Here is a 235,595-nt window from a genome sequence, read left to right on the forward strand (position 1 = left end):
CAGGACCTGCTACTCCAGCCTCACCCTGAACACGGGACCCTGCCACTCTGGGAGGGGTCCCTGGCCTCAGCCCACAGCCTGGTCAGAACAGAGCCTGCCTCTGCTTCTCAGTTCCCAGCACCGCCCTGCACACTCAGAGCTCGCAAGTAAATGGCAAAGGCCTCCTTGGGTGCTCACCCAGAGCCCCATCATGGGGAGGGGCAGCTGCTCACAGGGAACACGGGAAAGTGAGGGGGCAGGCGGAGTGGGGCTGCCCCTCCTGGAACTCAGGGATTCCCCCGAGCCTGGCCTCCAGCCCCAAAGCAGCCATGGCGCTGCCCCCAGCCCCTAATGCTGTGAGAGACAGAGGAAAAATGAAAAGCGTGCACCGTGGAGTCACTCTCAGTGGGTCTGCAGCCCGGGGCCCCCGTGTCCTAGCTCTGGGATCCCGCCAGCCATCTCCCCACTCCCCGCCTTGGAGGCCTGAGTTTCAAGCTGCTGCTCTGCAGACTCATCTGTAAAATGGAACACGTAATAATCCCTGTCCCCAAGCTTGAGGCATCCGCGGCGCACGGTGCGTGCTCAGGAGATGGAAGCAGAGGCTGGTGTCGAGGATGGTGGGCAGAGTCCTTCCGGAAGTTAGGGTGGGACTGGAGCGGGGAGCCAGCCAGGCACCCACGGTGCTCAGTGGTCCCAGCCCAGGAGGGGCCTGAAGCCTGTCCACACAGCACCCCAACCTCCACTTCCGTCCTCCTGGGCCCTGTCCCTGGACCTGCTACCTAGAGGTACAGGGCACCTCCTCATCCTCTGCATTTCCCAGGCCCCCACAGATGCACGCCTTGGGGAACTCGTGTTCACAAGGCACCCTGTCCCTACCCCCTCTCTTGGCCATCACTGGGGAGACTTGGGGGTCATCACTGTGACCCACCTCGTGGGACCTGGGGGTGCAGGGGAAGGAGGCTGTGGGCTCCCAGGCCCGCCCCTCTCTGGGGAGGACACAGCACCTCTGCTATGTCCTGGACTGGTCCCTCTGCAGAGCCTGAGTCAGGGGCTGCCCTGGGGAGGGAAGGGCAGCAGGAAGCTCCCTCCTGAGCACCATCAGGGCCTCCAGGGTCCTGAAGAGGATGCCCCAGTTGGCCAGAATCTTGGGGGAGGCTGGGGGCCAAGCCCGGCTCTGGGCTGAGGGGAGCGGGCCAGCAGACGCTGGAGGGCCGGGCTGGGCAGGGTGGGGCCGGAGCGCCAAGTGCTGGTCAGGCTGGCCTGCCAATCCAGCCACCGCGTCACAAAGGGCAGCTGGTGACTTCTGATCTGACGCCAGGAAGCAGCTTTGAAGCCCAGGCCTGGAAGAGCAAGTTGGGCCTTTGAAAGACAAGGAAGCGCCTTTGAAAGACAAGAGGCCACCTGATAATACTGAGCCAGGGAGGGGGAGGGTCACCTCCAGGAACGCCTGTCACCTGCTGAAAACCTGCTCCAGCCTTGCTTCCCACCCGAGCCCAGGACAGCACCCCCTCCAGGGAGCCCACCGGCCCTTGCTACCTGAAGCCACCCCCTCCCCCTGCCCCTCCAGGCCGGTCCCCAGCAGGTCCTGAATGGAGACTCTGGCTGTGAGCCCACTGCCTGCAGGGGATCCTCAATCTCAGGCCAGGCCCTCAGAGATATATTTCTGGAAACAGGCCCTCCCCACCCCAGAGGGTTGGCTGCTTGAGAAGACAGCTGGAAGGGCAACAAGTGGGCCGCCCCTGGGATCTGGGCTCCCTGGGACGCTGGCCTGGGCCATTTTGGGGGGGTACTAGAGACCCATGGCCCATCCACCAGGCTCCCCCGCTCCTACTCCACACTCCCACTCCTGGTGTCACAGGAGCCACAAACCCCTGAAAACAGGGCCCGGAGGACCCACTGAGTGTGGGCCAGTCCCGGCAGGATCAGCCCGCCCAGATGAACAAGGACAGGGACGGCAGAAAGCCAGGAACCCTCACCCACTGCCCTGTAAGCACGTGGGTGGCGAGGGCCTCGGGGACCACAGTATGCCCACACCAGGCCACAGCCAAGGGCCATCATTGCAAAAGCCGGTGAGGAACGCCAGCAACAGCCCCTCCCAATCGGAAACTGGGAGAAAGGGCAAGGAGCCCCCTCTCAAGCCACCGTGCCCCCGCCCAGCCTCTGACCCAGAGAGGCCCCCCGACTCTTCTGCTCAGCCCAGCCTGACCCCTCACCCCAGCAACTCCTAGCTCCCCAGCTCTGGAGGGCGTCCCAGCCGCCACCCGTTCTTCCCGCCCAGAAGCCGGACCCCAAGGACTCCCGGCCCACCCTCCCCCGCGGAGCCACCACACCTTCCTAAGCGGAAGGAAAGGGAAGGGGAACCGGCCTGGTGCGCGAGCACCGGTGCGCTCATCGCCCGCGGCAGGTGGGCGCGAGGGGGTGGCGGAGAGAAGACGAGGAACGCCCCAGGCCCCGAGCGGAGGCGGGTCCGGGCGGGGCGGGGCGGGGCGGGGCGGGGCGGGCGACCGAGCCTCTGCCCGCTTGGCCCGGCCGCGTTCCTCTCGGGGCCGCCCGCACCCCGCACTCCCTGCGCGGCGCCGAGGGCGAGACCTGTTTAAACCCCTCCGTGCCTGCCCCTGGCCGGGGCCCCGGGGCAAGGGCGCGGGGACACTGTGACGCCGGCTCCGGGGACCCCGGCCCACCCTCGGCCGCCTCTCCAGCCGCGCTCTCCGACCCGCTCTCCCCTCGGCCGCTCCGAGAGCCCGGGAGAGGCGCGGGCAGGGCAGGAAGGAGGGAAAGGACACGGGAAAGTTAGGGAAGCGGAAGCGGGCGGCGGCGCGGCGCTGCCCCCGCCTCGGTGTCTCTCCCCACCCCGCCCGGCCCCCTTGCCTCATGTTCTCCACCGTCCGACCGCCGTGGCGCAGCAGGCAGACGACCACGGCCACCGCGGAGACCGTGAAGCAGAGCACGCAGTACAGGCCGATCTTGGCGTAGAACTTGGCGGAGCGGCTCAGCTGCAGCAGCAGCAGCGCCAGCAGCAGCGCCGCGGTCAGCCACGGCCAGAGCTCCATGGCCGCACCCCGGGCCCCGACGGCGCGGGCCTCCGGCTCCCTGCCCGGGCTCCGGCCGCGTGCTGGCGGCGGCGGCCCCTCCTCCTCGCCCTGACCCGCCCGCGCCCCTTATGGCGAGGGCGGGGGGCGGGGGGGGGAGCGAGGGGGCGGGGCGGCCGGGGTGGCGAGCGGAGCTCGAGTGAGTGAGAGGCTAGGTGCGCCCCGCCCGCGACGTCCACACCCGCCGCTGGGTCACCGGCCCGGCGCCGCCCCCGCCCCGCCCCGCCCCGCCCGCGACACTGCCCGTGCCCTGCCGCCAGGTCTCTGGCCCTGCGCCCCTCCCCAGCCCCCGCATCCCCGCAGCGGGTCGCCTGGGCCGTGGCACCCCGCAGGTCCCCACCGCCGGGCCGCCTTCCCCCCACCCGCGGGCACCGCCCCCGAGCCCTAGACCGCGGCTCCAAAGGCGGCCGAGGACGCGGCTGCCCTTGCCAGCCCGGTTGCCACACAAAGGGCCCTTGAACCGCGCCCGGTGACCGACGGGTAGCCTGCCGCTTCGGGTCCGCTCCAGCAATTGAGGGGAGACCCAGCCTTGTGCGGCCCAGTGGGCGCAAGGACTGAGGGGAGGGGGCTCTGAGTAGGCATGAGGCGTGTTTCTGGGCGGGGCTGGGAGCAACGGCTTTGGGTGCCAGGGCCTGCGTGTTATCTCCAGCGCTCCCGGTACCAGGCCAGGGCCGGTATCAGGCGACTGTTCACCACATCAGCGGATGGGCCTGCGCTGGCCTTGGGGAGGAGCAGGGACCCTGCCCGGTGCTCCAGGTCACCCCCTGTGGGCACAGCCAACAGGCCTCAGAGCAGATCGAGGCTGTAAAACCAAGTTTCCTTTCTGCACAAGTGCCCTCCACCTGTGGCCTGGGTCCCGGGTTTGCCGCAACTTACCAATGGCCGCACGTGTGGAGCCCCAGGGGTCTTAAGAATGCTGTTATTGGGCTCTTCCCTTTTTCAGATGCTGAGGTGATCTGTTACTGAAATACTTCACTGAAGCCTCCCCCCTCCCCAAACTGCTATTTTGGCTGACAAGTACAAAAGTTTCCATCATGGAGTGAATGGGGGTCTCAGGCCCAAAGGGAAGAGTGGTTTCCCTGCTGTGGGTGGAGTACCCTATTCACAGGTGTTCTTAGCTTTTCACAAAAGTGGAGCGTCATTTCCTCTGCATTACACCTGCGGGCGATTTACAGTAAAACCTGTGAGAGCATTCTCTAGTTCAGTCTTGCTCCAAATCCGTCTGGCCATCATTCTGCATCAGATAGAACAGCTTGTCTCTTTTTCCACTCTTGGAACAGGATACTGCTGTCCCCTCTAGAGGAGGCCTGAGAGCCCCCCGGGGAGGGGGTGCTGTGCCAGGGCTGGCTGCAGGATTTGGGGCTCCCTGGACAGACCACAGCGAGACTCCAGAAAAGGCTCGTGGGTCAGGTGGGTGCATGACAGCCAGCAGTGCTTCAAGGAGCTGGGCATTGGGGCAGGAGGCCGGGTTCCAGGAGGGCTTCTCGGAGGGGGTGTAGAAATACATTGAGCTGGAGGCCCCAGAGGGTCCTTACAGAGGAACGGAATCCCACGCTCACGACCACCACGGGCAGACAGAGTTGCTTTACCCAAGGGCTCCTTCTGGTCCTTTAGCTCCCAGCCCACCACCCTTGCCAAGGCAGCCCCACCCACCGCTCACATCCCTTCCCGGGCTTCACTCTTCCGAGCGCTTCCCAGGACTCAGTTACGCGTTCGTGGGTTTTCGTGTTCGTGGCCGTTCTCCCCCACCTCCCAGGGCTGCGCCACTGAGCCGTGCCTGCTCTGGCGTCTGACACCCAAGAGAATAATGCCTGACACACAGTAGGTGCTCCACAAATACCCCCCAGAGCAAACACCTCCCCATTTTACAGAGGTGACGGGGAGAAGCCGGCCCCCGTCCCCGTATCCCACACCCACTGCCCCGGGAAGGCCGCTAGCGCCTGCTGCGCTGCCCTGTCTTCCTGCTCCCAGGGGCAGTGGTTCTGGACGCCTCTGTTTTGTCCTCAGACAGACAGACAGGCTGTTGCTCAATTTTGCCTCCTTTCCCAGTTCCTTCCTCCTCTGGGGAAGTGTTGAAAGAAAACGTCCACTTTTCCCCTGACAGGGAGGGGGAGGAGGAGGGGCCTCAGACTCCGCTGGGTCTGAAACAAATATTCAATATTCTCCTGTAATGCCCCATTTGGAAGGCTAACAATAACTCTTTTTGTTTCTTGAAAGTGAATCACCAGAGAATCTTCTGGGTTGGTGGAGATACCGAGACATGAAATTTTCCTCTAAAATGAGTGATTCATGACGAAGCAAGGCCTGGCGTGGGCTCTCTCCGGGCTCCTCCCACGTGGAGAATGCTACTTTAACAGGCAGGGATGTACCGGCGTCCTGCCTGACCCTCTTGGGTGCCCCGAGTCCCCACAAGCACCCAGGGAAGGTGCTGGGTGAGTTTGTTGCTAAGTCAGTCCCATCCCCTGCTGGACGACAGCTGAGAGCCCTCCTGGGCATTAGCTGGGACCTGCCCAGCCAGACAGCACCTGACATCAGGTGACACAATCGGGGCTGAACCGGCACCGCCTCCTGAGGCCACAGGAGCCCGCAGCCGCCGAGGGGAGGGGCCCTGAGGTCCTTGTGTTTATCTGGGGTTGGGTGGGGTATCTGGAAGGAAGGGCCAAGCCTCTGGAGGCCCAGATAAAGCACCCCTCCTCGCCATGTGGCTTTAGGGGCAGGGGTGGGATGCCCAGCCTTTGAACTCCAGAGAAATGGCTAAGCTCCAATATCCCCGAGCCTCAGTTTCCCTGTGGCCTGTTTCCAGGAGGCCAGCGGGAAGCAAGGCCACTCCTGACTTTGCCTCTGGCATCAGGAGGTGGATTCCTCTCCCTTCAAACCTGCCCAGGTAAAAGGCCAGGACACGAAAGCCAGGGAGGGGACAAAGTCTCAGCAGTCGCTGGAGATCAGGGACCATTTAGATGGAGAGCAGCCAGTTGCATAGCTGGTTGGGGGCGCAGGGGGGAGCCCCACTCCCTCCGGGGAGGCATCTTCAGGAGTCTCATCTGCTGGGGAGAAGCTCCTTGGGAGGAAGGAAGGTGGGGAGAGCAGAGCAGGGCCCTGCAGAGGGAGGCACCTGGGCTGCCCCGGGGCACTCAGGTGAGCTTGCTGGGACCTGTGTTCTGGGACCTCTTGGTGGGTGTGCCACTAGGCACCAGTGCCATCCCACCACCAGTAAATAAAGTAGCCTGTGAATCTTTCATGGACTTGTGCTTAAAAATAGATGAGGTGACGCCTCTGGGCCTGATTCCCAGGTCTCTGCAGGGGGCGGTGCTGGGGCCACAAACTCCCCAGGGAGTGGCGAGAGGACTGTACGGCCGGGCTCCAGGGGTGCTGGCCAGGGCACAGGGAGCCAGTGACACGGAGCCCGGGCTCCGGGGTCAACAGGAAATCGCCATCTGGCTGTAATGTCAGGAGCTCCTGGGTCACAAGACCGGGGGGAGGGGCTGGGAGGGCAGAGCAGCTTTTCCTCCCAGAGAGGGTGTCTGGGCTGGGAGACAGAGGGCCGTAGGAGCGCAGGGAGCGACGGGGGAGTGGGGCAGATGCCGCTGGACAGAGCAGGGGAGACAAAAGCCCCAAGAGGAGCCAGAGCTGAAGGCCCCGGGGTGAGGCCCTTTCCGCAGCAGCCCCTCCCATCGCTGGAGAGCTGGGCCCCCCCGTCCCAGGTGGCGGCCCCCTCGCACAGCCCCTCGTGGCCACGACACACGTGTCTGAGTGCCAGGCTTGGGTGGGAGGGGGAGCAGGGACAAGAGGGGCTGAAGGCAGAAAGCATCCAAGCAGAGGCCAAGCTGAGGCCCTGGAGCCGGCGCCCTAAGGGCCCCACCGGCCTCCCTGCCTCTGACATCAGCCGGTACCGCAGGTCTCCGATGGGTCCTCAGAGATGGCCTCACTCAGCCCCGCACTGGACAGACAGGGGCCCAGAAGGGCGAGAGGGCTCCCCCAGGGTCCCCGGCCAGCAAGATGGAGCAGGAGACAGGGTTTGGTGCCCAGGGTCGGACCCAGGCGTCCCTGTCCAGCCCCCTGGATAACCTCGGACCAGCCCTTCCTCTCTGGGCCTCAGTTTCCTCAGCTGTGTGTGGGGCCCGTGAGCTGAAGGGGGACAGGCTGGGTGGCGTGCCAGGCCTATCCTTGGGCAGCTGCCCTCAGCCGCCTCACCCCTGGCCCAGCTGGCATCAGACTCCGTCAGCTGCCCCGGCGCTCCGCAGGCCAGCCCGTGGTGCTGGACAGGCCTGGAGGCCAGACAGGTCGCCCGCTGCCTTACGCCACCCACTCCTGGCCTCGGCTGCTGCCCAAGGGGCTGCCTCTCGGGCCATGGGGCCTCGGAGGTGCCCTGGTCCCTTCTGTCCTGCCTCACCACCGCAGAGGGAGGAGGCCACAGATACTAGGGAAGCCCCCTGCCCCAGGGCGGGTGGGGGTGTCCTCTCCACCGTGAAGGGGGAGGGAGGGGGAGGGAGGGGGAGGGAGGGGCCAGGGCTCTGCCCCGCTGACCAGGCCTCCTTCACCCTCCCCTGCATGTGCTGAATTGAAATCCCAAATCGGCCTGCTCCCCTCACGCCCGCCACCCTGAGCTGACTGAGGTCAGGTGGGACGTCTGTCTGGTCCATCATGTGGTCGGGAAGGGCCTTTGGTGGCAGCTCTGCAAACCCACCCCGGAGACTCAGACTCTCCAGTTCAGGGAGCGGCTCTTCACTCTTCCTCAGGCGGCCCCTTGACCAGAGGAGGCGGAAGGTGGGAGGCTGGGCGCTCCACTCTGCAGAGACCCGGGCCTGGGTTCCGCCCGCCATCGCTGGCCGGTGGCCTTCCCCTGTGTGGGCCATCGTCCCTCCTGGTCCAGTGGGAATAACGGACCGGGGGAGGCAAGGCCCTCCCCGTGGGTTCCTTCTGCCACGTTTCCTCTCTGTCCCCGAGCTGCGCTGGGTGACCCATGGCTGCCACCCAGGGCCTCCAGGGAGCCCCCAATCCCCCTGCAGCCAGGCCAGGCCTGGGCCGTGGGGTGCTGTGTGCATGGGAAGGAGCCGGTGTCCCTGGGTCCCGCTGGCCCTGGGGCTCCGTGGGCAGAGGTAGGCGGCTTCCTGCCCCACCTCGCCACCGCCCGTTGGCTCAGTCCGGCTGTCCGGCCCCTGAGACCTCTCCACGCAGCTCCCTGCTCCATGGCCGGGGCCTCAACAGTTCACTGGTCAATGAACGAATGAGCGCGAGAGTGAGTGAGTGAAGGACTCCTCCCTTACAAGTCCAGAGAGGAGCACGCCTGCTGCCTGCAGCCTGCCAGCTCCCGGGCGGTCAGGGGACACTCGAGGCCCTGAACTGCTGAGCTGGGCCCACCGCCCACAGAAAGGGACCGAGGGACTCGATCATCGGGGAAAAGCCACTGGCGGGAACGGCTGGCTTGCTTCTGCGCCAGGGATGGCCCTCCGGATAAGCAGACACAAGAAGGCACTGGTCATTGAAATGACCTACACACAGGCCTCAGGTGCTGTTGCCGTTTCTGTCTGTCCTGCCCTCTCCGCCTTTCCCCGTGGAGACCCAGTCCCAGGAAGCGGGGTATCTGAGCTCTGGCTTCTGCCCCTCTGCGGCACTCACACACACCCACTCAAGCGAGCTGTGGAATGCTGGCCACGTGACACTGGGGCAGAGCAGCCCCAGGCGGATGGGAGAGTGAGTCAGAGCCCTTATCTCCGTTCATAAACCCAGTGAAACTCCAGGTGAATTCATGACCTAAATATGACCAAGGAAACTCCTGTGGGAGCACAGGGACCGTGGTGGGAGCAGAAGCCTGGCAGGTGGAGATGAGGGAGAGCCCCTGGGTGAAGAGGCAAACAGAGACACGGCCCAGGACCACCTGGCACAGTTACGCAGGTTGTGCACTGCACAAGTCTAGAGAGTTCCAACAACATGAACTACAGCAGCCGTCCCTTTCAGAGTGAGCAGACCCAGTTCTCTGGCCTTTGACCCTCACCACACCCTTCACCATTCAGAGGCCTAGATAAATGAGTCAAAGTCAATGGGTCCTGCTACCTCTGGGTAAGAGGTCAGAGGCAAGGTTCCAGAGCTCAGTCTAAGCCACCCCGCCCTGCCCTGCCCCGCCCAGCTCTGCCTGGATGTCAGCCAGCACCACTGCCAACATTCACCTGAGTCACCATGCAGGGCAGGTGGCGCCTCCTGGTGACCCATGCGGACATCAGTCACTGAGCTGATGGACTTGGAGCCGGGGCTGCAGCCCCAGCCTGGACTCCTTCCCTGCACTTGCCTGTGCTGTCCCAGGAATGGTCAGCAGACCTAGCAAATAAAATAATAAAATACAGGGCACTCTGACTTCCCTGGTGGCACAGTGGTTAAGAATCTGCCTGCCAATGCAGGGGACACGGGTTCGAGCCCTGGTCCGAGAAGATCCCACATGCCACAGAGCAACTAAGCCCGCACACCATAACTATTTTTTTTTAAATAAATTTATTTATTTATTTATGTATTTATTTATTTTTGGCTGCTTTGGGTCTTCATTGCTGCGCACAGGTTTTCTCTGGTTGTGGTGAGCAGGGGCTACTCTTTGTTGCAGTGTGCAGGCTTCTCATTGCGGTGGCTTCTCTTGTTGCGGAGCACGGGCTCTAGGCACGCGGGCTTCAGTAGTTGCAGCATACAGGCTCAGTAGTTGTGGCTCACGGGCTCTAGAGCGCAGGCTCAGTAGTTGTGGCGCACGGGCTTAGTTGCTCCACGGCATGTGGGATCTTCCCGGACCAGGGCTCAAACCCGTGTCCCCTGCATTGGCAGGCGGATTCTTAACCACTGCGCCACCAGGGAAGTCCCACCATAACTATTGAAGCCCCCGTGCCTAGAGCCCATGCTCAGCAACAAGAGAAGCCACAGCAATGAGAAGCCTGCGCACCGCAATGAAGAGTAGCCCCCGCTCGCCACAGCTACAGAGAAAGCTCGTGTGAGGAACGAAGACCCAATGAAGCCAAAAAATAAATAAATAAAGTAAAATTACTTTAGCAAAATAAATATCAGTAATAAAATATTTTTTAAAAATACAGGGCACTGGGCTTGCCTGTGGCTCAGTGTTCAGGAATCCGCCTGCCAGTGCAGGGGACACGGGTTCGATCCCTGGTCTGGGAAGATCCCACATGCCGCGGAGCAGCTAGGCCCGTGTGCCACAACTATTGAAGGCCGAGTGCCTAGAACCCACGCTCCGCAACAAGAGAAGCCACTGCAATGAGAGGCCCGCGCGCCGCAACTAGAGAAAGCCCGTACACAGCAACAAAGACCCAACGCAGCCAAAAATAAATAATAAATAAATAAATTTAAAAAAAAATACAGGGCACTGGGTAAGATCTGAATGGCAGATAAACAAGGAATACTTTTTTAGAACAAGTATGTCCCATACTAAAAAATGTCATTCGTTGTTTATCTGAAATGGAAATGTCACCAGGTGTCCTGTATTTTATCCGGTGACCCCTTCCCCAGAGTAGCGCCCCATCCTGTACCCCAGCCCCAATTCTCATTCTCGGCTGCACCTGCCAAGCCGGCCCGGCCTCTGCCGACGGCTGAGTAGCACTGCCTTCTAGTGGAAGCAGCCCTGGCCGCAGGGGGAGGAACGGAGGGAGGAGCTCCGGATTCCCGGGCCCGCCCCCTCTTCCCGGGCCCCTCCGCTCCCCAGCGGGGCACAACCCCCTGAAAGTCAACCTGGCCCAGGGCTGGCTGCCCCGGCGCTGCACACAGTGGTTGGCCCTGGACGGCCGGCACTCTCGAGCTCTTGTTGGTGCCCACCCTATGGCCGAGATGGTGTCGGGGGTTGTGCAGGGTTTGGGGGGACTTCTCTCCTCCCACCCGCTGGAGCTCCGTTTGAGCTCCGTTCCCTTCCTCCGAACCCCGCCCACCTGTGCACCCGGCACAGGGTCGGAGCCCGGCGCAGGCCGTCTTTCCCTGTCTCCTCGGTGCGCACAGAGCGGGAGTGGCAGCGCCGGCCCACGCGCCCCTGCAGGCTGGGGGCAGCAGAGCTTGCCACCGCCACCAAGGCTGTGGGCTCCCAGCTCTGGCTCCGTGACTGTCCTCCCCCATCTCTCCCTCCCTCTCCTTCCCTCTCGCTCCCTAACCCTTCTCACCTTCGCCTCCCTGCTTTCCTCCCTAGCTGGGCACTGACAGGCCTCCGTCTCCGGTCCAGCGCCCCTGGTCCTCCCCGCTGGGGCCAGGGTGGGTCCTCGACCCTTGGCCTCCGTGGGCTCCTTCCTCTGTGAAAACATTGAAGATTTATTTTATGCCTGTGTTGTTATAAAAAGAACCCTAGGAGTTCTTCAGTATTTTTTCCTTCTGTTTCCTTTCTGATCTGAAAAGAGGTGAAAGCACTTCTGTGGGCCCCTAAAAGCCCGTGGGCCCAGGGTCCTGAGCTATGGGCCTGGCAGACAATGGCCCTGCTCGGGCTCCGTGTAGGGGTCCTGGGGGGGCGGTCACAGCAGCCATGAGCAGATGTGTGCGGCCCCGGACGTCCTGCAGCCTCTCCGTGCCCTGGGCCGTCCTAGCCGGCAGGTGGCTTTTCCTAGTTACCCTTGGGGGTCCTGACCCATGGGAGACCCCGGGCCTGGTCACCAGCTCTGCTTCCAGGTGGACCCAGCAATGCGGCAGCCACGACCCCTACGCGGACGGGCGCCGTGAGGGGGCAGGGGCTCCCGGGCAGATCCGCTCACCTCTGCCTGGCCCTGGGCCCCCCCACACCTGCCTCAGCCCCCCAAATCCCTCTAAGGCCAGCATCGGGGAGGCCCCGCCTGCTCTGTTGGGGCTGATGGCCCTGCCATCTGAATAGAACCCCCACTGAAGGCAGTGGCCGCTGTGGCGTGCTGGCTGGCTCGCTCCTGGCGCCACGGGCTCCCGGTGCACGGGCTGCGTGGGGTCAGTGGGGCACTGCCGCCCCAGACGGGAGGGATGTGTGCGGGGTCCACCCTGGCCAGGGCCTCCCCAGGGCATACGCGGAGTCCTCCCACCGCACTGTGCTGCCAGACGCAGCCAAGCCCAGCCGGTGCGGGGCCAGATCCTGGGCTCTGTCTGACGCCGAGTGTCCGTGAGAGCCCGGTCCCTGGCCCACGGCAGCCCAGGCAGCGCTGAAGGTGGATCTGTTTTCACACCACCCTCTTAATGCCTGGGCAGAAGCTCAGGCCTGTCCAGGGAAAATGGCCTGGCTGGCGAGACAGAGCGTAAAGAGGCCTGGCAGGCGCTCAGCGCCTGGCCCAGTGACACCACAGCATCACAGGAGCCCGTCTTGAAGGCCACAGGGGTCCTGCAGGGTGCTGCCCACGTGCTGCCCTCTGAGGAGGACCTGCCTTCAGAAGACTGAGCCCCGCAGGGCAGCCTCGAGGGAGAGGCCTTGCCCCCCAGGGCATGGCTTGTGGGTTCTGATCTGCTGTGGTCGTCCCGCAGAGCTGCCTCTAGGTAAACTCTTCCCTTCCTGTGCCCACCGGGCCCTGTCCCACAGAGAAAAAGTTGGGCAAGCTTCCCCTCCGTGTTTCTCTTAGAGGAGCACTGCACAAAGCGAGGCCAAGATGCCCGCACCGGGAGTCCACCCCAGCCCCCTTTGCCCTTTGGAGACCGGATCGAGCTGGCGTCCCACGGCGGGGCTGGCTGACGCCTTCTACAGACCCTCAACGTGCGTGAACAGTCCCTGTATGTTTACACACGCACCTACACACGTGCACAGCTCCCCTTTCTTAGGGCCATGACATTTGTCCTTCTGCGACTGGAGTGGCACTGCGGGGTGTCTTCAAGTGTTGTAGACCTGAAAGAGCCCAGAGTGGAACACGAGCCGTTTTCATGATCTGTGTTGATAACAGTCCGAACTTTACCTCTTGCAGATCCTGACTGTCAGGTGGGTTGAAGCCCAAAAGCAGGTGGGGGTGGAGGAGAAAGGGAAGCAGGACGGGAGAGGGGAAGGAATTGGGAGAGAAAGTGGGGAAATGGCCCCTGCGGCTGACTCATTCCTTCTCACGGAAGGTCTTAGATGATCTTTGTAAAAGATACAGGTAAATGTGCATCCACTGATGAATGTACGTTTCTGTTCATGAATGGAATAATAGTCCATTGTACGTGGTCCATCCATACAATGGGATACTGTTCAGCCATGAGCAGGAACGAAGTTCTGACACATGCTACCACACAGATGAACATCAAAAGGTAATTTTAAGTGAAAGAAGCCAGACACAGAAAGGCATATATGGTACGATTCCACTTATATGAAATATCCAGAATAGAAAAATCTTTAGAGGCAGAATTCAGATTGGTGGGTGCCAGGGGCTGGAGGGAGGGAGGATGGGGAGTGACTGCTTATGAGGTACGGGAATTTCCTTCTGGGGGGATGAAAATGTTCTGGGATTAGATGGAGATGCTGATTGCACAACATTGTGAATGTGCCAAATGCTGCTGAATTCTGCAATTTAAAATGGCTAATTTTATGTTATGTGAATTTCACCTCAGTAAAAAAGATACAGGTGGGCAAGAATAAACAAAAGTCACCTGTACCCTCAACATCTAACCAGTGTTATCACTGTAGCATCTAAGTGTGTGGCTTTCCAGATTTTGGGATTTTTTATTATATGCACCCATCAGTATACCCCTGCATACCTGTGTGTAGTTCCCACAAATGGGGTCACACTCCCCCGACTTTTCTTTGCTCTGCTTTTCTCAGCAGAATTAGAGTCCTCAGCTATATTCTTGGGGATCCACAAATTCCAAGTGAAGTTTTTAAATGTTGTTTTTTCATTTGGATGACACGTAAAAGAATTTGTCTAAACGTCATCATAAAAATAAGCTTCCTTTTGGCATCAGAAAGACTTGTTTCTCCCCCAGATCGTGGACTTTTGAAGGCATTGAAGCAGGCTGTCGCCTCCCTGTGGGTGTGGGGCAGGCCCCCGGGCCCTGGAGAACGTGCATCTCTTGAGAAGCGCCCAGCGTTTGAGGGCCCAGGGCTGTAGCTCTGTTTTAAGGTTTGCACGATACTCTGTTGCCTGAACAGACCTCCATTTACGTAACCAGTCACCTCGACGGGGGCGTTTAGGGTGTTCTGAACTTTTCTCTTAGCAAGGCTGGTTGAGTGACCGGCGAAATCTGTGCCCCTTCCTTAATGATTAACTTAGGACGGGTTCCAGCAGGTGACATTTCTGGGTCAAAGGCTTTTAACCTGCTGCTTTCCACGGTAACACTGCATGGACCCCCCCACCCCGGGGTGGCTGAGGAAGAGACTCCGCCGTCCCCTGTCCCCGGGCCGCTGATGGGGGAGGGGGCAGGCCCTGGGCAGCGCTAGCTAACCGTGAGAACGCAGGGCCGCATTCCGGGGGGATTCAGCCTCCTACCTGCTTCCCTCGCTCCCTTCCGGGCAGCAGACTGTCCTTCCCGGTGATCCCACCCTCAGCACCCCCTCCCATTCTTCTTTCAGCCCCCGGAATGCGTCTGCTCCTTCCTGCCTCAGAGCCTTTTCCAATGCTGTTCCCTCTGCCGGGAGTTCCACCCATGCCACCTCCCCTCCACAGCAGGCCCCTTTGGGTGGGTCCCAGCCCAAACGACCCTCTCACAGAGGCCCTCCTGATCTGCCGGTCACTCAGGCCCCCTTAATGCTGGGCTTCCCCGTGGGACCCCCCTTCCATTCTCCCGGCAGTGTCAGGCTCTCCTCTGACCCTGAGGCCCCCGCAGCCAGGGCCGAGTCTGTCTCTGTCCGGCCCCGATCACTGGTGGATTCCTCATCCCAGCCCAGGGCTGGGCGTGCAGGCACCTGTGAACCTGCACGCGTGCACACACACACACGCGCACACACACACACACACACACATACATAAACACACATACACACACACACTCATACACAGACGCACACACACATACACACACACACATAAACACACACACACATAAACACACACACATAAACACACACACATACACACATACACACATGCGCACACACACACACACATAAACACACACACACATAAACACACACACCCATACACACACACACACTCATACACACACACACACAAACACAGACTCATACACACACACAGCAGGGCCCGGCCCAGGGCTGGGCATGCAGGCACCTGTGAGCCTGCACGCGCACACGCACACACACACACACACGCACACGCACACGCACACTCATACACACGCACATACATAAACACACACACATACATAAACACACACACTCATACACACAAACACACACATAAACACACACTCATACACACACATAAACACACACACTCATACACACACACACACTCTCATACACACACACACACATAAACACACACACACAGACTCATACACACACACAGCAGGGCCCGGCCCAGGGCTGGCTGACAGACGCGTGGCCCTGGGAACGCTCGTCAGGAGGGTACAGGCTCGGGCCACTGAGCCTGCGGCCCTTGCGCTGCCGAGTCCACGGTGCCCTCTGTCTCCCCGAGGCCGGCTGGACCTCGGCCTGGACCAAGACCTTGAAGGACGTGACCTCTGCCTCCCTCCAGAAACAGCAAGGGGGTCAGGGTGGGGATGGAGGAGGTGGGGGGAGGGGGAATAGAGGGAGGGAGCGACAGAGAGGGGAGAGAGGACACAGGAGGGAGGGCGAGGGGACCACACAATCTAAGGGCGTCAGGGGGCCTCACCCAGACAACAGGCCTGTGGCACTAGGCCAAGACAGCAGGGGTGTCGGGGGGGAGGGGAAGGCTGAGCCAGAATCAGCGGATGGGATCCAATCCTGGCCCCATCACCGCAGCGCCTGGCTTCTCGACCCAGCTTGGCCATCTGTAGAGCGTGCAGGAAACGTCCTCCGTCTCAGGGCTCCTGTGAGAACCCTCTGGGAAATATACTGCATTGTCTGGTGTCACGCTAAGAAAGTTCTGTGCTGGGTCTAACCTCAGGGTCTCCTGCTGTGGCTTAATCCCCTTGTAGCCTCCCTGTAGACCTGACTCGTCCTTGGGGATGTGTAGTGCAGGCCCCCAGGAAACCCCAGGGACCCTCACTCCCGGCATAGGGAGGAGTGCTGGTGTGCAACTTCCAGGGACCGCGGCTCTGGCCTGGAGCTCAGATCGCTGGCCACCACGTTGTGAGGCTGCTCAAGCAGCCCCGCTGAGAGGTCAGCATGGCCGGGAACTGACCTCCAGCCAGCACCAACCTGCCAGCATGTGGTCCTCCAGTCCCACTTAAGCCTTCAAAGGACCGAGAGGCCCGGCTGACGTTTTGACATCGATGTCATAGAGATCCTGGGTCAGAATCACATGGCTGAGCTGCTCCGGGGTTCCTGACACACAGCACTGCTCACTGTTCTGAGCTGCTGGGTTTGAGGTGCTTTGTTATACCACAGTGGATCACTGATACGGGATGCTTTTGCAACTGGATGCGTGGAAAAGAATCCAAAAAAAGAATCCATAGGGAGAATATTCTGGAAAGAAGAAGAGAAAGGAGGAGTCCAAAAGGCATTTTGAAAAGAATCCCTGAGCGTCTGGAAAATAAGATCAGTCCAGACTCCGGGGCAGGAGCTGGAAGCCTCACAGGACCAGGCCCACCAGCCCCATCTGTTCAGGGCCCCTGCTGCAAGCCACATTCCAGGCACGGAACTTTCTGGTTCTTGAAAGCACCGCCCGTAACAAATTCCCACGAAGGGTGACTTAAAATGACAGAAATTTAGTCTCCCAGTTCTGGAGCCCAGAAGTCCAAAATCCCGGTGTGGAGGGCCGCACTTCCTCGGAGGCTCCAGGGGAGGGCCCTCCCCTCTCCCAGCTCCTGCTGGCCAGCTGTTCCTCAGCTTGCAAGCACGGCTCCTGCTTCGGCCCCGTCTTCTCCCCTGTGTCTGTCTCTCCTCTGTGAGTCTCCGATAAGGACACTGGTCATTGGATTTGCCCCCCATCCCCAAGGTAATCCAGGGTGGTCTCCTCTTCTCAAGATCTTAACTTCATGACATCTGCAAAGATCCTTTTTCCAAATAAGGCCCCATTCACAGGGTCCAGGGGTGAGGATGTGAACACATCTCTTTTGGGGGCAACTATTCAGCTCACGGCAGGCAGTGCACTAGACACCCAAGGGACCCTCCCACTGCAAAAAAAAAAAAAAAAACTTGGATTCTGGGATCTGAGAAGCGGAAGTCTCCCAAGACCTCTGACCTCTGTGGAGCAGGTGAGCAGTGAGCGGGCAGGAAGACCCCGGCCCCGAGGGCAGATGCCCGCAGCTGTGCCCTGAGCCCTGCACCTCCAGCTCTGCGGGGCCCCCACCTGCATAGGCGCAATCCCTCCCAGCACCCCGGATTTAGAGCTACGGGATTCCCATGGGTTAAAGTCAAGCAAACATGAGTCCAAGATCAGACTGACAAGCACGTGGTGGAGACGCAGCGTGAGTGAGAGAACGGGCCAACACACGTCGGATTGAGACCCCCAGGACCCTCAGACACCTGACTAGACAGAACAGCGAAGTGTAAGTGCAGAGAGAGGCACGAGGGACTCACAGCCCCGCTGCTGCGTCACCTGAATCTGCCAGCATCCATCGTGCAAAGTGCAGGTTCCATGTCTGCCCAGGGTCCACTGCCTCTGGGCCTCTGCAGGTTCTGTCCCTCTGCCTGGACTCCATCCTCCCCTTCCCTCCCCCTGCCCCCATCCTTTGGGTCTTAATGCAGACATCACATTCCCCAGGCCTGGGCTGGGCCTGAAGGCATCCACACCTCCCAAAACACCTGTCTGAAGGGAACTGCGTGACCCCTGACCTCAGTCCTAGGTCATCGGGGCCTGCGGCAGTGGGATGAGCTATGTCTGGAAGGGCAATGTGCCCAGGGCCCAAGTCTCCATTTCTCCATTTTCCCCGTGACGTACTTGTGCCCGAGGCTGAGGGGTACCAGAAAAACCTGGAGTTTAGTTGAACACGTGGCTGCCCAGGGAAAAAAAGACTACATTTCCCTGCATGCTTTGCAGCAAGAAAGGTCATATGACTAATCTCTGGCCAATGGGATGTGAGCAGAAGAGATACGCTTTTCTAGGTCTTGTCTTTAAAGGGAAAGTCATGCTCTTCACGTCCCTTTTGCTCTTCCTCCTTGCTGGAGTGTGGAGGTGATGTTTGGAGCTGGAGCAGCCATTCTGGACTGCCAGACAGAAACCAGGTGTTGAGGAAGTCCCTGAGAAAGTGCAGTCTCCATATCAGCCCTCGGACGCTTACACTCAGAGTGCTGCATGAAAGAGAAATACCCTTTCCTCCTGATTAAGCCATTTCTATTTTGGGGTCCCTTGATAAAACGTGTTATATTTTCACTGACTCTTGGGCCGTTTCCAATGATGTATCTGTTTGGTCTGTGTATTGGGTTGGATAGTGGCCCCCCCACCCCCCGCCACCGGGTTCATGGTCACCCAGAACTTCAATTAGCAATAATTGCGCCTCGGATAAACCTCACTGGCTACCATACTGCCACTGCGCAAAGCTACACCCAGAACTTCAGAATGTGGCCTATTGGGAAATAGGGTCTCTGAAGGTCATGTGAGGACACAAAGACAGAGAAGGCACAACATGGCTCTGAGCAGTGTCGTGTGTTTGGCTTCATTTGCAGCCTGATATGGTGCTTCTTCGTCACAAAAGCCGCCCCACAGTGGGCTGGCAGTCAAGGTGTCAGAGGCCCTTCCCCGCTTCCCAGTGCCCACAGCCGCTGGTGTCACAGAGCATTGGAATGGCCTCTCCAAAGTTCGCTTAGGAGATTTCTGCCTCTACCTCCATCCCCTCCTCCTGGCCCACACACCTTAGCCAGGCAGCTTGGTCACTGAATGTGGCTGTCCCCAGAGAGGAGCACCTCTGTTTGGTCACCTTGGCAATGACCAGCATGAAAGGGTGGGGGTGGGGCTATGCAGATCCTTTGGAGATAATCAGGATTCTACCCCAACCCCCCTGAGCAGATGCTTCTCCCTTCTCCTAAGGGGACCCTTTGGCCAGCCTGGATGGTCCACAAGGGGATCGAGGGGATGCAAACTTAATTCTGGTCCAGCCACCTGGACTCTCTTATGGGACCATCCTGGTCATCAATCCAAGTATAACGATCATTTGGTTGAGGACATTGGGTACCTGCAGGTGGGCCACATGGTCCAAAGTGTGGGGTGTAGTGGGTCTCCATAAGTTTTATAAAAATGTCTATGTCAGGAATTCCCTGGTAGTCCAGTGGTTAGGACTCTGCGCTTTCACTGCCGAGGGCCCGGGTTCAAGCCCTGGTTGGGGAACTAGGATCCCGCAAGCCGTGCGGTGTGGCAAAATAAATAAATAAAAATAAAAATGCCCATGTCCCTTTTGCACCGGACCTGTGTCAGTTGGGGTCCCATCAGGAGACAGAAGGCACATGGCAATCTCAACCGGGAAAGTTTGCTACAAGAATTACTAACTGTAACGGAGGATTGGAGTGAAGAACAGACACAAGAAGTAACCTGTAGGGAATTCCCTGGTGGTCCAGTGGTTAGGACTCCACGCTTTCGCTGCCGAGGGCCCGGGTTGGATCCCTGGTCAGGGAATTAAGATCCCACAAGCTGTGCAGCAGAGCCAAAAAAAGAAGTAACCTGTAGGGCTGAGCTGGAACCCCTGCACCCAGGCTGAGATCTTGTTGGCAGAGCTCAGCTGTGGCTCTCGGGACAGCAAAGAAGTCACTGTGGTGTTGGCAGAATTGCAGGAAATCTGTCCTCCGGAACTTGCTGGAAAACCACTATCTGGGAGCTGGGGAAGCTGCATGCAGGGCAGTGTCTTGTTGGAGGCACTCCGCTACAAAACCATCCCAGGGCTCATCTTTTCAACAAATGTGCTGGAACGATTGGATATCCATGCAAAAAAACCCACAAACAAAAGCCCCAAACCCCAAACCAAAACACTGACTTGACCCATACCTTGCACCATGTACAAAAATTAGCTCAAACTGAATCACTGACCCAAATGTAAAACCTAATACTGTAAAACTTCTAGAAGAAAAACACAGAAGGAAATCTTTGTGCCCCTGGGTTGCGTTAAGCAAAGATAAGATTTCTTAGGGCTTCCCTGGTGGCGCAGTGGTTGAGAATCTGCCTGCCAATGCAGGGGACACGGGTTCGAGCCCTGGTCTGGGAAGATCCCACATGCCACGGAGCAACTGGGCCCGTGAGCCACAACTACTGAGCCTGCGCGTCTGGAGCCTGTGCTCCGCAACAAGAGAGGCCGCAATAGTGAGAGGCCCGCGCACTGCGATGAAGAGTGGCCCTCGCTCGCCGCAACTGGAGAAAGCCCTCGCACAGAAACGAAGACCCAACACAGTCAAAAATAAATAAATAAATTTATAAAAAAGCAAGCAAACAAACAAACAAAAAGATTTCTTAGACTGGACACGTGCAAATGAATAAAAGGAAAAAATGGACAAATTGGACGTCATCAAAATTAAGAACTTGTGCTCTTTGAAAAGCACTGTTAAGAAAAGAAAAGACAACCCGCAGACTGGGAGAAAATCTTTGCGAATCACATATTTGATAATGTACTGGTTTCCAGAAGATATAAAAGAATTCTCAAAACTCAACAACAAGGAAACAATACAAAAAAAAAAAAGATGCGCAAAATTTTTGAATAGACTCTTTGCCAAAGATTATATACAGGTCGCAACTAAGTACATAAAAAATATTCAACATCGGGCTTCCCTGGTGGCACAGTGGTTAAGAATCCGCCTGCCAATGCAGGGGACATGGGTTCGAGCCCTGGTCTGGGAGGATCCCACATGCCGTGGAGCAACTAAGCCCTTGCGCCACAACTACTAAGCCCGCGCTCTAGAGCCCACGAGCCACAACTACTGAGCCCATTCACCTAGAGCCCATGCTCCACAACAAGAGAAGCCACAGCAATGAGAAGCCCGTGCGCCACAACGAAGAGTGGCCCCCACTCACTGCAACTGGAGAAAGCCCGCGCGCAGCAACAGACCCAACGCAGCCAAATAAATAAATAAATTTATATAAAAAATATTCAACATCATTAGTTGTTAAGGAAATGCAAATAACAACCACAAAGAAACACCATTGCACACTCAGTAGAATGGCCAGAATTTTTTTTTTTAAGATTTTTTTTTTTTTTTTGATGTGGACCGTTTTTAAAGTCTTTATTAAACTTGTTACAATATTGCTTCTGTTTTATGCTTTGGTTTTTTGACTGCGAGGCATGTGGGATCTTACCTCCCCGACGAGGGATCAAACCCGCACCCCCTACATTGGAAGGCGAAGTCTTAACCACAGGACCACCAGGGAAGTCCCAAATGGCCAGAATTTAAAAACGGACAATACCAAGTGCTACTGAGGATGTGGAGCAACCAGGACTCCCATACCCTGCGGTGGGATGTCAACGTGCAGCCAGAATGCGTCCTGGCAACTCTGGAGGAAGTTAAACCTACCCTGACCACACCGCTCAGCATCCCTGCTCCGTATCACCCCAGTGAAAATGAATTTCCTTCACACAGAAACTCGAACGCAGGCTTGATGGCAGCTCTGCTCCTGATCCCCCAAAGCCAGAACCAACTCCGAGGGCCTTCAGGTGGTGACTGGCTGATCAAGCTGGTGCCTGGTGCCGGGAGTGCCCCTGGCAAAGAGGGGGTGCTGAATTTCCAGGGCCCTCTGCCTAATGACAGAGGCCATACCTGAAGGCTGTGGCTGCTTTATTCCACTTATGTGACGTGCAGGGTAAGAGTCCGGGCTCCCCAGGGCTGGGCCACGGGAGGGCTTGGAAGGAAGAGGGGCCCCGGGGTCTTTCGGGGCGGGGGGGAAATGTTCTGTAGCCTGAAAGCGCTGGTGCCCACAGGGCTGTCTGTGTAAACACCAGCAGAGATGCACAGTGAAAGGGCGCATTTTCCTGTATTTCTTTACACAGTGGGAGAAAGAGGCAAACGCTGCCGCAGTGTCCACGGCCCCTCCAGGCCGGGTGGTTGGCGCGGGACCCCACTAGGGACCTAGCCGCGACACGCTCCGGTCCCTGGGCTCACCGCCCCTCCCGCGCCCCCGACCCTGCCCCGTGGGACCTCCTCAGGCCGCCTGGCTCCACCACCTGTCTCTTCCCTGCAGGGGCGCGCGCGACAGCCCCGCCCGTGACAGTCCCCTCCCGTGACAGTCCCCTCCCGTGACGGCCGCGCCGCTCAAGGGTGCGGGCTGGGGGCGCGGGTGGGCGGGGCCTCGGCGCCCTCCCCTTTCTCTCCAGGGCGGGGCGCGGGGAGGGGGGGCGGTGGGGTGGAGGCGGGGCCGCGGGCACCTCCCACCAGCACCGCCGCCGCGCCCCCGGCCCTCCCTCCCCCTCCCCCTCCCCTCCTCCCCCCTCCCCGCCGCGCGCCCCCGCACCGCCCCCTCGCGGCCACGCGCCCTCTCCCGCCTTCTGCTCCCCGCCCCCACCCCGCGCGCGTCCCCGCCGCGCCCCCTCCCCGCGCCTCCCCTCCGCGCGCGCCCGCCCGGCCGTCAGAGGCGAGCGCTCCGGCGCGGACGCGGGGCGGGGAGGAGGCGCGGCGGCCGTTGCGGGCCGGCCCGCGGGGCTGAGGCCGAGCCGAGCCGAGCCGGGCCGGTGCACGGCCCGCGCCCACCATGCGGCGGCTGCGGCGCCTGGCGCACCTGGTGCTCTTCTGCCCCTTCTCCAAGGGCCTGCAGGTAGGCGCGCCCCCGCCCCGGCCCCGGCCGACTCTCGCCCCCGCCCCGCCCGCCGTGGGGCCCGGGCCTCGGCGGGGGCGCGCGGCGTCCAGCCTGGGGCCCGGGGCGGGTTCGGGACTCGAGGCCGATGAACGCTGCGGTGCGTGGCCCCCGGGGAGACTGGGGGCAGGGAGGGCCCTGGGGACTGGGGTGAGGGTTGTCCATGCGGTGAGCGGATGCTGCAGGGTGGCACCCCTGCCTCTGGGGCTGAAGGAGGCCCCACCCCGCCGCGGGCTGGACCTGCTCCCGCAGGCCCAGAAGCCACACCAAGTCCGCCCCGCTTCCCTCGACTTAAAAGACCAGGTTTGTTTTTCTGTGATGGAAAACTTGGGACACACAGAACCACCCTAAGAAGGACATACCCTCCCCCCGGGCCATCCCCCAGCCAGCCCGAGATTAGGAGTGTGCCCTGACCCCACAGTGACCTTGGACGTATCACTGCCCCTCTCAGGACCCTGCCGTCTGCAGGGGAGGCCCAGGCTGCCTCAGGTGCCAGCTGTCAGGAACCCTGTCACCTCTGCTTTGGGTGACCTGAGCCAGGCCCACATCAGAGTCTCAGATCATCCAGGCCACACCTACGACCTCAGTGCCCTCCAGGACCCCAGCCCCTGGGCGGAAGGAGACAGCCCTGATCAGAGACCAGGCCACGGTGTTCCCCTCTGGGGAGAAGGGTGGGAGCCAGGTAACCCGGTGCTTGTCTGCGCCAGAAGCCCTCCCTGCCCGCCTGGGGCCTTGGGTTCGGGGTGGTCCCCACCCAGTGCTGGGCAAGGTGGGAGCTGAGGGTCTGTGTCCACCCCCATGCTGGGAGGCAGGGGGTGCAGCAGCCCCCGTCCTGAGGGAAAGGCCTTGACCGAGCTGCCGCAGGGGAAGCCAGAGTCGCGGGTCCCGGACCCTGGGTGTCAGGCCTCTGAGCTCAGCCCAGAAATGGCAGATGGGCATGGACAGGAGAGGGGTTCTGGTGGGTTCCCAGTGGCTTGAGCCCAGGACCCCCCTTAATGTCAGGACACACCCCGAGCCTCAGTCTCCCTGCCTGTGAAGCACACTTCTGGGTTGGTAGTGAGGGTTGGAGGTCGTGGCGCATGTGGGTCCCTGGCCCCGAGTGACACCCCCAAGCGGCTTCACGAGGAGCCGGGCAGGCCCCAGTGGGGGAGCAGCTGCACAGGACCCACTGAGGAGCAAGGCCCTCCCTGTCCTGGGGGCGCACTCGCCCATGGGTGACAGGACCCATGGGGCCAGGGCAGGGACTGCTCCTGGAGGAGGTGCCCGCCTAAGATAAGGGCCCAGGGCTCGGTCACAGCTAGCCAAGTGCGGACGGTGTCCTGGGAGCGGGGCCGCCACGCGAAGGCCCGAGCTGGAGGGCGTCCGGCGGGACAGTGGGCAGTGTCCAGGGTGGGCCCTGCAGTCAGTCTGGGAAGCTTGGGTCTGGCCCAGGGCAGCCCTGGGTCCAGTGCAGGCTACAGCCTGCCCTCCTCCTGGCCATCCCCCCAGGACTCCCAGCGCTGGCCCCCCAGAGGCCCTGCCCACCTCCGCCTCGGGGCTTGGTTCACCAGCGGCTGGAAGTCCTCTGACCTCGTCCTGCCAGACAACAGCCCCAGCTCCCCGGCCCCCCACCCACTGTTCCTCTGCTTTCCTGTTTTTCCCTTTGAACAAAACTGGAGGAAACAGATGCAGTGGCAGGGACTAGTGGGCCTGAGAGCCAACCCTCTCCCTCTGCCCCAGGGCCACCCCAGGCCCCTGGAGCTCTCAGAGGTCCTCCTGCCTGCAGCCCCTCCCCGGCTGGCCAGCCGCATGAGTCGGTGCTAGGGAAGCAGGAGGTGAGGACCCCGCCTCTCCTGGAAGAACCGTAAAAATGAGCACAGATGCCTGGGCTGGGCCTGCAGACCCCTGCCCTGTCCTCAGTGGGGACCCGTTGGCCGCATTTCTGGGCCCCAGCCCCCAGGTGACTAGGACCCAGGACTAACCAGGACTGGAGCCGCTCCCTGGCCCGCGGGTGGCAGGGTGCGTGACCAGGGCTGGCAGTGGTTCTCCTCTGGGGCAGGCTGGCCTGAAGCCCCAGGCCCTCCTGCCCTCCTGCCTTCCTGGTCCCTGGGCCCGGGCCCTGTTCTCTGGGGCTCAGCTGCCTGGTCAGGGTGTCTGAGCTCTTGCACGGGACAGCGCCTGGTAACCCCATCCCATCAGCTGGCCGCCCCTGGACAGCAGCCAGTGAGGCCTGTGAATTACCAGGGTAGGGGTAGGGAAGGAAGTTGATGCCCCTGCAATCCCGGCTTGGGGGCTGGATGGGAGACAGTGCCCCCAGCTCCTGCAGGGCTCTGGGACCCTCCCACCCTGTGATTCTACCCGTCAGCTGGGGAAACCTGGCAGAGGGGCTGAGCCCTCCATAGAAGCAGTTCCCGGCCCACCCCAGACTTCTGGGACAGAGCCTCTGGCAGCAGGGCCAGGGGCTGCATGTCTTAGTTATCTATTCTTTATCGTGGTAAATTATACATCACATGAATTTAGCATCTTAACCATTTTTAAGTGCACGGTTCAGGGGCATTAAGCACATTCACATTGTTGTGCAGCCGTCACCATCCGTCTCTAGAACCCGTCTCATCTTCCCAAACTCAAACTCCGTCCCCTTTAAACACTCACTCCCCATCCTCCCCAGCCCCTGGCCCCCCCAACCCTTCCTGTCTCTGTGGATCTGACTCCTCAAGGCCCTCGCCTGGGTGGAATCAAAGGATCTGTCTCCTTTGGAGACAGATGACTCTGGACATGATGTCCTCCAGGGTCACCCATGCTGTAGCCTGGGTCAGGATTCTCTGCCTTTTCGTGGCTGAATAATATTCCGTCGTGTGGATGGACCACATTTGGTTTATCCACTCATCTGTCAACAGACAAGCGGGCTGTATCCACCCTTTGGCTTCTGTGATCGTGGGTGGGTGAGGCCGTGTCTCTTAAAGGCTCACAGGGTGACCGTGCCTCCAACCCCACGCCGCGTGCTGGCCCGGCTCCAGCCCGAAATCTCCACCCGCCAGGGGGACAGTGCGCGGGGGTGTGGGTGCTTCTCCCGCCTGACCTTGTGCAGAGGTTACATGTCACTATGAAATGCGGACAGGACAGGAGGGAAAATTGTTCAAAATCTCTTTATTCAGCAAAATAAAGAGCGAGCGTCTACCCCATATCTCCCTCATTTTGGAATTTATTTTTACCTGCCCGTGAGATTTAAAGGTCTGGGAGACACCAGGCCCCGGCCCCACCCATAGTGGGTAGGCGGAGGGGGAGGGAGACGTTGGGCTGGGTGGGTGCTGGCCCCCAGATGGGGGGCACCCCTCGGGAAGGCTGGGGTCCGGGACGTGGGGTCAGCACCCCAAATGCGGCGCTTCCTCATGGCCCCCTCCCCCGCAGGGCCGGCTCCCGGGCCTCAGGGTCAAGTACGTCTTCCTGGTCTGGCTGGGCGTCTTCGCGGGCAGCTGGCTGGCCTACGTGCACTACTCGTCCTACGCTGAGCTCTGCCGCGGGCACATCTGCCAGGTGGTCATCGTAAGTGTCACCTCGGGCCAGGCCTGTGGGCTCTGGGCCAGTGCTCCTGCCGTGGCAGCTTAGAGATGTGGCTCAGAGGCGCCGGCTCAGCGGGTTTTAAGACACATCTGACTGTGCCGACTGCAGAGCTGCCCCCGGTGGGCCATGGGGGAGGCCAGAGAGGAATGCGGAGGCCAAGGGGAGGCCGCGCAGATGCGGGTGGCCGGGGACGGACAGATGGACGGAGCCAGCTGTAGAGGTGTCCGGGAGGGAGACACTTTAGCCCAGACGGCGACAGGCAGGCACTGGTGGCCTTGAGGGCCTCTCCTGGGGCCAGGAGTCCAGCAAAGGAGGCTGCGGGGCATGGTCTTCGGGGCCTCAGACGGGAGACAGCGCTAAGTCGCCACCATGGCCTCTACAGCAAGGCCGTGCATGTGCACGTGAGGGCGCGTGAGCCTGCGTCTGCTTGTCCACGCGAGTGCTTGTGTGCCCACGAGCGTGCACACGGGGTGGCTCACTGCTCCTGCTGATGCCCTGTGACTGGCTGGAAGGCGAGGTGATGCCAGCCGAAGGGGCCCTGGCAAACCTCAGACTCTGATCCCCCCGGCCGCCCTGCCTGGCCTCCCCGGGCAGGTTGGAGCCCTTGGCGAGCCGACCAGGGTTCTGAGGCCTCCATGCCACTTGGGGACGGACCTGGGAGGACCTGCCCTGCCCCAGCAGAGCTCCTGGGGTCTCGAAGGGGGAGCCGTGGGAGACGCCCGGCCTTGAACCCGTCTCCATTTGCCTCGCACCAGCCGGCGGCCTGGAGTTTCTCCTCCTCTGCAGGATGAGGGCATTCCTCCTGGGGGTCTGTGTGGCGCCCCGGAAGGGCTCAGCAGGCCTGTTCTGGGCAAGGTCCCAGGGGGGCCACACTTGGGAAAGTCCAGAGGTGGCGGTGGGAGGGGCACGGGGGTCCAGAGCGGGAGAGCCCATGCGTCGGGACTTGTAAGGGGCCCATTGATGGTTGGCTCAGGCCTCCTGGGGGCGGGGCTGCCACCAGGCACCGAGGGCACAGTCCCAGCTCAGAGGAGAAGGCCTCGGGCCTCCCGGCCATTCTCAGGCAAGCTCGTTTATTCCAGAAAGGCTCACTGGGGCCCTCCAGGGGCCGGCCCGAGCTGGGGGGCTGGGGAGACCCAGGGGCAGGCGTGTGTGGGGATGGAGCCCGTCCTCTGGGTGGGGGCGGGGAAAGGCCCTGCTCTGGGGACCCCTCGGGGGTCCGCCTGGTGCTGGCAGTGGGTGGAGGGGCCTTTGCGGGCAGCAAGACCTGGGAGGAGGCATGAGATGGGGTCTAGCCAGTGGCATGCAGTGAGCAGACGCTCAGAGCTGGCGGGTGTTTTCTGAGTACCTCCTGTGTGCCCCCAGCAGCGCCCCAACATGCAGAGGACTGGGGGGCCCTGGGGGAGCAGAGGAGGAACCTGCCCCTCCCAGCCAGAGGAGCTGCAGCTTCCGTTTTCCCAGTACCCTGGATGCTGGGCCCCGCGCTGCTGAGGCCCGTCCCTGGCGCCGTGGGGACACCCTCTCCTTTCCAGAGGAGACCTGCCCGCCTCATGGGGGTATCAGCTGTCTCCGAGATATTCCACAGCTTGTCCAAGGCCACCCAGTGTGTGTGTGGGGAAGGCAGGACCAGGGGCCGCGGAGCCGGTGCCCATGGACCTCTGGGTGCTCGGCCGGGTCCCCACCACCGCCCAGTCTGCACACAGTAAACAGGCTGGGAGGGGAGATGTCTGATGGGCCGCAGGAGCCCTGAGGCTGATGGACACACTGCCCACCTCAGCTTCCGTGGAAGCCCCTCCCTACACTGGTGGGCGGTGTGGCCGACAGGTCCCTTCCTCCGCCCTGGCCCAGCCCTGCCGCCCACACTCCCTGGCAGACCACCCCACAAAGGCCCTGTGGCCCTGGGGCTTTTCAGGGGTCAGAACAGACCCCTGTGGCGGAGGGCCTCCCTCCAAGGTGGCAGAATGAGTGTGTGGTCTCTTGGTTTTCCTCTTGAACGGCTGTCGTGGCCTCCTCCCTCGTTCCCATAGGTGAGTCCAGGGCCTGTGGCGCCTCCCGCCCCTCAGCACACTCTCTGCACCGCCCTTCCCTCTCCTTCCTCCAGGCCCTCGCCACCAAGGGCCTGGGCACCATGGCAAGGGTGATGCACACCCAGGAGTTCACCCCACACTCGCTCCAGACTCCACGGCTCCCCCCACCCCGGCCTCACCTTCCTGCTCAGGTCAGCCCAGACCCCCAGGACTCAGGGGGCTGCAAGGCCTCATCTAGAGCCGAGAAGGGGCCAGCGGGGGCGGCAGCTACTCCAGAGCCTGACCTAATTACTGCAGAAAGCTTCTCCCTGTGCATCTGGCTAAAGAAGGGGCCGTTGGGCGGGCAGGACGAGCCCCCGCCCCCCAGGCCACTTCCTGCGTCTTCCTCTCCTCAGTGTGACCAGTACCGCAAGGGCATCATCTCAGGCTCCATCTGCCAGGACCTGTGCAACCTGCGCCAGGTGGAGTGGAGGACCTGCCTCTCCTCTGTCCCGGGCCAGCAGGTAAGCCCAGCAGGGTCGGGCCAGGGTCAGCCCCAGGGCTCAGATGCCCTCGGTGCAGCCAGAGGGGCACATCTGCACGGAGGGTCCCTGTGGTCCTGTGCAGGTGTACAGCGGGCTCTGGCAGGGCAAGGAGGTGACCATCAAGTGTGGCATTGAGGAGAGCCTGGACTCAAAGGCTGGGGCAGACATGGCCCCCCGGCGGGAGCTGGTGCTCTTTGACAAGCCCACCCGGGGCACCTCGATTAAGGAGTTCCAGGAGATGACCCTCAGCTTTCTCAAGGTCAGTTGGCCCTCCTGGGGGCCAGTCAAGTTCATGCCCAGGGACGTGTGACAGGGCAGGAGGCAGGCCGGGTGGAGGCCACACGGGCCAGCCAGGTGTCTGGCTAGCCCCCCAGCTCCAAGCAGACCCTCCCTCAGGGAGCACCCACAGGCTTGAGGCCCCGCCCCAGGGGCATCTTTGGGGAGAGCAGGAGGAGGAGGAGGAGCAGATGAGAGGTGAGTGGGCCCCAGGCTCCAAGAGCGCTGGGGGAGAGACGACGCAGGTGGGCTTCCAGGAGTGGCGAGGGGGCCTCGCAGGTCCCCGGTTGTCCCCTCCGTCCTGTCGGCTGGAGGCGGGGCTCCCCCTGCCTGGCGGATGCGCGGGGTCCGGAGCACAGCCTGCTGGCCGGCTGCCCGACGCCCTGGCCTCCTCTCTCCTGCTCCCAAACCTCAGGCAAACCTGGGAGACCTGCCCTCCCTGCCCGCGCTGGTCGGACAGGTCCTGCTCATGGCCGACTTCAACAAGGACCACAGGGTGTCCCTGGCCGAGGCCAAGTCAGTGTGGGCCCTGCTGCAGCGGAACGAGTTCCTGCTGCTGCTGTCGCTGCAGGAGAAGGAGCACGCCTCCCGCCTGCTGGGCTACTGCGGGGACCTGTACATCACCGAGGGGGTCCCGCACAGCTCCTGGCCCGGGGCTGCGCTCCCGCCCCTGCTGCGCCCGCTGCTGCCACCCGCCCTGCACGGGGCCCTGCAGCAGTGGCTGGGGCCCGCGTGGCCCTGGCGCGCCAAGATTGCCATCGGCCTGCTGGAGTTCGTGGAGGAGCTCTTCCACGGCGCCTACGGGACCTTCTACATGTGCGAGACCACGCTAGCCAACGTGGGCTACACAGCCAAGTACGACTTCAGGATGGCTGACCTGCAGCAGGTGGCGCCCGAGGCCGCCGTGCGCCGCTTCCTGCGGGGCCGCCACTGCGAGCACAGCGCGGACTGCACCTACGGGCGCGACTGCAGGGCGCCCTGCGACACGCTCCTGCGGCAGTGCAAGGGCGACCTGGTGCAGCCCAACCTGGCCAAGGTGTGCGAGCTGCTGCGGGACTACCTGCTGCCCGGCGCCCCTGCCGGCCTGCGCGCCGAGCTGGGCAAGCAGCTGCGCACGTGCACCACGCTGAGCGGGCTGGCCAGCCAGGTGGAGGCGCACCATTCGCTGGTGCTGAGCCACCTCAAGACCCTGCTCTGGAAGCAGATCTCCAACACCAAGTACGCCTGATGGCCGGCCGGGCCCTCCCGCTCTGCCCAAGAACCACTCCTGCCCTTGGCCCCCTCCCCCTTCCCGCCACCAAAGGACGGGGCTGCTCCAGGGTCCAGAGCCTGCGGGTCCCCAGAGCTCGGGCAGCCGTGGGGCTCCTGCCCCTAACCCCGCCACCCCCAGGGTTTTCTAGGCTCCCAGACAGGACTGTTCAGCTGGAACAGGAGAGGGAAGGACCGAGAGCCTGAGCACCAAGGGCTGGCCGAGGGACCTGCCCAGACCAAGGTTTTGTTACTTTGGAGAACATGTGTGTAAATAAATAGATTTTCCGTGAGCACCCCGAGTCCCCACAGCCCACTCCAGACCCCAGCCTGACGGTCTGCTGGAGGGCGAGGGCAAGGTGGGGGGCAGCTACATCCTGGCAGATGGTTGGTTGGGGTTACGACTGGAGCCAAGGGCAAGGGCGCTGGAAGCTGAGCCCCCAAGCCGGATCCGGTGTGGTTCAGACGGGGACATAAGGGTGGGCCGACAGAGGTTTCTTCTCCAGTTCTTCTCTCGTAAGAGCTTCTACACTAACTTCTCCCTGTACCGCTTGCTGCACAGAACAGTGCGGCCCAGCCTAGGAAGGCTTCTCCACTGATGCCAATGAGCCACTAGGTGTAACACCCACTGTCCAGGAAAAAGTCAAGGGTCCCCTTTTCCCTGTGCCCGCCTCCCCCCAAAACAGAAGCTGTGAGCCCAGGAGCCTGACCCTCTCACGCCCTCAACTCCTGCTGGGGCCTCAGCTGATCAGACAGAGAAACGCAAGTCAAGACAGTTTATTCAAGACCCATTTATTCTCTAGTTCTGCCCACATGGAGACACCCTCCTTGAAAAGGGGTTGAATCCTTCCGTTCACTTTAACACCCTGTGCTGAAAACATGTCTTCCGAGGTTTCAACCCCGAGATCCACAGTCTTAAAGCACTGATTCTTAAACCTCATCTAGATTTCTCCCCTTGGATGGGGGGAGATGACCAAACACAGAGAAGAACAGCTCAGGACTGTGGGCTCTGCTCACCCAGAAGACCTTGCAGCTCCCCTGACCAGCCGGCTGGAGCCAGGATTAGGGCCCTGAGACGAGGGGCGCCTGCTGGGCTGCTGCCACCGCAGATGGGCCACGCTGCTGTTGGGCGCCTTCCTGCCCCACCGCCACCGGCCCCCAACTCCTGTCCTCTTCATTAGGCTGGCTGTCACCTTTAGTTTCCCTGGAGTCTGGGGATTCCAGACGGTCTCTGCTCACACTTCTGGATCACGCCTGCTGCCTCAGAACTGATTCACACTAGGGGGGAAAAGCACACAGAACTGCTTTTCAGCACACCAATGTTCCACACCAAAGTTATTTCATAAGCCCGCAGGTTCTTTTTCATCACAGGAGACTCCCAAGGCCATGACTTCCTCCGGCTGCCCACTGCCCTTGCCAGCAGACTGGACGTGCGTGGCCACCGTGCTGAGTCGGGCACACCCCCTGGCTCCCCTCCCGCGCTCTCCTGGAGAACTGAGGGCGGTGCCCTGGGCGCATCCGCAGGATCTGCAGACAGAGAACCGAGATGACCCACTAGCCGCGCCTCCCCGTGCTGGATGGACTGGACCACAGTCAAGCCTCCTCAGCAGAGCAACTGCTTCTGGAATGCAAGGTCACAGCTGCTTAAGCCTCTTCAGCCTCTCCTGCCAGACATGCCAAGCCCTGCTCCCCTCCTTCTGAACATTCCACCCAGTTTCTAGGGGAATTCAGCCAGGGAGGTTCTACCAAGTAGGATGGGACAGGAAACCCAGCTGCTGCCGGGCTCAAAGGTGGACCTACCGGAGGTACCGCCACCTGCCACCCTCTCTGCTCAGCAAGTCTGCTTGCTTCCGGCAATTACACTGTCACCCCAACCCCACTCCAGTTGACAAGCCACAGCGCACGATACGAGGAAGCGGGCAAAAACTCTGGTAGCTGCTTAGTAGCGGCCAAGAGTAGCCAAATGTTCAAGATTCTCAAAAAAACAAAACACAACAAAAAACAACAAAATAAAGAGCACACTCCCAAAACTTGGATTAAGAGCCAACCAGACACATGCTGTGCAGGCAGCTCCCGCCCGCCCTATGGTCCCTCCCAAGGGCATCAGCATGAGGGCTGGCTCTGAGGCTGGGTCACACTAGCTCTGGAGGGAGCCAGCTGTCGTGTCGTGGGGAGCCCCGGGCCCCTGCTAGCAGCCAGAGCACGCCGTCTTGGAAGTGCTTCTTCAGATGCTGCAGCCACAGCCACCCAGCCAGGCCGCCTGAGCCACAGGCCTGGCAATCTGCCGCCAACACGCCGTCTAACGGGGAGGTGGCCGAGGTCAGGCCACTGTCCTGCCTCACCACCAGTTCTGCCCACGGTGGCTTTCACTGTCAGCTACTTGGACATTCTCACCTCTCCTCAAAGCACACCCACAACTCATACCATGTGCTTGTATTAAAGGGTCCAAAAATTCTGTCAGACCCCCAGCCAGGCACCCCGCTCCCAACTTACCTGTCCTGAAGCCAGTCCTAGAGTGACAAGAGCCACACCTGCAGGTCTATTCCACTGACCAGACGCACAGGACCAAGCTGGGCCCACGGACCTGAGAAATGGAATCCAATCTGTGAATCCCTCCCAAATTATTTTCTATAACAGCGTTTGTCAACCTCGACCCTATCAGCATTTGGGACCCTGTAGCTTTACTGTGGGGCCGTCCTAGGCACCACAGGACATGTAGCCACAGCCCTGGCCCTCACCAACTAGATGCCAGCAGCACCCCATCCCTTTCCTGCCCTGCAAGTTGCCACGTGCCCTGGGAGGGGGACAAACTGCCCTTAGTCGAGAGCCACTAACCTATAGCTTTTGTTCAACCCTCCAACTTAAACATTTCAGGAAACAGCAAAATGCACTCTCCACCTGCAAGGAGACCAAGACACCCCTGGTTTGGATGATCATTTTTTATAGGGTTACGGTCGGCCCGTCGAGGGGCTCCACAAAGGGGCCCGACTTCTGCCTCACCGAAAGGACAAAAGCCAGGAGCGAACCTCTGGCCTTCCTTCCAGAGTGACTCGTCTCAAGGTCCTCAGAGTACGCGCGCTCGTGGACCAGCGGCTCTGGGCCCCCCTCATCCCCACCTAGGGTCCTACTCTGAACAGGGCTTGGAAGCCCCACAGGACCTTGATACCAGCTCAGCGGCCCTCAGCCAGGGATGCAGGTCAAACTTGCCCAAGGATTCCTAAAAACTCCTCGCCAGACAAACCAACAGAACAATCATTTCCAGTAAGGAGACGCTCTCCTGGTCAATCCCATTGTGCCCAAAGCTTGCCATATGCCTGTACACATATCTCATTTAATTCTCACAACGAGCTTTATTTTATAAAGAAAAAGAATATCACGGTCTTCAAGGGCCTGCGCACAGCTCCCACCGCAAGCGCACGTGGAAACAAGGTGCTCCCTCACGCAGCTTTTGGGGATGTCCGGCTACAAACCATTCTTAGTGCCCACTGTTCTGAGCACTGAGCGTAGAAATAGCCGCTTCCTCTCCGCCCCAACGTCACAGGTGCAGCAGGGCAGCCGCACCCGTGGTGCCGGCAAGTCCGGCATCTGCAGGGCAGTGTCCCTCGCGCCCGCCCAGCAGGCCTCCAGGAGGAGCTCAGAAAAGCACTGCCTCTCACCTTGGTCTGGACTGTGTCGGCTGGTCATTCTTGCCTAGCTTCACAGGCCAACAGCCGCTGTCCTTCCTGTACTTAACAAAAGTGGTTGGCCCAGAATCAGAGTGCAAGAAAAGCTGGCTGCCGTTATTACTGTTGCCAGTATTTAAAACTAGTGAAGGCTGGGCTTCCCTGGTGGTGCAGTGGTTAAGAATCCGCCTGCCAATTCAGGGGACACGGGTTCGAGCCCTGGTCCGGGAAGATCCCACGTGCCGCGGAGCAACTAAGCCCATGCGCCACAACTACTGAAGCCCGTGCGCCTAGAGCCCGTGCTCCAGTGAAGAGGAGCCCCCGCTCGCCGCACCTAGAGAAAGGCCATGTGCAGCAACGCAGCCAAAAATAAATAAAATAAATAAACATATATAAAAAAGAACTAGTGAAGGCTGCTACTGACACATGAACCCTTCACCTTTACACTGTCACCTTTCAGACCCGCAATGGGCAGCCCGAGGCAAAAATTAAAAAGGGCTGCCTATGCTGGCACCTGGCAGTAGGCTGGTGTGTGACGAACCCAGGGGATCACAGTGCAGCCAGGAGGGCCCTCCTTAGAAATCTCTGCACGCTCTCCCAGGGAGCTACTAGTGAGGTCCTAGATGGATCAACGGATCAAAGAAGTACACTAAACAAGGCAACACAGGAAACAGTTCTCTAGAATTTAGAAAAACCTCACGTAAGGTAGCACAGCTGGCCTTCGGAATTGTCTCTGTAACGTTTAAACCTGGCAACTTTATTTCTAGAGTTTCTGGCTGCACAACCCATCATAAAATTTCTTTTAAGAGAGAGTAACTACCCATGGATCCACCTAAAATAAGTAAAATTATTTCAGATTCTTAGGTGGTATTATTGAGCTCACGCTGGAAACGAAAATTCTAGTGCCACCCTTTTTTAATCCAATGTGACAAATCTTCAGCAAGTCAGCCTTACTGAAACCCACTCACCTTTCTTGCTCATCACTGCACCAGCGGGTCACTCCTACCTGCTGCCGTCACACACCTGGCAACCTCGTGTTCCGCGGCCAGCCATAGAACTAGGAGGGAATTAAAGTGCTTTTACACGATAGGCTTCAGGCTGCCAGTAAACACATACCCCGCCCCCCACCGTCAGCACACCGTCAAGTGTCAGACTATCAATCATCCAGATGTCCACGGGCCAGAACGCTGGGCAGAGTCAAGCCTCGCTTCTCTCCGCCCCCTAATGACACAAATGCGGCACAGCAGCCGCATCTGCAACGCCTCTAGGGGCAGTGCCTACAGAAGATTAAATAACTCAAGTTTTTATTCCCTGACCACATGGGTGCCCTGGACCCGTGCTTAGGATGTAACAAAAAAGGCATTCCACTAGCACAAAAATTATTCTTCAGCGCAAACCTGTCCCAGCACACGTGTCAACTCACCTGAGACCCCAGCAGGCCCGTAGTTCCCAGCAGGCAAACTCCCTAGAGAAAAAAAGAAACCCACGCTTTATAACAACCTTACAAGCCCACAAAAAGGCCCTTCACCCAGGCTTTGTTTTGCTGCATTCGACCTCCAGGCCTACACGTGTCTACACACCAAACCCAGATACCCTCCGTGTTTTACTCCCTGTGTAATTTGGGGGTGTGTGGAAATTGGAGGTTACAATACAGTGGTGCAGACCGCAGGTGATCAAGGGACCAGGCTATGAATGCAGCCACCCCTTCCACAAGGCGGCCACCGCATTCACACCCACTGTACTACACACACACACTATAATTCGGAAACCGCCTCACTCTTAGAGCCCAGTAGCAGTGACAACCAGTCCGTTTAAAGACAAAACAGATGGCTAGGAGTATAAAGTGACTTCCTCAAGGTCGCAAGCAGGGAAAGCAGTGGCGCTGAAGGGGGGGGGGGGGTGGGCAATTTCTGAATGAAATGTCCCGACTCACCCATTAAACTACTGCTGCCTAGCCGTGTTCTCGAGGCTTCAGCGCCGGGAAAGTGCGGAGAGGATAGCAATCCGCGGCGCCCACAGCCCCAGACCCACGATGCTCCGCGAAGGCGCCGGAACCTTGCCGCAACCACCCGCGCCAACACAAAGGAGCTCTGCGCCCGCCTGTCCCGCGGACCCGGGCGCACACCCGACCATCGCGACCCACGATGGAGACGCGGAGGGCGGGGCTCGGCCGGCGGCGGGCGCTGGGGCGGGCGGGAACCCGGGCTCCGATCCCGATGCCGCGCAGACCCAGCCAGCCGCCCGACCTCCCTCCCCACCCGCCGCCCGGAAAGGATGCGCGACTGCGCGCCGCGCCTTTTATAGCGTGGACGGCGGCCCGCGAGGCCCAACCCGCGCCCGCCCCGAGTTCGCCGCCGCCGCAGCGCCCTCTAGCGGACCCTCCAGGCTGCACCGCGCACGTGGCGCCTCCGGACCTCGGCCGAGCTGCCCGGCCGGGCCTCCTGGGCTCACCTATCGCGTCCACGGGCCCTTCCCGAGCCAGCCCCTCCCAGCTGTAAGAAAGTCCCGCCTTCCCGCCCGCGCGTATGGCCCGGACCCGTGGCCGGCGGGACAGCACCAGTCAGCTTCTGCGAAGCACTTAGAACAGGGCCAGGCACAGAGGCACTTGATAACGTCTCCCGTAGTTACTGCCCCGACCCCACGAGCGTCCCTGAAGCTGGGGCCATCTCTTTGTTCCCTGCAGAAGGGCCTCCCGCTTTCTGGGGAGGCTTGGCTGAGCTGCTGTCTCTGCCGCAGCCCCCCTGGAGCCCCTGCCCCTCGGGCTGGGTCTGAGGCCCTGCTAAAGCCTTCACCTTTCCTACAGCGTAGGGAACTCTGCCTTCGCTCTCTCAGGAGGGCTCTCCTGGGTCCCACCTCTGACACGGGGTAGGGGCTGCCAGGGGGCGCTGGGGAGCGACACTTTGCCCCCTTTGACAGGGAGACCTCTGAGGTGGGGTCAGGAAGGACCCACCATGAATTCATTAGTCCCCTGAGATTTCTCACACGCTAACAAGTTATTGCTGACTTGGGCTACACCCCAGTGTAAGGTGTTGCCAACGAGGCAACAATCCTACAGGATTCTCTGTGGTTAGCAGCACCTGTCCTCGGAGCAGAGTGGGGAACCCCAGACCTGCCCCTCTGGGCAGCCCCTTTGGCCCCTTAGCCAAGAGCATTCCCAGCACCACCCTGTCCCTGGGCAGGGGGGGTGCCCTCCGCTTGAAGCACGGTGCAGACAGAAGGAGCAATGGGGCGTGGTTTTGCGGGCACAGGCTTAGCTGGTTTGGGGAAGGAAGGACCCGTCCCCACCCAACAGCCTGGAGGAAGCTAAGTCCCAGCCAGAGGGACCAGCTGGCAAGCCAGAGACCCAATTCTCCAAGAACAAGAAGTTTCCAAAACCGGAGAGGGATTTCCCCTGCCCCTCTCACAGCATCGCTCGGCCACACCCGGATCAAGTGCTCCACCACCCTGGCCCTGGCGCGGGCCGTCACGCTCCGGTCCCCGAGGCAGGTGGTGATGACGCAGTTGGCCACGCTGTTGAACTGGGCGACGGTGGCACGGACGGTGGGAGCCAGGTGCTCCTTGCCCCTCTCGTCCCGCTGGGACCAGATGGAGCCCAGGCAGTGGTAGGGCACCACCTTCTTGAACAGCTCCTGGGGGCAGGGGGAAGGTCACCCGGCTCTGCCGCACCCCAACACCCACAGTCCTCCCCAGGCCCAGGCAGGGTCACTGGTCAGAGCTGGAGCTCTGGAAGCTGGGGACGTAGGGCGCAACCATCTTTGCTCCCGGCCCAACCTCGGCCTCTGGGGACTGCTCCCTGTGGGTCCAGCACAAACCTTGTCTCATACGCTCACGCCCACCCCCCACACAGCCCCGCCTCTGTCGCCCTCCCGGGGGTCTCAGCCCCAGAGTGTGGACCCCTGCTTTCCCAAACAAGGCTCAGAGTGGTCAAGGAGATCTCAGATGTTGGAAACTGTGACCAACGTTAAAATCATGTTTGCATTAGACCGAGTCTCTCCACTTCCAGGGATCTGTTCTAAACAAATGAAGAAGTATGGACGCAGATGTTCCCTTCAGCACAGTGATGGGGGAGAAAAATAGGAAATGGACCCAACATCCACAGTAGGGGCTCTTCGGAAATTCTGATTCAGGGCCCCAGAAAATGCAAAAGAGGAAGAGGATGGACTGACCAGTGTCCACCAGGGGAAACCGGGTTCTGGAAGAGCACATGCCCCAGAATCCTCCCTGCCCGATTCCCGCAAAGGCACAGGCACACACAGAGGGGGAGGGCGGGAAATGGGGCACCACCTGCTAGAGTGGGAGGACTTTGTTCTTTACTTAATTCTTAAATCCTTTAGAATTCATTATTTTACATTTATTGTCCTTGGAGTAAAAACCTTTAAAAAATAAAAATGAAATAATGTACTTTACTCCATAGATGAGTGCTAGATAACATACAACCCTCCAGGTCCTCCCGTCCTGTCTCACCTCGGCCTGTGGGTGGGCCGCCCCACGTCGGCTCCCAGCCTCCCTGCCTCTGCCACACATGCCTGTGTCATCCTTCCCCTGAGGGTGGATGGGCTTTGGGACTGGGTTCAAACGAATAGAATTGGGCAAAAAGGATGGGCGGTTGTTTCCAAAACTGGTTTATGAAAAGTCTGTGACTTTCTGCCTGGTTCCCTCCCTCCTGTGTTCATTCTCTCTCCCTGTCTCTGGTCCAATGTTCTAGAGAAGCAAGATCAGGTATTAACGAGCTGCCCTAAGAGGCTCCAGTGCAAAGAACCGACACTGGGTCCCGGCCCACAGACAGGAAAGACCCGAGCCCCCGTCCAAACTGAATCCCGCCAATAACCCGAGAATGATCTCAGAGACAGACCCCACCCTGACTGAGCCTCAGCTGAGACCACAGCCCAGCCTCCTGGGGGACCGCGGGGCAGAGGCTCCCAGCTGAGCTGAGCCTGCGTCCTGGTCACAGACACTGAGAGGGGCAGTGTTTGTCCTTGCACGCTCTAAGTTAGGGGATGCTGTCGCATGGCACAGACACCAGGACGTCCTTCCAGCCCCGGGTCTGGCCCTGCCTCCCCCATCCCCCCACCTCCGCTCCTCCCCGCTCTCTCCAGCCACACTGGCTCCTGTCTCACCGGCTCTCCGGCCAAATTCTCTTCTGCCTCCGAGTCTCTGCACCTTTGAGCTCCCCCCCAACTCACTGCTCACAGAGTGTGCAGGGCTGGCTGCTCTTGTCTTTCTGGTCCTGGCATCAGTGTCACCGTGGAGGCCTTTTAGACCCCCAGGGGCTCCCGGCCCTTCCTCCAGGGCCCTGACCCATTTCCCTAGAGCACTTGTTCTTCTCTCTCACGTGGATTTGCTTTCCTGCTCTTGTCCATCTGCCCCTCCAGGCCGTGAGCTCCTGCAGGGCAGGGACCATCTGTCATGTCAGCACCGCCCCCGGGCCTAACACAGCCCCTGCTCAGGGTGAGTGCAGGGGGGACAGTAGCTGAATGATCTATAGGGGGTCTCAGAGCCCCCTCCCGCCTCTGAGCAGCTCCCACTGTGTGTGGGCCTGGAGGCTAACAATAAAAGGTGCATGTTGGATCCCCGGCAGGGGGACGCCCAGAATGACCCCGGGTGTCCCTTCCCTGCTCCAGTTGCTCCATCCAGTAGAGTGTGCACAGCCCGCCCCCTGGTGGTCAGCCCCAGAACTGCAGCCCCAGGCAGGAGACCAGAAAACTAACCATAGAACTTGTTGGGGGTCCTCAAGGCAGTGGTTCCACCGGGGCCGAGGGGGCAAAGGAGCAGGACCTGCCGGCTCCTGGGGGATGAGAGGGACCTCAGAGCCTCTCTTGGTCCCCTCGTTCCCTCCACTGTCGTGGTGTCCAGTTCACTCCGGAGGCCTCCTCATCCCAACCAGGGCAGTGACTCCACCCACTTCCAAATGAGGACCCCCCCCAGGCGCCAACAAGGAGGGTCTTGCCCCTGGTCCCCGATGAGTGGTCCAGTCTCTGCCACCTTCTGCACCCCACGTCCCCAGTCCCCCAAGTCCCCAGGCTGTCCCCTGCTCAGAAGGGCCTCAGGGGGTAGAAAGCACTTTCCAAGGACTCAGAGCACAGTGGGTCAGGGATGGAGAACCAAGGCCAGCAGACTCCTCTGCAAGCTTATGTGACCTTAGGGATCACCCCATCTGTGCACCCACTTTACAGAGAAGTAAGCTGAGGCCTCCTCTCCTGTAGCCCCTCCACAGTAGGGAGGGGGGTCTCATCCAAGTGCCCGGTGCCCAGAGTAGTGGACACAGGGCCCAGACCCTGTCTTCTCCAGGCAGCTCTAGGGGTGGCCCAAGCCGGGAAGCCCCCTGGGCATCCTGGGGACCCACTGCCATCAGCCTGGCATCTCCCCTCCCCGTGCTATGGGACCAGGCATGTTGCTAGAGGGTCATTATCCCTGCCTCGTGGCAGAGCTGCCCCCAACCTCCTTCTCACCCCTCTCACCTTCCCCATATGCACTCCCCTCTGACCCCCAGCAGGGCAGTCCGTGTGTGAGTGTGTGTGTGTGTGTGTGTGTGTGTGTGTGTGTGTGTGTGTGTGCACCTGTGCCCTTGTGGGGAGGCCCAGAGGGATGGGCTCCGCATGGGAAGGGTGGGCAGGGGTCCTCCAGGATCTGAGGGACTCTTATCTCAGAGTAAACCCCATGGGAGGGTTGAGGTTGGCCGGGGATCAAATCTAGGACATGGCTGTTAAAGTGCAGACAGGCAACAAAACTCAATCCTGGCGCCGCAGTGAGACACGTCCTCAGGGTACAGACCAAATCAAGATTGGGGTGCGATGTTTTTGTTGGACTTCTGGAAGAATTAAGGTGCCAGGGAGGTCCTCGAGGTGCACACAAGGGCCTCTAGGATGCTCGAGGCTGAGGGCCCCCAAATTCTAATCATCAAACCTGGAGAAAGAGGCACATTTCCTAAGGGACACTGGGTGTGGCCCTGGGCACCTGGAGTACATTGGAGTTAAATGTACAGAAAACCCTCCAAGTGTCGGAAGCCCTGCGTGGCTGAGATAGGGGTGCGGCTGCCGCAGGGCGACTTCTCCAGGCAGGAGACGGGCTGAGCGCCTTGCACACTTGGCGTGCGTCCCGGCGCCTCCTTCAGACGTGGCCGGAGCAAGTGAACACGTGAAACGGAAGCGTCTCAGAGGACAGAGCCAAGAGGACAACACACCGGAGCCGCAGAGCCAGTGCTTCAGGGACACCCACCCCCAGAGGGGGCCACCCCTCCTCCTTCCTGGACGGGAGCTCCCGGGCCGCCATCCGCTCTTGGTCCACTGGGGATGCTGACCCCCGGGCTGGGGCCACTTCTCGTTTAGCTGGAAGGTGTGTGACCACAGGGGTCCACGTTCCAGCACCCCGGTTACAGGAGACTCGGGGGACCTGAGACGCAAGGTGGGATGAAGACCCCTGACGTGAGCTGTTGTGGCCGAAGTGAGGACCAGGCAGTGACTCAGAGGATGAGGCAAAGTGACGCTGTGCCCGTTCTGAGCCTTCAAAGGGCCCATGTTCCTTCCCGGCCTGTGTGCCTCAGTCACGGCCACGAGACAAGCGCCACAGCTGAAGCACAAGGGGAGCAGAGCGGGCCCAAATCAACCCACCTCCCGCCGACCCAAAACTGCCAGAACAAATGCAGCTGAGCTCCACAGCTGAGCCCAGCCTACATCAGCCAATCCCAAGCTGAGCCCCAGGCAGGGAAGCTAAATGCATTTGTAGGGGGGAATTCCCTGGTGGTCCAGTGGTTAGGACTCGGCACTTTCACTGCCCAGGTGGTTAGGACCAGTGGTTAGGACGTGGCACTTTCACTGCCCAGGTGGTTAGGACCAGTGGTTAGGACTTGGCACTTTCACTGCCCAGGTGAATCCCGGGTTCAATCCCTGGTTGGGGAACTAAGAGTCCACAAGCCATGTGGCGTGGCCAAAAAAATAATAAAAATAAAAATACATTTGTGTGGTTGTTTGTTAAGCAGCAGGAGCTGACTGACTCAATCCTGTTGTTTTCTCCTTAGGTGAGCTCATCCATGTGCAACCTCCGTCACCAAATAAATATCAGTCACTCCAAAATATCTGTCTCCCACCTTGACCTCTGCTCTAGACTCCCACTCCCTCAGGACACCTGCATCTGGGCATCCCCGAGCTGCTCCAAGCTCGGCCCCAGCCCTGCACCCACGCCCTCCCCTCCATCTCCACCACTCTGGGCTTTTTCAGACTGTTTCCTCTTCCAGGGAGGGCCTGCTCCCTCCCAGCCTCACCATAACTTTCTCAACCCGCAACGTCTTTCCTTTCTCAGCTCAAATGTCACTTCCTCCAAGAAGCCCTCCCTGACCCCTCCTCCCGACCTGGAATGAGCCAGGCCCGCCGTGGTGCGCTTGGCACCTCTGGACGTATTCCTGAGGGTCTGTGACTGTGTGCTTGGGTGCCTGAGTCCGCGTCTGCCTCTCCTAAAGAGAGAACCACGGCTGCCCGTGGGCCCACTGCTCTCTCCCCAGCAGCCAGCACGATGCCCGCGACATGCATGTGGTGTGTATACGTGCACGGCTTCCTGAGACAGTGTAGGGTGTCACGGGACGCGGAGGATGGTGGCAGAGACTCACTGCAGAGAAAGCACGTGGCACATTACACGGGACCTGTGGTCTATTTTGCAGCAGAAAAGGCCCAGCCGCATCTTTTTTGCCGCGTAATCCAGAGGACACAGGCTGAAGGGACCTGGCTTCGCACCCCCCGCCTGGTCAGCATGTGCCCCTCACCCCATCCCTCAGTGATCGTAAAGGACCCTGCTGGGCTACAGCCACGGGCCCCGGGTTCCACACCATCAGAGGCCTGGGGTCCCCAAACCCCTCTCAACAACCAGTTGGATGTGAAGGCCTGCAATTTGGAACAACACTCCTGCGGTCTAGGTGGACCACAAGTCGAGCCTCAAAGGGAAGAGCAGGTGGGTGGCAGCTCTCTCTCATGGCAGGATGGTGTGTGCACAGGAAGCTGCGGGAGAGGAAAGAGGCAGTGAGGGGGTGGAGGGCTGGCTCTCCCGGGGGCCTCGGGCACCGCAGAGGGCAAAGCTGTGCAGCCCCGGCCCCCAGCCACACGGCAGAGACCTGGCCAAGGCAGCATTTGTGCTCTGGGTGCTGCGGGCTCGCACACGTGGCCGTGCCTTCACGGTGGCTTCAGATCTTTAACAAGTGCCCTTGTCACTGCTCCACCTCTCCGTCCCCCACGGGAGTCAGCGCCCCAGTGGGACGGGCATGGGGCCGGGAGCGGTGCTGCCCGAGCCCGAGCGCTTGCGGCCGCACTTTACCATCTTTCGGGAGAACTGTCACACTGCGGGTGAGCTCCAAAGCCTCACACACGTCTATGAACTTTCTCATACTCAGGAAGCTGGCCGTGCTCTGTCTGCCTGCGGTGGGGAAGCAGAGTCGTGGCATCAGCCGTGCGAGGTTGCACCTGCCCCCCAGCACGGGAACGCCCCCAGGCTTTGGGACAGACAAGCAAGGTGCGTGCGCTCAGGGGCAGGCGGCTACTGTTGGGTGACAGGAAGCGTCGGCCAGGGCGGGTCCCCAGAGAGCCTTGGGAGGTGGGGTCACCACACAGGGTCACCACGCAGGGCCCTCTAGTTCCTTCTGGCCAGTCTGGCCGCTGCCCCTCTCGCTGCATCCCTGGACGGGCCCACCCCGACGGAAACGCCCCAGGACCCCCTCCCGCCCTCTGTGTACCACATGCCACCCAACCCGGGGCAGAACCTCTTCCTGGTTCACCTCCTGCCCCGCAATCCTGCTGTCAGCCTGGGGGCCTCTGCATCCACATGGACAGCCCGCCCCCTCCCGGCCTCTGGCTTTCTGACCCCCCTCTGCAATGGCCTCCCCACTTGCCCCTGGGGGTACCTCCCAGACCCTCCCGCGTGGTCTCCACGCAAAGGGTCCCGCGCTCTGCCCACCCTCCCTCCCTCCCTCTGCTCGCGTCGTCGGCCAGCCCTACCTCCCCACTTCACCCCTCCTGCCAGGCCGCACCCCACGGGCCGTGACCGACCACTGTGGGCTACGTGTGTGTGTCCCCCAAATTCACGTGTTGAGTCCCCAACGGGGTGGTCATAGGAGGCCTTGGGAGGTGATCGGGGTAGCTGAGGTCGTGAGCGTGGGGCCCTCATGATGGAATTGGTGCCCTTACGAGACGAGGACGAGACCAGAGCACCGCCTCAACCCCTGTGCGAGGACACAGCGAGAAGGCGGCCGTCTGCAAACCACCAGACCCCACAGGCTGGCACCCTGGACTGAGGGGTGAGTGCCCGTCGTGTGGCCGCTGGTCTGGGTGTCCGTCACACGCCCGCCCGGCCCCCACCCTCTGCCCCGCACGCCAGGCCGCTGGACTCACTGAGGAGCAGCAGGGTGTTGGTGGTCTGGCCCGCCCGGCGCAGGCGCAGGTAGACCACGCTGTCGCTGTAGTCAGTGGTCAGCACGTGGAAGCCCGCCACCCCCTTCACTGGACGGGAAGAGAAGCACGGAGTCGCCTGCTCGCGCCTGGACGGTGGGCCCCGACCCCCTGACCCCGTCCGCCTGCACGGCGGGGGCGTCTGGAAGGGCCGCAGAGTACCCTCCACCCAGGCCCCCGGGCACACGCCTGCCACGTCGGCTCTGGGCCACGGTGGCCTGACTGCGTGTCCTGGGCGTTCATCCCCACCGGCCCATGTTCTCGGGGGAGGACAACCGGGGCCAGTGCGGTCGGTAGCCCAACCCTGGGTCCCGGTGGCCAGGAAGCCCTGGCCACCCCTCCCCCTGCTCTCCCGAGGGCCCGGCGGTTACGCACAGGTGTTCCTGAACACAGCCCTCTTCCTGTCTTTCCGCAGGATCAGCGAGTGTGCCTGGCACCCTTGTGACCTGGGGGGAGGTGGGCTGTGAGCTCGGGGCCAGGGAGCCCCTTCTGGGCTCTGCTGCCCTGGGACTTTCCAGCGTGGACCCGGGCCGGTCCCACAGCTCAGAGGAAATACTCCAAACACCCTCTGCCCGCTGAGCCCCTGGTGGACTGCGGGAGCCTCTCCCAAAAGCAGCCGTTTGAGTTTTAGGGGCAGAGAGTGATGGGTATTGGGGTTTCGGGGACAGTCCTTGTGGGATTTCCAGACTGACCCACGGGCCTGGTCCCCGCCCCCACCCCCCGGCTCCCTTTCCCCTCCCTGGGCTCAGGGGTCTGCAAAGGATGTGCTGGGACCCCTGCCCTGGTCCACTCACCGGTTAAAGACGAGGACCACCTTCAGCTGGCCCATTTTGTGAACCTTCACTACAGATGCCCCCAGCTTTCTCTTGTCTCTGGCCGGCAACAACCCCTGGGTGTCAGAGGCGATGGCAAGGATGTACCAGAACCCTGAAAACTGCGGAGAGGGTGCTGGGGGCACGGGGTCTGGGCTGCCACACGGGTTCGGCCCCCACCCCAGGTCCCAGAGAACCCACAGGACAGGTGACCCTAGCCTGAGGCCCAGGGCACGTCCAGCACCCACAGGCTGGCACGGCCCCTGCCTTGGGGCCCTCGCTGCCATCCCAGGCTGAGGATGCGGATGTCCGGCTGCTCTAGGGTCCGAGGCAGCACCAGGCAGGGCCCTGGGCACCGGCTGTCAGAGCTTCCTGCCCACGTGGGCCTCGTGGGGGCCCCTTCCCTCCCAGCTGGCCCCTGCACCCCGTCCCACTGCTCTCCCTGCAGCAAAGCCCCTCCCAGACGCCCCCCAGTCTGCTCAGCCTGTGCCCATGGCCGCCCCCACAGGAACCTTCCACCCGGCCAGCAGCCTCATTATTCCAGGACGTGTCCTGCTCGTGCTGCCTCCCCTCTGCCCACCTGGCACCTCCGGGCCACCTCAGGCCGCGCCTGTCTGGGGGCCTTTGCTACAGCCCCTCCCCGGGGCTCCTGGCTTGTGGCCCACGGCCATCAGCTGAGTTTTGAAGCCCCAGCCTGTCCCCAAAAGAGGCCATCGGCTGCCCCACGGGGCCAACAGAAGCCTGTGCCAGAGCCCCCTGAAAGCCCGTCCAGCGGATTCCAGTGGCTCTGCAAAGATTTCCAGGGACCCCTCTTCCTGCTGCCCCTGCCCTCCCTGGCCCCGGCGCCCGGCCAGTGGGCTGGGGGCACGAGACTCACCTTGACCCAGTTGAGGTTTTGAGACTCCCTGGGGAGCTGCTTCTGCGCCAGGGACCCCCCAGGCAGCTCCAGCACCAGGACCAGCACGGGCAACAGCCAGCCTGGCCCCATCCTGGCCCTCCCCACAGCCGCCCGCCGGACGCCGCGCTTAAATGTCCCAGGCCACCAGCCCTGCGTGGGTGTCCGGCCAGCCTGCAGCCGCGAGCCAGCCTGGTGGGCCAATGGCGGGGAGGGAGCTTGGGGCCCTCCCTCCCCACACGGAGGGCCAGCCCTACCCTCGGCCCTCGGAGCGGCACAGCTGCTGCCCCGGGATGCCCCAAAGACGGAGACCATGATGTTCCCGAGGTCACCTCCTGGGCCTCCGGTCACCACACGTCCCCTGGAGCCATTGCACCTGGCAGGGAGGCTCCTGGGCCTCCTGTCCTAGCCCCCCGGGGAGAGAGGCAAAGGTCGGAACGTGTCATTGAGTCACTTCACAGGGACGAAAGTGAAGGACGTGAAGACGGGGCTCAGATGGTGCCGGCGCTGACGCGGGGGCTGCCTTCTCGATGCCCTTAGCAGGTACTGACGTGCTTGCATATGTGCACGTGCGTGTGTGTGAAGAGCGTGGCAGCCTGTGTGCACCTGACCTCACCTCAAGTGAGAGGCAGTCCCCACCCTGCTCCCAGCCCACCTCCCCTGACGGCTTGTGCTCTGCCAGGACTCCAGGACACAGGAGGACCGACAGGCTCGAGCCCTCTGGGGTCCCTGCTCCCCACAACCCCCATCCGAGAGCTCCAGCCAGGAAAAGCCAATCTTTCACACCCTGGGCATCCCAGCCCAGCGCCCTGCCCACACTTCATCCAGATCACAGGGTCTTCCTCCAAATTGAGCGGACCAGCCTCCTGCCTGCCCGGGGCCGTCGTGAGCCCTGCGGGAGGAGCAGCTGCCTCCAGCCCAGCTCCCACCTCCGGGCCAGAGGGACCCTGGGGAGGGACGGGGCGGCAGGCCTGCACTCACGTCCCCAGGCTGGCTCTGTGCTCTGTGCTCAGCCCTTGACAAGCCCACCCCGCCCATCCTCCTCTCCCTGCAGCCCCCCGGCCCCGAGGAGGCAGCTCCCTGTCGGCTCTTCTGTCTGCTCTCAGCCCAGGGCCCTGCTTGGACACAGGCGAGAGGCATGGCACAGGTTTGTGGAACCGCTTTATTTGAATCTGCATCGAGAGCCCCTGGGAGCAGCCAGCCCAAAGCCCAGCACCCGGGAGGCTGAGCAGGGAGGGTGGCGTCTGGCCAGCCTCCTCCGGTCCCCTGGGGGCTGCAGCATTCACTGGAAACCAAGAGGAACACTGGGGGACCCCGGGCTCGCCCGGAGAGGCAGCAGCTCCCCCAAGCCCCCAGCCCTGCACGGCGGCGGTAGAGCCACTGGGATGGAGGGGCCCCCAGGGCCCCCAGACTCCTCCCACCACACAGGAGCTCAGGGACGCTCCCTCGGGAAGGCCGCTTACCTGGAAGACCTTGTGTGCACAGGTGACTGGGGGAGAAAGCGAGACGGTGGTGAGGACGGGGCGGGGCTCCCTGCCCAGCCGGGCGCCTGGGACAGACTGTGGCCGCAGAGCACCCGGGGCCCTGCCGGCCCCTGCACACAGCCCCCCACCCCCCAGACGGGGGCCGTCCCCCCAGGTCTGACTTTGGGCGGGGACTAGGTGACTCCTTGAAGACCCCCGAGCCCTGCCTGACTCCCTGAGGCCTGGAGGGTCCCCCAGCGCAGCGGAAGCCAGCCAATGGCCCCACGGTCCGTGCCCCTCAGCGCACGGTGGCGTCAGGCACGGCGACACTCACGGTCCTTCTGCAGCTTGGCCTGCTGCTGGGACCGGAAGCCCAGGCTCCTGCTCCACTTGGTGAAGAGGCCCATGGCCTCCTGGCTGGCCAGCTCCGTCCGGCCTGCAGGGGAGGTGCCCCCGAGAGCCGGGCTGGGGGGCGGGGGCGGGCAGGGGGTCCGCAGCAGGAGTGAGACAGACGCCTGGGACCCTGCGCTCTTCTGACCCCAAGGCCCTTTACCACGTGCAGCCCCCACCCCGTCCCTCCCTCCAGGCAGGGTCACGTCTCCCACGGAGGACAAGTGTGGGGAGGGGGCGACAGGGAAGGAAGGCTCGGGGCCCCGGTGGGGATTTCATGCAGGGATGAGTGAGGAGCAGAGCGGCCGCCAGCCCGCTGGGCTCTTTCAAGGCCGGGACCCTGGGAGGACGGAGGCCCAGCCCGGCAGGGAGGCCACCACGCCCGCGGCCGCACTCACTGTACAGCTCCACGGTGCTGAAGGCCTCGTCCTGGAGCTCCAGCTGCGTGAGCACTATGGCGTAGTCCCTGAAGTTGGTGCCCAGCACCCGGTACTCCAGCACACCCAGGGCTGGGAGACAGGTGCCGCCGGGGTGGGGTCAGACCTCATGGGGGGCCCCCCCCCCCAGCAGGCCGAGAGCCGCCCAGCTCTGTCCCCCCCGGTCCCTGACCCCCACCCGGCTCCGGCACACAGAGGCTTGCAGTGGCTGATGGACAGCAGGCGAGTCCCAGCTCCTCCTGGGGCGCCCTCCCACGATCCTGTCCCCACGGGGCAAGAGTGCCAGCCGCCCCACCCGCGCGCACTACAGTGGGAGGCCTGGGGTCCCAGCTGAGCCTGCCTGACACAGTCGAGTCCTCGGTCCTCAGGACTGGCACCAAACCTCTCACAAAATGAGGACCTTTCACTTCCCGGGGGAGAGCGCCACTGAAGCCTGGGGTGGCGTCGCCCCCTCCCCTTCCCTTCCTGCGTGCTGACCCTGCCTGCAGGGGCAGGCGGCCCAGGGCTGCCAGGGGCAGAACCCGGCCCCGAGGACGGTCAGGGAAATGGAGCCGCCCACGCTGCCCCGAAGGACCACCGTGGCCGTCATCCTTACCGGGATTCCCGAACACCCATCCGGAATTTTGTTTCACCAGTTCCACAGCATGCAGGTGGCATCTCTCCAGCCTGGAAAAGAAGGGGGTCTGTCATCACCCAGGGTCTGTGTGCAGGGCAAGAGAAGACAGGTCTGGCCACCCAGACCCGGCCAGGGGCCAGCGTGGCTGCAGAGGGGATTCTGCCTCCCCCTCGGGGGCCCAGGTTACCCAGAAACCCTGCTCTTGACCAAAGCGAACCCGTCAGGGAAACGGGCCGGCTTGGGACCTGCAGAATGCGAATCTGCTCCGTCACCTCCCCAGAGACCCGCTCTGCCAGATCCGCACGGAGAAAACTTAGAAGTTTTGTATTGCTGCTGAGGGCACAAAAGGAGCATGAGACAAACAGGGGGTCTGCAGTTTTGTTTTGTTTTGTTTTTGTTGTTGTTGTTGTTAATTAATTAATTAATTAATTTTTAAAATTTTTGGCTGGGTTGGGTCTATCGTTGCTACATGCGGGCTTTCTCTAGTTGCGTCAAGCGGGGGCTACTCTTCGTTGTGGTGCGCAGGCTTCTCATTGCGCTGGCTTCTCTTGTTGCAGAGCACGGGCTCTAGGCGTGCGGGCTTCAGTAGTTGTGGCACACGGGCTCCGTAGTTGTGGCTCGCGGGCTCTAGAGCGCAGGCTCAGTAGTTGTGGCTTACGGGCTTAGTTGCTCTGAGGCATGTGGGCTCTTCCCGGACCAGGACTCGAACCCGTGTCCCCTGCATTGGCAGGCGGATTCTTAACTACTGTGCCACCAGGGAAGCCCCAGGTCTGCAGTTTTGGATGAGAGACTCAACACCAAAAGGGACCAAATTCCCTAAGCCACCAGTCTGTAGAACGAGCAGACCCACTTCTGTAAGCGCAGCAAGATCAGCTCATGGCCCAGTTCCGTGCAAGACACAGGAATAGCGAGGAAAAGCCTGAAAGGAAGTGTAACCAGCAAAAACAAGCCAGTAAACTGACAAGGCGTATTGTGGGGCCCTGAGAGGGAAAACAGTGGGACTTGGCACAGAAATAGACAAATCAAAGGAACAGAATAGAAAGCCCGAAAATAAAGCAAAACGCAGAGGAGGTTAGCGCGAGACAAAGTAGCATCTCAGTCAGTGGAGGAAGAGGGACCACTGGGTGAGTGGAGCTGTGCAACTGGGCCCTCCAGTGAGGGTCACGGCTCGCGCATCCCCAGGCTCAGCCCCGAGCAGGCCAGAGGTCAGAGGCCCTCTCAGCTCCAGGGAGACAGAAAGGCTTCTGAACACAAAACCCAGAAGCCCTGAAAGAAGCCAGGCGTTTACACCTGCACAAAAACTAAAAGAGCCCTTCCTATCAACAACTCCTCGGTGGTATAAGAAAAATGACAAACTGGGAAATATATTTGCATCTAACTTTATCGCAAACATGGCTAAAACCCCTAATACTTAAGGGTTCTTGCAAGTCAATAATAACCCACCCGAGGGAAAAATATGCAAAAGATATGAACAGACGTTGGGCTGGGAAGGAAACACGGAAGGAACAGGTACCGAGATGTCTCACTCCCTTGTGATCAGAGGAAGAAGCAAAAACTAACGTGGGGCAGTTTGTCGCCTATCAGAGCACAGAGGGAGCAAACGCCGGGTGCTGGCACCAGCTCGGGGGACCCGCCTCATGTGACATGGAGCAACCTCTCCAGAAGGACAGATGCACTTCGGCTCCTAGGGATTTATCCCTCTGAGGCCAGTTCACCAGGGTCCACGCCCCAAAGTGTGTTTCCAGTTGCAAAAGACTGGAGACCACTGTCTGCCCATCAGCAGAGCCCTGGAAGACAGCCCAGTAGAGCATTACCCAGCTATAAAAAATAGTTCCTCAAAAAATGTCACATAGAGTCACCATATGACCCAACAATCCCACACCTGGGTGTGTCCCCAAAAGAGTTGAAAGCAGGATCTCAAAGAGATATTTGCACACCCGTGTTTACAGCCATGTTATTCACAATAGCCAAAAGCTGGAAGCAGCCCAAGTGTCCACTGACAGATGAACGGGAACAAGATGTGGTCCATCCATACAACGGACTATTACTCAGCCTTAAAAAAGAAGGAAATTCTGACACAGGCTGCAAACTGGATGAACCTGGAGTCCGTTATGTTTCATGAAATAAGTCAGATGCAAGACAAATGTAGGACTCCCCCAGGTGAGGCCCTAGAAAAGTCAAATCCACAGGAAGTAGATGGTAGGGCCTGGGGCTGGGGGAGGGGAGGAGGAGTGAGTATTTAGTGGGGACAGAGCTTCAGTTTAGGAAGATGAGAAGGTCCTGGAGGGACTTCCCTGGTGGCCCACTGGTTAAGAATCTACCTCCCAATGCAGGGGACGCGGGTTCGATCCCTGGTCGGGGAACTAAGATCCCACATGCCGCAGGGCAACTTAGCCCACGTGCCCCAACGAAGAGTCCCGCGTGCCGCAACAAAGACCTGACGCAGCCAAAAATAAATAAATTAATTAAAAAAAAAAAAAAAAGAAAGTCCTGGAGATGGATGTGGTGATGGTTGCACAACGATGTGAATGGACTTAATGCCCCTGAACTGTACACTTAAAATGGTAAATTTTATGTTATGTTTATTTTACCACAGTCTTTTAAAACTTAATAAAGACAAAAAAGAATAAAATTTTAAATGTTTCAAAAGAGGGCAGATTGCCTGGTGACGCAGTGGTTAAAAATCTGCCTGCCAATGCAGGGGACATGGGTTCGAGCCCTGGTCCGGGAAGATCCCACATGCCGCGGAGCAACTAAGCCCGTGCGCCACAACTACTGAGCCTGCGCTCTAGAGCCCACGAGCCACAACGACGGAGGCCGCGTGCCACAACTACTGAAGCCCGCGCGCCTAGAGCCCATGCTCTGCAGCAAGAGAAGACACCACAATAAGAAGCCCGTGCACTGCAACGAAGACCCAACGCAGCCAAAAATAAAATAAATGAAATAAATAAATTTATTAAAAAAAAAAAAAAAAGAGGGCAGAGACCCCAGGGACTGACACAGAACAGCATTCGGCCCTCGTGTTTAAATGACGTGCGTGGGCCTGCACGTCCCTGAGGAGCTGCAGCAGATCAAAACCGTGGGCCACCTGTGGGGAGGGGGCCACTGGCTGAGGTGGGGGAGGAAGGACCCCTGCTTTCCACCCCTGGGGATTCTGAGTTTTCTTTTGGCTGTGCCACGCGGCTTACAAAATCTTAGTTCCCCAACCAGGGATCGAACCCATGCCCTCGGCAGTGAAAGCGCCGAGTGCCAACCGCTGGACCGCCAGGGAATTCCCAGGGCACTCTGATTTTTTGAAACACGCAAATGTGTTTCCTGTTCAAAATCTGGCAAATGAAGTTCACGTTAAATGACAAAATGAAACGGCTGCTTGCCTGTCCTGTAAGCCCTGGTCTGAGTGTGAGTCCTGCAGAGTGTCTGGCCGAGGTCCTCAGGCAGAGGCACCTTGACAGGGCTCAGAGCAAGGCCACTCACCAGCCACTACCACAAGCAGATGCCAGAAAGAGTGTCGGAGACCCCCCTCCCCCGCGATCGCCGTGGTCCTCTCCCCGTCCACGGCTGTTGCACAGGGCCCAGGGCTCTCCAGAGGCCAAGTTTCCATATTTGGATTGCTTTCCCACCAGCCTCATCAGGACTCACCGAGCCATGTGGCTTTGGGGCTGCCACCCAGGGCACGTGTGACCCCGTGTCCACCCAACACAGAGGGGCCCCCACCCCAGCACAGACCTCCTCTGTCCTTGCTCGTCCTCGGCCAGGCCGGCCCAGGTGGACGGCAGCCCCGCCATCTCCTGAAGGGCGTGAGGGCGCCTCGGGGAGCAGGGGAGAGGGTTCTCCTCTCAGGCCGCGCGGTGGCTCCAGATACAGGGTGGAAATGCCCGTGGTGCACCACCAGCTGGTGACTGCCTGGCCTTCCCCACGTGAAAGGTGGGGGCGCTAGAACGACACCTCCCCCAGCACGCCATGCCCCCGCCCCCTGCCTGGCTCCCCCCAGGTGTCCCAGGCAGCAAGGTCCCCCAGCAGCACGACCCCTCCTTCCAGCATCCCTTCCCCCAAGGTGTGCGTGGGGTCTGCTCCACTGGCCCAAATCAGCCAAGGCTCAGCCTGACACCACAAGTCCTGTCTGATAAATGACCTCAGTGACCACGTCTTCTGGGGGATTCATTTTCCGAGAGAACCAGGGGCTCGAAGCCACAGATGCACGGACCCACCTTAAGTAGCAGCTCAGAAGGGCCTTAAGCAAAGAAGAGGCCTTTCCCGCTGACCAGAGACCCTGCCAAGCTAACCAAGGGCCTGGAACAGCAGGCGGGGCGGTCAGAAGCTGTGCCCGGCCCCGGTGGAGAAGGCGTGAGTCCCACCCAGGGGCGCCCCAGCCGGGAGTCCAGGGATGCAGACCCCAGACGCCAGGCAGAGGGTGGCACTCAGAGCAGAGCCCAGTGCGGAGGGAGGTGAGGGCGGGGCCCGCCGTCCAGACCCCAGCCCCACACACCTGTGCCGGGAGGACAGCATCTTCAGGGTGTTCTCTGGCGTGAGGGTCACCACGACCCCCTCGATGTTCTTTGTGGCCTTCTCCACCACAAAGTCCTTCTCCCCCGAGGCCACGGCGAGAATGTACCAGGACCCCAGGAGCTGACGGAGGAGGAGCGGGTGAGGGGGCCTGTCCCTCCAGCCCTGGCCCATCCTCTTGATCTGGGGGCCCTGACGCAGGTCAGCCCATCCACCCACAGCCCCCGTGGTCTAGGCTGGCACTGGGGGAGCCCAGAGGCTGTGCGGCCCCAAGGCATGTGCTGGCACAAGAGGGCTGTCACCTGCCGAGGGTCCAGCCTCCCCAGCCACGCGGCCCGGGCCCTGGGCACTAAGACCAAAGCCAGAAGGGCGGCGAGCAGCACACCCCTCATCCTCTCAGAGCTCTGCACACCAGCACACCTGCGCGGGGGCCCAAGGGTGAGCGAGCCCTCCAGCCCCTGGAAGCCTGTTTATATGGCTCTGAATGCACTGCTGTGGGCGGCCGCTAACCGCCGGGGCACCATCCTGGCCTCTCTTCTAGCAAGGTGGCAAAAGTACTGGGTGGTGGCGGGGGCGGGGGAATTAATCCTCCAGACGCGCCAGAGAGTGGGCAGTGGGCCCTGGGGAGCGTGTGCGAAGCCCCTCCTACGTAGACACCTTCGCGCCATCCCCGCTTCTCTCACTTGGAAGGTTCCAGAAGGAGCATTCAGCCCTCAGCGGCACCATCCCCTCCCCCGCCCCTCCCGGGAGCCAACAGTCTCTGGCTCAGTCTGGGCGGGCCAGGGACCCTGCCCTTGAACCCAGGCCAAGGTCATGTCTGAGGAGAGGGGCAAGAACAAGCAGCCCCTCCAGAAGCTGCAGCTTTGCGTATCTTTTGTCTTCATCCTTAAAAGTACTAAAAGTCCCCGCGCAGTTTTTGGAAAGTTCCCACCTCCTCCCTGCCCAGCCACCCTCCTGCTCTGCGGGCGCCGGCTCCTGCCCCATCATGGCAACACCCAGCGGAATGCCCTGTTCCTTCCGCCCGCCGCCCACCCGTCCGGACCTGCCCACTCTCTGGGCAGCCTCACCCTGCTGCCTCCTGCCCCTACTCACCATGACCCTGGCCAGGCCCCCAAGGCCGCATGGGAGCTCTCCCTGGGCCTGGGCTGCCCGCCCTGGGTCATCGGAGACCCTGCCTGGGCGTGAAGGGCAGGGGGCTCGGCAGGATCTGTCTGAGGCCCCGAAACCCAGGCGGAAGTAACTGGGAAGATGCCTTGCCGGGGTGGGGGACCCTGCACGCCACAGCTCCCAGACCCCTCTGCTGGTTGGCTTCCAGGGGTGCTGCGGACACAGGACAGGCAGGGTTTGGAAGGTGAGGGCAGATGAAGCCACCTGTCCTGCCGGGCCTTCCCAGGAGAGGAAAGCCACTCTGACTGCAAAACTCCGATGGACACGGAGCAGCTGCCAGGACGGGACCATAGGGCAGCACCGGGCTCAGGAGGAAGCTTCAGAAAAGCGTCACTTCTGGGAGGGAGGAGTGCTAGAAAGGGCAAGGGTGCCTTTCCTCACTGGGTAGCAGGAGTTAAAAAAACTCCTGTAAACATAAGACCCTTCAAGGACTTCCCTGGTGGCACAGTGGTTAAGAATCCGCCTGCCAATGCAGGGGACACAGGTTCGGGCCCTGGTCCAGGAAGATACCACATGCCATGGAGCAACTAAGCCTGTGCACCACAACTACTGAGCCTGCGCTCTAGAGCCCGCGAGCCATAACTACTGAGCCTGCATGCCACAACTACTGAAGCCCGCACATCTGGAGCCCGTGCTCCGCAACAAGAGAAGCCACCGCAATGAGAAGCCCGCGCACCAGGACGAAGGGTAGCCCCCGCTCGCCGCAACTAGAGAAAGCCCGCGTGCAGCAACGAAGACCCAATGCAGCCATAAATAAATAAATAAATAAATAAAATTTAAATACACAAACAAAGACCCTTCAAGACAAAAGAGAACCAAACTTCACACACACACGCACACACACAACCCGGTACCCAAAATGCCATTCATTAAAGAGAATTTTCTGCACTCACATTAGCAGATGCATATGAATTAGGAATCTTGTTAGTCACCCAAACTGCCAGCCCCATGCAGGAAATGAATAGACTTCAGTAGTCTTTATACTTTGCTCCTAGAAGAAGAAATCAAAATAAGAATGAAAGCACTTCCTCTAATGGAAATCCCACCGAGGGGAAAGGGGGGTGCGTGGAAAGCAGAATAAAACCGTAACATAACGTTCCAAACGGAATTAAATATGCTGAAGCTTTGAAGGGCATTAAAGGAACATCCTGAATGAAGAATTTTTTTAATTAACTAAGAGCAGAAATGAGCAAAAACAGGAAAGAATTAAGTAAGAGCTAATTGTGTTCAGGAAACAATTTGACTATTAGACTTTACTGATAAAGAAAAATTCTTCAGGGTCTCCAGGCAAAATGATCAAATCATTTTCAAGGGTGAGAGACATAAGCTGGCATCAAACTTCCAAGAGCAAACTACCAGGCAAGGCAAACAGAATTACACTCACAGCAGATGTGCACACACCACTTCAACAAAGGCAGGGCTAATGGACCCACTGCAGGTGAGGATAAAGAAGCCCTAAAAAATCTAGGACAGGTCTTGAGGGTTTAATATATAATTGTACTCTTGATAACAGAGAGTAAAACATGCACAAAATTGATTGGTCACAAAGAAAGCATCGATGAGTTCCACAGAGTAGAAATATTACAAACAACGTTCTCTGACCAAAACACAATAAAACTGGGACTTCCCTGGCAGTCCCGGGGTTAAGACTCTGTGCTTCCAATGCAGGGCATGTGGGTTTGATCCCTGGTCGGGGAACTAAGATCCCACATGCCATGCAGCACGGCCAAAAAAACCCCCAAAAACATAACAAAATACAGTAAAACTAGATTTTTTTTAACTTTCTATTTTAACAAATACTATTGGATGAAAGGAAAAATACAAACTGAAATTACAGGATTTATTTAAAATAAATATAATAAAAATACCATGTAATTCAGGGTCAGAGGAAACATCATAACCTTAAACACACCATTAAAAATAAAAGAATGAAACTAAATGCATTAAATTCCCAACTCCAAGAGCTGGACAAAGAACAAGATAAACCGTAGGATGTCACGAGGAAGGAAATAATAATGATAAAAGTGGGAAATAATAAATAGAGTATAGAGAACAGCAGATATAATTAATGAACCAAAGTCCTCATCCTTGGAAAAATGAACAGAATTTTTCTGTGAATTTGCAGAATTATTACCAAAATCATTAGTATTCTTTTTAAAAATAACAGAATTAACTAACATGAATAAGAAAAAATGGAGAGACCATAAATACATGAAGTAAGAAGTGACAAAAGGGTGGGAAGTGACCTTTGGGACAGAAGAAAAAAGTGTTGCATCAACAGAAAGTACTTTGCTGACCTCTAAGCAAATCACTTTGAAGTCCTCAATGAGATGGATAATTTTACAGGAAAATTCAGTTTGCCAAAATTTACCCTATTAGACAAAGAGATAGATCTATAGATAGATAGTAGATAGATGATAGATAGGTAGGTAGATAGATAGATAGATATAGATAGATAAAAGAGAAGCTATGAGGAAGGACTAGATTAATGGATGGCAGAATGGTACCCACGCGGGAATAGACGGGACAGTGGAGCAGAGTAAAAGTTCAGAATGTAAAGGCTGCTTTAGACCTTCATCTTCCAAATCCAACTCTGGCTCTTCTCAGGATCACTTTTTATTAACTTCTTTTTTTTAAACCATAGGTCGTATTTTCCTGTTTCTTTGTATGTGTAGTAACTTCTGTGCTAGACGTTACTGATGATGCATTGTAGAAGCCCTGGTCTCCATTATCACCCTCTGATTTGTGTCCCCCCACCCCCGCCAAGATCCTGTGCTAAAGCCCTCATGGCCCGATGTGGCCAAATTTGGCGTTAGGGCCTTTTAGGGGGTGATAAGTTTAAGTGAGGTCATAAGGGTAGGACCCTGATCCGGTAGGGCTAGCGCCCTCAGAAGAGGGAAGGGCACCAAAGATCTATCTCCGCGTGTCTGCAGAGAAGAGGCCAGCGGGGGACGCAGCAGGAAGGCCACCGTCCACAAGCCAACAAGGGGGTCTCACCAGACACCAGCCCTCTCAGCACCCTGATCTCAGGCTTCCAGCCTCCAGAAACCTGAGAAAGTAAACTCCTGTTGTTTCTGCACCACGCCCAGCAGGGTTCTGTGTTACGGAACCAAGCAGCCCAAGCCCAAGCAGACATCCTAGAACCTTCTATGGGGAAGTCCAGCTGAGGCAGACGACCTTGCTCCCTCGAGCTCTGGCCTGACAGATCTGGGGAAAAGTGCAAGTATTCCCCAAGCACCTCGAATGCGTCAGAATTCGGTCTCCAAACATCTGCCCTGTGGGTCTGTTGGGACTCGGTTCAGGATTTGCTAAGGCGAGTCCCAGGTAGGTCCTCCCTCAGGGCTGGTCCTTACTCCTGCAGGGCTTACTGGTGGCTGGCTGGACACCTGAGGGTCAGCAGGGTCTCTCCTCTCTGGCTGGACCAGCACCCCAGCCCCCCAGCCGTGCTTGGAACCCGGTCACGCTGCTCTGCACGTGGGTAGGGGGCTGACACCCGCCCACATTCTCTACCCTGCCCCAGCTGATGGAAGGGGGGGGGGGAATCACACATCACAGCGCAGGTCCTGGGGTGAGAGAATGCAGGGTGCCCCCAGGCACTGACGAAGGCTGGGCTGACCTGCGGGTGCGAGCCAGTGGGGGGCCAGAGGGCAGCCGTGGCTGAGGGCCTTGGACCCAATGCCCATGGATTTGAGTTCGGGGCAGTAGGGAGCCATGGGCGAAGGTAGACAGGCGCCGGCTGTGGTCACCTTTCATTTGAGAGGAGCTCTGCTCAGGGAGCCCAGCCTGGGGCTGCCTCTGGCTCTCAGGGACCAGAGAAGACCCTAGGAGTGTGGCAGACGGCGCCCCGTCCCCCTACCCCCGCACCGCCCCCAGGGCAGCCTGGCCTGCGGCTGACTGAGCCCCCTGCAGCGGGAGGTCCAGCCAGGGGTGGGACAGACATGGTCACAGTAAACCCAGGCCACCTGGGAGTTGGGTTTGCTGTCCTTTTTAGGGCAGCCACAGAAAACACACCCCAACCACTCCCACCTGTCACCCCTCGGCCCCAGGAAAGACTCGGGGCAGCGGGTTTGGCAGTAGAGTTTATTCAGAGCAGGTGCAGGCGGGCCCCCCAGGGCTGGGCGGCCAGGGGAGGCTGGGTGGGCGAGGCTCCGAGCATCCCGGATGGGGGCGGGGGCTCCTCTAGATCAGCTCCTGTGACACGGAAGGCCAGGGCCTCAGGGCGCTGCCTGGCCTCCGAGGACCCCGGGGGGCAGCAGTTGGAGCCACGGCCAGGAGTGGGTGTCCTAGCTGTGTGGCCTGGGCCTCAGTTTCTCTACCTGCAAAGCGGGGTAATAGTCCCAACCTCTCGGGGCCGTTGAGACAGAGGGGGTCGTGTAGCTGACGTGTTAGCACAGTGGGGGACCCGGGGAGCCCGAGAAGGGGCCCACAGGGCCTGTGCCCAACCCCCCTCCCCCCGGCAGGACCCTGCTGGATGGAAACGGGGAACGAGGGCCAGCCTCCTCCCCTCCCCGGCCCAGCCCTGCCCTACCCTTCCAGCCTCCAGGGTCCCCTCCTGGCAGCCTGATGTCACCACCCCGGAGGCCCAGGAACTAGAGCGAGCCGGGGCTCCCCTCAGGCCAGGACCCGGGTGGGGCTCAGACCGGGGCAAAGGCTTACCTCCCGGTAGAACAGGACAGAGTGAGGGGCTGCAGGACAGGTGCCCGGACCGCACTCTCAGCCCAGCCTCTTTGACCAGAGGAGGAGCTGGCCCAGAACAGACAGCTGACGGCCTCGACCCCCAGGCAGCCCCTCACGGCTCGGCCCGCTGTCTGGACCTCGGCTCTGTCTGCCCCAGACAGCCCCACCGCCCCTCAGACCCCAAACTCCTCTTCCAGGCGTGATGGGAAGGCCTGGTGGACGGAGCCCCAGCCTCAGAGTCAGGGCAGGACCTCACCGCCTAGGGCAGCAAGTTCACGCAGGTCACTGTGGAGAAGAGAAGACGGTGACACGGGGAGATGGGTGCCAGGAGAGAGGCCTCCCCGGGGCCCGGACACTCACGGTCCTTGGAGAGCAGCTGCACGCCCACTGCTGACAGCCCGTGCTCCAGGGCCTTTACGAGGAACCTGTCCGTGGCTTTTTCGTTGTGTTCCACCATCCGGCCTGCGAGGAAGGGTTGCCGCTGGCTGGGGGGGCACAGGAGGAGACTGGAGCCACAGACACTCTCCCTGCCCTGTCCTGTGCCCCTTCCTGCCCTACCCCGTCCCCCTCCCTGTCCTGTCCCTTTCCCTGCCTGTCCCACCCATCCCATCCACCTCCGAGCCCTCTCCTGCCCCCTCTCTGGGCTGGGACAGGGCAGAGGTAAAGATTCCCCCCGTGGGCTCACTATAAAGTTTCAGGACACTGTGGGCCTTCCCTCCTTTGCGGAAGACAACGTTCATGATGGCATACGTCTTGCAGTCCGTGGCCACCACAGTGACCTCTTTGCCTCCTGGGAAATGAACCAAACACAGGCCTGCCAGGCTCTGGGTGGGGACCTCCCACGGGCCACGCCCCTGGGCGCACCCCCGCCTTGTGAAGGACACACACACACGGTGGGCAGGGAACCCCGCTGACCAGGACAGGGAGACGCCCGATCAACATTGTCAGGGATTTCAGAGAGGAGGTCCTGGCAGCTGAGGCCAGAGGCTGGGGGCTGGGGACGGCGGCTGGGGGGCTTCCATGCGGGCTTTGCACTGAGCCTCGCGCCGAGGGCTCCGGGCCGGGTGACCGGGAGCGCCCCACGGAGGTCAGGTCCCCACAGGAAGACCCTCGGTGCCCAGTGTGGCGGAGCAAGGGCCACATGTGGCGGGACACAGCGTCCCCACCCGGTCCAGTCCACAGGGAAGGCACGGCTGGAGGATCCCAGCCTGCTGGGCACCACGCTGACCTCCAGGCTGAGCGGAGTGAGGGCAGGGAGCGAGGACAGGGCCCCCCGCAGGCAGCTCGCCTTACCCGACTCCATAGGAAGCTTGAACTTCCTGGGGGCGTCCCCCTTCACAGCCTGGCTCTTCTCCTTCACACAGCGGCTCACGCTGCAAAGAGCAGACGCCTGCCAGCCCAGCAGCCTCCAGCCCCGCCACGCCATTGCTCTGGGCCAGGGGCAGCCCCGAGACCACCCGGGAGCCCCCAGCCACCCGGCCGGGCAGGAGGAGACTGCCCTCTGGGAACAAACTTCTCCTGCAGCGAAAGTGTGCCCACCTCTGAGGCTCAGACTAGGGGTCCTCGGAGGGGCCAGAGACACCTCCCCAGCCCGTACACGTGCTGGGGAGGTGGCCAGGCCGGGGGCGTGCGAGCCTGCAGGCAGCACGGGCTCGTCCACAGTGCCTGGGCTGGGGCAGCCTCGCGGGGATGCCCCGACACCCGGCAGGGAGGGGTCCCGGGCGGTGGGGCTAGAGGCCGAGCCCCAGCCCGCACTGGCCCTGAGGCTGCAGGTCACCTCATCAACCGTCTTAGAGAATGACGGCCCCGGGACTCCTGCTCTGCTCTGCGGACCCCTCGTCTGGGAAGGGTTGTACCCCCAGTGTCCTTCTACCCAAAACCCACCCTCATCCCAGCAGGGTGACCGCGTGGCACAGGGGAGGGAGGCGCCACTCACTGGTCAGACACGGAGGCCAGGGCCAGGTGTGGCCCCTCCTGCTCCACCATTACGGCCCCCATCTTCTTCGTCCGGGGCGAGCCCTGGGGCTCCAGGTTGGGAGCGAAGGCAATCTCGTACCAGATACCTGAAAACTGGGGGGACGGAGAGCTGGAGGGGGGCTGCCCCGGGGGAGCCGCAGCCCGGATCAAGGGCCACCCCCGACCACAGGGCAGGACAGTGGTCCGGGAAATCCCGGGGCCCCGCACGCTGCGGAGCTGGCAGGGGCTCCAGAGGCAGCAGGCCCTGCAGGGTCTCCCAGGCACGCCGGGGCGGGCCTGTCCCCCACGGCAGGCACCCTGACCCGGCCACCTGGGCAAAGTCGAAGTCCTTCAGGCTCAAGTCCTCCACACCGGCCGCCAGCGCCACGAACAGCCCCAGCAGGGCTGCGAGCACCTCGCCCCTCATGTCTGGGAGGCGGGGGCTGGGGCCAGCTCCCCAAAGCCGCAGGACACGGGCCTCGGCACCAGTCCAGGCTTATACCCTTCCCTGTGGGCCTCGGGGAAGGCACAGGCTGGCTTCATTACGCGGTCTGGCAGCTCGCGGCTGCCCACCAGCCGGCGGGGTCAGGCCCGAGGGGGACCCGCCCACGGGGCGCGGGTGTCGCCCAGGCTCCCTCCTGTGTTCATTCACCTGATCCGCTCGCCTGCAGGCTGGGCCCAGGCCGCCCAGGTGCTCAGACCACGTCCCGTGGCCAGAGGGGCCTCCAGGGCCCCAGGCTCCAGGGTGAGGAGATGGGGACATGAAAGGGCACGAGGTGCCCTGGGAAGCACTTTGGGAATGTGTGCTGAGGGAGTTCGGCGGGCAGGGCCCCTCACAGCAGCAGGACCCAGCAGGAGCCCTCAGCAGCACCCAGGTGGCTGGCTTGGGGCGCAGTACACGGCCCACCTGGGAGCCCCGGGCATGCTCAGGACGCGGGCGCGTGCCCCCCAGGGCCTGCCAGCTGAGCAGGCACGGGCCCGGTCAGCGGGGCAGGACCAAGGACATGGGTGCCCACGCGACGCTGACGCTGTGTAGCCCAGCCCACCCCGGGCTGCGGGCAGCGAGGAGCGGGCCAGGACGTCCTGACGCCTCCAGCCCTGCTGGCCGACTGAGTCCTTTGAAGAAGCCACACGCTCAGCAATTGGCCAATCAGCAGCAACCTGCCGACCAGACAGCGGCCAAAGGCAGCCCCACCTGCTGGTACCCGCTTTTCACCCACAGGATCGTTCCCCCAGGCGGGGACAGCGTCTCCCCATCTTACGGGTGAAGAGCTTCACCGGCAGAGGGCGGAAGGCACTCGTCCGAGTCCACGCAGCAGACACGCGGCGGCTCTTGTAATCCCAGCTGCCCTCTTTGCCCTTGACCCCACCCCACCTCCAAGTGCCACAGCCGTCCTCACAGGCAGACAGGCCGGGTGAGGGCTTCCCAGCACACAGCAGACAGTAGCCAAGCCAGAGGGGTGGGGGAGAGACAGAGGAACAGAGACAGAGAGAGAGATAGACACAGAGAGGCAGAGACAGAGAGACCGAGAGAGAATACGAGGGGGGCAGGGTGGGAGAGCTGCACACGGAATGCAGAAATGACTCCTGGGGTCCCTGCTCCAAGGAGAGCTGAGTGGTTGTGCCCCTGCAGATGGAGCAGGGCCTCACGGTGCTCGACTCAACCCACCTCCTCATGGCAGAAGCTCCAGGGCAGCTGGTTTCACCTCTGTTGACCCCGCCACCTCCACCTGTCACCCCTCGGCCCCAGGAAAGACTCGAGGCAGCGGGTTTGGCAGTAGAGTTTATTCAGAGCAGGTGCAGGCGGGCCCCCCAGGGCTGGGCGGTCAGGGGAGGCTGGGTGGGCGGAGCTCCGAGCATCCCGGATGGGGGCAGGGGCTCCTCTAGATCAGCTCCTGTGACACAGAAGGCCAGGGCCTCAGGGTGCCGCCCGGCCTCCGAGGACCCCAGGGGTCAGCGGTTGGAGCCACGGCCAGGAGTGGGTGTCCTAGCTGTGTGACCTGGGCCTCAGTTTCTCTACCTGCAAAGTGGGGTGATAGTCCCAACCTCTCGGGGCCGTTGAGACAGAGGGGGTCGTGCAGCTGACGTGTTAGCACAGTGGGGGACCCGGGGAGCCCGAGAAGGGGCCCACAGGGCCTGCGCCCACCCCACCGCCCCCAGCAGGACCCTGCTGGATGGAAACGGGGGATGAGGGCCAGCCTCCTCCCCTCCCTGGCCCAGCCCTGCCCTCCCCCCCGCCCCAGCCTCCAGGGTCCCCTTCTGGCAGCCTGGTGTCACCACCCCGGAGGCCTAGGGGCTCCCCTCAGGCCGGGACTCGGGCGGGGCTCAGCGCAGACAGGGGCAAAGGCTCGCCTCCTTCAGGAGCTTGGCACACCTCCCTGTGGGACGGGACAGTGTGAGGGACTGCGGGACAGGTGCCCGGACCCCACCCTGGGGGCCCCTAGCCCAGCACCCACCCCAAGGTCTGGGGCTCACCGTGCCGGGCCACCAGGTACAGCCCCGTGTCTGCGGTCAACTCCCGGAACTTCCAGAAGCCTGGTTCATACTCGCCCTCAAGGCTCCGAGCTGTGGGAGCACAGGGGCCTGGGCTGGGCGGTCCCCAGGAGGACCACAGCGGCCCCGCACCCCCCAGGGGCAGCTTACTGAAATACTTGAGCACGTGGAACTCCTTGTCCCGCCAGTGGAGGGACACCCTCAGGATGGCGAACTGTTCGTAGTCTGTGTCTATCACCTGGATCTCCCTGTGGCCTGTGCAAGCAAGTGGGAGAGACAGGCCTGGGCGGACCGGGCACCCTCGGGGTGGGCGGACCTCAGAGGCCAGGGTCGGCAGGGCCAGACTCCATCCTCTCCCCACCCAGCCGGGACCCTCTCGGGATGCCAGGGTGGGGTAGGGGAGGACTAGAGCGGCCCTGGCAGGATGACCAGTCTCTTGATGGGAGAACGGGCGTCTGGGGCACGAGGAGGAGTGCAGGGAACAGCATGAGGAACAGCATGGCCAAGCATAGCCGGTGCGCAGGGCCAGAGGGCTGTGAGTGCCGCAACAAGGAAACGGCTCTTACCAGGAAAAACAAATCTCCCCGAAACATTTACTTCTGAGCTCACTATTTGTTCAGTCTCACAACTTCCTGAGCTGAGAGGCAGGAAAGTGCTCATTAGGAAAATGCCAGCCTGCATTCCTTCTGCTGGGCACACTTCCAGGGCGGGGGGTGTTGGGGGGGGTGGGTGCGTGTCTTCAGGAAGGGCTCTGGCAGTGTGTCCGTCCCCAGGAGAGCCTGGAGCAGGACAAGGAGGGCAGAGGCACAGGATGGGACCGTGCCAGCCTCTCACCCAAGGATTCTGTGACCTCCAGAGAGCCACCTACCCCTAAGTGCATTTTCCTTTCTTGTAAACAGATGGGGCTTCATTAAGACCCCGTGCTTTTATTTGGGAGAAGATGCAGCTCTAGGAGCCTGGGGGTCTGGTCTCAGGGGAGGGTCAAGATAGACACAGGGAGGCCTGGTCCACCCAAGTGACAATGAAGTCCGCATCCACAGCTGCAGCCGGTGCAGCCGGGCTATGCCCAGGCCCCTTACCTATTATACGCAGCCTTCACGGTCAGCTCCTCCCCACTCAAGGTCAGGAACAAGGCCTCCAGCCTCTTTGGGGTCTGCAGTGCCAGGTATTGGCTGGAGGCCACCCCAACTTCCCGCCAGAACCCTGCAATCTAGAGAAAGGGGCCGGAGCCAAGCCCGTCTCGGGCAGACGGACAGAGACCCCACCCCTGGGCCCCAGGAGGCAGACCCCTCTCCCCGGACCTCCCAGGCAGGGATCTGGCAGGCTCTGAAGCAGCAAGTTGTCGGCCTTCTGAGGGGTCCCTTGGGGGGCGACAGGGCGAGCCCCTCCCCACACAGGCCTGTCTGCAGTTGCCACAGGGCTGGATCTCAACCTCCAAGGGGAACCAGCCTCGCTGCCGCCTGTCCTCGGGGACGGGACGCCAGGGGCACTGGTGGTTAGAGCCTGAGAGAGGGGGGCTGGAGAGGGCCAGCCGAATGTGGCAGCCTCCGGGAAGCGCTGGCCAGCAGCGCTGCCCCCGCGGAAGAGGCCCGGCTCTGCCCGACCAGGCTGGGGGACCGAGCGCCTGCCGCAGAAACGGCCACCCGGAGCCCAGGCCTTCCATCTGAAACTTTTGAAAACTGATCATTTTTGCAAGAGAAACGAATCCATGTCCGACATTTGTCACTTCTGAGCCTGCTGATGTGCTCCTGGCCCAGCAGCCGACACAGAGCCGGCGAAGAAGGAACTTGGGCAAAGAAGCATCGGGTTGGAAACCAAAGCCCGCGGCCGAGGTCTCCGCACCAGGAAAGCCTCCTCTGGCTCCTACACTGTGCGGGGTCAGAGGGTACAGGGGGGACCCCACACCCTGGAGACCCCAGAGGACCAGCCGGCCGGGCTGAGGACACAGGCCTGCCCACAGGAGGCCCTGAGGGAGGGCGCCGCCCCTGCCCAGCCCTGGGCACTTGCCTCACACCCACTCGCTAGGAGAGGAGAGACCAGGCGGGGCTGAGCTCAGACACCCCACCACCTGCCCTCACAGGGCTGGCCTGGGTGAGTCCTGGGGCCCCGACGCAGCTGCCCAGCATCAGCTGGGGCGCAGGAGGGGCCTGGAGTAGCTGCACACGCGGGCCCAGAAAGAAAGCCACCTTCTGCAGGTCCAGGTCCTGCGCGGTCATTTCCACCTGCAGCAGGATAATGCCCAGGACGGCGCTCAGCAGCCCGGCCTCCATCGAGGGTCTGTGCTCCCCGCTCCTGTGGCCCCCGCACCCGGGTTTATATCGGGAGGGAGAGCTGGCAGGTGGCGCAATCACCCAAGAGTGTCCTCGGCGACCTTGGCCTCCAAATGCTCAGGGGGCGTGCATCCGGCCCCGTGACACCCACAGCCCCGGGGAGGGGCTGGGGGTGTGGCCTGTACTAGAGCAGCCGGCGCCACCCCCTCCCTGGCCTGGGGCTGATGGTGGACACTGCGGCGGGGCCCACCTGGGGGCTAAGAGCAGGACAAGGCCCCCCCCCCCCACCTGCACGGGGGTGACCCAGGACCGCATCTCCCACCCCGGGGGCGCTGACGGGATGGATACACCAAGCCCAGACCCCCAGGGGCTCAGAGTTCCACACGCACACCCGGGCCCTCCTCCCAGGAAACCTGGTGGTTTTCAGGCTCTTTCTGATGGCTCTTGGGACAAGTGGGCGTGCGCTCCACGGGCCTGGACCGCAGAGCCGAGTGGGGGGTCCTCCCCCGGGTGGGGGAAACGATGGCGGGGGGTGCGAAGCTTGCGTGGGAAAGGTCGTTCCCTGCAGAGGGAGCAGCGCCTGAAAGGCACAGAGGCCCAGTGGGAGGGGAGGGCCCACGGGAGGCGGCAGTGGGGCGCGGTGGGGTCGCACCAGCCCCGCGAGCCTCTGCAGGCGCCAGGGGGCCAGCAGCGGCTCCGCCTCCTTCTTGTGCCGGGGGCCTCCCCCACCCGGACAGGACCCACCCCACCCCATGCGTCCACACCGCACAGCGCAGTGGGGCCCGCAGCCCAGAAGGCCGGCCCCGGGGACACCCTGTCCGGCTTGCGCTCCACGGCCCATGAGCCGCCAGCGTCCACCTCCTCCCCTCCAGGCCCCAGGCCCCCGACCACCCCCAAAGCGTTTCTCCTGGGCTCAGGACCAGATGACAAGCACGTCAAGGTGAAGATGGAGTCAGGCTTCCTGGGCACCAGCCCCAGCCCTCCAGCCGTGTAACCTGGGCGAGCTGCTCTGCCTCAGTTTCCCCACCCGTCATGACAGTGAAGCAGAGCAGCAGGGGTCAGGTGCCCAAGAGGGGTTCCAGGGTGCCCAAAGCAACCGCTACCCAGATCAGCAACCCTGGTCCCTGGCCGGTGGGGGGCAGCCTTCCCACCTTCGAGGCCAAAAAAGCCCACCCGGGAACGGCTCCAGGCTTGGTCAGCTCAAAGGGGAGGCCTGCTCACCAGTGGCAGCTTGACTGGCCAGCTTGACCCCGGACGCAGCACTATCTCCAACAAAGCCTGTGGGGTTGGGTCACAGGTATGGGGGTCAAGCTAGGACAGGGCAGCTCAGAGACCAGGGGGGCCATCCAACAAGCAGGAGCAGCAGGGGCCCCCGAGGAGGCTGAGCGCCGGCTGACCCAGGCCCCGGGCTGAGCCCAGAACCGGGCTGAGGAGCCAGGGCCCCCCCGGGGGCTCGGCCAGGCAGGAGAGGGAGGGCAGGAAGCGTGGGGGTCACCCACTGTCTCGGGGTGGCCAGGGCCAGGATGAGGACAGATGCACTCAGGGCTAATGGCTTCCAGCTCCGGCCCCGCGAGGGCTGCAAGACGCCGGCGAGCAATGAAGCGGGACGTCCAGCGCCCTCCTGCCCCACCGCAGGCCTGGCCCTTTGAAGTGTGTGCACCGGACAGAACTGAACGCTCTGAGCTCCACTGGGCACGACGTCGGGGCGGGAGCGGCAACGTCCTCCGGGTGGGGGGCTCCCCTGGTCCCACACCTCGTGGGGGGTCAGCACAGAGCCCAGGCCCTGGAACCTGGCCACCGGCCCTGGATCCCAGCCTGGCCTCTTGCTGGGCAAGTGGCCGTCCTCTCTGTGCCTCAGTTTCCTCATCTGGGCCCAGGGGTCCATCAAGGAGCGCTCAGGCGGGGCCGGAGGGCGGGGCTTGGACTGCACTGGCCATGACCGTGACCCATTCCCAAGCCTCACAGAGGTTCACATGACTTGCCCAAGGCCACGGTCACACCAATACCAAGAGGGAAACCCCAACAAGCGCCACCCCGCAGCCCCGCTGCCTCCGGGCCTGTGGAGGGGAATCTGTGCACCTCGAGGAGACCCAGCCGCAGGGCTGGGCTGCACAGGGCACCTCGGCTTCCCCACAGGTGCCATGAACCCACGGGGGCTGGGCGGGGGCACCGGACGCTGCCTGTGGTTGCCGCCCCCACAGGTGCCATGAACCCACGGGGGCTGGGCGGGGGGCACTGGATGCTGCCTGTGGTTGCGGCCCCCACAGGTGCCACTCTTGGCTGGCGCCTCCTGCCCTCAGCCAGGAGTCCAGCAGCCAGAGTCTCTGTCCTCAGCCCCCGAGCCTCCCTGCCTCAGTGGCCCCAGGAGCCCGGGTCAAGGCAGGGCCCGCTGTGCCCTCCCTGACGGTCTCTCCAAAGAGGCGAGGGGCCTCAAAACTGCAGAATCTGTTTATTGAGTGGAAGGGGGGAGGCCCAAGGAGCTGCCTGCGGAGCACAGGGGATGGGGAGGCCAGGAGGGCCTTGGGTCCAGACGACTCCGGGTGACAAGGCCTGTTGCTCCGGCTCACCCTGCACAGACAGGAAAGGTCTGGTCACTCCTGGAACACCCCGAGCTGCCCCCCTCATGCAGCAGGGCCCCCCAATTTACTCATCACCAGAAAGGCCAGTGCAAGTGGATCCTGCTGCCAAAATTTCTGCAAATGTGGAAACGCACCCCCAGTGCCGCCCCCGCCCCCCGAGGGCCCAGGCTGGAGGCCGCCCAAGCACCAGCGCCGCCCCTGCCCCGGGCTCCTGGGGACCCAGCCACTCTCCCCAGGGCCTCGCTCACTCCCTGGTTAGCAGTGAGGGGCTGGCGCGGCAAGAAAGCCCCAGAATGGCCACTAAACCATGCCGGACCCCACAGACTCAGCACCTGAGAGGGGGTCCACATGGGGCACTTTACTCCGAAAGCTGCTTTTTCTAACATAATCCTGGAGGGTGGGGCACAGAGCAGGAAGACAGGTTCACACCTTCCGCAGCTAGAACCTTCCTGAGGGTGATGTGACACGATCCCTAACCGCCCTCCTCGCACCCAGTGACATTGCTGAAACAAGCTCCCATGTGACAGGACACAGGGCTGGGGTCCTGGGCAGGGTCATCCAGACCCGCAGAAAGACGCAGCAGCCCCGGCGTCCCCAGGCCGGCCAGGAGAGCAGGTGCGGTGAAGGCCTGTGAAGGCCGGAGGGGCACTGCCCGCGGGCCACTCAGGAAGCCCCCACCGAGCGACATCTGATCCTGCCAGGAGAGGCTGCAGGGGCGCCTCCCAATGCTGGCGACTGTCACGTCGCGTCCCTTATTTATTGTTTTACATAGGCTCCCAAATTCTTCACGATGAACACGGGTGAGGGGCCCGATGGTTTCCTGGTGTCCACTTTGGGAGAAGGTGTCCCCAAGAGCCCACCTGCATCCGTGTCCCAAGGGCTCCCGGGGACCCAGCCCTGTGATGGCAGCAACCCAGAAGGCTGCCTCGTGGGACCCTCAGGAAGCGAACGAGGACAGGGGATTCCAAGGCAGGACCCAGTGTCCCAGGGGTAAGCCAGGGGCTACGGGGACACAGAATGTACTGGGTTGGACCGTCTCCCCACAAATTCAAGTCCACTTGGAACTCTGAAAGTGATCTTATTTGGAAATAAGGTCTTTGCAGATGTAATTAGTTCAGGATCTCGAGATGAGATAACCCTAGATTTAGGGTGGGCCCTACATCCAATGACTGATGTCCTTATAAGAAGAGGGAAATCTGGCCAGGTAACAACGGACGCAGAGGTGGGAGTGATGGGTCTACAGGTCAAGGAACACCAAGGATTACCAGCACCACTAGAAGCTGGAAGAGTCTGGGATTCTCCCCTACGGCCTCCAGACGGAACCAGCCCTGCCCACAACCTGATTCTGGACCTCTGGCCTCTAGTCTGTGAGAGAGTAAATTTCTGTTGTTTTAAGCCACCCAGTTTGTGGTAGTTTGTTATGGCAGCCCTAGGTAATCAGGAGAGGCTCCCTGGAAGAGGCGATGTGTCAGCTGAGGCCTGGCGCACACAGGTGAGTGTCCAGGCAGAACAATGGATGTTGGCGGGGGTCTGCACCTGCAGACCTCAGAAGGTGAGAGGGCAAGAGGCATGGCGAGAAGGGGCAGCCCACATGCACAGGCCCTGGAGAACGGCAGGGAGGAGTTACCCTGGCCCCCACCTGGGAAGGGCCACGGTGGGTCTCCCGAGCTGTCAGGGTGCTTCCTTGCCCCCGAGGAGCACGCATCTGTAGAAAGGCAGAGGGTCTGTGAGAGGCTGGGCTGGCTGGGAATGCCCACTTGCTCCTGGGACCTGCCCGGGACAGCCCCCCACAGAGCGTGGGGCCCCCGGCCCCCGACTGCCCCAAACATCTCCCTCATGTGTGTTACGGGGAAGGGCGGGGTGTGAAGAAGAGTGGCTGGAACGGCTGCCAACCCATCCTTAGAAGAGAAGGCCACCTCCTGCCTGTACCTCCCAGGACTCCGGAAAGGGGGCGGGGCAGGGCTTGGTGGGGCGGGGTTTCCCACAGGGCGGGGCTCGGCGGTACCTGACTTGGGCAGCGTGACCACCATGTCATCCGGCAGCCCCACCGTCGGGTAGAAGTCCTGGAAGGCCTTCAAGGCCTGGGGGCTCGCTTCCTGGGTCCGGCCTGGGGCCGAACAGGGGTCCCTGTGAACCCCTGTGGCTCACAGAGGTGAGAGAGAAGGGCAGATGAGGGTCTCCTGGCCTCACTGCACTTTCTTGAAGGCTGACAACAGGTCCGCCACCCGAGGTTGGGCAGGTTGTGCACTGCATGAAAGTGCCTGCCTGGCCAAGGGACCGGCAGGGACGGGCAGCTGCCCAGAGGAGTGCCCTTTCCTAATGCACACGGCGGCATCTGGGAGGTTGGGGCGGCCTCGCTGTTCTCCGGGACCAGGTTCCCCTGGGCCCACCCCCTTCAGGCATCCTTACCTGCAGCTCCCAATGCCAGCCTCCAGCCCTCACCCCAGCCTCTCTCCTTGGGGACCCCCCCCCCCGGTTCACTGTACCAAGCCCCCCAGAAATGAAAGCAAAATAGTATCTCAGCCCCCGCTCAGGGTGTGAGGCAGTGGGCCAAGCAGGGGAGGGTGGGTCCCCAGCCAGAGAGAGGCATGAGCTTTGGCCTGAGTGCCCAGCCCTTGGAGGCCCCTCCAGTCAATCCCTACCCAACCAACGTGCTGTGGGGTTCGACCACCCCCACCTTGACCTGGTCCCTGCAGACCCAGACCTGGGAGTGTGTGATGAGGGGGGGGCAGGAGAAGAGATGGGGACAGGGCCTGAAAAGGCAGCCAGGTGAGGAGGGGAGTTGGTGGGGTGCACCGGGACCCTGGGCCACAAGGACGCAGATTTGTCTGAAGCCACACAGCCGGGGGTCTCCGGAGTGTCCATCTCTTGGGTCTGGGTCCCTGTTCTCCCACTCACCTGGGGCAGGTCTCATGGCCACTGTGAGCCTCAGTTCTCCCAACCGTGAGGTGGGTCGGTAATTACCCACGCACGTGGTTGTTTCAGGATTAAATGGAGAGGGGCTCTAAAGGGTGTGCGGGCCCAAGGCACCGAACAACTGCTCCATGGAAGGCAGTAGGTACTATTATCACGTCGTCGCTATTGTTTCCAGTGAGGGCTCAGCCCGGACCCCCACCCGCGTGGCACAGCTCGGAGGCCTCCGATACCTTTTTGGCATCAAAATCTGGCTGTGCCAGGACCTCAGCCTGTGCCGAGGTCGCTCAGAGCAGCGCCAGGACGCAACTCAGCAGGGGGGCCTCCATCCCCAGGCCAGTCCTCTGGCCCCTGGCGCCCGCCGGCCCAGCTTGGCAGCCCAGCCCGGCAGTGGGGCTCGGCCGATGAGCAGCTTGGGGAGCGAAAGGCACCTTGGCTCCGCAAACTCCAGGCCCTCTTTGCTCACTGTCTGGCACGATCGCTCGAGTGTCCGCACCTGCTCCGGGAGTCGTTTCCTGGAGGCTCCAGAGAGCCTGGCCCTCACCTGCCTCGTGTCCCGGCCACCTCCATGACCGCGGCTCGGCTGGTTGGGTTGCCCCCACCAGCGAGCTCCCCTCAGAGCCCCCAGAGTCCCCACCTCTCGCCTCCTCGCACGGGAGTGGAGCCACCACTGGCCAGGCCTCCGGACCTCATCTTGGGGTGACAGAGGTGACGTCAGAGGCCTGGGCACCCCTCACTTCCAGACCCCCAGCTGGGCCTCCAGCAGCCCAAGAGGAGGGTGGGTCTGGGCTGCCACTTAGGGTGGATTAGGGTGTCTGGCCACTTAGGGTGGATTAGGGTGTCCGGCCACCTTATCCCTGGTTGCATAAGCGTGTGGACCAGAGTGTCGCCCGGGGGGCTCCACGGGCTGGAGGGGGCTCAAGCTGCCGAGGCCTCTCCAGGTGACCTCTCATGTCCACTCAGACAGAGGGCCCCAGAGACACTCTGAGGAACAGCGTGTGACCTCGGGACACACCACCCAGAGGCCTCGGGTCAGAGGCAGCGGTGCCCAGGGAAGGCCAGCACTGCGCTCTGGAGTGGAAGTGGGTTCAGAGTCAGAGGAAGACCCCATCGGCCAGCGGGGAGGGAGGGGCAGAGCCGAGGGCTCCCGCTCGCAGCCTCCACTGGGTTTCAGGCCACGCCAGCTCTCAGTCAGGTCCCAGAGTCATCAGACAGTATGCAGTGAAAGCCTTCCCGTGAAAATATTTACAAAACACACATCTATCTGATAAAGGACTTAAATCCTGAACGTGTAGAGAACTCTCAAGACTCAATTAAAAAAAAATTTTTTTTTTAAAAACAGACAAAAGATTTGAAAAGATTCCCAGACAGAAAGCAAACCCACGCAGAGAGGCTCACGGGCGTTTGTCCTAAGGAGATGCAGCTACACACCAGCAGGATGGCGATTCTGTTTCTAAATCAAGGCTGTCACCACTGGGATGGGGAAAACGAGAGGGTGCAACACCCTGGGAAATGGTTTAGCAGATTCTTATGAAGGTAAACATTCATTACCATACGGCTCGACACTCGCACGCCTAGGTATTTACCCAAGAGAAATGAGACACACACAAAACCTGCCGGTGGCTGGTCATGTGATTTTACTGACAATCCCTAAAAAATGGAAATGACCAAATGCCGTTCGCGGGGCCGGATGAACAACCTGCAGACCCCTCCGGGGACCCGTCTGAGTCTCAGAGGTGCAGGGCAACCTCCCAGGCTGTGGAGAACCTGCCACCGGTGTGTCCCCGGCCGTGGTTTGGGGACTCTCCATCACGAGTCTTCGACGCCCGGTCATCTCCTGGCCTCCCCACTCACCCTCACCCCCCAAGTCCACCCTCCACAAAGTGGTCGGAGCAAAGCCTGTAAAGCATCGATCTGATGCGTCCCTGCTTGAGATGCTCCTGAGTCATCATGGCCCTGAGCACAGAACCCGCACGCAGCCCAGCCCTGTGCCCAGCCCTGTGCCCACCCCTGTGCCCAGCCCAGCTCCCCAGCGGCCAGCCCAGCCCTGTGCCCAGCCCTGTGCCCAGCCCAGCCCTGTGCCCACCCCTGTGCCCAGCCCTGTGCCCAGCCCAGCTCCCCAGCGGCCAGCCCAGCCCTGTGCCCAGCCCAGCTCCCCAGCGGCCAGCCCAGCCCTGTGCCCAGCCCTGTGCCCAGCCCAGCTCCCCAGCGGCCAGCCCAGCCCTGTGCCCAGCCCTGTGCCCAGCCCAGCTCCCCAGCGGCCAACCCAGCCCTGTGCCCAGCCCAGCTCCCCAGCGGGCAGCCCAGCCCTGTGCCCAGCCCAGCTCCCCAGCGGCCAGCCCAGCCCTGTGCCCAGCCCTGTGCCCAGCCCAGCTCCCCAGCGGCCAGCCCAGCCCTGTGCCCAGCCCTGTGCCCAGCCCAGCCCTGTGCCCACCCCTGTGCCCAGCCCTGTGCCCAGCCCAGCTCCCCAGCGGCCAGCCCAGCCCTGTGCCCAGCCCAGCTCCCCAGCGGTCAGCCCAGCCCTGTGCCCAGCCCAGCTCCCCAGCGGGCAGCCCAGCCAGCCCCTGCCCCACCCCAGGCCTCTTGCTTGCACCCTCCCACCCAGCGGCCCTCTGGAGGTCCCATCCAGCCCCCTCACCGGAGCCCCCTGCTCCCTGGGCTACTTTTCACCCTCTGCATCCTCCAAGCAGCCTTCCTCAAACCCCAGCCTTCACCTGCCAGTCGTTTTTCTGGTGGCTTTAGCATCATCCGAATTCTCTGCTGTGTTTATTTGTTGTCTGCTCTCCCGCACACACTGTAAACCCCGTGACAACAGGAGCTGTACCAGCCTGCTGGCAGCCTGTTGGTGTCTGTTTCCCCAGCCTGGAGCGCAGGGCCTGGCGGTGGAAGGGGCTAGTTAATGCTTGTGAATGAACAGGGGCCAAGTCGCTTTGGCCCGCAGGTCTGCTAAACTGGGATCTTCACAGCACACATTTGCTGCCGGGGCAGGGTTTGTGTGGCCACATCTGGCCTGCGTGGTCCGTGGGTGCAGCTGGCACTGCAGGCCCAGAGAGCAGCGGGTCAGTGGGAGCCCCGCACCCCTCCCCGCAGTGCAGGGGCACCGCTGCCAGGGCCTCCATCGCTTCCTGCCAGCCTCAGCTCCCTGGAGGAGACTAGGAGGAGGGCACAGGAGGCTTGCGGGGGCTCAGGACGTGGACGGGGGCACTGGCAGGAGAGGTGTGGGCAGTGGTCAGACCAGAGCTGGCAAGGCTCTGGACCCAAGCACAGCAGGTGCAGTCCCAGCAATGGCCACAGGGCAGCAGCAAAGGGACCCTGCTTGCCGGGCTGGCAGAAGGGCTTACATGGGGCTTTGTGCCTGCTGGGGCTGGGGAGGGGTCCCCGAGAAGGAAGGTCACCTTATATTGAAGTGGGGTCCGTTGCAGGGTTTCCAAGCTTCAAAACTGCTACCAATGAATGGATAAACAAACAGGGTCTATCCACACATCAGAAAGTTGTCCGTATGAGAAGGAACAGGATGAACCGTGAAGACAGGGTGCTGGGTGAGAGACCAGGCCCCAAAGGCCATGTGGTGTAGGAACCCCCCTGTATGCAAAGTGCAGAGAGGCAAGTGCATGGAGACAGAAAGGAGATTAGTGGTTACCAGGTCCTGGGGCAGTGGGGAGCAGCTGTTTAATGGGCACAGGCTCTCCCTTTGGGTCAGGGAAATGTTCTAGAGTTGATGGTGGTGATGGTTGCCCAACTCTATGAATGCACTAAACCCCACTGAATTGTACACTTATATGGGTGAACTATACAGTCCCTGAATTAAATGTCAATAAGGCTGCTGGAAATAAAGCCCACTGCCAACTGCTATTCCACTTTTCATTGAGGACGGAAGTTGTGATGCTGCCAATGCCAAAGACTTAATTTCAGGAAAAAAAAAAAAGTACACGTGACGCCCTCCACCCCACCCCACCCTGTTCCAGCTCAGGTCACAAGGGCCAGCAAAGCGGACAAACCCAGGGGCCAGGGCCTCAGGCACAGATAGCCCACGAGGGGCAGGGGTGACTCCCCACGCCCTCCATAGAAGAGGCCCAGGGCACCAGAGGGCAGGGGCTGAAGGACGACTGCCTAGGAGGCAGGAACCAGAGCCCCTCCCAGCACTCTTCGCTGGGGAGGTTGGACTGACAGGGTGGACGCCAGGCCAGCAAGGGCCCCTCAGGGCAGGAGCTGCACTCAGGGCACTGGCAACGGTCAGCCTGGTGCTGGCATAAGGGGTGAGCTGGGATTGACCTGGCTGCCTCGCGCCTCCCCGCTGCCCGCCCCCTCCCCTCCCCCTCCCCTCCCCCTCCCCTCCCCCTCCTCCTCCCCCTCCCCAGCAGCCCGCAGCCTGCTGTGAAGACTGGCGGGCGCTAGGGGGCGCTCCTGGGGGCTGAGCCTCGTGGGAAGCTGGTGGGGACGCCGCTGGTCGGAGCTCAGTGCCCCCCGCGTGGCCTCGGACCCAAGGCTCCCCTGGACGTTCCTGTTGGTTCCTGCTCAGCGCCTGGAGCGGCCCCAGTTCCCGCCACTCGGTTCTCCAGCCTCCCGCTAATCCGGGAGCCTGACATCCCTCCTGTGACCCGCCCTGGCTCCAGTTGTCCAGGGCTGCCGTCGTCCCCCCAGGCTGGGCCCTGTCCCCCTGACGTGGGGCCCAGCTCAAAGCCAGATGTCGGCTTCCTGGCACGGCTGGGCCACTTCTCGGTCCCAGCCCTCCGCCCTCAGAGGAGGACCTTCAGGCCGTGCCTCACTCCACCCTGCTGACCACGGAGGGACCCAACCTGAACGCACGGCGTCAAGGACCCCCGTCCCCTGCCCTGCTGGGCTCAGCCAGGGAGCCCGACGGGAGATGGGGAGGAGGGGGATCGAGGCCACCAGGTGCTGGCCGAGCCCCCCACCCTCAGGTCACTGGTCTCGCGGCTTGGGGAGCCTCATCCACACGGTTCTCCTCTGCATTCTGGATGCTGCCCTCCCCTCCACCCTTACGCCTGGGGACCGTCAGCTCTGCTGCTCTGGGCTCCCCTACGCCCCACCCATGTGTGGATAGATCGTTTCTTTGTAAACAAACTCCCCGCTTTCTCCTAATTAGAGTCTGCCTCCTTGTCCCTGCAGGAAATGGGTCAGGGCTGAACAGATGCTGGAAAAGCAACTTGTTCCAGGGATGACCCTAAAAAATAAACCACATTATCATAAAGACACCAGTTCTCCCTGAATCATCATCTATACATTTTTTAGAATTCCAAGTTTTAAAAAATTTCAACCAGAAAAAAAATTTTTTTTTCTAATTTCATATGAAAAAGTAAACATGGAATAAAAACTTAAAAAATTCTACAAAGGAAAAATAAACCCAGGCAACTAGTTCTACAAGACATTGAAACCTGTTATAAAATCATGAGCAGTAAGAGCATGATTGTAAATAAAATAACAGAAGAATCTAGAAAAATGGGAAGAGACACAAATGACAGGGGAATTCAGCATACGATGAAGGACATGTTTCCATCTGTGGAGAAAAGCTTGAATACGCAGTCAACAAAACTGTCACCACTAGGGACCATTTAGAAAATACATACGTAGCTAGATCACCACCTCACTCCTTACATCAAAATAAATTCCAGATGGATCAGATTTCCACATAAAAATGAAATTTAACAGTGCTGGTAGGAAAAAAAATTTTTAATTTGGTATGGACCAAGTCTACGAAAATCAGAAAAGGTAAACCTGATAAAGATTAACCAGTTTTCTATAGGAATATTTAGAACTTCTTTTTTAATAACAAAAAAGATGAAAAACATAAAAGACCGATTACAACAGTGGAAATAAATGAAGACCACCCAAATGAGAACAGGTAGGCATCCCCTGTGGTTGTTTAGGGGGCATATTTGTCTTTCTCCAGTTGGTCCTGAGTTGAAGATGCGGACAGAAATTATTGTTCGTTATCGTTCAAGTCCTGGCCATTTGGGCCAATCGTCACAGGGCACGTGTCCAGCTGCCCGTGATTCTCGGAACCACCTTGGGTGGGGTCGGGCGAGGTGCCTGCCCTCCTGTTGGAGAAGGGTCTTGGGGCACAGATGAGTGAAGCTGGCCAAGGTCGGGGAAGTGGTGTGTTTGCACATGACTTGGGTTCCATTTCTGTGGAGAAAAGCTGAGCTGTGAGGAATGGGAGGCCCAGCCAGGCAGGGGAGGGGTCATGCCTGCACCTCGTTAGTGAGCAGGGCCCCTTGGTGGGGGTGGGAGGTCCAGGTCTGGAGCCAGAGAGCTGCAGCATTCTCGGAGGCATGGGGTGGTTTCCCTCTGGACCCTCAGGCCTCTCCTTTATGTGAAAATTAATAAAGGGAACCCTCATTAAACTGCAGTCAGGAGGCCAGAAGGGGGAGCTCTCACACCCTACCATGCAGCCTCAATTGCAGACCCAGCAGGAGGAAGGAAGATTTTCTCCCAGCCCAGCAACAGCCCGGCCAATGAGAGACCATCACAGTTCAGCCAATGAAAAGTCACTATACTGCGAACTCCCAGTTTCCTCCAACGGACATTTTGTTTAGAACAGCCCCTCTCAACTCCCCCTTCTCCTCTATAAAAGAGTTTCCTCTCCTTTGTTCTCTGCACTTGCTGTGGTTTGCCCTAGATTGCTTGTCCTGAATTGCAGTTCTTTACTGTTCCCGAATAAACCCATGTTGCTGTTTTATTAAGGCCAAGGGAGATTATTTTGAAATGTTGAGCCAGTATCTCTTTATTGGCTACATTGTTTTTTTTTTAAATTTCTTTTTGACATGAACCATTTTTAAAGTCTTTATTGAATTTGTTACAATATTACATCTGTTTTATGTTTTGTTTTTTTGGCCCTGAGGCATGTGGGATCTTAGCTCCCTGACCAGGGATCGAACCCGCACCCCCTGCATTGGAAGGTGAAGTCTTAACCACTGGACCTCCAGGGAAGTCCCAGGATACATCATTTTTACAAAAGTTTGACAGGCAACAAAATGCAGAATTTAAAATATTCGTACAAAACAGAATTAAGAGTAACATGACAACTCTAAATTGTGTGATGGTTCCAAACATGGATCTTATGCCTGAAGGTGGCCAACTGAACAAATCAAAGGACCACAGACAGGCAGGTGAGACTTGCAACTATGCCTGATTCTATGCAGTTGAGTTTCCACTTTTTTTTTTTTTTCTGGCCGTGCCACGTGTCTTGTGGGATCTTATTTCCCTGACTAGGGATTGAACCTGGGCTCCCTGGCAGTGACAGCACTGAATCCTAACCACTGGACCACCAGGGAATTCCCGAGTTTCCACTTTTCTGGTCATTTTTCATTGGTACTTAACTCTGACCCAAGGGAACAAGGCTCTCCCCATGGAGGGAAATCTGCAGTCAAATACGCCTCCTGGAAGTTCCCACTTAGGCAGCCATGAAGGTTTAGTAAAGTGGATCAATGGAAGGCCTCCGTTTTGTTATGAGGAGGAAATAGAACAGTAAATACAGAAGGAGCACACTCAAACTGAAAGAATTACCTGAGTATGTTGGGAAGAAACAGCACAGAAATAAACGTGAAGCGATAGCTGATGAGCTCTGAAAAAAGAGCAAAACTTCAATTAAATACTATTAAACAATACTATTTACTATTAAAAATAGTATTGTTATCTCAAAAGAACTGTTTGGAACCAATTATATTATGAAAAATACAGCCTGTAAGTTTGCAAATTCAGAGAGTGTAGATAAGAACCCAGAGTCAGTTAATAGTTCAGATGAAATAAACACTGTGAATCCTGAACCGTCTAACGCTTCCCAAAAGGCAAGTAAAAGATTAATTTGTCACGGGATCATGATAAGGCTGTTTCCAAAAGGCCATAATCAAAAGAAGAGGTTTCCCCCTTTCACAAGGGTTTGGGAAATGTGGACAAGGGTGTTGTCTTCCCATGAAAGAGAGAGAGAAGCAGCAACAGTGAGAAAAGGGCGTACAGGCCTGGTCCAGACATCTTGGGAAAGCCGTCTGGTCAGATGTCACCTGCTTTAATTCCTGGAAATCTTTACTTTCAGGTCACCAGATGGTATGCAGCTCCAGTCAGGGGTTGGTGCTTTTTCAGATGTGATGCATGAATCCAAGTGTCTGCTCCTTGGAGCTTGGTGGCACATGGATAGGTTAGCGATACCTGGGCGGGGCTTCTTCCTGAAGATGGAGCATTTGGCAGGAACGCTTCTGCAAGGTTCAGCCTGGTCTGAAATGTATCGGTTGTGCCCTTTCCCTGAGAAGTGCAGAGGCCCAGGCCCCAGCCCGCTGACCTATTCGTAAGTCAAAAGAGCTGTTGAAGAAAATGGTAAACTTCAACAACTCAGTCCACCTTCAGATTATGGAGCCAAGAAGAAATGAATGGTACAAAAAGGGAATTTGGGAAAGGCAATGGTTTTTTGTGTGTGTGTTTTGGTTTTTGGTTTTTTTGGCTGCGTCGTCTTAGTTGCGGCACGCGGGATCTTTGTTGAGGCATGCAGGATCGTTTTTGTTGCGGCGCGTGGGCACTTCGTTGGGGCGCGTGGGCTTCTCTCTAGCTGTGGTGTGCAGGTTTTCTCTCTCTAGTTGTGGCCCATGGGCTCTGCAGTTTGCGGCATGCGAGCTCTGTAGTTGTGGCACGGGGGCTTAGTTGTCCTGTGGCATGTGGGATCTTAGTTCCCCGCCCAGGGCTCAAACCCGCTTCCCCTGCGTTGGCAGGCGGATTCCTTACCACTGCCCACCAGGGAACTCCCAAGGCAAAAGATTCTGAAGCAAAAGAATATTTCATATGTCAGTAGAATTTCCACACTGTCTCTTCAACACAAGAGAAGATGAAACGGCTTTCTGAGTTCATGTATTCTAAGACTTCCAAAGCTGATCTACAGGAGTCTGTAGGTGGCTTGCCTGAGAAACTAAATACTAAGATTATCAAAGCATCAGCCAAGGGTGGAAAATAGCTGCCAGTCAGTCCTAATGACTCTGTACTAAGATAGCATTGCACCCTCTGTTTAGGCTTGAAAGCCAATTTCCTCAAGTGACTTCAACAGTAAATTGTTGACCCACTTCGTGGTGATACTTCCAAAGACACACACTAACAAGTAGCAACTTTGGGTTTAACTGGAGTAGAAGTGAACCAGCCACACCTTGTCACAGAGGCAGTGGTGACTTCGATCACACTGCACCTGGTGAAATCGCCCTGCCCCCCTCCAGCCCACCCTGAGGGCGCCCCGGGCACTTCTCTCCAGAGCCCTGGGAAGGAGCAGGCGCTGGCAACGGCTGCACCCTATGTCTCTTCATCACCCCACGTCTCCCCCCATCCCCCCATCGCCCACCCCCATCACCCACTTGCACAGGGAATGTCCCGGCCAGCGCCCACATTGGTGGTGGGGGACGTGCATTTTACTTCAGGAGCATCTGCACAGCTTTAATTTTTATATGGAATATACACTATTTTCATTAACAAGCAATAATAAATTTTTCTTTAGAGAAAGCATTTTTAACTACAACCTTGACCTCCCCACTGGGTTCCAGATTCACACATCCCAGTCTCCTGTCTCCAGACATCTCAGACCCGACAGAGCCCGAACCGCCTCCCAGTGTGCCCCACACCATCAGCTCCCCTCAGCCCCCACTGCTGTGCCCACCTGTGCTCAGGGCAAGCCCTGGAGGCCGGCCTGGGTCCCCTTCCTTCCTCACTGGCACCTCCAACACAATGCCGAGGCCTGTTAGTGCAGCCTCCAAACACACCCCAAGAGCACCCTGACAGCACTCTTGCACCCCAGTAGCCCCCTATATCCTGACAGCACGCTGCACCATGACAGCACCCCTGCCTGCTCCACTGCCGAAACACTCTCTAAACCTTAGCAGATGCACTCCTGGAAGGCTGGCCCCCCGCCGTGCAGGGACAGCGAGGTGTCCACTGAGCTGACATCCCTGGCTGTGCCTGGCTGTGCGCAATCAGAGGAACTTAAGTTCCCACCAGGCTTCAAGGCCCAGCCCAACCCTCGCCTCTCGCCCTCAGATCCAGCCACGTGGGCCTCCTGAAGCTTCTGCAAATAGGCCACGCTTAGTCCCGCACAGCAGCTCAAGGTTGAGGGTCCTCTGCCTGACCCTCCCACGCGGGTCTCTCCTTGAGGGCGGGCGCGCACACACACGCACACACAGGCCCTGGCCTCTCTCCATACCCTGACCCATTTTGTTTTCCTGACCTCCTCCCAGGTCTGTTTACCTGTCTGCTCTATGAGGGCTAGGAGCTCTGACTCCTCCGTGGGACCCCCAACTCCTAGCACAGAACTGGCACCAAGTACGCGCTTACGGTATTTTTGGAATTAACTCGCTATATCATCTTCGGATACACTATTCCGCGGTCGTTTTCAGTAGATGTAATCCCGTAAGCAAAGCCCCACCCCCACAGATAATACTAACAGGAATCATTATGTCTCTGAGAGCTTGGAAATGAGGCGGACGACCCAGGCCGGGCCCGCGGGGAGGAGCGCGCGCCGGCGCCCGCGTTCGCGCCGCCGCCTCGCCGCCCAACGTCACAGAGCTGGACCTGGGGAAAGCGCGGCCGGCTCCGCCCCCTGCCCTCCGCCCGGCCCTGCGCAGGCCCCGCCCCGCCCCATCCGGCCCCGCCCCTCCGCCCGGTCCGGCGCCGCTCTGCCCCGCCGGCTCCCCGCGCCCCGCCAGCCATGGTGAACCTGGGCCTGTCCCGGGTGGACGACGCCGTGGCCAGCAAGCACCCGGTGAGAAGGCTGGCCTGCGACGCGGGCCCCTGACCTCAGAAGCTGACCTGAGCGGGGCGGGGGCCTCGGTGGGAGTGCCCTTATCAGGGAAGAGAAGAGGGACAGAGGTGGGGGACCCTCTTGCTGTGGAGATCGAGGCATCCTGGGTGGGCATGGGGGCAGGTGGGATGTGTCCAGGCCCCCAGGGCCTCACGATGAGTGGTCCCCTCCCCCAGGGCCGGAGTGTGCCCAAAGGAGGGACGGGGAACTGAGCCTTCAACCCCCTCCCCCATCCCAGGGACTGGGGGAGTATGCCGCGTGCCAGTCGAACGCCTTCATGAAGGGCATTTTCACCTTTGTCACAGGTAGGCTGGGTCCAGGTGTCTGTCCTTGGGGTGTGAAGAGACCTCACCCTCCTGTCTCACCCTGACTCCCCAGCAGGTGGCGCCAGGTCACCAGCCCGCAGTGCTCGGAGCCTGGCAGGTGCCGCGAGCACTTAGGCCGAGAGCCCCGGTGGTCCCCTGGCCAGCCCCGTGGACGGGCTGGCTGACGTGGACCATGGCTCTTGGCAGGAACCGGTGCGACCGTCGGCCTGCAGATGCTCGTTCAGAGGAAGTTTCCGTACCCCTTTCAGTGGAACGTGCTGGTGGCCGTGGGTGGGTACTTCAGGGCTGGTGCCTGGGGCCCCTGAAATGCACCCCCGTTGCCGCTGGCTCTTCAGCAGAAGTGGATCCCACTAGGGGTGGGGGGGCTGTGGTTCCGGGCATCCCTGCCTCCGGGGATGGGGCTCCAGTTCTCAGTGGGAGCCCTGCTGGACCCCACCACTCCCATCTGCCCGGAACAAGCCTGCACCCTGCTCCCTTCCCCTGACAAGTGCAGAGGCCCTGCCCCCCTGCCCACTGGCCCCTGCCCCCCACTCCCCAGTCGCAGGCTCAGTGGCCAGCTACTGGGTGACCCGAGTGGAGTCGCAGAAATGCAGCAACCTCTGGCTCTTCCTGGAGACAGGGCAGCTCCCCAAAGACATGGACACAGGTGAGGGTCCCGGGGGCAGCAGGACGCGGAACCAAGGCTCCAGTGCCCGGGCCCAAGGTGTAGGCGGGACAGGCCTGTCCCCTTGACACGCGTGTGGGGGTGGGGGCTGGAGGGAGGGGGCCTGCGGCAGACAGAACTTCCAGGCCCTTGTGCAGGAGGAAGACCCAGGAGGGGCTGGGTGGCCCTGGGCGAGTGCAGAGTGAGGAGGGCGGGCACCCCAAGAAGAGCGGCCAGATTGAGAGGCCCCGCATTGGACACCAAGCTGATTGATCTCAAGCCTGGCCTCCACTGCCTGCATCCCTCCTGTTACGGGCCTCAGTTTTTGCCCTGGTAAAATGGGCACAGGGACCGGGAGCAGCTTTGGGGTGTGGTTCTAGCTGTCTCCCTTTGCCTCTTACAGATCGGCACAGCTAGGAGAGCTCCAGCCAGGGCACAGAAGACCTGGGGCCGGAGAGTTCTAGAGCACAGCCCTCAGCACCTCTGCACCCGAGGCTGGCCTCCCCACACCCATGTCCCCTGCACACATGCATGGCCATCTCTGTCAGACCTGAGCAAACAGCTCCTGCCCAGCCTGGACGCCCAGAAGGTCAGACCAGGAGGTGCTGCCCCTGGGGTGGCTGGCCTCCTTCAGGGCAGCGAGAAGCGTGGTGGACACAGAGCTGGAGAAGAGCAGGCCTGTCTCATGCATGTTTGGGGGTGGCAGCTCTGGGGTGGGGGGTTGGGCCTTCTGCACTTCCTGCTGCTGATATGCCCTTTCTGACCCCTGCATCCCCCCGCCCACCCCAGTCAGAGCCGACAGCTTCTGCTGGGGGTTGTGGGACTAATAAACGCTTTCCCGCTTCCCGCCTGAGTTCTAAAGCAGTTGGGAAGCAAGTCAGAGCAGTAAGAAGATGAGAGAAATGTCACCTCGGTACCATACAGCTGATTGGAGGAGGTGCCAGGGCAGTTCCTAACACTGAACCCCAGAATTCGACACTCTGGGCAGCCCATGGGCCCTCCACGCGGGGCTGTGCTTCTGCACCACCTGGCGCAGAGAAGCAGAGCAGATGGTGTGCAGCCAGGCAGCACCCGGCTTCCAGGAGACCAGGGACAGGAAGTGGCCGTGCCCACCTGCCTATCATTGCAAACCCACCTATCAGATTAAGTCACTTCTCCCCCGGGGAGGAGGAAGTGAGGGGTTCAGGGGACCAGAGTCAGCTTACTGGAGCTCTGTCCACATGGAGGAGTGTTCCTGGGTGGGCAAGACTGCCCACCTCACCCTCCCGCAACAGAGGGAGAGGCAGAGATTATATAAAACCTGGGCAAATCCATCGTCCTTTATAAGCAGGCTTCCCGGTAACACTGAAGGCACACAGGGCCGCGCTGCTCCAGCCCCAGCTCCGCCCCTGCGCCTGCTGACCTAGCCAGTCATGCAAAAGAACATCTACTGCACACTCACTATGCACCAGGGAATCTGTTCGTGGGAAGGCAAAATGACAGGAAGCCCAAGATAACCATGGCATAAGCAAGCTAGAGTTCTCATTTTCTTTCATGGAAAAGTTCAAGTGGGTGGTCTGGGGCTGTGTGGAGTCAGGGACCCAGGCTTCTTTTAGCGTGTTCCGTGCTGTAACGGCCCTCATTCCAAATCCACCTCATGGTCCCAGGCAGCTGTGCTGGCTCCGGCCATCAGGTCTTCATCCCTGTCAACAGGAAAGAGAAAGGGGGAGGAGGAGGGCAGTTCACTCACTTCTCTGAACACTCCATTGGCTAGAACTAAGTCACGTGGGACGCCTAGTGCAAAGGCACCTGGGAGGGCAGCTTGCTCTGGGCAGCCACGTGCCCACTAAAATTCAGGGGTTCTCCGTCGGAGGAAAGGAGAACCAGTATTGGGGGACAGGCTCTGCCTCACACCCTGGGAGAGCACGGGCATCAGGGGAATAGACCCTGCCCATGGCAGGCCCTCCCAACCCCCTGAGGGAAAGACCTGGGCTCAGAGGGAGGGCAGAGGGTGAACTTGGAGTTTCAGAGGGGACTGGACTCACTTTTTAAAAACTGAGAGTGACCAGAAAAGTAAAGGATCTGTGTGAGAGGTCACAGAGAAAGATGGCTGCTGTAACAGCACATGGGTGAAGACTATTGTTAGGGCTGAACTGTGTCTCCCCCAAACTCACAGTTTGCAGCCCTAGCCCCCAGGACCTCAGAATATGACTGCATTTGGAGACAGGACCTTTGAAGGGGTGATTAAGTTAAAATGGGGATGGGCCCTCATCCAGTCTGACTGGTGCACTTATAAGAGAAGGCGATTAGGACACAGGTGAGTACAGGGGAAAGACCCCATGAGGACATGGCCGTCTACAAGCCTGGGAGAGACGCCTCAGGAGAAACCAGCCCTGCTGACACCTTGATCTCAGACTTCCAGCCTCCAGGATGCGAGACAATAAATTTCTGTTGTTTAAGCTGCCCAGTCTGTGGTGCTTTTTAGCAAACTCATGCAGGTTGGAAGAAGTAACCCATCTGATGTGCACCCTTGGAACCCCAGGCTTGGGCCACATGGCTGTAAGGGAAGCTTGTGCTGGGGGTGCAGAGGGAGGGGACTAACTCCTCCTGGAGTAAGTGACAGCTAAAGCTGGACCCAGGACTTCCCCAGGGAAGTGGGGGTGGAGCAGGGAAGGTCAGGGAGAGATGGGGTAGTCAGGGCCGAGGCTGGGGGTCTCACGAGCCAGGTCACCAGGGTTGGAGTTTGAACTTGGGGTGGGGTAAAGGAATGGAGACCCTGTAGGCAGTGAGCAGTCAGAAGTTTTAGGAGGCTCAGTGGAGGACACTGGGGGTGTGGGGGGATGGGGAGGGTGCAGTGGGGCCACTGGGGTGCAGTGTCGCCACCGTGGGGTGCAGTGCCACCGCCAATCACCTCCCTGTGGAAGAAAGCTGCCTTGACCAAGGTATCACACTTGAGCGGAGAGCAGCCACGAGACTCGTATCCAGGAGAGCAACCCCAAGGCTGGCTGGGGGCAGAGGGTGGGGTCGTGGGGTGGGCCAGGAATTACTGGGTTCCCTGGGCGTTGAGAACCTCAGCCCCCGTCACAATGGGCCAAGATTCCAGGGACAATCTGAACTGTGGTTCTGCGGGGCAGGCTCAGCACAGAGAGGGTGGGAGGTGCGGACGGGCCCTGGAGGACCCAGTGGGCCACCATGAGGATTCGTAGTGAGGCAGAGATGGAGGAGCAGATCCGGGAGCTGAAGACCATCACTCGGCTCCAGGGTGCGGCTGCCGCTGGGGTGACCCAGGGGCTCCGGGGATCCTGGGTGCAGGACTTACGATCTTAACACAGGGACAGTCCAGGGCATATGGACTGGGGGCCACTCGACTGCTCACCCCCAAACAGAGCTGGGGGGAAGGGATAGGAGGGGTCTGCCATGCAGGGGGCAGGGGGAGGAGAAGCTGGGGGCTTCAAGGAGATTTGTGAGCATAGTGGCCTCAAAGCCAGAGGGGACAGGAGAGGATCCACCCACTTCTGTGGCTAGAGGGTCTGGAAGCAATCACAGGCCTGCCCGTCCCTGGTTTGCACCCCGCCCTCCCCACCTCCCAGCACTGCCGTCCACTGAGAGCCGTCCACTGAGAGCCGTCCAGATGAGCACTGCTGAGCAGCGAAGCGGGCCCCCATGCAGGCTGGGAGGAAGGAGCGCGGCCTTGGAGACAGCAAACTCACGCCCCCACCTCTGTGCTCCCCGGCGTGGGGCCTACCCCACCCGGGAATCCCGGCCAGGCCCTTGGCCCTCGGCCTACGTCCTGGCTGCCCTGTCCCTCCACACAGAGCAATGTCGGGCGCTGCAGATCCAGGCGGTGAAGGAGACCACGGTCAAGAACAAGGCCACGCTGGCTGTCCTGCGCGGCAACATTCGCCGCGGGTCCCGCGAGTGGGCTTTGGCCAAGAAGGTGGACAGCGGGACCCTCCCTGTACCTGCTGGCTGGGGGGGGGGGGGGGGGCGGGGCACGTGCTGAAACAGCCCCTCCCCCAACACAGGTGGACAGCAGGCACCTCCTCTCCTTTCCCCACTCTAACCCCAACCATTCTGAAGCGGGGGGTGGGGGGGGCCAGTTTCCCCACCACCCACCTCAGAGGGCAGGGCCAGGGGCCCGACAGGGGTCCCTTTCCTGGGCTACCCCCTGCAGCAGCCATATAGGGGAGCCAGGGACCCGCCTCTCTGGACCCCCATCACATCGGAGCAGGGATGGCCCGGATGGGGTCCTTCAGCACTCTGCCCCTTGTAGCCCCAGGAGCTGGGGTCTTGCTGCTGGGCTAGCACATGGCAGAGGAGACCCGGGGAGAATCCCTGGAGGGGCCGGCGGCCGGGGGGCACGCAGAGGGGCCGGGGCCCCAGCTCAGCCGCCGCGTCCCACAGTACGACCAGCAGACCATCTCCAAGGCCTGCGGGAAGGACGTGCCCATGAGGCTGGCGCACAGCCGCTGCACCATGGAGGTAAGGCAGGAGGCGGGACCCCTCAGCCCCGCCCAGCCAGTGCACCCCCAACTAAACTACGATGTGGAGCCGGTGGGGAGCAGAGCGAGTTCCCAGCCCCAGCGTCCCTGTGGCGTTGCCACGGCTCCCTCCCCGCCCGCCCGGCGGCAGGAGCGCTCCGTGGCCCCTGAGCACCCACGCGCGGGGAGTGTCCTCCCCGACCCAGGTGGCGCGGGAGAAGCTGCGCAAGTACGTCTTCGACCGCGTGAATATGCACAACGTGCTGACCCACCTGGTGCGGCGGCGCGAGCAGAAGCTGGAGAGCATGCAGCTGGAGCTGGCCAGCCTTAAGAACCAGCCCGAGGCCACCAAGGAGGAGCTGCGCATGCTGCAGGTGGCGGCGGGGAGCGGGGCGGGGCCTCCAGGGTGATGGGGCGGGGCCACAGGAGGAGAGGGGCGGGGCCCTGTGGAAGGGCGGGACTAGATGAATGAGGCCCCCTTGGAAGAAAGCCCAGCCCCGCCCCCGCCGGCCTCTGCACTCCCAGGTGGCCTGTCCCCACACACCCTCAACGTGCCTTTCCTCCCCGCCCAGGTCATCCGTCAGCTGGAGAACAACATAGAAAAGACGATGGTCAAGATCACCACAAGCCAGAATATCCACCTGCTGTACGTGGACCTGCTGGACCACCTGAAAAAAGTGAGCCCCCTCACCCCACACCCTGAGACCGAGACCACATCCCGATCCCAGGGAGCCCAGCTGGCCAGGAGGGGCGGGAATCTCAGGCCCTAGCCTGTTCGCCGCCGGGCTGGAATCTCGGTGGGGGCGTGCCCTCCGGGTTAGGCCGCCCCGCAGGCGCGCAGCTCTCCTCCAGGCCGGGTGACCCCGAGAAAGGCTGAGCCCTGCTTTGGGCGCCAAGCTGAGCAGCGGCACCTTGTAGGTGGGAAACGTTCTTTCAAGAATTTATTTGCTACTCCAAAAAGGCATATCATGTGCTACATCAGAATTGTTTGTTTTTTGGTTTTTGGTTTTTTATAAATTTAGTGATTTATTGACTTATTTATTTTTGGCTGCTTGGGTCTTCGTCGATGCGCGCAGGCTTTCTCTAGTTGTGGCGAGCGGGGGCTACTCTTCGTTGCGGTGCGCAGGCTTCTCATTGCAGTGGCTTCTCTTGTTGTGGAGCACAGGCTCTAGGTGTGCGGGCCTCAGTAGTTGTGGCTTGTGAGCTTCAGTAGTCGTGGCTCGTGGGCTCAGTAGTTTTGGCTCGCAGGGTCCAGAGTGCAGGCTCAGTAGCTGTGCTGCATGGGCTGAGTTGCTTCGCAGAATGTGGGATCTTCCTAGACCAGGGCTCAAACCCGTGTCCCCTGCATGGGCAGGTGGATTCTTAACCACTGCACCACCAGGTAAGTCCTGTTTGGGTTCTTTACTTTTTTTTTTTTTAATTTATTTTTTATTTTTGGTTGTGTTGGGTCTTCGTTGCTGTGCACCGGCTTTCTCTAGTTGCGGCGAGCGGGGGCTACTCTGTGTTGTGGTGCGCGGGTTTCTCATTGCGATGGCTTCTCTTGTTGTGGACCACGGGCTCTAGGCGCACGGGCTCAGTAGTTGTGGCACATGGGCTTAGTTGCTCCGCGGCATGTGGGATCTTCCCAGACCAGGGCTCGAACCCATGTCCCCTGCATTGGCAGGCGGATTCTTAAGCACTGCGCCACCAGGGAAGCCCCCCTGTTTGGGTTCTTATTTGATGGTTTAGTGTTGTTTTTACGTTGCCCCATCGTTTCTCATCCCCTGGCTTCTGAGGCCAAGAGATGGGTCCTGCACCCTCAGAAGTCCCCTAACATCATCCAGGGCAAGCTGCCTCTGAGCAGGTCAGTAACCTCCGCTTGCTGTCCACCTCTTCCAAGCCAGCCACCCTGCTCCCTGCCAAGAAGGCCAGGGGGAAGCCCCCAGGGGCTGTGAGCCCTGCTATGAGGCAACCCCCCTTCACTGGAGGCCCCCCTTGGCCCCCACACAGAAGAGCACAGGCACCTGCCACAGGCCAGGTGGTGGAAGATGGGGAGGACGAGGACAGTCGGAGAGGAGGGCTGGAGGGTGGGTGCCAGGGTGCAAAGAGGAGCAGCTTGGCAGGTGGGGCCCGGAGAGAGAGGGAAGACTCCACCTTCATCCTGGGGCTGGGGGAGGGGAAGCCCTGGCGGGCAGTGTGGCCGGGAGGGTGACAGGTAGAAATGCGTTTGGAGGAGGGTGTGGGATGGGTGGGCATTGCAGCTCTTCGCAGCTGGGGTCATGCCCCCCAAATCCTGCCCAGCAGCACGCTGCTTTGTCCTCCAGCCTGTCCCTCTTGCCTCAGGCCCCGCGTCCTGGAGACTCACCTTGTGGCCCTGCCCACGTCTCCTTCCTGGGCCCACTCCGCCTCCCCACACCCCTTCCCACTCCGACTGCACTCTGGGGTCCAGCCCCTCCTTCGCCTGTATGCATTATGTCCTCCCAGTGGTACTTGCTTATATTTTCAGAACATATGCACTAAAAAAAAATAACTCCTGTGGTCATCTGCTTTTTTCTGGCCGCACGGCACGGCATGTGGGTTCTTAGTTCCCTGACCAGGGATCGAACCTGTACCCCCTGCAGTGGAAGCGCCAAGTCTTAACCACTGGAACACCAGGGAAGTCCCCCTTGCATTAAAAAAAAAAAAAAAAAAAAGTGAAGATTCTACGTTGTAGTTATCAACAACAAAATACTAAGAGCCAAGATATATTGGACATTTATGAACCTGACCCTGTGCTAAATATACATCATTATACCTTCTCAATCCATCCTGACAGTGACCTCCTGAAAGCCATTATTACCTTACCTTTACACATGGCAAAACCCAGGTTAAGTGGCTTTCCTAAGGTCCCACGCTAGCTGGTCAGGTTACAGACTTGGCCTTGAGTCCTGAGTCTCTGACCCCACACCAGTGTTTTGAGCCCCTCTGCTTCACTTCAGACAGCAGCCAGCCTCCCGGGGTTTCACAGTCACCTCTCCCACGTGGTGGGACATCCCATCACAACTTCTTTGGAAGTGTCTCTGGACTCTGGCCCTGGGCAGTAAGAGAATCCACCAGGAAGATGCTGTTTTCCCTCCCAAAACATTTCCTTTCACCTGCTTTGGGCCCGGCTGGGGCCATAGGCCAGCCTATACTTGTCCTCTGGGCTCGCACGGTCCGGGGTGAGGGGTGGGGAGTAGGCGTGGTCCACTTTGGGGGCCAGAAGAGAACGAGGGAGGGGCCAGGGGATCCTGTGGTTGGCCCGCAGCCCCTGGACTGTCAGGCTCTGTGCCCACCTGCCCTTGCCCTTCTGCTGCAGAAGCTGGCAGGATACCCCACAGAGCTGGACAAGCTGCAGAATCTCGTGGTTGACTACTGCTCGGAACTGTCGGACATGGCAATCATGTCCCAAGATGCCATGATGATTACGGATGAGGTCAAGGTGAGAGCAGGTCCCAGGCTGGGGGCCCTGCAGGGCTATCTCTTGAAACTGTCTGGCCCAGGGTCCGTCGGGACACCCCCATGCCCACACCCCGTCATCACTGGAGGAGTCCAGTGGCTGCCCTGCCGGCCTGCTTGCCTTACCACCTGTGAGCCTGGGCAGAGGGGGTCCCACCAGGCACAGAAGCCACGAGGTAGACAGAGAAGGCAGAGAATTGACCTGGACGGGGCAGGTGCCACCCCTTCACCCACTCTCTGCCGAGGCCCTTGCCAGGCCAGCCTGCCCCCTCCTCATGAAGTGCGGCCGCCCTGGGGTTCAGACCTTCTCAGGAAGGCAGTGAATGGCGGATTCTGGGGGTTGGAGGTTGGGCAACACAGTCTTGGGGTGTAACAGGGCCAAAAGGAGGCGCGTGGGCTGGAGCCTGTGTGGGCAGCAGGTGGCGGGGCTGCAGTGGCGGCCCTCCTAACCTGGAGCCCTGGGAGGAGATGGGGGGAGACGGGATCAGGTTCGTGTCTCCAAACGGGTGTGCTCTGGCTGCAGAGACTGGAGGGGACCAGGGCCAAGACGCTGGTCACTTGGGCCAGCCCAGTGGTGGAGGTGGGCGGCCGAAGTCGGACGGAGCCGAGAAGCCTTTAAGAGGTCAGCCCGATGGGGGGTGGGGCGAGTGAGACGTGCAGGCAAGGGCAGAGCGTGGCATCCAGGATGCGTGAGCAGGCACAGACAGACCGTGGATTTAGCCACCACCGCGGGATGTGCTGGGAGACAGGAGGTCTGGGGGAAGATGATGAGTTTGTGTTTAGACACGTGGAATCCACTCTAGTGAGTTCTAAGGGGAGCCGGCAGAGGCAGCGGAGGACCGGGGCTGGAGAGAGAAATCTGTGAGGCACGTCCCAGGCGGTCCCTGAGCCTATGGCTGCAGCCGGAGTGACCCCAGCTGGAGGGGTGTAACGAACGCCAGGGAAGGCTCAGAGGCCAGGCAGGAGGGGGGCGTCCCAGAGGAGGGCAGATCGCACGGGGGAGGGTGATGGTCGCAGGCGCAGCGTCCCAGATCAGGGGGACGGGGCCTGACACTGACGCTGGCTCAGCACCCCGCGTGGCCTTGGTGGGACAGACCCCCGCCCCGCTTCCTGTGTCCCCAGATGAACATGAGGCAAGGGGAGGCCACCTTCATCAAGGAACGCCAGGCACGGGAGAACCGGCTGAACCAGCGGAAGAAGCTCATTGACAAGATCCACACCAAGGAGACCAGCGAGAAATACCGCCGGGTGAGTCCGGGCCACGCCAGCCACAGCAGCCCCTGCCCCAAGAGGACCCCCCTCACCTCCTCCTCCCCCTCCTCAGGGCCGGCAGGACTTGCACTTCCCCTCCAACCTGATGGGTCCCGAAACTCTGAAAGGTAAGCGCTCAGCTCCCGCCGCCCCAGCCAGGGTCCCGAGAGGTGGGTCACCGTGAGGTGGGGGTAACCTGCGGGGGCCGGGGTGAGGGAGACCGACGAGCCCCGGCCCCGCCCTGGCTAGACCTGCACCGGTGCACACCAGCGGTCACAGCGCACGCTTCAAGGTGCTGCTGCCGGCTCTGGGCTCTTGGCCAGGGGTGGCTGAGCCCCCGGCTTCTCAGCTGTAAAATGCACTCGGCGATGCCCCCTGGCACCCCCGAGCCGCCTCTGAGAAGCCCCCCTAAGCCCCCCTCTGCCAGGCCGCTTTTGGTCCTCCTCTGGATGGAGCTGCCTTGGGGCATCCCTCGAGGGCTGGCCGAGGGGGGAGCCAGTTAAGGCGAAGGCGACTCTGACGGGTACCCAGCTCTTGCGTGGCCTCCCCTGACGACGTATGGGGGCATCCGACGGCCCCGCGCAGAGCTCCCACAGCATTCCTGCATGCCGGCTGACCTTCCCTCTGGTGTGCCCAGTGAGGAGAAGGGAGACCTCCAAGGCTGATATCGAATACCAGACGGACGTGACGGCTTTGGTGGAGAAAGTCAAGACTGCTGTGCGGTGCTCTCACCTCTGGGTACTGCTCCCTGGCACTTCTGGGGTGTGGGCAGAAGGACGGGTGGGGACCCTGCCCAAGCCCAAGGCCCAGCTGAGCTGGGCCAGGCTCTGCAGACACCTTCTGCGTGAATGGACACACAAAGCAGCGGCCCCACAGCTCAGCGTAGCGGGCGCTCCAGGGACGCAGCTGGCAAATCCGAGCCGTGCTCCAGGGGCTGCACAGAGCCTGCTGGAATTTGAGGATCAAACCCCGAGGAGGTGGCCTTCACCTCTTAACTCCTTCCCCTTCCCAAACCAACAGCATCCTGACGAGCAGCTGCCTCTCCGCCCCACCCGCTTTATTTTAATCCGCCCTGGATTTATTATTAGTAAGCCTTCAGCTCCCGTCCATGGTCCTGACGTAAGCTTGTCCACCCTCGGACGAGTGACTCAAAGCCACGCAGTCTCTTGGCGGTGGTCTCTCTGGCTCTTCCTTGGGGTCAGCTGGCCCCTCTGCCTGTCATGAGGGTGACACACACAGAGGGCCTCACAGGTCCTCAACACCCAGCCACGGTCAATGTTACTGACCACTGGGAGCCAGAAGAACAAGCTCCCTCCTGGCTCACACCGGCTCCTCGCCCCACTGGTCCCGCCAGGACATCGCCGGCCGGTTCCTGGCTCAGAGCAACACGGAGGAGAACCTGGAGCTGCAGATGGCAGACTGTGAGGGGAGGCGGGCGCAGCTGGAGGCCGTGATGAAGGAGCTGGAGATGAAGGAGGTGATGCTCAAGTTCCACCAGACGCCCAGCTCCATCAGGTACCCGGGGGCCCCTGACTTTCTCCTCACTAACGGCCCCGTGGCTGGCACCAGGCTCGGAGCTGAGCGCACCCGCTGCCGAGGGGCCCCAAGTGCCCGCCTCTGAGCTCCTGAGCCCGAATTAGCACAGCGCCCGCTCGGGACTCCGCTACCTTGCCCTCGGTCCGCTACCCACCTCCCTCATCCTCAACAGCGTGAAGTCTGTTGAGAAGAAAATGAAGGACATGCTGAAGGAGGAGGAAGACCGGCTGCAGCTGGCCCGCGCCAACATGGCCAAGAGCCAGAAGCTGCTGCTGACCATTCAAACCGGCATCGACAACCTCCACATCCGCCTGGTCGGCGTCCCCCTGCCCACGGCCCAGGTACCGGGGAAGCGTGGAGGAGCCCCCGGTACACAGGGTCCCCTGGAGGGGCCAGAGGGAGACGACTTGTTCCTCCTGGCCACAGAAAGAAGCGCTGCCCTCCGACACCCTGGATGTGCACAGCAAGCTGGCACACTGCGAGGAGAAGCTGCTGTACCTGGCTGACCGAGTGCAGATGCTGGCCAGGACAGAGGAGGTAGCCCTGGCCCGGGGGGTGCCCACACGCCCCGTGTGCCCTCGGAGCTGACAGTCCCCATGCCCTGCAGGTCCTCACGAAGGTGAGGGATGCCCTGGAGTCCTCGGCCCTGAAGGAGAAGCAGAACACCAGGATCAGCTTTGAGGACATGGAGGAGGATGTCATAGGTACAGGCCGCCCAGCAGCTGGTGCTGGGCCTGAGCTGTGCAGAGGCAGAGGTTGGGGATGGCGCTTGCTGCATCTGACCAGGGCGGCCTGGAGGGACAGTGGGGGCTAAAGGGATGGAAGGGGTGTGTCAGTTGCACCCACAGGATTTTTAATTTATGGTGGTGACTTGGTGAAGTTAATGCCATTGAAAGAACTTACCACCTTTTGTCACACAGGGAGGCACCAGTGCCTGTAGGCAGGCAGGGGGGAAGGCCTTGGCCAGGGCCCTTATTAGGGTTTCTGTGGGAAGGGCAAGGCAGGGCAGGGCACACAGCTTAAGATCTGCCCGTTCGCATAATTCCAGCAGGTTTGGGGCACAGGGGCTGTCCCCAGTTGCCTGGCACCTGGCCCTGGGTGATTCAGGCTTGGGGTGTGAGTTAGAGGTGGTCGGGTGTGGGCTCTGGAAGGACTGGGCAAGCCCTGGTCTGTCTCTCTCCCTGGCTGCACGAGACTCCAAATGCCAGAGCATCAGGGACACAGAAAGTAAGAAATATACGTCGTTGGTACAATTGGCCCTGCGGTGAACGGACGCCAGGGGACAATCCAGGATCTGGGGACCCTCGCGGGGCAGACGGGCTCCGGGCGCGGCTGCCCTCCCCCCCTCCTTTGCAGAAACTTTCCAGTTTGCCGATGTGGACCACAGTTACGTGCCTTCGCGGGCCGAGATCAAGAGGCAGGGCCAGCGGCTGATCGAGGGGAAGCTCAAAGTGGCCAAGAAGAAGAAGAAGTGACCGGAAGAGGAAGAACCCGCCTCGCCAGCACACCCCGCCCCCATGCTGTCATTGGTTACACAAATAAACTTTTTTCCAGGACTGCGGGGCACCTGAGGGGACGCAGATGTGGGGGACAGCGTTGGGAAGTCTGCGGGGAAGTGGGGTGTTCGGTGTGGATCTGGGCCCGAGGGTTCAGGGGTAAGAGTGAGTAGTGGGTACGGGCGGGGATGCGGACGGGGGTCTGGGCTGAGCTGAAACCGTGGAGGCAGTTCGTAAGGCGGGACTGCGGAGTCCGCAGCCCCGCACCTGCACCGCCCCGCGCAAGAGCGCACCTCCGCGCGCCACCCGCCCGTGGCCCTCGCGGCGCCCCGTAGCCGCACGCCCCGAGACCGCAGCGCTCTGCGCACGCGCACCTCTCCGCGCGCCGCACTCCCGTGGCCCTCGCGGAGCCCCGTAGCCGCGCGCCCCGCAGAGCCGGCGCCAAGATGGCGGCGCTGACGAGCGCGGAGCGGCCGCGTCGGGGGCCGCGGGGGCCGAAGCCGAGCCTCCGCGGCTGAGCCCCTGAGCCGCCCTCGAGGCAGGCGCCCGGTCGCCGGGGCCCGGGACATGGTGCGATCCGCGCCGCGCCGCCGCCGCCGCTGCCGCTGAACTCGGGAGCCGCGCCGGGCTCGGACGTGGGAGCGGGAAGATGTTTTCCGCGCTCAAGAAGCTGGTGGGGTCGGAGCAGGCTCCGGGCCGCGACAAGAACATCCCGGCCGGGCTGCAGTCCATGAACCAGGCGCTGCAGAGGCGCTTCGCCAAGGGGGTGCAGTACAACAGTGAGTGTGGCCCGGCGTGGGGTTCCTGCGGGGGCACGTGGAAAGTGGGGGCACGGGTGCAGGGGGCGCCGTCCCGCGGGGTCCGCAGGCCCGGCCGCGCCGTCCAGGACTTGTGGTAACCGGGGCGGGCCTCGCCCGGGAAGCGCTGGGGGGCCCGTCGCGCTCCGAGGGCCTCGCCGTCTGTGTGCAGGTGAGCTGAGCCCTTACCTGTGCCGGGCACGTTGCGGGTGCCCCAGGGGCGTTCCCTTGGGGTTGGGAGGTGATGCGGGCCGGAGAGGAGGTCCTAGAGGACCCCAGGGCCAGAAGGTGGGCTCCTCGGCCCGCGGCGCTCCCCTCTGACCTGTGGGTCATTCCCGAGGAATGCTGGCATGATGGGACATTCGAGTGAAATTGGTCCAGGTGGTTCCTGGTGCGTCTGCGGTACCCTCATTGGCCCAGGTGACCTCGTCTAAGAGAGATTCTTACATAACGTGGGGAGAGTCTGTGGTGTATGACGCTTCTTAAAGGGGGTGGTGGAGCTCTCTATCCATGAACCGTGGGGTCACCCGCAAAAGAGAGCGGAGGACTCCGCTGGCTCTGGTAGTTTGAGCTATGGGATTTTTCTTTGTAGACTTCGTACCCCGTTTGAAGACGGAATGTCAGCTACGCCGCACGTTCTTGTCCCCTTTTTTTTTTTAAAAAAAAAAAGCATTTGTAAGGGATATATTTAGAAAAGCTCCAGAAGGCACAGGCTCTTACTTGTTATTGTAGAGATTTCTTTTCTCCTACGGGAAAGAGGAGTTATTTACCAGATGCCCTGACAGCCCAGGTCGTTTCCAGTCCTCAGTTATAAATTACGTAAATTGTGTAGCTCCTAGAGGCTGACCGTCCTCTTGACCTCTTTAAAGTTTTTCCATCTTGCTGGCTTTTTGCTAGGAGTATTTAAAGATTTTTTAATGTTGTTCTTTGCTTTTAAATTGTTTCCCTCTTTAAGTATTTCCATATATTGCTACAAGATACTGGACATTTCCTCCCTTTGCTACTTTCAGGGGAGCCTTTCAGTCTCTGTGATGGCCCATATTTCAGTAACAATGTACCATATTAAGAAACTGATTGGAAAGACTTCGGGTTTAAAAGAGGGATCGTTTTGCCTGTATTTTACCCAATTTTGTGTGTATTTCTCTCACATTCCAAGAAGAGAATAGTAAGTCAAAATACGCATTTACACAAGTCTTTACAACCCACCTTTGGTTTCCTTATTTAATTTTATTATTTATGGTATTACTTTTTAAAACTTAATCTTAGTCCTTTGGAAACTGGACCTGAAAAATGTTCACCTTTGGAAAAGCACTCCCTGGTGGGCACACCCCCTGGTCCTGGGTGGGCGGGAGTAAAAAGTAGAAAGGACATTGGAGTCCTTCCAGAGAAAGAAGAGACCCGCCTCAGGAAGTTGGGGGGAGGGGGGGCAGATTCTGATCTGGAACAAAATGAATGAAAGGTGGTGCAGTTGAGAGAAACAGGGTGCTGTGCCCACAGGACATTTCAGGGTGGTGCTGCCCCTGTAGTTGGCTAATACTGCAATTTTGAAACTTTTAAATTTATTAGTCAGTAGAATAGAACAGTTCTAATATTTATTTCCCAAAACATCTTACTTAGGGGAGCAAACCAGCAATATGATAGTTATAGACTCAGGACTTTTATGGGTAAGAATTGATGATTGTCTCTTACAGAACCTTGTCCTCCTGGGGCAGATAAGTCGTTTTCTTTTAAATTGCTATGACGATGAGAAGTGACACCCATGCAGTGTCCCAGCATACACATCCCGTTTAGAATCAAAACCCAGATGAGCCATTGGACGGCGTCCATGGTTTGGAAGTCATTCGCGTGTAAGGTGGAAGGACGCTGCCTGTGTGTGTTGGGTCCGGTGAGGAAGCACCGGTCTTGTGCATTTCGCCCAGACTGCCCTTGCTCCAGGCTGCGTTCCTTACTGAGAAAGCCTCCAGACGCTGGGACAGCCAGAGTCCTGGCCAGTCGGATTTCAGTGCTAGAACTTAAAATGGAGTTAAACACTTCCTTACCAAGAAACCTTTGAAAGGTCGGTTTCTGGGTAAGAGAGCTTTTTCTTTCGGAAATAAACAGCTGTGTTTGGCAAACTATTTGACCTGCCCCAGCAGGGCCGATTTGCAAATTCCCGAGCCTTTGCTGCCCGTGATCTGCCACGTTTTCATTTATAGGTTTTCCTTCCCTAGCGTTCCTTTACTTAGCAAATATTTACTGAGCGTAGATCAGTGAAAACCCAAACAGCAGTCTCTGCCTTGTGGAGCTTCCATTCTAGTGGGGGTAGAAAGGCAGACTGTGGGCACTAAACATGATCAGGAGGTAACCATATAACCTATCTGAAGGGTGGAGGAATGGAGCAGGGTGGGGGCTGGGGTTGGGACTTTAAGTAGAAGGTCAGAGCGGGCCTTGTGGAGAAGGGCCGAGGGGGTCACAGCGGAGCGAGGTCAGGAGAGAAGCACGGGGGGCCAAGCCGCAGAAGTGCGGCCCTCACACCATCCTGGGGACTCTGTGAACAGGACACCTTAGAGGGCTCTGAGCAGAGGAGCCACTGCTGCGGTGGGGGTGAGGGGCTGCCCAGGAGGAGGTGGCCAGCTGGGCATCTGTCTAGTGATCCTGCTGCTGGTACGGAGAAAGGGCATCGTTGGATTTCAGTTGTGCCTCCTGCAGAGTGGTTGATTGCATCATTTGCATCCAAGATAGACCATACTTTTTTTTTTTTTTTGTATGAAAATACAAAAAAAAGATTCCCTATCTTGCAGGAAATGTGTGGCAGTGTGAGTGAATTACTGTTGAATCAGGGAGTAGAAGAGATTCTTGGGTCCTGTAGTAGATCCCTGTGTCTTCTGCATTGTATCTTTACTTAGAATAAAAGAAAAGACGTAGAATAGAAATAGAGAGTTATTCTGTTTAGTAAAACGTCTTGCATGCCGCATGCTTCTTAAGTAAAGGGCTCCTCATCACTTCTTGGGTGAATCTTAATTAAAGGTTTTTCAGTGAATCACTTATTTAGCTTATCTGAGCCAATGTCTAAGGTTCTGAGATTGATTTGAATTTTTAATTTAAAAGTAGAGGCCAATTCCTTTTTTTGATGGATGAAACCAGATCATTTTATTTATTTCTGACATTATATGGTTTCTTCTAATTAACTTTTTTGAAGAGTAAATTTCAAGTTTTAAAAGGATTTCAGTTGAAGAGAGAGAAAATTAAGACTTTTCATTCTCAAAACAGAATAGAAAACAAATATCAATATATGTTAAAATTGGTAAAGATATAAAAGAAGGAAACAGTTCTAAGATTATATCAAGACTCTGGACAGACAAGCCGTGTTTGAAAAAAGAACCAAAGAGACCCTCCAGAAATGAAAGAGCACGGTCACGAAAACAAAAAGCCGGCAGGTAGGCGAAGCAGCATAATAGCTGAAGGTGGAGTTGGCACCTGGCAGGGAGATGCGGGCCCAGAACTGAGCGATGCCCACACACGTGTGATCTGAGGCTCAGAAGGAAAGAATAGCAGGGATGGAGAAGAGGCAGTTACTGCAGAAATGCAGGCTAGGACTTTCTGGAGTTCCCGGAGTACATGAAACTCCAAGAAACCCAAGGCCAGGGCTTTCAAACTCCCAGAGTTGGACACATCATGGGAATTTCAGGACAGCAAAATCAAAGAGGAAAATTGTAGAAGCGACCAGTGCAAGCAGAGGGACAGCCAAGAGCCTGACAGCACGCTGGCAGTGATGGTGGTGGAGGCGTTCCTGAGGGGAAAGCCTGGTCGGCCTAGAAATCTACACCAAGTAAGCGAGTGCAATTAAACCCCTCTCCAGTCTAAGATGGACAGTTTCTGTGCGAAGGTTCCTGCTGAAATAAATCCTGGAGTAGGTACTCCAGACAGATGGAGGGGGAGCTCGGGAGACGGAGGAGGTTTGCAAGGCACGGGTCAGCACGGAAATGGGTGAACAAGCATCGTGACCCCCGTGGGGGACGCAGAAGGAGAAGCCAGAACGCTAGCAACCAGCGTGTAACTCACGATGGCGCTGACCAGAGCTGTGTTTAAGTGGGAGCCAAGGACATGTATTAACTTCAGACTTTATTGCAGCAAAGGTGTGTGTTAAAAATTTAAGAATAGAAATAGATCTCAAATCTTCCAAATAAATACCAGGCAAAAGAGGAATAAAAAAAAAAAAAACCTCGCCCAACATGAAAGAAGGCAGAAAAGAGGGGAGGGAACCCTGGCAGTGACTGGAAATGATCACACGTGGAGGAGGGGGTTACCCGCCTCTGTTGGCAACCAGGGAATGTGAACAGGCAGACGCACCAGTGAAAGAAAGACTGCGATTTGATTTCTTTCTGGCTGTGTGGTGTGTAAGAGACACGTCCACCACACGATGGCATAGAAAGGTTGAAAGCAGGCTTGTGGAACCAAGCAGTGGGTCAATATCAGCCACAAGGAAGCTGCACCCGTGGGGTCCTCATGCTGGAGCTGTGGGGATTCACACTGGCTGCAGGTCAGACAGCCGGCCGGGTGAGAGGAAGACTCAGGAAGGAGCAGGTGTCTGCACCCAGCCCTGCTCAAAGCAAGGCGCGTTCCTGAAAGCGACAGTCCGAACAGACACCCAAGAATATGTACCATGCAGACCACATTCTGTGGCCACAGTGAGTAAAACTGGATAGGAATAACAAAAAAGTACAACTTTTGGGGGGAAACTTAAAACTATTTCTAAGTAATTTATGGGTCAAGGAAGTATTTGTAATCCAGTGATAATGAACACCCCACATACTTGTGGTGGTCATCGACCTGAGAATACAAGGTGAAAACCCAGAAGAACAGGGTAAACCTCAAGAAAGTAGAAGGAAGTAAGTGACAAAGAAAAAAGCAGAAGCAAGTGGTTTTTAAGAAGGATCAGTGGAGGCATCCAGCAAAACACACGGGGTGTGTGTACGCGACTGGTCAAGTAGATGAGCCTCTGGGAAGATTAATTAAAAAGACAAATATCCGGAAGGATGAAGAGTACACAGCAGCAACCACGAAGTCTAGAACATAAAATGTCATGGATGACTTTGTGCCACTACATTGAAAACTTAGAAGACGGCGCCCTGGAGGATGACCGGGTGAGAAGCACGGAGCCCACGCCAGCCCTGCCCGGCGCTCGGCGCCAGCGGGGGAGGCACTGCCCCCAGCCCTCCACGTGCACGCTCCTAAGTACTGGTTGAGCAAGCAAAGCAGAGTCCAGGCTTCCTGCTGTCACCCGAGTGTGGTCTTGAGGAGCCCTGCGTCCTGCAGAACCCTGCACCGAAGATGCCAGGGCTCTGGGAAGGTAGGGTGAGAGCCGACGTGCGAATCGTGCGGCCTGCAGAGGTGAGCACAGCCTGCCCCACAGGCACCCGGCTCTGGAGCACTGCGTTCCTGAGAGCAGAGTCCCGGGGTCGCCCACCTGCCCCGGAGGAAGTCCGTCGGGGGCCTGGGGGAGAGCAGGGCTGCCGGTGCCCCGAGTGAGCGAACGTGTGCCCACGGCCTCGTCCCTCCGGGGGCCCCCGGCCAGCCCACCTCACTCAGCTCTCGGGGCTCGCCAGCCACACTGGCCACGTCTGTGCACAAGAAGCCGTGCATGCACTCCCTCGGCGGAGTGAAAGTTTGCCTTTGCCGGGACTGTTTGCCTGATCTGTGCTTTCTCCCCCGCAGTGAAGATCGTGATCCGAGGGGACAGGAACACGGGCAAGACAGCCTTGTGGCACCGGCTGCAGGGCAAGAAGTTCGTGGAGGAGTACATCCCCACACAGGAGATCCAGGTCACCAGCATCCACTGGAGCTACAAAAGTGAGGGCGGCGGTGGGTGGGGGGCTTCCCGGGGGTCTGGGTGGGCACCGGCCTGCTGGGTAGGGGTTTTCCTCCTGTCGCCCTCCCCCAGCCTGGGGTCGTCACAGGAACGCCACACACGCGTGAACTCGGGGGCTCATCAAAGCCGCTTTGGGGTTGCCCTGAAGTCCCCTGTCCCGCAGGAGACTCGGTCCACTTGGGGAGCGGGGCCAGAGGCCCGGACCTTCGGACGTCCCAGGGGCAGAGCCTCCGGGCAGGGACCATCCTGGCCACAGCACGTGCTGAGTCCCAGCAGACAGAGGCCCCCAGGGCCTTGGAGCCCAGCTCTCAGCGGCAGTTGTGAAGTGCCAGTCCCCACAGGGTCCTGGGAGGGGGTTTGTTGGCGAGATTGCCTGATGGGCAGAACACACCTGGTGGCCACCCGGCCGTAGCCAGAACGGCGGGCACCTCCGCTCCGCTCCTGGGGGACAGCGACCACGGGGCGCCCTGCTGGGAGGGAGAGAATCCACTCTGCGTGCTCAGGAGCCAGAAAGCACAAGACCTTTGAGCCATTTTAAACATCCCTTTTCGGGGCTTCCCTGGTGGCGCAGTGGTTGAGAATCTGCCTGCCAATGCGGGGGACACGAGTTCAGGCCCTGGTCTGGGAGGATCCCACATGCCACGGAGCAACTAAGCCCATGAGCCACAACTACTGAGCCTGCGCGTCTGGAGCCTGTGCTCCGCAACAAGAGAGGCCGCGACAGTGAGAGGCCCGCGCACCGCGATGAAGAGTGGCCCCTGCTTGCCACAACTGGAGAAAGCCCTCGCACAGAAACGAAGACCCAACACAGCCAAAAATAAATAAATAAAAATTAAAAAAAAAAAGAACTGATCTAGAATTTAAAAGAAAACCCAAAACATTCCTTTTCGTTGAAAAAAAAATCCAGCGGGCCAACAGCAGGACACATGGGCCTTTGTAGAAGTTCCAACTCCCTCCTAGGGACGGCCAGGCCGCGAAGTAGGACAGCTGTGTGGACTCAGTGTTGCCCTGCCCGCCAGCTGCAGAGGGAAGCCTCACCCCCTAGGGCACCCCTTCCCGGTTTGGGGTGAAGTTGGCGGGGACAGCGCACTTCTTGTGCCCTGCAGCTTGGTGGCAGGCGCCCGGCAGTTCCCCGCCTCTCCCCCTTCCCCACGGAATCCCTGGGGTGGCGGGTGGACCCGCTGACGGCCCGGGCATGTGCACAGGCCCTGACGCCAGACTGGCCGATCCCAGAGCCTGCTCCCCTGGCCCCCCGCACGCAGCAGACCAGAGACCTCTGCCAAGGAGCAGGGGCAGAGTCACTGGAACCGGGCCTTCCCGCAGAAGCCAGGGGGCCTGCGGGGGCCTGGGTTCTGGCTGGGCACGAGCCCGCCCCAGGGACCCTTCAGGACACGCGGTCGTGTCAGCTGAGGAGGTGTCCAGATTGTTCCCTGCCTTCCAGGGAGGGGGTGTCCTGGGCACAGCACCCGCCAGCCTGGGCGGGAGCAGGGGCCCTTGGGGAGGCGCCGAGTGGGGACAGTGACATCCGCACGGCCCCTGAAGGTGGTCCATTGAAACCGGAAGTTCACACTGGGTGCTGATCTTACTGTTTTCCCCCTATTTTAGCCACTGATGATATCGTGAAAGTTGAAGTCTGGGATGTGGTTGACAAAGGTAAGTCAGATCCTTCTATGAGCGTGCTTTTCTCTTTCAAGCTTTGCTTGTGCTGTGGAGGAGAACAGCTGTCCTCTCTCCCTTGCTGGCGGCCCCTCCTCTGCCGCCTCCTGGCGCCTCGGTCCCTTGACTCTGGCTCCTGGGCACAGGGGCCATCGGAGGCCTGGCTCTGTGCTGACCGTGCCATCGGGCTCCGGGTGTGTGGTCCAGGATGGAGCGCCCGGTGCTGACCAGTCAGGGCACCATGGTCTTTGCTCTTGAAACACCTGTTCCACCCGCTTGAGCTGAGCACGTGGCCATGGAGGGCGGACACGGACCACAGCCAGAGGCTCTGGGGGGCTGTTCAGGGAGCCCTTCCTGCAGCACCGTGGGTGTGGCAGCCCACTTGTTCCTGCCCCTGTGCCCAGAGCCAAGGGTCCTTGGCTTCTGAAGTGGCTTGAGCTTTCGGGGACCCCAGCACGCACACAGACCCCAAATGGCCGTGCCCTGTGTGCAGCAGGCAGGCCGGGGCGGGGGGCGTGGGCACGTTCGCCCCCAGCGTTCCATCTCATTCATTTCCTCCTTGCACCCAGGCCATCGGCCCCTCCTCTGTGATGCTCGTGCTCCTCCCTGGGGCCGGTGCCCTGTGCGCACCATGGTCTGACCTCTCAGGTTTGACCTCCGACCCCCAGGCCCGGCCTCGGACCCCGCAGGCCTGCTATAGCTCCTCCCGTCCTTCAGGGACAAAGGGACGTTGTCTTCTACGAGCCTGTGATTTCTGGTGCAGGACACGCGCGCTCTCCTACACCACGTTCTGTGGAGGCGGGTTTGGGTTCCGAGGACCCATTGAGCCGGGTGAGGATACTGCTGCCCCCAGGGTGCTTTAAACCCCACGGGGCCTGGAGGGGCCTTGTGCTGCGAGCCGTGCTTGCACGGCGTCCTGTGTGCGCGCGGCCGGGTAGCACTAGGAAGCAGCCCCTTGCGGCCCAGCCGCCAGCCCGGATGTGAGGGGGGCCGTCGCCCGGGCCAGGCTGCCCTCCGTGCCCCGGCACATCCCGCCCCCCCGCCCCCGCGTGCCTGGCTCCGACTCCCTGCGTCTGCACTCATTCGGGACGGGATGCCCATGTCCAGAATGGGCTCTTTGACGACGGGACCCCTTCCATGCGGCAGCATGTCGTGTCCTCAGTGGGGGGAACAGCCTCATGGTACAGAGGCAGACGCTGCCCTGTTCTGGGAACCTCCGAGCACCCTGCTTCCCGCCCATGGAAGGGCAGTGATGGGCTGGCCACAGTTCCCTGGGTGGCTGTTCTCCACAGAGCTCCTTGCGGTGTGGAGAGGAGGCTTGCTCACGTGCTGGCAGCCAGGGGCAGGGGCGGCATTCCGTCCGAGCGCTCAGCATCCCCAGAGCTCCGTCATCTGGTCCCCCTCGGGTGGGAATCTTCAGAGTGGGAAGGAAAAGTGCCTTCTCTACCACCCTAACTGGTCCCCTGTTGGACACGTCCGAGGCTCGTCCACAGCAGCAAAGGGCATCGAGTTGGAGGGGGGTGGCAGCGGCTGAGAGGTGGTGCCCCTCATGGTGGGAGCGGGCGCGGCATAACTGGCTGCCCGGCCCTCCTCCCAGGAGCACTGGCCCAGTTTCCGCTCTGCTTGCAGCCGGGCGGTGGTGGCACATCCTGGGCTTCGGCCACACCTGTCGGCAGTCGCGGTGCTCAGGCCGCGACCCTGTAGCCCTAGGCGTCCACTGGGAGGGTGTGAGGTGGCCAGCATCTGTTGAGCTGGGGGCGCCTCCAGAGACGGGATCACAGGGTGGTGAGAGGTTCTGGGAGAGGCTGCGGAAGAGGCAGAGGGCGGCCTTCTAATAAACGAACCCCGGTTTGTTGGTTTCGCCCAGCCCGCTGCTCTGAGACTGAGGGCCCCAGGACCCTAGGGTGACGAGTGGTCCTTCCTCCCCTGTCAGAAATGTCTGAGGTGGAGGGAAGGGAGGCTGGGCATGGGAGCTGTTGCTGCTCAGGTGGTTCCACGGCTTCCTGGCCCCAAGCCCAGCTCGTCCACCCTCAGCACCGGCTCAGGGAGCCTCCGTGGCCTCCCTGGGGTCCTGGCCGTGTCCTGCCCTAGGGTCCCGGGGGCTCCAACCCCAGCCCGTAAGGCACCTACTGGAGGTGGGGGCAGGGGCATGGGGGGCAGTGGGACACGAGGAGGGGCTGCTACCCCCTCAGGGCATCCTTGGGCCCAGCGTTTCCACCCCGTGACTTTGTGTCTTTTCTTAAGGAAAATGCAAGAAGCGAGGCGATGCCTTGAAGATGGAGAATGACCCCCAGGAGGTGAGCTGCGTCTCTTCCCACGTGGCCCACTACTTCGGGTGGGAGGTTGTGAGCAGGCATCTGTTTCTCAGACCCCTCTGCCCCCTGCCTGCCTGGCCCTCCCGAGGACTCCATCTGTGCTGGTGGACTCAGGTGGCTCAGTGGCCACTCCCATGCCGCCCTTGGTCGCGTTGGGGTGGCTGGGGTCCCCTGAGCTGCTGCTCTGTGTCAGGGATGCCCGCCAGACCCTACTCGGAGTTGGGGTGACCTGAGAGGTATTTAGGTGAAGTGGCCAAATTTTATATCCGTGTTACAAAGGCTTCAGCTGTTAAAAGCATAGGCATACCTTCAGGTGTGGCCCTGGGTACACGTGGGCATGAGTGTGGCTCCGAGAGAGCTCTCACCACGGTCGCCACCTCGACACAAAGAAGTCAGGGGCCAGCTAGCACTCCTTCCGGTCTGCAAAGCTTTCTGATGGCTTCCAAGGGCCCTTCTCTCCGTGTCCTCCTGCCCGTAGACGGCCTCCTGACAGCGGGCAGCCTTTAGGATTCCCTTTTAGGACAGGAAGATTCAGTGACCGCCTGGCCCAGGTCTGTGTGGTCTTTGTGGGCATGTTGCCACCGCCCCCAGCACTGCAGCCTCCCTGGTGTGTGTGCTCTGGAAGGTTCTCTGGGACATGCATCCTCAGCTCTGCGACGCACCTCTTCAGCTCAGTTGTCCCAGCAGTGGAGCGTCCGTGAGCCCCAAGGGCAGGACGCTGCCGACGGCCAATGCGGGAGACCCTCAGTTGAGGGCAGGCACGATGTGGCCTCCGCTCCAGATAACCTTGCGTCTACGTTTTTTTTTCCCAAAATGAAAATAGCCGTTGTCTTTTCAGTTGTAAAAGTCCTTTTCAGCCTTTCCCAGGAGATGGTGGGTGCTCACCTGTGGGACCTGGCCCGGGGCAGCGTCTCTGAGGCCCGATTCCCCCATCCCTAGGCGGAGTCCGAGATGGCCCTGGATGCCGAGTTCCTGGACGTGTACAAGAACTGCAACGGGGTGGTCATGATGTTCGACATCACCAAGCAGTGGTAAGGGCGCTGGCCCGCGAGGGCGTCCAGCAGGGCATTCAGTGCTTCTTGAGGGCTGGCCGTGGGCAGTGTGCACGCTGCCCATTCAGCCACGCTCTTCCCCGGGGGCGGGTCTCTCCCCACACGCGCCTCCCAAGGACCTTCAACTACATCCTCCGGGAGCTTCCCAAAGTGCCGACGCACGTGCCTGTGTGCGTGCTGGGGAACTACCGCGACATGGGCGAGCACCGCGTCATCCTGCCCGACGACGTGCGAGACTTCATCGACAACCTGGACAGGTGGGTGCCAGCCCGCGGGCGCGGCTGCTGCGGGTCGGCCTGGCCGCCCGGGACGCTCCCGCTCGCGCCCTCCTCCGCATCGAGCCCTGGCCGCCCACCCAGCGGCACGGCCCCGGGGCCCCAGGTCCGCCAGCTCCCCCGGCTTCCCTGCCCCGCCGGGACGGGGACGCGGACCTGGAGGGTGGGGTGTGGGTGGGGCGGACCGAGGGTGGGCAGCTGGCAGTCCCAGGTGCCAGGTGGGGGCGGCCTCCCTCCATCTCCGAGGCTGGGGCCGGGCGCTGGGGATGGCGTGTCGAGGTCCTGCCGGGGCAGGCAGGCAGCACCTTCCTGGTGCAGGCATCCCCTGGTGGGCGCCCGGCCAAGCAGAGCCCTCTGAACTTCAGGCCTCCGCCTGGCGACTGTGAGCCCGTCACCCACAGGAGGCGACTCAGCCCTGCAAGGGGTGCTGGCGCCAAGGGTGGCCCGGCCCGGAGGGGCCACGCCACGCTGCCTGCTGCCACCACCGTCCCTCATGTCTCCGTGCTTTTCATGAACAGGCCCCCAGGGTCTTCTTACTTCCGCTACGCCGAGTCCTCCATGAAGAACAGCTTCGGTCTCAAGTACCTGCACAGGTTCTTCAATATCCCATTCCTGCAGCTTCAGGTGAGCCCTGCCGGCAGGGTGCAGGGGGTGGGGCTTGGATCTGCCAGGGCCACTGTGGTGCAGGGGTGGGGCCCCAGCGGGCGGGCAGCTTGGTGGTCTGGTTGGAGCGAGGCCATCAGTTCGGACGCCGCGTGCGGGTGCTGGCGGCCGCTGGATGGCCCGCCCTGTCCCCTCCCCTTGCTGGGGGGTCCGGGACCTGGGCCTTTCTGGAACCACGGACCCAGCTGCGGGAGAACGTGGGTGTCCTTACACGTTCCTCCCGGGAGCTGCAACCCTCTGCGCTGACCCCTGCTGGGGCCCTCGTGTGTCCGTCCTCGCTGTGGAGGTGCCCTTGGCCCCGGCACCCAGATCAGGACGCCTCGGATCCTCCCTGTGGCCGTGCCGCTGTGTCCCCATGGTGGACCTGGCCCCTCTCTGGCGACAGGTGCCGGGATGGGCCCGAGAAGCCCCTGCCCTCCTCCCCCTGCTGTGCAGCCCTTTGCTGTTGGCGTTATTGATCCTCGTATTTGGGAACAGTTGTAGGTTTGCAGAGAGCGCAGAGGGTTCCCGTGCCCCGGTTCAGTTCCCCGATTGCAGCCTCATGTTTCCACGGTGTTCCCGTCAAGACCACAGAACCAGGCTTTGTCGGCACCTCCTGCCGGCCCTCTGTCCTGGGCCCCACCCAGCCCACCCCACCCCACACGTAGTGGTCACTTCCGCGGCTGCGCTGGGCTGTGACAGTTCCTCAGACGTGCCTGGCTCAGGGTCTGTCTGACCTCAGATGGGTGATGGGCTTTTGTGCGCGAGACCCCAGAGGTGACTGCCCTGCTCATCACATAGCGGGGACACGTGCCACCCACACGGCTTGTCACTGGGACACTGACCCGTGGCCCTTGCAGCCACAGTGGCTTCTGTTCTTTCTCCAAAAGGATGTAGAACTTACTCAGGCGAGCGGCTGTCTTTCCTTTTCTCTCGCCGCCTTTTTTTTTTTTTTTTTTTTTTTTTATTTATTTATTTATTTTTGGCTGTGTTGGGTCTTCGTTTCTGTGCGAGGGCTTTCTCTAGTTGTGGCAAGTGGGGGCCACTCTTCATCGCGGTGCGCAGGCCTCTCATTATCGCAGCCTCTCTTGTTGCGGAGCACAGGCTCCAGATGCGCAGGCTCAGTAATTGTGGCTCACGGGCCTAGTTGCTCCGTGGCATGTGGGATCTTCCCAGACCAGGGCTCGAACCCGCGTCCCCTGCATTGGCAGGCAGATTCTCAACCACTGCGCCACCAGGGAAGCCCCTCTCGCCGCCTTTTGAAGAGACAAGGCCTCTGCAGGCCAGGGCTGCGGGCATTGTCAGGGTGTCCAGACCTCGCAGACGTGCCGGCCGCCCTATCCTGGGTGTTGATCCACGTCGCCTGTAGGGGTCCCTTTAACTTTCTGTCCAAGTAAAATGTGCACACAAATCGCAGGAAAACACCCCCAGCCTGGGTTGGGGGGGTGGCATCAGGCAGGATGGAAGCTGGAAGCCGCTGCTGACGCTGAGCCTGGGGCCGGCAGCAAGCGCATGGTCTTCAGCAGGTGCCGGGGCTTCTTACACCTCGGGGCACCTCGCGCGCACAGGGCGCCGTCTCTCTGGGCGTTTCGCTCACGTCACGGCCTCTGCCCCTGGAGCCTGCAAAGCAGCCGAGGCGTCACGCCCCCCGGGCGAGGCCATGCGGCTCCCGGCTCCAGGCACTCCGCTTGAGGCGGTCTTGTCCCTCAAGGGCCAGCCGGGAGGGGCGCCAGGCGGAAGGGGTGGCTCACCGCAGTGATGGTCCCAGCTCAGGTGTCTGCTTCCTCTCTGTAGAGAGAGACGCTGCTGCGGCAGCTGGAGACGAACCAGCTGGACATCGATGCCACGCTGGAGGAGTTGTCCGTGCAGCAGGAGACCGAGGACCAGAACTACGACATGTATGTCAGCCGCGGCTGCCCTCAGCGCTTAGACCCTGCAGGCAGGGCTCTGTGGGCAGGTGACACGCGTGCCCTGTGGGCCAGGCCTCCCTCTGAGCTCGGGGTGCGCTTGGCGGGGCTGCAGCACGAGTGCCACCCACGTGGGTAGATCTGTCCGCGTGGAGTTGTGTTGCTCAAAGAAATCGAGTCATTTCAGCTTTGAATGTGGTCCAGGCCCCGTGGGAAGGGGGCGAGGGTGGCGTTCTCCGTGCTGTCAGGCCTCGGCTCTTCCTTGGGAAGCAGATAGCGGGCTCCTCCTGACCCTGAGGATGTGACGTTGGACACCCCAGGGCCCTGCTGCCCCCTGCCCACTGAGCACTTTGGGCTGGGCCTGCTTTAACCGGGTGTGACAGGCACACAGTGTGGCCGTCAGTTCACGGAGGTGCTTCTGCAGCTGCTGCCCCCAGACAGCTGCCTGCCTTGCGGGGGTGGAGGGAACACGGCGTGCAGGCCTGGTGCGGCTGTAGGCGCTCTAGCTGCCTGGCCCCAGCCTGCCTCTGTCCAGACTGGCCCACCTGTCGGCCACCTGGCACGCAGAACGGGGAGCCACTGACCCGGCCACGTGTCCACCCCAGGCCCCGGCAAGACCGGCCACTCTGACGTTTTCCAGCCAAGGCCCCGTCCCTGTTTTGACGTAGGTTTCCCAGATTGATGCCAGTGGAGAGAGCTCCTTGACCTTGGGAGGGCGTGTGGGGTGGGAACCAAATCTCCTGGTCCTTGATAGTGGAGGAAGGGGCATTGTCCTGGCACTTCCAGCAGGACGGCCGAGCGGGTGGGAAGCAGCCCCCAGGCAGGCCCTCCTGTGCCCTCGCAGGGTCTTGGGGCACCCAGAGCAGGTAGCAGGCCCATCCGCCTTCCACAGCTCGTGGGGGAAGGCCTAACCCTGAACCACCCCTAAAAACAGGTGCTTCCTTTGTTTTGTTGAATTATCCGAATGTCGGGGCTGGGGGGTAGGAAGCAGGCTGCTTCCCCGCCTGCGCGCACGGCCTGGAGCACGGGCTCTGGCTGCGGCCCGGGCAGGACCCTCGCGCCTCCCAGCTCCCCCAGATGGACTCGAGGAAGGGCCTTTGGGTCTCCCAGAGGAAGATCCAGCTGCTGCTTCTGGAACAGCAAGAGGGGGAGAAGCAGGAGTCATTCTAGGGTGGGGGGAGGTGTTCGCACCTGCTCCGGCTGCCAGGCCGGCCTCACCGTGGACGCCACCCTGGGGCTGACCAGCTCCTGCAAGGTGTCCTCTGACTGAGAGCTTGGGCGCCCGGCGTCACCAAGCACAGGGTCCCTGGGGAGGTGGCAGCTGGAGCCTCCCCACAGCGCCCGTCCCCAGCCAGCCCCCGGGACCAGGCCATTGGAAGAAGGTGGTGCCATGGGGGGGCTCGGCAGTGGTGTCCCCGTGACCTCCCCTGAGCAGCCGGGGGACCGGACGAGGTCTGGGGCGGATCCCGCTCCCGGCCTGCGCCAGGACCCAGTGCCTTGCCCGTCCTTCCTCCCACCCCCCCACCCCCTCCCCCAAATACCAACCTAGAGGTGAGGGCGGCCGGCCCAGACACCCCAGGCCCCCGGGACCCCGGCCCACAAGCACAGGCCGGCTCTCCATTCCACACCTTCTGTTTGAAAGCCCACCCCACGGGAGGAGGGCCCTGCTACAGGCCTAGGTGACACCAGGGTCCTCAGCCAGTGGGACGGTCGGGCCCAGGCCACCCGGGTCTAGGCTCCTCCCTATCTGGGAGGCTTGCAGCCTATCCCTGTAGGTGGGTCCTAGAAACAGGGTCGGGGGCACAGCAAAGCCTGCCTGTCCGCACACATGCACGTGCACACACGCACAAACACAGGCACACACGCACGCACCCTTCCCCTCGCGGGAAGAGACTCCCAGCCAGCGTTGGTGTCCACACCTGTCACCCCCCGCCCTGGGGGCGCTGTCAGTGTTTGCCACCAGCCCGCACTGGGAAACCTCCTGGAAAGGCAGGTGGGGGCTCTGAGCCTGAGCGCGGGGACACCCCGTCACCACCAGCACAGCAGCAGCAGCCCCTGAGGAGCCTGAGAGCAAGAGACGCGGGGAGGTGGCTTTCTCACTCCTCGCCCTGTTTGCCCTCAGCTTCCTCGAGATGATGGAGGCACGCAGCCGTGGCCACGCGTCCCCGCTGGCCACCAACGGGCAGAGTCCGTCCTCGGGCTCCCCGTCTCCTGTGGTGCCTCTGAGCGCAGTGCCCACGGCGAGCTCCAGCCCCGGCACGCCCCAGCCGGCTCCGCAGCCGCCCCTCCAGGCCCCCTCGGAGGCGCCGCCAGCCCCTGCGCAGCCCCTGGTCCCCGCCGCACCCCCGCGGCGCAGTGTCATCTCGCGGCTGTTCGGGATCTCGCCGGCGGCTGAGGTGGCTCCTTCACCCCCAGGTAGGCCCCAGGAGCAGCCCTCGGGAGGTGGGCACAGGCATCCCAAGCGGGGCGCGGCCCTGTCTCGCTGGCCCCGGGAGCCCTTGCCGACCAGGACGGGGTCCCCCTTCTTCCTGCGGGGCAGGCAGCCCCACAGCCTAGCCACACGGCATCCCGCTTGTGGCCCAGCCTGGGGTGGACCCGGTTGGGCTGGGCGCTGGGCAAGAGTTGGTGCCTGCTGTCCACAGAGCCGGCCCCAGCTTCAGAGGCCCCGGCAAGAGTCCAGAACGTGGAGGACTTTGTTCCTGACGACAGTCTTGACCGCAGCTTCCTGGAGGATGCAGCCCCCCCGAAGGATGAAAAGGAAGTTGGAGCCACGGCCCCGCAGGACAGCGACAGGTTAGGGCCGGGCCTGGAAGGCAGGCGGGTGTCGGCTGCCGCCCTCAGCCTTGGCCCTCGGCCCGTCAGGTGTGGACTCTGCTGCCGCCCTGGCACTGGGCGGGCGGAGGGGACAGGCACCCCGCCTGCATCTGGGCGCCGGGGACAAAAGCAGAGCTGGGCCTGAGGAACTGAGGGAAGGGCAGCCTCACACCTGCAGGGAGGGAGCAGGGCTCCCCGACTGCCGGTGACCCGCCTGTCGGTGGCATCTTCCTGTCAGTGACCTCCTCGGGCTGATGCCACTTGAGAGCATTGGGGCCACTGGGGCCAAAGAGCCGCTGTCAGCTTCTCCCCCAGGGGGTGGCCGGTCAGGGCCGCACGGGGGAGGCTCGAGGCCCGGCGCACACTCTCCCTTCCCGGTGTGAGCCCGAGTGAGACCCACCTCCACCTCCACCTCCACCGTCACCGTGTGTCCCAAAGTGCAAAATACCAGACCGAAGGCAGCACTGTGCTCCTGCCAAGGCAGGGCCCCGGCATCACTGAGCCCCCCATCACCCTGGGCCCCACACCCCTCACCCCGCCACCCCCCGGGAGGGCACCCGCCTCAGATGTCCACCCGCGGGCCCCGCCGTGGCTTCCCGCCGCACGGGGGCGTCTCTGTCCTCTCCTCAGCCCACCTCACGCCTGCTCTCCTGTCGACCTCTGCCACAGCTCTGCTGCAATGTGGTGGGTCCCCTACACAGAACAGCCCCCAAGGCCACCCTCGAAGTGGGTCCCCCTTTGCTGCGTCCACGCAAGGGTGGACAACCCCGCCGTCAGGGCCCTTGCCTGGCACAGAGGTGCCTGGAGATCAGGGTGGGCGCTCCGTACCCCCCTCGTGACCTCTGACTGCCCTGCCCTTTGCAGTGATGGGGAGGCCCCAGGAGGGAACCCAATGGTGGCGGGTTTCCAGGACGACGTGGACCTTGAAGATAAGCCGCCTAACAGGCCCCTGCCACCCACGGGCCCCATCCCCAGGGAGCACATCACTCTGTCCAGCGAGGAGGAAGAAGAGGAGGCGGCAGGGCGCCACGAGGCCACCGTCCTGGTCCCCCAGAAGTGCTCTGAACCAGGGACCAAACGGTGTGTTGGGGGTGGGAGGGAAGGGGTGTCCTGGTGGGGAGGGCAGCCTCAGGCTCCGTGACCCTCCTGTGTGTCCTGCAGTTCCTCCACGAAGGCCTCGAGGCCACACCAGGATGCAGCTCCCAGGGCCACGGAGCCCCACTGGCCAGGCGGCACCAAGCGCCCCGCCGAGGGCTCCTCTCCGGGGCTGGAGGAGGGGGAGGACAAGCAGGTGTCGTCAGAGAGTGACCCCGAGGGGCCTATTGCCGCCCAGATGCTGTCCTTCGTCATGGACGACCCTGACTTTGAGAGTGACTCAGATGCTCAGCGGAGAGCGGTGAGGACTGACCTTGGCACCCACGCTGCCTCCGAGTCCAGGGCGAGTGGTGGGTGGGGAATGGCAGAAAGGCACCGAAGGCACGAGAACGTGGCGGGGGTCTCGCGGGGCGTTGAGTCAGGGCAGCCTGGGTGAGCTGGGAGGGCTGCCCCGCAGGGGGCTGTGTGTGCCAGGCCCAGGCTGCCCCTGTTCTGGGGAGGATGTGGTGGGGGACCTCGGCGTCACGGCTGCCCCGCTCAGGCCGTCGTCACTCTGGGTGAGCCCATGGTGCGGGGCCGGTGCAGGAGCCTCCTTACGGAGTCACGTGACAGGGAACTGGGGAGGGGCTCGGCGGCCCACCTGCCCGCTCCTTCTCCAGGGTGAGTTCCCGGTGCGAGAGGACCTCTCGGACGTGACGGACGAGGAAGCCGGCCCTGTCCAGCTGCCCCCGCCCCCCAAACCCCCCGCCCCCTCCTTCAGACTGAAGAACGACTCGGATCTCTTCGGGTTGGGGCTGGAGGACACGGGCCGCAAGGAGAGCAGCGAGGAAGGTAGCTGCGGGGCGACACGCCTGCCCCTCCCTCCCCATCCAGCTGCGTCGGCACTGGTGACTTGTACTGTGTCCCAGCCAGGGGCCATGTTTCTGACCCCCTCACCTGTGCCTTTGAGCCTGGGGGCCCCAGAGCACAGGAGCAAGGTCAGGAGCACAGGGGCGCAAGCAGCGAGGCCGTCCCGCGGGGCCGGAAGCCCAGTCCCTTCTTTCTCTGTCCTGCTCGGGGTCCGGCTGTGTTGTGACGACATCCCAGGCTTTCAGGCCAGGACCAGGCTGGAAGGATGGGCAGCTGAGGCATCTGACCGAGTGGCCACGCAGGAGGCATTTGGCGGCGTGGGCAGCGCTGCTGCGAGCTCTTCTGGACCCTCCGGCTCTGCATTGCTGGCCCTCCGTGGAAAAAGCTGGCATGGTCTCCAGGCTGCTGAGCCCCCGTGCTCCATGACGACCCTGGCCAGCTCCACGGCTCCCTGCCCCATCCCCAGCCCCCACCCTGGGCAGCTCAAGCCCAGCAGCGTCACCTGGGCCGGTCCTGGAACTGCCTCGTCCCCAAAGTGGAGAGGAAAGGACCTTCCCGGGCCTGTCCTGGTGCTGAAGTGTCGGCCCGTCCACAGGAGTGGCTCCTGTTGCCTTTGTAGCCAGGGCCCCACCCAGACGCAGGGCAGAGGCTTGAGGTGCTGGGTGTTCACTCTGGGCTGTGCTCACACTGGGACCCCGGCTCAGGGCCTCTGCTGGACCCACCCACTCCCAGGCTCACAGCAGTCCGGGAGGCCCGGGGAGGGCCTGGCCTCTGGTCCACGGGGAGCTGACACTGCATCTTATCCGTGCAGATAAGGAGGGCAAGCCTCCCTCGAAGGAGAAGAAAAAGAAGAAGAAGAAGAGCAGAGAGGTACACACGCTCCCTGAGCCCTCCCGGGGTGCCGCCGGGCAGCCTGGGCCCCAGGGCGGGCCCTGCTCTCCCAGCCCCCGGCTGACGCTGCACCCGCCTCTCCAGGAGGAAGAGAAGGCCGCGAAGAAGAAGAGCAGGCGTAAGAAGAGCAGGGACCAGGCGGAGGACAAGGGCCGGGAGGAGCGGCGGCGGCGGCGGGGCCCGGAGAGGACCGCGGTCCACGAGCTGGAGGCCTTCCTGGGGGGCGGGGCCCCGGGCGGCCACCTCCGCGGGGGCGGCGATTACGAGGAGCTCTAGGCCCGGCCGCCACACACCGCGGGGCACTCCGCGTGCGCTGGAGGCGCTGGGCCTGCCCTGCGGGAGGGGCAGCAGGCTCTGTGGGCGGCCGGCCCCCAGCGCTTCTCAGGGATGGGACTGAGGCCGAGGAAGCCCGTGAGGCTGTTTGCAGGGGTGGGGCGCTGTTCCCGTCGCCTGCCCGGCCCGCTGCTTGCCCTCGGCCCGCCGCACGCGCTCACCCAGGCCCGCTGCATGCAGCGGCCTCCGCTTCGGCTGCGCCGGCGCTGCAGACCTCCGGTCCCCAGACCCTCGGGGCACCTGTGCGCAGAGGGCAGGCAGCGCTGGCGCCTCTCTGGGGGCAGCTCTTCCCAGGCACGGCGACCGGCTTTGCACCTGCACCTGAGCTCGGGCGTGCGCAGGCCGAGCGGGGAGGCCCTCAACACTCACGTCCTTTCGCTGTCCTTCCACACCACTCGGACCATAAAGCTCTCCTGTCTTACTGCGCATCTGTGTATGCGGCTCCTGCTGCGGGGCTCCTGCCCAACTGGGACGGGTCCACCACCCCCCAGCCCCCGGTCGGCGTGGGTGGGCAGGAAGTTCCTGAGCGCCCTACCTTCAGGCCACAGAGCCCTTTTTCCCTGAGAGATGACTGCCTTTGGGGGTAGGAAGCCTCAAGCAGGCCCAGCCCTACGCGTGCCATGCCCTATCCAGGTGGGACCAGCACGGCCACCATCCTGTGTGCCCGGTCCAGCCCTCTGAGGGCAGCTGTGTGTCCCTGCTCCCACCTGACACCCAACCCCAACCCCACAGGCCGCTCCCCGCCAGCTGTCAGCAGGGCCCTGCCCCGCCCCCACCCCCACAGGTGCCCTGAGAACTGCTCCCTCGGGGGGCATGCAGGCTAGGCCTTTGCAGGTGGAAGCGGGGCCTGGTGGCCGGGCCTCCCCCTCCCCAGTTCCTGTGCCTAGAGAGCTTCGCACCCAGGAGGCAGCGGGCCATCGGTCACTGGGCAGGTGTTGGGGGCTGGGCCCCAGATACCTTAGGGGCTCCCTTTAGCCCAGAGTTTGTGAGGTCGACTGTCCCTGTAGTACCCGCTAACGTGGGGACCACACTGACCTGAAGCTTGCCCAGGGCCCCTCATCTAATGGACCCACAGTGTGGCAGGTCCCGGCCTTCGGGGCCAAGGGCATTGGTGGCCCGCCCCTCTGCCAAGCTAGAATATTTCCTGCTCAGCATCTTGTGTGGGAGGGACCTGGAGGGAGGATGTCACCATGCAGTTCATGGGTGTGCAGAGCTGCCCAGGGCAGCGGCAGCCTCTGGACATTGGAGGCGGGGAGCGCGAGAGCGTGCCTTTGCCTGGGGAAGCTGGACATCCTGGGAACAGGAGGCTGCGGGCACTCAGGTGGTGCCCATCTGGCCCCAGGTACCTGGGGAGGGCTTGGCACCTCCAGCACCGCAGCACAGAGGCCAGCGGGGCGGGGAGCCGCCCATCTGCTCCTGCCCGGGCTGAACCGAGGCGTGAGTTCCGGGAGCTGTCCGCTGTGTGGGCCAGGGCTTGGGCCTCCTCCAGGCTTCCGCTCCAAGGCCTGCCAGGCCACCAGCTGCCCTTGGGCAGGTGTCCTGGAGATGGGGGCTGGCAGGACCGGCCAGGTGCTCCCTGGACCTGGGTCCCCTAGTTAGACCCCAGGCCTGCCCTTGAGGCTGCAGAGAGCCCGTCACCCCACGCCCAGCCACAGCCCCAACCTGGAGCCAGCAGGGCACACGCGTCCCAGGCCCACAGCGCGGCCCCTTTAAGTGCAGTCCTGCCAGCCGCCATCGGGGGCAGCACTGAGCGGCCCGGCGGCCTCGCGCCGCTGCCTGGAAGCTTCTGCTGGTGCCGGGGACGCGGCGGCAGCGCGGGGGACAGCAGAGCTCGCCGGGCCTGCGCAGCCCACCGGGCAAGGTGGGGGAGCACCGCCCAGGTAAGGGGTCGAGGCCGCTGCCCCGCGGGTCTTTCGCAGGTGCGGCACCCACAAGGATGGGGGTGCCGCCCCTGGAGGACGCCGGTCCCCACCCGGCCGCTCGGGGCAGGGGCCGGGCTGCTTGGCGGGGAGGCCACCCGCCGGGCTCATTAGGCCTAGGACCCCGGCGAGGGCGGACTATCCCATCCCCACGGGCAGGGGTGTCGCCCAGTCTAGCTCATCACAGCAGCACCAAGGCCGGGCTGTCACCTCCCTGGGGCGGAGCCTCACGCCCCGTCATCCAGCCCCCAATTCCGGCCTAGCTTTAAGATGGAAGGGAGTGGGAAGGGGTGGTCCTGCAAACCAGGGGCAGTTGGGGTGCGCCTGAGGCTGAGATGGGGGCAGGCACTGGGCCCGGGTGGCCTTGACCCAGGAGGGCAGCCCTACCGGAAGGAAGCCCCTGGCACACCCGGGACACAGAGGGTCAACCAGACCAGAGGTCCTACCAGGTGAGGACCCAGCTCCCCGCTTTCCCCAGCTCACCCTGGAGCGTGCTCCCCCAGACTGTGTGAGGAAGTGGGTCCCTGTACCACTGAGCTCCTCCCAGCCTGTCCAGGCTCTGGGTACCCAGTGAAGCCGGTGGCTCAGGTCTGAACGTGAGCCAGGTACAGAGGGCTGGACCCCAGCTCAGCCTGCATGCGGGGGCATGGAACCTTCCCGAGCTGCTGTGGGGAGGGCCTGCCTGAGAATCGGGGGCGGCGGGGGCTTTACCCACCCACTGCCCTGCTTCCCCGGCTGGCAGCCTCCTGGCCTGGTGCTTTGCTCAGGGACCCAGGGGCAGCCTTGAGCTCCTGGCTCACAAGCCCCCACGTGGTCCTGCAACCAGGGCCCGGTTTCCGGCTGCAGTGCACTCACTGCAAAGAAGGGGGGTCGCTCTCCTGGGCTTTTCACGACAGCCCCAAAGATCTTAGTGGGTTTCGCCACCCCAAGATGAGGAAGAGTCAGAGGATGTTTCTGCAAAGGAAAGGGAGCTTTAGGGTCCACCATGATCTTTGGAAGCATTACTCTGGCCTGGGCCACACGGAGAGTTGAGGGTGGGGCCGGCAAGTCCACGAGCCGAGATGCCATGCCTGGACCTGACGGGGCCACTTCAGGACCTGGGGCCTGACACAGCGCTGGGGGAGGACTGCACGTCCAGCCTAGCCAGCAGGTGGGGCGGGAGGCTCAGGTGACTGTGAGCGGAGCTGCTTAAGGCTGGGGCCGGGACCTCAGACTGCAGCAGCGGAGGGCTCGCTCTGCACTGGGTCTTAAGGAAGGGGCTTCAGCCACCTGCTCTGTGGAGCCAACATCTATAAAGAAGTCTGTGAAGACCCCAAATGAGTACACAGTTGCTCCAGCAGTGGGCACCACGGTGGTGGTCCTGGGATCACACCCCCACTCTTCCTACCCCGCTGCTGGCCTGTCCCAGGAAAGGGGTCTACCCAAGCCTGCCCAGTGGTCACTAGTGGGCGCAGACATTCGGGAACCACTGCAATAACATCCCCGTTTTGGCTGACCCGCCTCATCCCAACAGAAAGTGGCCCAGAAAGGATGGTCTGGATGAGGGGGCAGGACCTGCGTGGCTGGACAGCTGGGTTCCCCCTGCAGGTGCTTCTGACGCCAGCATGGAGCAAGTGCCTGCGGCCTCGGCCAAGGCCCGCGGCCAGGGCTGCCCCGCCCACTGTGCCCCAGGTAAGCCGGGCCAGCGCTGGGGGTTAGCGGGGCCTGGGCTACAGAGGGGCTGCCCTGACCCGCGTCTCCCCTCAGGGCGAAAGCCCCGAAAGGCCGAGTGAGCTGCAGCCTGGAGACCTCTTTTAAGATGACCCGCACGGACCCGCCGGACCTGCTGGTGTCGACCGTGTACCAGGACATCAAGGTGGCGGCCCCGGGGCCCGTGTCGAGGCCCCCGCCATGTGAGCGCCCAATGGCCCGGCCTGCTGCGCCCGCGCCTTTCAACAAGCGCCACTGTCGCAGTTTCGATTTCCTGGAGACACTGGACGGGGAGGCCATGGAGGCCCGTCCGGAGCCGCCGCCTCCGGAGCCCGCCGCGCCGCGCGCCCGATCCCGCGACGGCGAGCCCCGGCGCCGCGCCCGCTCGAAGAGCGCACCCCGTGCGGCCCCGGGCCTGGCGGCCGCGCCCGCCTCGCCGCCTGTGCCGCCGCGCCGAGGCCGGGAGGCCCAGCGGGCGGCGCCGGCCGACGCATCGCCCCGCCGGGAGCCCGCGTACCCCGCGCTGCGCGCGCTCGCCAACGAGCTGCACCCCATCAAGCTGCAGCCTCAGCGGGGCGGCCCGGGCCGCATGGCGCCCCTGTGCGCCGCCGCCAACCGCTGTGCGCCGGCCGAGCCACCCGCGGGGCCGGCCCCCCACGTCCGCTGCCGCCTGGACGTCAAGCCCGACGACGCGGTGCTGCAGCATGCCGCCCGGGGCTCGAGACCCTGCGGGCCCACCGAGACCGCTCCCTGGCCCCGCGCCGCCCCGCAGCTCCACGGCCTCACGGTGCCCGGGCCTCGCCACGTGGGGCTCTCGCTCACCCCCACCCCCAGTGACTCGTACTGCGCCGACCCCCGGGCGCTGTACTGCGATGGGCCGCTTCCCGGGTCCCGGGACCACGCGGAGCGCCGGAGTCTGCCCTTCACCACCCCGCCGGGCCCCACCCAATTCTTCTACACCGAGGAGCCCGAGGGCCACCCCGGTGGCTTCATGGCCAGCCCTGGACCGCCCTTCGACAGCTACTACCCCAGGCCCTTTCTGTCCGAAGAGCCACCCGGGCCCAGTCCAAGACGCGGGGGCGTCTACTATGCGGGGGAAGTTCGCACCTTCCCCGTCCAAGAACCACCCTCCCGTTCCTACTACGGGGAGGCCCCGCGAGCCTACGGCCCGCCCTGCGGCCCCCGCTACGCCCCCGAGGAGCCCCGGGCTCACCCCGCCGCCCGCCCCTTTTACACTGAGGACTTCGGGCGGTACCGCAGTCGAGACGCCCTGACGCGGACTTACCCACACCCGCGCGGCAGCCCGGCCTGGGGCGACTGGGGCCCGAGGCCTTACCGCACCCTGCAGGTGGCGCCTCCCCCGGACCCCGGCCCGTTGCTCGCCTCGTGGCACGGCGGCACCGGCACCAGCCCACCCCGGCTAGCGACCGACAGCCGCCACTACTCGCGCTCCTGGGACAACATCCTGGCGCCCGCGCCGCGCCGCGAAGACCCACTGGGCCGCGGCCGTAGCTACGAGAACCTGCTGGGGCGCGAGGCACAGGACCCGCGGGGCACATCCCCCGAAGGCCGGCGCCCGCCCGTCATAGTGAACCTGTCCACCTCGCCCAGACGCTACGCGGCGCTGTCGCTGTCCGAGACGTCGCTGTCGGAGAAGGGCCGTATGGGCGAGGGCCTGGCCCGAAACTGGTACGTCACGCCGGAGATCACCATCACCGACAACGACCTGCGCGCGGCTGAGCGCCCGAGCGCCAGGAGCTGGGAGCTGCCGGGGAGCCGCCCGCGGCCGCCTCCGCCCGCCGCCCCCGATGGCCCCGCCTCTGGCCGCCAGCGCAGCCTCGAACAGCTGGACGAGCTCATCACTGACCTGGTCATCGACTCGCGGCCCCCAGCCGGCCAAGCGCCCGAGCCCGCGTCCGACGGCCTGGGCCGCCAGCTGCGGCGCCTGCTAGACTCGCGGCCCTCGGGCGCCGGGGTCCCGACGCGGGCGCCGCGCTCGCCTCCCCTGTCTGCCGGCAGCGCTGAGGAGCCCGCGGGCCCGGGGCAGGCGGCCGACGCGTCCCCCGAGCCCAGCGCCGACGAGGACGACCTGATGACGTGCTCCAACGTGCGCTGCGGGCGCACCGAGACCATGTTCAACGCCTGCCTCTACTTCAAGTCCTGCCACAGCTGCTACACCTACTACTGCTCGCGCCTCTGCCGCCGCGAGGACTGGGGCGCGCACAAGGCGCGCTGCGTGTACGGCCGCGTGGGCAGCGTGTGCCGCCACGTGTTGCAGTTCTGCCGCGACAGCGGCCCAGTGCACCGCGCCTTCTCGCGCATCGCGCGCGTCGGCTTCTTGTCGCGCGGCCGCGGCGTGCTCTTCCTGGGCTTCCCGAGTCCCGGCTCCGCAGACAACTTCCTGCGCTTCGGCCTCGAGGGGCTGCTGCTGTCGCCCACCTACCTGTCGCTGCGCGAGCTGGCCACACACGCGGCGCCACTGGGCAGCTATGCTCGGGAGCTGGCGGCCGCCGGGCGCCTCTACGAGCCGGCGGAGTGCTTCCTGCTCAGCGTATCCGTGGCCGTGGGCCCCGGCGCTGCGCTACCCGGCGCCCCTGCCAGGCCAGCTCCCGCGCCGCGCAGCCCTGGACCCACGGTGCGCAAGTTCGCCAAAGTGGCTCTGGCGGCCGGCAGCCCGGCACGGCCGCCCCCGGCACGGGGCCGCGAACCCGACATGGAGACGTTGATCCTGACGCCGCCGCCCGGCACCGCGGGCCTGGACCAGGACGGCGAGGCGGGCCGGCGAGCACGCGAGGTGGCCTTCATCCACATCCAGCGAGAGCTGCGGCTGCGCGGCGTCTTCCTACGCCACGAGTTCCCGCGCGTCTACGAGCAGCTCTGCGAGTTCGTCGAAGCCAACCGGCGCTTCACACCCACCACCATCTACCCCACGGACCGGCGCACAGGCCGCCCCTTCATGTGCATGATCATGGCCGCCTCCGAGCCACGCGCGCTAGACTGGGTGGCCAGTGCCAACCTGTTGGATGACATTATGTGAGCCGCGGGGGCGCGCCCGGGGCCCGCCCAGTCCACTCAGGCCCCGCCCCGAGCTCACCAGTCCCCGCCCAGCTCGCCAAAAGCTCCGCCCCATTGCATTCTCCACAGGCTCCGCCTTTCCCTCCGCCTTCCTGCGAACCCCCTTCCCCCCTACCCCCAGACCAGTCCCGCCCGGCTCCCTCTCCCCCAGCTCGCCGTCGGGCGTCTCCAGAGGCCGGTCCTCGGCCGCTTGGTGCTCCCCGCTGGGAGGCGGGGTGGGTCTGAGGAACAGCCCGCCCTGCCTTTACGCGGAGGGGTCACTGCTGCAGATCCCACCCGCGCATATCCGGTTCGTCCGACCCCTGTCCGTCTGCAGGGCCTCCCTGGAACCTCTCCAACCCCGGCTCGCCCTGGTCCAGGAGCCCGAGTCGACCAAAGCCTAGTCCCGTCCCTTTAAACACCCTCCCCACCCGCCTCCTGTGGTCTGGGATGCGTCCTGCTCAGAGGCCTTTCCTCTCTAGAGGACACCCTGATTGGCCTCGGTGTGTCCGCATCCCAAGCACGTCCTGGCCTGATGGGCAGGGCCGGCGGGGACCTGCGCGTGGCGTCTCCGCCGGCCCCCGCCCCTGCTGTGCCGGACCTTGGCAAACTGACGGCGCTGCCCGCCCTGCTGCAAGGGTTGGGCAAGCAGCAGTGAAGGGGTACTCGGGGGTCCTCAGCCAAGGCGCAAGACACCCAGCCAGAGGGAAGGGAGTCCTGGGCGGGGGAAGCAGAGAGGACGTATGGGTAGGGGCGCTGGCCAGACCTGAGACCTGGCTGGGCGTGAGTCGGGCTGCCTGCCGTCACCCGACAGGATGGCCCTAGGCGTGTGCCAGGGCAGACCCGGGGTGCAAACGGCAGCGCAGGCCCTAACCACATAGGGAGGCAGGAAGCAGGTACACAGGATGGATTTGCGGGAGGGGCCGAGGAGGCCGTCCAGCAGGGACCCTATCCCTTGGCGCAGGGAAGATCAAAGAAGAGGGGCGTTCCCAGTTTGGAGCAGGGTGGGGAAAGCGTGGATGGGAGCAGGTTCGCCAGGGCGGTGGTCCACCGGAGGGGTGGGGGCGCGATTAAACAAATGCCCCCGAGCGCTCGCTCTAGCCGTGCCCTGTGGTGCGGCCAGGGGGCCCGGCTCCGGCCCTCGGGAGCGCACACTCGAGTGTCCTTCGTTCCCCGCCCTCCCCCGGGGTGCCCGCTGGCCCTGGCCCGGGCTCCAAGGATGGCGAGTGACCTGGAGAGGATGTGAGGCCGGGAGCCCGGAAGGGCCCTCCTGTAGCCCCCACCCCCCACTGGGGCCAGGTGGGGCCCTCCTGGGGGCCCATTGTGGACCCCCCCAACCCCCGCCTCTCTTCCCGGCCCTCGCCCCTGACCGTGCACCCGCGCCCATCTCCCCTCATTCCTCCCTCCCCTAAATGCCTGTGCGCCTGCCTCGGCTCCGCGCATTTGCACCGGCCACGCGCCCCGCTTGCCCCACCCGCCTTCGCGGCCTCCCAAACTGGCCGCCGCGCCCCCCGCCTGGGTGCCTCCGCCTTCTGCCCCACGCCTGAGGGCCGGCCCTCCAGGAAGGACCCTGGACCGGGATTACTTCCAGAGGGCGAGCGCTTTCGAACCAAGGAAAATAAAACTCGAATGTAGCCATTGCTGCCTCATTTTTTGTGCGGGGGAGTGGGTAGCACGCGGGACGGTGACTTTCGGAGGCGTGGCGGGGACGGCCTTCGGAAACCGGGGAGGGACACCATGGAGCAACGCGGGGTGGGAAGCAGGAGAGAGAGGCCCTCGGACTCGGTGGGGAACGGGGGAGGGAGGCCCTCGGGCACAGGGGGGGAAACCCGGAGGGAAGCCAAGGGACAGCGGGAGCGGACAGCGGGAGCGGTGTGGGGGAGGGAGGACTTCGGTCACGGTGGGGGAGGGGGTCAGGGCCGGCGCGCGTCCCTTGGGCCTCATGGGCCTCCTAACCCCCACCAAAGGGGCCTGTCACCCCGCCCCCCCACCCCCGAGCCGCCTGTAAAGGAACTTTTCCGTGGGCTGGATTGAGTCACCACCTACTCCCGGTTCCAAGTTCCTCTTTAAGCGGAGCCGGCGTGGTGTCCGGGCTGCAAGGAGCTGGATCGCGATTGGCCAGTCTGTGCCGCGGGTTGGCCGCGTGGTTGGCTGAGGCACTGGGCTCGGGCAGCATGACCCCGCGGGATTGGTCAGGGGCTCCCAGGCCCCGCCTCCCGCACTGTTGGCGCAGCCCTGGGTCGCGTGGGGGAAGGGCCGCGGGCCGCAGGGGGTGAGCGCGCTCCGGGAACATGACGGCGGCGGACCTCCCCCAGATCCCCGACGTGGACATCGACTCCGACGGCGTCTTCAAGTATGTGCTGATTCGAGTCCACGCGGTGCCGCCCTCCGGGGCCCCGGCCGGGGAAAGCAAAGAGATCGTGCGTGGCTACAAGTGGGCTGAGTACCACGGTGAGGGCGGGGTGGAGGACCAGGGGGCGGGGTCTCCGGCGTCTGTGGGCGGGACTAGCCACGGCTGTGGGCGGGGCCGAGGGGCGTAGTGGGAGGTGATCCTGTACCCGGTTTCATCTCTGGCTGGCCCAGAGGAGCGTGGAGTACCCAGAGTCTGGAGTATCCAGATGGTCCTGGAGACAAGGAGCTGCCATGGCCCGACTCCTCCCTCCTAGTCCCAGCGCCCCTGCCTGGGTGCACCCCCTCCTGCCTTTGATCCCGTCCCAGAGGGTCTCCTCTCCTGGGGAGGGAGCTGCTCAGAGCGAGGCTTCAGACCCCTTCAGCCTCCAAGGGCAGCCAGGGCTCGTGCTGAGCCCCCCTTCCTATCCCAGCGGACATCTACGACAAGGTATCAGCCGAGATGCAGAAGAAAGGCTATGACTGCGAGTGCCTGGGGGGCGGGCGCATCTCCCACCAGAGCCAGGACAAGAAGATCCACGTGTATGGCTACTCCATGGTGAGCCCACAGCCTCGGGCCTGGGTGGGCCGAGGGCCCCAGTCCTAGCTTGGGGAGACCTGGCCCTCCAAGCTGCCTGACCTGGGGTGCTCAGAGTTTTCCGGCCCTTCTCAGCGGCAGAACCCTCCATCCAGGACCTGTAGGCTCCGCATTTCTCATGTGGCATGACACAAGAAACACACAGGGCGGGAGGGAGCCACCCCCTGCTCCTCTGCTCTGGCGGGCTGCGTGCTGTTCCTGGTCCAAAAGGCCTGACTGGCTGTCATCCTTTAGTGCTTCGAGGCCATCAGTGCTGGGGTGAAACTGAGAGGCCCCTGCCCCTCCCTTCACCAAGCTACGAGCAGATACACGGGGGCACCTGGAGGGGTCTGGGCCTCCAGCTAGAGGAACCTCCCTCAAGATCTGCTCACCCTGGTGGCCACGCTTCCACAGGAGAGCGCCCTGGGGCGGTCGGAGGGGATGACAGCCCCCTCCCGAGCTGTCCCCTGGTGTCCCTGCTGACCGGGCGCCCAGAGCCAGGACCGGGCTGTGAGAGCTGCCTTCTCCCTTCAGGGTTACGGTCGCGCCCAGCACTCCATCTCCACTGAGAAGATCAAAGCCAGGTACCCTGACTACGAGGTCACCTGGGCCGACGACGGCTACTGAGGCCCACCCGAGGCCAGCCACCTCCAGCAGCCCACTCGGAACTCTGCTCTCCAGGCCGCCTCCCAAGAGGCTGGGCTGCACCCCCTGGCGCTTTGCCACCCTGGCTAGGCCTCGGTGCCCGGGATTACCTCTCTGGGGAGAATTAAAAGCATCGTCACCTCCACTGGTCCCTGAATGCTGTGTGTCTTGGCTTCTTTGTTCCTAGGTCACCTCTCTGTACCCCCGACTAGAGTGGGGGCAGCGGGTCACTCCTGGCTGCCCCTCACCCCGCTCCACCCCTGGGGGCCCAGGGAGTGGCAGTGCACACTCAGCCCTTTGGGGCCTGATAAGGGGGCCCCTGGGCTGATGCCCCCGTTTATGGCCTGATTGCTTCTCCACGCACCTGCTATCCCCAAGGACATCTGGGAGGAGGCCTGATGAGCCCTTACGCAAGGAGCTAGGGCTGAGTCCCTCGGGCCTGCCGAGGTGGGGACCCATCCCAGTGTGCGGGGAGGGCAGGCACCAGCAACCACCCTCCTGGCCGGCTGCCAACTGAGGTCACGAGTCAGGCAGTCTACGACCCCTTGACTCCAAGGTCAGGTCCCACGGCACTGCGCCGCAGCCACAGGCTCCGCTCCAAGTAAACAGGCAGGGCTTCAGACTCGGAGCTGGGAGCCCCTCTCCCAGGACCCTTCTCTCGCACAGGGCTGTGGGGAGCGGAGGTGCCCCTCGCCGAGGCTGTGGTCCTGCTGTGCCAGCCCCCTGTGAGCCTCCAGCACCCTCACGGGAGCCTCTCCAGGCAGGTGCCATTGCGACCGCGTGTGAAAACGAAAGACTTCCCTGGTGGTCCAGTGGTTAAGAATCCGTCTTGCAATGCAGGGAATGCGGGTTCGACCAGGGGTTAGGGAACTAAGATCCCACGTGCCGCAGGACAGCTAAGCCCACGCACCGCAACTACTGAGCCCGCGCACCACAACAAAAGATCCCACGTGCCGCAACTAAGACCTGACGCGGCCAATAAATAAATTTTAAAATAAAGATGAGGAAACTGAGGATCAGGTGAGACAAGCTCCCCAGGCCGCATGGTAGTAAACTGTGGGTGGAGCCTGGCTCCAAATCCTCCACAGGAGTCGGTGCCACAAGCCCCCGAGTCTCTAGGCTCCTCTGGACCCTGTGCCTGGCAGCGTCCAGCCCACACTGTTCAGGACACTTGTTGACGAATAGTCTGGTCATCGTTTGTAAGTGAGCAAGCGAAGAGGAACCCACAGGCTGAGTTACAGAGAAGGCCAACGTCCTGGGTTGTTGGGGCTGCCCCCTCCCCATGCGGGGAACTCAGGGGCTGGGTGTGGGGTTTGCACAAGCTGGTTTCCTACTGGCAACCTGGGCCAGGCTGAGTTGAATTCCCAGCAGGTGTGGGGACAGAGACCCCAGGAGAAGCGGCCGAGGCCGGTGTCACTCGGTGCTGTCTCCAGTGGGGCCTCCACCCGGCAGGGCTGGGCAGCAGTGGGCATGATGGTCGGAGCCTGACCTTTGGCCTGAAGAAGCCAGGCAGGTGGGAGCCCACCTAGGCCAGGGGCCCCTCTCCTGGATGCTTTTACAGCCGGGCGCCCGTCCTTGTCAGCGCAGGGCGGGGCCAGGTGAGGGGCCGCAGGTACAGATGGGGCTGAGCCCCGCTCTCCAATTAAAGTAGAGTCAGCCTGTGGGGCCTCGGGCTGAGAACCAGGCAGAGTCCGCACCAGGCTGGCCGGTGTACACACTGCCCCTTGGTCTCCCTCCCTCTGGCCTGACCATGTCTCTGCCCGGCCACCTCCTGCCTGCCTTGGTCCTGCTCCTGGGTGAGTCGTCGGGCCTGGTTCCCGAAGCAGCAACGTCCGGGGGCTCGGGTGCTGGGCCTACAGAGAAGGAGGGCTGCAGGCCCTGGACGGCCTGCGGTGGGGGACGCAGGCGAGCCCTTGGGGTCCTGGGGATGGCCCCGCCGGGGAAGCGTGCTGCTCTCCCTGGCCTCAGTCTCCACCTGGGCTCCAAGGTGAGAGGGCCCTGCAAGCAGATCGTAGTCAGCCACTCTTGACCTGGACAGAGCTTTGGGGGGCCTGGGCCACCCGTTGATGCATCCCCTTGAGGGGGCTCCCTGCTGGCAGCCCCTCCGGTTTCTTGCTGGGCTCCTGTTCTCTTCCCCAGGGAGTGTCCCACATCAGGGGTCCTTGGTCCCTCGCTCGCCCACGCACCACCCCCCATCCTGACACGCAGCCAGCCTCTCCAGGTTGTCATTCTCTGCTTGGCCCTGACAGGGACCCCCCAGGTGGCAGTTCTCTGGGTTCCAGGCCCCCAGACACAGACCCAGCCCCCTCCCTGCATGACTTCCTGGCCTGGACCCCAAAGCAGGGTGACCTATGTCCTGGGATGCCCGAGTCTGAGCAGTTTCTGGGCCATGGAACAGTCCCAGGCAAACTGGGATGTGGGGTCTCCCTACCCCAGGCCACCTGGCTGTCTCTCTGCTGGCAGCAAGGTCCCCGGGCTGGGCCTGGGTCCCCAGCCGCTGCAGAGCCCCCCGCGAGGCCGTGTGCAACTTCGTGTGTGACTGCAGGGGCTGCCCCGACGAGGCCCAGTGCGGTGAGCCGGGGCCGGGCAGGGAGCGGGCAGGGCCGGCGCTTGCAGGCACCCCACCTGACCACCTGCCCTCCAGGTTACCACGGGGCCTCACCCACCCTGGGCGCCCCCTTCGCCTGCGACTTCGAGCAGGACTCGTGTGGCTGGCGGGACATCAGCACCTCAGGCTACAGCTGGCTCCGAGACAGGGCAGGGGCCGCGCCGGAGGGTCCAGGGCCGCGCTCGGACCACACTCTGGGCACTGACCTCGGTGAGGCCTGGGCGGGTCTCCACACCAGCCCTCCCCTCTGTGCTTCCCGCCCGGTCTCCTGACCTCTTGGCCCGGCCAGGCTGGTACGCGGCTGCTGGCACACACCGTGGGAGACAGGCAGCCACTGCAGCGCTGCGCTCCCCCACCCTGCACGAGGCAGCCCCCTCCTGCGAGCTGAGCCTCTGGTACCACGTGGCCTCTGGAGGTGCGGGTCCCAAGGGGAGGGACCGGGAAAGGAAGGGGAGCTGCCGCAGAGACGGGAGAGCGCCCCCAGGACGGGACGGGCAGGGGCCCTGGGGCAGGGGCCACCAGGCTGGGGGAGGTCCCGGGGCCTGAGATGCCTGGGACGCCCCACTGCAGGTGTGGCCGAGCTGCGGCTGGAGCTGACCCACGGTGCGGAGACACTGACCCTGTGGCAGAGCTCGGGGCCCTGGGTCCCAGGCTGGCAGGAGCTGGTGGTGCCCACCGGCCGCATCCAGGGTGACTTCAGGGTGAGACGGGGACGGTCCGGATGGTGGGGGCAGCGGGGAGGGTCTGAGCTCTGCCTGAGATCCCAGGGACCTCGCTCTCTTCAGGTGACCTTTTCTGCCACCCGAAACGCCACCCGCAGGGGTGCTGTGGCCTTGGACGACGTGGCCTTCTGGAGCTGTGGGCTGCCCAGTAAGGTCCCCAGGCCGCGAACGCACACCTGGGTGGGGGAGGGGTTAGCAGGAGCCCGTGGTCCCCTCATTCTGGCCTTGAGCCTCTCCCCAAGCTGCCCCGCCGCCCCGCCCCGGAGCCTTGGGGTGGGGTGATGGGTTAACCCTCCCCCACCCTAGCCCCGCAGGCGCACTGCCCCCTGGGGCATCACCATTGCCAGAACAAGGCCTGCGTGGAGCCCCACCAGCTGTGCGACGGAGAGGACAACTGCGGGGACCGTTCAGATGAGGACACGCCCACCTGCAGTGAGCCGGGGCTGGCGGGGCCAGGGGCGGGGGCTGTCCCTTGGCACGGTCCTTCTGGGGGTGAGGCAACTCGTGTCCACCTGGAGCTGGGGCCATCAGCGCAGGCCCGGGGAGGCGGGGGGCCCAGGGAGGAGGCCCCGCGTGGTAGCCGGAGCCCCGCTTCCCGCCCTAGACCACCACACGGCCACCGATTTTGAGAGGGGCCTGGGCCTGTGGAACCACTCAGAGGGCTGGGCCCGGAACCGCAGTGCGGGCGGCCTGCAGCACCCCGCCTGGCCGCACCGTGACCACAGCCGGAACAGCGCACAGGGTGAGGCCCCCCCGGGGACCCCATCTGCCACCCGGGCCACGCTTGGCCACAGCACCCCGGCCACCCCGGCTCACGCCTGCTGTCTCCCCAGGCTCCTTCCTGGTGTCCGTGGCCGAGCCCAGCGCCCCAGCCATCCTCTCCAGCCCCGAGTTCCAGGCCTCGGCCCCCCGGAACTGCTCGGTGAGGCGGGTGGGGGACACAGGTGGCCACCCTGATCGCCTGGGCCCTGGAGAGCCTCCCCTGACATGCTCACTCCCCTTCCAGCTCACCTTCTATCACTACCTGCACGGGTCCGAGGCCGGCTGCCTCCAGGTGTTCCTGCAGACGCGGAGCCCTGGCGCCCCCCAGGCCGCTGTCCTGCTGCGCAGGCGCCACGGGGAACTGGGGGCCGCCTGGGTCCGAGACCGCGTTGACATCCAGAGCAAGCACCCCTTTCGGGTGAGGGTGGCAAGGGCAGCATCATGCAGGGACGTGGGGAGGTCCAGGGGCCCCTCAGGGAGTCCGGTCTGGGCCCCTCCGCTGTCTCAGCAGGAAGGCAAGCCAGAGCGGAGGAGGGGCTGCCTGCCGAGGCCCCTCCTGCAGAGCTGGGGTGGTGATGGGAGGGGACGTAAAGCGATAGACAAGTACGAGGTGTGGGTCGTGGGGAGAGGGCTCGAGGGAGCAGACCCAGGGATGACAGAGCCACCTCTGCCCTCAGATCCTCCTGGCCGGGCAGACGGGCCCGGGGGGCGTCGTGGGCCTGGATGACCTCATCCTGTCTGACCACTGCAAACCAGTCCCAGGTGAGCCTGCTGGGCGCCCCCCTGCCCCACCCCGGCCCCCCGTGAGGAGAAGCACAGGCCCCGCCCGCCTGCCTGATTCCTGCTCTGCCCCCACAGAGGTGGCTGGCCCACCTCCTGGGCTCTGGGCTCCAGGTCCCCGGTCCCAGCTGTCCAGCCTGCAGCCCTGGAATTTCTGCGAGCCCGGACATCTCTTTTGTGGGGACCTGTGTGTCCCCCCCGAGCAGCTGTGTGACTTCCAGCAGCAGTGCCCTGGGGGCGAGGACGAGCAGGAATGCGGTAAGAGGCGGAGCTGGGTGGGGGGAGCCCTCACCTCCCTTCCCCCAGACCCGCCCCACTCGCAGCGGTGGGCGGGGCCGTTCACACCGGCTGCCATTGCAGGCACCACGGACTTCGAGTCCCCCTCGGCCGGGGGCTGGGAGGATGCCAGCGTGGGGCGGCTGCAGTGGGTGCGTCTCCCGGCCCAGGACAGCGGGAGCCCTGGCACGGACGCCAGCGGGGCCGCTGGTGAGGCCCGAGTGCCCCGCCCAGGGCAGCCTGCAGCCTGCCTTGCAACTGCACCCGCACAAGGGTCCCCGCTCTGCCTCTTTTCACCGGGGAGGGTCTCTGAATTGGGGGGTGTCCCCGGTTCTCAGAGATCAGCTCTGAGAGGCCCACTCTTCCCCAGGGCACTTCCTGTCTGTGCAGAGGGCCTGGGGGCAGCTGGCAGAGCAGGCCCGCGTCCTCACACCCACCCTGGGCCCCTCTGGCCCCCGCTGTGAACTCCACATGGCTTACTATTTTCAGAGTCACCCCCAAGGTACCGCTGTCCCTCCAGGCCCTCTGCCCAGCCCTGGGGCGGGGGCGGGGCGGGCTGGCCCACAGTGACCCTTTACCAGGCTTCCTGGAGCTGGTCGTGGTGGAGGGCAGCAGCCGTGAGCTGGTGTGGCAGGCCACGGGCAGCAGCTCCGGGGGCTGGAAGGTGGACACGGTCCTTCTTGGGGCTCGCCACCGGCCCTTCCGGGTGAGGAGGGCAGCCTGGGGCGGGGGGTGGGCACGCGGAGCCGGCCCTGACTTACCGGCCCGTCCCCCACGCCCCCGTGAAGCTGGAGTTTGTTGGGCTGCTGGACCTGGACGGCCCTGGCCAGCAGGGTGCGGGGGTGGACAGCGTGACCCTGAAGGACTGCAGCCCTGCGACGGTCACCGAGAAAGGTGACCACCGTGGCCCAGTCCCCACCCAGGGGCCTCCCACCCAGGCCTCCTCGAGGGACCCCCGGGAGTCCCCAGTCCGGGAGCAAGTCTCTCCCACCCTCTCGGGGCTCAGGAGGGGTGCAGGGGCTGCTGACCCCCCAGTGCCTCACCCCCAGAGATCTCCTGTAACTTTGAGCGGGGCACCTGCGGCTGGCACACCGGCCACCTCACAGATGCCCACTGGCACCGGGTCAAGAGCCGTGGCCCTGGGTACGACCACACCACGGGCCAAGGTGAGGCGGGGCGCCCCGACCCAGGGGCAGCTCTCAGACTGGGAGCGGCCTCTCGTACCCTGGGGGGCTCCCAGACCGGACTCCCAGGGGGCAGAGGGGAGCGCTGGGCTGAGTGTCCCCAGCCTGGCGTCTCTGCGGCTCAGCCCCATGGCCCGCCTGCAGGCCACTTCATGCTCCTAGACCCCACGGAACCCCCAGCCCAGGGCCCCGGTGCCCACCTGCTCACCTGGCCCCAGACACCCGCGGCCGCTCAGGAGTGCCTCTCCTTCTGGTACCACCTCTACGGGCCCCAGACCGGTGAGACCCCGTGCTGGGCGGGGCCACAGTGGAGGCCCAAGGGGGGCCCCGAGTTCTGTCTCCGGGACCCTCGGGGCTCTAGAGGGGGTGAGAAGCAGGAGTCGGGCTCTTGTCCCCTCCAAACCCCGCCTCCCCCTAGGGACTCTGCGCCTGGCGATGAGGCGAGAAGGAGAGAGAGAAAGGCACCTGTGGTCGCGGTCTGGCACCCACGGCAACCGCTGGCATGAGGCCCGGGCCACCCTCCACCACCCGCAGGACTCCAGCGCCAAGTATCAGGTGAGGCCCGGTGCCCGGCAGTGGTGGGCAGGGCAAGGTCCCAGCCAGCTGACCCCCCGCTGCCCCCCAGCTGCTGTTCGAGGGCCTCCGGGACGGGTACCACGGCACCATGGCGCTGGACGACGTGGCTGTGCGGCCCGGGCCCTGCTGGGCCCCCAAGCGCTGCTCCTTCGAGGACTCGGCCTGCGGCTTCTCCACGGGGGGCCGGGGCCTCTGGACACGCCAGGCCAACGCCACGGGCCAGGCGGCCTGGGGCCCCCCTGCAGACCACACCACAGAGACGGCTCAGGGTGCCGGCAGGGGGTGGGGCAGAGGCGTGGGGTGGGGGTGGGGAGCTGGGGGGCAGGGGCGGGGCGAGGGGGGGCCGGCAGGCTGACGCTGGCACCCCCCAGGGCACTACATGGTGGTGGACATGAGCCCGCAGGCCCTGCCCCGTGGCCACGTGGCTTCCCTGATCTCGGAGGAGCACAGGCCCCTGGCCCAGGCCGCCTGCCTGACCTTCTGGTACCACCTGAGCCTCCACAACCCAGGTGAGGGGCTGCCGGGCGCAGGGGCCGTGGGTCCCCTCAGGCCCCGACGCAGAGGCCGTTGGGGAGCTGCCCCGCTGCTGCTGACCGGGGCTGGCTGCTCGGGCGGCAGGCACCCTGAGGGTCCACGTGGAGGAGGCCAAGAGGAGGCAGGTACTCAGCATCAGCACCCACGGAGGGCTTGCCTGGCGCCTGGGCAGCGTGGACTTGCAGGCCGAGCGGGCCTGGAGGGTGAGAGGGGTGGAGGGCCTTCCTCACCCCCACGGGCCGTCCAGTGCCGACCAGACGCGAGCCCCCCCCGCCCTGTGCCCGCCCAGGTGGTGTTTGAGGCCGTGGCCGCCGGCGTGGAGCGCTCCTACGTCGCACTGGACGACCTGCTCCTCCAGGACGGGCCCTGCCCTCGGCCAGGTGGGAGCCCGTGGCCGGGCCCTGGGACCTGCTTGGCTCCTGGTGGTACCGGCTCCGTGCCTCCCCCAGGACGCCTGGCCTGACCTCTACCCCCCGCAGTGGTGGTGCCCCGGGGATGGGGGCAGCGCCGCTTATTGCCCAAGTCCCTTGCAGCTTCCTGTGACTTCGAGGCTGGTCTGTGTGGCTGGAACCATCTGCCCTGGCCTGGCCTGGGCGGGTACAGCTGGGACTGGAGCAGTGGAGCCACGCCCTCCCGCTACCCCCAGCCCCCTGTGGACCACACCCTGGGCACAGAGGCAGGTGGGTCTGAGTCGGGAAGGGACCCCAGAGCCATACACACCCCCGGGCACACACCTCACTCACCCCAGCCCAGGCCAACCGGCCCAGCCCAGCCAGGCTCCCGCCAGGGTCAGAGGCCGAAGGTCGGGGGGGGGGGCCGGCTCCATCGGGTCCGCGGGGCACCGCGCCCTCTCTCGTTCCCAGGCCACTTTGCTCTCTTCGAAACGGGCGTGCTGGGCCCGGGGGGCCGAGCGGCCCGGCTGCGCAGCCAGCCCCTGCCCGCCACCGAGGCCTCCTGCCTCCGCTTCTGGTACCACATGGGCTTTCCTGAGCATTTCTGTGAGTCGGGCCGGCAGCACGGGTGCTGGGGGAACCGGGCACGGGGGCAGCCCCGCCTCCCGCCAGGTTGGGGGCCTGACACCCCTGGCCCCCTGCTCTCAGACAAGGGCGAGCTGAGGGTATTCCTGAGCAGCGCCCGGGGTCAGCTGGCCGTGTGGGGCACGGGCGGGCGCCTGCGGCACCAGTGGCTGGAAGGCCAGGTGGAAGTGGCCAGCACCGAGGAGTTCCAGGTGAGGCCGGGCCGCCCAGAGCCGGGAGACCTCAGGGGACTCAGGAGCTCAGGAGGGGCCATCCTCCTCCTCGGATCCACCCAGCCTCTTCTCCCTCCCGGTTAGATCGTGTTTGAAGCCACTCTGGGCGGCCAGCCGGCCCTGGGGCCCATTGCCCTGGATGATGTTGAGTACCTGGCCGGACAACGCTGCCAGCTGCCTACACCCAGCCAGGGTAAGCCCTGCTCCAGGTCTGGGCCTCCACCAGCTTCGGTGGTTCACGGCCCACGTGGCTGCCAGCGGCCTGCTCCTGGCCCAAGAGACCAGGAGAGCCACCGGGCCGGGCCCTGCACCATCCCCTCCCTCGCCCGCTGTGCCCCACCCCGGGCTGGGCCGCCCCTGGTCCCTGTTCCCTCAGGACTGGGGTGCCCCTCCCCGGCCTCTGCACTCCGTGCTCCCGCTCCCAGTCAGGCCAGAGACCACAGCCAGCCTCTTGCTGGAGCACTTGCGGTTGCTGCTGATTCGTGACAAAGGCGGGGTGGGGCTCTAGCCTGGGGCCACGACTCCCCCGGCTCTGCAGCTGGCAGCCGCCTGCCCACCAGGGCCTGGCCTCAGCTGGGAGCCTTGTGTGGGCACGACTGGCGCCCCCCCTTTAGCGGGGGGCCCAGAAGTCCTCAGGGCTGTGGGGACGGCCGTGCCCGGGCATGGGGCTGACAGGGAGGGCACGCATCCCGGGTCACGTGCCCTGCGCCCACAGGAGACACAGCAGTGGCCACGTCGGTGCCAGCTGCGGTTGGCGGCACCCTCCTCCTCCTCGTGCTGCTGGCGCTGCTTGGACTTGCGGGACGGCGCTGGCTGCAGAAGAAGGGGGGCTGCCCCTCCTGGGGCGAGACGGACGCCGTGGCCCCCAGCTTTGACAACATTCTCTTCAACGCGGTAGGAGCCCTGGGGGGGCGGCGGGCAGGAGCTCCTGAGCCCTGCACTCGGCTGGACGGTGAACAGGACCCTCCCGCACGCGGGGCCACTGCCGCCCGGTGGTCACAGAGCTCCTCCTTCCTCCTAGGACCATGTCACCCTGCCAGCATCGGTCACCAACGACCAGTAGATGACGCGGAGAAGACCCTGGCTCCTCACCTGAGCTCCCCCCCCTTCCTCAGCAACCTGGCCCAGGGACCAACACCTTCCCCACCCGCCCAGGACACGTCGAGTCCCTGCATTCCTCACCCTCACAGGGGCTGCACCTACATACCCCAGCGATAAGTGCCCCGGCCCACGAGGGACACCCCCGCTGGCCAGCCAAGGTTGAGGTCTGCACGTCCTGCTCTGCCTGTCAGCAGGAAATGGGGGCTCCTCGGGCTCCCCAGACCCAACCCGACCTGCCCAAGAGTATGTGCTTGGGGGCCCCTCCCACGTGCCTCAGTGACTCAGGAGACTGGAAACAGGCAGGCCACGGAGACGGCGCCAGGGGCTAGAGGCACCAGGAGGGAGGCGCAGCAGGACCCTGAGAAGCCCCTGCCGCAGGCCAAGCGAGCCTCCGGCCAACCTAGTGGAACTCTGACCCAGGGCCCATCAGGGGCCCTGCCTCACTGGGCGATTCTGCATCTGATTAAGACAGAGAGAAATCCCCAGAGGTGCTGGTGACAGACTTAGGAGCAGACACTTCACTGGGTCCAAGGTGGCATGGAGCTGAACTTGTAGGAGGAATGCCCTGTGTCCCCTGTCCCAAATAAAGGTCGCCGTGTCCACCCTCCCATGGTCAAGGTCCCCGCCCACATGCCACCCTCATCTAATAAAATGGAGCTGAGTCTTGCTGACCTAGGGACAGTCCCAGGCTCTGATCTTCCACGAGGGAGATTCAGACACCACCCGACAGGTCTGGAAGACCCCCCGGGCATGGCTGTCCTGGGGCAGGGGGTGACGGCCACACGTGCACGGCCAGGTGCTCCCTGGACTCCAGCCCAGGTGGCTCCACCCTGCCACCCCGGCCCACTGGGCTCTGCACGGAATGATGTGACCAGGGACTCAGTGCCAGGGGAGGGCCAGGGTCTGGTGCCAAGAAGCTGATGGACGCCCACTAACTGTCCCAGCAGAGGTGACAAGAATAGCCTGCAGAGCGGCCTTCCTGGCCCTCAGACTCCCCCCACACCGCTTCATGAAAACAGCCCTTCGCCACACCGTGGGCCAGAGGGAGGGGGAGCTGCGGGCGCACGACACGAGACTGGACAGCAAGGATTCAGCACCAGCAGGAAGGGCGACACATGTTTACTAGCTTCTCTACGGGCCGGGCTGGAGACGCAGCTTCTCTCCCAGACGGCGGCCGCCCACCCTGTGCGCGGTGGTCCCCCTCCGAGCTCCCTGGAGCCGCACCCGTGCCGGGGCAGACCCCGGGGGAGAGGAAGGCAGCGCTCTGCACCCCACGCGAGGGACGGGGACAGGGAGGAAAATAATCAGGAGAAGCAAACACTCCGCAAGGTTTTGTTAGTTTGACAGCAGGTACGGGTAGAGGGGGTTCCCGGGCAGGGCTATCGCCCTGTGTTCCGCACAGCCGCGTGAGGAGACCCACGCTGGCGCTGGTGGTCAAGGGGAACCAGCCAGACGAGATCAGCCGGAACGCACTGATTTCGAGGCTTTGTGTTCATTTCGCCCTCGGCCCCTTCTCGATCGGCTTCCCAATGTCTCTCCCCCGGAGCTTGAGGCCTGAAAGAGCCACCGGCCCATGACCACTGCAGCTCGCCCCCCGGATCTTCAAGGCACAGGGCAGCGCCGCAGCACCCCCACCCGCTGGCCCGGAGCGGGCAGCGGCACCCTCACCGACCCTGAGCGCGGGCTGCCAGGCTGCACTGGAGGCGGGGAGGGGCGGGACGCCGATGAGCACGGTGCCCACCACACTAGATTCCACGCCTGACCCTGAAGAGCACGTGCCTGCCCACCTTCGCGGGGACAGAGGACGCCCCTTCCCAGAACTAGGCCTCCTCGCTCTGGGAGCCCCGCGGCCGCCAATGCTGGGGGCGGGGCAGGGAGAGCGAGGCCCACAGCACAGGGGGCTCGAGGAGATGCCAAAGGGGGAGGCGCCCAGACACTACTCGCTCGTGGGAATTTTCTTCAGGCTCCAGAGAATTCCGGGGCCCCAGGGGCCTTCCTGCGCCCCTCCTCACCAACCCCACCCAGGAGGGGCGGCCGTGCTGCGCCCGGTCAGGCAGCGGCAGCCGAGACCCACTGAAGGATGGCAGGACACTCACCGATGGCTCTCTCGATCTTGCCCAGAACCTGGTTGTTAGGAATGGCCCGGCCACTCTCATAGTCCGCGATGACCTGTGGCTTTTCGTTGATTTTCTAAAGAGAAAGTGTATTTGCACACATCAGTTCCAGAAGGAGATGCTGGGGGACTAGAACACAGCCAGGTGAGACGCCTCGGGCGCCGCCCCCCCCGGGACAGTGTGCAGGCCAAGGGCCTGAGCGGACAGCAGCTCAGGACGTTACAGCTGACTCGTGTGGCCCCCCCAGAGGCCTCAGGGTTCCCAGGGCAAGAGCGAACTGAAGCCCTCAAGTCACCAGGCAAGCGGAGCCCACGCCTCCCGCCTGCCCGGCCACGGCCTGGGAGGGGGGGACCCGCTGCGCTCACCGTGGCCAGGTCCTTCTGCGTCAGCCCTTTGCTCTGCCGGCCCTGCTGGATCACCTTGCCCACCTCCAGGGTCACCCGGTCGTGGTGCAGCTCCTCCGTCTCCCGGTCCAGCTTGGCTGTGTTCTTGGTGATCGAATGCTGTTTGTTCTGGCCGGCGGCCCCTGGACCGGTGCGAGGCAAGAGCAGAGGAGAGGGTTTGCAACAAAGCCGAAGGAGAGCCGTTTCAGAACGGGAACCAGGCCCGAGAGGCGCCCTGTGCCCCGGGTGACGTGCTAAGCCAGGCCACCCAAAGTGGGGCCAAGAGCACAAAGTCCAGAATCCGTGGACTAAGGAGGGAGAACAATCCCTCCTGACCTGTGCCAGCCACAGCTGCCCTGACAAGATCTCTGACAGCTCCCAGCTCTGCAGCGGCTTCAGCTGCCAGCAGCCACGCTGACAGCCCGGGGGCAGCACTCACGCATCTGCAGATACGAACCCCAAGAGCACCCCCTGGTTTCGCGAGTGGACGCACGAGTACCTACATTTCTTGGAAGTCTCCACATCTTCTCCTCGTCTCTGAGCTGCTAAGATGGCCTAGAAAATTAGCAAGTGTTTTTCGGTCAAAATTAGCGTTGCAGTATCTGGCAAACACCAGTTTAGGCTGCTGTCAGCCAGTCAGCGCACTGCTAACGCCTGGTGCTTTTTGAGCCCGTGAGCTCCGAGCTCATGCCCCTAAGCGCCGTGCTACGTGCCTAGTACCTGATGCTTTTTCAAGGACTGACAAGTAAATGCTGGGTTTAAACCAAAGCTTGTTATACAAATCCCTCTACAACCAAATATCCAGGCAACTCTCAATAAACTCCTGCTAAGGAAAACAGAAAGAGCTCACATCTTTGCTGCTGAAAAAAATGTGCTAATGGATTCCTTTCAGAAACCCACACTTGAAATAGATTTACCTCTCTACTACACTCTCCTGCAAAAGCAGGAAGGAACGTCAAGTGAGGACCTGGTCTGGCCTTCCTCAGCCAATCCGGCTCCTAATAAAAGACAGTACGTCGCGCAAAGCCTGCAGCCCCCGTCCCAAACATCAGCAAAGACAGCGACACCCCTTGATCTACAGTCACCGAATATTAACGTAATGTATTTCTTGAAGCTTCTGACACCTCAGAGACATGACTGTGCGACATTCTCAGTGTGACATGTTCACAGATGCTTTCTAGAGCTGTTCACACGATTCCTAGCTTGTGGCTATTAAGTTTCCTTTGGAAAAAAAAAAAGAGAGTGAGTTTGGTTTTGACTAACTGAGAAGTCCTGGGCAGGTCAATGAATGCTGGTCACCAGGGCCAAAGCTAGTCCTGGCCCAGACCTGGCACTGCGTGTCTAAGGCTGGCCCAAGGCGGCCTGAGAGTAGAAACAAGCAGGGGTGGGGACTGAACTGCCCTTCCCCTCTTCCCTCACACCGACTCACAGACGAACCCCTGATGGACTAGCCAGGGAACCTTCTGCCCCACGTACCCCTCAGGGCATGCCGGCTACCCTTGCAAGTTGGGGACGCAAGGTCCACCCGCATGCTGGGTCCTAGGCCACCTCAGCCTGGGGCCAGGGACCCCCTACGACCGGCAATGTGCTTCAGTGGGCTCCACAGGCGGCGGCAGACTGGCCAGGCACCCGGCAGCCCGCAGAAGCGGGAAGGAGACCCTGGGGCGGGGGTGCCAGGCAACCGTGCCCCTGTCCCGTCCCTTCCCTGGACCCACCACCTATCTGCGCTCCATCCCCCATCTCCGCCCCGAGGTCCACCCCGCTAACCTCGCCCCGCTCCCCTCCAGTCCCTATGTACCTGTCCCCACCAAGAGGTCCAGCGCCTCGCCCGCAGGCCTGTATCATTGCCCTAAGACCATCCGGACCCTTCCACCCCCACCCCGCCCCTGTCTCCCACTCCTGCCCCTGGCCCCCGCCCCGTCGCCGCCCCCTGTCCCCGCTCCGCTCCCACCTGGTCCCCGCTCCAGTCCCCACTCCCCGCCCCCAGCCCCGCGTCCTCCCCGCCCCCGGCCCCGCGTCCGCCCCGCCCGCCCGGCCGCTCCTGGGCCCCGAGGCCCGCGCTGCGCCCGCACCTGCTTGGACTTGGCCTGGGCGGCCGTGGGGCCCTTTTTGCGCAGCACCGTCACCGTGTCCCAGTCACTCTCAGCCATGGCGGGGCAGGCGGGGCTGGCAGTCCGTCCGGCGGCTCCGCGGCAGCTGCTCGAGACCCGGCGTCGCGACGTCCCCTAGTCGCTCGGCCGCTTCCGGCGCCCGCCTCGGGCCCGCCCCCTCCTCCCATTGGCCGGCGGCTCGGGGGGCGGGCACTTCCCGCGGCTCGGGGCCAATCCTCGCCCGGCTCGTCTGTGGAAACGCCGGAGGTGCGCGAAGTGGGGCGGGAGAAGTCGCGGCCGAGGCGCGTGGCTCCTGGGGGGGCGTTGTGTGTGTGTTGGGGGGGTGGGGGGGCGGCCAGGGGCAGCTGGAAGGGCGCTTGGGAGCGCTGGGGGGTGATGAGGGGCATGTGGGGCAATGAGAGGTACAGGGGCCGTGGGCGGGGAGGCGAGAGGATGAGTGGGTGGGAGGAAGGGGAACCCGGCTTGGGGAGGCGGCGCAGGGTGGCTCTGGAACGGGGTCGGGGCGCAGGACGTGAAGAGGAGTACTGGGAGGGGAAGGGGAAATGTGAGTAGCGGGTGCTGTGCGCCGGGGCGAGAAGGGGAGAAGAGGGGACTCGGGGGTGGGGCAGGTAGGGGGAGGGAGACTGGGGTCCACACCTGGTTTCCTGGTCGCACCTTTGGGAATGGGGATCGACCAGCCTCGGCCTGGCCTGGCCCCTCGCGGGCAAGGTGGGCGCGCAAACTGGATGCAAGGGAAAGCTAGCCTCATCGATTTTCCTGCAGTTGAGGTTAGTTTCTGTTTCATGCCTTTTTTGGTCACCTTGCACGCAAATGGAAGTTCTTCTGTTTCTCTGGAGTTCTGCTCACGTGATGCAAAAATGATGGGGGCCAGGGTGCAGGTTAGGTGGGGCCTGAAGCAAATATGTTTTGTGGGAGGACTGCAAGGAAATATATAAAATTATAAAAACAAAATTTGTTACAAAAGAGAATGTTTTTGTATAACATGTATATTTTGAATAATATGATGTATACATAACTTTACAGTATGTAATATAATGTATACCTAATATAACGAATGAGTTATTTTACAATAACTTTGTAATATTTTATAGTTATTTTATGATAATCTTATATAATGAGAAAATAAGTCAATAAATTATAAATTTTTAAAAACTGGCAAATGCCACACATCACAAAATTCAGAAAAATAACGTTTGTATGAATTAATGAATGCATCTCTAATGCTTTTGCTTTCATTTTTGACTGTATCCTCATTGAATGCCACATCATGACTTTGCAGAATTGTTTTATGGAAAGAACAGAAAGACAATTCAGACATTTTTCTAACTTGTGTGATCAAATTTGTCTCTGATTGTTAGCGTTGACCTTGGTTTGGGTAATACTTGCGCTTCGCATAGATGTGCTCACTTTTTGTAGCATTCTTATAGGTTTATGCTCCACAACACAGGAATTCTGATAAATGTGTACACTTTAATAATATAATATCCAGTTATCTTACCAGCAAAAGCAAGTATATTTAGGAATGCAGAGGAATTACAGTTCAAAATATTAAAACTGTGGCAGACCATAGGCAAATCGGGAGAACAGGAAGAACTTGCTTTTATAGGGAGAAGGGGGAGTTGGGATGGGCTGTGATAACCAAAGAGTTCGGGGAGCTGGGGGCCCAGTGGAGGCTTCCTGTTGGCTGGACTGCTGTAGTCTCTGATTGGCTGGGCTGTTGGGGTGTTGCGGGGTGGAGGGAAGTTTCCTTCCTCCTGCCTGACGGTAAGTAGAGGCACCTTCCTGCCCAAGATGTAGGCAGAGATCTCTTCCTGTTTGGGGTAATTGACATGCATGGCAGGCGTGAGGGCGCACCGTACAGGCCAGTCCCGAGTCGACTCCAACTTTGGCTGAGTTCTCCGTAATTAAATCCACACATTCTATCCAGGAGTCAGGACAGCCGAGTCCTCTGCTAACAATTTTGCACAGACTCCCGTTTGGTTCATACGACAAACCTTGTTTCTCCTTTGCTCCGCGTACTTCCAGCTCCGGGCGCTGTGCGGGTAGGTAGTTGGCAGCTGTAGAAGACGTACCTGCCCCAGGACAGGCCAGCAAGACTGTGAACAGCATAAAAATATCCCATATACCCCAACTCAGGCTCCTCTTAGTGGGGTCCCAAAAATGCCTGTGGTCACTGCAGCGGGCCCAGGAAGAGTGTGAAGAGAGAGGGGGCTGCTTGGAAAGAGACAGCGGTCTTAACCTATTTCAGTCAAGATATCCTGCTCCTGGAACTTAAGCAACACCCGGCCATGGGAACCCTCGAGTGAGGCCCTCTCTTGAGGGCTGTGATCCCCAAAGGAGAAGTTGCGTCAGCTCCGTGGTGTTGCACCTGCCCTGGTTGGCTCAGCCCAGAGAGGGGCACCCTAGACCTTGGTGTCTTCTGTCCATGCAGGTGTCTGCCAGGATAGCCATCATCACATCTGGCCCTTGGTCAGGAGTCCAGGTCTGATGCCACAGAGACCTCTGCAGCCTCTGTCCTTGTGGCATGAGCTACCACCAGGGCACAGGTGGTACAGGTGTCTGTGCCCCTCCCCCCGACCCATTCCCTGTCGGGTCACCCACGCTCACCCCCTCCTGGCTCTGGGTGCTCCTGATTTACTCAGGGTCCGTGGGAGAGTAGCTTTGGGGGCGAAGCTGCAGCAGGTGGCATGGAGAATCAGCTTCAGGAGGCCTGGTGAGCAGCTCACATCTCCCCTGAGGTGCCACACCACTGCTGTTTAATGAATCTCCTGCCTGCCTTGTTTAAAGTAACCAGTGTCACACATCTTCATTCATGGAGAAGAGAAAAGAGAATTCTGTAGCCTTCTGGAAAACAAAGATAAAACATGGCTATTTCTATATTTCCAAAATAAAGATATTAACTTGAATATTGTATCCCTGATGAAAATTAGATTTTTTTTTTGATGTGGCTCATTTTTTAAAGTCTTTATTGAATTTGTTACAATATTGCTTCTGTTTTATGTTTTGGTTTTTTGGACGCGAGGCATGTGGGATCTTAGCTCCCTGAGCAGGGCGCGAACCCACACCCCCTGCATTGGAAGGCGAAGTCTTAACCACTGGACTGCCAGGGAAGTCCCTCCCTGATGAAAATTAGCATTAAAAGTTATCAACTAAATACTATCCAGTAAAATCTAGTAAATGTGAAGGTCTGTACACCTCATGAAGGAGGGGTTACTCACACATTTAAAGGCAGTTCATGATCACCATGGCCAACAGCCCTTGAGGGGGCCCCATGATCCCACTTCCTGGCAGCCCAGCTTTTGTGTAATCCCTTTCCCCTCTGCAAACAAACATTTTTTATTGTGATAAAATACTCTTAACGTAAAAATTACCATCTTAACCATTTTTAAAGTGTAGAGTTCAGTGGCATTAAATACATTTATGATACTGTGAAACCATCACCCATAATCCATCTCCAGACTTCTTTATTTTGTAAAACTGAAACTCTGTTCCCGTGAAGCACTAATTCCCTATTCCTCCTCTCCCCCAGCCCTCGGCACCCACCACTCTACTTTCGGACTTTCTGACTTTAACTATTCTAGGAACCTCATATAAATGGAATCCTACAACATTTGTCCTTCTGTGACCGGCTTATTTCACTCAGCATAACGTCCTCAAGGTTCATCCATGTTGCAGCCTATGTCAGAACTTCTTTCTTTTTCAAGGCTGAATAATAGTCCATTGCATGTACATACCACATTTTGCTTATCCATTCAGCCATTGATGAACACAGGTTGCTTCCATATTTAGCTATTGTGAGTAGTGCTACTGTGAACATGGATGTACATATATCTTTTTGAGACCCTGATTTCAGTTATTTGGATATGTATCCAGAAATGGAATTGCTGATCATATGGTGACTTTTTAATTTTTTGAGGAATTGCCGTGTTTATTTTTGAAGGATATATTTTATAAATATTGTCCCATTGTGTTCTGATCTCCATTGTTTCCAATGATAAATCATCTGTCATTCATATCTATTTTGATCATTGTCCCCTGCACGTAATGTGACATGTTCTCTGGCTGCTTCAAGATTTTCTCTTTTTTGGGGGGGGAGGGGGTTCCTATTATGTGCCCAATTATACCTTTCTTCATATTTATCCTGCTTGGGTTTGCTGAGCTTCTTGGATCTATATATTAATGTTTTTCATCAAATTGGGAAAAATTTCACTAGTAGTCAAATATTTTATTTATTTATTTATGGCTGCATTGGTTCTTCGTTGCTGTGTGCACAGGCTTTCTCTAGTTGCGGCGAGCAGGGGCTACTCTTTGTTGCAGTGTGGAGGCTTCTCATTGCGGTGGCTTCTCTCGTTGCAGAGCACGGGCTCTAGGTACGTGGGCTTCAGTAGTTGTGGCATGCAGGTTTAGTAGTTGTGGCTTGCAGGCTTAGTAGTTGTGGCTTGCGGGCTCTAGAGTGCAGGCTCAGTAGTTGTGGTGCACGGGCTTAGTTGCTCTGCAGTATGTGGGATCTTCCCAGACCAGGGCTCGAACCCGTGTCCCCTGCATTGGCAGGCGGATTCTTAACCACTGCACCACCAGGGAAGTCCCTAGACAGACACTTTGTGAAAAGAAGTAGCCTTTGGGGATTAGGAGTAACCCACTGAGGTTTTCCTTTGGGGAAGAGCCCTCTGGCCAGTGTGGAGGATGGGGGTGTGAACATGGGGTGAAGGCAGTGCTCAGGGGAGCACGGGTAGTGAATTGGACTGAGCAGGGCAAAAGGAGTGGTCTGAGGGGGCTGAGAGGGCTGAACACCCTATGGAAACTAACTATGTCAGGTGGGATCAACAGACCAACAAGCTACTTGTTACTCATTGTTAACTTAAAAGTGATTGGTTACATCCTTTGTTAGTATTTTGATGAATATGACTGTACAAGTATTGTTCACAGCAGATCTACATAATGCATTATGATTCTACTTCCTTTCCCCTATCACTTTTTCCTTGTGTTGACAAGTGTCTCTAATTTTTTTGGTTAGCTGCATGTTAATTCACTTCATTTTTACTTACCCCCATTAACTCATCCCCAGACTGTCTGTCAGGGCTGTAAATCTCCTCTCCACCCATCAGGTGACTGGCCATCCCTGTGTTTCCCAAGCCTCATCCTCTGCAGCCTGTTCTCCCCAGCAAAGTTGGGTGGGCTTCTTCCAGACCCAAGCCTGGAACTGTCTTTTGAGGAGTTTCTCCTCTCTCCTGGAGCCAATGCCAGCATCTTCTTTCCTTTCACTCTTATCTTGGTGGACAGGCTCTAGAAGCTTTCAGACCAAGACTACATGGGAGGAAAATTTTTTGAGACACAGCATGTTTGAAAATGTCTTTATCCCGTCATCAACTCTCAGGGTGATTGATTGATAATTTGAGCAACAAATTACAGGTTGGAATATGTTTTCTCTTAGAATTTCAAAGTCAGGCTCTATTGTCTTCTAGTTTCCATATTACTGTTGAGAAGTCCCATGTCTTTCTTGTTGTCAGTCCTTTATTTATGACCTGCTTTGTGTGGACTTCCTCCTCTCTCTCCCTTCTCACTCTCTCTCTTTGCCTCTGTCTCTGTCTCTCCCTCCTTGTCCTCTCCCTTCCCTCCCCCCTCCCCCCATCTGGAAGTTTCAGGATCTTCTACTTGCCCTCCTTTCTATGCAACCTCAGGGTGATGGCCTTGGTGTGCTTCCCCACCATGTGCTCCACACTCTAGACCCCCTAAATTTGGATAATAAGGCCCTTCAGTTTGGGAATGTTTTCTTGTGCTCTTTCCTCAATAACTTCCTCCCTTCATTGCTTGTTTCCACTTTCTGGAATTCCTATCACTAAGATCTTAGATTCCCTCCTGGGGCTGTGAATGTCCGTATCTTTTCTATTTTTAACTCCTTTTCTTTCTGCTCCACTTTTGGGAGATTTCCTCAACTTACAACCCTTTCACTGACTTTCCTCTTTAATTTGATCTCACATTTTTATTTTCTAAGTGCTCCCTGCTCTAGTCTATCCGTTCCTTCTACAGCACTGAAATTTATAGCACCCTGTTCCACATATTCTTCTCTCTGTCCCTCTGAGGTTACCAAGTTTAGTTCTGGTCACGTTTTTTTTCAGGTACCTGCACCCTCCCTCCCCCTCCTTTCATCTGTTTTGATCTCTGTCTTTCATGCAACTGTCCCAACCCTTGGCTGTCTGTCTCATCCAAGAGGGTGGCCCTTGGGAGCAGCTGGGAGCCTCGTGTGCGTGGCAGGACTTGCCAGGGTGGGCTCCTCTTTGGGGCGATCAGGGTGGAACAGAGCCATTTCGTCTGAGGGTCCCAAAGAGCAACATCTGGCCAACCCACTGTTTCCTGCTTAGCCTGACTGCCAGCCTGGTGGCCGCCGTGGGGAAGAACTGAGCCCGGCGTCCCTAGGCTAGAGAGCCCTTGGACTCATCGCCTCCTGCCTTCCATAGCAGTGACGAGAGGGAAGGTGCCCGGCTGTGTGGGCTGGAGAGAGGATCTGGGGTCCAGCTGTCCCTACACAGTGTTCAGCCCCTCCCTGCGGCCCAGCCTGCTCTGGGGCCGGGGCCTCTGGGTTTGCCTGGAGCCAGCGCAGCTAGCCTCTGATGACCCCCCTCACTCTGGGACCCAAAGGGTAGATCGTACATGATGCAATTAGCTAAAGGTTCATTTAGTAATCCTAAATCATGTCAGTGATAAAATACAAATACTCCTCCTCAAAACGTCTCCTGTCGGCCGCTGGCACCGGCAAACTCCAGCACACTTTGTATCCTACGTGGAAATCAGCTACACTCTGTGTTTCGGGGGGACGTTCCTAACATTTGGGTGTCATGTGTACTTCCAGCCCTGGCAGAACTCTGCGCTCCTGCATTTAAACAGCAAAGCAGGTGACATTCGCACCGCCACTACGCCCGACTTACTTCAACACTGTCGTTCTATACAGCCACTCAGAGTTTTCATTGGAATTTACAATCTTTCAACTGCCGAGATGTCTGAAAGGCACCAGGATCGGCTTTCACCAAAGACACTGACAGAATCACAATTTGCAGGACGTGCATATGGTTCTTCCTAACTTGGTGCATCTGTGGTTTCAAGTGAAAGAAAATTACCACAAGTTTATTAAGGTCAATAAAAAGTATTCTTTGATCAACTACGAGTGAAAATAGATGGACAAATATGGCTGGACTGTCTATTGAACACGACAAGAAGAAAAAAGACTGATTGTGACAAAAGCCCTGTGAAATTTGCAGATACTAAAACTCAAAAACAGAAACTGGTCTATAATGTTATTCATTAATATGAAAAATGGATATGTTGGTGTAAGTATTCCCCTTGTTTTTGAGAAAATACATAATGTAAAGAAAGTTTTGATCCATCACTTTCCCCTTTTTTGTACTGTTTATTGAATGTATTTACTTTTTATTCACACGATTGTGTACATGAAGTTCAGCAAGAAAACATTTTCACAACTTGCTTTTCTTTTCAGCCATTGTCGTTGTCACCGAATACACTTGGTCCCATGGAGAAGCGGAGTTAAAAGATCCATTGGGCGTCCCCAGCGAGCACTGGAAAGGCCAGGTGTGCGGGAGGAGAGGATGGGCTATGGTCCAGGAGAGGATGGGCTGTGGTCCGGGAGGGTGTGGGGCTGGACTGGGCAGTGGAGGAGGCTGCCAGCTTCCCCTGCGCTGGTGGCCACTTCCTTCAGCTGCAGAAGGCAGGACCACTTAGACTGAGCCGGGTGCACGGCCTCTACAGATGGCCAGGGGAGGGGAGGGGGCCAGCTGGAGAGGGTGGGCTGCCAAGGATGGGCCCGGGGTCTGGGGAAGCAAGGAGGTACGGTTGACAGCTGGCAGAACCAGGGTCAGAGGTCCCAGCTGGGCTGAAGAATGCTGGGCCCTGGACAGGTGGGAGCCCCGTGGAAGAGGGTGGCAGTGGTGGGGCGGGGAATGCCTGCTGCGGTGGGGTGCCGGGAGACCCCTGAGGGCCACCCCGAGCCTCTCTGACACAGAGCTGCGGACCTTGGCCAGGTGATCGCTTGCTGGGTCCGAGTGTGAGCAGAGCCATCTTACGGTTTGTTGCGGGTCTGAAGTGAGGCGGTGGAGCAAGGTCCCCACAGGGAGCAGGTGCGCGGTGCCTGGGCGGGAGTTCCGGCCGGAGTCAAGGGGCCAGAGCGGCAGTTCCGGATGCGGCCGGCAGAGGGCGCGCGCGGACCCGCCGCTGCTCCCCAATGAGGCCGAAGAGGCCGCTGCCCTCCAGGGACCCAGCTGACGGAGGACACGGGCACACAAACCGAGTCTAGTCCCACGGGGTGTGGGGGAGGGGACCCACTTAACACAGGGCCACCAGGAGAGAGACCTTCTCTAGCTGAGACCCTAGGACCTGCAGAGGGCCCAGGCTGAGCCCCTCACCCGGGGAGGGAGGGAGCTGGTCCCGGCAAGGCACTGGCTGGTGTAAAGGCCCTGGGGTCGGGTCGGCCTGGCGATCGGAGGCCGGGGTTGGCCGGGGCAGCCCGGGCACCTGTGATTCTGCATGCGAGTTTGTCCCCCAGGCCTTCGGTTCTGGGTGTGGGGTGGCGTCCGTTTTCTGAGATCGGCTGAAGGGAGGTGGGTGTTGAGTGGGGAATGTGGGCAGGGTGGGGGAATTTGGGGTGATCTTTTGCCTTCTTCTTGGTACTTTTCTGTGTTTTCCAGAGCTTCCAAAATGACCTTCTGTTGCTTAAAACCAAATGCTTTTGAATCGGTGGTACCATCAGGTGGTTTAAAAACTGTGGGATGGTGTACAGTGACCACGGCCCGCTCCTTGGCCCCCATCACGTTGATTACTTTCTCCTGCACCCTTCCCAAGTCTACAGAGAGTACAAACGGACACGAAAACCATTCTTTTCCACCTTTGCTTACAGAGGACGCAGCGCTATGTGCACGCTGTCACCACCACGCTCTCTGCACCTCATTAGGGCCTGGGCGTGGGCGGTCCTGGTCCCAGAGCGCTGGCTGCTGCAGTGAAGCCAGCTGCGGGGCCTCACCAGCCTGGTCTTTCTCCTTTTCTTGGGGAGGGGCGGTGCTGGCTGTGCACTTCCAGGAGGGGGAGCGGGGGAGCCCCTTGTGGCTGGCTCCCGGGGAAGGGGAATTCTGGGCAGAGCTGCAGGCCGGCCTTTCTGGAAACTCGTCCATCAGGTGATTACACAGTGAGAGTGAAAACAGCTCCTTTCAGAAGCTGCAGCCCCCGGTTGACCTTCAAATGTCTGAAAAACGAGAAAAGAAGCAGGGCCGAGCTCTCAGGACGGGAAGTGGGCCGTACTGGGAGGCTGGCTCTGCTCCGCACCGGCCTCTGCTCTGGGGACAGCACCGGGCACAGGAGGGGCAGCCCACGTCCAGGGTCCTAAGTGCGGGGCCATGGCGGCCTTCCTGCCTCCTGGCCCTGAGTGCTGTTCTCCCAGAGGCCTGGGAGAGTAAAGGATGGGAGGTGAGATGTCCAAGGGGACTGGCCACGCCAGTGGGGAGCGGAGGTGCCACCAGCATTCAGAAATGTCCTGGGCGCAGACCAGGACCCGAGGGAGGAAAGCCAAGGGGGTGCCACCAGCATTCAGAAATGTCCTGGGCGCAGACCAGGACCCGAGGGAGGAAAGCCAAGGGGGCAGGCCCCCCCCCGGGAAGGGGGCCTTGGGGCAGAGTGGGTGGCCGCGGCAGAACCCTCCCCCGGGGTCTGCAGGCCCAGTGGGCAGCTGATGGGGCCTCTCCTGCCTGGCCGGCGAGCTGTGCAAAGCCAGCGTCCACCGCAGCATCGACCCGGATCTGTAGTCTGGCCCGCGCCTCTCTCTGGGGGGCACTGAGGCACAGGACAGAGGCCCTAGACCTCAGCCCTCAGGGGGCAGGTGGACGACGCAGGCCCCCTCTAGGGTCTGCTCGGGGCTGTCCCAGCCACCTCCCGCATGGCTGCCTCAGAGGCTGAGTTTTGCTTTCTTTTTGGCAGGAAGGAACCCGCGTGGGAATCCCCTGAGCTGCCCGACGACCAGAGTGAGTCATCCCTTTTCCAGCCCGCCTGGATCGAGGTGTCACCCTTCTGAGCTGGCAGGCGGGGGTGGGCTGGCTGCTTCTCAGTCAGCAGCCCCTCCCTGCCGAGGCTCCCTCTACCCAATCTCAGCTCGGGGGCCTGTCGTCAGAATCTCTCTCTCTCACACACACACATACACACACACAGACACACACACACAGTGTATTCAGGAAAATCCTCTGAAACTGGCAGTCTGAGAGATATGAAATCATTTTCATGCTGGAAGCATCGCCAGGTCCTTCGAGTGGGGCTCAGCCCTGTCCGTGCCGAGGGCTGCAGGCAGCCTCCTTCCCGGGAAGCAAGACCTTCGTCCAGGAAATCTCTTCGGGATGCAGGGTGGGCTGAGGGGGCCCTGAGCCCAGCGCTTCTGTGCTGACCCCGATGCTGGAAGGGTGAGTGAGGTCTGACCCCCCCAGGGAGTCACTGCACAAGGCAGGCGAACGACTTCCACTTCACCCTGAAGAAAGAGGTGTGCTGCTGAGCGGGGACCTCCTCTCTGCAGCAAGAGCCATTTCCTTCTGTGCTGCCAGTGGGTTCACAGGACGGCCTCGGCTCCCCAGACCCTGGGAGGAGAAATCTCCTTACAACTGAGAGCTCGGTTAGTTATGGGCCTTGAGGGAAACCTCATGGAACGCGTAGGTGAGGACTGGGGAGGTTTCCACGGCTGCTCGTGGCAAACTCAGCCTTGAAGTTCACGGAACTCGTAATGGAGGCCTGGTGGCCTTGCTGCTGTATCCCGGGGATGTGGCATTTGGGATCGGGGAATTCCTACTCCAAACCAAGTAATGATTTATGCAGTGTGATGCGAGTACTTCTGGACACAGCGTGGACCGTTTACATCATGTGGCTTCACAGCCTGCCTATGTCGTTTACTCTGTCCTTGAACAGTTTGCGTGGCTTCAGACGCTCCCCCTGGAGCGGGGGCGCCCACTGTGCTGTGTGACCTGGGTAAGGAATCTTGCCTCTCGTAATCTTTCCTCTTCTGCAAAATGGAGAGAGTCGTCCCCATTTCCGGGTGCTGGAATCAGATGAGACGCTGTTCTCAGGTATTTAGAAAGCCGTATTCCACAGGAGAGAATCCAAATTGTCCCCACTCTCCTTTAGCAGATGAGAAACGTCTTGTCCTCAGGTCACACACTTAGCGGCAGTGTGCTGCCCCTTTTTTCTGGTCAAGACCACCGCTTCCTTTCTAAATATTTCCACTCGTGTGTGTCCATGTGCCATAGGCTGTGCGTATTGTTTCGTTTGGTGGTGAAATTCACATAAGATAAAATTCACCGTTTAAACCTAAAATACGCTTACAATTCAGTGTCATTTGTACTTTGTAATGTCGGGCAACCGTCGCCACTACCTAGATCTAGAACATGTCACTACTCCGAAAGGAGACCTCGCAAGCCTTCCTACCCTTTAGGTGAGCGGCGTCTGTTTGTACTTTTTCTCATAAATGTAACCCACACTGGGGTCCAGCCCTGCGCTGGGTATCGCCGTGGTGTCCTGCGCCTAGAGCTAACCCTCTGCGGGAAGCGTGTAACACACCCTCGTAGGAGAGAGCCGCGGCAGCGCAGACAGACTCTACCTGGAAAGAGTCCGCGGGCGACTTAAGTACCCTAGCCGCGTCAGCTCCGCCCAATCGACGCCCGCTGCGGCTCCCTGCGCGCTTCTGGTAGGCTGTTGTGTCAGTCAGTCAGGAGTGAGGGCCCGAGGCGGGAGGGGCGGGGGAGAAAGCTGGCCAATCGGTGCCCGCTGTGGCTCTCTGCGGGCACTTGGTAGGCTTTTGTGTCAGTCCGTCAGGAGGGAGGGCCCGAGGCAGGGGGCGGGGGAGAAAGCTGACCAATCGGCGCCCTGTGTGGCTCCTGCGCGCTCCTGGTAGGTCCCCACATCAGTCCATCAGGCGGGCTCGTGGGCGGGGCGGCGGCGGCGGCGGCGGCGGCGGCGGCGGCGGCGGCGGCGGCGGCGGCGGCGGCGGCGGCGGCAGGCGGGCAGGCAGTTCCGGGCGCGCGGCGGAGGTTGGTGAGTGGCGCCGCGGGGGTTGGGGTCGGGGGTCGGGGTCGAGGTCAAGGGGCGGGGGCGGCGGGGCGCGCGGCGCCAGAAGGCCCGGCGTGGGGCACGGCCGCCGCCGCGCGCGGGTCTGAGGGGATTTCTCGGAGCCGGAAACTGAAAGTCGGAGCGGGCCCCTCACAGGAAAGTTCGCGAACGGCGGGGCGTCCACGGCGGCCGGCCCGGGTCCGCGCGGGGTCCACGCCCCCCGAGCCGCCCCCGAGCCTCGGCTGCGGCCCGCGGCGCCCCACCCCTTCTTGCCCCCGAGGGGCTTCCTGCCCCACTCGGGGTCCGGACGGGCTCCGCGGGCGGCCTGGACCTCGGGGGTCGCCGCTTGTCGCTTGCTGCCCCGGGCCCTCTCCCCGTGCCCCCGACCCCCCTGAGCTTGGGCCTTGTCTGACGGTGACACCGAGCCCCGAGGTGGATGGGGAGGATGCAGGGGTCTAGGGAGCTGCCGGGGCGGACGGAGCCTGGCGTGGGGACTCACAAAACTGCTGTGTGTGCGGGGCCAGACGCTCCCTGGAGGCAGAGCGGGCTCCTCGTGGACCGGACGGTGGGGACGGGGGAGAGCTGGGGACAGCTGCGCCTGTGACAGCAGCCGCTCCGCCCGGCCTTGAATCTAGCAGAGCAGGGGGCGTGCCAGGCCTGACGCCGGGCCCTGCGTGACTCAGGGGCCACATGTCCCCGGCTAGCAACTCAGTTACTGGCTTTAGGTGGAGGTTCCAAGCAGCCCAGAATTGTTGTTTGAGTTTTTTTTAACAGCTTTATTGCAGTGTAATTTACGGACCGCAAAACTCACTGTTGCTTGAATTTCAAACAAACAAAATCATAAGCAGTGCTTTTTTGAAAGCCTTTTCTGAGGAGCAGAAGCTTTCAGTGCTTTCAGCAGTAGCATCTTCACACACTCAAGCGGCCGCTCTCTCTGATTCCAGGCCCCAGCCTGGCCGGTCCCCAACCTCAGCCCCACGCCTGGGGACACAGCCCAGCCCCCGTGAGGCTGCAGCTCCCAGAGGCCGGAGCCGTGAGTTGGGCCTCTGTGCTCTCTGGTCCTTTGGCCTGGGACAGCCCTGAGCGCACCTCCTGACACACCCAGGCCGCGCCGTGGGCCCTTCCGGTGTCCCTCCTGCGTCCCAGACCTCTGCCACCTGAGGTGGCATCGTGCCCTGTGGCCCTGGCCTGCTGACTGCATCGGTAGTGGCGCTGCCCAGTCTCCCCAGCTCCCCGCGTGATGCACAGCAGGAGCCTGGAAACATCCACGCGGAGCGACAGGTAGAGTGAAGGTCACGTGTGTACATCACTGGCTCGCTCACTCTGGGGAGACAAACACGCATGTCCTTCCTCTGGGGACCTGAAGAAACGGGTTGTTTCAACAGTGGTCGTAAACTGCGGACTAGAGCGCAGAATTTACAGCCATCACTTGGTGCTGGAGAAAACGTTTTCTCCGGGAAGAAAAGGCCTTCTGACTTAGTTCTGAGCCAGGTGTGGGCCCCCCTCTGGCAGTGGGAGATGCCAGCCCGCCCGCCCGCATGGCCAGCACACCAGCGCGGACCGGGCACGGTCCAGCAGGTGGGTTTCCACCGCAGGGCAGCGCACACATGGGCAAGGGGAGGAAGGTCCAGAGAAGAAAACCCAGAAAAAATGACCCACAGGTTCCACAGGTCATGCCGAGAACGGGGCGCACGCCTTCCGTCTGTTCCTGAGTCCCCACCTGGGCTTGATGCCCTGCCCCCCCTGCGTCCTGGGCCTGCTCCTTCGCGGAGATGGGTGAGGACCGCTCCCTCAAGGCCTGGGCTGTGTTAGCAGAGGAAGGACGTGTCCCCGTTCCACAGTGCGGCTGAGCCTCGGGGGGTGAGGGGGGCAGGCTCCGCGGAAGCTGTCCCCTGGCTCCGGGCAGGACCAGAGTGGCCACCGCGTTCCCTGCAGGACGAGCAGGCGGTGGAGATGGCGTTTGGGGCAGGTGTTCCTGGGGACTGGCTGTGATTTAGGGAGGCGAGTACACAGCAGCGGCGGGGGTAGGAGGTGAGTAGTGGAGGTGACTACAGTGCGGGCTCCAGGATTGGGGTGCCCTGCTTTGTGGCGGGGTGGCGCCCGGCGGGGCCAGTGGTGCGGCACGGAGGAAGGGTCAGACACAGGGGTATAGGAGCCAGTGGCCGGCGGGAGCCTTGGGAGCAGGGAGGGCACCCCCGCACCCCCCCATGGGCCCGGGTCCCTCCTCCCTGCCTCCAGGCCCGCGATGCTGCCGGGCCGAGGAACGGTGCGGGGAGGCGAGGGTTGTTCAGGAAGCCGAGCAGCAGAGGCCCTGGAAGCCTGGGGGTCTGAGGGAGGAGCCCAAATCCCCAGCTCGTATTTAAGGGCCTCGGGAGGCTGCTGCGGTGAGTCAGGTCACAGTGGACGGTGGCCGGGCCCAGTGGTAGCAGTGTGGTCAGGTCCTGGATGTTTGTAGCAGGTAGAGCCAGTGGATTTCCTGGCCCGTTTGAGGTGGGCGTGAGGCGGGGCTGAGGCCTCAAAGGGGCAGAATCGCTGCGTCGTCATTGATCAGCGTCTCCCTGTTGATGGCCCCAGATTTTCATAAGAATCTGGGTGTGTTGATGGCCCGAGTAGCTGCGAGTGGGCGCGGGCGGGAAGGGACGGCGCAGCGTTTGCTGTGTGCTTTAGTGTAAACGGTTGTTGGGCGCTGAGTTGGTACCAGACCACTTGGCATCACGTTGAGCTTGAACGAAGATGAAAGTAGTGTCAACGATAACGTTCACGTGGACCTGAGGTCCTGGGGTCTGCACTCGCACGCTGTGTGCGGTCACAGGTCCCTGAGAGTTGCTTCAGGAGGCTTGGACCTGGGGGGCCCAGCGTGGCACGCAGCAGGGGCAGCTGTCAGTGGAGCGTGGATTTGGGGGAGTTTGGTCCTTGCGTTGGGGCATCCCAGAGGGAAGCTCCTGGGTTGAACCCGTGTGTCTGATGGCAACAGGTGGCCCCCAGCAGCCGAGTGCTCCGTCACCTGATGTGATGTTGGTTTGGGCAGCAACGTCCCTTCTGAGAATTAGTCCCTGACCCCCCCACACCGGGCTGAGGACGGAGGAGCCCAGCTGCCCAGCGGCCTCCGGCTCCGTCGGGGTCTCGGCTCTTTCCCTGGGTCCTCCTGCTCTGTACCCAGGCGGGACCTGGGCTTGGGAAGGGGGCCTGCAGCACACGAAATGGCAGAACAGCGGTGGGGTGCCAGATGCCCCCCACTCTCCTGGGGGTGGGGAGGCAAGAGGGAGCTGCAACCCCACCTGGGGGGGGCTTCTTTTGTGTTAAAACCGGTTTTTGAGGTTATTCTGCCATTGTTAATATTATGAAGCAGGGTTATTCTGGATAAACGTGCATGGGTGTACCATAATTAGGGATTTCACCATCTTTTTTTCGACTCTCCGGGAATAGAAACTCCGTCTTTTTCTTTTTAAAATGGGGTATACATACAGTAAAATGCACAAGCCCTAAATGTACAGCCAGATGCACCTGTGTCCACGTATACAGTCATTCGTCGCCTTCCAGAAGCCCTCACGTCCCTCAGGCAACACTGACTCTCCCGCACGGAAGGCTTCTGTGTTTCGCTTCTCACAGGGTTTCTGACTCCAAATGTGTGGGTTTCCCCACACCAAGCAGTTCTGCCTTTCTAGATAGATGCCGACGGGGTGGCCGCCTGGTGTTAGCACACACCCCTTGTGTTAAGGGTTTGGTCGCTCAAGGCTGCCCCCACCCCACTTCAGATGCCAGTGGGGAAGCGGGGCCTCCCATACTTCTCACTGACCGACTGTAAATTGAGGGTCCCCATGACCCCCTCCTTGGGGTCAGTAATTTGCTAGAAGGGCTCAGAGAAACATGCGTAACAGCCCGCTGGGAGAGACGCACAGGGCCAGGTACAGGGAGGGACGCGGAGCCTCCACGCCCTCTCCAGTCCCCCCTTCCCAGCACCTCCACATGTTCAACCCAGAAGCTCTCCAAACCCGGTCGGTCGTTTAGGGTTTTCACCGGGGCTCCATTCTGAAGGCAGGATTGATTGAATCACTGGTGATTAAGTCAATGGCCAGTGTCGCTGCCGCGGAGATGGGGGTGGTGGTGAAGGGGCTTCTGAGTAAACAAAGGTGCTCCTCTGTCCCCATGGCTCAGGAAGCCCCAGGGGTTCTGGGTGCTTTGTGCCAAGAACCGGGATGAAGACCCAGCGTCTGTTGTATCCCAGTTCCCAGCCCCAAGGGTAACTGCTGTTCTAACTTCTATCGTCGTAGGTTAGTTTCGCCTGTCCTCGAACTTCATGTAACTGGAATTATCCTGTAAATAATGTTTTGTATCTAGTAGAAATGCCGTTTCAACAAAATTCAAGTTTGTTGTATGAAGTTAGTGCGTTCACGTCTGGAGCATGTTTGGGGAGTGAATTAAGTGTGAGACCAGGGCCGGGCCGTGTGGGAATACTTGTTCACACTCCCAGGTGAGTCGTGTGAATGGATGTAGTTCTTGTTTTTTACCACGTCGCCTGAAAGTCAGGATTTGGAAAATAAACTGGAAGCTTGGAAGGACCAGTAGGGGGTTTTGGTTCCATATTGGAGGCTTGTAACATCTGACCCCTAAGTACAAAGGCTGCCGGTCGCCCAGCCCCCAGCCCCGTGTGACTGCAGGTGGGTGGAGTGTGCGGCGCCAGGAGGGTCCGAAAGGGCCAGAGACTCGGAGTTTTCTTCTAATGTTTGGGCAGGTGGCACGGCAGCGCTGAGTGTGGGCACGGCGCTGAGTGTGGGCACGGCGCTGAGTGTGGGCACGGCGCTTTAGAGTCTGTATGACGTTTTCCATTACAGTTCTCGAGGGTTCAAGTGTATGACTGTGACTTGAATAAGACATTTAAGGCCTGAAGCACTGAGACCTCCTAGGGCGTGGCGGGGGCGCCCTCTGACCGCGTAGCTGCCGGCCCTCCTGCCGCGCCAGGTAGCCGTGACCGCTGAGCGGGGAAGACGAGGCCCACTGTGTGTTGGGGCCTTTTTCCTCTTTACTGCTCAGAAAAGAGACCGTTTGTGGTTCTTTTATGTCCAACAGGAGTAAAGGTCCATGGATTAATAAAATGGGCTCAATCTGCCACAGAAGGTGTGGTCAGTCGGCCAAAAAGTGTTTCCCCCAGGCCGGCCACATTCGGGCGGAAAGTCATCGCAAAAGAAGAAAGTCTCTCCTGACAGGTCCCCTGGAGACTGTTTTTGAGATTGGCAACAAGAAAAGCGTCACCCTCATCCTCGCGCCTTGCACGAGCTTCATTTTTTATTTTGCTTTCTGGCCCTGCCTGTGTAAAACATGGCTGCAGTCATAGAGGCCTTTGCGTTTAATCTTGTTTATTTTGTTTGTCTATTTATTTATTTATGGCCGCGCTGCGGCTCCCGGGATCTTAGTTTCCCCAACCAGGGATTGAACCCGCGCCCTCGGCAGTGAAGGTGCGGAGCCCTAATGACTGGACCGCCAGGGAATTCCCACATTTCATTTAACACCTTATAATGAATACAGAGTTTCGACCTAAAGAAGATGGGTTTTTTTTTTCTAGTTATATTCAAAAATAAAAACTCCTCTTTCTCATGTAGTTTGGAGCCATGATATTTTAAACCATCAAGGTTACGAAATCAATTTATTAGCATGACCAGAAAAAGAGGGAAGCTAGGAACGTGATCCCTGTCACGCGGGAGGGAGTGCACCTTCACGGGCCTGTGTTCCAGACGTGCACATGTGTGTGGCCGCCACAGCCTGACCTTGAGCTGCCCTGGCCCACACTGGGGGCGTATCTGTGAGCTCTGGGGACTTTTTGTTCACATCGTCCACCAAAAGCTTTTACTAATAAAGGCACCTCTCATGCTTGCACATCTGTGTTGTGAGGGCTTGAAGGAATGAGATCCCCCAGCTGTCGAATGGACAGATGGACCCTCCAGGGGCCAGGCCTGCCAATGTGAGGAGAGCACGAGAAAGGCAGAGCTGTGCCCTCCTGAGGTGCCTGGGCACAGCGTCCCTTCTGTTGGTGGCTGGAGGCAAGAATGTCGGTTGTGAAACGTCCTGGGAGCTGCGGAAGGCCCTCCGAGTAAGGCCTCCTGTGTTACAGACCCCACAGCTGACTGAGAGTGGCTTTGCCCAGCTGCTAGGGGACGACACCGTCTGTGCTGTCCCCTTGGTGTCAGGCCAGCATAGGACAGTGCACGTGGCCTCCTGTGCACGGTCGCTGCCCAAGCAGACACACCCCCCCACCCACCCACCGGAAAGGGGCAGAGTTTCATAGCATCCTGACTTGACCATGCCCAGACCCCAGAGCAGACGGGGTGTGTGCTGGGGGCGTGCGGGGGCAGGGGGAGCTCTTTGGGGGTTTGCACAAAGGACTGGGGCAGCCTGCCGGGGTAGTGGACGATGAGCAGGTCTCTGAGCGCTGTGGGGGACCCTCCCCCCGCTCGCCCATCCCGGTTACCTTGCCTTGGCGGCCTTACCAAGGCCTGGTGGACGGCAGAGGGCAGCTCTGAAGTGAGGGGGACCCTGGCTGTGGGGACGGGAGCAGAGCAGCAGCTGCACACAGGCCGCACCCCCATCTTGGGGCTGAGGGTTGGTACGGCCGTCTCCTGGGCCTGCCCGGGGGCGTCGCCTGCCAGGCTGTCCTGTGTTCTAAGGACACATTCACACCTGGAGCCTTGGGGAGATGGCCAGGCGCAAGGATTGGGGTCCGCGATCACGGTCAGATGGGAGCCCGGCCAGCTGGCCTGGGAGCAGAGGCCCCGGCCGGGTGGCCACAAGGACAGCCCGCTGGGCCCAGGGCTGCGGCGGGTGTGCGGGTGCCCGCTGTCTCAGCCATAGCCCCGCCTGCGCAGGGCCCCCCGGAGCGCTGACGTCCTCCCTCTCAGAGGTCCAATGGCCCAGGCCTTGCATGTCCCCGGACCCGCCGTGACACGCTGTGCTCTCCCTTAGGGCTTGGCCTTGGTGGGGCTGCGGTGCTCATGGCTGCGGCCAGCGCGACCCCTCCCGGCTCTCTGGACCTGCTGCAGCCTGGCTTCTCCAAGACCCTCCTGGGGACCAAGCTAGAGGACAAGTACCTGTGCTCGGCCTGCAGGAACGTCCTGCGCAGGCCCTTCCAGGCTCAGTGTGGCCACCGCTACTGTTCCTTCTGCCTGAGCAGCATCCTGAGGTAGGGGCACCGGGAGCAGCCAGGAGCGGATGCGGATGCCCGCGTGGCCCAGGGCTGCTTTGGTGTGGGCTGAAGTCAAGCATCTCCTTAGAGTCTGTTTTCCCTGCTTCTCCTTGTCTCTGGTGGGAACTGGACCGTTTAAGATTGCCTGGAGGCTCCCGCTCCCTTTGTGCTGGGCGCCCGAGTCCCTGCGGGGTCGGGAGGTGGGGCCTCTGGCCCGTCAGCAGGAGGACAGCGGCCCTTGGTCCTGGCATCTGTCTGCGTGGGCCGCGTTCAGGCGGGCCGGGGTTTGGGGCTGGGCTCCGAGTGTCTCGCACGGTGTGCCGTGTCCGCTGGCTGCCCCGGTGGCCGACGGAAGCTCCGGAGCACGAGCCGTGGCGTGGGCCTGTGTTGGTGAGGCCGCGGGCCTCCCACCCTCCGCGGCGGGTTTCACAGTGCGGCCTCCCCCTCTCCCCACCAGCTCCGGGCCCCAGAACTGTGCCGCCTGCGTGAACGAGGGCATTTACGAGGAAGGCGTCTCTATCCTGGAGAGCAGCTCGGTGAGTGAGCCGTCCACGCTGACGGTGTCGAGGGGAGAGGGAACCTGGGAACGGCTGCGGGAGAGGCGCCCCGGTCCCGAGCCTCCCCCGAGGCTTGTGGTGTGGGGCGCCAGGCGGGTGGGCGGCTGGGAGGGGGCTTACCCGAGGGACGCCCTCTCCCCAGGCTTTCCCGGACAATGCTGCCCGCAGGGAGGTGGAGAGCCTGCCGGCCGTCTGTTCCAGCGAGGGCTGCACCTGGAAGGGGACCCTGAAGGAGTACGAGGTACTGCCCCTCCCGCAGAGCAGCTTCAAGCCGGCCTGACTCCCGCGGGAGGGGTGCAGCTGCTGCTCCGGGCGTGCCCACCTAGACTCTGGAGCCGGGGAGCCCGGCGTGTGGCCCGGGGTGGGGTGCCCACCCTGTCTGGGCTGTTTCCTGGTGTGTCCGTGGACGCGGTCCTGCGGCCGCAGTGCGGTGGCGGTGAGCAGCGGTGTGCGCAGGGACCCTGGTCCGGCCCTGAGAGTGCCGCGCAGGCAGGAAATTAGCTTTCTCGCGGACGGGACTTTGTTGTCTTTCCTCACTTTGGATAGTGCTGACTCTGGAAGACGCAGGAATAGCCTGCACGTCCATTCTGGGGTCACAGGAAGGCATCTGGCCAGTGACAAGGGCAGTGGCTGGGTGCATATCTTGCCGGCCTGTCTCTGCCGCGCGAGGCTGGCCTGTCGGGGTCCCTGTGTGCTGGGCCTCCGGCAGCCGAACCTGCGGCTGTGAGCCCGGCCAGACGCTCTTCCTGGTGATCAAACGCCCTTAAAAACTTACGTCTCCAAGGTACCTGCGCACGAGCGTTCCCAGCAGCCAAGTGTCCCCGGCAGAGGGCGGGACACACAAGATGGGGGCTGGTCGTGCCGTGGAATAGTGTCCAGTCATGAAAGGAAGGGAACCCCGCCCCAGCCTACAGCGGGGACGGACCTTGGGGACATCATGCTGAGGCCACTCTCAATCAGCTTTGGGGTCTGAGTGAGATGAGCCCAGCACAGGAGGACAGAACCTGCGGGACCAGCCCTGTGAGACAGGAGGTGGAGTGGAGGCTGCCCGGGCCGGGAGGTCGTGTGCAGTGGTGCAGAGTAACGGGCTGGGTCCTCAAGGTGGGGAGGCCTTGGTGCTGTCCCACACGGCCCCGGCTGGTGAGGCTGGAGGGGCTGTTTGCGGGGGACCCGGCTCGCCTACGCCCAGGGCTGCCCAGGCCGCGGAGCAGCCTCCCTGCCACGGGGTGGGCGCCAGGCTGCGACTGAGTCACGACACGGGGGAGAGCCCGTCAGCCCTGGAACTGGGGTCCTGGGTTCCTGGTGGGCTCCTCCCTCCTGCTCCCGTCCCGGGCGCTGCGTGGCGGCGTCCTCTGGTCCTCTTGACCGACTCGACTTCGTGGGCTTCAGGCTCTCGGTTGCGTTTTGCCAGAGGAGCAGCTTGGCTGTGTCCGGGGAGGAGCTGGTGGTCGGGTGGACGGAAGCTGGGCTTTCCTCCGACGGGCGCCTGGCCTGGAAGCGGAGGCCTCTCTGTGCCCTTCCGGGGAGCCGGACTGCAGTCCGTGGACAGAGGCCCCCGACGCCCAGGGGCCACCGTGGGGCGGGGGCGCAGGCAGGGGGTGCTGCCACCGGGCCCTGCTTGGCAGACGGGCCTGAGCTGTTGTTGCCCAGCACTGTCCAGAGAGCCGGCCTCGGGGCAGGGTCTCTCCTGGGGGGGGGGGGGAGCCCCAGCAGGGAGTGCAGTGGGTACTCTGTGTCACCTTTTGAAGGGACCAAAGAGCCCTGGGGACAGGCGGACTAGCCCCAGCTCCCGAGTCCTCTGGGGTTTCTGCCGCCTCCAGGCCGCCGGTGCAGGTGGCGGCTTCGCAGGCCCCTGGCCGAGGGCCTGGGACCGCAGCCAGCCCGTGGGCCCTGCGCCGGCCCTGCAGGCATGCGGGCTGGAAAGTCCCTGGCTGCACCCGGGGAGCTCAGGAAAGTCCCTGGGGGTTGGTCACGTGGGAGACGGGCACTGCTCTGGGTCTCTCGGCGCAGCCTTTGACGTAGGGTAAACCTGTCTCTAGCTGGGGTGAGACCCCACCTCGGGGGGCGGGCGGCCACCTTGCTGCAGCGGTGGCCCCGCTCCCAGCCTGGAGCCAAAACGTTTGCCCTTTGGGCTGCTCAAAATTGGGGGGGTGCTGGGAAATGCTGAGACCGCGGCTGAGCTCCTGAGAGTGTGGAAAGATGGGGAAAATCCTGGTCAGCCTTTGAATAAGTTTTTCCTTTGCAATGATGTCTAGTATTTTCTAAAAACTCAGTGAATTAAGACTCCGGTTCAGTTAGAAGGTGTTTGTGGAGTGGCTGCCAAGCACACAAGCCCTGGGGACCTGGAAGCGAGAAGCGGGGGCTGCGCGGGGACCGCTCTTCCGGGAGCGAGAAGCAGGGGCTGCGCGGGGACCCGCTCTTCCGGGAGCGAGAAGCGGGAGCTGCGCGGGGACCTGGGAGCGAGAAGCGGGGCTGCGTGGGGACCTGGGAGCGAGAAGCGGGGGCTGCGCGGGGACCCACTCTTCCGGGAGCGAGAAGCAGGGGCTGCGTGGGGACCTGGGAGCGAGAAGCGGGGCTGCGTGGGGACCTGGGAGCGAGAAGCGGGGGCTGCGCGGGGACCCGCTCTTCCAGGAGCGAGAAGCAGGGGCTGCGTGGGGACCTGGGAGCGAGAAGCGGGGGCTGCGCGGGGACCCGCTCTTCCGGGAGCGAGAAGCAGGGGCTGCGTGGGGACCCGCTCCTCCGGGAGCGAGAAGCAGGGGCTGCGTGGAAGCGACAGCAGGGAGAAGGGGCCTCGGGCTTCAGAGGAGGGGTCCGGGCGGCCCTGAGGGAGGACCAGGTTACGGGGACATTTTGCAGCTGAAAGGTGAGCAGAGTCGGATGTGCTCGCGTGTCAGGGAATCCAAAGCTGAAATGCCTGAGTGTTTAGCTGGAACTCTGGTTGAATGAATACTGATTTCTCTGAGCCATCTGGTGGGAGTGGGAGCCGACGGAGCCTGTCCCAGCCTGTGAGGGTGCTGGTGCCCCTGCTCCAGGTACGGGCTTCGGGGGCACTGAATCCCGGGGGCGCCTGCTGAGTGGCGAGCGGTGTGGGGCCGGGTGGTCAGCGCTGGCCGCGCATGACCCTCTCCAGTTGTCCGGTGGCCCCGGGGCTCACCCTTGAGCATTTTCTTTTGCTTTGATCAGATCCAAGTGCCCTCTGGGTGCTGTCGTTTTTGTTTCACGAGTGTGGTTGTTTCCGAGGCTCCCCTGTGGCTCGGTGTGATGGTTTGTGCTGTGCTCAGTGTGGCCAGACCAGGGCCCTGTCTGGGGAAGCTGGGGGTGCCCTTGCGGTCGAGGGAAGTTCCTCCCGGGTGTGGCCGCCGTGGAGCCTTTGAGGAGCTGTCGCTGGAGCGGGAGCCCTCGGGGAAGGTGTCCCCTCTGCTCTGCTTCCTGTACCTAGTGGCGTCCTGCCCACCCGCACGGCCGGTCTGTGTCCTGGGGCCGGGCCTCTGCAGCAGCGTCCACGGAGCTCCGTCGGGTTGAGTGGGGTCACCGGGGAGGCTTGCTGAGAAGGCCGAGTTCCATCTGATGTGTGTCCCTGCGGGAGACGTGGAGCCCAGGGTCCTGTGAGGAGGCGGGAGTGCCACGGGCACCACGTCTGAAGTCTCCGCGCCCCGGCTGCTGGGAGAGTGCCACGCGTGCCGTGTCTCTGGGGTTCACCTGGCACCACTTCTCACTCCCCGAATGGTGAGCTTTGGCCCCGGCAGCCGAGCCTGCCACATGGGGTGGAGACTCGGCCGGCCTGTTCGCTCGGCCTCGGACTGTGGGCCACGTGGAGACAGAGCCCACGTGAGGCACCTCCTTCCTCAAGGTCACTGCGGCTGAGCTGCCCCAGCTTGTCAGGCGCCCAGCCTGAATCTTGGTGGAGGTGCTGACCCCACGGCGTGGATGTGCTCGGTGCCCAGGCTGCGTACTTACCAGGAGTCGATTTTGTGTGATGCGTATTTGATCACAGTTTTTAAAAAACAACAGCAAACAAACCACCATCTCCCGTTCTCTGCTTACCGGCCCGCCGTCTGTGCCCCTTCCTGGCCGGCGTTTCCTGAGAGCTGCGCACAGCTTCTGTCTGTCCCCTAGGCTCGCGGCCCCGTTTCCAGGTCCCACCCTTTCTCACCTCTTCAGCCACCGCCACCTCCGCTCAGCCCGCTGCCGCGGCCGCCCCAGTGCTGCGCTGCTCAGGGCCACGCCTGTCCGGGTCGGGCCCCCGCTCTGCGCAGTGAAGCGGCAGCTGCAGCTCGCCTGCCCTCCTCCCTCCGCGTCCCTCCCCGCGCTGCTGGCTTTACCGGGCCCCGCCTGACCCTTCGGAGGCCCAGGCTGGGACCCTGCCTCCCTGGCCACATCACCCTGCGTGTCCTCAGCTCCAGGAGGGCGGGGACGGGGGCTCTCAGCCTGGGCGTCGGGACGAGTGGGCACCTGCGTTTCCGTGTGCTTCTCGCTCTGGTCCCCACGGCGTCACTTCTCTGCCCTCCGTCCACTTAGAACCTGTTCCCGCAGCCCCTCTCACTGTCCCCTCTGTGTCCCGAGGGTGGGGTGCCGCCGGCTGGATCTGGGTCCTGATCTCTGCGCTGGAGCAGGGGTAGTGGAGCGAACGCGGTGGCCCCCGTGGCCCAGCGCCGAGAACGAACCCAGCCCGGGCTGCGGCCGGTGGGGCAGTGGCCCAGAACCCCACGGGCGCTCCGCCGACGCCTCACTCCCTTCGTTGCCAGAGCTGCCACGAAGGACACTGCCCGTTCATGCTGACCGAGTGCCCGGCGTGTAAAGGCCCGGTGCGCCTGGGTGAGAAGGGGCACCACCTGGAGCACGAGTGCCCGGAGAGAAGCCTCAGCTGCCGGCACTGCAGGGCGCCCTGCTGCCTGGCTGACATGAAGGTGAGGGCACGCCCGGCGGGGTCGGGGCTGAGCTCACACGGGGGGACGGCAGCGTGCGGCCACGTCCCCCTCGCTCGGCCAGCAGCCTCCCTGGGTTCACGCTGAACAGGCCCCGAACACCGTGTGGCTTTATCTGAAAGTTGTCGCGTGTTTGTGAAGGGCGGGCCACCTTCCCGTGGGTTACATCACGGCTGGAGCTTCTCAGGGTTCCTGAGGTCACAAGCGAGCTCGGTGCCCACGTTTCCGGAGTCTGTCCGTGTGGGTCACGTGGATCTGCTGGGTCGGGACGCAGACGCCCCCTGCTGTCTGCAGGTCTCTTCACCTTCCGCCTTTCCCTGTGGGCGTCTTTTTCTCTCTGCTGGGCCGTCAGTCTGCATTTGGCTGGTCGGGTCCCTACGGTGTTTTTCCCCCCCCGGGAAGCCCAGCTCTAGAGGCAGCCCAGGGCCCGAGACTTCGGGCGCCCACGCGTTCCTCGTCAGGGGTCTCGGAGGTGTTCTGGCCGCTTGGCTCCCCCGCCACCAGGAAGTCCGCCAGCCTGGCACCCGGGTGGCAGTACTCAGGGCGCTGGGGTGCTCCTGCTCCTGGTGTTACCCCCGCAGCTGCTGGTCGAGGGCAGGCCCTGAATCTGCAGACCTCCGTGTCGCACACCGTCTCAACCTCGGGGCTCAGGAGCGATGCTGGCCTGGCCCCAGCTCTGACGGCTGCCACGTCTCTTCCAGGCGCACCACCAGGTCTGCCCCAAGTTCCCTTTGACCTGCGAGGGCTGCGGCAAGAAGAAGATCACACGTGAGAAAGTAAGCACTCCCCTGGCGCCCCTGAGCGCTGACCAGCTTGGTGCTCAAAGGACAGGCTGCACCTCGGCTCTGGGGGGCGGGGTTCCCAGGGTGGGGTCGCGGGCTCCTCTTCCTGCCACCGCCCTCCCGCTGCGCAGCCTTGCATCATCTGAGCCACTTGGCCCCAGGGAGCGGGGATCTGGGCAGTTGGACTGTTTACCTGACGTGTGTGTTGATGGCTCTTCTCGCTGCGGGAGGTCTGTGTCCCTGAGGACGGGGCGGTGGCTCGTCTGTGCTTCTGCTGTGGCGATGGTTCCACAGGCAGGCCCCCAGGCCCGCCCTGGCTGTGCTGGGAGCTGACTCGGGGCGGCCAGGCAGCCTCCATGCTCTGGGAGGGAGGGCGCACGCTCACATGCCTGTGGGAAGCCTGCGCTTGGTCCCCGGGGAGGCAGCTGCAGTTTGTTCGATGAGGCCCCTTTGTCTCTGTTTGAGCTTCTGAGGTTGCTCTTTGGAGATGACGCATCTCGTGGATTTGTCCAGCGGTTATAGTGCTCCAGGGCAAGAGCTGGGAAGAGAGTGATTCCGGAAGCTGGTGGGGCTCGGATCCCTCCCGAGCTGTCCTGGTCGCGCAGGCCTCGCCCACACGATGGGTGAAGACAGCATCCAGGCTAGCTTAGGTGGCATTTCTCAAGTTGTGAGCGTGACCGAGAGCTTTTTGCCTGAATTTCACCTGCGTTTCTCTTCCTGGGGAGCATTTGTGACTCCCGTGCGTTTCTTGGCAGGGCATTTGTCCTTTTTTTTCTCTGTTTTTGGAGCTCTTTGTGTATCAGAGCTGTAAGTTGCAGTTATTTGTCCTTTTATTTTAGTTAATGGTATTTTTGGTTTGTTTTTGTTTTGAGAGGGACTTTTCAAGGTTTTTCTCATTGTTTCTGGATTTTGATCCAGAGTTGGGATTGTTTTCCGCTCCCAGGTACAGAGGAAATTCTCTGCTTCCTGCAGGTGTAAGTCTGATTTCTCACGTTTTGGGTCCCTGGCAGGTGGCGGCCAGTGGCGGCCCCTGCCCCTCCCCCCACGTCTGGCAAGGTCGGCCTGGCTGCGTCCCCCTCGGCCCAGGCGCTGCCCGGCTCAGCTGGCCACCCTCTGGGTCTTGGGTTCTGCTCTGCTCGGAGTGTGGCCGTGGGCCAGTGCCACGCCGGGTCAGCGCTGGGGCCCTGATCCCTGGTCAGGCTGGTGCTCCTCACTCTTGGCTCGGTTTGGAACCCAGGCTGTCGGCCCCCAGGCCCCAGGGCCTCAGACCGGCCTGTGAGGGAGGAGGTGGGCAGGGCTGCTCTCTGGGACGCAGAGGCCCACGCACGGGACGGGCTCTGCGGGCGATTCCAGACGGCCCACGCGCCTCAAGCACACACGTGCACGCGTTTGCGTGTGTGCGCGAGGGTGCACTGCAGCTTTGGGAGCAGGTTGTTGGGTTTTGTCCGGCCCGAGCGTGCAGAGGCCAGTGGGGCAGGTGCGAGGGTCCTTTGATGAGACTGACCCAGTCGGTGCAGACGTGGCTGGAGCAGAGGAGGACCGGTGTCTGATGTCAGGCCCGTCAGTTTCAGGACCACGTGAGGACATGTGGCAGATGCCGAGTCCCCTGCAGGTTCCACGCTGTCGGCTGCCCCGAGATGGTGAGTCCAGGTCTGCGGCGGGACCGCCGGGAGCTCCTGGTTCCCAAGCAGAGGCCGGCGGACGTGACCGCGCCCTGCGGACACTGTCTCCACTCCACCTCCAATCCGGCCCTCAGGTGTCCCGGCTCTGTCCACTCGTCCCCCAGGTGAACCCTGGTGCCCGGCCTTGACCGCCCAGGTGCTGGGAACCCCCAGCGTGTCGCAGCCCCCCGCGCTCTAGCGATGCCCCCTCTGCCCGTCCTCTCACCTCACCCAAAAGGCTCACCTTGCTCCACCCGGCTCTTCTGGCCAAAAGCCCAGTGGTCGTTCTGGACCCGCCTCCTGTCTCTCCCACCACGTCCAGTCTCCCAGAAGAGCCTCCATTCTGCCTGCAGAGGGGTCCTGGAGCCTCTCTGCCTCCCCGTCTCACCTCTGTGGCCTGCGTGGCCCTCCTGCGCGATCGCACCCTGGTCACTGGCCTGGCTGTCCTCCAGCACGCTGACTTTCCCCGGGCCCTGACCCACCTCCTGTCTGCCCGCCGCACCTGCCAGCTTCTGTGCGGCTCCCTCGGGCCTGGGCAGCTCCCTGCTCACGTGGCCCTCGCCCTCCTTTCCCACCTGTTCTGTGCCCCCGAGGGCTGGGCGTGTGCAGGCCCTGCAAGCGGAGGCTGGCTCCACAGATACGGGCACCCCAACCCTCTGCTCTCAGCGACACCCCCGCAGCACTTCCGGTGGCAGCAGTCCTGGCGGTGTTGTCACTTGGTGACTGGACGACACTTGGTCTCCGTGTCCTGCTTTGTTTTTTCTAACGAGGGTGAACAAGGGCAGCGCCTCTTCCGTTCGCTTGGTTTGTGTGTGACATCCTGCTTCTGGGCAACGCGGTGCTGCTGGTCATTTCCCGCTCAGGCCCGGGGATCCCTGGCGTGGGGGCCGTTAGAGGCCAGAGGAAGGGCCTAGGGCACACGCTGCCACGGCGTCTTCACGTCCCACTGAGGACGAGTGTCCTATTGACCCTGTGGATCCAGCTGGCCTCGGCCCAGCTTCTGGAAGCCTCAGGTGCCCGGCCATCCCAGGGTGCTCCAGGCACTGGACCTCACGCGGAGGTTCATCCCTTTCTTTCCATTTTAGGCTTTTTGAGGCTGTCTGATCCTCCAAACTCATTGTGGAGCTTTGGAAGGGATGTGGCTGCAAAGCCAGATCTGTAGGGACTATTGAAGATGCGTTTTATCCCCCTCCCCCCGCCCAGCCGCGGCCGCTTCTTTTGCGGTGTTTCTCCCGTCACCTGAGTCACGGGTGAGTCACGTAGGGCGGTCTGTGATGCGCAGACGTGGTTGAGTGCAGACAGCGGCAGACGCGGCGCTGGCAGGTGAGCGAGAGGGCAGGTCACCCTCGTGTCGCCGCCGCGCGCCGGGCGCCGGTGCTCCATCGAGGTGTGCGGCCGCGGGGCCCCGCTGGGGCTGAGCGCGGGCGTCGTGCCTCGGCAGGTGGAGGGCGAGAGGCGGCAGGAGCACGAGGCGCAGCAGCTCCGGGAGCACCTGGCCCTGCTGCTGGGCGTCCTGCAGGCCGGGCCCCCCGCAGGCGACGGCCGCCCCCTCCTCGGCCAGGGTGAGCGGGGCTGGGGGGCCAGCACGCCGGGCCCGGGGGCAGCGCCCGCCACGGCGGCGGAGCTGCTGCAGCGGTGCGAGGCCCTGGAGCGGAAGACGGCCACCTTCGAGAACATCGTCTGCGTGCTGAACCGGGAGGTGGAGCGGGTGGCCATGACTGCCGAGGCGTGCGGCCGGCAGCACCGGCTGGACCAAGACAGGATCGAAGCCCTGAGTAATAAGGTTCGTGCCCGGGGTGCCCAGGCCTCGTCGGGCGGGTGCCAGGGGCTCAGGGGGCTGCAGAGCCAGGAGTTTGAGGGCAGCGCCTGCATTTCCAGCGGGCACTCGGCTCTCCGCGCTGTGCCTGAACAGAGCTCCTCTCTGAGCCCCTTCCCCGCAGGGTCCGACGCGAGGCTCAGAGAGGCCGAGGGTGGAGCCTCTTCTCCGATTGGGGGGCAGAGGTAGCCGTGGGGAACGTGCCTGGTGCTTCGTGCGGGTCCCACGAGCGCGTTTCCTCCTGGGGTCGGGGGTCTCGTGGGCATGGAGCCCATCCGAGAGCAGCTGACCCAGCAAGGCTGAGGCACTGGGCACGGGGGCCGTCCTCCTGGAAACGGGGGGAGACAGGCGTGGGGGTCGTTTCATAGCGCGTTCCTGCCAGACGGAAGCTGGTCTCTGTGGAGGCGGGTGAGCCCCAGGCTCCTCTGGCCCGGCGCCCCAGGGGCGCGTCCTGACGGGCCCCATGCCCCCAGGTGCAGCAGCTGGAGAGGAGCATCGGCCTGAAGGACCTGGCCATGGCCGACCTGGAACAGAAGGTCCACGAGATGGAGGCGTCCACCTTCGATGGGGTGTTCATCTGGAAGATCCCGGACTTCGCCAGGAAGCGCCAGGAAGCCGTGGCCGGCCGCACGCCCGCCATCTTCTCCCCAGGTGCTCTTCTGGAACTTGCCCTCCCCCTGAGCTGCTGCCACCCTGGGCCCCCACATCCCCGGGCTGGGGTCCGCCCCCTGCTGCGGCCGGGAGCCGCAGGGTCCCCCGGCGGAGCCTGCCCGGCGAGCCGGCTCGTCACCCCGCAGTCACCAGCCTCGTGTCAGGGTCACGTCTCGTTCCTTAAGCGGCAGCCCCACCACGTCCGCGGTCGCCCCTCTGCTCCCCGTTGGACATGAGGCTCGTCCAGCCGCAGCCCCTCTGCCCAGAGCCCCTGCCTGGTGCTCGAGCCTCAGTCCAGCCCCTGAGGTTCCTTCCCGGTGGGTAGCAGGGCCAGTGCAGGGTCGCATTTAGGGTCTCTTAAAAGTGCCGTGTCTGACGAGTGCTTCCATTTTCAAGAGAAGTCTGTTTGCACGAGCAGCTGACCGCGTGCCTGGAGGAGCACGTTCCCTCCTGTGCCCTCCACCCTGAGTGGCGTGTGTGTGTTTCCTGGGGAGGTGGCCGCGTGGGCTGAGCCCTGGGCGCTCACCAGCACCTCCCCACAGCCTTCTACACCAGCAGGTACGGCTACAAGATGTGTCTGCGCGCCTACCTGAACGGAGATGGCACCGGGCGCGGGACGCACCTGTCCCTCTTCTTCGTTCTGATGAAGGGCCCCCACGACGCCCTCCTGCGCTGGCCCTTCAACCAGAAGGTGCGCGAGGCCCTGCCCCGGCTGTGCTGGCGCGCGGGAGCCCCTGGGTGACAGGTGTCGGCGTCACCACGCCTCAGTGCTCGGCCAGTGTCCATTGTCTCCTGGGCCATGCCCCTGGTCAGCCACTCGGGACCAGCAGTTAGTGGTGGTGCTGCTTCAGAGAGTTTGTCGCAAGGAAGGAGGGCCGCCAGGGGGCCGTGATCGGAGGGCATGGCCCAACCCTTGGGAAGCCAGAGCCCACGCGGGGGAGGAATTGGAGACCCGGGCACTAGTCAGGACAGCCGCCATGATGACGCTGGGCAGCCCCGTGGCCCTCGTGGAGGAGGTGGCGTCACTGAGCGCAGGGCCGACTCGTGCTTCTCCCTGAGGGGTGCTGTTCCTGGGGGTGGGGACAGCTGCGTGAGCTCTTTGGTGAGAAAACGTCCCTTAGACAAGTGTTGTCAGAAAAAAGCACAAATGGACATGGCGCGGGGTGCTGGGCTTCAGCCTCGGATCCTGGTGTCAGTGGACAGAAAACGCCAGGATGGGCACAGATGGACAGACCGGGCTGACCCGTGGCGGCCGTGCTCCCGGCACTTGACTGCAGACCGGGCTCCTGGCGGCTGGGCAGGCTGTGACTCACGTGCTGTCCCCTGGGCGCTCTCCTCCCAGGTGACCCTGATGTTGCTGGACCAGAACAACCGGGAGCACGTGATTGACGCGTTCAGGCCTGACGTGACCTCGTCCTCTTTCCAGAGGCCGGTCAGCGACATGAACATCGCGAGCGGCTGCCCGCTCTTCTGCCCCGTCTCCAAGATGGAGGCCAAGAATTCCTACGTGCGTGACGACGCCATCTTCATCAAGGCCATAGTGGACCTGACAGGGCTCTAGCTGCTGCTCACGGGAGCGGGGCCACCGCGCTGGGCGGGCACCTGCGAGCTCACAGGCAGGGGCCGCCTCCCGAGAAGGGGTTCAGCCCAAGGCCATCGGCGTGGGCTGTGGGCCGTGCAGGTGTGGAGCCCTCAGCCTGCAGCGGGGCGGCCGGGGCCACAGTGAGGAGCTGCTGGAGAGGAGGGACGGTCTCAGGCCCAGCTGCCGCCCCAGGGAGAGCCCTGCTGGGCTGGTCTGACCAGGCCGGCAGGTGGGGAGGGCGTCCCGTGTCCCCTGCCCTGCAGTGCGTTCAGGGCGCATGTCCAGCGCCCCCCCCCCCCCGCCCAGCTCCCGCAAGACACGTTGGCTTCCCTGTTGGGTGTGGAGAAGTCGCTGTTAAACCCTTGAATCTCTGCGGTGAGTGGTGTCCATCTGGCTCTCGTCCTGGCCATCAGTGACTCTGGCCGGGGCCTGCTGGCCTCCACGCCCCATGTGTCGCCAGCTCCTTGAGCGGTTCCGTGGGCTCCCTGACACTGCAGGCTGGCTCGTGCGGGCCTCGGTGAAGCCAGCCATTCTCTCTTCTGCAATGTTACTAGCTGGGCAGCTCCTCGTCCCTCAGGCCTCCCCAGGGGCTGCCCTGGAGAGCAGGGCCACGTGCGTGCCCCCGATTCTGGGCCTGCCCCGCCCCTCCGTGCAGGGCCCCCGGGCCTGGAAGAGTGGCCGATGGCTTCGGCTGAGTTTGGGACCTGACAGGTGGTGTCTCCCCAGGACCAGGACTTGCCCGGCCTCCAGGTGTTTCCTCAGCAGCGGCAGAGCCCGGGCAGCCTGAGCACAGGCTTGCACCTCGGCTGGACCCGGTCAGGGCCTCAGCCTGGGGGCTGCAGGATGGGCACGGCGTCCTGGCCGGCGGCTGGCCACACCCAGGTGCGCTAGTGACCAGGACTGGGTGCTCAAGAGCCGGGGTCCTTCCAGAGAACCTGTGACAACATCGTCACTTACTTCTCTATTTTGAGAAGTTAAAGAATTGAAAGGCACAGAGAATAATAAGCTCCGTGTGTCCAGACTTAACAGATGTACACGTTTTGAACTACGTATTTTAATTAAAAAGAAACATTGCAGAAAAGTTGAAGTCCTTCTGCTTCCTTTCCCTCTCACCACCACCTTCACTGGCCAAGGCACCGGCCTCATGGATTTGGATCCTTTTCAGTTTTAATTTTTGTCTCTGTGTGTGGTCGCCCACAAGTAAGGCTCGTGTACCGAGTCCCCTGCGGACCCCTCTTCCCCTCCCCCAGGGAATGCCTGCCTGGTGTGCTGACCACCGCGCGGTGGGCCGGGCGCAGACACAGACGGTATCCCTCCTCCCCGTTCCCTCGGGCACGTGCCTCCCCGCGCTGCCCTCCTGACCTGGACACAGCATCCCCGCTGCTGCCCGTCCCATCCCGTCCAGCCCTTGCTGCTTGTGCGTGCAGGCTTGTTGCTCCTCCAGGGTCCCTGCCTGCCGCCCGCCTGCCTGCCTACTGGGGTGTTGGTCCTGTTTTCCTCCTGGTCGGAGAGAGCTCCCAATATTCCCGGAACCTGGCCCTGGAGCACGTGCGGGCTGTGTGTGCAGGTGTGTACAGAAATGGAGCGCTTGGACACACTTGGGTCATGGACAGTGCCGCTGGCCACTTAGTCAAGAAGTCCCAGCCCCCCGCCCCCACCGGGCTGACAAATACTGTTTTCTTCTGATGGGTTTTTTTTTTTAATTAATAAATTTATTTATTTATTTTTGGCTGCGTTGGGTCTTCATTGCGCGTGGGCTTTCTCCAGTTGCGGCGAGCGGGGCTACTCTTCGTTGCAGTGCGCGGGCTTCTCATTGTGGTGGTTCCTCTTGTTGAGGAGCACGGGCTCTAGGCGCACGGGCTTCAGTAGTTGTGGCACACGGGCTCAGTAGTTGTGGCTCACGGGCTCTAGAGCGCTGGCTCAGTAGTTGTGGCGCACGGGCTTAGTTGCTCCGCGGCACGTGGGATCTTCCCGGACCAGAGCTCGAACCCGTGTCCCCTGCATTGGCAGGCAGTTCTTAACCACTGTGCCACCAGGGAAGCCCTCTTCTGATAGTTCTAAAGTTTTGTTTTTAACATACTGGGTTTTTACGTTTGAAGTTTGTCTATACGTGGTGTTTGTGTATGTGTTTCCATCAGGTCAGTTCAGGTTAAACCAAGTAGATTAGTGAGTTTGTTTCCTTACCCTTAAAATGAAACAGAACAGTAAAACGAGAGGCGTAGAAAGGTACTCTTCACCCACGAGGACAAAGAGCGGGAAGAAGGTGACAGCAGAAGGAAGACTTGAGCCCGCTGGGAAGGTGGGACGTGGGCACGGGAGTGGCTGCCCCGAGGTGCCCAGGGTCCGGAGCAGGCAGCGCTGGAAGGGCGTGGGCTCGGAGACTGCAGCGGGAGGGGTCTCCATCTGGGGGACTTGCCAGAGGCGCTCGGGACAGGTGCCCGCCCTGCGATGGAGCGAGGAGTGGACGTCTGCAGTCAGGACTGCAGGCGCCGGCCCTGCCCTCGAGGAGTGTGAGCTGCTGTGGGGTCACTTCTGCCAGGAAACCAGGGTTCCGGGGGGAAACTGAGCTCCAGAGGAGGAACCCAGGGGCGGGCCGCTGCCTTGTAACCTGGTTTAGGACGTTCCCGTCACCCGCCCCCTGCCCCTGGCAACCACTGACTCACCAGTCTCCCCCAATTTGCCTGTGCTGGACATTCGTATAAGCAGAGTCGCGCAACCTGGCCTTTGACGCCTGCTTCTTGGAGCATAAGGTTTTCAAGGTTCTGCAGCCTCAAGCTGAGTGAGCCTCCCGGTGTGGTGGACGGACACACAGTGGTGGACTCGTGGGTGGGCCCGCCTTTGGCTGCTGTGAGCACGTGTACGAGTCTCAGCGTGGACGTGTGTTTCGGACACGCAGTGGTGGACTCGTGGGTGGGCCCGCCTTTGGCTGCTGTGAGCGTGTGTACGAGTCTCAGCGTGGACGTGTGTTTCAGACACGCAGTGGTGGACTCGTGGGTGGGCCCGCCTTTGGCTGCTGTGAGCGTGTGTACGAGTCTCAGCGTGGACGTGTGTTTCAGACACGCAGTGGTGGACTCGTGCGTGGGCCCGCCTTTGGCTGCTGTGAGCATGTGTACAAGTCAGCGTGGACGTGTGTTTCCCTCTCTCCTGGAAGATGCCTCCGAGGGAAGCTGTGGGGCGTGTGTTCAACTATGGGAGGAGCTGTCACGTTACCTTCCGAAGTGGCTGCACCATCTGGCATTCCCACCGGGATGTGAGTTTTAATTTACACCTTTATTTGACCTTCTACTCCCTTGCCTTCCATGTTATCTAGAATTTTAGTTCCATCTTATTTTTTCAACGCACAAAATAATCATTTAGAAACATCGAGTAGGGACTTCCCTGGTGGTCCAATGGTTAAGACTCTGCGCTTCCACTGAAGGGGGCACGACGAGTTCGATCCCTGGTTGGGGAACTAAGATCCCACATGCCATGCAGCGAGGCCAAAAAAAAAAAAAAAAGCTTCAAGTAGAGGGACAGCATCATTGTGTGCTGTCTGCTCACAGCTGACTTGTGCCCCCTTGTCTTCCTGTGTCTCAGGCTCGTTTTGTGATGCAGGCTGTGGTCCACGTTGGTGGCTGTTTCATGTGCACTTGAAAAGAACATGTCAGGGCTTCCCTGGTGGCGTGGTGGTTAAGAATCCGCCTGCCAATGCAGGGGACACAGGTTCGAGCCCTGGTCCGGGAAGATCCCACATGCTGCGGAGCAACTAAGCCCGTGAGCCACAACTACTGAACCCGCGTGCCGCAACTAATGAAGCCCACGTGCCTGGAGCCTGTGCTCCTCAACAAGAGAAGTCACCGCAATGAGCAGCCCACGCACTGCAACGAAGAGTAGCCCCCACTCGCAGCAACTAGAGAAAGCCCACACGCAGCAACAAAGACCCAACACAGCCAAAAATAATAAATAAATTAATTAATTAAATAAAAAGAGAAAAGAACATGTCTTCTGCTGCCGGTGAGGGGAGTATTCCGTACGTATCGATTAGATTCAGTTAGCTGATAGTTGTCATGGATTGAATTGTGACTCCCCCAAAGATAATGAAGTACTAACCCTCAGTAACTCAGACTGTGACCTTATTTGGAAATACGGTCTTTACAGAGATAAGTTAAAATGAGGTCATTAGGGTGGGCTCAATCCAATATGACCGGTGTCCTTCTGAAAAGGGGAAATGTGGACATAGACGTGCACAGAGGGAAGAGGACGTGAACAGGCCCAGGGAGAAGGATGCCACGTGAAGACAGAAGATCGCAGTGATGCGTCTACAGGTCAGGAGCACCTGATGTCTGGCAAACGCCAGAACCTAGGAAGAGGCCAGGAAGGGCTTCCCCCAGAGAGAGTGGCCCTGCCAGCACCTTGACCTTGGACTTTCATCCTCCAGAACTTTGAGACAATAAATTTCTGTTGTTTTAAACTTCCCAGTTTGTGGTACTTTGTTACAGCCACCCAGGAAGCTAACCCAGGAGAGGGGCTCAGTTCTCCTGCATGTTGCCGCCTCTGTGACTAGTTTGACCTTTACTGAGAGAGAAGTACCTAGTCTCCAACTGTAACTTCAGATGCATCTGTTTCTCCTCTCATTCTGTCACTTCTTGCTTTGTGTATTCTGAGGCTCTGTTGTTAGGTGCACACACGTAGGATTGTTATATCTTCTTGGTGAATTTACTCTTGTATCAGTGTGTAATGTCCCTCTTTTTTCTTGGTAACAGACTTTTTCTGAAATGTGCTTTACTTTGTCTGATATTAAACATCCTGTTTCTTTTCATTGGCATTTTTGTGGTATACATTTTTCCATCCTTTTACTTTTAACTAACCTATATTATATTTGAGTGAGTTTCTTAGAGATGGCATAGTTGGGTTGTAGGTATTTTTGTTTTTAAGTTTCACGTTGACAATAATGTAATTATGGATATGCTAGATATAAGTTGACCATTTTGTGTTTGTTTTCTGTTGGTTCTCTCTGGGTTTTTTGTTTGCTTGGTTTGTTTTTTGACCGTGCCATGCAGCATGCAGGATCTTAGTTCCCCAACCAGGGATCGAACCCGGGCCCCCTGCGTTGGGAGTGCGGAGTCCTAACCACTGGACCGCCAGGGAAGTCCCAGTATTCAATTTGAGTTTATCTGTTGTGATGCTGACTCTCTTTATGGTTTTAGTGGTTGTTCCAATCTACTTGGAATCAGGAGTTTGCTCTTTAATTGGGATGTAGAAACCTTACCACCCTGGAGGCCCCTTTGTGGTTCCCCCGTTACCTCTGCGTGTGCTGGACACGTCACCAGACGACATCATAACAAACTTCCTTTCAGCGGCCGAACGTGTTTGAAGAACTCGAGGAAAGTGTTTACCGTTTCTGTTGCTGCCCCTCCCTGCTGACCGCCCAGGTTTCCTGACACCACCTCCTTCCTGCCGGAAGAGCTCCCATCGGCATTTCTGTTAGAGCAGATCATTTTCACTGGATATAGAACTCCCGACTGACTCTTTCCTTTCCCCCAGCACTTAAAAAATGTGCTACTTCTGGGAGTTCCCTGGTGGCCTAGTGGGTAGGACGCCACGCTTTCACTGCCGGGGCCCGGGTTCAATCCCTGGTCAGGGAACTAAGGTCCCTCAGCGCACCCAAAAAAAAAAAAAAAAAAAAAGTGCTACTTCCTGTGGCCTCCGTGGTTTCTAATGAGGAATCTGTAGTCACCACAGGCTGCTCCCCTGGGGCCGAGGTGCATCTTCTCACTGCTTTCAGGTTTCTCTTGTCTTCAGTTTTCAGCACTGATTTAGATGTGCCTGGGTGTGGATGTCCTTGAGTTTGTCCTTTTGCTCAACCTCTTGAATCTGTAGGTTTGTATCTGTAGGTTTATACCCAAATTTGGGGACGTTTTCAGCCATCATTTCTTCAAATCGCTTCCTCCTCTCCTTTTGCGCTTAGACCTTTGCTTGCCGTCCCACAGGTCCTTGAGGCTCTGATTTTCCTTTACCTGATCTTTTTTCTCTCTGTTCAGGTTGGACAATCTCTGTTGTCCTGTCTTCAGTCAAGTTCACTGACTCTTTTCTCTGACTTCTCCACCCTGCTATTAAGTCTGTCTGGAGTTTTAAATTTTTGGTTATTTCCCTTTTTTGTTTCTTTGCTGAGATGTTTATATCTTAATATCCACTGCAGAATGTGTTTGACTGCTCACTCAGGCATTTTATAATAGCCACTCTGTCTCTGTCAGGTAACTTCAACATCCTTGGCTTCCCTTGAGTTGAACGTTTCCCAGCTCTTCGTGTGCTGGGTAACTGTAGGTTAGATTCTGGACGTTGACTTCATCAGGTCTGGGTCTGGTTAGGCTCAGGCTCACGTTCCCACTGCCACCCGTGGGCTGGATCCCCCGTCAGCCCAGCCCCCAAAGCCACGCTCTTTCGGCCGGTCCTGCCTGCTGCTCTGCAAGCTCACCAAGCCTTGGGTCTGATCCTTAGGAGCAGACCGGCAGCTCAAGGGTGGTCCTGGGCGTCACAACCACTTCACGGGCTGTTTCTCAAGCTGCTCCCTCTGGTCTGGCTGCTGGCTCCCCGTCTGGCCTCCAGCCTGAAACCTGGCACTCCTGTTAACCCTGCCCTGTCGTGCCCCTCCTTAGTCTGGCCGTGCCTGGGGCCACACCTGGGGCCACACAGCCCCCGGCGATCACCCGGCCTCTCCGCACTCACTCAGCTTCCCGAGTCCCCTTTCCCGACCCCATGGCAGGCTGGCGGCTGTGCCGCGTGCAGGCCCAGGAACTGAGGGTGGGCACTGGTGAGAGGTGCCGGTACTGGGGGCCCCAGTGCTGCCGCCGCCCCTGCCCCGCCTGCCATGGCGCCCTTTTCAGAGCCCTCGGCTGCCCCGTGCCTCTGCTCAGGTTTCTGGCCACACCTCCGGAGGAGCAGGGCCTCGAGCCAGCTCCCCACCTGCACCCACCTCCCACGGAGCTCGGAGGCTCAGGCGTGCTTGCTGCCCTCCGTCAGACCTCAGCTCGCGTGCTCTGGGGATGGGGCTCCTCTTCCAACCCCCGTCTCCACGCGCTCTCCCTCCGCCTCCCGGGCCTCCCCGTTCCTCTGGCACGTTTGTTTCTCTGCTTTTTGTCATCCGCTTCCCAGTTCTCACACCAGCTGGGCCTGGTCCAGCCTTCTTTCCGTGGGTTAAGCATTTAGTTCCAATCATCCTATCTCTTCTCTGTTGGCTCCCTTCTAATTTTTTGATTTCTGCATGTTCTTGGCTCCGATTCCGCTGCTTTTGTTTTATAGATTTTGTAGGTTTCCTTGATGGCTTTAAATTAAACATATCCCCAGTCTTTTCCAGAAACCGCATCACCTTGCAGCTACCCCAGAGCAGTGGTGTCCGTGGGGTTTCCTGGCTCCTGTCTGAGGCCGAGCCTGGGCTCCTGGCTGCGGTTCCAGGCGGGTTCCGGGCAGACTGCTCGGGCTCCGCTGCTGTCGGGCTCCTTTCCCTGTTCTCACCCGCCCAGTGGTTCGGAGACAGACCCAGGGGCCCAAGCTTCCCCGCTGCAGCAGTGGGGCCGGGGCTCTGTCCTCGGGGCGCAGCTGTGCTACTGGCTGGCTCCTCCGGGGACTTTGCCCTCCAGTCCGAACTCCTCCTGGGTCAGCTTCCCCGATCTCGTGTCTGTACCCGGCCCTGCCCAGCCCGTCTGCCTGCGGCCAGCTTGGCTCCGACCCCGCAGGCGACTGGGGCAGCCTCTGCTCACCGCTGCCTCTGGCCTGGAGGAACATGCTGTCCCCCAAGGCCCGTCCACGTCTGTCTTCTCGACCGTCACGTTGGCGCGTGCCGAGCGTGGAGCCGATGGCAGTTCAGCACCATCACTCCACGTGCAGCCGAGCTGCATTTCCACCCTGGGGTGTCCCGAGATGAACAAGTGGGCCAGGTAAGCCCCCAGGATGGGCCTGGGCCAGGCCTGAGGGTACAGCTGGGGCCACCCCACCCCTCTGCTGCCACCTCTGCTCTGTGTCCACACTGTCACGTGCCAGGCCCCAGAGGTCTGCCCCTGCCCCTGCCCCAGCCAGGGCACCCCCTTGAGGACTCAAAGCCCTGAAACTGGCCCCCCCGCCGCCTGCCCCGCCACCCGCCCCGCCTGCCATCCCTGGTGCCTGGCAGCACTTGCCAAGCCGTGTGTCCCTCTGTGCCCCCTGCTGGCGGGGAGCGCACACGTGCCGGACGTGCTCTGGAGTCTCTGCGCTCAGGGACTTGTCCACAGAGGCAGCAGGGGCGGCGGCTGGGGACGCAGACTCGCGTCCCGCTGCCCACTTCAGGGCAGCTCCAGCGTGTGGCCTGGGGCACCCGCCCCGTCCAGCAGGCACAACGAGGGCCCGTATAGATGCCATGCCCCTCCCTGCACACACTGGATGCCACGCCCCTCCCCGCACAGACTGGTCGGCACTGTGCTGTTGCCAACTGTTTATTCAGACCCTGAACAGGTGACCAGTGACATGCAGGTGCCCTGGGCCCATGTCAGCCTGGCCTGCAGCAGCCTGACCCACATCTCGACCCTGACGCTGGGAAGTTCCCAGAGGAGGGAGCCTGGGCTCCCTGGGCAAGGCTGGGCCCAGCAAACACCACCAGGGCCCCACAGGGCTGGCCGAGGAGAAGGTGTTGTGCAGACTGTCCCAGAGCCCAGGCCCAGGGGAAGGGGGTGGGTGAAGAGCGGGGGCCCAGTGTCCTGTGCAGCCCAAGCCAGCCAGAGACGGCCCCGGCTGCCCAGGGCTGAGTGTCACAGCTGTGGGAGGCGGTGTGCGTGCACGAGCGTGGTGGGGGCCGGCCCCCCCCCCCCCGTGGCCCCCGTCCTAAGGCATTTCTGCAGCAAGCTTCTCTGCCCCCGCGCGCTCTGGGCAGCAGCTCAACCCCCGGAAAAGGGCCATGGGCCTCTGTAGCCTCCTCGGTGGGTCCCAGCGCCCCTCAGCGCCTCTGGCTGGCGAACCAGGAGAAGAAGGGGCGAAGGCGCGGGCGCGGACGCGGGGCTTGGCAGACACGCACCGTGCGTGGCGAGCGCCAGGCTTTGATGGTGGCGTCGTCGCTGGCCGTCAGCAGGAGCTCCTGCTCCTGGGGGCTGAAGACCACTGAGTTGACCACGTCCTGGTGCCGCAGCTTGGCCAGGCAGATGTTGTAGTGGCGGTCCCAGATGTAGCCGTGCCGATCCTCCGCCCCACTGCGAGAGCGCCTGGGATGAGCCCCCGCCCGCCCACTGGGGCCCCTCCCCACCCGGCTCCGCCCCCGGACCTGGCCACGAAGTCCCTGCTGACGTCCAGGAAGATGAAGAAGCACTCATCATTGGGCGTGTAGGCGCGGTGGGCGCGCAGGGCCCGCTTCACCTCCCGCATGGTCTTGAGGTCAAACACCAGCAGGTCGATCTCCTCCGCGATCGGCGGTGGCTGCATGGGGTCGGCCACCACCGAGCCGCTGGGCCAGGCGCGGCTGTTTACGTACAGGTACCTGCGTGGGCACGCTGCTCAGTAGGGGCCTGCGGACGCCCCCACCCAGGCTGCCAACAGAGGCCCACCTGTTGTCGGGGGACAGGCCCATGCCGATGATGTGTCCGTGCACGTCGATGACGTGGTCAAGTGCGTCGAAGAAGGCGTCGGAGCCCCGGCCCTCGCCCAGCACGGGCCCCGCCGTGGTCATCTGGTGCGGCAGGATCTGCTTGATGCCTGTGGGGGCCGGGCGGGCAGCGCCTCGGTGCCTGGGAGCGCCCAGACGCCAGTGGCGCCGCCGGCCCTGTGCCCCCGGATCTGAATGTGCGCCCCGGGGGGCTGCACAAGTGCTCACCCCCAGGGCAAACGGAGGAAGGGACTCTGCGCACAGACTGGCCCCGCCCCGCCCTGGGAAGCCTCGCCCGGGCCCCTCACCGATCTGGTGTGGTGAGTAGGTGAAGCAGCCTGTGGTGAAGATGAGGAGTTTGCTGCCGGCGGCGGCCGAGCCGCGCTCGGGGGGCTTGGTGTGGCCCTGGGCCAGCAGCTCGGCCGCCTTGGTCTCCAGCGCGCACTCTGACGGCTGGGGCTGGGCCCGGCCCTCCAGGAGGCGCCGCAAGCCCTTGGTGCGGGCCGGGCCCGGGTCGACCGCCGGCTCCTCGCTGTCGCTGCTCAGGTCGAAAACACAGCCGGGATCCGCGCCAGGGGCGCCGGCGTCCAGCAGGAGCTCCGGGCTGTCAAAGCGGCTGCAGTCGGCCACCATGACGGTGCGGATGGTGCTCGCGTTGAGGTTCTGGATCTTGAAAAGCCGCTTCACCACGTTCACGTTCTCCGACTCCACGTCCTGGGGGCAGGAGCGCGGCGGTGGGCATGGGCTGCTGGGGGCCGCCGCCGGCCGCAGGGCCCCCCCGCGCGCACCTGAAAGGCGTTGTTGAGCCAGAGCACAGAGCACGACGTGATGTCCCCAATGCGGTGCAGGTTTCCCGAGATCAGGCTGGTGTCCGTGAGCCAGCAACCGAACACGTCGTAGGGCTTGTTGCGCACGCGGGACAGCAGAGCGAAGGTGTCTGGGGGGAGCAGCAGGATGGGGCGAGGGGGGGTGGGGGGTGGGGGGAGGAAGAGGAGCTGGAGGGATGGGGTGGGGTTGTCCAGGCAGGGGGCGGGGCTGGGCATTAGGGGCGGGGTTGTCCGGGCAGAGATGGAGCAGGGGCCTGGGTGGGACGGCCCCGGTGGGAGGGCCGCCCAGCCTCGGCCCAGTCTCACCTAGGCTGATGACAGCGATCTCGCCCGAGGAGGAGTTGTGGGGCCCCAGGAACACCCCGGATGCCAGCAGCAGAGAATCATCCTGGTTGAACTGGGAGAACTGGGTGTAGCTCCAATTGTAGGGCCGCATGTCTGCGCTGTGCAGCAGCGAGATGGTCAGGTCGTTGTTCCAGATCTGCATGGGGGGGCCAAGCAGGTGTGCCTCGTGATCCCGCCCTGCACGGGGCCCCTCTCCTGGTTGGCTCGGCTGAGCCGGTGCTTGGAAACCGCCATCCGGTGGGGGCCCCTTGTCTTTGGCTGTCAGACCGCCGGAGGGATGTGAGTACGCGGGGCTTGGGGCCGGCTCTGGAGCAGCTGCGAGCAGGACCCTCTCTTCTCTGTAGGCAGGTAGGGCCACCCAGCCCCAGCCTCCCAGCCCAGGTGATCCAGGCCAGTGGTCCAGGTCCCGGGCCTCCCCATGCGGACGCAGCACACGGGCCGGCTGTCACTCGTGGCCTGGCCCTCTCTTCCTACAGGGTTAGACGCTCTCACCTTCACGGTGCAGTCCTTGGAGCAGGAAGCAAACTGGTAGCCCGAGTGGGAGAAGCTAAGGTGCAGGACCTGGTCGGTGTGCTCCTTGAGAGTCTGCACCTCCACGCAGGGCACTGTGTCATAGAGCCGCCGAAACTCCTCGTACCAGGATGTGGCCGCTGTGTGTGTGTGGGCGTGTCACACCGGGGCCCCACGCCTCAGAGCCAGGGCCCTGACAGCCAGGGGCCAGCCCTGCCCACCCTTTGGCCTCCCTCCCAGGCCCTGCGTTTTGAGGCACAGCCTGGCTGTCCTCGACCACCATGAGGACCAGTGGGCTTCACGGCGGAGTGCAGGTGCTGACCTGGGTGTCGGGGCACGTTGCGGGCCACCTGGTAGTAGCGGTAGAACTGCTCCCTCCACAGGAACTCGTCCCGGGACACGGCCTGCCATTGGTGGCACACCAGCCCCGCGGCCAGCACGTCGGCCGGGCCCAAGTTCAGGAAGATCTGGTAGACGAGGCTGTCGGGGAGCAGGGGTGTGCCCCCCTCGTCCATCGTGACATTCTGCCCAGGCGGCCCTGAAACCCATGCATGGTCCCCTTAGCCGCCAGTTGGACCAGGGAGGACACCAGCCCCCAGGCCCAAGGAGAGGCGCAGGGGCCTGGGGCTGAGCTGAGGCAGCCCACCAACTGCCCCGCTGGGAATTCCATTGGACTAAGCATGTGCGGAGAACCCCCCTGGCCAAGGATCCAAGAGCTTCATCAAGCCTCCTGGACAGCCATGCTCCTCGGACCCCACACTCCTGAGGGTCCCCCCCCGGAAAGGCCAAGTGATCCCCGGAACAGGCAGCTTCCCGGCCTGGTCCAGCCTGAGGTGGAGCTGGCGGCGGGCCCTGAGACCCCAGACCCACCCTCACCCCAAAAGGCCCCCTCCTCAGGACAGGCCTTCTGGGTGGGGCCCTCTGACCCCCCCCCCCCTCACAGGATCCCAGGGAGTCATCTGGCTGGCAGGGCTGGTGACCGCTCGGAGGCCGAGAAACGAAGGGTCGGTGAAGCCTGTGCACCCTGCCTCTCTGACCTTGCTGCCCCAGGCTTCGGAGCTGTCAACATGGGACAGAGATCCTTCTCAGGAGAGACTTGGGGCCGGCGGGACGAGGGCCAGCCCGCCCGCCCCAGACGCCGCCAGGGACACCAGCCGGCCCTGGCCTCTGCCCTCTGGCCTAGGGGAGCCCTGCCAGGTGGGCGACGAGCCAGTGCGGCCACTGCCGGGTGAGCTGGGGCCGGGGGCCGGGGGGCCGGGCCGGGGATCGGGGCGGGGTGACGACGCTCCCCGGGGCCAGGGCGCTGGGGTCCGGGCCGGGGTTCGGACATGGCTGGTGTCGACGCTCCCCGGGCCGGGCGCACTCACCGCGGCCGCCTCCGCCCGGCTGCGCTGCCCCCGCCCCGGCGTCAGGCCTCTGCCCGCTGACCCGCTTCCGCCCTCCGTCGCCGCTCCGGCCGCCGCGTCTCTATGACCGAGGCCGCCAGGCCAACGCCACGAGCCCCGAGGCATCGATGGCCGTCGAGGGCCGAGCCCGGCAGCCCGCGTTGGCTGTTACTGCGCCTGCGCCTCAGTCCCCGCGGCCCGGGCGGTACTTCTTTGTGCGCCTGTGTTTGCTCGGTCTCGCCAGAAACAGCGCCCCTGGCGGCCGGGAGGGGCGGCGGCCGAGCGCCGTGGGTCGTGGGCGGGGCTGCGGGCGAGGCTCGAGATCTCCGGTTCGAGACTTGGCTCCGGCGCTTCCCAGTGTCGGGCGCAAGTGTTCTTCGCTGTGGGGATAAGACTAGTTCGTACTTCAAGGAGCTGTTGGCAGCTTAAGGGAGATGAATGTGCAAAGGGATGAGCACCAGCCACACTGGAAGTCACGTGGGGGCTTGTGGGCAAGAAGCCAGAGGTCAACTCGGACTTTGTACACAGGACATGGCGACAGGGCCCTGCCGAGAAGTGCAGGGTCGAGGTCAGATGTCCAGGGTGAGGCTGAGTTCGTGAGGAGGCTGGGGCAGGGGCCGGGGCCGGGGCCGGGGATGGGGGTGGGGGGGGCGGTCCGTTGGCTTGGCCCAGGGCCGGGGAGGTGGGAGGATGGACACAGACAGCACTGGACAGCGGACTCCGACCCGGGACTTGACCATCCTGCCCTGCGCCTCCCCCAGGCCTGTCACTGTCGCTGCCGTCGCCATGCTGACCCCCAGGACGGCATCCCTCTTGACTCTGCTCCTGGCCGTCGGCTCCTTGGGTCAGAGGGCTCAGAGACCCCCTCGGCCCCCGTCCCCCATCAGCACCATCCAGCCCAAGGCCAACTTCGACACTCAGCAGGTAGACTTGGAGGAGCTGGAGCAGGGGCTCGCCCAGCTTGGCAGCCCCCGTCCCCGCATGCCCTCACGTGGCCTGTTCCCAGTTTTCAGGGACCTGGTTCCTTGTGGCCGTGGCCTCCTCGTGCCGCTCCCTGCAGGAGCAGGGCCACCGGGCTGAGGCCACCACACTGCATGTGACTCCTCAGGGTGCAGCCATGGCTGTCAGCACCTTCCGAAAGCTGTGAGTCCCGGCACGGAGCCCCGCCCCCACCCAGCCCCCCGACTCCCACCCCAGCCCCCAGCCCTACCCCTGCTGCAGCCTGCGTCCCTGCGACCAGTGTCCCGGGAGGCCCCACCCAGTTTGGGGTCCCCAAGCCTGCTGTGCCTCCTCCCACCCCGAATCCCCAGGGATGGGATCTGCTGGCAGGTGCGGCAGCTCTACGGTGACACGGGGCTCCCAGGTCGCTTCCTGCTCCAAGGTGAGGCGTGGGCCACTGGGACAAGGGTGCAGGGCTGGGGCTGAGGCTGACCGCCCACCTGGCTCTGCCCAGCCCGAGGCGCCCGAGGGGCGGTGGACGTGGTCGTTGGGGAGACGGACTACCGGGGCTTCGCCATCGTGTACCTGGAGCGGGCGCGGCAGCTGTCGGTGAAGCTGTACGGTACGTCCCCGCGGGACCGGGTCTGCACACCCGCAGGGCCGTCTGGGTGGGCCCGATGGGCACATGGACCCTCCCCTCCCTTTCCCCTGCCCTTGCCGTTAGGCCCAGATGTGGGGACAGAGAGGAGACCAGTGGGGGGTGGGCAGGGGTCAGATCGCAGCCCCCGGCACACAGCCCAGCTCCCAGAGCGCCCTGCCCGCCCAGCCCGCACCCACCCAGCGGGCGCCCAGGAGCCCTGTGTGTCCCGCACGCAGCCCGCTCGCTCCCCGTGAGCGAATCATTCCTGAGTGTGTTTGAGCAGCGGGTCCAGGGTGCCAACCTGACCGAGGACCACATCCTGTTCTTCCCCAAGTATGGTGAGTGTCCCTGCATCTCCCCGCGGTCCACCTCGCCCTCCCCCGTGCCCCATCCCTGCCACCCCTGACCCCGGCCCCGGCCCCCAGGTTTCTGCGAGGCCGCGGACCAGTTTCACGTCCTGGACGGTGAGCGGGCAGCGCCGGCAGGGTAGTGTGGCAGGGGGCTGGCAGCCCGCGGTTCCCTCCTGGTTGAGTCTCGTCTGTGCTGCAGAAGTGAAGAGGTGAGGCCGGCGGCAGCCCTGCACCGAGAAGCAGCCAAGGCCCTGGAGGTGGCGGCAAGCGCCGCCCCCCTTGCTGAGTGGGGACTCTCTCCCGTCCGCCCCCGAAGCTGCGCCTCACCCCCAGGAGCTCGGGGCGCTGCCTTCATTAAACGCTGTCAGTCTCAGCCCCTGACTTCTTCCTTTCCACACTGGACCCGGCCGGGGTCTCTGCCCACCCGTCATCTCACGGACACATGGGGCTGCTTCCCGGGTGGGCCAGGAGGGCATCGGCTTGTCTCCTGGTGAAGAGCCCTCCCCAGGGGGGTGGGGGTGGGGAGTGGCTCCTTCTCAAGGCCTAGAGTGCCCAGACTCCCCGACCCCAGTGTCCCCTCCTCTGGCCATCGCGCTGTGGTCACCCTTGTCTTTCCTGCTCCCTGACTCTGTGCACGCCTGCCCTGCTGGCCTCGCTGGGCTGCCCCGGGTGGGCCCAGGACCTGAACTCGCCTTGTCCAGACACATTGGCCTTTCCTAGAGGGATGCGGAACCCGCCCCTCAGGTCCTTTTTGTCGCCTGCTGACCACTGAGCGCCCTCCTGGGAGGCAGGGGCCCAGAGTCCCGGGGGCCCTGTGGCCAAGGCAGGACAGGCCCTTGGGGAGGGTAGGCAGTTTCAAGGGAATGGGCAGGGAGGCTCCACTCCAGTTCCTGGGTGGTGCCTGGGTCTGGGGGGAGCTGGCATCTGTCTTTGGAGGATGGGAGGCTGGGCTGCGCCTCAGCTACCCCAGGGGCTGGCAGGGCCAGACAGGGCACAAGATTGGCCCGCGATCGGGACTGACCACCCCGGCGCTGAGTCCACTCCTGGCATCGGGCATCGGGTGCCCCTGAGGGGAGATCATGTGGGTGGGCGGCCAGGGGGCACAAAGAGAGGTGGGGGGTCTGTACCCCAATCTGGGGGAAGCAGGCCTGCCAGTATTGGGGTGAGCACGGGGGCCCTGGGTGCAGAGGGAGGGACCCCTGGACAGACGGGGTTGCCCCAGGAGCCCACACCCAGTGTCAGCCCAAGGTCACCAGCCATGAGGGCCCACAAGATGACCTCTGGCCTATAGAGAAGACCTTTCTGGAACGTGGGAGCTCCGAGGCCCAGGGAGAGGCAGGTGGGGACTGGAAACGGTGTCCTTGCCCCCCCAGCCGCTGCCTGGAGGGGCCCTTCCGAGTGACTGTGGACCGTTGGGAGGGGGTCGAGTGCCGGGACAGGGCCAGCCCCCTGCAGACTGCACGTCCCTTCCACACACCAATGTCCCTGCCAACCCGCCCATCCCTCGCCAAGGGTCCCCCGACAGTGGAAGAAATGCCAGAGAGAAAATCCGCGGTTGTAAACATTTGATGCCCGAGAAACAGAGACCAAAGGGCGCGAGTACAGAGCAAATCACTCTGGGATCCAGCTGTCCTTCCGTCCCTCCAGCCAGGGTCTGCCCGGGGCTCCCACCAGCAGGGACAGCTGCTGGGGGCGGTAGGGAGGGAAGTGCTCCCGCCCGCGGTGCCAGGGTCCACGTGGGCTCAGCTCCGGCCTCTGCCCACGAGAGCTCGCCTGTCCAGACCCGTCCTGTTAAACAGCTGAGGACTTCGGCCAATTCCCACAGCGCTGGAGACGTGAGAGGCTGCTGCCCCCCACGCACTCCCACCCCGCTCCCCGTGGGAGGCTGGCGCTCTGTCCCGTCGCCCCACCCCACTCCCTCCCTCACCCCGCACCCGCCCCTGCTGGGCGAGAGCCACGCCAGTCAGCGCCTTCCCCCGGGGCGTTGTAGACGCCTGTGCCTGCCTGGCCCCCTCCCACTGTGCCCCTCCCCCAGTCGGGAGAATCTGGGGAGAGTTTCAGGGCAAATGGCAGCCCCAGGCTTGGGCCGGACCGGGGCTGGAGGGTCAGGGAGCTGGTCATCGGCTTGGCCAAAGCCGGGCCTGGGAAAAGGGCCCAAGTCGCCCTGTTTGGGGAGCCTTAGGGTCTGTCTGATGAGCATTCCTGAAATGCCCACTGCATGCCAGGCTCTGGGCACACAGGTGGCCGGTCCCTGCCCCTGGGAGCTTGAGGTCCAGTGCTCACCATTCCCTGACGATGGCGAGGCTGAGGGGGCACCTGGGAGCTGGACCCCCACCCCAGCCCCATGTCATGCCCCCCAGCAGCCTCTTTCCCTGGGTGAGCTGTAGGCCACAGAACAGGAGGGACCACTGCCTGGTCCCTGGAGAGCAGGTTCAGAGGCCCCTGCTCCCACCTCTGCATGCCCACCCGCCCTCCTCACCCGCTGGCCCAGTCCAGACCAGGAGGCCTGGCGTGGCGGTTGCTGGAGGGCTCGGTGTCCACAGCGGGCAGGGACTGTGCCCGACACCCCAGTCTGGGCCGTGCCCACCCCGTGTCCCTCGGCGCCGGCCTCCCAGAAGGGCAGACAGGGCTGGTGGGAAGAGGGGGAGACAAAGACCCCAAAGAGCAGAGCTGGAGGCCACACGGGCACCTGTGTCACATGGGCCGCAGCTCAGAGCTGGCAGGGCCCCAGAGAGCCCCCTGCACGCCTGGCCCCACGTCCCCCAGATGGAAAGGAGGGCCTCTGCTCTGGGGTGTGGGCAGGCCGGGCTCCTTAGAGGCCCCGTCTCAGGGCTTCTGGGGAAGAGAGGGTCCTTCCGGCAGAGCTGAACATCCCAGGGACCACGCCAGGACCTCTCAAGGGATCAAAGGGCCGAGGCCACAGAGCAGGCCAGCCCCACCCCCGGCTGGCTCCTTATGCGGGAGAGGGCGGTGGGGACCGGCTACCGTCTCGACGCATTTGGTTTTGCTAAAATGTTTAACAAGCTCTAATTAAATTTTCAAAAACTGGGTGAAACTATTGTAGCTCTAGATGAATCGTTTTTGTTTTAAATTTATTTATTTATTTGTTTTTATTTTTGGCTGCATTGGGTCCTTGTTGCTGCGCGCGGGTTTTCTCTAGTTGCCGCCAGCAGGGGCTGCTCTTCCTTGTCATGTGTGGGCTTCTCATTGCGGTGGCTTCTCTTGTTGCGGAGCAGGGGCTCTAGGCGCGCGGGCTTCAGTAGTTGTGGCACGTGGGCTCAGTAGTTGTGGCTCGCGGGCTCTAGAGCGCAGGCTCAGTAGTTGTGGTGCATGGGCTCAGTTGCTCCGCGGCACGTGGGATCTTCCCGGACCAGGGCTCGAACCCGTGTCTCCTGCATCCTCAGGTGGATTCTCAACCACTGCGCCACCAGGGAAGCCCCAGATGAATCGTTTTTATGTAAAGGTATTTATTAATTACAATTTGTTTGGGTCTTTTAATTATGAGAGGTGGTTTTCAATATCTTAGAAGAAAGAAAAACCTTGAAAAATCTATGGAAACTACCCTCTAACTGGCAGTCTTAGTTGGGGAACGTGGAGGGGCCGCTCATGCCCAAGGAGCACTGACCTGGAGCGCACTGGCCTCGCCCAGACCTGAGGCTGCCGTGTCCCAGGCCCCCGGCGCCATGGTCCCACAACAGGTACATCGCTGGCCCCGTCACGGGACCGCCAGGTGCTCTGTGCTTAGCCCTTCTCTCTCTCTCTCTCTCTTTTTTTTCTTGCCACGTGGCTTGCGGGAGGTCCCAGTCCAGGGACTGAACCTGAGCCACGCAGTGAAAGCCCCGAATCCTAACCACTAGGCCACTGGGGAACTCCCTGTGCTTGGCCCTTCTTGCTGGGCGCCTGCCCTCCCCGTCCACACAGGAGCTCCGGTGGGCAGGTGGGCCAGGCCCCTGAATGTGCGGACAGGGCCAGACTTCCCTCACTGCAGAGGGGCCCTCCAGCTCCCCCAGCGCGTGGGGGGCCTTCAGGGGGGTCATCCCACGCTGCCTGCGCTCACCCAGCACTGCTCCTCCTCTGCTGGCTCCACCCCAGGGAGATGAACAGGGCCTGGAGGTGGGACCCCTGGGCCTAGGGCACCACTCAGGCCTGGGGTGGCGTGGGGACCCCGCCTGGCCTCCGCTGCTGCAGGGGCTTTGTGCCGTGGCCTGTGCTGACCAGGGAAGGCCAGGTGGTCGCAGGGGTGGGCGTACTTGTGGAGGGGCCGACGGCTGCCCCCGAAGAGCTCCCCAGAGCGCCCATTGGGAGGGCACCACCTGGGGGGGCAGAGCGCCCCCAGCCCGGGACGGGTGCATAGGGGCGGGTTTTAGGCACGATCTCGGGTGGGTTTAGGATCAGGTTGGGGTCAGCGGGGTCGGGTTGGGGCCTGCAGGGTGGGAGGTGGAGGCCAGGTCTTGGGGGAGCTGCCGCCCCAGCTTCTGTTGGAGCGTGATGGGTCCTTTGGGAAGTTCCAGGAAAACCACCTTGTTGTCTGCAGCTTCTCTCGCTGTGGCCAGAGTCTGGAAGCAGGTGAGTTGTGCTAACCGACCAGGCCAGGGGAGGTCAAGGCATGGGGGCTCGGCTCCCCAGACACCCCCCGCCCCTTCCCCGCCCGGGGCCTGCAGCTGACCTGGAGAGGCCTCGGCGGCCGTCCAGCTGGCAACGGGAGACACTCCCAGGGGAGGAAGGGCCCCAGCGAGGGCCAGGCCCTTCCCAGAGGAGAGGGGGCCTGGGACAGAGCCAAGGCCTGAAGCCCTGGGCCTTGGGCTCTCTCAGTGGCCTGGCTGGGGCTCCTGCTCAGGACAGGCTGCCCCAGGCCAAGGGTGGGAGGAAGTGGCTCAGGATGAGCTCACGGGTCAAGTACAGGTCCTTCCCGCTATCCGATGGAGCCCAGGACCCACGCACCCTGCTGCCAGTGGGGAGGAGGGGCTCTTTGGGGGCTGCCCGCGCCCTCCCCAACTACCCCCCAGCCCCCAGGACCAGCGTGTGGGTGCCCCACCCTGCCAGGCTGGCCTGCCCTGCCCCCTGCCCTCCCTCTGGGTCGTGACCGCAGGGCCCCCCACTTTGGCTTCAGGGACTGTGGAGCAGCGTGGAGGCTGGCGGGCCCAGGCTCTGCGCCGTGTTCCTGCAGCGAGAATGCCCCAGCCCTGACTCGTCGGGCAAGGAAACGTCATGCCCCGGCCTGGGACGGAGCCAGCGTGGGGCGCCCGGGATGGGGGCCAAAGCGGTGCAGAGCCTGGCTCTCAGGAATCTGAATGGGAAGGTCGGGGCCCTCCCTGGGAGCTGCTGGACCCAGCGGGCACCCCACCTCCCCAGGCTGGGACCCAGATGCCCCCCCTCCCCCGAGGTGGGCCCCGCCCCTGCCCAGCCCACCCCCAAACCCTCTGCACCCACCTCTCCTCCCGCCGGGGTCCTGAGGAGGAAAGCGCAGGAGACACACCCCCAGGGAGGGGCGCCTGCCAAGCAGGCCCATAAAGAGGTGAGTCCCTGCGTCGGCAGCACCGACGGCCACTTCTCTCCCCTCCACGCCTGCCGGGATGGGGCCGTGGCGTGCCCTGTGGGTGCTACTCTCCCTGCCGAGGGCCCTGAAGGGCCAGACCTCACCCCCACGGACAGTCCCCAGCTCAGTTTTGCAGAGCTTCCAGGAAACTCAGGTCAGGGGCTGGGAGGGAGGGGGAGGGGGCCGGCCAAGTGCGGGTGCAGGGAATCCAGCCCGGCCAGCCCTGCTCTCGGCACCCCCATGGACCCCTGAATCCAACAGAAGAGGACCCTAGATTCCCTCCGTAATCCCCGTCCGTCCCTGAGAGGTGGAGACATCTCAGTCCCTCTGCGCAGATGAGGAAACCGAGGCCCAGGGAGGCCAGCCACGGGCCAGGATCACCGTCCCCGCCAGGCCCAGGGCAGCCTCAGGCTCCTGCCCATGTGACCGGGGCAGGCCCAGACTGGGAGCCGTTGCCTAGTGCAACGGGGGGTCCTGGGCCATCCTGGACTCTGCCTACCCCCAGCCCCTTGAAGTTTCAGGGCGAGTGGTTTGTCCTCGGCCTAGCGGGCAGCACCCACAAGCCAGCAGACAGGTCCCTGCTGAGCCCTTTCACAGCAACGTTCGCGCTAAATGAAAACAACCTCTTGGAAGTGGCATATGCCATGATCTGGTGAGTGAGGATCCGGGGCCTGTACCCCCAGAAGCCAATGGCTCTGACTCAGGTCCTCCATAGGTCCAGGCCACACTCTCCCAAGGCCTTCCTCCTAATGTGATGTCCAGCATAGGCTGCTAATGACCTAACCCAGCTCCGGGGGTGTCCACAAAAGAGGGGAGGCACTCGCTAGATCACAGACTCAGAAGAGCCCAAGGGCTGGTGGATGTCAGGTATAGCTGGATCCAGGAGCTCAAACACTGTAATCAGGGACCCATCATCCCTTCCCTTTCCTCCTCTCAGCTCTGCGTGCCCTAGACTTCTGTTCAGGCAGGTTCTCACCTCACGGGGATAAAACGGTGGCTTACGCTGATGTCCTTCTCAGGGTCCCAATTCCAGAAAACAGGGACCATCCAGGCTGGCCTGGCCATGGTGTCTGATTGGCTCTTCTGGAGTCCTGTGCTCCCCCTGGACCAGTGCACGACACGGACTACGCGTCCTGGGAGTATGCGTGTGAGTGCGTGAGTGTGTGGCTTTGCATGGCGTGGTGGGTGGCACGACGTCGTTCCGGGACACGGCCCCTCCTCCTCCCTCCCAGCCCCCTGCTGGCTGACTTTGCAGACCCACCTCCACCCCCAGAACAGAGGAGGACCCGACACAGATGCCCCCGTCTGGGGAGGGAGGGGGAGATGGGCTTCCCGCCCCTGGGGATGTGTGGACAAGGGGCCCACGTGCAACCCCCAGTGGGTGTAAGGACACTTCGGGAACAGAGACCCCAGTCTGAGCACGTAGACACTGCCCTACCCGCCGCCAGGAGCAGCGAACCCCTCCTCAGCACCCCCTTCGAGACCCCCATGGAGCTCCCTGCAGGGGATGAGTAGGGTGCCCCCAGAGCCTGTGTAGAACTGGCCCCACTAGAGGGCAGAGGGCATCCAGAGAGACCCCTGCTCTGTGTCTGACCTTCACCTCCAGGAACACCCACCCTCAGGAGTGTGCCGGGGTGGGGCCTCATTAGCACCCGCCTGAAGGCAGACCTTCCTGTATCCCGCCCTGGGCGATGGCACCTGGTCTACAGACACTTCCACTGAGCAGGTTATAGCAGAGACCAGGCAGGTTCTGGGCCGGAAGCCCTCCCGGATAACCCCATAATAGACCCAAGCGACACCACGTATGGCGCTTGCACAGTCATGGTTTAAGGTCCATCGTGTATCTGACTACAACAGCACAAGCTGCCCAAGCACAGGTCTGTTTTGATCATCACTCTGTCCCAAACAGCAAATGACACCTGTCACAGGGGATGCTGTGAACACCTGTCAGCTGGGCGGAGGGGGGGTGGACGGTGAGTGTATGGATGGATGGAGGGTGGGTGGAGGGATGGATGGATGGATGGATGGAGGGATGGAGGGATGGAGGGATGGGTGGATGGATGGAGGGATGGAGGGATGGAGGGATGGGTGGATGGATGGATGGAGGGATTGAGGGATGGGTGGATGGAGAGATGGAAGGATGGGTGGGTGGAGGGATGGGTGGGTGGAGGGTGGGATGGATGGCTGGCTGGATGGATGGAGGGTGGGTGGAGGGATGGACGGAGGGATGGAGGGATGGGTGGATGGATGGATGGAGGGATGGAGGGATGGATGGAGGGATGGAGGGATGGAGGGTGGGTGGAGGGATGGATGGAGGGATGGATGGACGGTTGGAGGGTGGGATGGAGGTGGGTGGGTGGTTAGATAATGGGAGGATGGAGAGGTGGAGGTAGGTGTGAAGGTGGCTGTGTCTTTGACAGAAGGGGCTCTGGTTGTGGGGGTGACCTTCCCGAATGAGCCAAGGATCAGCCACTCCCCCTGTGACGGGCCGGCTGCCAGGTGGTGGTACACAGGGATCCCCACGGCCGCGGTCTCTCTCCCTCCTGCCTCGCTCCTTCCCCGGTCCTTCCCCCGCTGACCCATGGTGTTCTCCGTGAGTCAGGTCTAAGCTCTTGCCAGCCTGGGGCCTGGACCAGGCAGGGGACAGCAGCTGGGTGGGGTCCGGGCACAGGAAGCAGGCAGAGAAGAGGAGGTACCCCACCCAGCCCCCGCCCCGTGAGTGGGACCTCACAGGCCACATTCCCCCCTTAACCCTGAACAGCCCTGCAGGGGGTGGGTTCCTCTGACAGATGGGGAAACTGAGGTTCAGGGGTGCTGGCCAGCCCCTTGGCAGGGTCACCGGATGCCTGGCCTCAAGGCAGCCCCCCCGCCCTGCACGCCCCTCCTGGGTCTGGCCAGTCGCCACCCTCCAGGCCTCCCCACGGTGGCGGGTCTGCGGTTCACTCTCAGCTGGGCCGGAACCACCGCCTCGGCTGCAAGGTTACGACCCGCCGTGTGCAGGTGGGAGCCGCCTCCTGCCAGGCACTCGGCTGCACCCTCGGGTGGTGGCCGGCTCCCTGGTCACCGGCACAAGCGGAGAGTGACACCTGGGTCACAGGGCTGCTGGCGTTCCCCAGTCCTTGTCACTGTGGGGCACAGGGAGGACGGCCTTCAGGCCCTGCTGGGTCCGGGCCCTGACTGCCGTCAGCCGTTCTGCCAGCCTTGGCTCCAGCCGTGCGTTCCCATGGGCCCGCCTGGTTCCCTGCAATAGGTTTTAGGGGCCTCTCTCTCCTGGCCGCGCCCGGCACTGGGCAGCCCCTCCGCGCAGCCCTGGGGAGCCCTCAGGCTCCAGCACCAGACCCTCGCTCGCCCTCCCGCCGGGGCGCTGCGGCTCCCTCCGGCCATGGGCCCCGGGGCCTGCCCCCTCTCCCTGCTCCACTCGGAGGGCCCCTCTGTTCCTGGAATAAAGACCCCTCCTCGTACGCCCACTTGGGGAAGGGGCTGCGAGAGGCGCTGAGACCAGGCAGGGCAGGACCAGGAATGTCTGCCCACCACAGAGGCCCAGCCCAGAGGCCGACGGCTGGACACGGAGCCGTGGAGGGCAGCCCTGCCCGCTGCCCGCCTGTCCGCCTGCCGGGGCCTCCTGCTTGTCCTGCCCCCGGCAGCTGGATTGAGGGTCTTTACCTTGGCCTCAGTAAAGGCCCTTCAGGGCCTCCCCTCCTTCAGGGCAGGGTCAGTGGGGGACGATGGGGGCAGCTGGATTGTGTGTGGCCCTGGGCCGGCCTTCGTCCCTTTGGTGCCCACCCGGGCCTCCAGCAGGTGCAGGGAGGGGACCTGCATTCCCGCCAGCCGCGGTCTGGCACACACCAAGGCCACACAGAGCCCTGTGTCTGGGACAGCGACATCGAGGGGCCACCTAAGGCTTCCCCCGGTCCGGGGAGGGCAGGGCCTCATTCAGGAGAATGGTGGCAAGCTGCCCTCGTCCACCCGCCCAGGACAGAGGCCAAGGTGACTCGTACATCTGACGGCCGGGCCACATGGGGGATGGGATCGGCTGGGAGCTGCCCCGGCCCTGTGGCAAGGAGGCCCCTCTGGCCCTTATTCGGCCACACCCTTTCCCACTGATGTCCCTGCCCGTGGGGCACTTTCTCTGGACCTGTGTCCACCTGCAGGCTGAGAGCCAGCCAAGGATGGCTGGGGGGCGGGGGACAGGTGCTCAGGTCCTGAGGGGTGTAGCCGGGGTTGGGCAGAGAGGGACGCTGGAAGTGTGCGACCGGGCCTGCGGCTGCTGTATTTGTCATGGTGGGAGGACAGAGGTGCCTTGTTTAATAGTCTGAAGATCGAGTTCTGACGCTGATCTGCCCACGCCTGCGGGCAGGGGGAGGAGGGCCCTGGCCCTCGGTGACAAGCAGCACAGGGGCCCTGCAGGACGTTCCTGCCCCTGCACCCTCCTACCTGGCCCTGTCCTCGAGGGCAGGGGCCCTGCCTTTCCCAGTGGCTTGACTTTGGCCAAGTCAAGGCGTAGCTGTTCAGGGTCAGTACAGTCTGAACGGTCACCGTGAAGAGTACGCCGCCCCCCCCCGCCGGCCTGAGTGTTGCCACAGCTGTCCTGCTGGCCGCTGCCCAGGACACCCCCTCGCCCATCCCACCCGCAGCCTCTCTCTGAGCCTGGCTGGACGTCCCTCCCCACGCTCTGGGCAGCCTGGTTACCAGCCTGTCCCCAGGATGGGTCAGTGTCGCCTGGAACCCCACCTTCTGCCCTTCGACAAGCAGAGACCCTTGAGGGGCCCTGAGGCCAGGGACATGGGTGGTCCAGCCAAGCCCTGGACGCAGACTCGCCGGCACCTGGATCTTTAGAGGCACAAAGACATCAGAAGACCCAACCCCCCAGATGGGCTCAGCCCCTCATCTCTCTCCACCAAGCCCTCCCTGCAGACCAGCAAGTGTGGCAGCTGTGGGCCAGGCAGGGGCAGACGTGGGCAAGGGCCACAGACCGTGTCCCACCCCCCCGCGGGGGGATTCTAGCCCAGCTAGCCTGGGCCCAGCCCGAGCTGTGCCCATGACATTGGTGGGGACACTGAGTCCAGGAACCTGCGAGCTAGCGCAGTTCTGGTTCCTTCTAGGTCTCTGAGGTCCCTGAGGGCGGTGACATGGGTGGGAAGACGGAGCTGCATCTGGGTGGACGCAGTGACCGCCACCTGGGGGACCATTTCAAGGGGAGCAGCCCCGCCCCAGGGAGGGAGGGCCCTTGAGGTCTCAGGAGCTTGCTGGGGTTTAACCGTGCATGGTGGGGACAAGCCAGGGCAGCCAGAGGACGGCTGCAGAACTGTGGGAGCTCGGAGAGAGAGGGGACACGGGCTCCGGCCACCTTGGGACCAGCCTGGGTGTGGGAGAGGGCGGGACCACAGGAGGGTCAGACCCCCCCCTCCCTTCCCTGCTGAGGAAGCCACAGCTTTCCAGGCTGTTGCGGAGAGGAGTGGGGGTGATGCTGAAACATGGCCTCCACCTCCTCGGCCTTGCCGGGGTCTCCCGCACACGTGCCACACGCACACCACACACAGAGACACCACGTGCACACGCACACCACACACAGAGACACCACGTGCCACACGCACACCACACACAGAGACACCACGTGCACACGCACACCACACACAGAGACACCACGTGCACACGCACAGGCGCACACAACACACGTGCCCACACAGCCTTTGCTCCTGGTAACTTCGGCGCACCTGCTGTGAGTGACCGAGGTCCGCAGCAGCCACACACGGGGGACAGCCGGGTGTCCGCCCACGGATGAATGGACACACAGGGTCCCGGCCATCCATCAACAGAGGACGTGACCGCCGCTGACCAGGGCGATCGAGGCTCCTCACGCCTCCCCCAGTTCCTGCACGCGGAGCTGTTTCCAGGACGCAGCCCGGAGGCAGCCCTGTGTGGCTGGGCCACCTGGGCTGCACACGCGCCCGCCTAAGCCCCTAAGGCCCCCGAATGAACTGTTCGGATTCGTTGGGTGCGGAGAGCTACTCGTTTTGCGGCCCAGGACAAGCCTCGTGAGGACGTTCCCTGTTCCCTTACTCACGACGCCTGCCGACCTGCAGGGTCCGCCTCTTCTTCTGTCTCTTGTCGCCCTCCACGTGCGGGGGCCGGTTCCCAGTTTCGGCAGGAGAGCTCCGGGGGCTGTGAACCTGCACCGCAGTGTGGATCTCTTTCAGCCACAGAAAGGAAGAGGATTCTGACACGCGCTGCACAATGGCTGAACCCTGAGGACACCGAGTGAAAGAAGCCAGACACAAAAGGCCACAAATTGTGTGGTTCCGTCTGTATGCAAGGTCCAGAACAGGCAAATGCACGGAGACGGAAGGTAGAGCAGCGGTTCCGGGGGTGTGTGGTTAGGAACCCCTACGAAGCTCGAGGGTGGGGACTGGTCTCCAGCAAGGCCAAGGGGCTCTTCCAGCCCCACGCTCGACCTCCAGGGGGTTAATCACCTACAGGCAATGATTTCATCAACCACGCCTGCGTGATGCAACCTCCACCAAACCCCCCAGCTGTGCTGTCCCGAGAGGTTCCGGCTTGGTGAGCACGTGCCGCCGGGGGGAGGGCGGCGCCACAGAGGGTGCGAAGGATGTGCTCCCCAACCCTGCTCGGCGCATCTCCGCCACTCAGCTCTTTCTGCCTTGTGTCCTTAGTAATAAACCGGAAATAGCAAGTAAACTGTTTTCCTGAGTTCTGTGAGCTGCTCTAGCAAATACTGAGCCTGAGGAGGGATCACGGGAGCCCCTGATTCATAGTGGGTGGAGAAGCAGTGGCGTCTGGTGTGAGGACAGTCCTGTGGGATGGAGCCCTTCATCTGCGGGGTCTGCACTGACTCCAGACAGTTAGTGTCAAAATTGAGTCGTAGGCCCCCAGCGGGTGCTGGAGAACCAGAGGGCTGGCTGGCGTGGAAACCCTCACATTTGCTGTCGGCGTGTTGCCGGTAAAAATGGCTCAGAGCTGTACGCTCAAATGGGGCTGCTGGGTCACAGGAAATCCCGTGTCTAGTGTTTCTGTGGTTTTTTTAAAAATTTATTTTATTTTGACTGCGTTGGGTCTTCGTTGCTGCGCGTGGGTTTTCTCTAGTTGTGGCGAGCGGGGGCTACTCTTCGTTGTAGTATGAGGCCTTCTCATCGCGGTGGCTTCTCTTGTTGGAGCACGGGCTCTAGGCACGCGGGCTTCAGTAGTTGTGGCGCGTGGGCTTCAGTAGTTGTGGCTCGTGGGCTCTAGAGGGCAGGCTCAGTAGTTGTGGCACACGGGCTTAGTTGCTCCGCGGCACGTGGAATCTTCCCAGACCAGGACTCGAACCCGTGTCCCCTGTGTTGGCAGGCGGATTCTTAACCACTGCGCCACCAGGGAAGTCCCCATGTCTAGTGTTAATAGACTCTGCTGACACACATAGATACACACACACATACACACACACATAGTATATATATACATGTATACATACATGCATACACTCACACATACACATATGCATATATGCACACAATTATATACATATATACACACATATATACACATGTACGTATATATACATATATTTATTACGCATTAGTAGAAAGAAAATGATGCATTGAAAAATAATCCAAGGAAGTGTCAGGAAGGTAAAAACAGGTGGGGAAAATATAAAGCACAAAATAAGATGGTACATTTAAACCCCAATACATTAGTTATTACATTAAATAAAGTTAACTAAATGCGCCTCTTAAAATAACAAGCTGATCAGACAGGATTTTTAAAAAATCCATCATACACTGTTTTATGAGAGAAATATTTAAGACAAAAGGGTAAAGAAATGTTAGGAGGTAAGGAAAGAAAAAGATTCCCTGGGTAATACTAATCCAATAAAAGTTATAATAATATCAGACAAAACAGACTTGAAGACATAAGAATTACTAGTGATTAAAAGATTATTCGATAATGATAGTAGAATCAATCCATCAAGAACATAAAAGAATTTTAAATTTGTATGTGACTAATACCATGGCCTTGAAACAACCAAACCAAAAATAACAGAACCACAAGAGCCACAAACCCACAATCCCTGTGGGATTACTTTACACACCTCCCTCAGTAGATAACAGTACAAGCTGGGGTGCTGATCGATAAGGACAGCGGGATTTGAATAACGTGGTTATGGAGAGGGCACTGCATTCAACAGCCTTAGGACGGACGTTTCTCACCAAGCACACAAGGAAATCCTTTCCAACAGCTCTACTGAGGCAAAACTGACATACAACAAACTGAACACATTTAATGCGGACACTTTGTTAAGGTTTTAAATATGTCTATGTCCATGAAACCATCACGATGGAGGTAAATAAACGTGTTTGTCACCCAAAAAGTTTCCTTGGACCCCTCTCCCCACAAGGACTGCTGTCACTACAGATAAGTTTGCATTTTCCAGAGTTTCACGTAAGTGGAAACATACAGAACCTACACTTTTACTGGCTTCTTCCACTCAGAAAAAATGATCTTGCGATGCATCCGTACTGTTGCTTGAACTGGTGGTTCATCCCTTTTTGTTGCTGAGTAGTATCCAAGCAAAGATGTACCGCAAGCTGTTTGTCCGTCTGCCCGCTGATGGACATTTGTTTTTTGTGTTTTTTTAAATTTTTTATTTTATTTTATTTATTTATTTTCTATGGCTGTGTTGGGTCTTCGTTTATGTGTGAGGGCTTTCTCTAGTTGTGGCAAGCGGGGGCCACTCTTCATCGCGGTGCGCGGGCCTCTCACCATCGCGGCCTCTCTTGTTGCGAAGCACAGGCTCCAGACGCGCAGGCTCAGTAGTTGTGGCTCATGGGCCCAGTTGCTCCGCGGCATGTGGGATCTTCCCGGACCAGGGCTCGAACCCCTGTCCCCTGCATTGGCAGGCAGATTCCCAACCACTGCGCCACCAGGGAAGCCCCGCTGATGGACATTTGAAGTGTTTCCAGTTTTTGACTATTACACATAAAGGTAGCCCACGTGGGTATTTACAAAAATTGATGAACTACTAGACCACAAAGCAAAAAGATTAAAGAGAAACGGGAAGATTAAAATGGAGGAATATATTATCTGACGACAAAACAAGCATATTGTACATCAAATCTTCTAAAAAAATCTTTGCAGGCCTGGCAATTAAGAAATGTTCTTCTAGATGGGAGATTAACCAAGATGGCGGAGTAGAAGGACGTGCTGTCACTCCCTCTTGCGAGAGCACCAGAATCACAACTGACTGCTGGACCATCATTGACAGGAAGACCCTGGACTTCACCAAGGAGGATACCCCACGTCCAAGGACAGAGGAGAAGCCACAGTGAGACGGTAGGAGGGGCGCAAGCAGAGTAAAATCAAACCCCGTAACTGCTGGGTGGGTGACTCACAGACTGGCGAACACTTATACCACAGAAGTCCACCCACTGGAGTAAAGGTTCTGAGCCCCACGTCAGGCTTCCCAACCTGGGGGTCAGGCAACGGGAGGAGGAATTCCTAGAGAATCAGACTTTGAAGCCTAGTGGGAATTGGATTGCAGGACTTTGACGGGTCTGGGGGAAACAGAGACCCCACTCTTGGAGGGCACACACAAAGTAATGTGTGCATCAGGACCCAGGGGAAGGAGCAGTGAGCCTGGGGGAGACTGAACCAGACCTACCTGCTGGTGTTGGGGGGTCTCCTGCAGAGGCGAGTGGTGGCTCTGTTTCACCGTGGGGATAAGGACACTGGCAGCAGAGGTTCTGGGAAGTTCTCCTTGGCGTGAGCCCTCCCAGAGTCTGCCATTAACCCCACCAAAGAGCACGGGTAGGCTCCAGTGTTGGGTTGCCTCAGGCAAAACAGCCAACAGGGAGGGAACCCAGCCCCACCCATCAACAGTCAAGTGGATTAAGGTTTTACTGAGCTCTGACCGCCACAGCAACAGGGAGGGAACCCAGCCCCACCCATCAACAGTCAAGTGGATTAAGGTTTTACTGAGCTCTGACCGCCACAGCAACAGTCAGCTCTACCCACCACAAGAGCCTCCCATCAAGCCTCTTAGATAGCCTCAACCACCAGAGGGCAGACAACAGAAGCAAGAAAAACTATAATCCTGCAGCCTGTGGACCAAAAACCACAGTTACAGAAAGATAGAGAAGATGAAAAGGCAGAGGGCTATGTACCAGATGAAGGAACAAGAAAAAACCCCAGAAAAACAACTAAATGAAGTGGAGATAGGCAACCTTCCAGAAAAAGAATTCAGAATAATGATAGTGAAGATGATCCAGGACCTTGGAATAAGAATGGAGGCAAAGATTGAGAAGATGCAAGAAATGATTAACAAAGACCTAGAAGAATTAAAGAACAAACAAACAGAGATGACCAATACAATAACTGAAATGAAAACTACACTAGAAGGAATCAATAGCAGAATAACTGAGGCAGAAGAACGGATAAGTGACCTGGAAGACAGAATGATGGAATTCACTGCTGCGGAACAGACTAAAGAAAAAAGAATGAAAAGAAATGAAGACAGCCTAAGAGACCTCTGGGATAACATTAAACGCAACAACATTCGCATTATAGGGGTCCCAGAAGGAGAAGAGAGAGAGAAAGGACCAGAGAAAATATTTGAAGAGATTATAGTCGAAAACTTCCCTAACATGGGAAAGGAAATAGCCACCCAAGTCCAGGAAGCGCAGAGAGTCCCATACAGGATAAACCCAAGGAGAAACACGCCGAGACACATAGTAATCAAAGTGGCAAAAATTAAAGACAAAGAAAAATTATTGAAAGCAGCAAGGGAAAAACGACAAATAACATACAAGGGAACTCCCATAAGGTTAACAGCTGATTTCTCAGCAGAAACTCTGCAAGCCAGAAGGGAGTGGCATGATATACTTAAAGTGATGAAAGGGAAGAACCTACAACCAAGATTACTCTACCCGGCAAGGATCTCATTTAGATTTGATGGAGAAATCAAAAGCTTTACAGACAAGCAAAAGCTAAGAGAATTCAGCACCACCAAACCAGCTCTACAACAAATGCTAAAGGAACTTCTCTAAGTGGGAAACACAAGAGAAGAAAAGGACCTACAAAAACAAACACAAAACAATTAAGAAAATGGTCATAGGAACATACATATCGATAATTACCTTAAACGTGAATGGATTAAATGCCCCAACCAAAAGACATAGACTGGCTGAATGGATACAAAAACAAGACCCATATATATGCTGTCTACAAGAGACCCACTTTAGACCTAGGGACACATACAGACTGAAAGTGATGGGATGGAAAAAGATATTCCATGCAAATGGAAATCAAAAGAAAGCTGGAGTAGCTATACTCATATCAGATAAAATAGACTTTAAATTAAAGAATGTTACAAGAGACAAGGAAGGACACTACATAATGATCCAGGGATCAATCCAAGAAGAAGATATAACAATTATAAATATATATGCACCCAACATAGGAGCACCTCAATACATAAGGCAACTGCTAACAGCTATAAAAGAGGAAATCGACAGTAACACAATAATAGTGGGGGACTTTAACACCTCACTTACACCAATGGACAGATCATCCAAAATGAAAATAAATAAGGAAACAGAAGCTTTAAATGACACAATAGACCAGATAGATTTAATTGATATATATCGGACATTCCATCCAAAAACAGCAGATTACACGTTCTTCTCAAGTGCGCACGGAACATTCTCCAAGATAGATCACATCTTGGGTCACAAATCAAGCCTCAGTAAATTTAAGAAAATTGAAATCATATCAAGCATCTTTTCTGACCACAACGCTATGAGATTAGAAATGAATTACAGGGAAAAAAACGTAAAAAGGACAAACACATGGAGGCTAAACAATACGTTACTAAATAACCAAGAGATCACTGAAGAAATCAAAGAGGAAATCAAAAAATACCTAGAGACAAATGACAATGAAAACACGACGACCCAAAACCTATGGGATGCAGCAAAAGCAGTTCTAAGAGGGAAGCTTATAGCTATACAAGCCTACCTAAAGAAACAAGAAAAAGCTCAAGTAAACAATCTAACCTTACACTTAAAGAAACTAGAGAAAGAAGAACAAACAAAACCCAAAGTTAGCAGAAGGAAAGAAATCATAAAGATCAGAGCAGAAATAAATGAAATAGAAACAAAGAAAACAATAGCAAAGATCAATAAAACTAAAAGTTGGTTCTTTGAGAAGATAAACAAAATTGATAAACCATTAGCCAGACTCATCAAGAAAAAGAGGGAGAGGACTCAAATCAATAAAATCAGAAATGAAAAAGGAGAAGTTACAACAGACACTGCAGAAATACAAAGCATCCTAAGAGACTACTACAAGCAACTTTATGCCAATAAAATGGACAACCTGGAAGAAATGGACAAATTCTTAGAAAGGTATAACCTTCCAAGACTGAACCAGGAAGAAATAGAAAATATGAACAGACCAATCACAAGTAATGAAATTGAAACTGTGATTAAAAATCTTCCAACAAACAAAAGTCCAGGACCAGATGGCTTCACAGGTGAATTCTATCAAACATTTAGAGAAGAGCTAACACCCATCCTTCTCAAACTCTTCCAAAAAATTGCAGAGGAAGGAACACTCCCAAACTCATTCTATGAGGCCACCATCACCCTGATACCAAAACCAGACAAAGACACTACAAAAAAAGAAAATTACAGACCAATATCACTGATGAATATAGATGCAAAAATCCTCAACAAAATACTAGCAAACAGAATCCAACAACACATTAAAAGGATCATACACCACGATCAAGTGGGATTTATCCCAGGGATGCAAGGATTCTTCAATATACGCAAATCAATCAATGTGATACACCATATTAACAAATTGAAGAATAAAAACCATATGATCATCTCAATAGATGCAGAAAAAGCTTTTGACAAAATTCAACACCCATTTCTGATAAAAACTCTCCAGAAAGTGGGCATAGAGGGAACCTACCTCAACATAATAAAGGCCATATATGACAAACCCACAGCAAACATCATTCTCAATGGTGAAAAACTGAAAGCATTTCCTCTAAGATCAGGAACGAGACAAGGATGTCCACTCTCACCACTATTATTCAACATAGTTTTGGAAGTCCTAGCCACGGCAATCAGAGAAGAAAAAGAAATAAAAGGAATACAAATTGGAAAAGAAGAAGTAAAACTGTCACTGTTTGCGGATGACATGATACTATACATAGAGAATCCTAAAACTGCCACCAGAAAACTGCTAGAGCTAATTAATGAATATGGTAAAGTTGCAGGATACAAAATTAATGCACAGAAATCTCTTGCATTCCTATACACTAATGATGAAAAATCTGAAAGAGAAATTATGGAAACACTCCCATTTACCATTGCAACAAAAAGAATAAAATACCTAGGAATAAACCTACCTAGGGAGACAAAAGACCTGTATGCAGAAAACTATAAGACACTGATGAAAGAAATTAAAGATGATACCAACAGATGGAGAGATATACCATGTTCTTGGATTGGAAGAATCAACATTGTGAAAATGAGTATACTACCCAAAGCAATCTACAGATTCAATGCAATCCCTATCAAATTACCAATGGCATTTTTTACGGAGCTAGAACAAATCATCTTAAAATTTGTATGGAGACACAAAAGACCCCGAATAGGCAAAGCAGTCTTGAGGCAAAAAAATGGAGCTGGAGGAATCAGACTCCCTGACTTCAGACTATACTACAAAGCTACAGTAATCAAGACAATATGGTACTGGCACAAAAACAGAAACATAGATCAATGGAACAAGATAGAAAGCCCAGAGATTAACCCACGCACCTATGGTCAACTAATCTATGACAAAGGAGGCAAAGATATACAATGGAGAAAAGACAGTCTCTTCAATAAGTGGTGCTGGGAAAACTGGACAGCTACATGTAAAAGAATGAAATTAGAATACTCCCTAACACCATACACAAAAATAAACTCAAAATGGATTAGAGACCTAAATATAAGACTGGACACTATAAAACTCTTAGAGGAAAACATAGGAAGAACACTCTTTGACATAAATCACAGCAAGATCTTTTTTGATCCACCTCCTAGAGTAATGGAAATAAAAACAAAAATAAACAAGTGGGACCTAATGAAACTTCAAAGCTTTTGCACAGCAAAGGAAACCATAAACAAGACGAAAAGACAACCCTCAGAATGGGAGAAAATATTTGCAAATGAATCAACGGACAAAGGATTAATCTCCAAAATATATAAACAGCTCATTCAGCTCAATATCAAAGAAACAAACACCCCAATCCAAAAATGGGCAGAAGACCTAAATAGACATTTCTCCAAAGAAGACATACAGACGGCCACGAAGCACATGAAAAGATGCTCAACATCACTAATTATTAGAGAAATGCAAATCAAAACTACAATGAGGTATCACCTCACTCCTGTTAGAATGGGCATCATCAGAAAATCTACAAACAACAAATGCTGGAGAGGGTGTGGTGAAAAGGGAACCCTCTTGCACTGTTGGTGGGAATGTAAATTGATACAGCCACTATGGAGAACAATATGGAGGTTCCTTAAAAAACTAAAAATAGAATTACCATATGACCCAGCAATCCCACTACTGGGCATATACCCAGAGAAAACCGTAATTCAAAAAGACACATGCACCCGAATGTTCATTGCAGCACTATTTACAATAGCCAGGTCATGGAAGCAACCTAAATGCCCATCAACAGACGAATGGATAAAGAAGATGTGGTACATATATACAATGGAATATTACTCAGCCATAAAAAGGAACGAAATTGAGTCATTTGTTGAGACGTGGATGGATCTAGAGACTGTCATACAGAGTGAAGTAAGTCAGAAAGAGAAAAACAAATATCGTATATTAATGCATGTATGCGGAACCTAGAAAAATGGTACAGATGAGCCAGTTTGCAGGGCAGAAGTTGAGACACAGATGTAGAGAATGGACATATGGACACCAAGGGGGGAAAACTGCGGTGGGGTGGGGATGGTGGTGTGCTGAATTGGGCGATTGGGATTGACATGTATACACTGATGTGTATAAAACTGATGCCTAATAAGAACCTGCAGTATAAAAAAACAAACAAAACAACTAATACTAAACTTTCATTGGGTTATTTGTATGGAAACATGTTAATATAAATGTTTCAGACATTACATGAAATTTCTAAAAATCTTATATTTGTATTTGTATGGAAATATGTATGGAAATATGTTAATATAAATGTTTCAGACATTACATGAAATTTCTAAAAATCATATTTGTATTTGTATGGAAATATGTATGGAAATATGTTAATATAAATGTTTCAGACATTACATGAAATTTCTAAAAATCTTATATTTGTACTTGTATGGAAATATGTATGGAAATATGTTAATATAAATGTTTCAGACATTACATGAAATTTCTAAAAATCTTATATGTTCTGGTATAATGTTATAAGTAATAATCCTATTTATTACTTTAAAATGTATATCTCAGAAATAACTAATTTTCTTGTCAACTGCATTATTATGAACTGTCATCAAATCTTTAACCGTGGTCATTTTTAAGTCTTTTGTCAATTACAGACAGTTCTGGGTGTACTCTGATGATTTTGCAAATATGTTCCTATAAAAGGGTTTCATCTTCAAGAAATACATGGAAAAGACTCTGACAAGTACAGGTTTCTGGTAACGGACTGTACTGCTGAACTGAATGAATAAGCATTTTCAGAACTCTAATGAAAAACTGATGAACTCATAAAAGTGCTAACAAAAGATCAAGATGAAAAAAAAAATTAATTACATGGGACTGAGTGAACTGATGAGGATGAGTATAATTTTTGTGACTTTCTGTCTGAATTTAAAAAAAAAAAAAAATTCCACAAGGACTCAGAGGCAAAGAATATACAAATCAATTTTCACTGCAAAGTAAAGGAGCTGTTACAGTGGAGGATTACTGGACTGAATGTCAATACTATGACATAGTATGAGTGTGTTTCATGTTTGGTAATTGCAATCATTGTTGCTTTTGTTGTGGTCATCCATGTACAATGCTTGGTGTCAGTCGATTTATCTCTTGTAAAAATAAAATACAGTGTGTGTGTGTGTGAAAAAAAAAAAAAAAAAAAAAAAAAAAAGAAATGTTCTTCTAGCAATACTGTAAATTAACCATACTTCAATTTAAAAAAAAGAAAGAAAAGGAAAAAAAAAAAAAGAAATGCTCTTCTAAACAGCTGATGAGCCGGGGAGGAAATCACAACGGAAATCAGAAAATATTTTGAACTAAACAAATTAAAAACACTTTACATCAAAGCTCGTGAAACATACCTGCAGCTGGAGAGGGGGGCCCATGGCCTCGTCTGTGTGTGTTCACGGCGGAGACCAAAGAAGGGTTAACCCTCTCGGTCAGGAAGTGTAGGAGCAGCAGCGCGAACCCCAAAGGCGGCTCAGGAAGAAATAATGCAGCGCGGCCACGACTGAAACGGAAATAGCGACAGGGCAGGTGAGCATAGTCACAGGTGGTTTCTGAAAAGGCTAATCAAGCAGACAGATCTTGGGCAAGTCTGCTTACGGGAAAGAAATGAGGAAATAAGGGAAGAAGGAAAGGAAGGAGGAAGGGGACAGAGAGAGAGACAGAAGGTACAAATAACCAGTGTTGCAAATAGAAGACACGGCGTCACAACACAGCCTGAGGCGATTGAAGTGGTCACAGGAAGATGTCATGGACACCTTTACACGCCCAAGCGGAATATTTCGAACAAACGGGAAAAGTCCAAAACAAAACAAAACACCTACTAAACTGTCACAAGAAAAAATAGAAAGTCTGGAGGGCAGAGAAGTCGGCTGCTGTGGCGCTGAGGTCAGTAGACAGGACCCACCCGCGTCGGGACTGGGGCGCGTGACGCCCGCTGCGGGTTGAGCCCCGCGGGATCGGGAGGAGGAGGGGGCGCGGGAGCCCGCGAGGGGACCCCTACACGAACATCAGGCCAGCGGCAGAGAACTGCCCGCAGCGTGAAGTTCTTATAAATGAAGGGTAACGGAGGGCAGATTTGGGCCGAAAGGCACTGAATTGATGAATGGTGCCCCTGCACGGCGGCCTTCTAACTCCCCTCCAGGCCCACGCGATCTTCCCGGCAACAGGGGGAGAGGATGACCCCCCCTAAGGAGACCGGGGTCCCCCGTGCAGGTGAGGAGGTGCCCGCCTTCTCCTAACCCGAGGGACCGCACCGCCCCTGCCGCTGTCGCCCGGAGGAAACACCTACTTCCCACACTCGGCCGCAGCCCCACTGAAGGTTCTGCTTCCAAAAAACCACGATTATAAAGTTAACCTCCAACGACGTGTATATAAAACAGTAATGGGAAGAAGGAAAAAACACGAAGGAATCACACACGTGCACGAACAGAGAGACGCGGGCCAGGCTGCTGGGCCTCACTCTGGGCCTGGTCTGGGGTGCGGCCAACACGCGGGCCCTCCTTTCTCCACTGCCCGCTCCGCCTTCCCTGCCCGCGGCCCACCTGGTTTCGCACCTGATGGACGATCCCCCCTCTCAATCCCCCAGGCGGCTGAGTCTTTGGTGGCCGTGGTCCCACCAGCCTGTCCTGCAGACCAGGAAGTACCGGGCGGCCCCCAGGGAGCTCCGTGCTCCCACGCAGCCCTCCTGGCCCTCATTCTGTACAGAAACCCACTTTCCCCTCCTGACTGGGGTCAGTAGCCAGTAGGAGAATCCTTCTCTTTGCTGGGGGCAGTCACCTTCTCTAATTCTGTTATCGTGTCCCCTGGGGGGAGAAGCAGGAGTCCTGCCTGGACAGGAGGTAGGTCACAGAATGTGTGAGTGACCAACCCCCTGCCCCCCTGGTTCCTGCCCCCCTGGCACCATACGCATGTTGCCAGGTTGAAAACATTCCCTGCGTCCTTTGAGATAGAAGCCATCCTCTGGGCACTGCCCCCGCTGTCACTGTGATCAGCCCCAGAAGCCAGCCCACAGTTCCAGGGACAGGGACCGCATGAGGATGGGGGTGTCCACAGCAGGAACCCACCCTGCGTGCTTCCCTTCTGTGCAGAATGCTAGGACCTGGGTAAGGCATCCCGTGGGCACGGACAGTGGATATGGACCCACCCGATGTGGCCTGACCATCAAACCCAAGCGGCATCAGGAAGGGGCAAGGAGGAAGGGGCAAGGAGGCAGGTGCCCGACCCCGCTCGTCCCGCACATGGACCCCGTGACCCGGCGTCAGGGAAGGGAGGGCCTGGGCATGGGGACAGGGGATTGTGCGAAGCCCCAGCACCCACCTCCCCTCTCAGGTCCCGTGGTGGGTGGCTGAGCTGGACGGGGGGAGGGCAGACCAGGCAGAGCTCGTCCTGGAATGTTGGCCCCTGAGGGGGTCACGATGGGACCTGGGGGGCTGCTGGCTGGAGCCGTGCGGGCCTCACTGTGGGCCCCGAGCCGTGGCCTCAGGCCCTGTGGGTGGCTGGATCAAGTCTCTTTATCCTGGCCCCAGAGCCCCCATCACCATCTGGGCCTGCTGGGCCCAGGACCAGCCCCCTGGGCGCTTCCAGAGCTGACGCTGCCTGTTTTCTGGAAGAGGAATGTAGGGAGAAGGTGGGCCGGGGTGACGGGGTCCTGAGTGGTCGGCCCTGGGGAACAGGATCTTTGGGTGCAGAGCTGAGCTGGAGCCCCTCCCACCCTGCCCTCTGCCCTCCCTTCTGGGTCCTGAGGCCTAGCGCCCACTCTGGCCCCTGGGGAAGCACCTTTCCCGGTAGCCCCCGTTCAGAGGGTAACCTGGGCCTGGTTGCCTGGTTCCCGGAGAGTCACCCCATGGACCTCCCCGACGCAGACTGTGAGGACACAGGGCCCCTGAGGAGGATGGTGCCACGTGGCTGGGACCCCACGTGCTGAGGGGCCAGTCTAGGTGTGACAGGGTAACCTGGGGAGTCCCTCTGTTCACCCGGGCCTGGGGAGGACCAGGAGATGCATGCTCCCAGTTCCCGAGGAGTCCAGACACCTCTGCTGGGAAGAGAGAAGGGGAAGCGTGTGTGTGGAGGGGGCTCTGTGCACCTCCGGGGGGGTCCATGGGGCAGGTTCCCAGGGACCGGGGCTGGGTGAGGCCTCCAGGGCCAATCTCGGCCTGGGAAGGGGCCCCCACCAAGCTGCCCACCTCTGCAGGCCCTCTGCCCTGGCCAAGGAGCCAGGCAGGAGGGGCTTGGATCCCAGCACAGAGGGGAAGTACGGGGGCTGACAGGCCAGGCTCCCCCCGCCCCACCCCCCTGTCAGCTGACCGGTTCCCAGGAGCCGGAGGGAGGGACAGGCCCCAGGAGGGGGGACAGGCCCACCACCAGCCCAGCAGGCAGGGCCCTCCTGACCCCTGCCCTGGAGCACCCCAGAGCCATCACACCCCTTCTTTCCTTGCTGGTGACCTTGCTGGAGAAGGCTTGCGAGGCCAGGGTGCCCGGCGGCCAGAGCTCAGGCTGCACTGTCCCAGGCCTGGATGTCAGGGTGTCCAGTGTCACCCACCACCCGTGACTGACAGCAAGACAAGGGGCACCCAGGGTTCCTCCCGGGCAGCCATCCTGGGAACCACCTCTGGTGTCTCCAGGCAGACTAGAAACGGGAGTGGGCTCGAGGGGAGGGGCTCCGGCCACCGTGGAACCGGCCTGGGCGCCCGCAGGACCGCGGGGAGGGTCTGACCGCCCACCTCCCTCCCCCGGCGAGGAAGCTACGGTCCCCCAGGCTGTTGTGGGGGCGGGAGCGGGCGCTGAAGTACAGTGTCTCCCGTGTTCACGCACACAGACGCACGTGCACACGTGCACACTGGCCTCGGACCCGAGACACGCTGTCTCTCGTGTCTCTTTGGAAGGCTCTCCCCGCGGGGCGGGATGCTTGGAGGCTCAGGTAGGAATGCCCTGGCGGGAGCTATTTTGTTTTGAAGGAAGTTATTGGATTTCTTAGGTCTGTGCGGATTAGCTGGGAGTCAGGTTTTTTCCACTCTGTCAATTACTGGGCAGCTGAGACCCTAGACAGCACATGTGCCCTGGAGCAACTGCACCTCAGCGGACGGGGTCCCCTGGCTCTGTCCCGGGGGGAAGGCCGGGCTGAGTGGCACAGCGGCCCTGGGTCTGGGCTGGGGAGGGCAGCAGAAGGCCGGGGCTGTTCCAGAAGCAGACCCCACTCTGGCTTGTCCGACCGGCCTGATCTCGGGGTCCCCACGCCAACCTTCCCCCGCGTCTCTGGGGCCTGTGTCAGGTCTCACCTCCCACAAGGCCCCTGGGGCTCGGGGGCGCCGGTGCCCGTTGTGCCGCCGGGTCCCATGGCGCCATGGGGTGGGACCCTTGGGAGGCCACCGCAGCATCCGTGCCTACCCTGCCCTGGCCTGGCTCTTCTCGGGGCCAAGTGGGCAGGGTGGCTCCGGGGCAGGGAGCTGCCCCCGCCCAGAGCCGGCCACCTGGAGAGGTTGTGGCGGAGCCCTGGGGGGCCGGGACAGGGCGTGGGCGCAGCACGTGTGTGGGGAGCATGCGGCCCTTCTTCTCACCCTGCAGTGCTCGTTTTGCAGATCAAGATGCTCAGAGCCCCAACCCCCAGACCTGTTTACTTCTGGGGAGGGGGAGGGGCACCCCACGCCCACCCCTCCCCCGCCTGGCTGGGGGAGGAGCCACGTCATCCTTCAACAGGTGCCCGACAGGTGACCCCCACCTGGTGGTGGAGGGGAAAGGAGGAGGGACGGGAAGGAGGGAGGGAGGGGGCCGGCCGGCGCTCCAGGGGAAGGGGCCGGGCAGGGACGGAGGGACGTGAACCCCAGGGCTGCAGACGCGGGTAGCCCTGAGTGAAGAACAAGTGGCAGTGAGCACCTAGGTGTGTGTGTGCAGGTGTGTGTGCGTGCATGCTTGTGGGGATGTGCATGTGGGTGTGTCCCCAGGAAGGGTGCTCACGGGCCACACCTAGGTAGGGGACGGGGACGGGGACTGACACGGACTCGGTTCCGAGCCCGGGAGGAAAGAAGGAAGGACCAGCCCCCAAGCCCCCAGCCCCCGTCTGGGCAGAGATGAGGGTCTCGCTCCGCCCGGGCTCAGATAGGTGCTATGGTCGCCCACACGGGGCGCTGTGATCTGGAAGCTGTGTCTGCGTGCAGTTCCTAGTGCTAGGGGACATCGTGGCCTTCCCCCGGCGCTTCCCGTGAGGGCCGCCAGCCAGGCCAAGGATGAGCCACAGGGGCTGTAGGCAGAGCCCCCAACGCCGCCCCAGGGAGCCCAGGCCAGCAGCCCCTCCCCAGCAGCGGGGCCCCGGCTGGGCCTGCGCGGCCGAGCTTGGCAGGAGCCGTGGGCTGGGGAGGCCGCCCTGGGCCCGCTGACAGCGACCTTGGCCACGGCCGGCCCCTCCGAGCAGCGCTCACCCTGAGGCTGTGGAGACAGTCAGTGCCGTCACCGCCCCGCCGCCAGCCCTGCCACCAGCCCAGTGCAGCCCCCCCAGGCCCCCGCCAGCCCCGCCGCCAGCCCAGTGCAGCGCCCCCCCAGGCCCCCGCCAGCCCCGCCGCCAGCCCGGTGCAGCCCCCCCAGGCCCCCGCCAGCCCCGTCCTTCTCTAAGTCTGGCTCTGGATGCTTGTACAGGCCTGGATCTGGGTCTTCCGAGCCCTGGGCAAGGTCAGCCCCGCCGCAGGGCGCGGGGAGCTCAGGCCCGGGCCTGTGAGGAGGTGCTAGAGGCGCCGTGCAGACCCCGACCTCATCGTCTGCCAGACAGCAGGGCAGCCAGCCCCGCCCTCCACCACGCCGAGCTCCCGCCCCGCGTCAGGACGGCGCCTGCAGCCCCCGCCACTTGGCTCCCTGCCCGGTGCCCACGCCACCTCTTCCCTAATCCTTCCAGCCGGGGACCCTGGTCCACGGCCCCGCCGAGCTCAGGCCTGCCTGATGCCCAGAGGACCTCGGGGCTGAGGGGCCAGCTGTGCCCGAGCTGGACGGAGCCCTGAGCCCAGGTCTCGGCCATGGGAACCCAGCCTGGGCAGTGAGGCCCCTGCTTTGCCCACCTCTCAGCCCCTCCCCTCCCGACCTGTCCCGGCCCCGTCCCCTAGTCAAGCCTCCATTAGGGCTGAGCGAGCATCTCAGCCTCCCTCCCCCACGGCCAGACAAAGTCCCACGCACAACCGTCCCCGTGGCTCTGGGACAGCCGGGGGCGGTGCCCAGGGTTCTCACACAGGAAAGGACGCGCCTCTGTCCAGGAGTGGGCAGAGCCTGGGTCCCGCCAGCCCACGAGCCCCGTTCTGGGCCGTAACCTCTGTGGCCTCCCTTGACCTCTGATCCCGGTGGCCGGTCTCCTCCCCCAGGCCTCACCCCGCGGCCCTCCTGGTTCCCCTCTGGCCTCGCCTCTCTGCAGCCTCTAACGAATCTGGTTCCTCTGTGTCAGGGCCTCCAGGCACAGGCCTCCAGCCGCCCCTCCCTCCCCCCATTCTGTCACCACCTGTGACCGCAGCCCTGTCCGGACTCCGGGCCTGGGTTTCCAACCACCCCTGGGACCCCACTGGCTCCTTCCCCACCTGCCACTGTCTCCCTTCTGCTCCTGCCGCGGGTCAAGGGAGCCCCAGCGCCCCACATCCCCACTCCACCTCCCCTCGAGATCGGCTGGCTGTCCCTCTCTAACCCGGGGTCCCCCAGGTATCTCATCTGTGAGCCACTGAAGCAGGCCCTCGCTGACCCCCCTCCACGGTGGGCTGCCACTGTCCCACCCCGCCTCCGCCCAGTGTGGGGACCCCGCTGGCCGCCGGACGGGAAGGTCTGCCCGGATCTCTGGCGCGGACTAGCTGGGGGTCAGGGTGTGCCCCGGAGGGCCTGGAGCCTGGGGGCGGCGGAGCCACGGCCCAGAGGACGCCGACCTCACACGGAAGGAGAGGAGGGTCGCCCTGGCCTCCGGGCCTGTGCGGTGGCCGGACTGTGCGTGACTGGGGAGGTCGGCCACAGAAGACGGTAGACAGGGAGCAACTTCCAGGCTCCAGCACCAGCGGCTACCAGGCCAGCGCCTTCCTCTCCCCCCAGAGAGCAGTCCTGGCCCCTTGTGCGCCAGGGCCTCCGTCAGCGCTGCCGCTTCCCGGTGAGGTTGCCCGGCCCCTGCTCCTCTTCCACACGCGGAGGTTCCGGCCAGGACACCGGCAGCCGTCGGGAGCAGACACCTTGGCTTCAGGCTGCAGGTCTCAGGACTGTGAGAAGCTCCTCGAGACCCAGAGGACAGGACGTGGCTGGGGGTGGATGTGGGCCTGGTGCGGGGCCTGGTGCGGGGCCTGTGGCCATCGCCCTTGGGGAGGGGTGCGAGCTGCCTCCCCTTCTTGTCTGTGGGGCTCAGCCTGAGCCAGTGACACGGCCACGCGGAATGCAGACTGCGATTCCCGGCTTCCCAGGTAGCCGATCTTGGCCTCGCGGCTAAGTCTAGACAGCAGACGTGGGGTGACCTTCACATCTTTCCAGAAGCCTTCTGAGAGAGGGGCACCCTCGCCCCTGTCCTTGGTGCCGGTGGAGCCAGCAACGTGGGGCAGAGGCCACGCACGGTGGTGACACCGGCAGGAGGGCCAGCGAGCCTCGAGGCCCCACGTGGGCCCCAGCCACCACCTCTGGGCTTTTACATCAAAGAGAAACAAAATCCCGTCTCATCTAAGCCACGGTCACGCCCGGCTTTTTTTGCCAAATCCCAGCAGAGGGGCGGTCTACGAGATCCCTGCCCAGGCCTCCAAACTGTCAAGGTCAGCAAAAGCCAGGAGCATTTGAGAAACTGTCACAGCCCAGAGAGCCTGAGAAGCCGTGACGACCGACTGTCGTGCTCTTCCCGGATGGGGTCCTGGGACAGGAAAGGATATTTGGGGGAAACTGAGGAAATGGGATAAAGCACAGACTTCAGCTAATCATGTCTCAACATTGGTTCATTAACCGTGACAAATGTTCCACGCTAATGTGACATGTTAACAACAGGGCAGCCGGGTGGGGGGTGTATGGGAACCTTCACAATTCTTCTGTAAATCTAAAACTAGTCTAAAATTTCCAGTTTATGTAAAAAAACCTTATCATTCAAACACTCTGCACACGTGCAGGACATGGCGAGTCAGCGACCCCCCAGGAAAACGGCTCGCACTGTGGGCCAGCGGTGCGGATTTGTCGACGGACCCTGCTTCTGCTCAGACTTTTTCTTCTTGAATCCACTTCGGTGGGCTTGCTCGGAAGTTCCCCGTGTCTTTGTGGAGGTTTCCTCTCGTTATCCTTTGGATGTCTGTGGACTTTTTATTCATTCCTGCCTTGTTTCTGTGTCTTGATTAGTCACCCCAGGTTTCTACCTCTGTCACTAGTCTTTCCCGAACCTCAGGGTTTGCCTGATATTCTGTTATTTTACTAATTCTTGGTCTGCTGATAGGATGGCCCTTCGGAGCAGCCAGGTTGCCCCTCCCCCAAGCCCACGCCTCCGGCAGCAGCTTCCTCCTCTCTGCCCAGCCCCCACTTTAGCCCCTGAGCCCCGGGGTCTGAAATCAGCCACCCCCCAGGGCTGTCTACAAGCCCCTGTGTGTTCCCTGGAGAAACGGGACCGATAGGATACGTGTATAGATGCCTGTGAGGGAAATCTGTTTTAGGAACGGGCTCAGGCGGTTATGAGGCCGTGAAGCCCCACGGTCCGCCGTCTGCAAGCTGGGGTCCCAGGAGACAGGGGGGTGCGATTCAGTCCAAGTCCGAAGAACTGAGGAGCTGGGGACGGGCGGTGTAGACCCTGGTCTGGGTCCAAAAGCCCAAGAACCAGGAGCGCCGATGTCCGCAGGCAGGGGAAGAGGGTCACAGCTCAGCTCCAGCGGAGTGACTTTGCCCCCCACCTCTTTGTTCTATTTGGGCCTCCCAGGGGCTGGATGGGGCCCCCCAACCCCACTTTCCTCTGGCCCCCAAATCACAGGCTAATCTCTCCCAGAGACACACTCCCAGACACACCAGGAATGAGGTTCTACCAGCTCTCTGGGTGCCCTTAGCTCAGGCAACTGGCCTGCCTGGGGCACGGCCGAGCCCCTCAGCCCCTAGCCGGGGGGCTACAGCTCCACACACAGGCCAGGATTCCCAGGGACCTGGCTCCTGAGAGGATCCCAGGTTCCCGGAGAGCAGGCCTGGGAGTGGGTGTCTGAGGGCGGGGGCTTTGGGTGTGTGAGCAGAGACCCAGGATCCGTGAAAAGCTCTGGTTCTGCCAGTGCAGGCTGAGCTCCGGGCGGGGGCGGGGGACCCTTTGGACTGCTCAGTCCCAGGAGAGGAGAATACCTCCCGAGGCCTTAGGGGGTCCAGAAGCCCCCCAGGCCCAGAGGGAGGCGCCCAGACCCTCCAGCCTGCACGCTCCCCACCTGCCTGACACCTCGGTGGGCAGGTCCCATGCTGAGAGCTGGGTCTGCACATCACGGGCCGGGGCTCTGTGGGTGAAGGTGCTCTGCCCCGCCCAGGGTCCAGGCACCAAGCCCTGAACCCAGAAACTCCGGTATCCCCCCGGGCCCCCAAGAATTGCCCTGCCAAGAGTCAATGGCCAGGCCGAGTTCTCTCTGGGGGACCCCGGGCCAGGTCCACCTCACCCAGGGGCGCCCGTTCAGGACTAGGGGAGTGGAAGGGCGGGGGCCACCGTGGGGCAGCGGAGCTTGCCGTGTCCAGGAAAGAGGAAGTTTGCCTGCTCCCCCAGGTCTGGGGTCGGGGGCTGCCAAACACGGTGGTGGCCTCAGGCGGCCCTGGCGCAGGCCGGACCTGGGCGCAGAGCGGGGTCAGTGGCCGGCCAGCCTGGCACAGACATTCTCTGTCCCTCCCTGCCCTCCCTCTCCACCACCCAGCCACCTGCCCCGGGACCAGAGCACGACTCAGCCGTCTCCCAGACCGGGCAGGCGGGGGCGGGTTCCACACTGTGGGCCCTCAGCTCGGGCGCCTGCGTGACCCCCCTGGGCCTGGCTGGGAGCTCCCAGCAGGTGTCCTGGCCCAGGAGACCCTGAGGTCCAGTGTGGGGTGGCAGCTGCTCGGACAGTAGATACAGGGGGCCGGGGGCATGTGAGTGTAAGGCCAGGCTGGGGCACGTCCCCATGAGCTGGCAGTCTCAGCAGGTGCCCCTGCCCCACCCCCCTCTTGGGCCAGGGCCCAGAACGGGGCCGGATGGGCAAAAGGACCCACTGTCTGATCTTTGCTGGGCCAAGTCCAAGGAGGGCCCTCACAGCCTCCCCACCCCAAGCCCTCCTTGGACGCCCACTCTCCCACCTCTCCCCCTGGCCCAGTTGCACCCAGGAGACAAAGGGGTAAAACCTCACCCTTCCTGGATTTGGAGGAAGGTGAGCTTGCCCTGAGATGGCGGCCAGCAGGTGAACCCGTTAACAAGGGCTCCCAGGCCAGCCCCTCTCCCACGCCTCCACCACCTGCCAGGCCAGCGGCCGCCCAGGCCTCCCGCCCCATCGCCTCAGAATGGAGCCCCTGGGACCCTTGCGGGTGGCATCATCCTGCTGGGAGCGCGGCAGACCCAGGCCCAGGGCCCCGAACGTCTCCCGGGGCTTCAGTCACCCCGGGGCCCGAACTGGCCTTGCCACAAGGTCTATCCCTGGCACAGCCTGGAGAAGGTGGGCCCAGTGGGCATCCGGGGCGGAAGGCCCGGGACCCGCCTGGACAGAAGGAAAGAGGGCGGGCGCGGCCGGGCCCAGGCCGACTCCAGCCCTGCCTTAGGCCACAGCCCTCGGAGGACCGGTGGGGCGGGAACATCTCAGTGCCTCTGCACAGATGGAGAAACTGAGGCTCGGGAAGGTCAGGGTCATTCTGTCCCTGCCGCACCCAAGGGAGCCTCTGGCCCCTGCTAGTGCCTCGGGGCAGGTCCAGCGCGGGGACCTCCGCCAGGTGAGAGGGCCCCTGGCTCCTGGATGCCCGGGCGGTGTGGGACGGGCCTCCTGGGGCCTGCTCAGCCCCAGCTCCGCGCAGTTCTCGGGGGCGGAGTTCCCTCCTTGGCCCAGCAGGCAGCACCTTCGGGGAGGACCAGTCCTGATTCAGGATGACCTCGACGATCTTCAAGCTCAAGGACGACCATCGCTTTGCCATCACCTCTCTCTCCTCAGGATGAGGCTGGACACCCAGAGCCCCTGCCTGGAGGCGGGGCTGCCCGTACAGACAGGTGGGCAGGCCAGCAGCCCGAGTGAGGGCGGCCAGCACGGGCCGGGCACCCGCTCCCTCTGCCCGCAATGGGGAAAGGAGCCAGGCAGGTGCAGCCAGAGCCCGGCTGGAAGGAGGAAGGTACCAGGTCCAGGCTGGTGGCAGAGAGACGGGCCTAGGTGACCTGGTGGCTTCATCTAGGACACCCTGACTTCTGCATCCGCCAGGCTTCCCGCCACGCTCCCCTGAGGGATGAGCCGCCGTGGGAAACGTGTGGGAACAGGACTGTTCCGGAAGGACCCGAGCCGCCCCGACCCGGTCCACCCCCCTGCCCCGCCCCCCGTCCCCAAAGCCCCTGCAGCCAGGGGCCTCCTCCCTCCGCCCTTAGCACTCCCCACGGGGCCCCACCCTGCGCACACGGGGTCCACACCCTGTCCCCAGGGGCGGCCAGACCAGGACCCCTCCGAGGCCTGGAAGGTGAGTCTCCCACCCAGGAAGGGCCCAGAACTGCTCCTCAGGTCACAGGGCAACCAGGGGAGGCCTGGGGGGCACCCAGAGGGGGGCCGTGATCAGCAGCCCCCCCCCCAGCAGGAGGAGATGCACGGGGTGGAGACGGCTGTCAGCACTTCTCCCTGGTGCTCCACGTGGAGGTCGAGGGCAGGTCCCAGCTCGCCCGGCCACGAGGACAGAGGCGCCCGGTCTGGAGGGAGGCGCCTCCCTCCCTCACCCCTTTCTCGGTCACAGGGCCGAAGAAGGAGCTGAATTTTGAGCTGAGGGAGAAACTTGTCACGTTTGTCCAGAGCCTGGGCATCACCCGTGACCACACTGCCTTCTTGCCCCAAACCAGCGCCGGGAGGTCTGAGGCGGCTGGGGCGGGGCACCGGGGCCGACACTGGGGAGGGGGCCCAGGAGCCTGAGGGGCTGAGGTGCAGGGGCCGGGCTGCGTGCCCAGCTGGGACAGGTGCCAGACCTCAGACACGCCTGTGCTGGCCCAGGTCCCCCTGGTAAGGAGGTCGTCAGGAGCCAGGTAGCAAGGCTGGGGCTGGGGCTCGGGGAGAGGCTCCCAGGCGGGACCAGTCGAGCAGCAGAAGGTCGCGAGGGCAGCAGCCAAGCAAGGGCACAGCGAGGGCGGCCCGGGACCAGGGGCACGGGGGAGGGGCCTGAGGGGGAACAGCTTGTCAGAGGGCGGAGGCCAGGGCAGGGGAGGGTCACCCTGAGGGCAGAGAGGACTCACAGGGGCCCGTCTGTGTGACCAAGGGAAGGAGGGGACAGGCCCGTGGGACTTGTGCTGGGGGGCTGGGGAGGGGGCAGTCCTGAGATGAAAGGTTAAAGCTACAAAGACACAATTAGGTTCAGGGCCTCAGAAGAGACCCAGCGGGTGAGACAGGCCCTGACCTGGGTCCCCTTAACTGCGTCAGGAGCATGGTGCGGAGGCCGCAGGCCGGCGCCAGGACCCCAGACCCAGGCACCTCCTTTGCTTCTGCCCAAACCTCTAGGTGCCCCTGCTCCGACCACCTCCTCCCCCTCCACATGGTGCCCACACCCCAGGCCACCCCCTCCCCACCTAGGTCCCCCTGCCCTGGGTCACCCTGTCCCCTCGCTTCAGGAGCGTTTCCCAGCATCCCTTGTGTTTCCTGCCTCTGGCCCTGTACACGTGATAACCACACACACACACGCAGAGCTCACGCATGAGCATATACCACTTACACACACACACACGCACACGTGTGCACAGGGAGGATGCCCCCGGGTGCACGCACGCTCACAAGCACGTGCACACCCACTGTGCCTGGCGGCCCGTTCTGCAGTGAGTCTGGGGCCCGCGGCGTTGCCTGAGGAGCCTGGGCTGGGGGCAGGGGCTGTGCAAACAGGCGCTGCTCCTCTGACCAGCGCTCCGTCCTCACAGAGCGAGGCCTGAGGGGGCTGTGAGGAAGGCTGGGGCGCTGGGGGCTTCCTGGGGCCCAAGCGGTACCCCCCGAGGTGAGGAGGGGGCAGCCTGAGGCCCTGCCCCTTTCCCTCCCTGCCCCCCAGGCCTCTCGCTCTCCCCGCTTGCTTCAGGGCCCATCTCCCCCTTCTCCTCCCTCTCTCCAGCGCCCGCCCCGTTTCTGCCTGGCCTCCCCGCTCTCAGATGGCCCAGGCGGGCTCCTCTTGTGAAATGCTGGACCCACCCCCTCTGGAGCCCAGCCTGGCCCTTGGCTGACCCCATCCTCACAGCCAGTCAAGGCCTTGCCTGTGCCTCGTCTCCCGAGGCCACATCTGTCCCCCTCACCCCTCCCACACCAGGAATAAACATTTGGTGCCCGGATGGGCCGGCAGGACTGCCCGATGACAGTGGCGTCCTGGGGCTGCGGGGCGAACTGCGGGCGGCACCCAGAGCCCCGGGTCGCAGGCCCAGGCCGGGCAGCCTGAGTGTCCTCTCTGACGTTTGTCCCCACTTAACTCTCCGGCACCCCTCCCCAAGGGCTGGGCACGCTCCTGGCCAAGGTGCCCCCTGCCCAACACCACCCCTGCTAGGTGCCCCCCTGCTGCAGGCCCTGCTCAGACCTGTGGCTCCCACCCCCCAGGGGTCACCTTGGGCCGTGAGTGAAAGGCAGGAGCGCCCACCGCAGGAGAATACTTAGGCCCAGGTCCAAGGACCTCAGGCCCGGGCCCAAGGGGTGGCCTTGCTTCCCCTGGTGGGACCAGGAGATCCTGCAGAGCCTTGGGCCAGCCTGACATGGTCAAGTCACAGGGGCGAGAAAACTTCCAGAATCAGGAGACTCCACTGAGGCCCTGGATGAGCAAGATCCCACAAGAAACAGTCCTGGCTTTGGGGTCCTTTCGGGGGGCGGTGGTGCCCAGCCTGGCCGCAGTGACTCAGGAGGGCCCATCCGTGGGTGCCCCCAGGAGACGTGGTGCCCGCAGGCCCCTCCTACCCAGAGACCGTGCACCCAGCCTTCCCCAGGTGAGGGGACATGCTTCAGCTCCAACCACCCCCCATCGGGCTGGGTGCTTCTGGAAGCCACCTGTTCTGGTCACCCTAATCCAGAGTGTCACACCCGTGGGAGGCTGGGGGCATGCGGGTCGTGGTGGGGGGCAGGCTGCTCTCCCCGCAGCCCTGCCAGGCCCCTCTCTAAGGCAGAATGCTGCAGCCCCTCTACCTCCCCAGAGGCAGCCAGCCGGCCCTGGGCTCCTGCTGGCCAGGAGTAGCCTCGGGTTGGCCATGACCATTCTTGGGCCCCTTGGGGTCTGGCAGCAATGCTTCATCCCATCCCCCTGACCCTCCCCCAGCTTTGGCTCCTGGACCAGCCCAAACTCCTGGGCCGGGAAAGAAGACGCCAGGTGGAGACATGGTCATCACCAGGTGTCGAGAGTGGCCAACCCAAAGCAGAGAGGGGACGAAGAGACAGAGACCAGGCCAGCACAGGGGGAAGAGTGGGCCCCGTGTGGTCTGGGTAGAAACTCAGAGAGGGCCTCATTCGGGGACACTCCGCGTCTGGGGCGCCTCCTTAAACTTCCGAGCAGCCATCCTCTGGGGAGCCCGGGTGGGGGTGTGGAGAGCTTCTGGCACCCGGAGGAGCCCTGAGCTGGCTGCCCCGTCGGTACCCAGCCCTGGTGGTCTCATGCTGCAGACCCAGCACCCCACCCCCACTTCCGGCCCCGGTGCCCCACCAGGGAGCACGGCCACTCTCCGCTTCGGCCATCTCTCCACCGGGCTGCCTCAGGTCTTTCCCAGGGCAGCCCTGGAGGTTGGACCAGTCCAGCCCTGGAGGTTGGACCAGTCCAGGAGCTGGGAAAGCGGGCAGGGAAAGGGGATGAGGCCTTCGGTGATTTTCTGGAGTATTCTGCCTAGCAGCTTCTAGGTGACCCCGGGCACTGCCCCTCTTCTACTTACAATCTACTGGTTGGGGATCCCCCCATGGGAGGAGCATCCTGGATGGGGTGATCTCCGGGGCTGTGAGCCACCTCTGGAGGGCGGGAGACAGGCCTGAAGGGTGAGGTGGGGTCCAGTGGGGCCTCCCCTGCCCACCAGCTCAGTGCTCCCTCAGAGCCCCTTCCCGCAGGCTGGGGGCACGGATGGCCAAGCAGCAAGTAGGTGGGGTCCATGCGGTCCCTGTGAGTCCCCCATCCAAGACCAGCGGACACTCCATTAGCCACCGGCCAGCGAGAGGCCACCAGGTGTTGGGAGAGCCTCAGCCCTGAAGGGCCAACCATCCCTGGGGGATACTGCCTGGGGACTGGGACCCGTCACTGCCCCCCAAAGAGATCAAGCCTAGGCCTGGGCCCGGGCTTGTCTCCGACCTGCTGGGCCAGAAGCAGGGGGACGGCATCAATGAGCTCTCAAGGTCCAGGCCAACTCCTGGCATCCCTGTAGCCCAGCAGCTCGCCTCCCGGGCAGATGCCCATCCCCCTCACGCCTGGGCCTTGGGCTCCAGGGAAACTGCAGCCTCAGCTCCGCTGACTGCTGAGCCGCCACGTCTGCGGCTCACGTGCCCGCCAGGCCCACGGGAGGCCTGAGCCCAGCCACGTCCAGAGCTGCCAGCTTCTGCGATGGGCCCAGAGACGGGGAGGAACCTAAGGCGGGAACCCCAGGTCAGCCTCTCGGGGGTCTCTCCTGATGCCAGGGCTGGGAGTGGGCTCCTGAGAGGCCAGGGTCTGGCTCCCGGGCTCAGGGCAGGCACCCTGCCCTCCCGGGTCAGGGACAGGTCCGCTCAGACACCCCACCTGCCTGTCCCCCTGAGACCCAGGGAGCAGCTCCTGGTCTGCCAGGACCGGGCAACTCGGCTTTCAGTGGGAGGAGCCTCACCACCCCCACGCCCAGCACGTACCCACCACCTGGAGGGCAGAGATGGCGCAGCCGGCGCTGCTGACCACACGCGGGGCCAAGCTCAGAGCAGAGCGAAGGGGCCCAGAGAGCACAGAGGGGGTCCTGGTGCCTGTGGGATGCCCCCTCCTGCTCCCGTCCCCAGCCCCCATCCTGCACAGCCCCAAGGGAAGGGAAGAAAGGGGCAGAAGTCTTGCAGGAGTTGCTGGCAATGGCCCAACCCCACCTGGACCTGGCGAAAGGTGAATCATCGGCCCTTGGGGGGCTGATGTCAGGTGTCCCCATCAACAGGGCTCTCAGGGGGACCCCTCCCCGACCTGCCGGGCCCAGCAGCTGCCTGGGCACCCACTTCCTGGGCCCTGAAATCGTGCCCTGGGTCCTCTGCACCTGGGCCAGGCCCAAGCCCCCCCCAACCCCAGTCTGCTCAGGGTCCCCTGCAGCCCGAGTTCCAGGAGGACTGGGTGAGGGGCTGGAGGGGCACCTGAGGGAGAGCCTGGGGCGGGGGGGGAGTCCAGGGCCCCAGCCTCAGCCCAGCCCTGCCCACAGAAGGCCCCATCGCTACAAAGGGGTTCCCAGGGTAGCCCAGGGGCAGTGCAGGGTCCGGGCATCAGTCCCCACTCCTGCCTGTTCTGATGGACTGTCCCCGCACAGCCTAGAGCATGAACAGTGCCTGAGGGGCAGGAGCTGATGGGAGGCCAGGCCAGAGGGGTGGGGGTCTCAGGCCTGCCTCTGCCCCCTCCCCTGCACCGTTGCCCTTCTTACCTCCACCCCATCCCCCATCATACTCCCCCCCCAGGTGCCTCCTGTCTCTCTCTGCCCCATCCCTTCATGTTGCCCTCTGCCTGGTACACCAAAGGCTCCCACAGCCCCAGCACCAGTGAGAAAGCAGGAGACCCTCTGCACGGCACTGCCCACCCAGCAGCTCCCCAAGGCAGCCCTGCTGATGGAGCTCCCTGGTGCCCCCCCCCCCCAGGAAACCCGAGTCTGTGCTCCCAGACCCCTGGGCCACTGGGGAGGGGAGACAAAGGGCGGTACATGCCGGCCTCACAGCCCCAGCGAGGGGTCCAGCCAGGGCTGAGGTGCAGGCACCCTGACCTCACCAGGACCCCCGTGGGCCTGATGCCCCCCTCCTGCCCCCACCAGATGGGTGGCAGGGCCCATGCTGGTCCCATTCAGGCAGTTGACCTGACCCACACCTCCCCCGCGATTATTTCCGGCCAGGCTTGGGGCCATTCCAAAGCCCGAGGCCAGGGCTGCCAAGATCCAGCTCCCGGGCGGAAGGTGCCAGGCACTGGGGCAGGAGCCTGCGCCCTGCAGGGGGCTGGGCCTGTGTCTGGGGATGACCAGCCCCTGTCCCCTCACCGGCCACAGCTGCGTCCCCTCTGTGTCTGCACCACACACGGGACCTCCTTCCTCAGCTTCATCCCTCCCAACCCCTACCCCAGATAGATACTCGCGCCCACCCCGCTCACCGTTGCTCAGAGCTGTTGACCCCACTCAGTCCTGTGCTGAGGCCCCGGCTGGCCTGGGGTGGCCTTGGACAGGACCAGGGGGACAGGTGACACTTGCCAGATTTGAACAGGGCCCGGGACCCCATCAACCCAGAGAGGCCTCTGAAGGGAGGCGGCCCTCTCTGTAAGGTGGGCAGGTACCCTCTCATCCACTGCCACTGGGGGAGGTACCAGCCTCAGCACCCCAGGAAACAGGACAGGCTGAGCTCCCCAGGGTGGGCGGGACTGGTGCAGGCGGGGATGCGTGGTGCGGGGGATGGGCCCCCGCCCAAGGTCAGGGGGGCCCCGGACTGAAAGGGGTGCCCAGGGGGCCCCCAGCCAGAGCCCCGACAGCTGGCCGCGGGGGGAAGCTGTGCCCAGCACACTTGGCCCTCGGGCTCCGCTTCGGGGGCAGATTTGGCTTCGTTACCTTGGCCCAAGTCTCCCGTCACCCCCGGGCCTGCTGGGCCTTTCAGGATCAAACTCACACGGTGCCAACGGGGCCTCGCTTCCCCTCCCAGGGTCACCAGGCTTGGAGACGGAGCAGTGGTAGGGCTTGGGCGGGGGGCGGGGCGGTTCCCAGTCCCCGGTGGGAAGTGACCAGGGGCCCCAGAGGCAGGGCGGCACCGAGGCTCTTGCCCCCTGCCCCCATCCAGGCTGCTGCGGCGGGTCTTTCTGGGACTGGAGAAGGGACCAGCCACGCAGGGACCTCTGGCTGCCGCCCCCGCTCACCCTGCCGTGGCAGCGCCCAGGCCTGTCCTAGTCAGTGCCTCTTACATAAGCAGCCCTGCGGGGGGCTCAGCTGCCCTGTCCTGCCCCCAGCATCACGAGCCTCCAGTGGGCTGTCCTTGTGCCCTGGGTGGAGGCCAAGCCAGGCCCATAAATAGGGGTCTCCCCAGTGGCCTCCGCGCCTCCTGCCCGCCTTTCTGCCTGTGCTGCCCGCTCGGCTCGGGGAGGATGGCCGCTCCGAACACGCTGTGGACAGGGCTGGCCCTGCTGGCGATGCTGACGGTCCTGCAGATCCCAACCCCGGCCCAGGCCGCCCTGCAGCCCAACTTCCAAGAGGACAAGGTGAGGGGCTCCGTGCCTGGTCCCAAGGCGGGACAGGGCCGTGTAGGGAGCAGGGTGTTCCCTGGGGCCCAACTTTCTCCCTGGGAAGGGGGAGCTGAAGGGAAGGAGGGCGGGACCGGAGGAGGAGGCTGACCACGAGAGGCCTTCCCGGGCAGTTCGCCAGCCAAGATCCGGGTGCATTACCCCCGACTGGCAGGGAAGAAGCTGGGTCCGCGAGCGCCCACACGGCACATGCCGACACGCGGGCCACCTGCGTGCCCGGCATCCCTGACCCAGCATGGTTAGCCCAACGAGCTCACGACGCCCAGGGAAAACAGGCACACCTTCCACACCTGGGTCCTAGGACACACCTCCGCGCGAGCGCCAAGACGGGGATGCTGCACGGGGCGGCGCCAGGGGACGGCCGGCCGCAGCGACCGAGTGCGCGCGCGTTCGCGATCCCCCCCCTCCCCGCGCGCGCACGCGCACACACAGCCCCACACACACACACACACACGCACGCACACACACACACACAGCCACACACACACACACACACACACACACCCGCCGGCGGCGCGCTCCTCCTCGGGGGCTGCGGGAACAGTCGGAGTGGGTCTCCCAGCCCCGTGCCCTGCTCCGACCCCTCCAGGGAGGGCCCCGGCGCCCTCTGGCGCCAGCTCCACGGCCAGGCAAGGCCGGACCCAGCGGAGGGGGCGGGGCCGGGCTGGAGAGGAGGGGGAGGGGAAGGGAGGGGGAGGGGAGGGGGAGGGGAGGGGAGAGGGGAGGGGAGGGGAGGGGGAGGGGAGGGGAGGGGGAGGAGCGGGGCGCCCACCCTGGCGCGTCCGGGAGGGTCCCGGCCGACCAGGGTGGGGGCCGTTTGCCGCAGTTCCTGGGGCTCTGGTTCACCTCGGGCCTCGCCTCCAACTCGAGCTGGTTCCTGGAGAAGAAGAAGGCGCTGTCCATGTGCAAGTCGGTGGTGGCCCCCGCGGCGGACGGCGGCCTCAACCTCACCTCTACCTTCCTCAGGTGGGCGGCGGGGCGCGCTTTTGGGGCCGAGAGCTCCCCACCCATGGTCGCGGTCTAGGGACAGCCCCCACCCCCGCCTGACCCCTGACCCGAGGGTGACCTGCCCACAGGAAAGACCAGTGTGAGACCCGGACTCTGCTGCTGCGTCCTGCAGGCCCCCCAGGCTGCTACAGCTATACCAGTCCCCGTGAGTGCGGCCCCTCGCCAGACCCCGGGGTCAACTCGGGAGTGACACCTGCTGGTCGGGGACTCTGGGTGACACCCTGCCCAGCAGTACATCGGGGGGGATGATGGCTGCTCCGCCAGGGTCGGCCTGGATCTGCCCCGGGATGGAATCTCCCCAGCTCTCTGCTGCCCCGTCCTGCTGCCCCCAAGGCTTCCCCCACACCTTCCACAGCTCTCCGCCCCAGGACCTCGGCCCTCCTCACTCCCTGCCCGGGAACGACCTCCCCACTGGGAATCTCTCCTCCTCCCGAGAGGAGTTTGGCTGCAGAGTTTGTGGCTGTCCCATGAACTCCTGATTTTCTGAGCCTGTGTGTTTGCTGGGCCTCCAGGACTTCTGGTTTGGGGACGCCGGCCTGTGCGAGGGCTGTGCTGGCAGGAAGCAGGGGGCTGGGGAGGGGCAGGGAAGGCAGCTAGACAGAGGGTGGAGCGTCCAGGGCCCCCTCCCGCGCCAGCCCACGGAGGGCGCCCCTCCCCAAGGGTCCCCGACCAACCGGGGCTGTCTCCTGGGCCCCCAGACTGGAGCAGCAATCACGAGGTGTCGGTGGTGGAGACAGACTACGAGGCCTACGCCCTGCTCTACACCGAGAGCTTCCGCGGCCCGGGCCAGGACTTCTGCATGGCCACGCTCTACAGTACGTGCCCCACGCCAGCTCCCACCGCCCGGCCTGAGGCCCGACCCACGGGGCAGCTCGGGGACTCCCCGAGCCTCGGGGGTGGGGGCCGAGCAGGGGTCTCCCGGACGGAGGCCAGCGGCTTCTCCTTCTGCCCCAGGCCGCACCCAGGCCCCCAAAGCTGAGATCAAGGAGAAATTCGCCACCTTCGCCAAGGCCCAGGGCTTCACAGAGGATGGCATTGTCTTCCTGCCACAGACTGGTGAGGGGCCGCTAATCTGACGGGAGGGGATTAAGGTCAGATTAGAGGCAGACACACAGTCTCCTGATTCGGGGGCGGCTGAGGCCTGGGGTTCATCCGGCTGACCGCCCACTGACCGGTACACGGCCTCCAGAGTGTGGGCGGTCTGTCCTCAACACCGTGACCTTGGCCTTCAGCCCCTGGGCTGGGCACAAGAAGGTACTCCTCCAGGAAACACCCCCTCCCCGGGTTCACCACGCACCCACTGTGTGCCAGGCCCCGGGTCGGCCCCCCGGATACATAGGTCCCCAGCCTGGTGGGGGGCAAGCCCTAGAAACAAAACCCGCGGGGTGGGTGTGCCCCTGGGGACACAGGGACAAGCGCACTGGGGCTCAGCACGGGCTCCCCGAAGCCTCAGCGCCCACGGCCGCCCTGGGGCAGGCAGCCTGCTCTGGGCCCAGGGAGGGACGGGACCCCCTCTTTGTTTGGAGGAGCAGGGCCGGGGTGGGGGTGGGTGATGCAGTCAGCAGTTTGAGGGTCAGCCAAGATGCTCTCCAGGGCCGCGGGGGTTGGGGACAGGTGGGGCGGGGGAAGTGGCCCGGCCTGGGGCGCTGACCGCCGTCCCGGGCTTTTCTTGGCAGACAAGTGCATGGAGGAGAACACGTAGGTGAGTGGGGTGCTGGGGGCTGCCTTCACGCAGCAGTGCCCACCCATGCGTACCTTCACTCACTCGTTCACTCGGTGCGCGCTCACCACAGCCCCACCCACCATGCGGGGCTGGTCCAGGCCCACGGGGCTGCTGCTCCGAGGAGGGGGCTCCACCGGGTTCCGCGAGGTCGCTGGGGTAGGAGGAGCTGGCGGCTGGGACAGGAACCGGGAGGGGAGGGGAGGGCAGGGCGGGGAGGCCCCCGTCAGGGGCTGGGGCCCTGGGGCGGCCATTCCCCTGTGGCCTGCAGCCAGAAGGGGCCTGGGGGCCCGGGGCCGGGAGTGCGGTGTCTCCACACCGACAGGTCCTGCTCTCTTGGCCAGGTGACCCCAGCCCTCAGGACCTGGCCATGCTGCCCTGCTCAGCCTTTTACTTCAACACCCCAAGACCCCAGCCCCGGCTCCTGCGCCACTGGCCCTGCCCCCTCGGGCTTTATCCCAGCTCTGAGAATAAACTCCGGAAGCAAGTCAGCAGCCTGGCCTCTGTCTGTCTGTCCTGCAGTCGTTGCCCCCCTGGGCCTGGCTTTGGCAGGCCCCCGGGACCTGACCGCCGCCCTCGTGGGTCTCCCTTCCCCCTCTGTAAAATCTTGGATGCTGGCTCTGCACGACACCCCCAAGGGGTGAGCAAGGGCCCGCTAGCCTCGCTCCTGGTGGAGTGGAAGACGCGGCCGGGTCAGAAGCCAGGACAGCTTAGGGGAAGCGCCGACGTGTCCCTCACCCGCCCCACTCGGGGCCCTGACCTCACCACAGCCCCACGAGGCACAGCGGCAGCTGAGCCGCTTCTGGTCAGGTGCCCACAGCCTGCCCCCTGACCCCCGGCCAGGAGAGGCCCGAGGCCCAGGGCAGTTTTTTTTTTTTTTTTTTTTTCCAATCAGTTATTTATTTATTTATGGCTGTGTTGGGTCTTCGTTTCTGTGCGAGGGCTTTCTCTAGTTGTGGCAAGCGGGGGCCACTCCTCATCGCGGTGCGCGGGCCTTACACTATCGCGGCCTCTCTTGTTGCGGAGAACAGGCTCCAGACGCGCAGGCTCGGTAATTGTGGCTCACGGGCCCGTTGCTCCGCGGCATGTGGGATCTTCCCAGACCAGGGCTCGAACCCGCATCCCCTGCATTAGCAGGCAGACTCTCAACCACTGCGCCACCAGGGAAGCCCCCAGGGCAGTTTTTGAAGGCGTGGGATTAGTGCACTCAGGCTGGGCAGAGATACGGGTTTGCGGGGACAAAGAGGAAGGTGGCCGGAGTGTCCGTGCCCCCCTGGACTGGGACAGACTGACTGAGTGGGCTGGAGACAGGCCACCCTCCCATCTCCCATGGCTACCTGAGAGCCCCCAGTCCCCTGGCCTCTGGCCTGGGCCTCAAGGGCACGGCCCTGCCCACTCTCCAGGCCTCTGGCACCAAAGCTGACCCAGAGCCCCGGAGCGTGGTCTCCCCTCTGCAGTCCCTCACCTTTGCTAGCCCCCAGATTCCCGGCCGGCGTGGCCATTCTCAGGCCCCTGTCCTGGGCCCTCCTGGCTCACAATGTGCAGTGCCTACTGCAGCCTGCCCACCAGGCCCCACCCAGGCAGACCTCAGCCAGGCCCTGCCCAGGCACCAAGGGTTGTGAGGCTCAGAGGTGAGGGTGAACTTCTGGGATGCTTCCTGGAGGAGGGGGCCTGAGGCTGTGCCTGGCCAAGGGCTGGGGACCACGTCCCAGAGGGCCTGCCGGGCCTTTGCCTCCCCTTGCTTCGGGGCATACGGCCCCTCCCCAGGAGGAAACACCTGGGCTGGCCGGGGTTGGCCGGAGGCCACCGGGCCAAGGTGCTCCAGGGTGCACCCCGATTGTGAGCCCATCACAGTGGGCTCTGTCCCAGCATGCCAGCGCCCCAGGGTGTCTTGGGGGCCTGAAGGCGCAGTGGGAGAGGCCACCCCAACTCTCCTACCCTGCTCCTGAGCCTGTGCGGTCGGCAAGAGACCCCCTCCACCATGCTGCAGATGCTGCGGATTGGCTGGACCCCCGCCCTGCTCGCGGCCTCCCCAGGCCAGGCCCAGGTCCCCGCCCATGCCAACCTTGACACCAGCCAGGTGTGTCCAGACTTCCCTAGGCCAGACCTGCTCCTCACAGACAGCCTCCTTCTGGCTGCGTTCTACCCAGAGAGGCCGGAGGGCTGGGGCGGCCCAGCCCAGCCCTGCCCATACCCTCTCTGGCCCAAGCTTAGCTCACGTCCGGGGACAGGGGACAGAGCTCGCGTCCGTCTGCGCGTCCAGCTTGGGGTGGGTGTGCTGCGGGGGACAGCAGGCCCCTCAGCCCCGCCTCTGGGCTGTGCTCACTGCCACTCCCCAGGCCTCAGACCGGATGAGTGGCAGCTGCCCCCGCCCCCCGATTCCAGGTCAGGGAGGCTGTGGCACAGGGGCTGCCCCCCAGCTCTCCCTGTCCCCTCCCTGCAGTTCCAGGGCATCTGGTACGTGGTTGGGGCGGTGTCAGATGACCAGGGCTTCCTGGACTCCAAGGACAGCGTGAAGATGCCCGTGGTCTTGGTGACCCCCTTGGCCAACGGCGACCTGGGCCTCAAGTTTGGGTACCCCACGTAAGTGATCCCAGGAGCTCCACCTCGGACTGGCCGTAGGCCCGGCCAGCGTGAGGTCAGATGTGAGCCAGTGGGAGCCAGAGGTGTCCCTGACCTGTCAGGGAGCCAGAGCCAGGCCCGACCCTGCGCCAGGCTGCCGGGGCCATTAAAGCAGCAGCTGCAGCTCGCCTGCTCCCCGGAGGGGCCCGCCTGAGGCCTGGGCGTGGAGGAGCAGCGTCCTTGTGCGTGTGCGTGTGTGTGTGCAGCGTCCTTGTGCGTGTGCGTGTGTGTGTGTGTGTGTGTGTGCGTGCGTGTGTCTGTGTGTATGCGCGTGCGTGTGTGCGTGCGTGCGTGGATGTGTGCGTGCGCATGCGCGCGTGTGTGCCCGTGTGTGTGCGTGTGTGTGTGTGTCTGGAGGGGAGACCGGAAGGCCCCACAGACCCCGCGACCCCTGGCTGTGTCCCCCTGCCCCCCAGGGTGTCTCCTGACCTGTAAGTGAATTATAAAGCACCTGCGTGATTAAGCATCGATGTGACGGCGGGGACAGGTGCGCCCTGGGCAGGCTGGACACCACTGCCCACGCGCGGCCGTCAGCAGCACCTAAGTGGCAGCCGTTTGTGTCGGGGTCGGGCAGCGTCCTCACGGGGCCCAGCGGGGCCGCAGCGGCCTGGCAGGGGCTGCTGCACAGGCTGCTCGGGTCCTCCTTCCCAGGCCCGATGGCGGTGCCAGAAGATGGACGCGACCTTCACCAAGGATGCCGTGGACGGGCATTCAGCGGCGCGGGTGCGGCGGGCAGTGCCGGGAGGGAGACAGAGGGTGGGCAGTGGCAGGGCCGGCTCGGCCAGGGCCGTGAGGAGGGGACGGGGCGTCCTGAGCCAGCGCCCAGCTCAGCAGGCTCTCGCTTCCCCAGCCATGGCCCAGACCAACATCCGGGTGGCTTTCACCGGCTACAAGCACTTCGCCGTGTTGTACTCCGAGACGCAGAAGGGGGACGTTAGGAGCGTCCGGCTGCAGCTCTACAGTGGGTGGTGGGTGGTGGGTGGTGGGTGGTGGGTGACCCAGCTTGAGGGGCAGCACTCCTGACGCGCCCCTCAGCCCATCATGGCCTTCTCTGGGGGCCACATGCAAGCTTTGGTCTGTAGTGCCCACGTGCCCTTCCCAGCAAGCTCTGACTCGGTGGCAGGTGGAACCACCATCTCCCAGTGTCTCCTTGGGGTCCCTCCCCGCCCCCTGCTCCCCACTTCCCCCTCCACCTCCCAGCCCTGCCCCTCTGCTCACCGGCCCTCCCTGCTCTCAGCCCGGGCCCCAGAGCTATTTCCTGAAGATGCCCAGAAGATGCAGCAGCTGGCACCCCAAGCGGGCTTGAACCCCAGCGAGGGCGCCCTGCTGCCCAAGTCAGGTGAGCGCTGTTCCCCCGCCGGCTCAGGGCTGCAGGAGCTGAAAGACCCTAGACCCTGACGGGGGGCTGGGGGGGAGCCAGGCCCCAAGGCTCACTCCACTGGCCCCGGACCCAGAACAGGAGGACCAGGGGAGGGTGGGCGGTGCCCTGGCCAGGTGCCCCTCAGGAGGGGGTCACAGGCCGGGAGGCTTGGCTACTCCGGGGAGGGTGTGGAGCCTCCGGCCCGGGGAGGGGGCACTGGGTGTTTCCTCGGGCCCTGCTCTCTTCCACAGACCAGTGTGCCGGCACCCTCGCCTAGGTGAGTGCGTGGGGCTGGCCCGGACCCAGCGCCCTGCTGACCCAGGGAGGCCCCTCCCGGCCAGAGGGCTGCACTCTGGGGGTCCTCCGTCCTGGGGCAGCGGCGGGGAGGGACAGAGTGGGGCCCCGGGGTGGGCCCAGGGAGGGCAGGAGGAGGTGAGAGGACCCCGCCCCTCCCCACAGCTGCTGCCCGGTTGGTTTGCAGTGAGGGACCCAGCCCAGGGGTTGGAGAAGAGGGCCGTGATGCCGGGGCTCCGGGTACCCAGCCCTCCTCAAAGAGCGGCGGCCTCCCTCCACCCCCAGGCCCCAGCACCATAAACAGTCTCGAAAAGCCAGCGCTGTGCTTTTCTTGGGTGGGGGCAGGAATAGGGGGATGGGGCAGAGGAGCCGTGTGGACCGGGGCAGGGGCGCTCTGGGTCTCCCTGAGGCCTGGGACCCGCCCAGATAGGGACAGTGCGGGGCTCAGGCTCCAACCCCGCAGGGCGGCCCCTCCACGGCTGGTTCCGGGGACCCAGAGGGACTGGAGCGGGACCCCTCGCCAGGGCAACCCTGCCCCGCCACCCAGGCAGGCGTTAGGCCCGGGAGGGGCCGAGGCTTGGCTCCACGGGTGGTAGGATCCTCCAGCGGTTGGACAGGGCATCACAGTGTCTTCTCTGGGTCCCCTGCTGGCCCCGGGCGCCAGGCCAGGGGTGCTGCCCTCGCTCCGCGGCACAGACCTGCGTGCAGTTGCCAGACAGAGCCATGCCCGACCCACACCCAGCGCGTGCCTGGGTTCCTCGGGCCCTGGGGTCCTCCCAAACCGCAGCCCGAGGGGGGTCTGTGCTGCTTCTCACCCCAGGCGGCCTTCCGGCACCCCTTCTCCCTTGACCCCCGCCCGCAAGGCAGAGCTCTGTCCTGCCGTTGTGTTTATGAGGGAAATAGCGTGGTCCTTCAAGGACTGGTCCTGAAGAATTTGAGGGTAAAATGGCATAATATTTGTCACGTAACTAGTTCAGAAAAAAATCATACCAGATGTAAATATGGCAAAATGTTGATCATGGTTCCATCTGGCTGACGGTTTGTTATACTATCATTTCTGCTCTTCAGTTGGTTAGCCAGTTTTCCTTAGAAACACAGCCCTGTCCTACCAGACGGTGAGGTCACTGGGAAAAAGAGCCCCACATCCCAGGGACCGCAGACAGCCCCTCCATACCTGCACCCAACACCTGGAGGCCCTGCCGCTGCCTCTGCTGCCTGGCCGACCTGCCAGCCTCTGGCCCTCTGCAGACACTCCCCGCTCCCCCCAGCCTGACACCAGTCCCACTATGTGGGAGCAGGTGGGAAGGCCCAGAGATCAGCACCTCCCACCCAAGATGCCACCTGCCAACCAGCAGAGGCATCTGCAGAGAGAGACTGGTGATGAACCATTCATCTAGTCAACTTGCTTTTTTTTTTCTCTGCCCTTGGCCACTGTGTGGCTTGTGGGATCTCTCTTCCCCAACCAGGGATCAAACCCGGGGCCCCCGGCAGTGCAAGTGCCGAGTCCTAACCACTGGACCGCCAGGGAATTCCCAGTTGGTCTATTGATCAACTGATCTATCGGTTGCCATTCAGCTTCCACGCGGAACAAGAGAAGATGTGGTGGAAATTGCCCAAGAGCAGGGATTTAAGGCGGGGCGGGATGGGGGGAAGACTCTCCAGCAGGCTCTCGGCCCCTTCCTTCCCCACTAACTCGTCCCTCCCATGTACCCTGGGAAGGATCTGGAGTGAGGAGATGCAGTTTGCCCTTCACGGCCCATTGGGGGGCAGCCCCCCAGGGCCTCTCTGGACCCAGGAAGGGTCATGCCCCTGGCACCTGCGGATCAGCCCAGTCCTGCATGCCCTGCTCCGGCCACACGGGGGCAGACTTTAGCCAGTTCTCCACCCGGAAGCCCAGGGCTGCGTGTGTAAGATCTGTCAGCTGGCACCCTCCTCTGCTCACAACTGCTCCAGTGGGTCCCATCTCACTGAGAGTAAAGGCCAAAGTCCTTAGGTGGCCAACAAAGGCCCCCCGATCGG

General features: G+C 61.5%; 18 protein-coding genes, 1 long non-coding RNA gene, 2 other non-coding genes and 1 pseudogene across 34 annotated transcripts in view; 11 read left to right on the forward strand and 11 right to left on the reverse strand.

Annotated features, from left to right (window-relative positions):
• Positions 1-3,180, reverse strand: part of AGPAT2 (1-acylglycerol-3-phosphate O-acyltransferase 2) — a 13,005-nt gene extending 9,825 nt beyond the window's left edge. The window contains exon 1 of the mRNA XM_059926066.1: positions 2,848-3,180. Within this exon, the coding sequence (XP_059782049.1) occupies positions 2,848-3,029 (182 nt within the window). The 5' untranslated portion in view covers positions 3,030-3,180. The remainder of the gene's footprint in view (positions 1-2,847) is intronic.
• A 15,284-nt stretch (positions 3,181-18,464) lies between these two features.
• Positions 18,465-18,533, reverse strand: LOC132368290 (U4 spliceosomal RNA; annotated as a pseudogene).
• Positions 18,534-22,579: 4,046 nt separating this feature from the next.
• Positions 22,580-30,658, forward strand: DIPK1B (divergent protein kinase domain 1B). The gene is made up of 5 exons (XM_059926067.1): positions 22,580-22,714; positions 26,141-26,275; positions 28,713-28,820; positions 28,924-29,100; positions 29,533-30,658. The coding sequence occupies exons 1-5, from the start codon at positions 22,652-22,654 to the stop codon at positions 30,343-30,345; spliced, it is 1,296 nt and encodes a 431-aa protein (XP_059782050.1). The 5' UTR covers positions 22,580-22,651; the 3' UTR covers positions 30,346-30,658.
• A 482-nt stretch (positions 30,659-31,140) lies between these two features.
• On the reverse strand, positions 31,141-36,290 carry LOC132367528 (uncharacterized). Of its 3 annotated transcripts, none has more exons than XR_009503822.1 (6): positions 35,961-36,290; positions 35,451-35,492; positions 34,996-35,084; positions 34,022-34,087; positions 32,859-32,949; positions 31,141-31,643 (listed from the first exon to the last, which is right to left on the reverse strand). It is a non-coding gene; the product is annotated as an uncharacterized LOC132367528 (long non-coding RNA). The 3 variants fall into 3 exon arrangements; XR_009503824.1 differs by having other exon boundaries at positions 34,022-34,092; XR_009503823.1 differs by lacking the exon at positions 34,022-34,087.
• On the reverse strand, positions 33,818-33,951 carry LOC132368286 (small nucleolar RNA SNORA43). Its single transcript, XR_009504026.1, has one exon. It is a non-coding gene; the product is annotated as a small nucleolar RNA SNORA43 (small nucleolar RNA).
• On the reverse strand, positions 35,172-35,302 carry LOC132368289 (small nucleolar RNA SNORA17). The gene has a single exon (XR_009504029.1). It is a non-coding gene; the product is annotated as a small nucleolar RNA SNORA17 (small nucleolar RNA).
• An 875-nt stretch (positions 36,291-37,165) lies between the features above and the next one.
• LCN10 (lipocalin 10) lies at positions 37,166-46,251 on the reverse strand. The gene is given in 8 exon segments (XM_059926700.1): positions 37,166-37,198; positions 37,432-37,656; positions 41,243-41,352; positions 43,325-43,423; positions 44,362-44,502; positions 44,788-44,897; positions 45,246-45,385; positions 46,141-46,251. Coding segments are annotated over 8 exon segments (969 nt in total).
• Positions 46,252-46,288: 37 nt separating this feature from the next.
• On the reverse strand, positions 46,289-53,959 carry LCN6 (lipocalin 6). The gene is made up of 8 exons (XM_059926701.1): positions 53,870-53,959; positions 53,551-53,690; positions 49,044-49,114; positions 48,410-48,520; positions 47,956-48,057; positions 47,622-47,647; positions 46,416-46,563; positions 46,289-46,350 (listed from the first exon to the last, which is right to left on the reverse strand). The coding sequence occupies exons 1-8, from the start codon at positions 53,957-53,959 to the stop codon at positions 46,289-46,291; spliced, it is 750 nt and encodes a 249-aa protein (XP_059782684.1).
• A 5,669-nt stretch (positions 53,960-59,628) lies between these two features.
• LOC132368023 (epididymal-specific lipocalin-5-like) lies at positions 59,629-61,794 on the reverse strand. The gene is made up of 6 exons (XM_059926634.1): positions 61,699-61,794; positions 61,348-61,481; positions 60,705-60,784; positions 60,097-60,201; positions 59,772-59,873; positions 59,629-59,696 (listed from the first exon to the last, which is right to left on the reverse strand). Exons 1-6 carry the CDS (start codon positions 61,792-61,794, stop codon positions 59,671-59,673), a joined length of 543 nt encoding a protein of 180 aa, XP_059782617.1. The 3' UTR covers positions 59,629-59,670.
• Positions 61,795-63,137: 1,343 nt separating this feature from the next.
• On the reverse strand, positions 63,138-66,237 carry LCN8 (lipocalin 8). 2 transcript variants are annotated; one of them, XM_059926632.1, is made up of 6 exons: positions 66,047-66,237; positions 64,940-65,070; positions 64,427-64,497; positions 64,011-64,115; positions 63,843-63,932; positions 63,138-63,262 (listed from the first exon to the last, which is right to left on the reverse strand). In XM_059926632.1, exons 1-6 carry the CDS (start codon positions 66,128-66,130, stop codon positions 63,156-63,158), a joined length of 588 nt encoding a protein of 195 aa, XP_059782615.1. In that variant the 5' UTR covers positions 66,131-66,237; the 3' UTR covers positions 63,138-63,155. The 2 variants fall into 2 exon arrangements, with proteins under 2 accessions (XP_059782615.1, XP_059782616.1); XM_059926633.1 differs by having other exon boundaries at positions 63,138-63,745.
• Positions 66,238-82,254: 16,017 nt separating this feature from the next.
• Positions 82,255-84,217, forward strand: TMEM141 (transmembrane protein 141). 2 transcript variants are annotated; one of them, XM_059926077.1, is made up of 5 exons: positions 82,255-82,363; positions 82,641-82,707; positions 82,915-82,998; positions 83,267-83,374; positions 83,775-84,217. In XM_059926077.1, exons 1-5 carry the CDS (start codon positions 82,310-82,312, stop codon positions 83,786-83,788), a joined length of 327 nt encoding a protein of 108 aa, XP_059782060.1. In that variant the 5' UTR covers positions 82,255-82,309; the 3' UTR covers positions 83,789-84,217. The 2 variants fall into 2 exon arrangements, with proteins under 2 accessions (XP_059782060.1, XP_059782059.1); XM_059926076.1 differs by lacking the exons at positions 82,641-82,707; positions 83,267-83,374.
• Positions 84,218-86,542: 2,325 nt separating this feature from the next.
• CCDC183 (coiled-coil domain containing 183) lies at positions 86,543-95,588 on the forward strand. Its single transcript, XM_059926702.1, is given in 15 exon segments — positions 86,543-86,612; positions 87,118-87,308; positions 87,525-87,672; positions 87,675-87,832; positions 88,038-88,205; positions 88,404-88,508; positions 91,148-91,270; positions 92,410-92,535; positions 92,612-92,666; positions 93,176-93,276; positions 93,893-94,053; positions 94,247-94,415; positions 94,501-94,611; positions 94,682-94,778; positions 95,431-95,588. Coding segments are annotated over 15 exon segments (1,902 nt in total). The 3' UTR covers positions 95,550-95,588.
• A 416-nt stretch (positions 95,589-96,004) lies between these two features.
• Positions 96,005-116,470, forward strand: RABL6 (RAB, member RAS oncogene family like 6). 3 transcript variants are annotated; one of them, XM_059926072.1, is made up of 15 exons: positions 96,005-96,349; positions 102,062-102,196; positions 103,821-103,868; positions 106,116-106,168; positions 107,126-107,217; positions 107,355-107,495; positions 108,032-108,137; positions 109,950-110,053; positions 112,185-112,477; positions 112,705-112,924; positions 113,741-113,956; positions 114,038-114,272; positions 114,631-114,802; positions 115,632-115,690; positions 115,796-116,470. In XM_059926072.1, exons 1-15 carry the CDS (start codon positions 96,220-96,222, stop codon positions 115,985-115,987), a joined length of 2,196 nt encoding a protein of 731 aa, XP_059782055.1. In that variant the 5' UTR covers positions 96,005-96,219; the 3' UTR covers positions 115,988-116,470. The 3 variants fall into 3 exon arrangements, with proteins under 3 accessions (XP_059782055.1, XP_059782056.1, XP_059782057.1); XM_059926073.1 differs by having other exon boundaries at positions 112,705-112,855; XM_059926074.1 differs by lacking the exon at positions 102,062-102,196.
• An 82-nt stretch (positions 116,471-116,552) lies between these two features.
• AJM1 (apical junction component 1 homolog) lies at positions 116,553-124,338 on the forward strand. Of its 3 annotated transcripts, none has more exons than XM_059926071.1 (3): positions 116,553-119,113; positions 119,551-119,634; positions 119,710-124,338. In XM_059926071.1, exon 3 carries the CDS (start codon positions 119,762-119,764, stop codon positions 122,687-122,689), a length of 2,928 nt encoding a protein of 975 aa, XP_059782054.1. In that variant the 5' UTR covers positions 116,553-119,113; positions 119,551-119,634; positions 119,710-119,761; the 3' UTR covers positions 122,690-124,338. The 3 variants fall into 3 exon arrangements, with proteins under 3 accessions (XP_059782054.1, XP_059782052.1, XP_059782053.1); XM_059926069.1 differs by having other exon boundaries at positions 116,553-118,568; positions 119,477-119,634; XM_059926070.1 differs by having other exon boundaries at positions 116,553-117,924; positions 119,477-119,634.
• A 586-nt stretch (positions 124,339-124,924) lies between these two features.
• On the forward strand, positions 124,925-126,473 carry PHPT1 (phosphohistidine phosphatase 1). The gene is made up of 3 exons (XM_059926078.1): positions 124,925-125,157; positions 125,529-125,653; positions 126,206-126,473. The coding sequence occupies exons 1-3, from the start codon at positions 124,998-125,000 to the stop codon at positions 126,296-126,298; spliced, it is 378 nt and encodes a 125-aa protein (XP_059782061.1). The 5' UTR covers positions 124,925-124,997; the 3' UTR covers positions 126,299-126,473.
• A 1,593-nt stretch (positions 126,474-128,066) lies between these two features.
• On the forward strand, positions 128,067-136,779 carry MAMDC4 (MAM domain containing 4). Its single transcript, XM_059926079.1, has 27 exons — positions 128,067-128,112; positions 128,780-128,887; positions 128,961-129,134; positions 129,214-129,339; positions 129,495-129,625; positions 129,710-129,794; positions 129,953-130,078; positions 130,251-130,388; positions 130,480-130,568; positions 130,653-130,826; positions 131,086-131,211; positions 131,317-131,446; positions 131,549-131,674; positions 131,835-131,966; positions 132,514-132,630; positions 132,793-132,927; positions 133,067-133,203; positions 133,274-133,493; positions 133,596-133,733; positions 133,843-133,961; positions 134,048-134,138; positions 134,292-134,438; positions 134,622-134,756; positions 134,859-134,986; positions 135,092-135,200; positions 135,723-135,901; positions 136,029-136,779. The coding sequence occupies exons 1-27, from the start codon at positions 128,067-128,069 to the stop codon at positions 136,068-136,070; spliced, it is 3,408 nt and encodes a 1,135-aa protein (XP_059782062.1). The 3' UTR covers positions 136,071-136,779.
• Positions 136,780-137,211: 432 nt separating this feature from the next.
• Positions 137,212-140,867, reverse strand: EDF1 (endothelial differentiation related factor 1). The gene is made up of 5 exons (XM_059926080.1): positions 140,678-140,867; positions 139,109-139,160; positions 138,588-138,748; positions 138,205-138,298; positions 137,212-137,662 (listed from the first exon to the last, which is right to left on the reverse strand). The coding sequence occupies exons 1-5, from the start codon at positions 140,753-140,755 to the stop codon at positions 137,601-137,603; spliced, it is 447 nt and encodes a 148-aa protein (XP_059782063.1). The 5' UTR covers positions 140,756-140,867; the 3' UTR covers positions 137,212-137,600.
• Positions 140,868-152,719: 11,852 nt separating this feature from the next.
• TRAF2 (TNF receptor associated factor 2) lies at positions 152,720-173,621 on the forward strand. 3 transcript variants are annotated; one of them, XM_059926081.1, is made up of 11 exons: positions 152,720-152,779; positions 159,749-159,965; positions 160,426-160,504; positions 160,668-160,766; positions 165,271-165,432; positions 166,152-166,226; positions 167,798-167,872; positions 169,335-169,676; positions 170,183-170,360; positions 170,903-171,051; positions 171,703-173,621. In XM_059926081.1, the coding sequence occupies exons 2-11, from the start codon at positions 159,778-159,780 to the stop codon at positions 171,919-171,921; spliced, it is 1,566 nt and encodes a 521-aa protein (XP_059782064.1). In that variant the 5' UTR covers positions 152,720-152,779; positions 159,749-159,777; the 3' UTR covers positions 171,922-173,621. The 3 variants fall into 3 exon arrangements, with proteins under 3 accessions (XP_059782064.1, XP_059782065.1, XP_059782066.1); XM_059926082.1 differs by having other exon boundaries at positions 152,740-152,775; XM_059926083.1 differs by lacking the exon at positions 152,720-152,779 and adding an exon at positions 153,732-154,075.
• A 6,749-nt stretch (positions 173,622-180,370) lies between these two features.
• FBXW5 (F-box and WD repeat domain containing 5) lies at positions 180,371-184,732 on the reverse strand. 3 transcript variants are annotated; one of them, XM_059926087.1, is made up of 9 exons: positions 184,572-184,732; positions 183,527-183,742; positions 183,187-183,344; positions 182,656-182,830; positions 182,311-182,459; positions 181,831-182,236; positions 181,485-181,632; positions 181,205-181,399; positions 180,371-181,133 (listed from the first exon to the last, which is right to left on the reverse strand). In XM_059926087.1, exons 2-9 carry the CDS (start codon positions 183,717-183,719, stop codon positions 180,884-180,886), a joined length of 1,674 nt encoding a protein of 557 aa, XP_059782070.1. In that variant the 5' UTR covers positions 183,720-183,742; positions 184,572-184,732; the 3' UTR covers positions 180,371-180,883. The 3 variants fall into 3 exon arrangements, with proteins under 3 accessions (XP_059782070.1, XP_059782068.1, XP_059782069.1); XM_059926085.1 differs by having other exon boundaries at positions 181,205-181,417; positions 184,572-184,730; XM_059926086.1 differs by lacking the exon at positions 184,572-184,732 and adding an exon at positions 184,242-184,557 and having other exon boundaries at positions 181,205-181,417.
• Positions 184,733-184,748: 16 nt separating this feature from the next.
• Positions 184,749-186,891, forward strand: C8G (complement C8 gamma chain). Of its 2 annotated transcripts, XM_059926089.1 has the most exons (8): positions 184,754-185,157; positions 185,351-185,513; positions 185,596-185,732; positions 185,900-185,970; positions 186,043-186,150; positions 186,405-186,506; positions 186,594-186,632; positions 186,718-186,891. In XM_059926089.1, the coding sequence occupies exons 1-8, from the start codon at positions 185,024-185,026 to the stop codon at positions 186,729-186,731; spliced, it is 768 nt and encodes a 255-aa protein (XP_059782072.1). In that variant the 5' UTR covers positions 184,754-185,023; the 3' UTR covers positions 186,732-186,891. The 2 variants fall into 2 exon arrangements, with proteins under 2 accessions (XP_059782071.1, XP_059782072.1); XM_059926088.1 differs by lacking the exons at positions 186,594-186,632; positions 186,718-186,891 and having other exon boundaries at positions 184,749-185,157; positions 186,043-186,502.
• Positions 186,892-226,270: 39,379 nt separating this feature from the next.
• On the forward strand, positions 226,271-229,791 carry PTGDS (prostaglandin D2 synthase). Its single transcript, XM_059926635.1, has 7 exons — positions 226,271-226,530; positions 227,399-227,538; positions 227,649-227,725; positions 228,279-228,395; positions 228,535-228,636; positions 229,257-229,282; positions 229,645-229,791. The coding sequence occupies exons 1-6, from the start codon at positions 226,417-226,419 to the stop codon at positions 229,280-229,282; spliced, it is 576 nt and encodes a 191-aa protein (XP_059782618.1). The 5' UTR covers positions 226,271-226,416; the 3' UTR covers positions 229,645-229,791.
• Positions 229,792-231,281: 1,490 nt separating this feature from the next.
• Positions 231,282-233,559, forward strand: LCNL1 (lipocalin like 1). The gene is given in 6 exon segments (XM_059926704.1): positions 231,282-231,380; positions 231,744-231,887; positions 232,574-232,621; positions 232,742-232,883; positions 233,160-233,261; positions 233,534-233,559. Coding segments are annotated over 6 exon segments (561 nt in total).
• The last annotated feature ends 2,036 nt before the right edge of the window (positions 233,560-235,595 follow it).

Source organism: Balaenoptera ricei, chromosome 6, assembly GCF_028023285.1.
Source record: "Balaenoptera ricei isolate mBalRic1 chromosome 6, mBalRic1.hap2, whole genome shotgun sequence".
In the NCBI taxonomy this organism is placed as follows: Eukaryota; Metazoa; Chordata; class Mammalia; order Artiodactyla; family Balaenopteridae; genus Balaenoptera; species Balaenoptera ricei.

Coding starts and splice junctions, on each gene's coding strand:
- LCN8 (XM_059926632.1), bottom strand. CDS start 66,130: ATGGAGGCCGGGCTGCTGAGCGCCGTCCTGGGCATTATCCTGCTGCAG. Junction 65,071..66,046: donor AGGACCTGGACCTGCAGAAG/GTGGCTTTCTTT, acceptor CCCTTTCTCTAG/ATTGCAGGGTTCTGGCGGGA. Junction 64,116..64,426: donor GGGGAGATTTGTTTTTCCTG/GTAAGAGCCGTT, acceptor TTGCTTGCACAG/GCCACAGGGAGATCCAGGTG.
- EDF1 (XM_059926080.1), bottom strand. CDS start 140,755: ATGGCTGAGAGTGACTGGGACACGGTGACGGTGCTGCGCAAAAAGGGC. Junction 139,161..140,677: donor CCCAGGCCAAGTCCAAGCAG/GTGCGGGCGCAG, acceptor CTAATTTTCTAG/GCCATCTTAGCAGCTCAGAG. Junction 138,749..139,108: donor TGTGGAGACTTCCAAGAAAT/GTAGGTACTCGT, acceptor GCACCGGTCCAG/GGGCCGCCGGCCAGAACAAA.
- PTGDS (XM_059926635.1), top strand. CDS start 226,417: ATGGCCGCTCCGAACACGCTGTGGACAGGGCTGGCCCTGCTGGCGATG. Junction 226,531..227,398: donor CCAACTTCCAAGAGGACAAG/GTGAGGGGCTCC, acceptor CGTTTGCCGCAG/TTCCTGGGGCTCTGGTTCAC. Junction 227,539..227,648: donor CTCACCTCTACCTTCCTCAG/GTGGGCGGCGGG, acceptor ACCTGCCCACAG/GAAAGACCAGTGTGAGACCC.
- DIPK1B (XM_059926067.1), top strand. CDS start 22,652: ATGCGGCGGCTGCGGCGCCTGGCGCACCTGGTGCTCTTCTGCCCCTTC. Junction 22,715..26,140: donor CCTTCTCCAAGGGCCTGCAG/GTAGGCGCGCCC, acceptor CCTCCCCCGCAG/GGCCGGCTCCCGGGCCTCAG. Junction 26,276..28,712: donor ACATCTGCCAGGTGGTCATC/GTAAGTGTCACC, acceptor TCCTCTCCTCAG/TGTGACCAGTACCGCAAGGG.
- TMEM141 (XM_059926076.1), top strand. CDS start 82,310: ATGGTGAACCTGGGCCTGTCCCGGGTGGACGACGCCGTGGCCAGCAAG. Junction 82,364..82,914: donor CCGTGGCCAGCAAGCACCCG/GTGAGAAGGCTG, acceptor GGCTCTTGGCAG/GAACCGGTGCGACCGTCGGC. Junction 82,999..83,774: donor GAACGTGCTGGTGGCCGTGG/GTGGGTACTTCA, acceptor TGCCTCTTACAG/ATCGGCACAGCTAGGAGAGC.
- LOC132368023 (XM_059926634.1), bottom strand. CDS start 61,794: ATGAGGGGCGAGGTGCTCGCAGCCCTGCTGGGGCTGTTCGTGGCGCTG. Junction 60,785..61,347: donor CTGGCCTCCGTGTCTGACCA/GTGAGTGGCGCC, acceptor TGCTCTTTGCAG/CGTGAGCCGCTGTGTGAAGG. Junction 59,697..59,771: donor GCAGCTGCTCTCCAAGGACC/GTGAGTGTCCGG, acceptor TCTTCTCCACAG/TGACCTGCGTGAACTTGCTG.
- MAMDC4 (XM_059926079.1), top strand. CDS start 128,067: ATGTCTCTGCCCGGCCACCTCCTGCCTGCCTTGGTCCTGCTCCTGG. Junction 133,734..133,842: donor CCTGAGCCTCCACAACCCAG/GTGAGGGGCTGC, acceptor CTCGGGCGGCAG/GCACCCTGAGGGTCCACGTG. Junction 134,139..134,291: donor CGGGCCCTGCCCTCGGCCAG/GTGGGAGCCCGT, acceptor AGTCCCTTGCAG/CTTCCTGTGACTTCGAGGCT.
- LCN6 (XM_059926701.1), bottom strand. CDS start 53,959: ATGAGGGGTGTGCTGCTCGCCGCCCTTCTGGCTTTGGTCTTAGTGCCC. Junction 53,691..53,869: donor GGAGGCTGGACCCTCGGCAG/GTGACAGCCCTC, acceptor CTCCTCCGTCAG/CTCCTGGGGTCCTGGTACAT. Junction 46,564..47,621: donor GTGCACACAAGGTCTTCCAG/GTAAGCGGCCTT, acceptor CCGGGGGGCTAG/GACAGGAGGCCCAGGAGCCT.
- PHPT1 (XM_059926078.1), top strand. CDS start 124,998: ATGACGGCGGCGGACCTCCCCCAGATCCCCGACGTGGACATCGACTCC. Junction 125,158..125,528: donor CAAGTGGGCTGAGTACCACG/GTGAGGGCGGGG, acceptor TTCCTATCCCAG/CGGACATCTACGACAAGGTA. Junction 125,654..126,205: donor ACGTGTATGGCTACTCCATG/GTGAGCCCACAG, acceptor TTCTCCCTTCAG/GGTTACGGTCGCGCCCAGCA.
- TRAF2 (XM_059926081.1), top strand. CDS start 159,778: ATGGCTGCGGCCAGCGCGACCCCTCCCGGCTCTCTGGACCTGCTGCAG. Junction 167,873..169,334: donor CTGTCGGCTGCCCCGAGATG/GTGAGTCCAGGT, acceptor GTGCCTCGGCAG/GTGGAGGGCGAGAGGCGGCA. Junction 170,361..170,902: donor GCCCGCCATCTTCTCCCCAG/GTGCTCTTCTGG, acceptor ACCTCCCCACAG/CCTTCTACACCAGCAGGTAC.
- FBXW5 (XM_059926085.1), bottom strand. CDS start 183,719: ATGGACGAGGGGGGCACACCCCTGCTCCCCGACAGCCTCGTCTACCAG. Junction 183,345..183,526: donor CAACGTGCCCCGACACCCAG/GTCAGCACCTGC, acceptor ACACACACACAG/CGGCCACATCCTGGTACGAG. Junction 181,633..181,830: donor CTACTCACCACACCAGATCG/GTGAGGGGCCCG, acceptor CGGCCCCCACAG/GCATCAAGCAGATCCTGCCG.
- RABL6 (XM_059926072.1), top strand. CDS start 96,220: ATGTTTTCCGCGCTCAAGAAGCTGGTGGGGTCGGAGCAGGCTCCGGGC. Junction 107,218..107,354: donor TTCGACATCACCAAGCAGTG/GTAAGGGCGCTG, acceptor GCGCCTCCCAAG/GACCTTCAACTACATCCTCC. Junction 114,273..114,630: donor CAGATGCTCAGCGGAGAGCG/GTGAGGACTGAC, acceptor CTCCTTCTCCAG/GGTGAGTTCCCGGTGCGAGA.
- C8G (XM_059926088.1), top strand. CDS start 185,024: ATGAATGTGCAAAGGGATGAGCACCAGCCACACTGGAAGTCACGTGGG. Junction 185,514..185,595: donor CCAACTTCGACACTCAGCAG/GTAGACTTGGAG, acceptor GCCTGTTCCCAG/TTTTCAGGGACCTGGTTCCT. Junction 185,733..185,899: donor GTCAGCACCTTCCGAAAGCT/GTGAGTCCCGGC, acceptor CCGAATCCCCAG/GGATGGGATCTGCTGGCAGG.
- AJM1 (XM_059926071.1), top strand. CDS start 119,762: ATGACCCGCACGGACCCGCCGGACCTGCTGGTGTCGACCGTGTACCAG.